The 267,730-nt window shown below is 50.4% G+C and overlaps 4 protein-coding genes across 10 annotated transcripts; 3 read left to right on the top strand and 1 right to left on the bottom strand.

Moving 5' to 3' along the window:
* The first annotated feature begins 29,318 nt into the window (after nt 1-29,318).
* On the top strand, nt 29,319-31,961 carry LOC141051423 (uncharacterized). Its single transcript, XM_073548358.1, has one exon. It carries the CDS (start codon nt 29,319-29,321, stop codon nt 31,959-31,961), a length of 2,643 nt encoding a protein of 880 aa, XP_073404459.1.
* Nucleotides 31,898-56,003, top strand: LOC141051496 (radial spoke head 1 homolog). 4 transcript variants are annotated; one of them, XM_073548423.1, is made up of 9 exons: nt 31,898-32,099; nt 43,724-43,837; nt 43,912-44,017; nt 45,133-45,223; nt 45,647-45,782; nt 45,997-46,068; nt 53,736-53,856; nt 54,600-54,764; nt 55,860-56,003. In XM_073548423.1, the coding sequence occupies exons 1-9, from the start codon at nt 32,049-32,051 to the stop codon at nt 55,868-55,870; spliced, it is 867 nt and encodes a 288-aa protein (XP_073404524.1). In that variant the 5' UTR covers nt 31,898-32,048; the 3' UTR covers nt 55,871-56,003. The 4 variants fall into 4 exon arrangements, with proteins under 4 accessions (XP_073404524.1, XP_073404523.1, XP_073404525.1 ...); XM_073548422.1 differs by having other exon boundaries at nt 45,889-46,068; XM_073548424.1 differs by lacking the exons at nt 53,736-53,856; nt 54,600-54,764; nt 55,860-56,003 and adding an exon at nt 53,405-53,677 and having other exon boundaries at nt 45,889-46,068.
* A 1,702-nt stretch (nt 56,004-57,705) lies between these two features.
* Nucleotides 57,706-98,832, top strand: LOC141051495 (erythroblast NAD(P)(+)--arginine ADP-ribosyltransferase-like). The gene is made up of 5 exons (XM_073548421.1): nt 57,706-57,759; nt 80,585-80,675; nt 94,333-95,083; nt 95,191-95,229; nt 98,517-98,832. Exons 1-5 carry the CDS (start codon nt 57,743-57,745, stop codon nt 98,612-98,614), a joined length of 996 nt encoding a protein of 331 aa, XP_073404522.1. The 5' UTR covers nt 57,706-57,742; the 3' UTR covers nt 98,615-98,832.
* Nucleotides 58,578-227,470, bottom strand: LOC141051493 (protein sel-1 homolog 3-like). Of its 4 annotated transcripts, XM_073548417.1 has the most exons (23): nt 226,430-227,461; nt 217,874-218,405; nt 196,700-196,826; nt 196,267-196,388; nt 191,343-191,458; nt 179,877-179,926; nt 179,522-179,654; nt 179,290-179,410; nt 175,285-175,428; nt 174,849-175,054; nt 172,215-172,394; nt 172,023-172,142; nt 158,831-158,971; nt 142,573-142,635; nt 141,896-142,069; nt 140,810-140,937; nt 139,712-139,795; nt 139,518-139,608; nt 139,018-139,105; nt 110,692-110,801; nt 110,358-110,485; nt 104,577-104,679; nt 99,326-100,497 (listed from the first exon to the last, which is right to left on the bottom strand). In XM_073548417.1, the coding sequence occupies exons 1-23, from the start codon at nt 226,475-226,477 to the stop codon at nt 100,396-100,398; spliced, it is 3,111 nt and encodes a 1,036-aa protein (XP_073404518.1). In that variant the 5' UTR covers nt 226,478-227,461; the 3' UTR covers nt 99,326-100,395. The 4 variants fall into 4 exon arrangements, with proteins under 4 accessions (XP_073404521.1, XP_073404518.1, XP_073404519.1 ...); XM_073548420.1 differs by lacking the exons at nt 99,326-100,497; nt 104,577-104,679; nt 110,358-110,485 and adding exons at nt 58,578-58,856; nt 65,037-65,143 and having other exon boundaries at nt 226,430-227,470; XM_073548418.1 differs by lacking the exon at nt 104,577-104,679 and having other exon boundaries at nt 226,430-227,467.
* Between the last annotated feature and the right edge of the window lie 40,260 nt (nt 227,471-267,730).

Below are 267,730 nucleotides of genomic sequence, written 5' to 3'. Positions count from 1 at the left end.
CAAAGGAATAGACAGCCCCCAAACATATATTGTCGATGAGACAAGATGAAAACACAAACGCAGGTAGGAAAATAGACTGAGCAAATGATGGGGGCCACACTGACTAGACAGGACAGGAAAGGAAAGACTCTGTCTGCAAGCACGCAAAAAACCCTGCAAAAAATTCCCAACACGTCTGATAGCAAAAAAAACCCTGAAGTCACTAGAGTTCAACCACTATATCAGCACTCTGGCATATTCTGAGAACAGAGCAAAAAGAGGCTAATCTAATAAGGGACAAAAAGCAAACTGGCCCAAGCAGTAACATAAGGATGGAAATTCAGCACAGCCCCAGCCGGAGCTTGCTGACCACTAGTGTTGAGCGATACCATCCGATATCGTGAAATATCGGATCGGATTGGATCGGACCGATACCCAAAAAGTATCGGGTATCGCCGATTCCGTTACTGGAAGCCCCATTCAAGTCAGTGGGACAGAAATATCGGAATTAAAAAAAAAACCTTTCTTTCCTTGTAGGTTAATTCTACATGAAGAAAAACAACTAAGAATATTGTAGAATGTATTGGGGGGAGGTGGAGGAGACATTAAAGCCATAGAGGTTTAGCCCAATCAAATGGAATAGCAGGAACAAATTTTTTTTTTAAAGACGTTCGGAGTTACAAAGATATTGACTATGTTAACCTTTTTTATATTTTGTCAGATATGTTTGTTTCACTACTTCCATGCTCTTCACCTTCTTTTTTACTTCTCCCACACTTTCTCCTTCATGATCCTCAGCAGCAGCAGCATCTTTTTCATCAACTTCTTCTTCACCTTATTCATCTTCTTCACCTTCTTCATATTATTCTTTTTTTGTACATTATTCATATTCTTCTTATTCAACTATTCTTCTTCATATTCTACTTCTTCTTCTTCTTCTTCCTATTCCTATTATTCTTCTTCATCATATTCTTATTTGTGACAGGCATTCCTGTAGTTGTTATCTATAAAAGTTTGAAGATTACACCTTCGTTCTGCCTGTCACAAAAGATTTACAACAGGATTTGTCCGCGTTCAGTTTGGCCTGCAGCAGCAGGCATTTTCCAGGGGCACCACGAGGAGGAACGGACTCACCCCCATACACTGCTTAGTCTTCTTCTGCTTTATAATTTTGCTCTGATTTTTAGTCTTATGCTTAATGTTCTTCTGCTTTTTGTTCTTCTGCCTCTTGGTCTTCTGTCTCTTGTTGTTCTGTATCTTGGTGGTTGTCTTCATGTTCTTTGTCCTCTTAGTCATCTTCTTCAGGTTCATCTTTTTGGTCTTCTTCGGGGTGGTCTTCAGGGTCATCGTCTTCAGGGTCATCGTTTTCATGGTCGTCGTCTTCTTCGGTGTGGTCTTCAGGGTCGTTGTCTTCAGGGTCGTCGTCAGGGAGATCCAGAGTGATAACCAAAAACCATTTCCAAAAGCTTGAACTTGGAAAAGTAGCAGAAGGTAAAAGAAGGCTGAGGAACTGCTGAGAACCAGCTGACGGTACTGGAACCCGGATGGGTAGCAGAAGGACCTAGAGCAAATGGAACTAGCGAGGACCAGCTGATGGTGCTGGAACCCGGAGGGGCAGTAGAAGGAACAAGAGCCAATGGCACAACCGTGGACCAGCTGACGGTGCTGGAACACGGTTACTAAGCAGGAGGTACCTGTGCTAGAAAGCACTTCCAAGGACCAGCAGACGTTGCTGGAACTCGGATACCGAGAAGGAGGCACCTAAGCCAAAGGCACTGCCGAGAACCAGCTGACGGTGCTGGAACCCGGATGGGTAGCAGAAGCTGCAGGAGCAAATGGAACTAGCGAGGACCAGCTGACGGTGCTGGAACCCGGAGGGGCAGCAGAAGGAACAAGAGCCAATGGCACAACCGTGGACCACCTGACGGTGCTGGAACACGGTTACTAAGCAGGAGGTACCTGTGCTAGAAAGCACTACCAAGGACCAGCAGACGTTGCTGGAACTCGGATACCGAGAAGGAGGCACCTAGGCCAAAGGCACTGCCGAGAACCAGCTGATGGTGCTGGAACCCGGATGGGTAGCAGTAGCTGCAAGAGCAAATGGAACTAGCGAGGACCAGCTGACGGTGCTGGAACCCGGAGGGGCAGCAGAAGGAACAAGAGCCAATGGCACTACCGAGGACCAGCTGACGGTGCTGGAACCCGGATGGGTAGCAGAAGGTACCCATGAAAAACAAAGTTGCAAGGCCGCGAGCTGGCCGCAGTTACCGAAACCCACAGTCCTACAGGAGGTGCTTGTCCTATTGGCACTACGGAATCAGCCTTTGTTGTCAGATACCGCAGCCCACATAGGAAGCCCATAAACTGCAGGCACCATAGACTCGGCTAACCCGACCACAACACGACAGGCAGGGCCGGACTGGGACTAAAATTCAGCCCTGGCATTTGAAGTTACACAGGCCCACTAGTCACATGGTGACTATATAATATTTTTGTAAAGTTGTAAGTTACAAGCAGTGAGAGGAGATTAACACGACTGTATAACATGTAGTCACAGCTGTGTCCAGTATTTCAGCTCAGTCCTATTTATTGCTTTTAGGTACAGTACTCCTCCCAAAGCTCTGTCCCCTTTTGTATGCACGGTGACAGAATTCCTGGCAGAACTGCTATCCATTGGTCATCCAGACCCCCTGGTCATAGCTGCCCCTATCATACCTCCCAAGTTTTGAGGAAGGGAAAGAGGGAGAAAGACTGCGGCGCGTGCCGCTGCAAATTTTAGGCCACGCCCAGCCACACCCATTCTGCAACTAGTCACACCCATGTCCACGCCTAATCGCACCCATTTAGCACTGCTGATCACACTGACTTGTACTGAGGGCACAGTGGCTGGCATTATGGGCACACTGACTGGCACTAAGGAAGAGAGAAAACAGTGAGAGAGAGAGAAAAAAGAGAAAGAAAGAAAGAAAGAAAGAAAGAAAGAAAGAAAGAGGGGAAAAAAAGAAAGAAAGAACAGAGAGAGACAGAGAAAGAACAGAGAGAGAAAGAAAGAGGGGAAAGAAAGAAAGAACAGAGAGAGACAGAGAAAGAATAGAGAGAGAAAGAAAGAAGTAAAGAAAAGAAAGAAAGAACAGAGAGAAAGAAAGAGAGAAAAGAAAAAGAAAGAGGGGAAAGAAAGAACAGAGAGAGAGAAAGAAAATGAGGGAAAGACAGAACAGAGAATGAGACAGAAAGAACAGAGAAAGAAAGAAAAAGAGAGAAATAAAGATTCTATAAAGATACTATAGCAGCCCGGCTCCCATTGTAGTGCCCACCTGAGCCTCCCGATGCAGGACATATCATGATCCGCTCACATGGCCGGCATCCCCGAGTCCAAGGCGATCCCGCTGTCTGCGCTGTCGGAGGAGGACATGGTGATGGATCTGAAGCATTCCTAGTTCTGTTACAATCTCCTCAAGAAATTATCTCATTTTCGGTCAGCTTCCAGCACATCACTTCAGGTGGAACATCATGTGTGTGTTTTAAAATGCTCCTCGGGGCTCCGCCGTGTACTCCTGTGTCCGTGGGAAAAGCCCGCTTTGTATGCTTCGTACACACTTGGCTCCGCTCCGTTCATCCCATACACATATGGCTCCACTCCGTACACCTCGTACACACGCGGCTCTGCTCCGTACACACACGGCTCCCCTCCGTATACCCCATACACACGCGGCTCCGCTCCGTACACCAAGTACACGCACGGCTCCGCTCCGTACACCTCGTACACGGCTCCGCTTCGTACACCTCGCACACACGGCTCCGCTTCGTACACCTCGCACACACGGCTCCGCTCCGTACACCTCGCACACACACGGCTCCGCTCCGTACACCTTGCACACACGGCTCCGCTCCGTACACCTCGTATACACACGGCTCCGCTCCGTACACCTCGTACACACACGGCTCCTCTCCGTACGCCTCGTACACACACGGCTCCTCTCCGTACACCTCGTACACATGCGGCTCCGCTCAATACACCCCATACACACACAGCTCTGCTACATCTACCCTGTAAACCCCTCCTGACCCCACACATACTTATCTCATCCAGCACCATGACAACAACACAGCAGAGTCTTGCAGATACCAAGAGGCAGGGCTGCGCGCACAGGACCTGTGATGAGGTCACAGGAGGGGCGGAGTCATGCGTCACATGATCAGGGGTCTGGACAAAGGCTCCTGATGATGTGACCCCTGACTCCTCCCCTCCTGTGACCTCATCACAGGTCCTGTGCGCACAGAGAAGGCAAGCAGCGACACTGTGAGTGGCTGCGGGGGCGGGGGGGGTCTCATGCTACGGCGAGGATGGGGTGCGTGGCGGCTTATCTCCCTGCAGTGCGGGAGGAAACTTGGAAACTATCACCGCCGTGCCCGCAGAGGGCCGGCGGCAGGAGCAACAGTGGCCGCAGCAGCTGCCGCCCGCGGCCCACATGACAGCGGCCCAGCGGGAATATGCCCGGTTGGTTATATTGCCAATCCAGGCCTGACGACAGGACAATGTATTTGTGCAAAGTGACGTTGACACTACCCGGAAACAGCAGGCATGCTGGAACCAGGCTGGGCAGGAGGGAGTACCCGTGCCAAAGACACTTCTGAGCAGCAACTGGCGATGTTGGAGCCCAGGGTCAATCAGGGTGCAGGTTGAGGCCTAATTTCATCAAGTTTTATATCTGTTGTAGACTACTACTGATTAGAAACGTGCTCCAATTAGGCCTTTGGCTCCACCCTGTCTCTAGTATTTACCCTGGCCTCCAACACCGCCAGTTGCTGTTCAGAAGTGCCGTCTGCACAATCAACACTTGTTCCTGTGTTACTGGGGTTCAGTAACATCAGCTGATCCCCTGATGTGTGTCCGGCAATGTCTCCTGCTCTGTCCACATTCCCACTACTATTAGTGGGAATGTGGACAGAGCAGGAGACATTGCCGGACACACATCAGGGGATCAACTGACATTACTGAGCACCAGTAACACAGGAACAAGAGTTGATTGTGCAGACGGCACTTCTGAGCAGCAACTGGCAGTGTTGGAGGCCAGGGTAAATACTAGAGACAGTGGAGCCAGAGGCCTAATTGGAGCACGGTTAAAAATCAGTAGTAGTGTGAATGTGGAGGCAGCAGTAGACATTGCCGTCCACACAGCAGGGGAGCAGCTGACGTTACTGAACCCCACTGACACAGGAGCTAGTGTTTTTCTCTGTGCAGACGGCACTTCTGAGCAACAGCTGGCGATGTTGGAGCCCAGGATCAATCATGGAGTAGGCTGAGGCCTACTTGGAGCAAGTTTAATATCTGATGTTCGGATGAATGTGGAGGGAGCAGGAGATATTGCTGGACACACAGCAGGGGAGCAGCTGGCGTTACTGAACCCCACTAGCACAGGAGCTAGTGTTTTTTTCTGTGCGGACGGCACTTCCGAGCAACAACTGGCGATGTTGGAGCCCAGGATCAATCATGGAGCAGGCTGAGACCTACTTGGAGCAAGTTGAAAATATGATCTAGTTTGAATGTGGAGGCAGCAGGAGATATTGCCGTACACACAGCAGGGGAGCAGCTGGCATTACTGAACCCCACTAACACTGGAGCATGTGCTTTTCTCTGTGCAGAAGGCACTTCCGAGCAACAACTGGCGATGTTGAAGCCCAGGGTCAATCATGGAGCATATACCCAAAAGAGACTACTTAAAAACCAAACTTTACCAAAGTATTGTTCAATTAGACAATTTTTATTGATTAGAGACACCAACAAAAGATTTATTTAAAAACATTTTTAAAAAGCATATTAGAGGAAACAGGTCAACATACACTGTAAAAGTATAATAACCATGACCAGGCCATATAATATCTCCAAGAAATTAGAAAACAGTTAGTATAACCATATATAATAGAGTTCCAGTGCCCATGTGCAATCTGTTGCTAATATACTATACTAATGAAGATATAATATATCAAGTGTCACCATTTTCTAATTATTAAAGAATCCATAAAGTGCATAGTGCATTTTTAATATGAAATGAATCTCAATCATAATAATAATATAAGCTAAATCTAAGTAATTATAATGAAGGGTTAAAGAGACCGACCTGGATTCATGCTGTGCATGTGGATGCTGTGGCCTCTCACTCCAACGCGCGTTTCACATGTTTGCTTCCTCATGGAGCAGGCTGAGGCCTAATTGCAGCAAGTTTAATATGTGATGTAGTTTGAATGTGGAGGCAGCAGGAGATATTGCCGTACACACAGCAGGGGAGCAGCTGGCATAACTGAACCCCACTAACACAGGAGCATGTGTTTTTCTCTGTGCAGACGGCACTTCCGAGCAACAACTGGCGATGTTGGAGCCCAGGGTCAATCATGGAGCAGGCTGAGGCCTAATTGCAGCAAGTTTTATATCGGTTGTAGACTACTGCTGATTTTAACCGTGCTCCAAATAGGCCTCTGGCTCCACTGTCTCTAGTATTTCCCCTGGCCTCCAACACCGCCAGTTGCTGCTCAGAAGTGCCGTCTGCACAATTAACACTTGTTCCTGTGTTACTGGGATTCGGTAATGTCAGTTGATCCCCTGATGTGTGTCCGGCAATGTCTCCTGCTCTTTCCACATTCCCACTACTATTAGTGGGATGGTGGACAGAGCAGGAGACATTGCCGGACACACATCAGGGGATCAACTGACATTACTGAGCCCCAGTAACACAGGAACAAGTGTTGATTGTGCAGACGGCACTTCTGAGCAGCATCTGGCAGTGTTGGAGGCCAGGGGAAATACTAGAGACAGTGGAGCCAGAGGCCTAATTGGAGCACGGTTAAAAATCAGTAGTAGTGTGAATGTGGAGGCAGCAGTAGACATTGCCGTCCACACAGCAGGGGAGCAGCTGACGTTACTGAACCCCACTGACACAAGAGCTAGTGTTTTTCTCTGTGCAGACGGCACTTCTGAGCAACAACTGGCGATGTTGGAGCCCAGGATCAATTATGCAGCAGGCTGAGGCCTACTTGGAGCAAGTTTAATATCTGATGTTCGGATGAATGTGGAGGGAGCAGGAGACTTTGCCGTCCACACAGCAGGGGAGCAGCTGGCGTTACTGAACCCCACTTACACAGGAACGAGTGTTTTTCTCTGTGCAGACGGCACTTCTGAGCAACAACTGGCGGTGCTGGAGCCCAGGGATTACAGTTCAGGTGGTAGAAACATGAACACAACAGGAGACCTGGATACTGTTGCCAACCAATTATTTATTCTGGAAGAGGACTGGCAAATTCCGGCGAGATCCAGGCTTTGTTCATTTTCAGAAAAGTAAGCCGGTAAACGTTATCGGAGGATAATCGCGTGCGACGGTCTGTTAGTACACCACCTGCGGCACTAAAGACGCGTTCCGATAATACACTAGCAGCAGGGCAAGCCAGCACCTCCAATGCATACTGGCTAAGCTCTGGCCATGTATCCAGCTTGAAGACCCAAAACTTGAAGGGGGAAGAGCCGTCTGGGAGTACACTGACAGGGCAAGACATGTAGTCTGTCACCATCTGACGGAAACGTTGCCTCCTGCTGACTGGAGCCGTCTGTGATGGCATAGACATTTGTGGCGGGCACATAAAACTTTGCCACATTTGGGCCATACTGGTCTTGCCTTGTGCTGAGGCGCTGCCTCTGCTCCCTCTTTGTGCAGAGCTTCCTCCACTGCCTCAACGAACAGAGCTGCTTTGTAAAGCACTAGCACCACTGCTCTCGGGCGGAATGGAGAACATGATGGAATGCGCCAGTGTCTCTTTGTACTCCCGCATTTTACGCTCCCGGTTCAACGGTGTTATGAGGCTTTGTAAGTTGTCCCGGTAGCGAGGATCAAGGAGGGTGTACACCCAATAATCAGCCGTGTAGAGAATGTGGGCGATGCGGCGGTCGTTTCTCAGGCACTGCAGCATGAAATCAACCATGTGCTACAGACTCCCAACTGCCAAAGAAACGCTGTCCCCTGCTTGAGTCGTCATCTCTGCCTGCTCTGCATCACCCCACCCTCGCTGTACATACTGACTAGAGGATTGTGTACCTCCCTCCTCTGGAGAGATGTCTTCCTCCTCCATTGACTCCTCCTCATCCTCCTCACAAAGTGTCCCCTGCCTAGGCCTTTGTGAGGAACCACGTACCGCAGACTGTCCAGAAGCAGATGGCATTTGTGACTCCTCATCCTCCACCTCTTCCAAAACCTCCTCCCTTAGTGCTTGCAGTGTTTTTTGAAGCAGGCAGATAAGGGGGACAGTCATCCTGACTAGTGCATCATCTGCACTCGCCATCCGCGTGGAATCATCGAAGGCACGCAAAACGAGGCAGATGTCCTTCATAGAGGCCCACTCAGAGGTGCTGAAGTGTGACCGGTGCACAGTGCGACTTGTTTGCGCCTGATGCAGCTGGTACTCCATGACTGCTGCCTGCTGCTCACACAACCGCTCCAACATATGTAACGTTGAATTCCACCTGATGGGTAGGTCACATATGATGCGATGTTCCGAAGGGCGTAATCGGCGCTGCAGAGCTGCAATGCGCGATCTGCAATGCGCGATCTTGCCATGCTGAAACGCCGCAAGTGAGCGCACTCTATGCGGACCTTGTGCAGCAGTGCATCAAGATCCAGATAGTCCCTCAGAAAGCTCTGCATGACCAAGTTGAGCACATGTGCCAGACATGGGATGTGAGTGAGGTTGCCTAGGCCCAGAGCTGCCACCAGATTTCGGCCATTGTCACACACTACCAAGCCTGGCTGGAGATTCGCTGGCACAAACCACACGTCGCTCTCCTGCTTGATGGCATTCCAGAGCTCCTGCGCTGTGTGGCTTCGATTCCCCAAAGAAATTCATTTCAGTACGGCCTGTTGACGTTTGGCGACGGCTGTGGTCATATCGGTCGTAACAGGCTCCTGCAGCGCTGATTCTGAGGAACTGGAGTATGAGGAGTCAATGTGTACAGACTGGATTCCTGCAATCTTTGGAGTTGGCAGAACACGTACAGCGCCACTCTCCAGATCTGTACCCGGCTCCACAACATTGACCCAATGGGCAGTGAGGGAAAGGTATCGTCCCTGTCCTTGGGTACTGGTCCACACATCGGTGGTCAGGTGGACCTTGCTTCTGACGGCGTTTAGTAGCACATGTTTAATTTTTCCCTCCACATGCTTTTGCAGGGCAGGGACGGCTCACCTGCTGAAATAAAAGCAGCTTGGCACGGTGTATTGTGGGACTGCCAATGCCATGAAGTTACGGAAGGTATCAGTCTCCACCAGCCTGAATGAGAGCATTTCAAGGGCCAGTAATTTTGCAATGCCAGCATTCAGAGCCTGTGATCGGGGATGGTTTGCCGAGTATGGCCGCCTTTTCTCCCATGCCTGTGCTACCGATGGCTGTAGAGTGGCCTGGGAGTGTGAGGATGAACGGGAACGTGGTGCTTTGGGTGGAATGTCACTGGGTCTCTGGACAACAGTGCCAGAGGTTCTTCCATGGTGATCCTGTGAGGAAGCCGAACCAGCTGTGTGTGAGCTGGAGGAAGAGGCTACAACACGAGCTGAAGAGGTGGTAGGTGGTGCTGTAGCTTGGCCTACGTCTTCAGTGTGTCTTTGTAACTCCACCACGTGCTTGGTCTGCACATGTTTCCACATATTTGTGGTATTGAGGTTGCTGACACTTTTCCCTCTTTTGACTTTCTGATGACACAGCTTGCATTTGACAAAGCAAATGTCATCTGCAACTGTGTCAAAAAAGGACCACGCACTGCAAGTCTTGGGAGCGCCCGTTTTGGCTTTTGGAAGAGGAATGCTCCTATCGGGTGCTGAAGTGGAGGCTACAGGCAACCAAGTCTGCCCCCTCCCTCTCCCTCCTGTTTTGGCCGTTCGGGGAATTTCTTCCTCAGAGCTGCTCCCACCACCTTCCTGTTCCTCACGCCATGATGGGTCAAGGACCTCATCATCTACACTCCCCTCTTCAAACACCTGCTTCTCCTGGGTAGTCTCGCCAGCACCGTATGCACCAGAAAGTGGCACCTGTGTCTCGTCATCATCTGATGCGTACTGAGGTGTGCTGACCATAGGCACTGGCCCACCCGCCTCTTCAGATTCAGAGGGACAAAGTAGTTGCGCATCACTGCATACTCCCTCTTCTTCACATTCTTGAATGCTGCTTGGCTGGCCCCCTCTTTCCAAGCCAACAGATTCAGAGAACAGAAGTAGAGACTGAGATGGCTCCTGTACAGGGCTCTCTGACTGCCTGGGCACTTTGGCAGGTGGTGAAGAGACAGAAGGTTGCTCTTCAGTGCTCTGGCCCTGAGATGATGTGGAAGTCATTAAAGTCGATGCATTAGCTGCCATCCATCCGACAGCAGCTTCAATTTGTTCATCCTGCAGCAGTGGGTTACGGCGAGGTCCTACAAAGCTTCGCATAAAGGACTGTTGCCTGGTAAAACTGGGGGATGCTGGGTCACTGGTGCCCGCAGCAGGCACAGAATCCCCACGTCCTCTCCCTGCTGAATCCCCACGTCCTCTCCCTGCTGCAACTCCACACCCACGTGCCTTACTCCCTGCCTTCCTCATCTTGGTAGACTGATAAAGATAGGCAGAAAAGTACAAAGGGGGCTTAGTGTGCTTATTCCTGAACAGCTGCTAACAGGTATAAGAAACACTAATTTTTGTGTGGACTACACTTTAATAGGAGCTAATGTGGCCCACACAACTGTCAAGTGGAGTGTTTGGTGAACTTTATTTTGTTTTGTTTTTTAAAAAAACAAAAAGGATGTGACCAAAGATTTGAAAGCGATAGTATCACAAACTTTTTGGAGCTATTACAGTGCAGGAAGGTAACCTACAATGCAAAAGATGAGGCTCCAAAAAATAGGGTAACACTAATCTGGCTGCGGCTGCAGGGCTCAAGCCAGAAAAAAGGCTCCTCTATCTTTTAACATATTTATTAATGACCTTGTAGGGGGCATAGAGAGTAGAATTTCAATATTTGCAGATGACACTAAACTCTGCAGGCTAATCAATACAGAGGAGGACAATTTTATATTACAGGAGGATTTATGTAAACTAGAAGCTTGGGCTGATAAATGGCAAATGAGCTTTAATGGGGATAAATGTAAGGTCATGCACTTGGGTAGAACGAACAAGATGTATTGTGGAGGAACGCACACAGACCCGTTCCTCCCACGTCACCACCGTGACGTAACTACACAGGCACAGCTCTCCAGCACCCCCTTTGTCTCTCAGGTCAGTAAAGGAACTGCACCTAGAGCAAATGGTCACCGGGGAGGAGGTCCTGTTACCCGCTGGGGGTTCTAAGATTCATGATCAGAGTAAAAGCATCAGCCTAAGATTAAGTTTATAGTTTAATTGCCTTAAGGGCGCACTAGATAATTACAGAAATATACAGTAAATTTGCAGTCAGAGAAAAGATATAACAAAAGGGTACAAGACTTAGAGATATTAAGCTGGAGGTCAATTTACCAGATTGTAGGGTCATGTGGGTGCTGGGGAGCTCTGCAGTCCACAGGTACAAGAATCTTAGTTGCCGGACAGACCCCCAAAGCATGGGCCGCTGCTCCCCTCGGCAGGTCTGTCCCCAGGTCCTTCTTAGATCGTCATCGTCTAGATCTTCTGTGTGAAGGAATGAATGTCTGCCAGGGGCTGCGAGTCCTTAAACATGCTAGGTTTCTCCCCCTGTGTCAGAGGGTGGGCTAATAATCCATGCTCCTAGGATGGAGCCAAAGCGTCTGGGACACACAAAGGACGTATATTCCTGCGTCTGCTAGCAGGTACATTCTAATTGAAGCCCTAGGCTTTTTTCCGGCCCCCTGCTGGCACAGCTCCGTACCTGAGCTTTGAAGCTCTGTTTTGGGCCTATTCTCATTATCACACCAATGGCCCTGGCTATTTAGCATTGGAACACTAAATCCTGCTTGTATTCACTAAGTACACAGCACCTGGGGGTATAGAAGCCGTTAGCTGCCTGTAATTCCTGAACTTAGACCAAAATGGATGCCAAGCTCAGACATGTGGCCCCATATCTAAGATGGCGGCTGCTCCTTCATCACACCTCCCTGCTTTAGAGGGCGCTAGGGGGTATCACATTCCTGTGATCCCCCATGCGCCCTTCCGCACCCTCTCCTTGCCGGGACAGCCCATCAGCGTTACCATGGTCCCTGCCTCTTTTGTGGCGAATGGTGAAGTGATACTGTTGGAGAGAGAGGCTCCAGCGTAGCAACCTCCCATTCGTCCCAGAGACCGTGTGTAACCAGCTGAGGGGGTTGTGGTCTGTTTCCACGGTGAATTGACGTCCGTACAAGTATGGCTGCAGACGCTGCAGGGCCCACACAATTGCCAGACATTCCTTCTCCATCGTGGAATAGGCCACTTCCCTCAGCAGGAGCTTCCGGCTCAGGTACAGAACAGGGTGTTCATGGCCCGTAGTGTCGACCTGGCTGAGCACAGCACCAAGGCCGAAGTCGCTGGCGTCGGTCTGCACTACGAACGGCCGCGTGAAGTCGGCTGCCTGTAGTACAGGAGAACTAGAAAGGGCGGTCTTGAGAGCCTGGAAAGCTGTCTCGCAGGCGACTGTCCAGTCGACTGCGATGGGCAGCCTCTTCTTGGTGAGGTCCGTCAGGGGCTTGGCCAGGGCACTATAGTGTGGAACAAACCTCCTATAATACCCGGCTGTCCCCAAGAAGGACATCACCTGCTTCTTGGTCCTGGGGGTGGGCCAGGATGCGGTGGCATCCACCTTCCCGGGCTCTGGCTTCAGAGCTCCCCCACACCCGGTGCCCCAGGTAGTGGACCTCACTCATACCCAGCTGGCACTTTTCGGGCTTAATGGTCAAGCCTGCTCGCTGGATCCACCCGAGCACCTGCGCCAGGTGCTCTAGGTGATCTTTCTAGGTGGGACTGAAGATGGCGATGTCGTCTAGGTACGCGGTCGCATACCCTTCCAGTCCCTCGAGCAGCGTGTTGACCATCCTCTGAAAAGTGGCAGGGGCATTCTTCATGCCGAATGGCATCACCGTGGACTCGTACAGTCCGAATGGAGTGATAAAGGCAGAGCGTTCCCGTGCCCCAGGGGTCAGGGGAATCTGCCAATACCCCCTGCTCAGATCCATGATGGTCAGGTAGTTGGCCCCGGCCAGCCGATCGAGCAGGTCATCGATGCGTGGCATTGGGTACGCATCGGTGACCGTCACAGCGTTGAGTCCCCGGTAGTCCACGCAGAACCGCGTCGTTCGGTCCTTTTTAGGGACGAGGACTACAGGCGAAGCCCACGTGCTATTGGACACGTGGATCACCCCCAGCTTCAGCATCTCATCTATCTCTTGGCGCAAGTGCTGCTGCACCTCAAGAGAGACCCGATATGCTGAACGCCGGATCAGGGGGTGATTGCCGGTGTCCACGTCATGGACGGCTGTCTCAGTCCTTCCGGGCAGGCTGCTGAACAGCTCCCAAAAGGGGTGTAGGGTGACCCTCAGCTGGGAACGTTGTTCCTCAGAGCTGGTGGCTAACTCCCACATCCTCGATGGATCCACCCACCTTGGCTTGGGTGAGCAGATCCAGGAGGGTTTCTACCTCTCCTTCCTCAGGAAGGTTGCACACTGGGTGGGCACAAGCCCCCGCTCATGATGGGCCTTCATCATGTTCACGTGGAAGGCCTTCCTCCTTCCACGGGCGTGGTCCAGGGTGACCAGATAGGTGACAGCGTTGAGCCGCTGGTGAACGAGGTATGGACCCTCCCAGGCCGCCTAAAGCTTGTTTTGAGGCACGGGGACCAGTACCCACACCTTTTGACCCACCTCGTAGGTCCGCTCACAAGCATTCTGGTCGCACCACCGCTTCTGGTCAGCCTGGGCTTGGGCCATATTGTCATGCACCAGCCGTGTCAAGGCCGTCATTCTATCCCGGAAGCGCATGACATACTCAATGACCGACACTCCAGGGGTCGCCAAATCCCCTTCCCATGCTTCCTTCACCAGAGCAAGGGGCCCCCGTACACGTCGCCCGTACAGGAGCTCAAAGGGGGAGAACCATGTTGAGGCCTGTGGGACCTCTCGGTAGGCAAACAGCAGGTGTGGGAGATACCGCTCCCAGTCTCTCCCGTGGGAGTCGACCAACATCTTCAGCATCTGCTTTAAGGTGCCATTGAACCGCTCACGCAGGCCATTGGTCTGTGGGTGGTACGGGCTGGCTACCAGATGTTGCACCTGCACCTGCTTACAGAGAGACTCCATCAGCTGCGACATGAACTGGGTCCCTCGGTCGGTGAGCATTTCCTGGGGAAACCCCACTCTGGAGAAAATCTCCAGTAAGGCAGTGGTCACTTTGTCGGCCCAAATGGACGACAAAGCTACCGCCTCCGGGTACCGGGTGGCATAGTCCACTACCATTAGTATGAAGCATTTCCCGGAGCGGCTGGGAGTGGACAGAGGTCCAATGATGGGCAGAGTTACCAGTGGGGCTTTGGGGCGCCGCCCCGCCTTCCCCACCCTCTGACAGGTGTCACACGAACGGCAGTAGGCAATCACATCGGTCCTCATTCCTGGCCAGTAGAAATGCTGAGCTAGCCTGGCCCTGGTTTTAGCGATCCCTAGGTGTCCAACCATGGGAATCTCGTGTGCGATCCGCAACAATTGTGCCCTGAACGGATAGGGTACCACTAACTGTCGGTCCCTGGGCCACGCCTCGGGTGAACCCTGCTGGACCGTTACTCGGTACAGCCGTCCCTGGTCCCAGACCACTCGCTCGCGGTCGGACTCCAGGGGAGACTGTGTGGCCTGCTCCTTGAGAGCTTTCAGGCTAGCGTCAGCTTCCAACGCTGCCTGAAATCCCTGACTCGATGTGGCAAGAATTGACGAAACTGCCACCTCCTCTGTCAGCTCCCCGGGATCTGTCTCCTGGCCGCTGTCTGACTCGGCAGCCACTTGGTCGGAGAGAGGGGAACCGTCGGACCTCTGCGAGGCTCCTTGGGCTCCGGCGCTCCTACTCCTGGTAACAGCGGCCACGACCGCTGAGACCACAGGTAGCGCCTGCTTCCCCTCGGCCCCCGACCAAGTCGCCGGGTCAGGCAGACTTCCCTGGCCTCCTGACATCCCGGATGTGGGGAACTCCTGCCCTGGGGTCTTACCTGGTGGTTTATCTCCCGGGATGCCCCCTCCCCCCATGGCCTGTTCCTCTTTCTGCAGAGGCCCTCGACTCAGCAGGCTGGATTCACTTAGGGGCCCTACACTGCCCATAGCAGCCCCTCCCTCCACCTCTGAGCTCTCCCCTACAGGCTTCTCACCTGTTCTCACTGTGAGCCCTTTGTGTGTAGTGTCTGCGCATGGCTTACCATCAGGTTTCACTCCCTCCTCCACTGTTGGAGGCACATTCAACACATTAGCATTCACAGTAGAGTCATGACATTCTTGGGGAGCCGGACTTGGGGGTTCAGTGGTCACCCACTGAGTCACTAGCCGCCCCAAATCGGTCCCCAAGCAACACATTGGTAGGAATATTTGGCATTACTCCCACCTCCCGCATTCCCCTCCCGCCGCCCCAGTCAAAAAACACCTTGGCAACGGGCAGCGCCGGTTCAACACCTCCAATTCCGGAGATGGAAAGGGTTTTCCCAGGCACCAAGTCTTGAGGGGACACCACCTGTAATCCTGCTCCTCCCCGGCAGGTAAGTCCCCCAAAACTTCCAGGGACTTACCCCTCAAACGGGCGTCAGGTACCTTGCCCACTGATCCAGGGCCAGATGGTGTTGGAGGCAGGTTCTTTCAAAGGCCAGCAGAAAGGAATCCAGGTCTCCATCCTTTTCAAGCAGGGGGAAGTCCACCGCCTGGACCTTGGAAGCCTTGGTCTCTGGTGGGGCTGGAGCGTCCAGCGGCAGCCTGTGCTGAGCCATCTCCAGTCGGTGCCGGCGCTCCGCAGCTTCACGGCGTTCAGTATGCTCACGCTCCGCTGCTCTCTCGGCCGCCACTTGCTCATGCTCCGCTGCTTTCTCTGCTGCCGCTAGGAGTCTGTCATGGGCGGCGTCGTTACCAGCCTCGAGCTGTGCCATAGCCGCTTGGAAAAGGGCCTCCGATCTGGACAGGCTGGGGTGGGCAGGTAGTGGGCAGTCCACTGCGGGACTGAGCACGGGGGTCTGGCTCCTTGGGGAGCCCTGGCTGAGCTCCCCCTCGCCTTCATTGGTATTGTCCTCCACCACCTCCATATAGACCATAGCATTGGCCTCCCCCTTTGTCCTACTCCTGGTGCCTTCCGCCATCTTGGGAACCTCTGGTTACTGACACAGCTGCAACCCTGGCCTCGCACACAACTTATTATATTTGCACTCTGACCGTCTAGTGCTGGGCTGACCTTAAGACCCCAGCAGTGAAAGTTACCGCTGGTAGTCTCTAGTGTCTGGGAGTAGGGGTCCCACGCACACTATTACTCTGATCCCACCGCTTGCCACCAAGTGTGGAGGAAGGCACACAGACCCGTTCCTCCCACTGTGACGTAACTACACAGGCACAGCTCTCCTGCGCCCCCTTTGTCTCTCAGGTCAGTAAAGGAACTGCACCTAGAGCAAATGGTCGCCGGGGAGGAGGTCCTGTTACCCGCTGGGGGTTCTAAGATTCGTGATCAGAGTAAAAGCATCAGCCCAAGATTAAGTTTATAGTTTAATTACCTTAAGGGCGCACTAGATAATTACAGAAATATACAGTAAATTTGCAGTCAGAGAAAAGATATAACAAAAGGGTACAAGACTTAGAGATATTAAGCTGGAGGTCAATTTACCAGATTGTAGGGTCATGTGGGTGCTGGGGAGCTCTGCAGTCCACAGGTACAAGAATCTTAGTTGCCGGACAGACCCCCAAAGCATGGGCCACTGCTCCCCTCGGCAGGTCTGTCCCCAGGTCCTTCTTAGATTGTCATCGTCTAGATCTTCAGTGTGAAGGAATGAGTGTCTGCCAGGGGCTGCTAGCCCTTAAACACGCTAGGTTCCTCCCCCTGTGTCAGAGGGTGGGCTAATAATCCATGCTCCTAGGATGGAGCCAAAGCGTCTGGGACACACAAAGGACGTATATTCCTGCGTCTACTAGCAGGTACATTCTAATTGAAGCCCTAGGCTTTTTTCCGGCCCCCTGTTGGCACGGCTCCATACCTGAGCTTCGAAGCTCTGTTTTGGGCCTATTCTCATTATCACACCAATGGCCCTGTCTATTTAGCATTGGAACACTAAATCCTGCTTGTATTCACTAAGTACACAGCACCTGGCGGTATAGAAGCCGTTAACTGACAGTAATTCCAGAACTTAGACCAAAATGGATGCCAAGCTCAGACATGTGGCCCCATATCTAAGATGGCGGCTGCTCCTTCATCACATGTATAATTATGTGCTCAATTGTAAAACACTGGGCAAAACAGTCACTGAAAAAGACCTGGGTGTATGGGTGGACGACAAACTCACATTTAGCGGCCAGTGTCAGGCAGTTGCTGCAAAGGCAAATAAAATAATGGGATGCATTAAAAGAGGCATAGATGCTCATGAGGAGAACATAATTTTACCTCTATATAAGTCACTAGTGCGACCACATTTAGAATACTGTGTACAGTTCTGGTCTCCGGTGTATAAGAAAGACATAGCTGAACTGGAGCGGGTGCAGAGAAGAGCGACCAAGGTTATTAGGGAACTAGGGGGTCTGCAATACCAAGACAGGTTATTACACTTGGGGTTATTTAGTTTGGAGAATTGAAGGCTTCGGGGTGATCTTATTACAGTGTATAAATATATGCGGGGACAGTACAGAGACCTTTCTAATGATCTTTTTACTCTTAGACCTGTGACGGGGACAAGGGGGCATCCTCTACGTCTGGAGGAAAGAAGGTTTAAGCATACTCACAGACGCGGATTCTTTACTGTAAGAGCAGTGAGACTATGGAACTCTCTGCCATATAATGCTTTAATGAGTGATTCCCTACTAAAATTTAAGAAGGGACTGGATGCTTTTCTTGAAAAGTATAATATTACAGGGTATATACACTAGTCTCCTTAATATTGCGTTGATCCAGGGAGCTAGTCTGATTGCCGCATGTGGAGTCGGGAAGGAATTTTTTTCCCCAATGTGAAGCTGTTTGCCACATGGATCAACATGTTAGGGCAAGTTAGGATAGGATATGGGTTGAACTAGATGGACTTAGGGTCTCCCTTCAACCTTAATAACTATGTTACTATGTTACTCCTATATAGTGTTTGCAACCAACCAATGTAGATGGATACGGATGGATGCACACTAATAGGAGAATTAATGAAAAATGAGCTGCAATAAAAGAAAAATATGTATGAGGCAGTGACGCACGCTGAGCGGCCTACAACCAGAGGTGGCTGCAGAACACACTACAGCGTGAGCTGCACTCAAACAGAGACCTCTCAGACAGCTGTGAACAGTGCAGATAACTGGGCACTAGCATTGAAAGGCTGCAGAGAGGCTCCGCTGTCTACTATAGTGTTTGCAACCAACGTATATGGATACGGATGGATGCACACTAATAGAATTAAAAATGAGCAGCAATAAAAGAAAAATATGTATGAGGCAGTGACACGCTGAGCGGCCTACAAGCAGACGTGCCTGCAGGACACACTACACAGCGTGAGCTATACTTACACAGACCTTGCAGACAGCTGTGAACACCGCTGCAAGGCAAAAGAAAGCTACACTGATTGATAATAAAAAAAAATAAAAAGCAAATATGAACTGAGAAAGTAAGTTAATGTGTATGCACAATGTAAGTGCATATTAACACATGACCATTAACCAGAGAAAACAAAGCAAAAAACACAAATATCCTGAACTGAACTAAATACCCTTATTATTATTATTACCTTTATGCATTATTTGCAGTATATTTTTTTACTTTTCAGTTCAGGATATTTGTGTTTTTTGTTTTGTCTGGTTAATGGTCATGTGTTAATATGCACTTACATTGTGCATACACATTAACTTACTCAGTTCAGATTTGTTTTTTATTCATTTCATTGTGCATTCAGTGCATATATGGGTGTGACCGCCCTCTTTCTGAGCTGGGAAAGCCATCCAGTCTGGCCTAAGCTGTTACTAGTGGTTCAGCCGCTCGATCCTTGTTCACATTCATGTCACTTGGCAAGTGAAAAAGGTTTTAAATACTAGAGTAGGGACTATCCCACAAGGGTTGCCGTGACGTGGCGGGATGGCTTGTACATTGTTTTGATCAAAATTATGTTTACTAAATACCCTTATTATTATTATTGCCTTTGTGCATTATTTGCAGTATATTTTTTACTTTTCAGTTCAGGATATTTGTGTTTTTTGCTTTGTTTTCACTGATTGATAATGTAGCCTGGGTAAAACACAATATTATTTGGAAAATCACTCTCTAACTGTCCCTCAGAGTCTTGAACAGCAGCCTGTCCCTAACTGAATTCACAGCAGAGTGAACCCTAAATGGCGGCGACGGCTTTTATAGTGCTTCATGACATCATTTCAGCAGCCAATCACAGCCATGCCATTACTTAACATGCCTACATGCCTAACAGGATGTGCCCACACTTCTGAGGACTGTCATTGGCTGAATCAAATAAAACTGGCTCATAGCATTATGGGAAGTTCCGATTCCGGTATTCAATATGCTAAAAGTATCGGAATTCCGATACCGCGAATATCGGCCGATACACGATATTTGCGGTATCGGAATGCTCAACACTACTGACCACACAAAACTGAAGTAGACAAAACCAGATCAAATGTGAACAATAGCAAAAGAACACTTAGCTGAGCATGCAGGGACTGAGCTGGAAACTAAGACCTCAGGAGGCAGGAAAAAATCACCAGCAGGGATAGAGGGAGTCGGCTGTCTTAAATCCAGTCAGAAACTCCAGATGTCCAATCCTCTTCCTCATAATCAGGTGGCAGGTCTCTGTTAATTAGATCAGCTCCATTACCTCCAGTAACCACCAGAGGGAGCTCGGAAAGAGAACTCGTGATCCCTCTGTCAATATAACCAGCTCCACTACCTTCACTAGTAACCAGAGGTAGGCCAGAAAGCGAATTCACAACAGTACCTTATGCTACACATCTTACTTTCATATATTTCATGTTTCCATGCTATAGCGCTACAGAGTGCGGCTTTATTAGTTATGTATCCAGATGGCCGCTCTTAGTTTGCACCTGTACACACCAGCTTTCTAACTGGAAGGGGTGATGCTCAATCTTTTGTTATCTCAAAACTGTAGGACCTACCCTGTTCACAATAACCCCATTATTCATAACTGAAGTCTGGGCTCAAAACAGTCTGATACCAGTTCTCTGGTAAGGGAGGTAAGGACGATAAGCCATAGGCAGGCCTTAAATCTGTCTCCTCCCAAATTCTTCTGTGAGCTGTGCCTGGACTTTGTGTCTGCGATCCATCTGATAACCCACTTTAACTACCTGTTTACAGCAGGGGATCATGTGGAGTGTGAGAGTGCTAGCCATAATTAATCCATGCCTCGATGTTCACTGTGAGAGCTATGAGATGGCTTTATAGATTTTACAATTACATTTATCCAAGAAGCATTGTTTCTCCTTGCAGAGATTGACATGCTCAGCATGCCGAGATGAGGAGACTTAAAGCCGCAATGCTCCTCTGGGAAATATGCAAATTGTCTCTTCAGAGAGGAAGAGGACTAAAATTCTAGTGCCACCTATTGGAAGCAGCAATCCTAAAAGTCAATGTCGACTCTTTAACGAGCCTAGTTACATGACTTAGGATAAAAGTCAAACCAGAATCTCAATCCGCAAGGAGAAACGATACTTCTTGGGTCAGGGTCAGACGCCTCTCACACAGCCAAACCAGATCTCACACTTTGCACTGACGAGGGGCAGTACCCGAAACACAGTGTCTGAAAATTGAGATTTTGGTTTTGGCTTTTATCCTAAGTCATGTAACAAGGCTCGTTAAAGGGTCGACGTTGACTATTAGGATTGCTACTTCCAATAGGCGGCACTAGAGTTCTGGTCCTCTTCCTCTCTGAAGAGACAATTTGCACAATTACATCTAATAATAATAATAATCTTTATTTATATAGCGCCAACATATTCCGCAGCGCTTTACAGTTTAACAGTTTCAAAACACAAGTCATAAGTAACAACGCTAACAATACAATAATTAAAGCATCTATGAAACTCTGGTTACTGGTCTGATTCCATCTTTCCGAAGGGTCCGCTTTGGCACAATCCTAACTTTATAGGGGGTTCTCGTCGATGCTGTTGTATTGCTCCTGGACTCCCGATACTGGCTGCTTTGTACAAATAGTAGCAAACTGAAAAAAAAACTTTTCAAAAAAATAGGCTAAAAAATATTTATACATTTATCATACAATTTAAAACATACAAAAGAATTCATAATCAATAATAAATAGCAGGTTTTCCTAAAGTTTTCCATAAGTACAGGAAAAAGACAAAGGTGGGTACACCTGGATATAATTACCCATGCATCTATAAATATATATATACTGTATATATAAAATGTAAGGCAGCAGTAGCACCATACGCATTGTAGAGGCAGTGTCTCACAAAGTTCAAACATAAAAGTCTGTAATGTGTAGTCTTTACACAGAAAAGGTTCCAATCCACACAAATGCATATAACGTCAATGCATATTATCAGTGTTCAATTCACATCAGTTCATAGCACTCCATTGTACACGGCATCCTTTAATCTGCAGTCACTACACACGCTAGTCCATCACTGACTAGTTCCCGTGGGTGTCCTGCATCAATGTATCAGTCTCTACTCACAGCTGTACACAGTCCTTGATATCCTCCGGGCACCATATCCACCTGTTTGCAGCCGTCAAATACGCTTGTCCTTTATTCAGGCACAGGACATCCACCTCAGAGACCAGTCACTGTGGATGGCAGCATCACTCTGCATGCTGTGGGTGCCAGGCCTATTGGCTCCACTCTGTCCTGTGCTCTGCACAGCAACAAGCACCAACTCACTCTGGCCCTGACACACCTGAGACTCACTTAGAACTCCTCAGATCTTACTAACCCTTTCCTGCAGGGTTTTTAACACAGCAGCCTATGGCTTTCAGCCTCATGGAAAACCTGGAATGGAACAGACTGCAACACTATCATACTGCAATCTGTTTCAAACAACATCCAGAGCAGGTTTTCCCTACCTCTGTCTTGGACACTAACATGTCCAAGACTAAAGGCCCCGTCTCACATAGCAAGATTTTGTGACGCAACAGCGATCTCGCTACATGTGACACATAGCGGCGACCAGCCCCCCGCTGGATATCGCTGATCGTGCTCGAATGTCCTGGGCCATTTTTTCATCGTCGGTGTCCCGCTGGCCAGCATGCATCGCTGTGTTTGACGCCGACGAGCGACCTTGTTAGCGACACAGAACTCAGGGACGCAGGCTGGAATCATTCAGAATAGCTGCTGTGTGACAACGCACCAGCAATCCTTACCAGGTCGTATCGTTGTCGGGATCGCTGGTGCATCGTTGAAGAGATCTGCCTGTTTGGCAGCTTACTAGCGACCATGTAGCGATGCACCAGCGATCCTTACCAGGTCGTATCGTCGGGATCGCTGGTGCGTCGCTATGTGAAACGGTACCCCTACACTTACTTTTATTATCTGTTTGCATTGCAGTCACAGCTACGCCCGTGACTGCCATGCACACCGATGGACTTTGTACGCCTGAATGTGTATCCTGAGAACATACAGCGCCCCCTAGCTGTAACAGGGGTCACTGCCTCACTATATATATATATATATATATATATATATATATATATATATACTGCATAATCCTGGAGGACACATATCATGAATACATGGATAAAAAAAACAAACAGTTCAAGTAAGATAAAGTGCAAGTGCTAATGGACAAAGTAAATCATCAATGAGAAGATAAAGGACATATCCACATATAATAACCCATAAAATTGGATAAGTCATAGGACATAATGTTATGCAATACAAACCCTAGCCATGCTACACATGATCAACCCAGATTATTGCAAGAATGTAAATAAATTAAATCCATGCATATTTACCGCAGTGCGGATATCCAGGTGCCCACCACACCCGACGCACGTTTCGCAAAGAAAGCTTTACCTCATGTTACATACGTATGTTTTATTTTTGACAAGCAGATCCAGCAACTCCAAGTAGGTTTTGAGAAACCGCTGAACCATGAGGTTAAGCACATGGGCCAGGCATGGTATGTGTGTGAGCTTGCCTCGCCTCAGAGCCACCACCAGGATCCGGCCATTGTCACACACGACCAGGCCTGGTAGAATCAGCGGTGTCAGCCACACATCTGCCTGCTCTTTCAGATCTGTCCACAACTCTTCAACATTGTGCGGTTTGTCACCTAAGCATATTATCTTCAGCACAGCCTGTTGCCGCTTGGCTGAGTCAGTGCTGCAGTGCTTCCAGCTTGTAACTGATGTGCTCATTTCAGAGATGGAGGCTGAAGGGGAGGAGGTGCAGGAGCTGTAGACCGTGGGGGGCAACCCTGACTGACATAGGGCCCGCAATCCTCAGCGTTGAGTGGATGTGTTCCATCCCAAGGTCCCTCTGGGTCCTGGCTTCCACTATGTTAACCCAGTGTGCCGTCAGCGAGATGTACCGTCCCTGCCTGTGTAATGCCGGGATGGCACTTCGGGAGAAATAGTGGCTGCTCGGAACCGAATACCATGGGACGGCCGCCACCATCAGGTTGCAGAAAGCTTCCATCTTCACGAGCCGAAAAGGCAACATATCTAGCGCAAGCATACAAGAAATGTGTGAATTTAGTAGTGTGGCCTGTGGGGCATAGGCTGCGTATTTCCGCTTGCGTTCTAAGGCCTGGGGTATGGACAACTGAACGCTGCCCTGGAACAAGGTCGTGGACATGCTTGATGATGGTGGTAGTTGAGTATGTGCAATGACAGGTGCAGGGCAGGAGGCATCTTCGCATTCCCCATGGACAGGGGATTGGCTTGCATGCACAACAGTGGAAGAAGCAGTGGTGTCACCCGCAGACACTGTTCGTGGACCCTGGGGTTCGGCCCACAGTCAGGTGCTTTGCTGCCATGTGCCTGATTATGCTGGTGGTGGTCAGGCTGGTAGTTTTGCTGATGCTGGCATGGCAGGTGGTGCAAATGGCTTTTTTGGGGTTATTGGCAGAGTAGTTAAAAAAACTACCAGACTCATGAAGATGTAACGGTTGGACTGCCAACTTCCGTCGTGTTGGTGTTACGGGGAACGGTTGCCTGACTTCTGTCTGCGGACACCACACTGTTTCTTCCTGCCTGTTGGGGTGCTACGCCTCCCTCCCCTGTGTGCTGCTGTCCTCGCTCTGCATGTCCTCCTGCCAGGTTGGATCAGTTACTACATCACCCACCACCTCGTCTTCCACTTCCGCACCCTGGTCCTCCTCCTCACTTTCTGGCAATTGTGTCTTATCATCGTCCACCTCTTGAGACTTTCCTACCGTCGCCGTCCTGTGAACGTGGCTGCTGTAATATTTGGGCATCGCTACATGCGATCTCATCTTGCCCCGCTTCAAGTGGACCGGGCGAGAGGCACAAATCTATAAATGGAAAAGTGCACAGCTCTTCAGAGTGTCCAAGTGTGGGATCAATTGTCTTTGGTCACTCTGCCTGGTTGTAGGAAGGAGGTATAGGGTGAGGGATATGCGGTTCAGAGTCACGGCTACTCAGACTTCACCGTGTGGAAGACAGGTTACTGGTGGTGGCGGCAAAGTGACGAAGTGTGACACCCCAGAGTCCGGTTGTCACAGTGACATTGCCTCCCTCTAAGAGGTGAAGTCTTGCTTGGACACAGAAAGGGGACCCCCATGCCAGGTAACATAGATTATATCACAATTCCTGCTGCAGGTCAGAAAAGGGAGCTGCCGTATAAATTCTGGCCAGCAGAGGGGGTTGGTGAGTCAGCTAGAAGTGAGTTGAGGGAGTTGTCATGGAAACGAGAGGAGCTGTGAGGAAATGACAAGACTGTTAAACGTGAGGTAAAAAGATCTTTCTGGAAGATCCTGTCAGTTCAAGAGAGAAAGCTGATCTGTGAAGAGGGAAAAGGACAAGAGCAGAGACGGAGAGGCTCTGGGGAAGCTAAAAAAACTGCCTATAGCAGCCCACAGAGCAAAGTGCTAATAAGAGAGAAAAGGGACATCAGAGCCCTTGGTGGTCAGGAGCTGTATGTCCTGACCGCTGGATCTGAAAGTACAGGGGATTGTAAATTCCTGTGCACATTGAACACCTGAGGGCACGGCAGTGGATAAGGAGCCCGGGGCCGAGGGTGAAAAGGACGGTACCCGTGGAATAGGCTCACGCAGACAGCCGTACAGGTTAGTGAAATCATCACACAATTGAGGGTCGCAGCAGAGTTATACACAGCGGAGACCCACACACAAAGCGCAGAAAGGAAGGTCCTAAATCCCCACCTGGCGAGGTGGATCCCCCGAATGCCTCCAGGCGAGCCGGACTCATCCGATCACCTGTATGTGGTACTCCGGACTGCAACCTATTACCAGTAAAAGGTAAAGACACTGCACCTCTCTGTGTCCTCCTCTCATTTCTCTGCACCCCGACGTTCACAGCCATTTTGACTATTAATTTAACATCTTTGCCCTGGGACTATTGCTCTACCTGTGGGGAGCCATTTTCACCTCAGCTGCGCCACATCAACAGTCTCAGGGGAACATCACCGCAGCGCCGGTCACCTCTGACCAGAATACCACAGGTGGCGTCACGTATTTAACATCTATAAACTTTATCTTCATTTTTACCACACTTCAACATCTCCAACTTTTCCCCTTTCATCATTTTTATTTCATGGACGCCCCAGGGCCACGGACCGAGGCTCCGCCGCCAAGACAACGTCCCCCGTTGAAGTCGATGGGCCCGGTACCGAGTACCCCACGACCCTGCACTCTGCGCACGCGCTCCCTCACGCCGCCGCGCACCTCGGGCGCTCCAGAAGCATTATCCGCTATCCAACCAACAACCTTTAGACACTGCTGGGTTCAATATTTCTATTCTGCGGTCCGCTAGTAATTGGGACAGGAAGGTCGGGCGAGAAGATGTGGGGGTTTGTTGTGGCCCAATTTCAGCTTGCCCGCGGCCTCGGCATGCACCATCACGTCCACTTCCCCCGTCCCTTGCCACACGCCTTGCCCATTTTAAATGGAGGGCAACATTTTCCACTCTCCCTACAAATGGCAGAATTTTGAGCGCACTTACATGTGATCCGTCCGATGACAAACCAGTTTTCAATAGCTGGATTTTTAGCGCTGTAATATGGAAAGGATCTGGCTGTATTCTGCAGTGCCAACAAGGAAATGGGAGCAGAAAAACGGTGCTCTCTGGATGGATTTTTAAGAAAATAATCAGGATTAAGATACAAAAAAAAATTATTCCGGGCTCGTTACCTGGGGCTATGTCTACAAACATCTGTAAAAGCAGCAGCAGACAGAGCTGGAGTGGCCCCTCCTGCTACATGCACTGTTGTCTGCCTCATTCACTGCCTGCCCAGCACTGACAGCTCTGCAGCTGGACTAGGCCTCAGGACTGTTGGTTGAGATGGATACAGTGGGGAAAAAAAGTATTTAGTCAGTCAGCAATAGTGCAAGTTCCACCACTTAAAAAGATGAGAGGCGTCTGTAATTTACATCATAGGTAGACCTCAACTATGGGAGACAAACTGAGAAAAAAAAATCCAGAAAATCACATTGTTTTTTTTTCATTTTATTTGCATATTATGGTGGAAAATAAGTATTTGGTCAGAAACAAGCAATCAAGATTTCTGGCTCTCACAGACCTGTAACTTCTTCTTTAAGAGTCTCCTCTTTCCTCCACTCATTACCTGTAGTAATGGCTCCTGTTTAAACTTGTTATCAGTATAAAAAGACACCTGTGCACACCCTCAAACAGTCTGACTCCAAACTCCACTATGGTGAAGACCAAAGAGCTGTCAAAGGACACCAGAAACAAAATTGTAGCCCTGCACCAGGCTGGGAAGACTGAATCTGCAATAGCCAACCAGCTTGGAGTGAAGAAATCAACTGTGGGAGCAATAATTAGAAAATGGAAGACATACAAGACCACTGATAATCTCCCTCGATCTGGTGCTCCACGCAAAATCCCACCCCGTGGGGTCAGAATGATCACAAGAACGGTGAGCAAAAATCCCAGAACCACGCGGGGGGACCTAGTGAATGAACTGCAGAGAGCTGGGACCAATGTAACAAGGCCTACCATAAGTAACACACTACGCCACCATGGACTCAGATCCTGCAGTGCCAGACGTGTCCCACTGCTTAAGCCTGTACATGTCCGGGCCCGTCTGAAGTTTGCTAGAGAGCATTTGGATGATCCAGAGGAGTTTTGGGAGAATGTCCTATGGTCTGATGAAACCAAACTGGAACTGTTTGGTAGAAACACAACTTGTCGTGTTTGGAGGAAAAAGAATACTGAGTTGCATCCATCAAACACCATACCTACTGTAAAGCATGGTGGTGGAAACATCATGCTTTGGAGCTGTTTCTCTGCAAAGGGGCCAGGACGACTGATCCGGGTACATGAAAGAATGAATGGGGCCATGTATCGTGAGATTTTGAGTGCAAACCTCCTTCCATCAGCAAGGGCATTGAAGATGAAACGTGGCTGGGTCTTTCAACATGACAATGATCCAAAGCACACCGCCAGGGCAACGAAGGAGTGGCTTCGTAAGAAGCATTTCAAGGTCCTGGAGTGGCCTAGCCAGTCTCCAGATCTCAACCCTATAGAAAACCTTTGGAGGGAGTTGAAAGTCCGTGTTGCCAAGCGAAAAGCCAAAAACATCACTGCTCTAGAGGAGATCTGCATGGAGGAATGGGCCAACATACCAACAACAGTGTGTGGCAACCTTGTGAAGACTTACAGAAAACGTTTGACCTCTGTCATTGCCAACAAAGGATATATCACAAAGTATTGAGATGAAATTTTGTTTCTGACCAAATACTTATTTTCCACCATAATATGCAAATAAAATGAAAAAAAAACAGACAATGTGATTTTCTGGATTTTTTTTTCTCAGTTTGTCTCCCATAGTTGAGGTCTACCTATGATGTAAATTACAGACGCCTCTCATCTTTTTAAGTGGTGGAACTTGCACTATTGCTGACTGACTAAATACTTTTTTTCCCCACTGTATGTGTATTAGCTAAGGTATACCCACCCTAAGAAACAGGCAAATCTCTCCCTACACTGGTGATTCCAGAGCTGACTGGGACGAGCATGGCGGTGGCAGGTCTGATGTAGTCCTGATGACGCTGTGCAGCCAGGTAATCCCTGTAGTGCCACAACCAACATGGCTGCCGCATGACAGTGTGTGGCACACAATCTCTGCATTTCATTGGCTGTCTAAAGAGAGCGCCAAACATGCAGGGTGGAGACTCGAACTCACGTTGAGGAACCCTGGAAATACTTGGCGAGCTCCGAGCATCTCGAGCAGTGAGATCCTAGGGCGAGTGCCGAGTAGTGGCGAGCATGCTCGCTCATCACTAGTCATCACGATTTGCTTCGATCCCGGATGAGCCCCCTAGATATGGAAATGGTGGAGAAAGCCAGGCAAGATGGAGATGTATGACTTTTCTTTTACTTTCGACATATCCCCCAAATCTTTTAATATTGCTTTTGACGTCTCTTGCAAGCCTCCTCCTGTGCCCGTTGCTCCTCCTGTGCCCGCAGCTCCCCCTGTGCCTGCAGCCCCCCGGTGCCCGCAGCTCCCCCTGTGCCCACAGCTCTTCCCGTGACCACAGCTCCCCCCGTGCCCTCAGCTCCCCCGGTGCCCGCAGCTCCCCCGGTGCCCGCAGCTTCCCCGGTGCCCTCAGCTCCTCCTGTGCCCGCAGATCCCCCGGTGCCCGCAGCTCCCCCCGTGTCCGCAGCTCCCCCGGTGCCCGCAGCTCCCCCCGTGCCCGCAGCTTCCCCGGTGCCCGCAGCTCCCCCCGTGCCCGCAGATCCCCCGGTGCCCGCAGCTCCCCCCGTGTCCGCAGCTCCCCCGGTGCCCGCAGCTCCTCCCGTGTCCGTAGCTCCCCCCGTGCCCGCAGCTCCCCCGGTGCCCGCAGCTCCCGTGTCCGCAGCTCCTCCCGTGTCCGCAGCTTCCCCCGTGTCCACAGCTCCCCCGTGCCCGCAGCTCCCCCCGTGCCCGCAGATCCCCCGGTGCCCGCAGCTCCTCCCGTGCCCGCAGATCCCCCGGTACCCGCAGCTGTGCCCGCAGCTCCCCCCGTGCCCGCAGCTTCCCCCATGTCCACAGCTCCCCCCGTGCCCACAGCTCCCCCCGTGCCTGCAGATCCCCCGGTGCCCGCAGCTCCACCCGTGCCCGCAGATCCCCCGGTACCCGCAGCTGTGCCCGCAGCTCCCCCCGTGCCCGCAGCTCTCCCCCGGTGCCCGCAGCTCCTCCTGTGCCCGCAGCTCCTCCCGTGCCCGCAGATCCCCTGGTACCCGCAGCTGTGCCCGCAGCTCCCCCGGTGTCCGCAGCTCCTCCTGTGCCCGCAGCTCCCCCTGTGCCCGCAGCTCCTCCTGTGCCCGCAGCTCCCCCTGTGCCCGCAGCTCCTCCTGTGCCCGCAGCTCCTCCTGTGCCCGCAGCTCCCTCTGTGCCCGCAGCTCCTCCCTGTGCCCGCAGCTCCTCCTGTGCCCGCAGCTCCCCCTGTGCCCGCAGCTCCTCCTGTGCCCGCAGCTCCCCCTGTGCCCGCAGCTCCTCCTGTGCCCGCAGCTCCTCCTGTGCCCGCAGCTCCCTCTGTGCCCGCAGCTCCTCCCTGTGCCCGCAGCTCCTCCTGTGCCCGCAGCTCCTCCCTGTGCCCGCAGCTCCTCCCTGTGCCCGCAGCTCCCCCGGTGCCCGCAGCTCTTCCCTGTGCCCGCAGCTCCCCCGGTGCCCGCAGCTCTTCCCTGTGCCCGCAGCTCCCCCGGCGCCCGCAGCTCCTCCCTGTGCCCGCAGATCCCCTGGTGCCCGCAGCTCCCCCGGTGCCCGCAGCTCTTCCCTGTGCCCGCAGCTCCTCCCTGCGCCCGCAGCTCCTCCCGGTGCCCGCAGCTCCTCCCGGTGCCCGCAGCTCCTCCCTGTGCCCGCAACTCCTCCCTGTGCCCGCAACTCTTCCCTGTGCCCGCAGCTCCTCCCGGTGCCCGCAGCTCCCCCGGTGCCCGCAGCTCTTCCCTGTGCCCGCAGCTCCTCCCTGCGCCCGCAGCTCCTCCGGTGCCCGCAGCTCCTCCCTGTACCCGCAGCTCCCCCGGTGCCCGCAGCTCTTCCCTGTGCCCGCAGCTCCTCCCGGTGCCCGCAGCTCCCCCGGTGCCCGCAGCTCTTCCCTGTGCCCGCAGCTCCTCCCTGCGCCCGCAGCTCCTCCGGTGCCCGCAGCTCCTCCCTGTACCCGCAGCTCCCCCGGTGCCCGCAGCTCTTCCCTGTGCCCGCAGCTCCTCCCGGTGCCCGCAGCTCCTCCCTGTGCCCGCAGCTCCTCCCTGTACCCGCAGCTCCCCCGGTGCCCGCAGCTCCTCCCTGTACCCGCAGCTCCCCCGGTGCCCGCAGCTCTTCCCTGTGCCCGCAGCTCCTCCCTGTGCCCGCAGCTCCCCCGGTGCCCGCAGCTCTTCCCTGTGCCCGCAGCTCCTCCCTGTGCCCGCAGCTCCTCCCGGTGCCCGCAGCTCCCCCGGTGCCCGCAGCTCTTCCCGGTGCCCGCAGCTCCCCCGGTGCCCGCAGCTCCTCCCGGTGCCCGCAGCTCCCCCGGTGCCCGCAGCTCCTCCCTGTACCCGCAGCTCCCCCGGTGCCCGCAGCTCCTCCCTGTACCCGCAGCTCCTCCGGTGCCCGCAGCTCCTCCCTGTACCCGCAGCTCCCCCGGTGCCCGCAGCTCCTCCCTGTACCCGCAGCTCCCCCGGTGCCCGCAGCTCCTCCCTGCGCCCGCAGCTCCTCCCTGCGCCGGCAGCTCCTCCCGGCGCCGGCAGCTCCTCCCGGCGCCCGCAGCTCCTCCCGGCGCCCGCAGCTCCTCCCTGCGCCGGCAGCTCCTCCTGTGCCCGCAGCTCCCCCGGCGCCCGCAGCTCCTCCCTGTACCCGCAGCTCCTCCCTGTGCCCGCAGCTCCTCCCTGTGCCCGCAGCTCCTCCCTGTACCCGCAGCTCCTCCGGTGCCCGCAGCTCCTCCCGGCGCCCGCAGCTCCTCCCTGTACCCGCAGCTCCTCCCTGTGCCCGCAGCTCCCCCGGTGCCCGCAGCTCTTCCCGGTGCCCGCAGCTCCTCCCGGTGCCCGCAGCTCCCCCGGTGCCCGCAGCTCTTCCCGGTGCCCGCAGCTCCCCCGGTGCCCGCAGCTCCTCCCGGTGCCCGCAGCTCCCCCGGTGCCCGCAGCTCCTCCCTGTACCCGCAGCTCCTCCGGTGCCCGCAGCTCCTCCCTGTACCCGCAGCTCCCCCGGTGCCCGCAGCTCCTCCCTGTACCCGCAGCTCCCCCGGTGCCCGCAGCTCCTCCCGGCGCCCGCAGCTCCTCCCTGTGCCGGCAGCTCCTCCCGGCGCCCGCAGCTCCTCCCTGTGCCGGCAGCTCCTCCCGGTGCCGGCAGCTCCTCCTGTGCCCGCAGCTCCCCCGGCGCCCGCAGCTCCTCCCTGTACCCGCAGCTCCTCCCTGTGCCCGCAGCTCCTCCCTGTACCCGCAGCTCCTCCGGTGCCCGCAGCTCCTCCCGGCGCCCGCAGCTCCTCCCTGTACCCGCAGCTCCTCCCTGTGCCCGCAGCTCCTCCCGGTGCCCGCAGCTCCTCCCGGTGCCCGCAGCCCGCTCCGCTCTGGAGATCACAGGCTCCTGCGGCCCCGGGGATTAACATAAATGGCCGCGAGGCTTCCGTCGGTCATGTGACACCATCTCCATGGAAACTCACAGCAGCCGTACGGCGGGACGCATCTCCATGGAGACCAAACGCGTCTCCTTGGTAACGCGAAACTGCAGCTACAAAAAGGAGAGGAGATCAGAGACGGCGGAGCCCGGACCGGGACAGCGAGCACCGGACAGCGGCAGCGGCCATGTCTGACCTGGAGTCCGACTTCGAGGAGGAGGCTGAGCCGGATCAGGGGGTGAGAAACCGGATTATAAGGGAGGTACAGGGGGTGTCTGGATTATTAGGGGTACAGGGGGTGTCTGGATTATTAGGGGTACAGGGGGTGTCTGGATTATTAGGGAGGTACAGGGAGTGTCTGTATTATTAGGGAGGTACAGGGGGTGTCTGGATTATTAGGGGGTACAGGGGGTGTCTGGATTATTAGGGGGTACAGGGGGTGTCTGTATTATTAGGGGTACAGGGGGTGTCTGGATTATTAGGGGTACAGGGAGTGTCTGGATTATTAGGGAGGTACAGGGAGTGTCTGTATTATTAGGGAGGTACAGGGGGTGTCTGGATTATTAGGGGGTACAGGGGGTGTCTGTATTATTAGGGGTACAGGGGGTGTCTGGATTATTAGGGGTACAGGGAGTGTCTGGATTATTAGGGAGGTACAGGGGGTGTCTGGATTATTAGGGAGGTACAGGGGGTGTCTGGATTATTAGGAGGTACAGGGGGTGTCTGGATTATTAGGGGGTACAGGGGGTGTCTGGATTATTAGGGGGTACAGGGGGTGTCTGGATTATTAGGGTTACAGGGGGTGTCTGGATTATTAGGGAGGTACAGGGGGTGTCTGGATTATTAGGAGGTACAGGGGGTGTCTGGATTATTAGGGGATACAGGGGATGTCTGGATTATTAGGGGGTACAGAGGGTGTCTGGATTATTAGGGGATACAGGGGGTGTCTGCATTATTAGGGGGTACAGAGGGTGTCTGGATTATTAGGGGGTACAGGGGATGTCTGGATTATTAAGGGGTACAGAGGGTGTCTGGATTATTAGGGGGTACAGGGGGTGTCTGTATTATTAGGGTTACAGGGGGTGTCTGGATTATTAGGGAGGTACAGGGGGTGTCTGTATTATTAGGGGGTACAGGGAGTGTCTGTATTATTAGGGTTACAGGGGGTGTCTGGATTATTAGGGAGGTACAGGGGGTGTCTGGATTATTAGGGTTACAGGGAGTGTCTGGATTATTAGGGGGTACAGGGGATGTCTGGATTATTAAGGGGTACAGAGGGTGTCTGGATTATTAGGGGGTACAGGGGGTGTCTGTATTATTAGGGTTACAGGGGGTGTCTGGATTATTAGGGAGGTACAGGGGGTGTCTGTATTATTAGGGGGTACAGGGAGTGTCTGTATTATTAGGGTTACAGGGGGTGTCTGGATTATTAGGGAGGTACAGGGGGTGTCTGGATTATTAGGGTTACAGGGAGTGTCTGGATTATTAGGGTTACAGGGGGTGTCTGTATTATTAGGGTTACAGGGAGTGTCTGGATTATTAGGGTTACAGGGAGTGTCTGGATTATTAGGGAGGTACAGGGGGTGTCTGTATTATTAAGGGTTACAGGGGGTGTCTGTATTATTAGGGTTACAGGGGGTGTCTGTATTATTAGGGTTACAGGCGGTGTTTGTATTATTAGGGGGTACAGGAAGTGTCTGTATTATTAGGGTTACAGGGATTGTCTGGATTATTAGGGAGGTACAGGGGGTGTCTGGATTATTAGGAGGTACAGGGGGTGTCTGGATTATTAGGGGGTACAGGGGGTGTCTGTATTATTAGGGTTACAGGGGGTGTCTGGATTATTAGGGAGGTACAGGGGGTGTCTGTTATTAGGGTTACAGGGAGTGTCTGGATTATTAGGGAGGTACAGGGGGTGTCTGGATTATTAGGGAGGTACAGGGGGTGTCTGGATTATTAGGAGGTACAGGGGGTGTCTGGATTATTAGGAGGTACAGGGGGTGTCTGGATTATTAGGGGGTACAGGGGGTGTCTGTATTATTAGGGTTACAGGGGGTGTCTGGATTATTAGGGAGGTACAGGGGGTGTCTGTATTATTAGGGTTACAGGGAGTGTCTGTATTATTAGGGAGGTACAGGGGGTGTCTGGATTATTAGGAGGTACAGGAGGTGTCTGGATTATTAGGGAGGTACAGGGGGTGTCTGGATTATTAGGAGGTACAGGGGGTGTCTGTATTATTAGGGGGTACAGGGAGTGTCTGGATTATTAGGAGGTACAGGAGGTGTCTGGGTTATTAGGGGTACAGGGGGTGTCTGGATTATTAGGGGTACAGGGGGTGTCTGGATTATTAGGAGGTACAGGAGGTGTCTGGATTATTAGGGGTACAGGGGGTGTCTGGATTATTAGGGGTACAGGGGGTGTCTGGATTATTAGAGGGGTACAGGGGGTGTCTGGATTATTAGGGGTACAGGGGGGTGTCTGCATTATTAGGGAGGTACAGGGGGTGTCTGGATTATTAGGGAGGTACAGGGGGTGTCTGGATTATTAGAGGGGTACAGGGGGTGTCTGGATTATTAGGGGTACAGGGGGTGTCTGTATTATTAGAGGGGTACAGGAGGTGTCTGGATTATTAGGGGTACAGGGGGTGTCTGTATTATTAGGGTTACTGGGGGTGTCTGGATTATTAGGGGGTACAGGGGGTGTCTGTATTATTAGGGTTACAGGGGGTGTCTGAATTATTAGGGAGGTACAGGGGGTGTCTGTATTATTAGGGTTACAGGGAGTGTCTGGATTATTAGGGTTACAGGGGGTGTCTGGATTATTAGGGAGGTACAGGGGGTGTCTGTATTATTAGGGGTACAGGGGGTGTCTGTATTATTAGAGGGGTACAGGAGGTGTCTGGATTATTAGGGGTACAGGGGGTGTCTGTATTATTAGGGTTACTGGGGGTGTCTGGATTATTAGGGGGTACAGGGGGTGTCTGTATTATTAGGGTTACAGGGAGTGTCTGGATTATTAGGGTTACAGGGGGTGTCTGGATTATTAGGGAGGTACAGGGGGTGTCTGTATTATTAGGGAGGTATAGGGGGTGTCAGTATTATTAGGGAGTACAGGGAGTGTCTGGATTATTAGGGGGTACAGGGAGTGTCTGGATTATTAGGGGGTACATGGGGTGTCTGGATTATTAGGAGGTACAGGGGGTGTCTGGATTATTAGGAGGTACAGGGGGTGTCTGTATTATTAGGGTTACAGGGGGTGTCTGGATTATTAGGGAGGTACAGTGGGTGTCTGTATTATTAGGGTTACAGGGGGTGTCTGTATTATTAGGGTTACAGGGAGTGTCTGGATTATTAGGGTTACAGGGGGTGTCTGGATTATTAGGGAGGTACAGGGGGTGTCTGGATTATTAGGGTTACAGGGAGTGTCTGGATTATTAGGGTTACAGGGGGTGTCTGTATTATTAGGGTTACAGGGAGTGTCTGGATTATTAGGGTTACAGGGAGTGTCTGGATTATTAGGGAGGTACAGGGGGTGTCTGTATTATTAAGGGTTACAGGGGGTGTCTGTATTATTAGGGTTACAGGGGGTGTCTGTATTATTAGGGTTACAGGCGGTGTTTGTATTATTAGGGGGTACAGGAAGTGTCTGTATTATTAGGGTTACAGGGATTGTCTGGATTATTAGGGAGGTACAGGGGGTGTCTGGATTATTAGGGAGGTACAGGGGGTGTCTGGATTATTAGGAGGTACAGGGGGTGTCTGGATTATTAGGGGGTACAGGGGGTGTCTGTATTATTAGGGTTACAGGGGGTGTCTGGATTATTAGGGAGGTACAGGGGGTGTCTGTTATTAGGGTTACAGGGAGTGTCTGGATTATTAGGGAGGTACAGGGGGTGTCTGGATTATTAGGGAGGTACAGGGGGTGTCTGGATTATTAGGAGGTACAGGGGGTGTCTGGATTATTAGGAGGTACAGGGGGTGTCTGGATTATTAGGGGGTACAGGGGGTGTCTGTATTATTAGGGTTACAGGGGTGTCTGGATTATTAGGGAGGTACAGGGGGTGTCTGTATTATTAGGGTTACAGGGAGTGTCTGTATTATTAGGGAGGTACAGGGGGTGTCTGGATTATTAGGAGGTACAGGAGGTGTCTGGATTATTAGGGAGGTACAGGGGGTGTCTGGATTATTAGGAGGTACAGGGGGTGTCTGTATTATTAGGGGGTACAGGGAGTGTCTGGATTATTAGGAGGTACAGGAGGTGTCTGGATTATTAGGGGTACAGGGGGTGTCTGGATTATTAGGGGTACAGGGGGTGTCTGGATTATTAGGAGGTACAGGAGGTGTCTGGATTATTAGGGGTACAGGGGGTGTCTGGATTATTAGGGGTACAGGGGGTGTCTGGATTATTAGAGGGGTACAGGGGGTGTCTGGATTATTAGGGGTACAGGGGGTGTCTGCATTATTAGGGAGGTACAGGGGGTGTCTGGATTATTAGGGAGGTACAGGGGGTGTCTGGATTATTAGAGGGGTACAGGGGGTGTCTGGATTATTATGGGTACAGGGGGTGTCTGTATTATTAGAGGGGTACAGGAGGTGTCTGGATTATTAGGGGTACAGGGGGTGTCTGTATTATTAGGGTTACTGGGGGTGTCTGGATTATTAGGGGGTACAGGGGGTGTCTGTATTATTAGGGTTACAGGGGGTGTCTGAATTATTAGGGAGGTACAGGGGGTGTCTGTATTATTAGGGTTACAGGGAGTGTCTGGATTATTAGGGTTACAGGGGGTGTCTGGATTATTAGGGAGGTACAGGGGGTGTCTGTATTATTAGGGAGGTACAGGGGGTGTCTGTATTATTAGGGGGTACAGGGAGTGTCTGGATTATTAGGGGGTACAGGGAGTGTCTGGATTATTAGGGGGTACATGGGGTGTCTGGATTATTAGGAGGTACAGGGGGTGTCTGGATTATTAGGAGGTACAGGGGGTGTCTGTATTATTAGGGTTACAGGGGGTGTCTGGATTATTAGGGAGGTACAGTGGGTGTCTGTATTATTAGGGTTACAGGGAGTGTCTGGATTATTAGGGAGGTACAGGGGGTGTCTGGATTATTAGGGAGGTACAGGGGGTGTCTGGATTATTAGGAGGTACAGGGGGTGTCTGGATTATTAGGAGGTACAGGGGGTGTCTGGATTATTAGGGGGTACAGGGGGTGTCTGGATTATTAGGGTTACAGGGGGTGTCTGGATTATTAGGGAGGTACAGGGGGTGTCTGGATTATTAGGGTTACAGGGGGTGTCTGGATTATTAGGGAGGTACAGGGGGTGTCTGTATTATTAGGGTTACAGGGGGTGTCTGGATTATTAGGGAGGTACAGGGGGTGTCTGGATTATTAGGAGGTACAGGGGGTGTCTGGATTATTAGGAGGTACAGGGGGTGTCTGGATTATTAGGGGATACAGGGGATGTCTGGATTATTAGGGGGTACAGAGGGTGTCTGGATTATTAGGGGATACAGGGGGTGTCTGCATTATTAGGGGGTACAGAGGGTGTCTGGATTATTAGGGGGTACAGGGGATGTCTGGATTATTAGGGGATACAGGGGATGTCTGGATTATTAAGGGGTACAGAGGGTGTCTGGATTATTAGGGGGTACAGGGGGTGTCTGTATTATTAGGGTTACAGGGGGTGTCTGGATTATTAGGGAGGTACAGGGGGTGTCTGTATTATTAGGGGGTACAGGGAGTGTCTGTATTATTAGGGTTACAGGGGGTGTCTGTATTATTAGGGTTACAGGGAGTGTCTGGATTATTAGGGTTACAGGGGGTGTCTGGATTATTAGGGAGGTACAGGGGGTGTCTGGATTATTAGGGTTACAGGGAGTGTCTGGATTATTAGGGTTACAGGGGGTGTCTGTATTATTAGGGTTACAGGGAGTGTCTGGATTATTAGGGTTACAGGGAGTGTCTGGATTATTAGGGAGGTACAGGGGGTGTCTGTATTATTAAGGGTTACAGGGGGTGTCTGTATTATTAGGGTTACAGGGGGTGTCTGTATTATTAGGGTTACAGGCGGTGTTTGTATTATTAGGGTTACAGGCGGTGTTTGTATTATTAGGGGGTACAGGAAGTGTCTGTATTATTAGGGTTACAGGGATTGTCTGGATTATTAGGGAGGTACAGGGGGTGTCTGGATTATTAGGGAGGTACAGGGGGTGTCTGGATTATTAGGGGGTACAGGGGGTGTCTGGATTATTAGGGGGTACAGGGGGTGTCTGTATTATTAGGGTTACAGGGGGTGTCTGGATTATTAGGGAGGTACAGGGGGTGTCTGTTATTAGGGTTACAGGGAGTGTCTGGATTATTAGGGAGGTACAGGGGGTGTCTGGATTATTAGGGTACAGGGGGTGTCTGGATTATTAGGAGGTACAGGGGGTGTCTGGATTATTAGGAGGTACAGGGGGTGTCTGGATTATTAGGGGGTACAGGGGGTGTCTGTATTATTAGGGTTACAGGGGGTGTCTGGATTATTAGGGAGGTACAGGGGGTGTCTGTATTATTAGGGTTACAGGGAGTGTCTGTATTATTAGGGAGGTACAGGGGGTGTCTGGATTATTAGGGAGGTACAGGGAGTGTCTGGATTATTTGGAGGTACAGGGGGTGTCTGGATTATTAGGAGGTACAGGGGGTGTCTGGATTATTAGGGGATACAGGGGATGTCTGGATTATTAGGGGGTACAGAGGGTGTCTGGATTATTAGGGAGGTACAGGGGCTGTCTGGATTATTAGGGGGTACAGGGGGTGTCTGGATTATTAGGGGGCACAGGGGGTGTCTGGATTATTAGGGGGTACAGGGGGTGTCTGGATTATTAGGGGGTACAGAGGGTGTCTGGATTATTAGAGCGGTACAGGGGGGTCTGGATTATTAGGGGGTACGGGGGGGTCTGGATTATTAGGGGATACAGGGGATGTCTGGATTATTAGGGGGTACAGGGGGGTCTGGATTATTAGGGGGTACAGTGGGTGTCTGGATTATTAGGGGGTACAGGGGGTGTCTAGATTATTAGGGGATACAAGGGATGTCTGGATTATTAGGGGGTACAGGGGGTGTCTGGATTATTAGAGCGGTACAGGGGGGTCTGGATTATTAGGGGGTACGGGGGTGTCTGGATTATTAGGGGATACAGGGGATGTCTGGATTATTAGGGGGTACAGGGGGGTCTGGATTATTAGGGGGTACAGGGGGTGTCTGGATTATTAGGGGGTACAGGGGGTGTCTGGATTATTAGGGGATACAAGGGATGTCTGGATTATTAGGGGGTACAGGGGGTGTCTGGATTATTAGGGGGTACAGAGGGTGTCTGGATTATTAGGGAGGTACAGGGGGTGTCTGGATTATTAGGGGATACAGGGGATGTCTGGATTATTAGGGGGTACAGGGGATGTCTGGATTATTAGGGGATACAGGGGATGTCTGGATTATTAGGGGGTACAGGGGGTGTCTGGATTATTAGGGGGTACAGAGGGTGTCTGGATTATTAGGGGGTACAGGGGGTGTCTGGATTATTAGGGGGTACAGGAGGTGTCTGAATTATTAAGGAGTTACAGGGGGTGTCTGGATTATTAGGGGATACATGGGATGTCTGGATTATTAGGGGGTACAGGGGGTGTCTGGATTATTAGGGGGTACAGGGGGTGTCTGAATTATTAGGGAGGTACTGGAGGTGTCTGGATTATTAGGGAGGTACAGGGAGTGTCTGGATTATTAGGGAGGTACAGGGGGTGTCTGGATTATTAGGGGGTACAGGGAGTGTCTGGAATATTACGGGGTACAAGGGGTGTCTGGATTATTAGGGGATACAGGGGGTGTCTGGATTATTAGGGAGGTACAGGGGGTGTCTGGAATATTAGGGAGGTACAGGGAGTGTCTGGATTATTAGGGGAGGTATAGGGAGTGTCTGGATTATTAGTGGAGTACAAGGGATGTCTGGATTATTAGGGGGGTACAGGAGGTAGCTGGATTATCAGGGAGTGTCTGGATTATTAGAGGGGTACAGGGGGTGTCTGGATTATTAGAGGGGTACAGGGGGTGTCTGGATTATTATTAGAGAGGTACAGGGGGTGTGTGGATTATTAGGGGGGTACAGGGGGTGTCTGGATTATTAGGGTTACAGGGGGTGTCTGGATTATTAGGGAGGTACAGGGGGTGTCTGTATTATTAGGGTTACAGGGAGTGTCTGGATTATTAGGGAGGTACAGGGGGTGTCTGGATTATTAGGGAGGTACAGGGGGTGTCTGGATTATTAGGAGGTACAGGGGGTGTCTGGATTATTAGGGGGTACAGGGGGTGTCTGGATTATTAGGGTTACAGGGGGTGTCTGGATTATTAGGGAGGTACAGGGGGTGTCTGTATTATTAGGGTTACAGGGAGTGTCTGTATTATTAGGGAGGTACAGGGGGTGTCTGGATTATTAGGGAGGTACAGGGAGTGTCTGGATTATTTGGAGGTACAGGGGGTGTCTGGATTATTAGGAGGTACAGGGGGTGTCTGGATTATTAGGGGATACAGGGGATGTCTGGATTATTAGGGGGTACAGGGGGTGTCTGGATTATTAGGGGGTACAGAGGGTGTCTGGATTATTAGGGGGTACAGGGGGTGTCTGGATTATTAGGGGGTACAGGAGGTGTCTGAATTATTAAGGAGTTACAGGGGGTGTCTGGATTATTAGGGGATACAGGGGATGTCTGGATTATTAGGGGGTACAGGGGGTGTCTGGATTATTAGGGGGTACAGGGGGTGTCTGAATTATTAGGGAGGTACTGGAGGTGTCTGGATTATTAGGGAGGTACAGGGAGTGTCTGGATTATTAGGGAGGTACAGGGGGTGTCTGGATTATTAGGGGGTACAGGGAGTGTCTGGAATATTACGGGGTACAAGGGGTGTCTGGATTATTAGGGGGTACAGGGGGTGTCTGGATTATTAGGGAGGTACAGGGGGTGTCTGGAATATTAGGGGGTACAGGGGGTGTCTGGATTAATTGGAGAGGTACAGGGGGTGTCTGGATTATTAGGGAGGTACAGGGAGTGTCTGGATTATTAGTGGAGGTATAGGGAGTGTCTGGATTATTAGTGGGGTACAAGGGATGTCTGGATTATTAGGGGGGTACAGGAGGTAGCTGGATTATCAGGGAGTGTCTGGATTATTAGAGGGGTACAGGGGGTGTCTGGATTATTAGAGGGGTACAGGGGGTGTCTGGATTATTAGAGAGGTACAGGGGGTGTGTGGATTATTAGGGGGTACAGGGGGTGTCTGGATTATTAGAGGGGTACAGGGGGTGTCTGGATTATAAGGGAGGTACAGGGAGTGTTTGGATTATTAGGGGGTACAGGGAGTTTCTGGATTCTTAGGGGAGTTACAGGGAGTGTCTGGATTATTAGGGGAGGTACAGGGGGTGTCTGGATTATTAGGGGGGTACAGGGGGTGTCTGGATTATTAGGGGGGTACAGGGGGTGTCTGGATTATTAGGGGAGGTACAGGGGGTGTCTGGATTATTATGGGGGTACAGGGGGTATCTGAATTATTAGGGGGTACAGGGGGTGTCTGGATTATTAAGGGTTACAGGGGGTGTCTGGATTATTAGGGGGGTACAGAGAGTGTCAGAATTATTAGGGGGTACAGGGAGTATCTGGACTATTAGGGGAGGTACAGGGGGTGTCTGCATTGTTAGGGCAGGTACAGGTAGGATCTGGATTATTAGATGAGGTACATGGGGTGTCTGGATTATTAGGGGGTACAGTAGTTGTCTAGATTATTAGGGGGGTGCAGGGAGTGTTTGGATTATTAGTGAGGTATCGGGGGTGTCTGAATTATTAGGGGTACAGGAGGTGTCTGGGTTATAGGGGGGTACAGGGGGTGTCTGGATTATTAAAGGAGGTACAGGGAGTGTCTGGATTATTAGGGAGGTACAGGGGGTGTCTGTATTATTAGGGTTACAGGGGGTGTCTGTATTATTAGGGTTACAGGGAGTGTCTGTATTATTAGGGTTACAGGGGGTGTCTGTATTATTAGGGTTACAGGGGGTGTCTGTATTATTAGGGTTACAGGGAGTGTCTGTATTATTAGGGAGGTACAGGGGGTGTCTGGATTATTAGGGAGGTACAGGGAGTGTCTGGATTATTTGGAGGTACAGGGGGTGTCTGGATTATTAGGAGGTACAGGGGGTGTCTGGATTATTAGGGGATACAGGGGATGTCTGGATTATTAGGGGGTACAGGGGGTGTCTGGATTATTAGGGGGTACAGAGGGTGTCTGGATTATTAGGGGGTACAGGGGGTGTCTGGATTATTAGGGGGTACAGGAGGTGTCTGAATTATTAAGGAGTTACAGGGGGTGTCTGGATTATTAGGGGATACAGGGGATGTCTGGATTATTAGGGGGTACAGGGGGTGTCTGGATTATTAGGGGGTACAGGGGGTGTCTGAATTATTAGGGAGGTACTGGAGGTGTCTGGATTATTAGGGAGGTACAGGGAGTGTCTGGATTATTACGGAGGTACAGGGGGTGTCTGGATTATTAGGGGGTACAGGGAGTGTCTGGAATATTACGGGGTACAAGGGGTGTCTGGATTATTAGGGGGTACAGGGGGTGTCTGGATTATTAGGGAGGTACAGGGGGTGTCTGGAATATTAGGGGGTACAGGGGGTGTCTGGATTAATTGGAGAGGTACAGGGGGTGTCTGGATTATTAGGGAGGTACAGGGAGTGTCTGGATTTTTAGGGGAGGTATAGGGAGTGTCTGGATTATTAGTGGGGTACAAGGGATGTCTGGATTATTAGGGGGGTACAGGAGGTAGCTGGATTATCAGGGAGTGTCTGGATTATTAGAGGGGTACAGGGGGTGTCTGGATTATTAGAGGGGTACAGGGGGTGTCTGGATTATTAGAGAGGTACAGGGGGTGTGTGGATTATTAGGAGGTACAGGGGGTGTCTGGATTATTAGAGGGGTACAGGGGGTGTCTGGATTATAAGGGAGGTACAGGGAGTGTTTGGATTATTAGGGGGTACAGGGAGTTTCTGGATTCTTAGGGGAGTTACAGGGAGTGTCTGGATTATTAGGGGAGGTACAGGGGTTGTCTGGATTATTAGGGGGGTACAGGGGGTGTCTGGATTATTAGGGGGGTACAGGGGGTGTCTGGATTATTAGGGGAGGTACAGGAGGTGTTTGGATTATTAGGGGAGGTACAGGGGGTGTCTGGATTATTAGGGGAGGTACAGGGGGTGTCTGGATTATTATGGGGGTACAGGGGGTATCTGAATTATTAGGGGGTACAGGGGGTGTCTGGATTATTAAGGGTTACAGGGGGTGTCTGGATTATTAGGGGGGTACAGAGAGTGTCAGGATTATTAGGGGGTACAGGGAGTATCTGGACTATTAGGGGAGGTACAGGGGGTGTCTGCATTGTTAGGGGAGGTACAGGTAGGATCTGGATTATTAGATGAGGTACATGGGGTGTCTGGATTATTAGGGGGTACAGTAGTTGTCTAGATTATTAGGGGGGTGCAGGGAGTGTTTGGATTATTAGTGAGGTATCGGGGGTGTCTGAATTATTAGGGGTACAGGAGGTGTCTGGGTCATTAATGCGGGTACAGGGGGTGTCTGGATTATTAGGGGGGTACAGGGGGTGTCTGGATTATTAAAGGAGGTACAGGGAGTGTCTGGATTATTAGGGGGGTACAAGGAGTGTCTGGATTATTAGGGGGGTACAGGAGGTGTCTGGATTTTTGTGCTGTTTCTGGTCTATGGAGCTGGCAGCGGAGCAGACATGGCGGCCATGCTCTGGACTCACTGTCGTCCCCTCTCTTCCCTCAGGAATATGACGGGGAGAGGAATGAAGCCGGTGAGAGACACGGACACGGAAAAGCGCGACTTCCAAACGGAGACACTTATGATGGGCTTTACGAGGGCGGCCGGCGGCACGGCCAGGTGAGCACATTAACCCCGTAACCCCTGGTGTATGCAGGTTATTTCCTTGGCTGATGACTCTTTCCTCTCCGCAGGGGACGTATCGTTTCAAGAATGGTGCTCGCTACTTAGGAGAATATTACCAAAACCGCAAACACGGCGCCGGAACCTTCCTGTATCCGGACGGGTCCAAATATGAAGGTGACGAGGCAGCACCGGCGGATTGTGGGCGGTCTCCGTCCATTGGCCCCTGCGGCGGTCTCTGTCCGTCGGCCATTGTGGCGGTCTCTATCCATCGGCCCCTGCGGCGCTTGGCGGTCTCCGTCCATCGTCCCCTGCGGTGGTCTCCGTCATCTGCCCTTGTGGCGGTCTTCGTCCATCGGCCCTTGTGGCGGTCTCCGCCCATCGGCCCCTGCGGCAGTCTCCGTCCATCATCCCTTGGAATGGTCTCCGTCCATCGGCCCTTGCTACGGTCTCCCTCCATTAGCCCCTGCGGCGGTCTCTGTCCATCGACCCTTGTGGCGGTCTCCGTCCATCAGCCCTTGTGGCAGTCTCCCTCCATTGGCCCCTGCGGCGGTCTCTGTCCATCGGCTCTTGTGGCGGTCTCCGTCCATTGGCCCTTTTGGTGGTCTCCATCCTTCGGCCCTTGTGGCGATCTCCCTCCATTGACCTCTGCGGCGGTCTCCGTCCATCGACCCTTGTGGCGGTCTCCCTCCATTGGCCCCTGCAGTGGTCTCCGTCCATCGGCCCTTGTGGCGGTCTCCGTCCATCGGCCCTTGTGGCGGTCTCCGTCCATCGGCCCTTATGGCGGTCTCCCTCCATTGACCCCTGCAGCGATGTCCATCCATTGGCCCCTGCGGCGGTCTCCGTCCATCAGCCCTTGTGGCGGTCTCCGTCCATCGGCCCTTGTGGCAGTCTCCGTCCATCGGCCCTTGTGGCGGTCTCCGTCCATCGGCCCTTGTGGCGGTCTCCGTCCATCGGCCCTTGTGGCGGTCTCCGTCCATCGGCCCTTGTGGCGGTCTCCGTCCATCGGCCCTTGTGGCGGTCTCCGTCCATCGGCCCTTGTGGCGGTCTCCGTCCATCGGCCCTTGTGGCGGTCTCCGTCCATCGGCCCTTGTGGCGGTCTCCGTCCATCGGCCCTTGTGGCGGTCTCCGTCCATCGGCCTTTGTGGCGGTCTCCGATCTGCGACCCCCACCCAGGTGGGAAGTTGTAGTTTTCCATCATCTGAAGAGCCACTGTTCAGACACCACTCAGTTAACCCATTCAGCCCCATTACTGCTGATTGATGACCCTGGTGGTCTTCCGTTGTGTGCAGGTGACTGGGTGGACGACCAGAGACAAGGTCAGGGCGTGTACAGATATGCCAATGGAGACACCTACAATGGAGACTGGCTCGCCCACCAGAGGTATGCCGGGGGTCTTGGGGTAAATGAACTGACATGGGTGTAGGGGGTCAGGGGAAATAAAAAACGTGATCATAACTCTCATCATCCCACGTCCAGATATAAAAATGAGTCCCGTGCAGTACCACCCTCCACCTTCATGCTCAGCGCAGCATTCCTGTAGACTCCAATGCAACAGCGCCCCCAGCACTGCCCAGACGTCTATAGGGGAGCAGTGACCATGGCAGGAGCGTGTCTCTAGGCAGTGTGGGCCTGATGATGAGCGTGGTGGAGACTGGCTCAGTGGGCAGGAGCACAGTGCTGAGATATGGGGTGCGGTGCAGGGTGGTCACTGCTCCTCAACGGGCCGGTCGCCGCAGGATAAAGCTTTTGCTCAGTCCCCGGCCCCCTGAAGTCAATAACTGGGGTCTCGCTCTTCTTCTTCAGGCACGGGCAGGGGGTCTACACCTACGCCGACACCGGATCCAAGTACATGGGCACCTGGGTGAACGGTAAACAGGACGGGGCCGGAGAGCTGGTCCATCACCATCACCGCTACCAGGGGAAGTTCTCTAAGAACACGGTGAGTGACAGCACAGGTCTCGCTGAAGGGCCGTTACAGTGTAGCAGCGTCGGCTCCTCTGTGAGCTCTCCACTGTCCGGGTCTGAACCGTCATCTTCACTGACAGATCTGGGAGATGGAGCTGAATGGACCCGACAGCCTGAAGGTCACAGATCCTGACTTCTCCCAGTGGCCGCCGGCCCCGACATTTCTCATCTCCTCCATCTCTTCACAGATCCTGGGCCCCGGCAAATACATATTTGACATCGGCTGCGAACAACATGGATCCTATGTGCAGGCGGAGCAGGTGAGAGCCGCGCGCCAGGTGTCACCCCCCCCAATCCCCCATTCTGGGGTGACCACCAGTGCTCCAGTCACACCCAGAGCTGCGCTCACGATTCTGCTTCCCACATCACAATACATGGCATTCTGCCGCACTGCATGGTGGGTGATCTGTGACTACAACTCCCACAATGCACTGTGGCGGGAAGTAAAAGTCTGAGATTTCTACATTTCTGTTTTTTTTTCAGGCAAGATGGGGTGCAGAGTGCACATTAATGAGACAAAATGAACTTTTTTACATTTACCAAATGGCTGCAATGAAACAAAGAGTGAAAAATGTAAAGGGGTGTGAATACTTTCCATACCCACTGTAGATGAGGACAGAGAAGCCCCCGGAGGTGGATGTGGGGGGCACATACTTTCTCCATATTAATGTCTATGGATGTAGATGAGGACAGAGAAGCCCCCGGAGGTGGATGTGGGGGGCACATACTTTCTCCATATTAATGTCTATGGATGTAGATGAGGACAGTGAAGCCCCCGGAGGTGGATGTGGGGGCACATACTTTCCTCCATATTAATGTCTATGGATGTAGATGAGGACAGTGAAGCCCCCGGAGGTGGATGTGGGGGGCACATACTTTCTCCATATTAATGTCTATGGATGTAGATGAGGACAGTGAAGCCCCCGGAGGTGGATGTGGGGGGCACATACTTTCTCCATATTAATGTCTATGGATGTAGATGAGGACAGTGAAGCCCCCGGAGGTGGATGTGGGGGGCACATACTTTCTCCTTATTAATGTCTATGGATGTAGATGAGGACAGTGAAGCCCCCGGAGGTGGATGTGGGGGGCACAAACTTTTCTCCATATTAATGTCTATGGATGTAGATGAGGACAGTGAAGCCCCTGGAGGTGGATGTGGGGGGCACATACTTTTCTCAATATTAATGTCTATGGATGTAGATAAGGACAGAGAAGCCCCCGGAGGTGGATGTGGGGGGCACATACTTTCTCCATATTAATGTCTATGGATGTAGATGAGGACAGTGAAGCCCCCGGAGGTGGATGTGGGGGGCACATACTTTTCTCAATATTAATGTCTATGGATGTAGATAAGGACAGAGAAGCCCCTGGAGGTGGATGTGGGGGGCACATACTTTCTCCATATTAATGTCTATGGATGTAGATGAGGACAGTGAAGCCCCTGGAGGTGGATGTGGGGGGCACATACTTTTCTCAATATTAATGTCTATGGATGTAGATGAGGACAGAGAAGCCCCCGGAGGTGGATGTGGGGGGCACATACTTTCTCCATATTAATGTCTATGGATGTAGATGAGGACAGTGAAGCCCCCGGAGGTGGATGTGGGGGGCACATACTTTTCTCAATATTAATGTCTATGGATGTAGATAAGGACAGAGAAGCCCCCGGAGGTGGATGTGGGGGGCACATACTTTCTCCATATTAATGTCTATGGATGTAGATGAGGACAGTGAAGCCCCCGGAGGTGGATGTGGGGGGCACATACTTTCTCCATATTAATGTCTATGGATGTAGATGAGGATAGTGAAGCCCCCGGAGGTGGATGTGGGGGGCACATACTTTCTCCATATTAATGGCTATGGATGTAGATGAGGACAGTGAAGCCCCCGGAAGAGGATGTGGGGGGGCACATTCTTTTCTCAATATTAATGTCTATGGATGTAGATAAGGACAGTGAAGCCCCCGGAGGTGGATGTGGGGGGCACATACTTTCTCCATATTAATGTCTATGGATGTAGATGAGGACAGTGAAGCCACCGGAGGTGGATGTGGGGGGCACATACTTTCCACCATATTAATGTCTATGGATGTAGATGAGGACAGTGAAGCCCCCGGAGGTGGATGTGGGGGGCACATACTTTCCACCATAGTAATGTCTATGGATGTAGGTGAGGACAGAGAAGCCCCCCTCTCTCTACATTGCTGTGTCCTCTCTCTACATTGCTGTGTCCTCTCTCTACATTGTGGTGTCCTCTCTCTACTTTGTGGTGTCCTCTCTCTACTTTGTGGTGTCCTCTCTCTACATTGCTGTGTCTTCTCTCTACATTGCTGTGTCCTCTCTCTACATTGTGGTGTCCTCTCTCTACTTTGTGGTGTCCTCTCTCTACATTGTGGTGTCCTCTCTCTACTTTGTGGTGTCCTCTCTCTACATTGCTGTGTCCTCTCTCTACTTTGTGGTGTCCTCTCTCTACATTGTGGTGTCCTCTCTCTACATTGTGATGTCCTCTCTCTACTTTGTGGTGTCCTCTCTCTACTTTGTGGTGTCTTCTCTCTACATTGCTGTGTCCTCTCTCTACTTTGTGGTGTCCTCTCTCTACTTTGTGGTGTCCTCTCTACTTTGTGGTGTACTCTCTCTACATTGTGGTGTCCTCTCTCTGCATTGTGGTGTCCTCTCTCTGCATTGTGGTGTCCTCTCTCTACATTGTGGTGTCCTCTCTCTACATTGTGGTAACATAGTAACATAGTTATTAAGGTTAAAGGGAGACTTTAAGTCCATCTAGTTCAACCCATATCCTATCCTAACTTGCCCTAACATGTTGATCCAGAGGAAGGCAAAAAAACCCCATGTGGCAAACAGTAAGCTTCACATTGGGGAAAAAAATTCCTTCCCGACTCCTCATCCGGCAATCAGACTAGCTCCCTGGATCAACGCAATATTAAGGAGACTAGTGTATATACCTTGTAATATTATACTTTTCAAGAAAGGCATCCAGTCCCTTCTTACATTTTAGTAGTGAATCACTCATTACAACATCATATGGCAGAGAGTTCCATAGTCTCACTGCTCTTACAGTAAAGAATCCGCGTCTGTGAGTATGCTTAAACCTTCTTTCCTCCAGACGTAGAGGATGCCCCCTTGTCCCCGTCACAGGTCTAAGAGTAAAAAGATCATTAGAAAGGTCTTGGTATTGTCCCCGCATATATTTATACATTGTAATAAGATCACCCCGAAGCCTTCGATTCTCCAAACTAAATAACCCCAAGTGTAATAACCTGTCTTGGTATTGCAGACCCCCTAGTTCCCTAATAACCTTGGTCGCTCTTCTCTGCACCCGCTCCAGTTCAGCTATGTCTTTCTTATACACCGGAGACCAGAACTGTACACAGTATTCTAAGTGTGGTCGCACTAGTGACTCATATAGAGGTAAAATGATGTTCTCCTCATGAGCATCTATGCCTCTTTTAATGCATCCTATTAATTTATTTGCCTTTGCAGCAGCTGCCTGACTCTGGCCACTAAATGTGAGTTTGTCGTCCACCCATACACCCAGGTCTCTTTCAGTGACAGTTTTGCCTAGTGTTTTACAATTAAGCACATAATTATACAACTTGTTCGTTCTACCCAAGTGCATGACCTTATATTTATCCCCATTAAAGCTCATTTGCCATTTATCAGCCCAAGCTTCTAGTTTACATAAATCCTCCTGTAATATAAAATTGTCCTCCTCTGTATTAATTACCCTGCAGAGTTTAGTGTCATCTGCAAATATTGAAATTCTACTCTCTATGCCCCCTACAAGGTCATTAATAAATATGTTAAAAAGAAGCGGGCCCAAAACTGACCCCTGTGGTACCCCACTGCTAACCGTGACCCAGTCCGAGTGTGCTCCATTAATAACCACCCTTTGTTTCCTATCCCTGAGCCATCTCTTAACCCACCTACACTTATTTTCCCCTATCCCCATTGTTCTCATTTTATGTATCAACCTTTTGTGTGGCACCTTATCAAAAGCTTTTGAAAAGTCCATGTACACCACGTCCACTGCATTCCCTTGGTCCAGTCCGGAACTTACCTCTTCATAAAAGCTTATCAGATTAGTCTGACAGGAACGGTCTCTTGTAAACCCATGTTGATATTGGGTCATAAGGTTATTCTTCTCCAGATACTCCAGTATAGTATCTCTTAGAAAACCCTCCAGGATTTTACCCACAGTTGAGGTTAAACTTACTGGCCTATAATTTCCGAGTTCAGTTTTTGTCCCCTTTTTGAATATTGGCACCACATTTGCTATACACCAGTCCTGTGGTACAGACCCTGTTATTATGGAATATTTAAAGATTAAAAATAGTGGTCTATCAATGACTGTGCTTAATTCCTGCAGTACTCGGGGGTGTATCCCATCCGGGCCCGGGGATTTGTCAATTTTAGTGATTTTTAGACGCCGCCGTACTTCCTGCTGGGTTAAGCAGGTGACATTTAATGGAGAATTTTTATCCCTGATCATGTTATCCGTCATGGGATTTTCTTGTGTAAATACTGTTGAAAAAAAGTCATTTAGCACATTGGCTTTTTCCTCATCCTCATCCACCATTTCACCCAGACTATTTTTAAGGGGACCAACACTATCATTTTTTAGCTTCTTACTATTTATGTAGTTAAAGAATATTTTGGGATTATTTTTACTTTCTCTGGCAATGAGTCTCTCTGTCTCAATCTTTGCTGTCTTGATTTGCTTTTTACAGAATGTATTTAATCTTCTGTATTTAGTTAATGCCTCATCACTACCTACTTCCTTTAATTCTCTAAATGCTTTATTTTTATCTCTTATTGCGCCCCTTACACCTCTATTTAGCCATAATGGTTTCCTCCTATTTCTCGCATGTTTATTCCCATACGGTATATATTGTGCACAGCTCCTATTCAGGAGGATAATAAACGTCTCCCATTGTCTTTGTGTATTTTTATGTCTCAGGATATCGTCCCAGTTATTGCACCAAGATCATCTCTCATCCGTTGGAAATTTGCCTTCCTGAAGTTTAGTGTCCTTGTAACCCCTCTACTACACATCTTATTAAAGGATACATGAAAACTTATTAATTTGTGATCACTATTACCCCAGTGACCCCCAACCCTTACATTTGATCTGCGGTCTGGCCTGTTGGATAATATTAGGTCTAGCAGTGCCCCCCCTCTTGTTGGGTCCTGAACCAGTGGTGAAAGGTAATTGTCTCTCATCGTTGTCAGACACCTATCACCTTTGCTGGAACTGCAGGTTTCGGTTCCCCAATGTATTTCAGGGTAGTTGAAGTCCCCCATAATAATGACTTCTCCTTGAGTCGCCGCTTCATCTATTTGCTTTATGAGGATATTCTCTGTTGCTTCCATTATTTTTGGAGACTTATAACAAACCCCTATCAGTAATTTATTATTTTTCCCCCCTCCCCTTATCTCTACCCACAGGGACTCTACATTTTCATTAGATTCATATATATTATCACGCAGGATGGGTTTTAAGGATGATTTTACATATAAACACACGCCTCCCCCTCGCTTATTTGTACGGTCATTTCTGAACAGACTATAGCCCTGTAAATTATCGCCCGGTCGCGGTTCTCATCCGGCCATGTCTCAGATATCCCCACCATGTCAGAATTATGTTCCAACAACATTAACTCCAATTCCTCCATCTTGTTGGCGAGGCTTCTGGCATTAGTATACATGCACTTTATGTATCTCTCTGTACCTCTGTTCTTTCTTAAATTATTAACTGTTCTAACCCCACCCCCCATGCCACCCCCACCCCCAATATCATTATTTGTGCCCAGGTCTCTATCTGCACTGTCTTCCCCTCCTATAAAAGGAATACCCTCCCCCCCGTCCCTAGTTTAAACACTCCTCCAACCTTCTAGCCATTTTCTCCCCCAGCACAGCTGCACCCTCCCCATTGAGGTGCAGCCCGTCCCTAGCGTAGAACCTGTAGCCAACTGAGAAGTCGGCCCAGTTCTGCAGGAACCCAAACCCCTCCTTCCTACACCAATTCCTGAGCCACTTATTAACCTCCCTAATCTCCCGTTGCCTCTCTGGCGTGGCACGTGGTACAGGAAGTATTTCCGAAAATACCACCTTGGAGGTCCTTGCTTTAAGCTTGCAGCCTAATTCCCTGAAATCATCTTTAAGGACCTTCCACCTACCTCTAACATTGTCATTTGTGCCAATGTGCACCATGACCGCTGGATCCTCTCCAGCCCCTCCCAGTAATCTGTCAGCCCGATCAGCGATGTGTCGGACTCGAGCGCCAGGTAGGCAGCACACCGTTCGACGATCCCTGTCTTTGTGACAGATTGCCCTATCTGTTCCCCTAATAATTGAGTCTCCCACTACCAGAACCTGTCTGGCCTGCCCTGCTCTCCTATTTCCCCCCATACTGGAGCAGACACTCCTCCGGCTTTCAGAGGACATGCCTTGCTGCAGCAGTGCTACTCCTGCACTAACACTCCCCTCATCTGCCAACTTAGCAAACTTATTGGGGTGTGCCAGATCCGGACTAGCCTCCCTGGTGCTCTTCCCTCTACCCCGCCTTCTAACTGTCACCCAGCTAGCTGCTTCACTGTCCTGCAGCTCCAACCTAGCATCCCCCCCCCTCATCTATCCCATTGAGCGTCTGCTCAGTGAGCAGAAGACTCCTTTCCATATTGTCTATGGATCTCAGTGTTGCCAGCTGCACATTTAGATCCAGTATCTGGGCTTCCAAATGCACAACGTGCTCACATCTCGCACAGCAGTATGCACCCTCGACCGGCTGTTCAAGGATTTCATACATGCGGCAAGACGTACACTGGATGGCATTGGCAATAGTGGAGCACATCCTAATGGGGATTGCACCAGACAGAAAAGATAATCAAAAATAAAAAGTATTAATAAAATATAACAGCAATTCAGTAATACCTCCCTTGGAAACTCCCTGAATCCAAAGTCACTGAATCACAAGTCACACACTTACCACAGTTCGCACTTACACTCAGGTCACACTCAGCTCGTTCACACTCACTCAGGCAGAAGATTTAAAAGAGGTGTTTTTTTTTTTTTTTTTTTTTTTTTCCCCTTTTACCAGCACACCACCTTGCTGCTCAATGCACTTCCAAAAGGAGTTGAGCCCCAACCAGCTGCCCCTTATAAACCCTTAATTACTGTATGAACTCCCACCCTTAATTAACCCCTTGTGAATATAGTTACACCTCAAGATTTAAATGCAATATAGTTTACCCTTAAAAACACAGATAGTAAAATAAGAGATTAACCCTGAAGAGAGAAAATATAGGTTAAACAAGCCCCCAAAGCCCCGCAAAAATTGAACAGGTAGAAAGCACTCAGCAACCTACAATTCAGCAACTCACACAGGTATTTGTTAAAGGTTTTCCAAATACCTCTTCTCTTCTGGTGTCGTCTCTCTACTTTGTGGTGTCCTCTCTCTACTTTGTGGTGTCCTCTCTCTACTTTGTGATGTCCTCTCTCTACTTTGTGGTGTCCTCTCTCTACATTGTGGTGTCCTCTCTCTACTTTGTGGTGTCATCTCTCTACATTGTGACCGCAGCTGCCTGATCCCAGCCGGAGCAGTGTGGGGGCTCTCTCCGTCCCAGCATACAAGGACCCCCCGGTAATCGAGGGTTCGGTGCTGATCGCGGCCTCTGCTGTATCCCAGGTCCTTGGTGTGCAGTGTGTGTGCATGTGGTTGGTGGAGTGCGGTGCATGCTGATGGGCCCAACACATGGGGGCCACGCGTCAGTAAACTGCGGCACTTACATTAGTCTAATACCGTAGCTCCAGCCGGGGGTCTCCACACCGAGGAATGACATAGTGGTAGATGCGCTGCTGGGGGGGTCATTGTGGCATGTGACCCTTACATTACCCTGTTCATCACACAGGAGAAGGAGGAAGAGGAGGAGGATGAGCCCCTGGCAGTGCCCATAACGCACTGGTATCCGGAGAAGATCAGCATCCTTACCCAGTGGTCACCAACGACGGTGGTGCAGCCGCCCGCCCCAGGTACCGACATATAGAGCTGGCCACCATACAATGCTGAACAATGGGGGTCTGACCTCCAACAACTATAGTCTAAGGCCCAGAGGGAAGATCGGAGAAGATGCCAGTGTGAGCACAGACCATAATCTTCAGGTTCTTCTGTCCTTTTCCTCCGGACCCCTCTGGTCTCCTCTTCCCACTTCAGGTTCTTCCGTCCTCTTCCTCCGGACCCCCCCTGTCCTCCTCCCACTGCAGGTTCCACTGCCCTCCTCCTCCGTTCCCCCTGTGTCCTCCTGTCCCTGCATGTTCCTCTGTCCCCCTCCTCAGGACATCTCTGTCCTCCTCTCCCTGCAGGTTCCTCTGTTTTATTCCTTCAAACCCTCCTATTCTCAACCTGCAGGTATCTCTGTCCTCTTCCTCACACATCAGGTTCCTTTGTCCTCTTCCTCCAGACCCCCCTTTCCTCTGCTTGCAGGTTCCTCTGTCCTCCTCTCACTTCATGTTCCTGTGACCTTTTTTCCCGAACCCCGCTGTCCTCCTCCCTCTTCAGGTTCCTCTATCCTCTTCCTCTGTACCTTCCCCCGTCCTCCCCACACCTCTTCCAGACTTCTCTTTTCACCTCAGGACTCCTCTGCCCTCTTGTGTGTACTCTGTTCCTCGGTGTGACTTTGTGTTGTCAGATGGAGGGTGTGGCAGATCTTTGTGCTGGGGTGGTTCAGGTTCCTCCCCTGCTCATGACCTCACAGGATGTTTCCATCTCCTTGTAGTGGTTGGAGAACCTGATGAGGTCACAGGATCTGACTCCGCTCCTCCGGACGCTCCCGCTCATCCCGAAGATCAGAGCGCAGAGGCGATAGAGGCTCCAGCTCATGAGGAGTCGTCTGAAGTTGTCACTTCATTGGCTGAGCCAGCCCCCACGGAGCACGATGAAGGTGAGAGGTCAGCTGATGAACACCTCCTCAGGCCGTCACTGGGGTTACCATGTAAGACAACAATGTGTGTAACAAAAGCTTGGAACGGATTGATAGGGTGGTGGGCTGGGGGTCTGAATACATTTTAAGGTCCTGTTCTGGTGTCTGAATACATTTTAAGGCTTTCTTTGAGGTCTGAATACATTTTAGGATCCTGGTCTGGGGTCTGAATACATTTTAGGTCCTGCTCTGGGGTCTGAATACATGTCAGGGTCCTGGTCTAGGGAGGTTGGGATTTTTCCTGTTTGGACTTATTCAGGTGTCAGTGATTTTTTTGTCCTCAATGTTCTCAGGTTTTCATCAGTTTTTCTCATCTGCAAAAAAAATCTGCTGAAAGTTTTTCATCTTCTACAATTAGTCAGTGAAAAACAAACAGCACACGGGGGGGACGTCAAGCACACGTATTGGGGGGCATCTAGCACACGTATTGGGGGGCATCTAGCACACGTATTGGGGGGCATCTAGCACACGTATTGGGCATCTAGCACACGGGGGGCATCTAGCACACAGGGGGTGGGCATCCAGCTCACGAGGGGGCATCCAGCGCACGAGGGGGCATCCAGCACACAGAGGGAGGCATCCAGCTCACGGGCGGCATCTAGCACATGAGGGGAGGCATGCAGCATTCCTGGGTGGGCATCCAGCACACGAGGGAGGACATGCCGCACTCTTGGGGGGGTCATGCTGCACTTGGGGGGGTCATGCATGCCCCTCATCCATGCCCCTCATCCAGCTCACGGATGAGGGGCATGCAGCACACGGAGGTTTGGGACATCCAGCACATGGCGGGGGTGCATGCAGCACACAGGGGACATCCAGGCGCTGCCTGATTATTTTCTCTGCACTTACATCGATGACTTTCATTTGGGCAATCCCCCGAGATTTGGTGCAGACCACTCATCTGTCATGTGCCATTTGCAGTAACGTACAATGCCCCTCCTTGGTGATGTCCTGTGTGTTGGCCCCATGTGGCCCCGGCAGTGGCTGCACACGAGACCCCATGACGTCCTTGTTCTTTCCGACCATTAATTTTATCTGTTTCCTTTTCTCTTTCAGACATCGGTTAAGAGAATGAGCGACATAAAAAAGAGTCACTGAAAACATCCGGATCATCTAGAATGGTCGCCGCCTCCTAGACCAGTCCAGACCCTGCAGCCGATTCTACACAACCTCGTCATTAATAAACTGCGTCCAATCCCAGACCGGACCCTGTGGTCATTACCGTCTATAGTGCGCGGCGCATTGCTATCTGATGTCCCTTCACTGTACACCTGTGTTATAGGTGGTGAGTGGATCCAAGTGTGTGCCCCCAGACTGTGCACATCCCTCTATCCAGGCGGTGTGTGGTCTGGGGCTCGGCCCGTTCTGTTAATCCCAATATCCGGCTATGTGTGGTCCGGTCCTCGGCCCATTCTGTTACCCCTTATATCCAGGCTGTGTGTGGTCCAGGGCTCAGCCCGTCCTGTTACCCCCTATCTCAGGGGTGTGTGTGGTTCAGGGCTCAGCCCGTCCTGTTACCCCCTTTCTCAGAGCTGTGTGTGGTCCAGGGCTCAGCCCGTCCTGTTACCCCCTATCTCAGGGCTGTGTGTGGTCCAGGGCTCAGCCCGTCCTGTTACCCCCTTTCTCAGGGCTGTGTGTGGTTCGGGGCTTGGCCCGTTCTGTTACCCCCTATCTCAGGGCTGTGTGTGGTTCGGGGCTTGGCCCGTTCTGTTACCCCCTATCTCAGGGCTGTGTGTGGTTCGGGGCTTGGCCCGTTCTGTTACTCCCTATCTCAGGGCTGTGTGTGGTTCGGGGCTTGGCCCGTGCTGTTACCCCCTATCTCAGAACTATGCATGGTCCGGTTCTCAGCCTGTTCTGTTACCCCCCTATTTCTGTGATCTGTGGCTTGGCCCGTGCTGTTACCCCATATATTCGGGCTGTGTGTGGTCCAGGGTTTTGGCCCGTTCTGTTACCCCTTATATCCAGGCTGTGTTTGGTCCAGGGCTCAGCCCATCCTGTTACCCCCATCTCAGGGCTGTGTGTGGTCCGGGGCTTGGCCCGTTCTGTTACCCGCAATCTTAGAACTATGCATGGTCTGGAGCTTAGCCCAATCTGTTACCCTCCTATCTCAGAACTGTGTGTGGTTCGGGGCTCAGCCCATTCTGTTACCCCCTATCTCAGGGCTGTGTGTGGTTCGGGGCTTGGCCCGTTCTGTTACCCCCTATCTCAGGGCTGTGTGTGGTTCGGGGCTTGGCCCGTTCTGTTACCCCCTATCTCAGGGCTGTGTGTGGTTCGGGGCTTGGCCCGTGCTGTTACCCCCTATCTCAGAACTATGCATGGTCCGGTTCTCAGCCTGTTCTGTTACCCCCCTATTTCTGTGATCTGTGGCTTGGCCCGTGCTGTTACCCCATATATTCGGGCTGTGTGTGGTCCAGGGCTTTGGCCCGTTCTGTTACCCCTTATATCCAGGCTGTGTTTGGTCCAGGGCTCAGCCCATCCTGTTACCCCCATCTCAGGGCTGTGTGTGGTCCGGGGCTTGGCCCGTTCTGTTACCCGCAATCTTAGAACTATGCATGGTCTGGAGCTTAGCCCAATCTGTTACCCTCCTATCTCAGAACTGTGTGTGGTTCGGGGCTCAGCCCATTCTGTTACCCCCTATCTCAGGGCTGTGTGTGGTTCGGGGCTAGGCCCGTTCTGTTATCCCCTATCTCAGGGCTGCGTGTGGTTCGGGGCTCGGCCCATTCTGTTATCCCCAGGGCTGTGTGTGGTTCGGGGCTTGGCCCGTTCTGTTACACTCCTTTATCAGAACTGTGCATGGTCTGGGGCTCAGCCCAGTACACTGACTGGCGGCCATCTGTGACATTTGACAGGAAGCAGTTGTCCGTGTCTATAATAAGAACAGGCTGTCAGGCTTCTTAAATATCCGTGCCAGGTCCGGCGTCACAGACAGCAGAGGGTCTATGGGCTCGGACAGCAGGTAAACATGCGTATCTGAGGAGTATGGTTATTATGGGGGGACAGGCGGGCATCACCGCAGCCTGATGGTCACTTGTTAGAATCCTTACACTTTGCAAAACCAAGTGCTGGTGGTTTGGTTAGACCTTGTATATCATGGCTATAGACTTCTCATATCTGTACCTGCCATGGACATAGGCTGCTGTGCACATCATTGGCCACCCAGTACCATGGTGCCCACCATCATGTTTCCTCAGTGCTAGATTCTGCACCGCAGGTTATATCCCTGTGCACATTGTTCTGACGTCCACCTTCTGCTAAAAACACTCATATGATGATCAGTCAGAATTCGGCCAATCAATAGCTGCAGTTTTTTCAATAGCCTTATCTAGGAATGATGCCACCAGAAATGTGCAAGAAAAGAGACACTTGTAGGTTTTGGAGGATGGTTGAGTGACACTTGTTGATCGTGAAGAAACATGAGTGACACTTGTAGGTTCTGAGGACTTAAGAGTAACACTTGTTCTCAGAATGGATGAGTGACACATGTAGGTTCTGGAGGATGGATGAGTGATATGTGTAGGTCCTGAAGATACATGAGTGATATGTGTAGGTCCTGAAGATACATGAGTGATACTTGTAAGTTCTGGACGATGGATGAGTGATACTTGTAGGTTCTGGAGGATGGATGAGTGATATGTGTAGGTCCTGAAGATACATGAGTGATACTTGTAAGTTCTGGAGGATGGATGAGTGATATTTGTAGGTCCTGAAGATACATGAGTGAGCTACAGCAGGAAAGTGGGATGCAGTAACGGACCAGAGGCAGAGCAAGGGTTAAAGGGGGTTTAATAATACAGTGGATACTCCACGCAGGGAGAAGTGGGGAAAGGCCTTACTTCAGCAGGGGTATTATAACTAAGAAAAACAGGTTTAGGTAAATAAGGCAAGGAGTTCAGAGGTAATAAATTTATCAAACCAGTGCCTTCAGTAGTTGGGTCTTGGGTGTAAATGTTGGCGCCAAGGCCGTGGCGCGTATGGGGTCTGGCGTAGTCCTGGAGAAGATGGCGTCCTGGATCCTGGTGACGGCGGTGATTCCTCGTGGTCCTGGCGAGGGTCCTGGGTCCGGAAGATAAAGGGATGGAGAGGATAACGTCTCTATCCTGGGCAGAGGTTATCACTGTGCAGCGACTGTATGCGGACTTATCAGAACACAGTTCAAAATGGGTCACCTGGCTTTCCTGAAGGTACGGGCGCGTGTCTATGTTCCGCCCACTGGTCTTGTGACTCACGGTCAGTGGTATTAGCGGCGTCAGCAGTAGCAGTGGTGTCGGCAGACACAGGACAAGTGTCTGTCGACAGTCTCTGGTCGTGGCACTGTGACCCATCAGGCTTGGGCCTGCTCTGACGCGATGCTCCGAGGTCGGAGCACTCACACTGTCCACCTGCGCGCTGTGCGTTCTCACCAAGACTGCCTCGTTTCCAGCACGCCGCGGCTTTTTAAGCTTAGCCGTGCCCCCTATCACTGAGTGCAATAGCCGGTCCGGGGCCTTTAGCTTTCCCCCGTGCAACAAAGGTGACGGCCCCGACAGTTCTGAATCCATCACGGAAAAGGTACGCCTGGTCTGGTTCTTCTTACACATGAGTGACACTTGTAAGTTCTGGAGGATTGGTGAGTGACACTTGTAGGTTCAGAGGATGGAAGAGTAACACTTGTAGGTTCTGAAACATGGATGAGTGATATTTGTAGGTCCTGGAGATACATGAGTGACACTTATAGGATGGAAGAGTGAGGCCGGGATTACACATGCAAGAAACTCAGACGAGTCTCGCATCTTAATACCCAGCACTTGGGAGTGGAGCGTGCGGCTGCATTGAAATATATGCAGCTGAATGCTCCAATCCAAGTGCTGGCGGCAGTGGCAGATATTGGCGTGCGAGACTCTTGCAAGTCTGACCCCAGCCTAACACTTGTTCTCAGGATGGATGAGTGATACATGTAGGTTGGATATGTGATACTTGTAGGTTCTGGAAGATAGATGAGTGACACTTGTAGGTTCTAAGGATACATGAGTGATATGTGTAGGTTCTGGAGGATGGATGATGGACACTTGTTGGCTCTGGAAGATGAATGAGGGATACTTGTTGGTTATGGAGGATGGATTAGTGACATTTGTAGGTTCTGAGGATGGATGAATGACACATGGAAGCTCTGGAGGTTGGGTGAGTGGCACTTGTAGGTTCCGTTAGGCATCAGATTCCTGACACTGCACAGCGGGAATCCAGAGCCAGACATCCAGCGGTCTCCCATTTTCCTCCGACCGCTCCGGGTGCTGCTCAGCAATCACGGCGAGCCAGGCGTGCTACTCAGACTTGCTCTGACAACCTGGATGTTGCTGCCACCTCTGGTGCAGCAATGGTAGCGCATCCTGTTCTGCAGGTAACCGCTCCAGAGGCTTACTCCTCATACCGTGCTACTGGGCATGCCCGCAACGTGACCTCTCACTGGAGAGCAGGGGTCACATGCTCAGGTCCTGCATCGGATCTGATTGGTCCTTTCCAGGGTACTGGAAGGTCCCGGAAGCGCATGGCTATAAAAAGCCCGCATGGCAGCTCAGCCATGCGCTAGTGTAGCATATTATGCTGTGTATGTATGGTGATGGATGCATGGACTGGTGACTGACTTATTATGAAACCCCTTCCCTTGGATAATACGATTGGTGACTGAGTGTTGGGTTAGTCAGCTTCAGGTTGTGGCAAGCTACACGCCACAGTGCGATCCACGCCTACACTGGCGTCCGTCGGTGCCCGGTTCTCGGCGCAGACGCTTGCGGCTTTAGTTGCCGCTGCGCTGCATTACCAGCAGCTATTGGTGTTCGCGGCTGCGACGCCACACGCCGGCTCCTGTGACGTTAACAGGGCCAGCGCCTTTGCCTATATTTCTGCCAAGCGACTCTGTGTCTGAACAGAGCCGCTCCTAGCGTTCGGGTGACGTTAACCCGTGCGCACTACGGCACCTTCTGGTGCATCTGCCTTTGTCCAGCAGCGGTCTAGTCACCTACCGCACGGTGGACCCCGGGCGGCGAACGCACCTCCTATTATTTATATTTGGGGCGTTCCGCCTTCCCTAACATTACACTAGCGCCAATACGCGGACGTCTTCTCCAAAAAATCTGCAGAGACGCTCCCGCCGCACCGTCCTTACGACTGCCTGATAGACCTCATGCCAGGCACAGAACCTCCTAGAGGCTGTGTGTATCCTCTATCTCTCCCTGAGACAGAAGCTATGTCACAATACATCCGGGAGAACCTGGCTAGAGGCTTTATCAGAAAGTCGGTGTCACCGGCTGGTGCAGGGTTCTTCCTCGTTCAGAAGAAGAGCGGAGAGTTACGCCCCTGCATTGACTACAGAGGTCTCAATGCGATCACGGTTAAAAACAAATACCCTCTACCGTTGATCTCTGAGTTGTTTGACAGGTTGCGAGGGGCCCGGATCTTTACTAAGTTGGATCTGCGAGGGGCATACAACCTGATCCGCATTCGCGAAGGAGACGAATGGAAGACAACTTTTAATACCAGGGATGGCCATTACGAATATCTGGTTATGCCTTTTGGCCTTTGTAATGCGCCAGCTGTCTTCCAGGATTTTGTCAACGACGTCTTCCGCGACATGCTTTCTACCTCGGTGGTGGTATATCTGGATGATATACTCATCTTTTCGCCAGATTTGACTACCAACCGGAGGGACGTCTGCAGGGTCTTCGACCGTCTGCGGGCGAATTCCCTCTTTGCCAAGCTGGAGAAGTGTCAGTTTGAGCAGGAGTCCTTGCCGTTCCTGGGCTATATCATCTCGGCCCAGGGGCTGGCCATGGATCCTGCCAAACTGCAAGCGGTAATGGACTGGCAAGAACCTCATTCACTCAAAGCGGTGCAGCGCTTTCTGGGGTTCGTGAACTATTACCGCCAGCTTATACCACACTTTTCCACCCTGGTAGCTCCTTTGGTTGCTCTCACCAAAAAAGGAGCTAACCCCAACGCTTGGTCTGAACAGGTCTCCAAGGCCTTCTCGGCTATAAAGTCTCATTTTGCTGGCGCTCCCATCCTACATCGTCCCGATGTGAACAAGCCATTTATACTAGAGGTAGATGCCTCTTCTGTCGGTGCAGGAGCAGTTCTTTTACAAAAGGGCGCTCAAGGTCGGAAGCGTCCCTGCTTCTTCTTCTCAAAGACCTTCTCACCGGCAGAGAAGAATTACTCCATCTGTGACAGGGAGCTGCTAGCCATGAAGTTGGCCTTTTCAGAATGGAGACATCTCCTGGAGGGGGCTCGGTTTCCCTTCCAGGTATATACGGACCATAAAAATCTGGTCTATTTACAGACTGCCCAGCGCCTGAACTCCCGTCAGGCTAGGTGGTCGCTCTTCTTTTCCCGCTTCCGCTTCACCCTGCACTACCTTTTTGGAGAGAACGTCCGTGCGGATGCTCTCTCACGCTCGGTGGTCTCGGCGGAAGAAGGAGAGGCTGAGCCTCGGTTATTTCTCCCACCAGAGAGTTTTACGACCGTGGCTCCAGTCGCTCTCGAGTCAGTGCCACCAGGCAAGACCTTGGTGCCTCCTCAGCTACGGCCGGAGGTCCTCGCCTGGGCACATGCCTCCAGGGTGGGTGGTCATTTTGGCAATAAACGGACCACCGAACTCCTGGCAAGGTCATATTGGTGGCCACATATGGCTCGAGATGTCAAGGAATACGTGCAAGTATGCGTCTCGTGTGCTCGAAACAGACCCTCTAGACAGAGGCCGGCGGGGCTGTTGTATCCCCTGCCAGTGGCGGATAGACCGTGGGAGATGGTCGGCATGGATTTCATAGTTGGCCTGCCCAAGTCTGGTGGCAGTATGGTCATCTGGGTGGTCACCGACCATTTTTCCAAAATGGTGCACCTGGTGCCACTCGCACGCCTGCCTTCCGCTCGAGGTCTGGCCACTTTGTTTATTAAGCACGTATTCCGTTTGCATGGCATGCCGGACAAAATCGTGAGTGACCGAGGTCCCCAGTTTGCGTCTCAGTTTTGGAGGGAGCTCTGCAACCTACTCGGCATCGAGCTAAATCTGTCCTCCGCCTACCATCCTGAGACGAATGGCTTGGTCGAGGGAGCCAATCAGACCTCGGTCACCTATCTACGGCATTTTGTCTCTGCCAGGCAGGATGATTGGGCATCCTTGCTACCTTGGGCTGAATTTGCCCTAAACAATGCGGTGGCTGATTCCACTGGACAGACGCCCTTCCTCTTAAACTACGGCCAACATCCACGCGTCCCTGTCCCGATGCCAGTGTCCTCCACTGACTCCAGGGTGGCAGACTGGGCAGTGGAGGCCCGGGACATTTGGGACCGCACTCAGGATACTATCCGTGCCTCTAAGGAGAGGATGAGGGCGTCCGCTGACACGCATCGGCGACCCGCTCCAAGCTTCTCCCCTGGCGACATGGTGTGGCTCTCCACCCGAAACATCAAACTACGGGTCGAGTCCCCTAAGTTCGCGTTGCGATATATTGGACCTTTCAAGGTCCTTGAGCGAATTAGCTCGGTGGTCTACCGCCTGGCTCTTCCTCCACATTTAGCCATTTCGGACGTGTTTCATGTGTCCCTCCTCAAACCAGTTCACATGGCCCAGTTTTCTGAGTCATCGGCCCGGTCGTCAGACTTATCGTCTGACGAGTTTGAGGTTAATGCCATCGTAGGGCGCAAGTTTGTCCGTGGCAAAAAATTTTATTTAGTGGATTGGAAGGGTCACGGGCCCGAGGCTCGAACCTGGGAGCCGGTGGAGAATATCCACGCACCGCTCCTGATCGCGGCTTTTGAGCGCAGTGGGGAGGGGGCCTTGGGAGGGGGGGTAATGTTAGGCGTCGGATTCCTGACACTGCACAGCGGGAATCCAGAGCCAGATATCCAGCGGTCTCCCATTTTCCTCCGACCGCTCCGGGTACTGCTCAGCAATCACGGCGAGCCAGGCGTGCTACTCAGACTTGCTCTGACAGCCTGGATGTTGCTGCCACCTCTGGTGCAGCAATGGTAGCTCATCCTGTTCTGCAGGGAACCACTCCAGAGGCTAAGTCCTCATGCCGTGCTACTGGGCATGCCCGCAACGTGACCTCTCACTGGAGAGCAGGGGTCACATGCTCAGGTCCTGCATCGGATCTGATTGGTCCTTTCCACTGGAAGGTCCCGGAAGTGCATGGCTATAAAAAGCCCGCATGGCGGCTCGGCCATGCGCTAGTGTAGCATATTATGCTGTGTGTGTATGGTGATGGATGCATGGACTGGTGACTGACTTATTATGAAACCCCTTCCCTTGGATAATACGATTGGTGACTGAGTGTTGGGTTAGTCAGCTTCAGGTTGTGGCAAGCTACACGCCACAGTGCGATCCACGCCTACACTACCGTCCATCGGTGCCCGTTCTCGGCGCCGACGCTTGCGGCTTTAGTTGCCGCTGCGCTGCATTACCAGCAGCTATTGGTGTTCACGGCTGCGACGCCACACGCCGGCTCCTGTGACGTTAACAGGGCCAGCGCCTTTGCATATATTTCTGCCAAGCGACTCTGTGTCTGAACAGAGCCGCTCCTAGCGTTCGTGTGACGTTAACCCGTGCGCACTACGGCACCTTCTGGTGCATCTGCCTTTGTCCAGCATCGGTCTAGTCACCTACCGCACGGTGGACCCCGGGCGGCGAACGCACCTCCTATTATTTATATTTGGTGCGTTCCGCCGTCCCTAACAGGTTCTGATGATACATGAGTGATACTTGTTGGTTCTGAGGATGGATGAGGGATACTTGTATGTTCTGAGCATAGATGAATGACACTTGTTGGTTCTGAGGGTGGATGGGTGACACTTATAGGTTCTGGTGGATGGATTAGTGAAACTTGTTGGATCTGGATAATGCATGAGTTATACTTGTAAATTCTGGAAATGGATGAGTGATACGTGGAGGTTCTGGAGTTTGGATAGGTGACACTTGTAGGTTCTTGAGGATGAATGAGTCACACTTGTATGGATCAGTGACATTATTAGCTTCGGAGGATACATGAGTGACACTTGTAAGCTCTGAGGATGGGCGAGGGACACTTGTTAGTTTTGAGGACAGATGAGTTATACTTGTAGGTTCTAGAGGTTGGATGAATGACATTTGTAGATTCAGGAGGGTGGATGAGCGATACTTGTAGGTTCTCAAAGAAAAAGGACATCACTCCTAAGTGCAATACCCCAGCAGTAATGAAAGGTAGGTGAATGCTGTTTACTCACCTAAGGCAGTTGTGCGAGGCACAACACTGGTTTAAGTGTAAGGATTAACCTCCCATGGCTGCAACTGCCACCACAGATTCCTGAAGACACCAACAGGGACCAGTAAGCTAGGGAAAAAAACAAAATTGTGGTCTCAAGAGTGCTGCCAAAGATGGGAAAATCCAAATGTATAGAAAAAAAAGTTTCTTTATTCATGCAATGCGTTTCAGAGTCAATAGGGCTCCTTCATCAGCCATATAACTTTTTTGGTTCTGGAGGATGGTTGAATGAAAATTGTTTCTAGAGGATGGTTGAGTTATTCTTGTAGGTCCTGAAGATGCATGCGTGTCACTTGTAGGTTCTTAAGACGGCAGAGTAACACTTGTTAGGTCTCACGATGGATGAGTGATACACGTAGATTCTGGAGGTTGGATGAGTGACTCTTGTAGGGTCTGAGGATACATGAATGACACTTGTAGGTTCTAGAGGATGGATGAGTGACACTTGTAGATACTAAGGATACATGAGTGACACTTGTAGGTTCTGGAGGATGGATGAGTGATACTTGCAGGTTCTGGAGGATGGATTTTGGTTGTAAAGGATGGATTAGTGACACTTGATTGTTCTAGAGGATGGATTAGTGAAACGTGTAGTTTCTAGAGGACGGACGAGTTATACTTGTAGGTTCTGGTGGTTGGATGAGTGACTTTTGTAGGTTCAGAGGATACATGAGGGACACTTGTTGGTTCTGCAGGGTGGATGAGTGACACTTGGAGGTTCTGGAGGATGAATGAGTGATACTTGTAGGTTCTGAGGCTCAATGAGTGACACTTGTAGGTTGTGAGGCTGGATGTGTGACACTTGTAAGCTCTGAAGATGGATGAGTGATATGTGTAGGTTACTGAGGATGGATGAGTGATACATGTTGATTCTGGAGGATGGATGAGCGACACTTATTGGCTCCGAGAATGGATGAATGACACTTTTAGGTTCTGGAGGATGGATGTGTGATACTTCTTGGTTCTGTATGATGGATACATGACACCTGTGGGTTAGGAGTACAGATGAGTGACTAAAGTTGTTAGTTCTGAGGCTGTATCAGTGATACTTGTAGATTCTGAGGATGAATGAGTGACTCTTTAGGTTCTGAGGATACATGAGTGATACTTTTTGGTTCTGCAGAATACATAAGTGACACTTGTAGGTACTTAGGCTGGATGCCTGACACTTGTAGGTTCCAAATACGGATGAGTGATATGTGCAGGTTCCCAATTATGAATGAGTGATACTGTTGATTCTGGAGGATGGATGAGTGACACTTATTGGTTCTGAGGATGGATGAATGATATTTGCAGGTTCTGTATAATGGATACATGACACCTGTGGGTTCAGAGAACAGATGAGTGACAAAAGTAGGTTCTGAAGGATGGATGATACAGGAAAAATATATATCTTTGTACCATGTTAGCCAGAAGATAGAAAAATATTTAGAATTGAGAGTCCTCAGTGGTTGATACCTTTCAATGGCTAGCTGAAAAAATGGTAACACATTGCAAGCTTTCGAGACTACTCAGGTTTCTTCATCAGGCATTGACTAATACAAAATCTGAAGAATCAAAAATTTATACACAACACAGCACATAACTAATGCAATAGATAAGACAAGTGATGTGAAGAAGAACTACAATTATGGGAGAATGATAAACCGTTTTTGCCATAAATATTGGAACAGTTCATAGATAAGGAGTGTGAAGGTTTTATTGCCCTCTGATTGGGGTCTGGTTCTGTGTTGTTTGATGCCCCCACAAGGTCAGAGGAGCAAATTCCTTAATTGATGTAAAAAGACATAAATCCATGCGACACATTCATTCCTGCACTGAGAGTGTCAAAGGTTGTCATAAGTTTATTCTCCCAGACTCTTCTGTCTCTCTGAGATTTGAAGTTACTTTTTATTACAAGTAACCTCATGTCCATGGTGCTGTGATACAAAAATGTTAGGCCACAGGTAGATCCATGGATCAGTGATACTTGTTTGTTCTGGAGAATAGATGAATGATACTTTTTGGTTCTGAAAGATAGCTACAATGACACTTGTAGGTTCTGGAGATTGAATGAGTGATACTTGTACGTTCTAGAGGATGGATGAGAGACACTTGTATGGATCAGTGACTTTTGTAGCTCCGGAGGATGCATGAGTGACAAGTTCTGAGGACGAATGAATGACACTTGTTAGTTCTGAGGATATATTAGTGATACTTGTAGATTCTGAGGATGGATGAGTGACTCTTTAGGTTCTAAGGATACATGAGTGACACTTGTAGGCTCTCAGACAAGATGCCTGATGTCACAGTCCCGCCGATGACACCGGTATGTCAGCGGACGGAGGGATGCGACGCACTGCCGACACACAGCTATCACAGGCGGCTTATCTTAGTTATCCCACCACTGGCACCATGTGATAAAAAAAACAGCAAGCTAGTCTTGCCCTAACAATTTATCGCAGGGGTGTTATTTTGGATGCCCCATCACTGCTAACAATCTTCCACGAACTGCGGAGATTTATGTATATCCCACTTTCTCAGTTCCATTTTGGAACTCACATCTCTCTGGCACCCCCCTTACCCTCAGGTCAGTCAGGGAACTACACCTGGGATAATTGGTCACCGGCCGGTTGCTTCAATGAGGTCTGGCCACCCGGCACGCTTCAGTAAGGGAATTATAAATGCTCTGGCCGCAGCCACCCAATTAGCTTATAAAGTCCCTTTCCGTCACAGCCAGCTGTACCCGGAACCCAGATCACACTTCGCTGCCACCACCTACAATTCACTTAATCATTGAGTTAATTAAGAGGGTCCGTAACAAACCCCCAAATTAGTAGCAATTATCTTAAAGGCGCAAAAGTTCATTTCTTAGAGCATGGAGGCAGACTAATAAGTTTTAGAATTTATTCCCAAAAAAGGTGGGCAGTGATTACACAGATAAAAGTTGTTACAAAGTTGAGACAGTTGGTATGTACAATGCAAATATAAAACAAATGGGATGAACATAAGGATCAACACTTACAGTTGATTAATGGTCTTTAGGCAAGCCATGTGGGGAAAGAAGGTGGAACCACAAGTCACCACTCATCTGGGGTTCTTGTCAGCACAGACTCTGCAGCTCGACTGACTGTTTTTTTCAAGGGAATGCCTTATAGCCTCTGCTGTGTGACATCACGAAAGGAGCAGTCTGGAGAGGGTCAGCCCCCCTACTCTTGAAGTTCCAATCTAACTACAAAACTTCTAATGACTATAACTCGCCGAGGGTACCTTGTATAAACAAATACATGGTATCATTCTTTTTATTTTGTCGAATACAATAATTAAAAACCAAACATGCAGTAGTTACGTTACACCGTTTAGGAGTAATCCATTTCTCAGTTTCTGGGGGTACTAGAACCGTGAAAATTATGAGTCAGAACGTCGGTTTTGTGCCCTATGCAGAGATGTGATTTTTACAACTCTGCCGCGAGCGAGGTGCACACTAGAGCTCTTTTAATATTCCCCATACCTGTATCCAGCCTCATGCCCAGGACAAAGACATACTTTCCACTCAGCTTAATTAACATTCCTTGCAGGGCGAAGGGATGAGAGAATCATTGTGATCTCAGATTTCACAGAGCTCCAAGCAGGGAGACACTGGTGTGTGTGTTGTGGGGGAAGAGGGGGGTCACAGCTACATGACAGGGTGGTCTCATCAGTAGTGTAGCAATGTGAGATTCTGGAATGTTCCGCAAAATCATATCTTACTTAACATTACACCTGACACTTGTAGGTTCCGGAGACTGATGAGTGATATGTGTAGGTTCCCAAGGATGGATGAGTGATACTTGTTGATTCTGGAGGATGGATGAGTGACAGTTGTAGGTTCTGGAGAATGGATGAGTGATACTTGTTGGTTCTGAAAGATGGATGAGTAACACTTGTAGGTTCTGTAGGTTGAATAAGTGACACTTGTAGGTTCTGAGGACGGATGAGGGAAACTTGTATGTTGTGCAGATGGATGAGTGACTCATTTTGGTATCGAGGCTGGATGAGTAATCCTTGTTGGTTCTGATGCTAGATAAGTGACACGTGTAGGGTTTGGAGGACGGATGAATGACAATGTCATTTAGGTGAAAAAGTTTACATAGTCCATGTAGTCAGGGTTATATTGCAGCCTTTGGGGGCCACAAAGCCAACGTTTTCTCCAGTGATTGATATCTACTAGACAACCTTAAAGTTAGGATGAAGACATCTTGATGTTGGGCCACCAGGCTTGCACAGCTGCAAATAGGCATTCTGCTTCTTTGTAAATCAGTCCACGTCCCCAAACCTATTAATCAGTCACCATACCTGCCATGTGGTACATTCTGTCTATGTTTTATTTATTTTGGCACCATTATAAAATATTCACACCTCTGCTGTTTTGGACATTTTCACACTTGCATAATAGTCTTAAAGTAGAGCTGCCTCTTGCCATAAAAATGTTTGTTGCTTCTACCTGGTGTAAATGTCGCTGTTCTCCTGAATCCATTGTTGTTTTTCTTTTTTTCCTGCTCTTTTCCATTCCATCTCTACCTTGTACATACCGTACATCTAGTCTTGTTAGCCATAGAGGTGTGGTCCTAGAGAAGATGCCTACAAAGAAGAGTTCAGGACCACACCCACTTGGCACTAAGACTAGGCTTATATACAGGGAAGAGGGGGCCATATCTCAAGAACAGAGAGGAGCAGGAACAAAGGAAATACAGCGCCAATTTCAGGAGAACAGCGGCTTTTACACCAGGTAACAAATACACATTTCTGGCGAGTGACCGATCCTCTATAAATCACAACATATTTCATTTGGCTCCTTCACCTATTTACAATGAAAGAATGAATAACTATTCATCCCTTCGAGCCAGATGTCTAGATTTTGGTGACTAGTCTCTTGGGAACTGCAGCAGGTTTTCATCTAGAATCTTCGGTAATGTTCACAAAGAGATTTTTTTGAGCTGATCTGCTCCAAAATCCTCCTCAAAACACAATTCAGAATGCTTGTAAAACTCTTTATGTTCATTTCTATGGAAAATCCACTTTCGTTTTCATATAGGCTCTGTCCACAATTTTTGACAAAGAGTTTGAAGGAAATCTCCAAAATCCACATCAAAGAGTTTTTAATCCAGTTTTTGATGTGGATTTTGAAGCGGATCAGCTTCAAAATCTTTGTAAAAAAAAAGTCAGTGTGAACATACTCATACCGAGTTCTTTAAGAATCTTTTTTTTCCTGAAAAGGTTTTGAAAAAGACTGGTTTAGAAATAGTGCATGTCACATCACGGAAGCAGATCTTGATGGAAGCAGATCCTAAAGGAGGCAGATCCTCATGGAGGCAGATCGTCATGGAGGCAGATCCTGAGGAAGGCAGATCTTGATGGAGGCAGATCTTGATGGAGGCAGATCTTGATGGAAGCAGATCATGAAGGAGGCAGATCTTGATGGAAGCAGATCATGAAGGAGGCAGATCTTGATGGAAGCAGATCCTGATGGAGGCAAGGCCTCATGGAAGCAGATCCTCATGGAAGCAGATCTTGATAGAAAGCAGATCTTCATAGAAGCAGATCCTGATGGAGGCAGACCTGATTGACACAGATCCTGATGGAGGCAGATCCTGATGGAGGCAAATCCTGATGGAGGCAAATCCTGATGGAGGCAAATCCTGATGGAGGCAGATCCTGATGGAGGCAAATCCTCATGGAAGCAGATCTTGATAGAAGCAGATCCTGATGGAGGCAATCCTGATGAAGGCAGATCTTGATGGAGACAGATCCTGATGGAGGAAAATCCTCATGGAAGCAGATCTTGATAGAAGCAGATCTTGATAGAAGCAGATCCTGATGGAGGCAAATCCTGATGGAGGCAGATCTTGATGGAAGCAGATCTTGATAGCAGCAGATCCTGATGGAGGCAGATCTTGATGGAAGCAGATCTTGGTAGAAGAAGATCCTGATGGAGGCAGATCTTGATGGAAGCAGATCCTGATGGAGGCAGATCTTCATGGAAGCAGATCCTGATGGAAGCAGATCCTGTTGGTGCAGATCATGATGGAGGCAGATCTTGATGGAGACAGATCCTGATGGAGGCAGATCCTGATGGAAGCAGTGTATTGCCAAGTTTTTAACACTAAGGTTCAGATACGGCTTTAAAGAAGGCTACTACTTGCGATATAACGCAATTTTATTTGAAGGTACAAAATTAAAGGAATAGTATGATTGGATAGTATGATTGCAAACACTTTTGTTGTATATTTTAAGATACAAAGGTTAAGTACATATAAAGCTTGAATACATATATTGATTAAGTATATATAAAGATTAACTATATACTGTATACTCACATCATCATTCAACAAGAGGCTTTTAAACATCATCCGTCTGGAATATCAGAGAAGCAACACCAAGACAGAGAGCCCCTGGAAGATTCACAACACTGCATGGGCGTCCCCACTTATGCAGGTATTAACACTGTACATGTGTACAGGTATCCAGTTTTGCTTCTGTGGCACCCCTGAGGCTCAGTCGCCACAGAGGTACTGCACCTTCTTCTAAGGTGTAGTGCCCCACCATCTAGGTAGGTTGGGAGCTCCTTTCCACACTCGCATCCCATAAAACAGGGTAGTTCTGCACATCCACAAGTGGCTTTCTACTTAGAGAGTAGCATAGCACCTCTGGTGGTTCCCTGCATGGAAAACTGGATGTGCTGGGAGGTGGGTGAAGTTCAGAACCATATAAAAGATTGGGAAGGTTTAGAATTACAGATCAGTCTGGATTCAGTCTGAGAGAAGGCCAGAGGAGGGAAGGACAGTCAGTCAGGAGAGTCTGAGGACGGGTCCAAGGAGAAGGAGTGCTGCAGCTGCCCCAGTGATCTGGGCCAGCTGGCACAGGAAAGGAAAGAGAATTAGAGAGACGTAGAACTGTAACCTAAGCATCCCTCAGAAGGAGAGACAAGTACGGAACGAAGGAGTAGAGAACAGAGAGGAGTTGTGGGTTGGAAGAGGAACCCTGCCTATAGGTTCTCAGCGCAAGGCCGGGGCCCGGTCCCCGAGGTTGTATGGACACTTATGGTTCTGCAGCAGACACCGGTGGAGTAGTTGGCTGTAAATGCACTACTCCCATCTAAGACTTGGGGCACAACAGCATCTGTATAGGGAGCCGGGACTCAGGAGAAGGGAGTCCCCGAAGCAGGCTACAGCTGTCTGCCGTACGAGTAGAGAATACAGGAACATCTGTCAAGAGGAACTCCAGCGTAACTTAGAGCTTGGAGATCTTCACACTTAAAGGCGCTATAGAGGAGACGTTCAGGAGAGGTACATGTTGGCGGAGTGTTGGGGAGGAGAGCCCTGACTTGCCCAGGAAGTTGACTGAGTCTCTGCCCCGGAGGACATGGCATGGAAGCGGGCACCAGTGTGTACCACGAACTGTGAGTAAAGCTTTGAAACTGCAAGCTCTAGTGTCCTCCATTCATTTGTGCGCTAACACCTTCAGCACCGCTACATCTGGATACCAGCATCCACACCATTCTGTGCCTTCCCTCATCCATAGCACCTACATTACCCTGGGATTACAGCTCCACCTGTGGGGAGCTAAACCATCTTTGCTGCACCACACCGTCGGCTTAACACCTCACTTGCTGAACACCACAGGTGGCGTCACGAACTACTATTACATTAACTACAAACCACCATTGATTTGGGAGCCCAGGGCCACGGACCGGGTCACCGCCGCTGTGACACATCCCCCTGACACCGGCCCGGTACCGAGTAACCCGCTACCCTGGGAGGGCGACCCAACTTGGTATCACGAACAGGATGACGAGACCCGATGCCATCGGGTTCTGTGTGCCTGAAATTTGTTGGGCTTTACACTTTTGAAGATGTGCAGAAGACCCAATTTAATAGACTGTAAAATGGACATTAGAAATGGCCGCTGGCACAGAGAAGAAGGGCGTGAAGAGATGGGAGGTCCTAGGAAAAGACCGCGAAGAGTATTGGGCCTTCCCTGCCTGAATTACTGTGACAGCGACATGGCCCACCCCCGAGGGATTCGTATACTGGCTTGGTATGGAGGCGCGGGAAGAAGGCACCACCCCCGGAAGGAGGGGCAGAAAAAGCCAGTGACGGGAAAGGGGCCGAAGCAGGAAGAAGGATGCCAGAACGCCATTTTGGAAGGAGAGGGAAGGATGCCTGGAGAGCTCGCGGAGGTTATGCTGGATCTCCCCGGCGCCATGGCGGAAGGCTCCGACCCCGTTTCTGAAATGACACGCCAGCAGCTGGAGGATGACATCGCCCAGCTGACGTGCCATCTGCGGCTGAGGCAGGAGGCCTTATGGAGACATGCCCGGGAGAGGCCTACACCTGCGGTGCCCACGACACGGGTACCCGCCGCTGCTACATCGGACCTTTCCCCGGAAGACCCAGGGGAGCCTGCCGCCGCTGCCATGCCACTGGCAGCGTACCTTGTTCCCTCACTGCCGCTACTACCGGTGGAGTTGTACATAGCCCAGGGAGCTGAAGCGGAGTAAGAAGAGCCCCCGTCTGGACCTGGCATGGCTGCACATGTCCCTGCAGAGGCCCCTGTGGATCCAGGGTAGCTGTTGGCTCCGTCGCCGTCCCCAGTGTCCCACCGGACAGCATCCGCTGCCACTGTGCCTGCACCGGAGCAGAGACCGCACCACCGGGAAGTACCAGGTATATACCCCAGCCCTCCTAATAGGTTGATAGGGAGGTGGAAGAGGTCCCTGCTGCTGGGAGTACGGTTGGAGCCGGCGCGCCCGATCCGACATCTTCAGGGAAGAGGGGGATTTGGATCGTTTTGGGATGGTGATCTCGGAATCCCTTCACTGCTAAGTCCCCATGTGGTTGCTTATCAGCACCGACAAGCTGCAGAAGCCCTAGGAGTTTGACTGTTATGAGCTTATTTTCTGCTCCACCAGTTGATAGTTCTTTTTCCATTCTCCCTCTGGTGGTGACAGGAGGTAGTGAAGTTGGTTTAAGTGGTAGTGATCTGCCACCTGATGAGGAGGACAACGATTGGATCTCTGGAGTATCAGACTGGATATAAGACAGCCGACGCCCTATCCTGGTGCTGGTGATTCAGTCTGCATCTCAGGTCTTGGACTTCAGCTCTCTTCCAGTCTTCTCAGTGGGGAACTTCCACTTCTATTTATCTGTATTTGCCAATTTGCCTTTTTGTCCCTTATTAGATTGGCCTCTTTTTGCTCTGTTTCAGACTATTTCAGAGTGCTGATATAGTGGGAGAAGTCTAGTGACTTGAGGGTTAATTTTGCTATCAGACGTGTTGGACATTATTTTGGTAGGGTATTTTGGCAGATTGCAGACAGTGGCTTTCCTTTCCTGTCCTTTCTAGTTAGTCGGGCCCCATCATTTGCTCTACCTATTTTCCTGCCTGTGTTTGTGTTTTCATCTTGCTTCACCGTCAATACATATGTGGGGGCTGTCTATTCCTTTGGGGTCTGCTCTGGGGCAGTTAGTTTTCCCTTTTCTTGCTTTAGGTTTATGTAGTCCTCCGGCGGTGTCGAGGAATCTAGGAACATCGTAGGAACGCTCCACTGCTACTGTTAGTAGTGTGGTTAAGATCAGGGATCTGCAATCTGCATAGCTACCAACCTTTCTGGTTTTCTGGGACTTAGCTTTTTCGCTGTTCCTCCTCGGTGACCCATTCATAAAACTAGACCTTGTACCAGAACAGCGGAACCACCTATTGAAGAGGAACAGTTGATGGGCATTGCGATGCATCATGGGTTCCCTTTGCCACAGCTTCAAGGCCCGTTAGCGAGCCACCAGAATCAGGATGAAGCCAGAACCCCAAGAGGGGATCACAATTAGAAAATTTACAGTAAAATTCTCGTTACTCAGGAGGGTTTGTTGAACCGTTGTGCCTGTTTAAATTTTGGTTGTTATCATGTTTTTCTGGTAGCACTTTTGGTTGCCTAATTTTTGTAGTGGCAGCGTTTTCCAATTTTGAACTGAGGAGATCATGAACGCTGTATGATCCAAAACTCTTTTGTAAATAGTTTGCACCTCTTTAGCTGCTCTCTCTTGGTTTTACATAAAAGGACACTTTGCGAAGATGATGTTTTACATAAAAGACACTTTGCGAAGATGATGTCTACCTCAAGGGACACTGCAAGAAATCCCAGCTGGGAGCGGTGTCCAGCACTTACAAGAATCTTTGAAATGTTTTATTGTACAGTATTTGATAATGTGTTTTATAAGAGTAGTAGTAACTGAGAAATGGCTTTTATAGAGAATTAGGAATGTTTTGATAAAGAATTAAGAATAATAAATTGAAAGCAGACAGGTGACGGACCAGGTACTTGCCGTCAGCGTCTTGCATCTAGAAGAGAGAAAAATGATGAAGAAATGTGTTAGAGTATAGCACTTTTGAATGAAGGAAAAATTTGCACTGTTTAATTTAGAATATTAGATAAAATTGTTGGTAACGTTCAAGAATGAGTACCTCCTATACTAGGAAGCTTAGTATAAGAAAAGTTGTTCTGCATTATAAAATTTTTGTATGTTTCTTTGCTGTCAACTTTGTTTGCCTTGCAGCCCGAGGACGTGCTGTGTTTAACGGGGGGTACGTAGCGCCCCTAAGGCTCAGTCGCCACAGAGGTACTACACCTTCTCCTAAGGTGTAGTGCCCCACCATCTAGGTAGGTTGGGAGCTCCTTTCCACACTCCAACACTCGCATCCCACACAACAGGGTAGTTCTGCACATCCACATGCGGCTTTGTACTTAGAGAGTAGCAGAGCACCTTTGGTGGTTCCCTGCTTGGAACACTGGACGTGCTGGGAGGTGGGTGAAGTTCAGAACCATATAAAAGATTGGGAAGGTTTAGAATTACAGATCAGTCTGGATTCAGTCTGACAGAAGGTCAGTCTGACAGAAGGCCAGAGGAGGGAAGGACAGTCAGTCAGGAGAGTCTGAGGACGGGTCCAAGGAGAAGGAGTGCTGCAGCTGCCCCAGCTGGCACGGGAAAGGAAAGAGAATTAGAGAGACGTAGAACTGTAACCTAAGCATCCATCAGAAGGAGAGACAAGTACGGAACGAAGGAGTAGAGAACAGAGAGGAGTTGTGGGTTGGAAGAGGAACCCTGCCTATAGGTTCTCAGCGCAAGGCCGGGGCCCGGTCCCCAAGGTTGTATGGACACTTATGGTTCTGCAGCAGACACCGGTGGAGTAGTTGGCTGTAAATGCACTACTCCCATCTAAGACTTGGGGCACAACAGCATCTGTATAGGGAGCCGGGACTCAGGAGAAGGGAGTTCCCGAAGCAGGCTACAGCTGTCTGCCGTACGAGTAGAGAATACAGGAACATCTGTCAAGAGGAACTCCAGCATAACTTAGAGCTTGGAGATCTTCACACTTAAAGGCGCTATAGAGGAGACGTTCAGGAGAGGTACATGTTGGCGGAGTGTTGGAGAGGAGAGCCCTGACTTGCCTGGGAGGTTGACTGAGTCTCTGCCCCAGAGGACACGGCATGGAAGCGGGCACCAGTGTGTACCACGAACTGTGAGTAAAGCTTTGAAACTGCAAGCCCTGGTGTCCTCCGTTCATTTGTGCACTAACACCTTCAGCACCGCTACATCTGGATACAAGCATCCACACCATTCTGCGCCTTCCCTCATCCATAGCACCTACACTGCCCTGGGATTACAGCTCCACCTGTGGGGAGCTAAACCATCTTTGCTGCACCACACCATTAATCCCAGTGGAACTGTATGCAGCGTCGGCTTAACACCTCACTTGCCAAACACCACAGGTGGCGTCAAAACTACTATTACATTAACTACAAACCACCATTGATTTGGGCGCTCAGGGCCACGGACCGGGTCACCGCCGCTGTGACACATCCCCCTGACACCGGCCCGGTACCGAGTACCCCGCTGCCCTGGGAGGGCGATCCACTTCTGTCTAAGTCATGTTTCTCTGGCCTTATATAATAAATCACACTAATGTGTAACTAATAGTTTCACTCAACCCTTCTGGTGGCCAGCCTTCAAGATTGGATGAAACAGACAACATGGCATCACCAGACAGTGGGTTATAGACCCTAGAATATAAAAGCCACAATGGATTTAGATAAAGCTACCACAGACAAACCTTAATGTTCTTACAATAACAAACAAAGAAACTTAGAACTATTTGTGGAGTGAAATGGTTTCAGGTAATAAACAAAAGTTCTCAACATTGTGTCACTGCGGGAGCATTCTCTGTCACATCAGAAATGCAGCTAATGATCTGATAAACTCACCACATACAGAGGTTAAATAAACCTTAATGTTTTACAATGACAAACAGCAAACATAGATTCTCAAGATTGTCACTGTAACCATTATCTTGTCTGTAACTGTTTGACTAGAAATGCAGCTCTGTCCTGGTCTAAATGCAGTCTGTATATTTCAATATATGGACTCAAAATAGCCATTTTTATATTCGCACTACAAGCAGATCCTGATGGAGGCAGATCCTGATGGAGGCAGATCTTGATGGAGGCAGATCTTGATGGAGGCAGATCTTGATGGAAGCAGATCCTCATGGAAGCAGATCCTGATGGAGGCAGAGCCTCATGGAAGCAGATCTTGATAGAAAGCAGATCTTGATAGAAGCAGATCCTGATGGAGGAAGACCTGATTGACACAGATCCTGATGGAGGCAAATCCTGATGGAGGCAAATCCTCATGGAAGCAGATCTTGATAGAAGCAGATCCTGATGGAGGCAAATCCTGATGGAGTCAAATCTTGATGGAAGCAGATCTTGATAGCAGCAGATCCTGATGGAGGCAGATCTTGATGAATGCAGATCTTGGTAGAAGCAGATCCTGATGGAGGCAGATCCTCATGGAAGCATATCTTGATGGAAGCAGATCCTGATGGAGGCAGATCTTGATGGAAGCAGATCCTGATGGAAGCAGATCCTGTTGGAGGCAGATCCTGATGGAAGCAGATCATGATGGAGGCAGATCTTGATGGAGGCAGATCCTGATGGAGGCAGATCCTGATGGAAGCAGATCCTGATGGAGGCAGATCCTGATGGAGGCAGATCTTGATGGAGGCTGATCTTAATGGAGACAGATCCTGATGGAGGCAGATCCTGATGGAAGCAGATCCTGATGGAGGCAGATCCTAATGGAGGCAGATCTTGATGGAGGCATATCTTGATGGAAGCAGATCCTGATGGAGGCAGATCCTGATGGAGGCAGATCCTAATGGAGGCAGATCTTGATGGAGGAAGATCTTGATGGAAGCAAATCCTGATGGAGGCAGATCCTGATGGAAGCAGATCCTAATGGAGGCAGATCCTGATGGAGGTAGATCTTGATAGAAGCAGATCCTGATGGAGGCAGATCCTGATGGAGGCAGATCCTGATGGAAGCAGATCCTAATGGAGGCAGATCCTGATGGAGGTAGATCTTGATGGAAGCAGATCCTGATGGAGGCAGATCCTGATGGAGGCAGATCCTGATGGAAGCAGATCCTAATGGAGGCAGATCCTGATGGAGGTAGATCTTGATAGAAGCAGATCCTGATGGAGGCAGATCCTGATGGAATTCTCTCCAAACCAGGCATTGTGAGAAAAAATGCTACTGGAAAAAAAACTCTTCCAAAACTACTTAAAGAAAAGAAAAACTTCCAAAATTCCTCCAAAAAGATTTATTGAAAAAGTTTTTTTGACTGACGAAAGCACACCCTGTGCCACCAATATGTCATGATCCCACCACTGACACGGGTATGTCAGCGGACGGAGGGACGCGACACACTGCTGCCGGCACACAGCTATCACAGGCACAATGGGGGCTTATCTTAGTTATCCCGTCATTGGTACCATGTGACAAAAATATACAGCAAGCTAATCTCGCTCTAACAATTTACCGCAGGGGGTTATTTTGGATGCCCCACCACTGCTAACAACCTTCCAAGAACTGCGAGGATTTATGGATATCCCACTTTCTCAGTTCCACTTTGGAACTCGCAGCTCTCCAGCACCCCCCCTTACCCTCAGGTCAGTCAGGGAACTGCACCTAGGATAATTAGTCGCCGGATGGGCTGCTTGTGCATGGGCAATTAGACTACTGCAGTAAGGGAATTATCAATGCTGTGGCCTCAACCCCTCATTCAGCAACTAAGACCCTTCTGTACTGCCAACTACCCAACCAACTGAACACACCACGCTGCCACCAGCCACGATTCACTTAATAAAAGAGTTAATTAAGAGGGTCCGCGGCAAACCCCCAAATTAGTAGCGATTATCTAAAAAAGGCGCATAGTTCGTTTCTTAGAGTATGAAGATAGACTGATAATTTTATCATTTATTCCCAAAATGCGGGCAGTGATTACATAGATAAAAGTTGTTACAAAGTTGAGACATTAAATATGTACAATGCAAATATATAAAAATAACAGGGATGAAAACCGAAATTACACTTACAGTTGCTTATGGTTCCTTAGGCAACCCATGTGGCTCGGGGGAAGGGCAGCCAACCACACATCCCCAGACATCTGCAGGTCTTTCTAGCATGGCATCTGCAGCTTCAACTGAGAAATTGTAAGGGAGGGGTACCTTATAGCCTAGGGTCGGTTACATCACGAAAGGGGCAGTCTGGGGAAGTTCAGCCCCCCTTTCTCCAAGTTGCTATTTATCTAAGAAACTTATAATAACCATATCTTAACGAGGGAAGCTCGTATAAGCACACCGATGGTCTCATTTTTCTCAATTTATCAAATCCAATAAAACAACATCAAACATGCCATAATTAAGACACTCCATTTGGGAGCAATCCATATCTCAGTTTCTGGAGGGGTTAGAGCCGTGAGAATTAGGGATTAGAAAGTTGGTTTCGTGCCCTTCGCAGAAATGTAATTATTATATCTCTGCCGCGAGGGAAGTGCACGCTAGAGCTTCTTTAATATCTCTCATTGTTTTATTTCAGCCGCATGTCTCAGCCAAAGAAATGCTGTCCCTTAACTAATCAACATTCCTTTCTACAACAGGAAAGGGACAGTGTCCGGTTACCAAATGCAGGCAGAAAGCTGTAAGTGAATAAGGAGGGAGAAACAAAAGGAGGGGGCTGCAGCTGTGTGACAAGGAGATTTTCTTCTAGGATGGAGGATTCTGGAAGGTTCCAACAAAATCATGCCTTACAGTACATTACAACTAATTCAAAAACCTCTGTGTCAGTATGGCCGGACCGTGTTTTGGTCACATTTTCCACCGTTAACAATCCTTCTGGGGGGCATCGGCATCCATTATCTTGACACAATTCCCACCAGTGGCTTCAGAGAAGATGCTGGTTCCTGGTGACCCGGTTTATGTCTCATGCACGGCTTTGATAAGCTGAGATTTATTGTTGGCTTTTCCTGGTTTCTATAAGTCCTCACACCCAACATTTGAGTTCAGGTTTAGGGGACAACTTATTCTCATATAACCAGGCCATGTTATACCGCCAGATTCTCCTGTGACGTCTCCATTACTTATCTGTATTATTACAGGTTCAGAAAAATGGAGGCGACATCTCCAGAACATCATCACACTACAACAACCGTCCTCATCACCGGAATAATACTGAGCACAATCATGCAAGTAAGAAAACCGCAAAGAGGGGGCAGTATTATAGTAGTTATATTCTTGTACATAGGGGGCAGTATTATAGTAGCTATATTATTCTACATAGGAGCAGTATTATAATAGTTATATTCTTGTACATAGGAGCAGTATTATAGTAGTTATATTCTGGTACATAGGGGCAGTATTATAGTAGTTATATTCTTGCACATAGGGAACAGTATTATAGTAGTTATATTCTTGTACATAGGAACAGTATTATAGTAGTTATATTCTTGTACATAGGGGCAGTATTATAGTAGTTATATTCTTGCACATAGGGAGCAGTATTATAGTAGTTATATTCTTGTACATAGGGGCAGTATTATAGTAGTTATATTCTGGAACATAGGGGCAGTATTATAGTAGTTATATTCTTGCACATAGGGAGCAGTATTATAGTAGTTATATTCTTGTACATAGGAACAGTATTATAGTAGTTATATTCTTGTACATAGGAGCAGTATTATAGTAGTTATATTCTTGCACATAGGGAGCAGTATTATAGTAGTTATATTCTTGTACATAGGGGCAGTATTATTGTAGTTATATTCTTGTACATAGGGGGCAGTATTATAGTACTTAAATTTCTGTATATAGGGGCAGTATTATAGTAGTTATAGTCTTGTACATAGGAGCAGTATTATAGCAGTTATATTCTTGTACATAGGGGCAGTATTATAGTAGTTATATTCTTGTACATAGGGGCAGTATTACAGTAGTTATATTCTTGCACATAGGGAGCAGTATTATAGTAGTTATATTCTGCTATATAGGGACAGTATTATAGTAGTTATAATCTTGTACATAGGAGCAGTATTATAGTAGTTATATACTTGTACATAGGGGCAGTATTATAGTAGTTATATTCTTGTACATAGGAGCAGTATTATAGCAGTTATATTCTTGTACATAGGGGACAGTATTATAGTAGTTATATTCTTGTACATAGAGGCAGTATTATAGAAGTTATATTCTTGTATATAGGAGCAGTATTATAGTAGTTATATTCTTGTACATAGGAGCAGCATTATTGTAGTTATATTCTTGTACACAGGGGGCAGTATTATAGTAGTTATATTTCTGTACATAGGGGCAGTATTATAGTAGTTATATTATTGTACATAGGAGCAGTATTATAGCAGGTATATTCTTGAACATAGGGGACAGTATTATAGTAGTTATATTCTTGTACATAAAAGCAGTATTATAGTAGTTATATTCTTGTATATAGGAGCAGTATTATAGTAGTTATATTCTTGTACATAGGAGCAGTATTATAGTAGTTATATTCTTGTACATAGGAGCAGTATTATAGTAGTTATATTCTTGTACATAGGGGGCAGTATTATAGTAGTTATATTCTTGTACATAGGAGCAGTATTATAGTAGTTATATTCTTGTACAGAGGGGCAGTATTATAGTAGTTATATTCTTGTACATAGGGGCAGTATTATAGTAGTTATATTCTTGTACATAGGAGCAGTATTATAGTTGCTATATTCTTGTACATAGGGGCAGTATTATAGTAGTTATATTCTTGTATATAGGGGGCAGTATTATAGTAGTTATATTCTTTTACATAGGAGCAGTATTATAGTAGTTATATTCTTGTACATAGGGGCAGTATTATAGTTGTTATATTCTTGTACATAGGGGCAGTATTTTAGTAGATATATTCTTGTACATAGGAGCAGTATTATAGATGTTATATTCTTGTACATAGGAGCAGTGTTATAGTAGTTATATTCTTGTATATAGGGGGCAGTATTATAGTAGTTATATTCTTGTACATAGGAGCAGTATTATAGCAGTTATATTCTTGTACATAGGGGGCAGTATTATAGTAGTTATATTCTTGTACATAGGAGCAGTATTATAATTGTTATATTCTTGTACAGAGGGGCAGTATTATAGTAGTTATATTCTTGTACATAGGGGCAGTATTATAGTAGTTATATTCTTGTACATAGGAGCAGTATTATAGTTGCTATATTCTTGTACATAGGGGCAGTATTATAGTAGTTATATTCTTGTATATAGGGGGCAGTATTATAGTAGTTATATTCTTTTACATAGGAGCAGTATTATAGTAGTTATATTCTTGTACATAGGGGCAGTATTATAGTTGTTATATTCTTGTACATAGGGGCAGTATTTTAGTAGATATATTCTTGTACATAGGAGCAGTATTATAGATGTTATATTCTTGTACATAGGAGCAGTGTTATAGTAGTTATATTCTTGTATATAGGGGGCAGTATTATAGTAGTTATATTCTTGTACATAGGAGCAGTATTATAGCAGTTATATTCTTGTACATAGGGGGCAGTATTATAGTAGTTATATTCTTGTACATAGGAGCAGTATTATAATTGTTATATTCTTGTACATAGGGGCAGTATTATAGTAGTTATATTCTTGTACATGGGGGCAGTATTATAGTAGTTATATTCTTGTACATAGGGGCAGTATTATAGTAGTTATATTCTTGTACATAGGGGCAGTATTATAGTAGTTATATTCTTGTACATAGGAGCAGCATTATAGCAGTTATATTCTTGTACATATGGGCAGTATTATAGTAGTTATATTCTTGTACATAGGGGCAGTATTATAGTAGTTATATTCTTGTATATAGGGGCAGTATTATAGTAGTTATATTCTTGTACATAGGAGCAGTATTATAGTAGTTATATTCTTGTACATAGGAGCAGTATTATAGTAGTTATATTCTTGTACATAGGGGCAGTATTATAGTAGTTATATTCTTGTACATAGGGGCAGTATTATAGTATTTGTATTCTTGTACATAGGTGGCAGTATTATAGTAGTTATATTCTTGTACATAGGGGGCAGTATTATAGTAGTTATATTCTTGTACATAGGAGCAGTATTATAGTAGATATATTCTTGTACATAGGGGCAGTATTATAGTAGTTATATTCTTGTACATAGGGGCAGTATTATAGTAGTTATATTCTTGTACATAGGGGCAGTATTATAGTAGTTATATTCTTGTACATAGGGGGCAGTATTATAGTAGTTATATTCTTGTACATAAGAGCAGTATTATAGCAGTTATATTCTTGTACATATGGGCAGTATTATAGTAGTTATATTCTTGTACATAGGGGCAGTATTATAGTAGTTATATTCTTGTATATAGGGGCAGTATTATAGTAGTTATATTCTTGTACATAGGAGCAGTATTATAGTAGTTATATTCTTGTACATAGGGGCAGTATTATAGTAGTTATATTCTTGTACATAGGGGCAGTATTATAGTATTTGTATTCTTGTACATAGGGGGCAGTATTATAGTAGTTATATTCTTGTACATAGGGGGCAGTATTATAGTAGTTATATTCTTGTACATAGGAGCAGTATTATAGTAGATATATTCTTGTACATAGGGGCAGTATTATAGTAGTTACAGTGGGGCAAAAAAGTATTTAGTCAGTCAGCAATAGTGCAAGTTCCACCACTTAAAAAGATGAGAGGCGTCTGTAATTTACATCATAGGTAGACCTCAACTATGGGAGACAAACTGAGAAAAAAAAATCCAGAAAATCACATTGTCTGTTTTTTTTTTTCATTTTATTTGCATATTATGGTGGAAAATAAGTATTTGGTCAGAAACAAGCAATCAAGATTTCTGGCTCTCACAGACCTGTAACTTCTTCTTTAAGAGTCTCCTCTTTCCTCCACTCATTACCTGTAGTAATGGCACCTGTTTAAACTTGTTATCAGTATAAAAAGACACCTGTGCACACCCTCAAACAGTCTGACTCCAAACTCCACTATGGTGAAGACCAAAGAGCTGTCAAAGGACACCAGAAACAAAATTGTAGCCCTGCACCAGGCTGGGAAGACTGAATCTGCAATAGCCAACCAGCTTGGAGTGAAGAAATCAACTGTGGGAGCAATAATTAGAAAATGGAAGACATACAAGACCACTAATAATCTCCCTCGATCTGGTGCTCCACACAAAATCCCACCCCGTGGGGTCAGAATGATCACAAGAACGGTGAGCAAAAATCCCAGAACCACGCGGGGGGACCTAGTGAATGAACTGCAGAGAGCTGCGACCAATGTAACAAGGCCTACCATAAGTAACACACTACGCCAGCATGGACTCAGATCCTGCAGTGCCAGACATGTCCCACTGCTTAAGCCTGTACATGTCCGGGCCCGTCTGAAGTTTGCTAGAGAGCATTTGGATGATCCAGAGGAGTTTTGGGAGAATGTCCTATGGTCTGATGAAACCAAACTGGAACTGCTTGGTAGAAACACAACTTGTCGTGTTTGGAGGCAAAAGAATACTGAGTTGCATCCATCAAACACCATACCTACTGTAAAGCATGGTGGTGGAAACATCATGCTTTGGGGCTGTTTCTCTGCAAAGGGGCCAGGACGACTGATCCGGGTACATGAAAGAATGAATGGGGCCATGTATCGTGAGATTTTGAGTGCAAACATCCTTCCATCAGCAAGGGCATTGAAGATGAAACGTGGCTGGGTCTTTCAACATGACAATGATCCAAAGCACACCGCCAGGGCAACGAAGGAGTGGCTTTGTAAGAAGCATTTCAAGGTCCTGGAGTGGCCTAGCCAGTCTCCAGATCTCAACCCTATAGAAAACCTTTGGAGGTAGTTGAAAGTCCGTGTTGCCAAGCGAAAAGCCAAAAACATCACTGCTCTAGAGGAGATCTGCATGGAGGAATGGGCCAACATACCAACAACAGTGTGTGGCAACCTTGTGAAGACTTACAGAAAACGTTTGACCTCTGTCATTGCCAACAAAGGATATATCACAAAGTATTGAGATGAAATTTTGTTTCTGACCAAATACTTATTTTCCACCATAATATGCAAATAAAATGAAAAAAAAAACAGACAATGTGATTTTCTGGATTTTTTTTTCTCAGTTTGTCTCCCATAGTTGAGGTCTACCTATGATGTAAATTACAGACGCCTCTCATCTTTTTAAGTGGTGGAACTTGCACTATTGCTGACTGACTAAATACTTTTTTGCCCCACTGTATATTCTTGTACATAGGGGCAGTATTATAGTAGTTATATTCTTGTACATAGGGGCAATATTTATTATAAAAACCAAACAAATACAAATAAATTTAACAACATTCCTCCAATAATACAAAACTAAATTCACTTGGATTGTACATACATTCATTACATGTCCAGATTATACATATCAAATTAACTTAGAGTCCATACTCATAGTTTGGGGGAAAAGAAAAAAACGCTTTGAAAGCAGAGCTCATCATGTTCCTACCCAGTGACTCATCCTTCTCTATCTTAACATTTCCTAATTTCTCCTAATGATTTTCCCTATCTGAGTTCAGACATTATCTGGTTGACAGCGTCACAGATCTGAGTCGGAGTTATTCTGTTCACCACCGGTCTCCATCTCAGACTCTACCCAGTGCCCTCAGGTAAGGGCTTCCGCTTTGGCGGAGGACAGTCCTCTACGTCCCTATCACACTCTGCGTCAATTCTTTTAAGGTCATCTTCAAAATCGCCGTCAGACTCAGACAGAACATCAAACCTGTTAGATACGACCATTACACCTGCAGAACTCTGGACTTTCTTCCCAGCTCCTCGGCCAGTGTCACACTCCTCAGGTTTACGGGAGGCCTTGTCCTTTTTCTTCCTTTTCTGATTATTGCTATTCCGTTCAGACACAGATGGTAGCACTGAAGTAATGCCTTCCTGTGACCGCTGACCCTGAGGTACAACCTCCGTACTCCCCTGTTCACTCTCGGAACCCTGCTGCTCTGGTGTTAGCTGAGTAGACTGGGTCGCCCTCCCAGGGCTGTGGGGTACTCGGTACCGGGCCGGTCTCTCAGAGGGGAATGTCACAGCAGCGGTGACCCGGTCCGTGGCCCTGGGCGCCCATGTCAGGCTGGTTTCACATTAGCGCTTTTTAAGCACACACACGGCCGGGGGTAGCTCCGCCCCCGAGCCGGCTCTCTGCCCGGCGTGCCCGCCCCTTACTTCTAGCGCCGCCTCCTAGCGCACAGCGGCGCCTGCGATCGGCGCACCCTATCTTTAGCATAGGGTGCGCAGGCCGTGCGCTAGTTGCGCTTTGACCTGCGCTGCGCACTTTTGACGGTGCGCCGTGCGCGCCAAAATCCGAAAAGTTTGATTTTGGCGCGCACGGCGCACCGTCAAAAGTGCGCAGCGCAGGTCAAAGCGCAACTAGCGCACGGCCTGCGCACGATCTGCGCACCCTATGCTAAAGATAGGGTGTGCCGATCGCAGGCGCCGCTGTGCGCTAGGAGGCGGCGCTACAAGCAAGCGGCGGGCACGCCGGGCAGAGAGCCGGCTCGGGGGCGGAGCTACCCCCGGCCGTGCGTGCGCTTAAAAAGCGCTAATGTGAAACCAGCCTCAAAGGGGTTGAGTTGGGAATAAAGTTTATAAGTGATTCGTGACGCCACCTGTGGTGTTCGGCAAGGGAGGTGTTAAGCCGACGCTGCAGACAGATCCTCTGGGACAGACAGTGTGGTGCACCAATGATGTTGTAACCCTCCCCACAGGTAGGGCTGTTGGTCCCAGGGCAGTGTAGTGGAATGTTTAGGAAGAGGTTGCAGTGTTTGGCACAGAGATGTAGCAGTGCTGAGGATGTGGCAGGAAGGAGGCAATGACAACAGGGTGCAGTTTCTTTACTTGTAAGTGCAGTCCAGGGTCCTAGTTACAGATGGCACAGGAGCAGGCTAGCCTGGAAGCAACTCAGGGATCTCTCTATCAGATGGTTTGTGTAGTCTCCTTTCTAGCGCTGGCTTGAGGTACATGCAGTACGTGTTACACTGAAGTTCCTCCTTCTTATCTTCTCTTAGAACTACCTCGTATGGCAGACAGCTGTAGCCCTCTATCTCTCTTGGCTCACTCCGTGCTGTTGTGCCTTCGAGTCTTAGGTGGGAATAGAGCATTTACAGCCTCCTATTCCTCTGGTTTCTGTTGCAGGACCTTCAGTATCTGTACAACCGTGGAGACCAGGCTCCAGATCATGCGCTCTCACTGGGAGGGAGCTCTCTTTCCTCAGCTCAACCTCCAGCTTCTCTCCACACGTCTACACTCTTTGCCCTCCTCACACTAACTCCTCATTTCCCTTCCTGGCCCTCAGAGAGCACTCCTCCCCCAATCCTGGTTCAGAGCTCCCTCTGCTGGCCTGGAGTGGGAACTGTGTTGCATGACATGGTTAACTGTTAGAGAGATCCTTCATTGCCTCCAAGCCTGACATCACCCTCCCTGAAGGAAGGCAATACCACTGTGGCGACCATACTCCTGGGGGCGCCACAAGATCCCTGGTGGACCTCTGGTCTGGTCAGTATTTCCCCTGACAGTAAAGCTGCCTCCTCCAGAATCTCTGACCCTGCCAAGTCCTCGTCAGGAAAGTCCTTACAGATATTGTGCCAGGCGTCCGGACAGTCCCTGTGAGGGTGACCAATCTTACCACAGAGGTTGCACCTGATGTTCTGGCAGTCTGCAGCTAGATGGCCGACCTCCCCACACAGGCTGCACTTCACCACAGTACAGGTATTTGCCAGGTGACCTGTCTTGCCACATTTAAAGCACTTACGAGGCTGCCCAGGATAGAAACACACACCCCTCTCCCTCCCAATAAAGGAGTTGGGTAAATGGGCAGTGATGTTATTGCATTGGCGCAGTTTCACCAAAACCCGCCACCCTCCCGTCCAGATACCATCACTGTCCCTGCTTTTGGTGAGGTCAGAGACCAGGTCACAATGCCTCCGGAGCCACACCACAATGTCCTGCGGGGGAACAGACTCATTCCAGAAGATGACATTTACGGTGACAGTATCTGGCTTAGAGATAGGAATAACGCTGAACTTACTCCAGCCCTCCGTGTCCCTAAACTTGGGGAAACTAGACCAGAATCTGTCCAGGTCAGACATGAGCTTAAATCTGACATCATAGCCCTGCCTGTCTGGAAGATTAATCACTGCCAGGATGCTGACTGGCACAAATGCCATCTGGTGGCACAAGAGCTCCCTGACAACAAACCTCCTGTCTGGCAGGTCCTCCTTGGCACCTCTGTGCCGGAAACGCGCAACGATTCTCCGTTTAAACGCCTGGCCTGTATAATTGGTACCAGAGATAAAGGACGGAGCACCACGACTCCAGTCATTACTTGGGGGACCGTGTGGGGTCACATTGGGTTGACTGACGAGGTGAAGGTCTGCAGCAGGAGGGGCAGCCACACCTTGTGTGCTCGAAATTAAAGGGGGGAAATCACAGACATTATCATGCACATTGTTATCATCAGCATCAATCTCATTATCAGACTGTGCAGCGTCCACCAAAGATACTGTGCTCCCCCAAGCCCCCGACCCCTCAGATACAGCAAGGTTATCCCAGCATCAGAGCCCTGCTGGGCACCATCAGTAATGACCAGCACATGTCCACTGCCCAACTGTTGTGCTTGGCATTCTGAGACTTGTAGTCCCTCTGCTGGAAAGTGCAGTCCATGCTGCTGCTTGGAATCTGCTGCAGGCTGCTGTGCTTGGCATTCTGAGACTTGTGGTACACCTGCTGGAATCTGCACAACATGCTGCTTGGGGTCTGCAGCTGCAATATTTAACCCTTTTGGAAGCAGAAACTTGCAGGCTGCAGCACCAGCCGCATCGGCTTCTGGGGTCCACCTGGGACAATGTCTGAGCTGGAACCTGCAGAGTCCTGCAGGTGTGACATAAACAGTTCCTGGTTCCTATAAGTCTCCGCCAGGGGCCCCATCTTCTCTAGGACACAGTCCATGTCCGTCACCACTTTTGCCAGCTGTATACCAAGTGTCTTCAGAGTCTGATCATAAAAGGTGTAATCCCGGATTAGCAGCCTTTACCTTATAGCCCATGTCTATTTGTATCCGCAGCAAGTCTTTGTGCTGCTGTAACTCACCGAGCCTCTTGACCAGTCCTGGGATCTCCTCTGCGACCAGAAGCTCAGGTGCTTGACCAGTCCTGGGATCCTGCTTTCAGCAATGTCCCTGGATGCTTGAATCCAGACGTCTCCTTAACTTTCACCACCGCTGGTTTCGTGGCTCCAGGCTCCACAGCACTTTTACTTCTGCCACCTGACTGCGACCTTGTGCGCCCAGAGCTCGCCATGCTGGCCACCACATGCTTCTGCTGCAGGTTCTCCTGGAGTGTCTGTCTCTCCAGTGAGGTTCTCCTCTGCCTGCTGGGAGTCAGCTGCACACCTGAGGCTGGTGATGGCACCTCCTGAGCTGCTGGCTGCTTCCCTCCATTCAGCTTCTCACCAGTAGATTTCTTTTGGATTTCTCCTAGTTGCACTTCACTCTGCTTGCCTTGGCTGGCCGACTGCTTAACTGGAACTTTCTTACCCACAGCCATGGCTTTTCCCTGTTACGTACTTTCACAGCTTCATCTTTCTTGTTGCTGCTGCTACTTCCATTCTGAGCTTTCTTTCCCTCAGAAACAACTTTGGGACTTGCATCTGCCTTAGAAACAGCTTGAGCGTTACTTCCCAGTGTAGGCCTAGAAGCCTGGACCTTGCCTGGGGAGTTACCCCACCCAGGGTGGCCTCCCCCTGGGCTTGCTCCAGACATCAGGAGAGCTACAAACACACAACCTCTCAGCTAGGAGCAGTATTATAGCAGTTATATTCTTGTACATAGGGACAGTATTATAGTAGCTATATTCTTGTACATAGTGGCAGTATTATAGTAGTTATATTCTTGTACATAGGAGCAGTATTATAGTAGTTATATTCTTGTACATAGGAGCAGTATTATAGTAGTTATATTCTTGTACATAGGGGCAGTATTATAGTAGTTATATTCTTGTACATAGGAGCAGTATTATAGTAGTTATATTCTTGTACATAGGAGCAGTATTATAGTAGTTATATTCTTGTACATAGGAGCAGTATTATAGTAGCTATATTCTTGTACATAGTGGCAGTATTATAGTAGTTATATTCTTGTACATAGGAGCAGTATTATAGTAGTTATATTCTTGTACATAGGAGCAGTATTATAGTAGTTATATTCTTGTACATAGGGGCAGTATTATAGTAGTTATATTCTTGTACATATGAGCAGTATTATAGTAGTTATATTCTTGTACATAGTGGGCAGTATTATAGTAGCTATATTCTTGTACATAGTGGCAGTATTATAGTAGTTATATTCTTGTACATTGAGGCAGTATTATAGTAGTTATATTCTTGTACATAGGAGCAGTATTATAGTAGTTATATTCTTGTACATAGTGGCAGTATTTTTGTAGTTATATTCTTGTACATAGGGGCAGTATTATAGTAGCTATATTCTTGTACATAGGAGCAGTATTTTAGTAGTTATATTCTTGTATATAGGAGCAGTATTATAGTAGATATATTCTTGTACATAGGGAGCAGTATTATAGTAGATATATTCTTGTACATAGGGGCGGTATTATAGTAGTTATATTCTTGTATATAGGAGCAGTATTATAGTAATTATATTCTTGTACATAGGGAGCAGTATATAGTAGTTATATTCTTGTACATAGGAGCAGTATTATAGTAGTTATATTCTTGTATATAGGAGCAGTATTATAGTAGTTATATTCTTGTACATAGGGGCAGTATTATAGTAGCTATATTCTTGTACATAGGGGGCAGTATTATAGTAGTTATATTCTTGTATATAGGAGCAGTATTATAGTAGTTATATTCTTGTATATAGGATCAGTATTATAGTAGTTATATTCGTGTACATAGGAGCAGTATTATAGTAGTTATATCCTTGCACATAGGGGCAGTATTATAGTAGTTATATTCTTGTACATAGGAGCAGTATTATAGTATATTCTTGTACATAGGGGCAGTATTATAGTAGTTATATTCTTGTACATAGGGGCAGTATTATAGTAGTTATATTCTTGTACATAGGGGTAGTATTATAGTAGTTATATTCTTGTATATAGGAGCAGTATTATAGTAGTTATATTCTTGTATATAGGAGCAGTATTATAGTAGTTATATTCTTGTACATAGGGGTAGTATTATAGTAGTTATATTCTTGCACATAGGGGCAGTATTATAGTAGTTATATTCTTGTACATAGGAGCAGTATTATAGTATATTCTTGTACAGAGGAGCAGTATTATAGTAGTTATATTCTTGTATATAGGAGCAGTATTATAGTAGTTATATTCTTGTACATAGGGGCAGCATTATAGTAGTTATACAGTGGGTATGGATGCACCCCATCTGGATGGAAAAAAAAACCCAGAAATGTTGAAATTTTTGCAAATTTATTAAAAAAGGAAAAACGAAATCTCCCATGGTCATAAGTATTCAGCCATTTTGCCCAGTATTGAGTAGACGCACCTTTTGAGCTAGTACAGCCATGAGTCTTCTTGGGAAGGATGCCACAAGTTTTTCACCCCTGGATTTGGGGATCCTCTGCCATTCTTCCTTGCAGATCCTCTCCAGTTCCGTCAAGTTGGATGGTGAACGTTGGTGGACAGCCATTTTCAGGTCTCTCCAGAGACGCTCAATTGGGTTTAGGTTAGGGCTCTGGCTGGGCCAGTCAGGAATGGTCAGAGTTATTCTGAAGCCACTCCTTTGTTATTTTAGCTGTGTGCTTAGGGTCATTGTCTTGTTGGAAGGTGAACCTTTGGCCAAGTCTGAGCTCCAGAGCTCTCTGGAAGAGGTTTTCATCCAGGATATCTCTGTACTTGGCCGCATTCATGTTTCCTTCAATTGCAACCAGTCGTCCTGTCCCTGCAGCTGAAAAACACCCCCATAGCATGATGCTGCCTCCACCATGTTTCACTGTTGGGATTGTATTGGGAGGTGATGAGCAGTGCCTGGTTTTCTCCACACATATAGCTTAGAATTATCACCAAAAAGTTCTATCTTCGTCTCAGACCAGAGAATCTTATTTCTCATAGTCTGAGAGTCCTTCATGTGTTCTTTTTAGCAGACTCTATGCGGGCTTTCATATGCCTTGCACTGTGGAGAGGCTTCTGTCGGGCCACTCTGCCATAAAAGCCTGACTGGTGGAGGGCTGCAGTGATAGTTGACTTTGTGGAACTTTCTCCCATCTCCCTACTGCATCTGTGAAGCTCAGCCACAATGATCTTGGGGTTTTTCTTTATCTCTCTCACCAAGGCTCTTCTCCCACGGTTGCTCAGTTTGGCTGGATGGCCAGGTCTAGGAAGACTTCTGGTGGTCCTAAACTTCTTCCATTTAAGGATTATGGAGGCCTGTTGTGAGTTCATTTTCCCCTTCACCATTGAGGTCTGATGAACTCCCTCTTCTGGTGAAGGAAGGTAGTGAGGCTGATTACCAAGCATATGGGCAGGATGATGATGACTGGGTGACGGGAATTGCTGACTGGATATAAGGCAGTCGACGCCCTTCTGCCTTGCTGGTGATCTCTCTGAGGGATTCTAGGAGACCAGTCTGATTCCTGCTCCTCAAAAGCTAAGTTTTCTGCTCTGTTTTTGCATTTGTGTTTTGTTTTTGTTTTTCCTTGTTTTTCTGGATTGCTGCCATTCCCTGCTGGGGTGTGCTGAATTCCTTTGTGCTCTGTCTTCAGAAAATACCTGAGTACTGATATAGTCTTTTTGAAGCCTAGCGTCTTCAGGGCTTTTTTCCCTATCAGCTGTTGGCTCTTGTTTTGATAGGGTTTTGGTGGATTACAGACAGCAGCTTTTCTATCCTGTCCTTTGTAGTTAGCTTGGGCCCCATCGTTTGCTCAGCCTATCTTTCTATCTGTGTGAGTGTTTTTTCATCTTACTTCACCGTCATTATATGTTGGGGGCTGCCTATTGCTTTGGGGTCTGCTCTGGGGCAGTTTAGATTTCCCTTTCTGTCTTTAGGCTATGTAGTTCTCCAGCTGTGATCGAGGGGTCTAGGGCACCGTAGGAACCCCCCACGGCTACTGCTAGTTGTTGTTGATAGGTTCAGGGGTCTGTAATCCGATAGCTGCCAACTTCTCTGGTTTTCTGGACTTAGCTAGTATTTCTGTTTTTGCCTCCTACGGTGACTCATTCATAACAGAGGCCTCTGTGCTCTTAGGTACCTTGAGTACTGCAGAAATTCTTTTGTAACCTTGGCCAGATCTGCGCCTTGCCACAATTCTGTCTCTGAGCTCCTTGGCCAGTTCCTTTGACCTCATGATTCTCATTTGGTGTGACATGCACTGTGAGGTCTTATATAGACAGGTGTGTGCCTTTACAAATCAAGTCCTATCAGTTTAATTACACACAGCTGGACTCCAATGAAGGAGTAGAACCATCTCCAGGAGGATCACAAGGAAATGGACAGCATGTGACTTACATATGAGTATCTGAGCAAAGGGGCTGAATACTTATGTGATATTTGAGTTTTTCTTTTTTAATAAATTTGCAAAAATTTCTACATTTCTGTTTTTTCAGTCAATATGGGGTGCAGAGTGCACATTAATGAGAAAAAATGAACTTTTCTGAATTTACCAAATGGCTGCAATGAAACAGAGTGAAAAATATGAATGAGTCTGAATACTTTCCCACTGTATTTTTGAAGATAGGAGGCATTCATTGTGTAGCATTAAGCTAATTATACGATTACTCTTGGTGGTGTCTTTACACCTCAGGTTGACAGTCACCGGGTCTCCAGTAGAAGCGCCTTTTCTACTAAGGAATCTGTTCTTGATATGGCTCCCATGTCATTTGATGACCAGTACAGAGGATGTAGTGACGCAATGGAGGAAGAGATCCCTCAACTATTCCAAGCGGAGTACTCTTCCAATAAGGAGTTTGCAGATGCTTGGGACACCGCCACTTTTAAGTGGCAGCAGGAGAAGAAGGAGAAGCGATACTCAAGTTTGCCGAAGGGCTTTAAGGATGAGTACGCCATTGCCCTGTTCGCTTACACCATAAATGGTCCTCTGCACAAGGTCTTCAATGAGGCCGTGCGAGAGGCCGGTCAGTCCAAGCACTATTACCTGAGGAACTTCAGGTTTAAGGTTCTCCACTATTATCTGACTAAAGCACTGCAGGTCTTGGATGGCGTCGAGACCCCGGCTTGTCACAAAGTCTTCAGAGGAATAAGAGGGATCAAGTTCACGTCCGAGTATCGGAAACCAATCCGGTTTGGACAATTCACGTCTTCATCTAAGAACGACCAGAATGCTTTGCAGTTTGGAGAAGACACTTTCTTCACCATCCAGACCTGCTATGGTGTCAACATCAAGAACTTCTCCTTCTTCCCGGGGGAGGATGAAGTCCTTATTCCTCCTTTTGAAATGTTCAAGGTGACTAATTTTACTCGGGAAAGAGAGAGGAATGTGATAAGTCTGCAGTCCTTGGAGAAGTCCAGTGTTTACAACTGCGAACTGGTAAAAAGTGAGTGAAGGTCCTATGAGTCCTGCGATACTGACCTATGACAACTATTATTGGCCACGGTATATCTAAACTGTCATCCATATTAATGCTATTCTTTTTGTTCACAGACAGAAGATGTAAATCTGCATGGTGCCCTTTTAATGCAGGTAATTACCCAGAATCATCATGCCCCCGATGAACTGAGGTTGTGGCTTCCTTTAATAACGATAGACTCAACACGCAATAGATTCTTTGTAAGGTGGAGGAAAGTCTCAAAGCAGCAACTGGAGGAAAAGGAGGAAAAGAGAAGGAAGACCCAGAGCAGTGGTGGAGAGAGGAGAATGAAAAGGAAAAGGCACAAGAACAGTAGTAGAGGGAAGAGGAAGAAGAGCAGGAATGCCCAGAGGAGGAAGGGGAGGAGGAGTAGAAAGAAATACCTTATTGATTCTAGCAATAGGAGGAAGAACAGAAAGTCCCAGGGCAGAAAAGAGGAAGAGGAGGAAATGGAGAAAGAAAGCCCTGTGTAGTAGTAGAGGGAAGAGGAAGAAATAATGCCAGGAGGAAGATAAAGAGAGAAAGGTATAAGTGAGAAGAGGTAGAAGAAGAGGAGGATCAGGAGGAGAAGGAAGCCCATAGGGTAGCAGAACAGAGAGGAAGATAAAGAAGAAGCATAAGAGGAAAGAGAAGAAGAGGGAAAGACCCCAAGCAATACAAAAGTTAAGGGAGCGGAGGAGAAAGAGGAAAAAACCCAGAGCAGAAATAGAGAGGAGAAAGAAGAAGAGGAGAAAAGCCCCAGAGCAGCATTGTAGGGAGGAGAAGAATGAGGAGTAAGAAGCCTCTAGGGCAGTAGCAGGGGAATAGGAGGAAAATAAAATGAAGAGTGGATAGCCCCAGGGAAGTGGTAGGAGAAGAAAAAGGAAGGAGGCCTTGAATAATAGTAAAATAGGGCGAAGGTTCCTGGACAGCATGCTTGGTAGGAGGAAGAAGAGGAGGAGAAGAAAGCCCAAAGGGCAGCAGATGGTAGAGGAGCATTAAGAGGTAGAGGAAGGGCCCAGTGCAGTAATAAGGTGGGGAAGAAGGGAGGGAAGAAGGCCCTAATGTAATAGGAGAGCGAGGAGGAATAGGAAACGGATAGATCAGTAATAGATGAAGGTGAAAAAAAGAGTAGAAGGAAGAACCCTGTGCAGAAGAACAAGAGAATTAGGGATGTCCCAGAGCAGAAGTAAAGATAAGAGGAAGAAGAGGAGGGAGAAGGAGGAATGCCCGAGAGCAGTAGGAGAGGCAGGAGTAGAAGGAAAATCCCTAGGACAAAAGTAGAGGGAGTAGAGGTAAAAAGAAGAGTAGGAAATGGCTCCACGGCAGTAGTGGGGACAGAAAGATGAATAAAAGGAGTTAAGAATCTATTGCATTTTTTCTAGGCTGTATTGTGCATAAATATGTGACTTCAGATGTTGTATTAGTCTAGCCTGATGAAGAGACCTGAGTAGTCTCGAAAGCTTGCAATGTGTTACCATCTTTTCAGTTAGCCATTAAAAGGTATCAACTACTGAGGACTCTCAATCCTGAATATTTTTCTATCTACTGGCTAACAGGTACAAAGATATACATCTTTCCTGTATCTAAAAGGAGTTAAAGAAGCCCTGAGCAGTATAGAGGGGAGAGAAGGAAAAGAAAAAGGAGAAGGAAGTCCCTAGGGCAGTAGAAGGTGCATGTCATGATGGAAGAGGAGTAGGGGGAATGCTCCTGAGATGTAAAGATGGAAGAGAAGGAAGCACCTAGGGCAGTAGTATGGGGAGGATCAAGAAGAGTAAGAGGAAGTTTCCAAAGCAGTAGAAGTTGAAGGAGGAAGAAGAGTAGGACAAAGACGGCAGAACAGTAGTAGAGGAAAAAGATGAGGAGGAAGTGGAAGACTCCAGATCAGTATTAGAGCGAGGAGGTGGAGGGCCAAAGAGCAATATCAGAGGGAAGAAGAGTAGAAGGAGGCATGCCCCAGAGCAGTAGTAAGAGGAGGAGGAAGGCCCCAGAGCAGTGGTAAGAAGATGAGGAAGGCCACAAAGTAGTGGTAAGAGGAGGAGGAAGGGACCAAAGCAGTGGCAAGAGGAGGAGGAAGGCCCCAGAGCTGTAGTAAGAGGAGGAAGGCCCCAGAGCAGTGGTAAGAAGATGAGGAAGGCCACAAAGTAGTGGTAAGAGGAGGAGGAAGGGACCAAAGCAGTGGCAAGAGGAGGAGGAAGGCCCCAGAGCTGTAGTAAGAGGAGGAAGGCCCCAGAGCAGTGGTAAGAAGATGAGGAAGGCCACAAAGTAGTGGTAAGAGGAGGAGGAAGGGACCAAAGCAGTGGCAAGAGGAGGAGGGACACAGAGCTGTAGTAAGAGGAGGAAGGCCCCAGAGCAGTAGTAAGAGGAGGAGGAAGGACACAGAGGCAGTAGTAAGAGGAGGAGGAAGGCCCCAGAGCAGTGGTAAGAGGAGGAGGAAGGACACAGAGGCAGTGGTAAGAGGAGGAGGAAGGCCCCAGAGCAGTGGTAAAAGGAGGAGGAAAGCCCCAGAGCAGTGGTAAGAGGAGGAAGAAAGCCCTAGAGCAGTGGTAAGAGGAGGAGGAAGGATACATAGGCAGTAGTAAGAGGAGGAAGGCCCCAGAGCAGTAGTAAGAGGAGGAGGAAAGCCCCAGAGCAGTGGTAAGAGGAGGAGGAAAGCCCCAGAGCAGTGGTAAGAGGAGGAGGAAGGACACAGAGCAGCAGAAAGATGAGGAGCAAGAATCCAGAGCAGAGGTAAGAGGAGGAAGGACCCAGAGCAGTGGTAAGAGGAGGAAGGACCCAGAGCAGTGGTAAGAGGAGGAGGAAGGCCCCAGGGCCGTAGTAAGAGGAGGAGGAAGGACACAGAGGCAGTAGTAATAGGAGGAGGAAGGCCCCAGAGCAATGGTAAGAGGAGGAGGAAGGCCCCAGAGCTGTAGTAAGAGGAGGAAGGCTCCAGAGCAGTGGTAAGAGATGGAAGAAAGCCCTAGAGCAGTGGTAAGAGGAGGAGGAAGGACCCAGAGCAGTGGTAAGAGGAGGAAGGACCCAGAGCAGTGGCAAGAGGAGGAAGGACCCAGAGCAGTGGCAAGAGGAGGAAGAACCCAGTGAGGTAGAAAGAGGAGGAGCAAGGACCCAGAGCAGTGGTAAGAGGAGAAGGAAGGTCCCAGAGCAGTGGTAAGAGGAGGAGGAAAGCCCCAGAGCAGTGGTAAGAGGAGAAGGAAGGCCCCAGAGCAGTGGTAAGAGGAGGAGGAAAGCCCCAGAGCAGTGGTAAGAGGAGGAGGAAGGACCCAGAGCAGTAGTAAGAGGAGGAGGAAGGCCCTAGGGCAGTGGTAGGGATATATGTCAGGAGTGGACCACAGTGTTTTGTCTGATGGCTGTAGACCTCATAATAGTGGACACCTCGTGTTTTTAGGGTAGATGACCTTATTGTTTTATTGTAACCCTACAGCCTCCAGCTTTGGACCCAGTCTTCAGTCCTGGGCGGTAATTCTGATCAGTCAGATGCCTCTTCTAACACAACTACTGAGACAAGTCTTCTACCCGTGAACGAAGACCCCGACACATCATCTAATAATGGGATGCGATGTGGCTTCTTCTCAAGAACTCTGGGGGCAAAATTTTCTGTGATACCAGACTTGCATTTATTAATGACAGGCAGCTTACATGGAGGGATATGCAAATTAGTCAGTTTAATATGTAGACTGTGGTGTGGTTTTGTTTTGAGTTTTCTTCTTTTTGTCCTGTGGTAGTCATTGACATTTTTGTGCACCAAATTCTTTAAAAAGGAGCACGTGGTTCATGAATTTTAATGCAAAATTAAAAATACTCTATTTTGGCTTTAACCGTTTTTGCGTGCTTTTCACAAAAATTCGCACATTCTGGTAAAATGGTGACAATTTCTTTTTTAAAAGTTGCCATTGATGAATCACCCAAAAACATCTGGAAACCCAAAATTATGAACATAAAAAAGCGAACATGTATAAAATGGTCTTCAAAAATGGCACAAATTTAAAAAAGGTGAAAAACACTAAAAACTAAAAAAAAAGGGATAAATGCAATAATGAATCGGACTATATGTGTAATAATTATGAGGCATGGTTTAGTATGCAGGTTATATGTGTAATGGGTAGAGTATACAGTGTGATATACAGACTGCTGCCTACTCCGGAGGTAGATCATGTGTTTCTGAATGATTCCCGCTGGTGCTCGGATCTGGTGGAAAGACATAACGCCGACATGAAGTCCACACCCCATCAGTGAAGCACAGATCTCTCAGTTTTATTGTAATCTATTAGCATATGTCAGATAATTAAAAAGTGCACAAAGGCTGAGAGCAGGAGCTATTACACATTTCATATGTGGCTGTCCATTACCTATGGACATATGGCATATCTGCCCTCGGAGGGGCTGCACCCGGTGACATCCCGCTTCCTCATATCCAATATTCAGTACACATAATACAATAAATATTTAGCCATCACATCTGGAACGTTAGATCCCATCATCTGTAAAAGCCAAGGCCCAGTGGACATCGGTGCTAACACATCAAAAAGTCCTAAAGTTACATCACTCTAGATGCTGAGGTACTTGTGAAGGTTAGACTCATCACACGGGCAGCTGGAGGTTCACATGAAAGTTTGGGATTCTTACATGGACAGCCAGTTGGAGGTTCTCAAGAAAATTGTGGACCCTCACAAAAAAACAAGAAGTTCTTGTAAAGGTCAAGGCTTCTTGTGAACATTTGAAAGTTCTCATGAAGATTGAGGCTCCTCTTGGACAGCTGGAAGGTCTTTTAAAAGTTGGGGTCGGATACTCATGGATAGTTGGAAGTTCTCATAGATAAGGACTCCTTTTGGAAAGGTGTAGGTTCTCATGAGGGTTGGGGCTCCTCATGGACACCCTGCAATCTTAGAGAATTACAGGACACCTTATATGAATCAATGGAGATTCTTGTGAAAGTCAGGGAACTTTATTGACAGCTAGAGGTTCTCATGTAGGTCGGGACTTTTCATAGAGAGTTAGAAGTTCTTGGAAAGTGAGGGCTCTTTATGGGCAGCTGGAGGTTCTCACAAAGGACAAGGATCCTTACATGGACAGCTGAAGATTTTTGTGAAGGTCAGGGCTCTTCCTGGAGAGCTGAAAGTTCTCGTGAAGATCAGGGCTCCTCACATGGACACCTCGGGGTTTTCTTGGAAGGTTGGAGTTTTTCATGGACAGCTAGGACTTCTTGTTAATGTCTGGGCTGCTCATGGGAAGCTGGTGGTTCTAGAGAAAGTCATGGGAACCTCATACAGAGAGCTGGAAGTTCTTTCAAAGGTTGGGGCTCCTCACACAGACAGCTGGAGGTTTTGAGCCACATTCCGTATTCTTCCAAAAATGGTCATTAAACTTAGAGCTGTGACAATAGCAATGGCAGCTGCACTGGAGCACTGCAACACAACCAGCAGAGAATGAGTGAATGTAGTGAGGTTAGTTTTATGAGGCTGTTAGGAGGGAGAACAGGATGGCATAGTCAGTGTGTTGTGGACCATCATAGTCGGTGTGTTAGGGAAGAGTCAGACGGCCGTATAATTCAGACTAGGATCACAAAGAATTGCTCAGACTGGCGACCCAAGCATGACAGCTGCGTAGAAATACACACTGTCACGCTCAGGTCGGGACAGCTGATGGCAGTCTGAGCATTGCGTTGCAATCCTGGTCAGAGTCAGATCGCCATCTTACTCTTCTCGTATAGGGGACTAAGTCACACACATAGGATGGTTGAGTAAACATTTGGCCTCTCTCCACCTTCCATCATGTAGACAGTCATGTCTGATAGCGATCTCCCAAAGAATGGGGCACCATGAAGTCCAACATTTCCAATCCTCATTTGCCTCAATATTTACCATTAAGTGACCCTCTGGAGACCTAAGACCCACGATTGTAAGAGGATCCCACTGAAATCAGCAAAATCCATAACATTGCTTCATAATGATAAATGGTGAAAAGTTCTAGAATATATCTAAATTGTTGACCCCCATCACCAGGCACCATAACCTAAACTACTGGTAACAAGGATCACACTCCACCTCCTTGATACTGGAGATTATAACCTCTCCACCTCTCTACCCCCATTGGATACCAAAGACTGTAATCTCTTGTGTCTAGTGTGTCCATAGATCTTCTATCCACCCACTGGGTACGAGGGATAATACAATCCACTACTTTCCATTCACCGGATGCAGAAAATGGCAACCTATCCATGGCTTTCCACCACGTGGACACTGGAGATTACAACAATATGCTCACTCACTGGACACCTAAGAACATAACCAAGAAGCCACGAAACTCCACACAATGAAGCATAGAAAACACAAACAACAAAACACAAAATAGAATGAAATGCCGAGCACCACCGAACGTACATAGCAGCCAATGCCGTCTGTGAAGCAGGAATACTGCAGGCATAAAATGTTTTTTCCTTCAGGCGCACACCAAAGCCAAATGTATTGTCCACATAAGAAGAAAAAAAGAGGCACTCACCGGAATAAAGTCCAAATTTTATTAGTCAAAAGATGTTAAAACATCCTAGGCAGGCGGGGGGGCTGAGGAGTGGGGGCAAAATAGCACGTATACAACGTACCGTATATACTCGCGTATAATCCGAGATTTTCAGTCCATTTTTTGGGTCTGAAAGTCCCCCTCTTGGCTTATACACGAGTCATATACCTGGGGGTCGGTGGGGGAGCGGGGGTGTCAGAGATCATACTAACCCCCCCCCCCCGACGCGTCTCTGCAGCCCCACCCCGCTTCTCCCACAGTCTCCCTTCCTTCAGTGGTCACGTGGTACCGCTCATTAAACTCATGAATATACACATATTCATGAGTTTAATGAGCGGTACCACATGACCGCTGAAGGAAGAAGCCCGAGACCGTGGGAGAAGCAGGTGGCTGCTGCAGAGACGAGACAGGGGGGTCAATATATCCAATATTCACCTGTCCCCGGTCCATCGCTGCTGTCTGCTGCATCCTCTGTCAGTGACGTTTAGGCAGCAGAGGGCGCGATGACGTGGTTAGTGTGCGCCGTGCCCTCTACTGCCTGAACGTCACTGACAGAGGATGCTGCAGACAGCGGCGAGCAGCAATGGACGCAGGACAGGTGATTATCTCAGGTGCTGGGTCCTGAGCCAGCGGCGACACCGACACCGGTCCCCCATAGTGCGCCAGTATCTCAGCCTGCCGACACCTGGCCCCCAGCGACGAGAGGTGATTATGTCATTTTTTTGCAGCAGCGGCATATGGGGTATAGTCTATGGAGCATCTTATGGGGCATTTTATGGGGCATAATCTATGGAGTATCTTATGGAGCATTTTATGGGGCATAATCTATGGAGCAGCTTATGGGGGCATAATCTATGGAGCATCATATGGGGCATAATCTATGGAGCATCTTATGGGGCCATAGCCTTTATGGAGCAGCATATGGGGCATATTATTCTATGGAGCATCTTACGGGGCCATTATTAACCTTTGTGCAGCATTATATGGGGCGTATTTTGTATGGAGCATCTTATGGGGCACATCATGAACTGTATGCAGCATTATCTGGGGGCTCCTGATTCTATACGGATATTCAAAAACATTTAACCTACTGATGTCTCAATTAATTTTACTTTTATTGGTATCTATTTTTATTTTTGAAATTTACCAGTAGTAGCTGCTGCATTTTCCTCCCTAGGCTTATACTCGAGTCAATAAGTTTTCCCAGTTTTTTTGTGGCAAAGTTAGGGGGGTCGTCTTATACTCGGGTCGGCAATTAGTTTAACGTAGTAATTACATAGTATATGACCTTTTTTGCCCTTGTAGGTTTTTTTTACATCGGCTAAACCATACATTCGCTATTTGTGAGATTCAGGGAGCATTGTAATTCCATCCTCACAGGCAGAGGTGTACCCAGGGTGATTAAACACATTGGTGATGTACATGAAGGTAATCCACATGTTATTACTTTTGCAGGTTTGGAAAAAGTGGTGTTACCCCCACAAGGGGGCGATCTGCACAAACTACTCCTACAGAGGGTGGCCAAGTGGATCATGCGCTCTCAAGCACTTGGTCCAACAGGTTTTAATGATCGCATTGATACGTCAGTGTTCCTTTGACTCTCCAGCTGTAATATGCGCATTTTGTGATATGTATTTGTTATGTTAAATGTCATGGTGCTTATTGTTTTCTATTGTTCTGCATTTATTGTCTATTGTGTTTCGTCATTTTTTAAGTGATGCTGGGTAGGCGGGTTTATCTTTCCCTTGGATATTTGACCCTCCTCCTCCCTTCACTTCAGTGCCGTCATCTCCACACTCCTCAACCCCCTGCCTGCCTATGATGTTTTAACATCTTTTGACTTTAAAATTTGGACTTTATTCCGGTGAGTGCCATTTTTTTTCTTTTTATGTGGAATAAACAACAAAACACCCGCTCCACCCACCAGAGGAGAGTATAGTCTTGTGTTCACTTGTTGGTACCAGTGAACATAACCGAGAAGCCACCACTGCACCCGAGATATTATAACCTCTCTCCAATCACTAAACCTCAGAGATTAGAACTTCCATCCACAATTGTATATTTAATATTTAAACCTTTTGTTCCCCAAGTGGACATGAGAGGCCATAAGCAAGAAGCCACCTATCTCCACCCACTGGACACATGAAGATATAAATAAAAACCACCTCTCCCACCCACTGGACACCAGAGACCCCAAATAAGAAGCTACATCTCACCACCTACTGAACACCAACGTCATAACCAAGAAGCCACCTCTCCCCACTCACTGGACACCGGAGACCATAGCCAAGAACCCACCTGTCCCCAACAAATGGACACCAAAGGCAATAACCAAGAAGCCATCTATTTCCACCCAATGGACACATGAAGATATAAATAATAAACCACCTCTCCCACCCACTGGACACCAGAGACGTTAAACAAGAAGCTACATCTCACCACCTACTGAACACCAACGCCATAGCCAAGAAGTCACCTCTCCCCACCCACTGGACACCAGAGACCATAGCAAAGAACCCACATGTTCCTACCCAATGGACACCAGATGCAATAACCAAGAAGCCACCTCTCTCCACCCAATGCACACAAGAATATCTAACCAAGAAGCCACCTCTCCCCACCCAATAGACACCAGAGACCATAACCAAGAACCCACGTCTCCTCACCTGCTGGACACCAGAAATCGTAACCAAGAAGCCACCTATCTCCACCCACTGGACACATGAAGATATAAATAATAAACCACCTCTCCCCACACACTGGACACCAGAGGCCATTACCAAGAACCCACCTGTCCCCACCCAAAGGACACATGAATATCTATCCAAGGAGCCACCTCTCCTCACTCGCCGGACAACAGAGACCATAACCAAAAAGCCACCTCTCCCCACACACTGGACAAGAGATGATACAAGTCTCCATCCATCTTCTTCATCTTGCCCTTAATGGACAGGTTGACGCTAAGTACCTTCAGAACGGAGCCGTGGAAGGTCCATATGTACTGGAGCTGAGTGTTGAGGAGTGCCAGACTACAGGGAATGTAGGAATCCTCCTGCTCGTGATCTCGACATCTACACAAGAAATGTCCAGAGCAATTAATGATAGAAAGTATCTGCTCCATAATGCAATGCTCCGCAGGGGAAAACAGTCATCTATACTGAATTACCTGAAAAAGAGTCAACAGGACTAACCGACAACTAGCTCCTCCCCTTCTATAAGCCCCTCCCTCGTATTACAGCTCCGCCCTTCAGTCTACCTACAGCAGGTGCCTGATAATCTCCTCTCCTGATAAATCTTCTCCATGCACTGACTGCTGAGCTTGTGCTTGTACACAGGAGCCAATATAGGCAAGGAGCGTTGCAGGGTAAGGGCTCATACTCACTGGCAAGAAATACGGACGAGTGCAATCCGATAATAAAAAAAATCAGATTGCACTCAGACCAATGTTATTCAATAGGTGACATCTCATTTGCGATTTTTTTTCTCAGCTGAAATCGGACTGAGAAAAAAATCGCAGCATGCCGTGCATATCGGACGAGACTCGCCAATGCAAGTCAATGGGTGCGAGAAAAAAATTGCACAGCACTCGCACCATGCGTATGCTGTCCGATTTATACGCACCGGTGTCCTTCGAAACCCTGCAATTCATGTCTGGCTACTGTAAAATCACACTGACAGCTCACAAAACACTAGATACAGTCATGGCCAAAAGTATTGACACCCCTGCAATTCTGTCAGATAATATTCAGTGTCTTCCTGAAAATGATTGCAAACACAAATTCTTTGGTATTATTATCTTCATTTAATTTGTCTTAAATGTAAAAACACAAAAGAGAATGAAGCAAAAAGCAAAACATTGATCATTTCACACAAAACTCCAAAAATGGGCCGGACAAAAGTATTGGCACCCTCAGCCTAATACTTGGTTGCACAACCTTTAGCCAAAATAACTGCGACCAACCGCTTCCGGTAACCATCAATGAGTTTCTTACAATGCTCTGCTGGAATTTTAGACCATTCTTCTTTGGCAAACTGCTCCAGGCCCCTGATATTTGAAGGGTGCCTTCTCCAAACTGCCATTTTTAGATCTCTCCACAGGTGTTCTATGGGATTCAGGTCTGGACTCATTGCTGGCCACCTTAGAAGTCTCCAGTGCTTTCTCTCATACCATTTTCTAGTGCTTTTTGAAGTGTGTTTTGGGTTATTGTCCTGCTGGAAGACCCATGACCTCTGAGGTAGACCCAGCTTTCTCACACTGGGCCCTATATTATGCTGCAAAATTTGTTGGTAGTCTTCTGACTTCATAATGCCATGCACACGGTCAAGCAGTCCAGTGCCAGAGGCAGCAAAGCAACCCCAAAACATCAGGGAACCTCCGCCATGTTTGACTGTAGGGACCGTGTACTTTTCTTTGAATGCCTCTTTTTTCTCCTGTAAACTCTATGTTGATGCTTTTGCCCTAAAAGCTCTACTTTTGTCTCATCTGACCAGAGAACATTCTTCCAAAATGTTTTAGGCTTTTTCAGGTAAGTTTTGGCAAACTCCAGCCTGGCTTTTTTATGTCTCGGGGTAAGAAGTGGAGTCTTCCTGGGTCTCCTACCATACAGTCCCTTATCATTCAGACGCTGACGGATAGTACGGGTTGACACTGTTGTACCCTCGGACTGCAGGGCAGCTTGAACTTGTTTGGATGTTAGTGGAGGTTCTTTATCCAACATCCGCACAATCTTGCGTTGAAATCTCTTGTCAATTTTTCTTTTCCGGCCACATCTAGGGAGGTTAGCCACAGTGCCATGGGCTTTACACTTCTTGATGACACTGCGCACGGTAGACACAGGAACATTCAGGTCTTTGGAGATGGACTTGTAGCCTTGAGATTGCTCATGCTTCCTCACAATTTGGTTTCTCAAGTCCTCAGACAGTTCTTTGGTCTTCTTTCTTTTCTCCATGCTCAATGTGGTACACACAAGGACACAGGACAGAGGTTGAGTCAACTTTAATCCATGTCACCTGGCTGCAAGTGTGATTTAGTTATTGCCAACACCTGTTAGGTGCCACAGGTAAGTTACAGGTGCTGTTAATTACACAAATTACAGAAGCATCACATGATTTTTCGCACAGTGCCAATACTTTTGTCCACCCTCTTTTTTATGTTTGGTGTGGAATTATATCCAATTTGGCTTTAGGACAATTATTTTTGTGTTTTTTAATTTAAGACAAATTAAATGAAGATAATACCAAAGAATTTGTGATTGCAATCTTTTTCAGGAAGAAACTGAGTATTATCTGACAGAATTGCAGGGGTGTCAATACTTTTGGCCATGACTGTATATACAACTAGAATACATACATATGTATATATATGTATACACACACACACACACACACAGTATAATATATATATATATATATATATACACACACACACACACATACACATGTCAGTGACACACACACATATATACACTCATTTTTATATACTCTGCTCAGAAAAATAAAGGGAACACTTAAACAACAGAATATAACTCCAAGTCAATCACACTTCTGTGAAATCAAACTGTCCACTTAGGAAGCAACACTGATTGACAACCAATTTCACATGCTGTTATGCAAATGGAATAGACAACAGATGGAAATTATTGTCAATTATCAAGACACCCTCAATAAAGGAGTGGTTCTGCAGGTGGGGACCACAGACCACATCTCAGTACCAATGCTTTCTGGCTGATGTTTTGGTCACTTTTGAATGTTGGTTGTGCTTTCACACTCGTGGTAACATTAGACGGACTCTACATCCCACACAAGTGGCTCAGGGAGTACAGCTCATCCAGGATGGCACATCAATGCGAGCTGTGGCAAGAAGGTTTGCTGTGTCTGTCAGCGTAGTGTCCAGAGGCTGGAGGCGCTACCAGGAGACAGGCCAGTACACCAGGAGATGTGGAGGGGGCCGTAGGAGGGCAACAACCCAGCAGCAGGACCGCTACCTCAGTCTTTGTGCAAGGAGGAACAGAAGGAGCACTGCCAGAGCCCTGCAAAATGACCTCCAGCAGGTCACAAATGTGCATGTGTCTGTACAAACGGTTAGAAACCAACTCCATGAGAATGGTCTGAGGGCCCGATGTCCACAGATGGGGGTTGTGTTCACAGCCCAACACTGTGCAGGATGTTTGGCATTTGCCACAGAACACCAGGGTTGGCAAATTCGCCACTGGCGCCCTGTGCTCTTCACAGATGAAAGGTTCACAATGAGCACATGTGACAGACGTGACAGAGTGTGGAGACGCCGTGGAGAACGATCTGCTGCCTGCAACATCCTTCAGCATGACCAGTTTGGCAGTGGGTCAGTAATGGTGTGGGGTGGCATTTCTTTGGAGGGTCGCATGTGTTGGGCTGTGAGCACAACCCCCATCTGTGGACGTCGGGCCCTCAGACCATCCTCATGGAGTCGGTTTCAAACCGTTTGTGCAGACACATGCACATTTGTGGCCTGCTGGAGGTCATTTTGCAGGGCTCTGGCAGTGCTTCTCCTGTTCCTCCTTGCACAAAGGCAGAGGTAGCGGTCCTGCTGCTGGGTTGTTGCCCTCCTACGGCCCCCTCCACGTCTCCTGGTGTACAGACCTGTCTCCTGGTAGTGCCTCCAACCTCTGGACACTACACTGACACACACAGCAAACCTTCTTACCACAGCTTGCATTGATGTGCCATCCTGGATGAGCTGTACTACCTGAGCCACTTGTGTGGGTTGTAGAGTCCGTCTCATGCTACCACGAGTGTGAAAGCACAACCAACATTCAAAAGTGACCAAAACATCAGCCAGAAAGCATTGGTACTGAGATGTGGTCTGTGGTCCCCACCTGCAGAACCACTCCTTTATTGAGGGTGTCTTGATAATTGCCAATAATTTCCATCTGTTCTCTGTTCCATTTGCACAACAGCATGTGAAATTGATTGTCAATCATTGTTGCTTCCTAAGTGGACAGTTTGATTTCACAGAAGTTTTATTTACTGGGAGTTAGATTCTGTTTTTTAAGTGATCCCTTTTGTTTTTGAGCAGTATATATACAGTCATATGTAAAAGTTTGGGCACCCCTATTAATGTTAACCTTTTTTCTTTATAACAATTTTGGTTTTTGCATCAGCTATTTCAGTTTCATATATCTAATAACTGATGGACTCAGTTATATTTCTGGATTCAAATGAGGTTTATTGTACTAGCAGAAAATGTGCAATCTGCATTTAAACAAAATTTGACCGGTGCAAAAGTATGGGCACCCTTATCATTTTCTTGATTTGAAGAACCACCTCCAAAGACCTGCAGCATCATCTTGCTGCAGATGGTGTCACTGTGCATCGGTCAACAATACAGCGCATGCATAACGCCTTTTTGTATGACCAAACAACTCAATCTTTGTTTCATCAGTTCACAGGACCTTCTTCCAAAATGTAACTGGCTTGTCCCAATGTGCTTTTGCAGACCTCAGGCGACTGTTTGTGGCGTGCTGGCAGAAACGGCTTCTTTCGCATCACTCTCCCATACAGTTTCTCCTTGTGCAAAGTGCGCTGTATTGTTGACCGATGCACAGTGACACCATCTGCAGCAAGATGAGGCTGCCGGTCTTTGGAGGTGGTCTGTGGATTGTCCTTGACTGTTCTCACCATTCTTCTTCTCTGCCTTTCTGATATTTTTCTTGACCTGCCCCTTCTGGGCTTAACAAGAACTGTACCTGTGTTCTTCCATTTCCTTACTATGTTCCTCACAGTGGAAACTGACAGGTTAAATCTCTGAGACAACTTTTTGTATCCTTCCCCTGAAAAGCTATGTTGAATAATCTTTGTTTTCAGATCATTTGAGAGTTGTTTTGAGGAGCCCATGATGCCACTCTTCATAGGAGAATCAAATAGGAGAACTACTTGCAAGTGGCCACCTTAAATACCTTTTCTCATGATTTGATACACCTGGCTATGAAGTTCAAAGCTCAATGAGGTTACAAAACCAATTTAGTGCTTCAGGAAGTCAGTAAAAAGTAGGAGCGTTCAAATCAAGAAAATGATAAGGGTGCCCATACTTTTGCACCGGTCAAATTTTGTTTAAATGCAGATTGCACATTTTCTGTTAGTACAATAAACCTCATTTGAATCCAGAAATATAACTGAGTCCATCAGTTATTAGATATATGAAACTGAAATAGCTGTTGCAAAAACCAAAATTGTTATAAGGAAAAAAGGTTAACATTAATAGGGGTACCCAAACTTTAATATATGACTGTACATATATATACACATATAGATTATTTGCTTTTTAAACGATGTGTACAGTTTTTTTTTACAATGCGATTTTAACATGAGTTTTTACATAGAGAGAACGGCTCATGTTAAAATCGTATTGCATACGGATGTTCTGTGGAAAAATCGCATGACACTGGTCTGTTTTTTCGGTCTGGAAATCAGACCGTTTTTTTCCTTGCAAATGGGTATGAGCCCTAAAGCATGGGGGAGAGACGGGGTAACAGCCTGAGCCATGAACAAAGCAAGACAGAAAAGACAACGACACAATGCGTAAGCTCGTAACCCGCACCAAGGGTCCCCACACTTACGAGTCCCTACACTAAACTAATAGCAACGCCACAAAAGAAGACTAAAGCCTCCAAAAAGCCGTCGCCCCTCCAGGAATGGGGAGGTGGAGAGCGGCTGCACCCTGCAGGGCATCTCTTCTAACATTTAGGCTCCTCCCACATGTAGAATTTCTCACCTCCTGTAAAGCTCCATAACGACGGAGTAATTACTGCGAGACACCGAGCTGTTCAATCCCAGCAGACGAAGGGTTAAACTGGGAAGCGAGATGCCTTCTTCTACCAGGACCCCCAAATTATAGAGACCCTGAAACCACCAAACATGTCAGTATCAGACACGGACCCCAAATTGCATTACCTCTATTGTCATTGCGTGTTATCTGTGGAGTTACATAGGACTGCAGGTGACATCTACTACATTATCTGTACTCAGAGTTATCGCTGTGTTATCTGTGGTGTTACATAGGACTGCAGGTGACAGAACACTAGGGTTGCACAGGGCGCAGCTTGTACCTGCGGGTCTTTCTGCAGCGCTGCGGCGGTGTACATCTCCACTGCTGCCGCCACGTTCCTCTTCCTTCTGATATGTGACGCGTAGAACAGATCCCCCATCTTTATCTGAGCTGTAGGAGAACAGCGATGAGTGCACGGTGGGAGGAGTAGTCCTCTGAGCTCACACACAGTGATCCAGGGGTGTACAGATCCCTGTATCCAGGAAAGCGGAGTGACCGCTCAGGAGAGCAGGCGAGGACAACGACAGAGACATTACGGGAAATATCCGCTGATGCCTCCAGAGCTGCACTCACTATTCTGCTGTTACATCAGGTCTTATCCTCCAGTCACCTCCAGAGCTGCACTCACTATTCTCCTGTTACATCAGGTCTTATTCTCCAGTCACCTCCAGAGCTGCAGTCACTATTCTGCTGTTACATCGTGTCTTATCCTCCAGTCACCTCCAGAGCTGCAGTCACTATTCTCCTGTTACATCAGGTCTTATCCTCCAGTCACCTCCAGAGCTGCAGTCACTATTCTGCTGTTACATCGTGTCTTATCCTCCAGACACCTCCAGAGCTGCAGTCACTATTCTGCTGTTACATCGTGTCTTATCCTCCTGTCACCTCCAGAGCTGCACTCACTATTCTGCTGTTACATCATGTCTTATCCTCCAGTCGCCTCCAGAGCTGCACTCACTATTCTGCTGTTACATCGTGTCTCATCCTCCAGTCACCTCCAGAGCTGCGGTCACTATTCTGCTGTTACATCGTGTCTTATCCTCCAACTCTTTTATTTTACAAAATTATCAAAATTACACTCAGAAACAAACCACAATACATAAACTAAAGAAAACCAACATAGACAGACATAAAATGTGCAAAACATGCGCAAACGACTGAAAGTCCAAATCCTTTCCTTGTCCCCCACTGAGCTCGGCAGCTTAGGGTCCCCCAGCAGGAATCCACTGAAAAGAGAATACAAAGAAACAAACCCCTCTCCCCACTCTCACTCCATTCACCCCCATTCACACCTCACCGATTTTACTGGTTTACTGGTTTACTATTTACAATTTTACTATTTACAAAAACCAAACGAAAATAACCCTTTCCTGGCCCTCCGCCTTGAAAAAAACAAGAACTCTGCCACTTTGGCCGACAAACCTTACCTCCTATTACACAGCAAAGATTTTTTTTTTTTTCCCTCTCCCACACATGGCAACAAGTTCGCAGCCTTTTTTCCCACCACCTTGCACCGCAGGTCCTACAAGTTTGTAGCCTTGTCACTGCAAAATCTGGTCCACGAAAGTTTATGGCCTTTTGATTCCACACGAAAATTATTTCCAGGGTCCGCAGAGTCTACTTCTCCTGCCCTGCTCCTTTGCTCCTTCATGTTGCTCTTGGCATCCGGTCATCCATCCACCACCCCCCATGCACCCCCCTCCCAACCTGACTACACCCCATCCACACATTCTAACTAAAAAAACAAAAAAAACGTGTGTTATATGTTTTTCCTTTTACCAAAGCACAACCAAAAGACATTTTCCAAAACTCTCAATACCATCCCATCTACTTGCGCATTAAAATACAAACTAAACACAGCATTTACATACCCAAGGCCCAAGTTTGGCACCTGTAAGCCCAATATCCATTATATGTCCTGTTTTTAAAACAAAAAGCTAAGGTGGCATGCACCAGCCCACCACCAGGAAAACGGGGTTCTAGAGGCTCCATCCCTCACTAACACATTCATCCTATCCCTCAAGAACTAAGACTGTCCCTACTTCTGTCCCTAAAAAAAGAAACCTGTCCCTATCTGTCCCTTCCTGTCCCTACTCTACCTAACTTATCATAACTAACTCTCTATCTGTCCCTCAGTGCCTGTCCCTCCCTGTCCCTATCTGCCCCTACTTCTGTCCCTAACACACCCAGTGAAACTTATGCTATCCCTACCCTCATTCACACGGAGCTAGCTCTCCCTTGAGTGCGTTTTTAAAAGGAGAGGCCTCTCCAAAGCCAAGAGGCCTTCCTCACACCCAACCTTTCGAACTCCAAAGAACGGACCTTCACCAGGTCACCCAAGATGTTTCCTACCACCTCATCCCTTGGGAGGGTTTTTTTCCGCGTCGAAACTAGGCACCGTGCATTCCAAGTGTGGAACCTAACCGCTGCACTGACTAGGAATAAAGTGCACGGGTCCCGGCCACCCAGGGATCTGAACGCTCCATAGGCCCATTCAGCGTAGGAGAGGGACGCCAGCCGCGGCCAACGTATGGAGGCACCCACCCTGTTGTAAACCTCTGCATTAAAGGGACAATGAAGCAGGAAGTGCTCCATGCTTTCCAGCACGTCGCCACACTCCTCACGAGGGCAACCCCGGTCATCGGAGTTCCTGCACTTCAAGTTGTCCCTTACATACAGCCTCCCGTGGAAGCAACGCCAGGTCAAGTCCCAAAACTTCATGGGGATCCGCTTAGAATTTAAAAGCCCCAGCCCGACCTCCAGATCCCGGCCTGGGCAATCCTTAAGGGCCAGGGGCTTCTGGAAATGGGTCAACAGGACCCTCCTGTCAAGGCACTGCCTCGACATGGTCCTGATTTCCCACATTTCCAGACCCCACCGGCGGATCACCTTCAGAACCGGGGTAGCATAAGCCGGGAGATGCCCATGAGGTGTGCGTAGGTCCTTCACCCGCCCTCCTGTCTCCCATTCCTGGAAGAAAGGCCAAAGCCAACCCTTGCAGGAGACTACCCACGGAGGAGCCCTCTCTAGCCAGAGGTTGGAGATGTTAGTCTTAAGAAAGGTGTTTACTAGAAACACCACCGGGTTGACCATACCCAACCCGCCTAGTCTCCTCGTACGGTATGTAACCTCCCTCTTGATTAGGTTAAGCCTATTCCCCCATAACAATTGGAAGAACAGGCTATAGACCCGCGTCCAGAGAGGTTCCGGCAAGATGCACACACTGCCCAGGTATATCAATAAAGGTAGCAGATAGCCTTTAGCCAGGGCAACCCTTTCCCTCAGGGTTAAAGACCAACCCTTCCATTGGTCCACCTTTTGGGCGGCGATCTTAAGTCTGCCCTCCCAATTTTGCTGGGGGTAGTCCCCGGGGCCAAATTCGATGCCTAGAATTTTGGCGGTGGCCTGGGGCCCTGGAAGGGTGTCCGGGAGATCAAAACTAGGATCTCCCCCTCCCAGCCAGAGACTTTCACACTTATCCCTGTTGATCATGGACCCGGATGCCTCCGAGTAGCGCACTACCTCCGACATGACCCAGTCCGCCTCCCCTCTCGAGGATACGAACAGGGAAACATCATCGGCGTACGCCACCACCCTCAGAGAGGAGCCAGAGCCCGCCCGGTCCATCCCGACTCCCGCCAACGGTCCACGATCTACCCTCCTTAAGAAGGGATCGATCGCGAACACGTATAAAAGCGGGCTCAGCGGACAGCCCTGACGGACCCCAGAACCCACCTCAAAAGGACGACCTGACCAACCGTTAACCAGCGGAAAAGTCTCAGCCCCTTGGTACAAGATCTCTAACCATTTTACAAACCTCCCAGGCAGACCATACCTCAAAAGGACGGACCAGAGGTACTCGTGGTTGACCCGGTCAAAGGCTTTCGCTTGATCTAATGACAGCAAGTACCCCTTCCAGTGACCTGCCCTACCCTGCTCCACTGCCTCTCGGACACCGAGCACAGCACTAAAAGTACTGCGGCCTGGAACAGAACAATGCTGGGCCTCTGAAAGGAGCCGGGGTGCAAACTTCACCAGCCGATTAAACAGCACCTTGGCCAGAACCTTCCGGTCCGTATCGAGAAGCGCTATGGGACGCCAGTTCTCGATTCGGGACGGATCCTTACCCTTTGACAGAATAATGAGGGCTGACTTCCTCATTGAGCCGGGAAGAGTGCCCGAGGAGAGACACTCATTAAAGACCCCTGTCAAGAGGGGGACCAAGGAGTCCCTAAAAGTCTTATAGAACTCAGATGTTAAGCCATCCGGACCTGGCGATTTCTTGAGCCGAAGCCCATCAATGGCCAGTCTCACTTCCTCTTCCCTGATTTCTTCTGCCAAAACACCAAGAGAGGGGTCACCCCCTGGCTCAGGGACGGCTTCAGCCAGGAAAGCCGACATCCTGTCCCGATCCAGATCCTTCTTTTCCAAGAGGTGTGAGTAGAAGGATCTGACTACCTCCAGGATCCCTGATTTGGATCTGTTCAGGGACCCCGTACTGTCGATCAGTCCTGTCACCATCTTACAATTCACTGACATCTTACAGTTTCTGTAAGGGTCGGGCGAGCGGTACTTCCCGAAGTCCCTCTCAAAAACCAAGGATGTGTGCCTATCATACTGACACCTCTTGAGCAAAGATTTCACTCTGGAGATTTCCTCTCGGTCACCTCCAGTCGAGACAAGCTGCTCGAGTTTCCTCCCCAGAGCCTGGTACAAGCGGTGCCTGTTCAGAATCCTGAGGCTCGAGAGCTGACGGAAGAACCCCGCCACCCGCTTTTTGAAGATCTCCCACCACTCTGACTTACTACTACAGAGATCCAACAGCGGTACCTGGCTCTGAAGAAAATCCTCGAAGGATTGTCTCACCTCCGCTTCTTCCAGCAGGGACGAATTGAGCTTCCACAGCCCTCTTCCCATCCGAGGAGTCTCTGCAACATTCAGAGAAAAGAAAATTAGACAGTGATCGGAGAACTCCACCTCAACGGCGGACACAGCAGAAAAGATGGCGTCCTCCTTCAAAAAAAACCTGTCTATTCTAGACCTACAGCTACCCCTATGGTAGGTGAAACCTCCGTGACCTGGGGTGTGCCGGATGTGGGCATCCACCAGGCGAGCTTCACTGGCTATGCTATTCAACGCGACGCTATCATAAGCCAGGCGATCTCCGGGACCCCCCCGGTCACGGGACCTCGTAATGGTGTTGAAGTCCCCACCGAAGACCACCTGTCGGCTCGTAAAAAGAAAGGGCTTGATCCTCAGGAAGAGACATTTGCGGTCCCACTTGGACTGCGGGCCGTAGATGTTGATGAGCCGGAGCTCTTGTCCCCTCATGAAGACATCTAGGATCAGGCACCTCCCCATTTCCAACTCAGTAACCCGTCGGCATTCAACTGCTGCAGTCTTAAAAAGGACTGCCACCCCGCTATACGGCTCGGCCGCAAGAGACCAGTATGAGGGCCCGCACCTCCACTCCCTCCGTGCTTTATAGATGGCCCCCATGTCTGTTAGTCAGGTCTCTTGTAAGAATAAAATTTCTGCCTCAATCCGGGAGAAAAAATCAAAGGCCGTGAAGCGAGCCGCATCTGACTTAATGCTGGCGACATTAATAGACGCCAGCGTCAACGGGGCGAGTTCAGCCATCATGGGTGATCGAGTTGGATGGCCAATTTCTTCCCTACCCCGCTACTACCTCCTCCTGGGGAGGGGTCAGACACCTTCCTTTTCAGGGAAGCTCCCGACGTGTCCATCCCACCCCCCCCGGTGTCCTCGCCCCCGGGTTCCAGGTCTGTCCCCCCCTCAGGAGGAGCAATGCCCCCTGAGGGACGGACTCCGCCATCCCCTGAAGGACCCTCCGGTGTTGCCCCCGGCCCAGTACCCTCGTCTTGCGGTTCATCATCTGAACCCCCGAGGGCGCTGAACCGGTTGGAGAGTCTGATCAGAGGGGGGTCAGCGGGCCCTTCCGTATGCACCCTTGTGGTCGGGGGCGGGGGGGACTTTGAAGGCTTGCCAGCCTTCCTCCCCACCGCTTTGCGCTTGGCACGCCTGGTTTTGCCACCTGGTGCTGTAGGCTGCTCTTGGACATCCTCATCAACACTTTCATACTGAGAGGAATTGTCCGAGTCAGCCGCTTTCTCCTCTCTCTCCATCCTCCTGATCTCCTCACTCACCGCACTCTCCCCCAGGGCCTCAGAGGCTTTGGCCACGGGCCTGGAGGGAGGAGCAGGCATCACCCCGGTTGCCCGAGGCTCCACCTGTCCCTTACCTCCCTGGCGCTTTTCCTGCCTCCGCTGGTACGCGGGGCCCCTTGCAGCATTGCCCTTCCTTACTGGCCCCTCAGCCCTTCCCCCTTCACCACCACCTGCCACAGCAGAAGCAGCGCCTCCGGGGGTTGCCCCCCCGCGGTCTCCCCCCACCGGGCCTGTGGCGGCATTAGAGAAAGAGCGAGGGCAGCGGCTGAGAGGGTGACCCAGGTCACCACACAGGTGGCACCGAATGTCTTTGCACAAGGCAGCCAGGTGACCTACCCCACCACACAACGCGCACTTCTGCACCTTGCAGTTGGCGCTGAAGTGAGTGGGGTCGCCGCACTTGTGGCAGACCTTCGGTTGCCCCTGGTAGAAGACCAGGATCCTGTCCCTTCCCAGGAACGCCGAGGAAGGGATGTGGGTGACCGTGCCGCCGGAAACCTTCAATTTGACCATGAAGGTCCAGCCCCCCGACCAGATGCCAAACTCGTCCCTGTTCTTTTTTGGGACCTCGGTGACCTCCCCATAACGGGAAAGCCACGTCATGATGTCCATGCCTGCGAGTGACTCGTTACATGTAACCACGGTCACTCGCTTGACGGAATTTTGGCGAGACACCGCTTGAGCCACGAAGTCTCGCCATCCGGGCTCTTCTCGCACCAGCTCGTAGTTTGACCAGAAGAGCTCAAGCCCCTCTGGCCGCACGAAGCTGACGTCGAAGAAGCGGGACGCCGAAGGGTGTATCAGGGCAAAGATGTCATTCGCCCCGAAGCCCATCTTAAGGAGGAGCTCCACCACCTTGCTCCTAGGTGGACAAGCTTCACTGCCCCCCCACCTAAGACGGACCACATTCCTTCTTGGCGGCCTCTGCCCGGCTGTGGGGAGAGACCAAACAGTCCCTCCCTCCCTTTGATTTTGGAAGGCTGCTAGGCCATGTCTCTCTATCCAGAAAGACAGGTCCACTGTCCTCCCCTCTACCATGATCGATCTTTCTCCCCTTTGGAGGGCCTCCAGGAAACGGCGGTGCAAACCGCCGTCCCCGGAGCCCGGAGGCGAGGAGACCCCCCCGGAACCACCCCGACCCCCAGCCGCGACCCCCGCATAATTACGTTGGGGCCTCGCGGCTGGGGGGGCAGACGGGCCAGCCCTCCCACCACTACCACCACTTGTGCCAGCACCCTCATTCATTCTCCCGTTCACTCTTTTATTATTTCCACTCGCTCCGGCACTCACTCGAGCATTTACTGCCACATTCACACTCGCACTCACTCCCTCATCCATATCGCTCACATCACCATTTATGTCCTCAAACAGCTCTTCAAAAATATCTCCTATCTCACTCCCACTCTCACTTCCAGATAGACCACTATTTACATTAGCAGACTTGGTGTTGCAGTACCCCTGCCTGCCTGCTGGGGGCCCTGACTGGCCAGTGCTCTGCTCCTTGGAGCTGCTGGCACTGCTCCAACTCTTGTCCAAGAGTGCCGCTGCCCCTTTAAATACCTCCGAGCAGAGCGCACTCAGTACGCCCTGCCCGAGCCTGGGAGCAGCAGCAGCTCCTGGGTTCTCTGGCTCCACTTTTTTTTCTTTTTGCGGTGTCTTTGCACTGAGGACAGGGACGGCCACTGCCACCGCACCCTGCCCTCTGCTGTTCGCCCCCGCCGGCTTCCCAAGGAGCGCCAGAGCCCCCGCACCACCAGATGGAGGTAAGCGGGCTGGGGACCCCGACAACTCCCTACCGACTTTTGGGGGCACTATGCTGCTTGAGGGGGTAGGCGGGACAGGAGGCAGTGGGCCCGCCAAGGCCACGCCCCCCCCGCCGGCCGCAGCCACCCCGGGCAGAGCAGTGACCCCTTGCGAGGCCACGCCCTCCCCAGGTGACGCGGGCACAGCGGGCGGGACAGCGGCCGAGGAGGACACCCCCTCCCGCATGCCGCAGCCTTTGCAGGCTGGGCAACGCTCGGGGAGGCCACGCCCCCCTCACGGACCGTCACTGCGCCCTTGAACCCACCACTTGATGTTGGCAGGGCTGGCCACTCCCCCTCGTCGCCCAGCGGCGGCGGTGCCCCCAGCACGGACCCCTTTGTGGGTCTACGCGCCGGGGACCCCGCTCTTGCCACGGGCGCCGTCAGAGGAGCTACCAGCCCCTTGCATTTTTTTAGCTGCTGCTTCACAGCAGCCTCCACGCCCTTTCTAGGTCTCTGGACCCCCATAAGTGGACCAGACTTAACGGACCCGTGCGTGGGGGATCCAGAGACCCCAGCACTCACCGCCAGAGGTGCGGTCCTGGCTGTACCCGTGCTGAGCGCCAGGCCAGCCCCCCCTGCCACCGGGGACTGAGCCCGGACACCACTACTGCCAATACCGCCAGCGGCTGTTACACCACTGGCACCAGCACCGACCTCCATGTCGCTGCCTGAACCCTCACCGCCACCACCAGATGTGACGGTAAGGTCCAGGCACACATCACTCTCCCCGCGCCCCCGCTGCGGACCCACCACAGGGCCCGAGCCGGGGTGGGCAGCGGGTTCCATACAGCGGGACAGAGGGGCCCCGGAAAGAGGGACAAACATAAGTTTGTCAGCCACGGTGTTCTTTGGCTTGCGCTTGTTTTTTTTCTTTTTCCTCTTTCCGGTTGCCTCGTCCTCAGGGCAGACCTCATCCCCAAAGAGCAGTGTGTCAAACCGCTCTGGGGACTCGATCTGCCTCACCTGTTGTAGGACGAGGCAGCCCCCCTCACTACTACTGTCCCCACTCCCACCAGCCTCCCCCTCGCCCCCACTTTCCTCCGAGTAACTGGAGTCCGGTGGGAGAGCCACTTGCTCAGGGGCCACCCCGCTGCATGTTACCTGGGTGTTGTTGCTCACCAGGCCTTCAGGTGGGGCAGGCGTAGATGTTCCGCCATCCTCCTCCTCCTCCTCTTGGCCCTCCACCTGGCAGGGGCCTCCCGACCCCCCAGGAGACCCTCCGGTCATGGCTCTAAACCGGTCATCGTTTTTCAGTTTCTCTGCAAAGGGGCCGCTCCCACTCAGGATAGCCGCCCGTATCTCCCCCAAGGCCCTGATAGCCCCCTTCAGCCTCTCCACCGTGGCGGAGACCTCAGCTCGTCTCGAGGCGGGGAGCCGGTTCTTAGCCACCGCTCGTGCTCCCCTTAACTCCTCCCGGAGTTTTCTCAGCTGTTTGGCGGCCTCCTCATATTCGCAGAGGTGCGCATGGATGCGGGAGGCGTAGATGGTAGATGGCTCTCCCTCAGCTCTGGAGCCCCAGATGTTGGGGGGCTCTGCCACTGCACCTCTGCTCTGGGCCGCCACTCCTCCGGGAGGAGGAGCCGCCACGGTACCAGCTTCGGGGGGCCCGGTGTCCCGGGGCTCCTGGGTCCTGCGACCCCCTCTCTCCTGGCTCCGTCTCTTCCCCATCTCCCTGGGACTGGCTGGCTGCACCCTGGCCTCTGGATGGTGCTGAGGCCCCCCACCCCCAGCTGGCTTGCCGGGGGATGGGAGCCAGGGGCACAGCCCCGGCGCTCAGTCCCAGGGAAAGTCCTCTTTCCTGGGAAGGGGGCAGATGGAAAGTCCTTGCAGGAAAAAACCTCCCTTCCCAGGAGCTTAGCAAGGCCCTAGCCTGCAGATGCTCAGCACAGATGCTCCTCCTCTTCCTGGGCGTGCTCTATCCTCCAGTCACCTCCAGAGCTGCACTCACTATTATGCTGTTACTTCGTGTCTCATCCTCCAACTCTTTTATTTTACAAAATTATCAAAATTACACTCAGAAACAAACCACAATACATAAACTAAAGAAAACCAACATAGACAGACATAAAATGTGCAAAACATGCGCAAACAACTGAAAGTCCAAATCTTTTCCTTGTCCCCCACTGAGCTCGGCAGCTTAGGGTCCCCCAGCAGGAATCCACTGAAAAGAGAATACAAAGAAACATAAACCCCACTCCCCACTCTCACTCCATTCACCCCCATTCACACCTCACCGATTTTACTAGTTTACTATTTACAATTTTACTATTTACAAAAACCAAACGAAAATAACCCTTTCCTGGCCCTCCGCCTTGAAAAAAACAAGAACTCTGCCACTTTGGCCGACAAACCTTACCTCCTATTACACAGCAAAGATTTTTTTTTTTTTTTTTTTTTTTTTTTTTTTTTTCCTCTCCCACACATGGCAACAAGTTCGCAGCCTTTTTTTTCCCACCACCTTGCACCGCAGGTCCTACAAGTTTGTAGCCTTGTCACTGCAAAATCTGGTCCACGAAAGTTTATGGCCTTTTGATTCCACACGAAAACTATTTCCAGGGTCCGCAGAGTCTACTTCTCCTGCCCTGCTCCTCTGCTCCTTCATGTTGCTCTTGGCATCCGGTCATCCATCCACCACCCCCCATGCACCCCCCTCCCAACCTGACTACATCCCATCCACACATTCTAACTAAAAAAACAAAAAAAACGTGTGTTATATGTTTTTCCTTTTACCAAAGCACAACCAAAAGACATTTTCCAAAACTCTCAATACCATCCCATCTACTTACGCATTAATATACAAACTAAACACAGCATTTACATACCCAAGGCCCAAGTTTGGCACCTGTAAGCCCAATATCCATTATATGTCCTGTTTTTAAAACAAAAAGCTAAGGTGGCATGCACCAGCCCACCACCAGGAAAACGGGGTTCTAGAGGCTCCATCCCTCACTAACACATTCATCCTATCCCTCAAGAACTAAGACTGTCCCTACTTCTGTCCCTAAAAAAAGAAACCTGTCCCTATCTGTCCCTACCTGCCCCTACTCTACCTAACTTATCATAACTAACTCTCTATCTGTCCCTCAGTGCCTGTCCCTCCCTGTCCCTATCTGCCCCTACTTCTGTCCCTAACACACCCAGTGAAACTTATGCTATCCCTACCCTCATTCACACGGAGCTAGCTCTCCCTTGAGTGCGTTTTTAAAAGGAGAGGCCTCTCCAAAGCCAAGAGGCCTTCCTCACACCCAACCTTTCGAACTCCAAAGAACGGACCTTCACCAGGTCACCCAAGATGTTTCCTACCACCTCATCCCTTGGGAGGGTTTTTTTCCGCGTCGTAACTAGGCACCGTGCATTCCAAGTGTGGAACCTAACCGCTGCACTGACTAGGAATAAAGTGCACGGGTCCCGGCCACCCAGGGATCTGAACGCTCCATAGGCCCATTCAGTGTAGGAGAGGGACGCCAGCCGCGGCCAACGTATGGAGGCACCCACCCTGTTGTAAACCTCTGCATTAAAGGGACAATGAAGCAGGAAGTGCTCCATGCTTTCCAGCACGTCGCCACACTCCTCACGAGGGCAACCCCGGTCATCGGAGTTCCTGCACTTCAAGTTGTCCCTTACATACAGCCTCCCGTGGAAGCAACGCCAGGTCAAGTCCCAAAACTTCATGGGGATCCGCTTAGAATTTAAAAGCCCCAGCCCGACCTCCAGATCCCGGCCTGGGCAATCCTTAAGGGCCAGGGGCTTCTGGAAATGGGTCAACAGGACCCTCCTGTCAAGGCACTGCCTCGACATGGTCCTGATTTCCCACATTCCCAGACCCCACCGGCGGATCACCTTCAGAACCGGGGTAGCGTAAGCCGGAAGATGCCCATGAGGTGTGCGTAGGTCCTTCACCCGCCCTCCTGTCTCCCATTCCTGGAAGAAAGGCCAAAGCCAACCCTTGCAGGAGACTACCCACGGAGGAGCCCTCTCTAGCCAGAGGTTGGAGATGTTAGTCTTAAGAAAGGTGTTTACTAGAAACACCACCGGGTTTACCATACCCAACCCGCCTAGTCTCCTCGTACGGTATGTAACCTCCCTCTTGATTAGGTTAAGCCTATTCCCCCATAACAATTGGAAGAACAGGCTATAGACCCGCGTCCAGAGAGGTTCCGGCAAGATGCACACACTGCCCAGGTATATCAATAAAGGTAGCAGATAGCCTTTAGCCAGGGCAACCCTTTCCCTCAGGGTTAAAGACCAACCCTTCCATTGGTCCACCTTTTGGGCGGCGATCTTAAGTCTGCCCTCCCAATTTTGCTGGGGGTAGTCCCCGGGGCCAAATTCGATGCCTAGAATTTTGGCGGTGGCCTGGGGCCCTGGAAGGGTGTCCGGGAGATCAAAACTAGGATCTCCCCCTCCCAGCCAGAGACTTTCACACTTATCCCGGTTGATCATGGACCCGGATGCCTCCGAGTAGCGCAATACCTCCGACATGACCCAGTCCGCCTCCCCTCTCGAGGATACGAACAGGGAAACATCATCGGCATACGCCACCACCCTCAGAGAGGAGCCAGAGCCCGCCCGGTCCATCCCGACTCCCGCCAACGGTCCACGATCTACCCTCCTTAAGAAGGGATCGATCGCGAACACGTATAAAAGCGGGCTCAGCGGACAGCCCTGACGGACCCCAGAACCCACCTCAAAAGGACGACCTGACCAACCATTCACCAGCGGAAAAGTCTCAGCCCCTTGGTACAAGATCTCTAACCATTTTACAAACCTCCCAGGCAGACCATACCTCAAAAGGACGGACCAGAGGTACTCGTGGTTGACCCGGTCAAAGGCTTTCGCTTGATCTAATGACAGCAAGTACCCCTTCCAGTGACCTGCCCTACCCTGCTCCACTGCCTCTCGGACACCGAGCACAGCACTAAAAGTACTGCGGCCTGGAACAGAGCAATGCTGGGCCCCTGAAAGGAGCCGGGGTGCAAACTTCACCAGCCGATTAAACAGCACCTTGGCCAGAACCTTCCGGTCCGTATCGAGAAGCGCTATGGGACGCCAGTTCTCGATTCGGGACGGATCCTTACCCTTTGACAGAATAATGAGGGCTGACTTCCTCATTGAGCCGGGAAGAGTGCCCGAGGAGAGACACTCATTAAAGACCCCTGTCAAGAGGGGGACCAAGGAGTCCCTAAAAGTCTTATAGAACTCAGATGTTAAGCCATCCGGACCTGGCGATTTCTTGAGCCGAAGCCCATCAATGGCCAGTCTCACTTCCTCTTCCCTGATTTCTTCTGCCAAAACACCAAGAGAGGGGTCACCCCCTGGCTCAGGGATGGCTTCAGCCAGGAAAGCCGACATCCTGTCCCGATCCAGATCCTTCTTTTCCAAGAGGTGTGAGTAGAAGGATCTGACCACCTCCAGGATCCCTGATTTGGATCTGTTCAGGGACCCCGTACTGTCGATCAGTCCTGTCACCATCTTACAATTCACTGACATCTTACAGTTTCTGTAAGGGTCGGGCGAGCGGTACTTCCCGAAGTCCCTCTCAAAAACCAAAGATGTGTGCCTATCATACTGACACCTCTTGAGCAAAGATTTCACTCTGGAGATTTCCTCTCGGTCACCTCCAGTCGAGACAAGCTGCTCGAGTTTCCTCCCCAGAGCCTGGTACAAGCGGTGCCTGTTCAGACTCCTGAGGCTCGAGAGCTGACGGAAGAACCCCGCCACCCGCTTTTTGAAGATCTCCCACCACTCTGACTTACTACTACAGAGATCCAACAGCGGTACCTGGCTCTGAAGAAAATCCTCGAAGGATTGTCTCACCTCCGCTTCTTCCAGCAGGGACGAATTGAGCTTCCACAGCCCTCTTCCCATCCGAGGAGTCTCTGCAACATTCAGAGAAAAGAAAATTAAACAGTGATCGGAGAACTCCACCTCAACGGCGGACACAGCAGAAAAGATGGCGTCCTCCTTCAAAAAAAACCTGTCTATTCTAGACCTACAGCTACCCCTATGGTAGGTGAAACCTCCGTGACCTGGGGTGTGCCGGATGTGGGCATCCACCAGGCGAGCTTCACTGGCTATGCTATTCAACGCGACGCTATCATAAGCCAGGCGATCTCCGGGACCCCCCCGGTCACGGGACCTCGTAATGGTGTTGAAGTCCCCACCGAAGACCACCTGTCGGCTCGTAAAAAGAAAGGGCTTGATCCTCAGGAAGAGACATTTGCGGTCCCACTTGGACTGCGGGCCGTAGATGTTGATGAGCCGGAGCTCTTGTCCCCTCATGAAGACATCTAGGATCAGGCACCTCCCCATTTCCAACTCAGTAACCCGTCGGCATTCAACTGCTGCAGTCTTAAAAAGGACTGCCACCCCGCTATACGGCTCGGCCGCAAGAGACCAGTATGAGGGCCCGCACCTCCACTCCCTCCGTGATTTATAGATGGCCCCCATGTCTGTTAGTCTGGTCTCTTGCAAGAATAAAATTTCTGCCTCAATCCGGGAGAAAAAATCAAAGGCCGTGAAGCGAGCCGCATCTGACTTAATGCTGGCGACATTAATAGACGCCAGCGTCAACGGGGCGAGTTCAGCCATCATGGGTGATCGAGTTGGATGGCCAATTTCTTCCCTACCCCGCTATTACCTCCTCCTGGGGAGGGGTCAGACACCTTCCTTTTCAGGGAAGCTCCCGACGTGTCCATCCCACCCCCCCCGGTGTCCTCGCCCCCGGGTTCCAGGTCTGTCCCCCCCTCAGGAGGAGCAATGCCCCCTGAGGAACGGACTCCGCCATCCCCCGAAGGACCCTCCGGTGTTACCCCCGGCCCAGTACCCTCGTCTTGCGGTTCATCATCTGAACCCCCGAGGGCGCTGAACCGGTTGGAGAGTCTGATCAGAGGGGGGTCAGCGGGCCCTTCCGTATGCACCCTTGTGGTCGGGGGCGGGGGGGACTTTGAAGGCTTGTCAGCCTTCCTCCCCACCGCTTTGCGCTTGGCACGCCTGGTTTTGCCACCTGGTGCTGTAGGCTGCTCTTGGACATCCTCATCAACACTTTCATACTGAGAGGAATTGTCCGAGTCAGCCGCTTTCTCCTCTCTCTCCATCCTCCTGATCTCCTCACTCACCGCACTCTCCCCCAGGGCCTCAGAGGCTTTGGCCACGGGCCTGGAGGGAGGAGCAGGCATCACCCCGGTTGCCCGAGGCTCCACCTGTCCCTTACCTCCCTGGCGTTTTTCCTGCCTCCGCTGGTACGCGGGGCCCCTTGCAGCATTGCCCTTCCTCACTGGCCCCTCAGCCCTTCCCCCTTCGCCACCACCTGCCACAGCAGAAGCAGCGCCACCGGGGGTTGCCCCCCCGCGGTCTCCCCCCACCGGGCCTGTGGCGGCATTAGAGAAAGAGCGAGGGCAGCGGCTGAGAGGGTGACCCAGGTCACCACACAGGTGGCACCGAATGTCTTTGCACAAGGCAGCCAGGTGACCTACCCCACCACACAACGCGCACTTCTGCACCTTGCAGTTGGCGCTGAAGTGAGTGGGGTCGCCGCACTTGTGGCAGACCTTCGGTTGCCCCTGGTAGAAGACCAGGATCCTGTCCCTTCCCAGGAACGCCGAGGAAGGGATGTGGGTGACCGTGCCGCCGGAAACCTTCAATTTGACCATGAAGGTCCAGCCCCCCGACCAGATGCCAAACTCGTCCCTGTTCTTTTTTGGGACCTCGGTGACCTCCCCGTAACGGGAAAGCCACGTCATGATGTCCACGCCTGCGAGTGACTCGTTACATGTAACCACGGTCACTCGCTTGACGGAATTTTGGCGAGACACCGCTTGAGCCATGAAGTCTCGCCATCCGGGCTCTTCTCGCACCAGCTCGTAGTTTGACCAGAAGAGCTCAAGCCCCTCTGGCCGCACGAAGCTGACGTCGAAGAAGCGGGACGCCGAAGGGTGTATCAGGGCAAAGATGTCATTCGCCCCGAAGCCCATCTTAAGGAGGAGCTCCACCACCTTGCTCCTAGGTGGACAAGCTTCACTGCCCCCCCACCTAAGACGGACCACATTCCTTCTTGGCGGCCCCTGCCCGGCTGTGGGGAGAGACCAAACAGTCCCTCCCTCCCTTTGATTTTGGAAGGCTGCTAGGCCATGTCTCTCTATCCAGAAAGACAGGTCCACTGTCCTCCCCTCTACCATGATCGATCTTTCTCCCCTTTGGAGGGCCTCCAGGAAACGGCGGTGCAAACCGCCGTCCCCGGAGCCCGGAGGCGAGGAGACCCCCCCGGAACCACCCCGACCCCCAGCCGCGACCCCCGCATAATTACGTTGGGGCCTCGCGGATGGGGGGGCAGACGGGCCAGCCCTCCCACCACTACCACCACTTGTGCCAGCACCCTCATTCATTCTCCCGTTCACTCTTTTATTATTTCCACTCGCTCCGGCACTCACTCCAGCATTTACTGCCACATTCACACTCGCACTCACTCCCTCATCCATATCGCTCACATCACCATTTATGTCCTCAAACAGCTCTTCAAAAATATCTCCTATCTCACTCCCACTCTCACTTCCAGATAGACCACTATTTACATTAGCAGACTTGGTGTTGCAGTACCCCTGCCTGCCTGCTGGGGGCCCTGACTGGCCAGTGCTCTGCTCCTTGGAGCTGCTGGCACTGCTCCAACTCTTGTCCAAGAGTGCCGCTGCCCCTTTAAATACCTCCGAGCAGAGCGCACTCAGTACGCCCTGCCCGAGCCTGGGAGCAGCAGCAGCTCCTGGGTTCTCTGGCTCCACATTTTTTTCTTTTTGCGGTATCTTTGCACTGAGGGCAGGGACGGCCACTGCCACCGCACCCTGCCCTCTGCTGTTCGCCCCTGCCGGCTTCCCAAGGAGCGCCAGAGCCCCCGCACCACCAGATGGAGGTAAGCGGGCTGGGGACCCCGACAACTCCCTACCGACTTTTGGGGGCACTATGCTGCTTGAGGGGGTAGGCGGGACAGGAGGCAGTGGGCCCGCCAAGGCCACGCCCCCCCCGCCGGCCGCAGCCACCCCGGGCAGAGCAGTGACCCCTTGCGAGGCCACGCCCTCCCCAGGTGACGCGGGCACAGCGGGCGGGACAGCGGCCGAGGAGGACACGCCCCCCCGCATGCCGCAGCCTTTGCAGGCTGGGCAACACTCGGGGAGGCCACACCCCCCTCACGGACTGTCACTGCGCCCCTGAACCCACCACTTGATGTTGGCAGGGCTGGCCACTCCCCCTCGTCGCCCAGCGGCGGCGGTGCCCCCAGCACGGACCCCTTTTTGGGTCTACGCGCCGGGGACCCCGCTCTTGCCACGGGCGCCGTCAGAGGAGCTACCAGCCCCTTGCATCTCTTTAGCTGCTGCTTCACAGCAGCCTCCACGCCCTTTCTAGGTCTCTGGACCCCCATAAGTGGACCAGACTTAACGGACCCGTGCGTGGGGGATCCAGAGACCCCAGCACTCACCGCCGGAGGTGCGGTCCTGGCTGTACCCGTGCTGAGCGCCAGGCCAGCCCCCCCTGCCACCGGGGACTGAGCCCGGACACCACTACTGCCAATACCGCCAGCGGCTGTTACACCACTGGCACCAGCACCGACCTCCATGTCGCTGCCTGAACCCTCACCGCCACCACCAGATGTGACGGTAAGGTCCAGGCACACATCACTCTCCCCGCGCCCCCGCTGCGGACCCACCACAGGGCCCGAGCCGGGGTGGGCAGCGGGTTCCATACAGCGGGACAGAGGGGCCCCGGAAAGAGGGACAAACATAAGTTTGTCAGCCACGGTGTTTTTTGGCTTGCGCTTGTTTTTTTTCTTTTTCCTCTTTCCGGTTGCCTCGTCCTCAGGGCAGACCTCATCCCCAAAGAGCAGTGTGCCAAACCGCTCTGGGGACTCGATCTGCCTCACCTGTTGTAGGACGAGGCAGCCCCCCTCACTACTACTGTCCCCACTCCCACCAGCCTCCCCCTCGCCCCCACTTTCCTCCGAGTAACTGGAGTCCGGTGGGAGAGCCACTTGCTCAGGGGCCACCCCGCTGCATGTTACCTGGGTGTTGTTGCTCACCAGGCCTTCAGGTGGGGCAGGCGTAGATGTTCCGCCATCCTCCTCTTCGTGCTCCACCTGGCAGGGGCCTCCCGACCCCCCAGGAGACCCTCCGGTCATGGCTCTAAACCGGTCATCATTTTTCAGTTTCTCTGCAAAGGGGCCGCTCCCACTCAGGATAGCCGCTCGTATCTCCTCCAAGGCCCTGATAGCCCCCTTCAGCCTCTCCACCGTGGCGGAGACCTCAGCTCGTCTCGAGGCGGGGAGCCGGTTCTTAGCCACCGCTCGTGCTCCCCTTAACTCCTCCCGGAGTTTTCTCAGCTGTTTGGCGGCCTCCTCATATTCGCAGAGGTGCGCATGGATGCGGGAGGCGTAGATGGTGGATGGCTCTCCCTCAGCTCTGGAGCCCCAGATGTTGGGGGGCTCTGCCACTGCACCTCTGCTCTGGGCCGCCACTCCTCCGGGAGGAGGAGCCGCCACGGTACCAGCTTCGGGGGGCCCGGTGTCCCGGGGCTCCTGGGTCCTGCGACCCCCTCTCTCTTGGCTCCGTCTCTTCCCCATCTCCCTGGGACTGGCTGGCTGCACCCTGGCCTCTGGATGGTGCTGAGGCCCCCCACCCCCAGCTGGCTTGCCGGAGGGTGGGAGCCAGGGGCACAGCCCCGGCGCTCAGTCCCAGGGAAAGTCCTCTTTCCTGGGAAGGGGGCAGATGGAAAGTCCTTGCAGGAAAAAACCTCCCTTCCCAGGAGCTTAGCAAGGCCCTAGCCTGCAGATGCTCAGCACAGATGCTCCTCCTCTTCCTGGGCGTGCTCTATCCTCCAGTCACCTCCAGAGCTGCAGTCACTATTCTGCTGTTACATCAGGTCTTATCCTCCAGACACCTCCAGAGCTGCAGTCACTATTCTACTGTTACATCGTGTCTTATCCTCCAACTCTTTTATTTTACAAAATTATCAAAATTACACTCAGAAACAAACCACAATACATAAACTAAAGAAAACCAACATAGACAGACATAAAATGTGCAAAACATGCGCAAACAACTGAAAGTCCAAATCCTTTCCTTGTCCCCCACTGAGCTCGGCAGCTTAGGGTCCCCCAGCAGGAATCCACTTAAAAGAGAATACAAAGAAACATAAACCCCTCTCCCCACTCTCACTCCATTCACCCCCATTCACCCCCATTCACACCTCACCGATTTTACTAGTTTACTATTTACAATTTTACTATTTACAAAAACCAAACGAAAATAACCCTTTCCTGGCCCTCCGCCTTGAAAAAAAACAAGAACTCTGCCACTTTGGCCGACAAACCTTACCTCCTATTACACAGCAAAGATTTTTTTTTTTTTTTTTTTTTCCTCTCCCACACATGGCAACAAGTTCGCAGCCTTTTTTTTCCCACCACCTTGCACCGCAGGTCCTACAAGTTTGTAGCCTTGTCACTGCAAAATCTGGTCCACGAAAGTTTATGGCCTTTTGATTCCACACGAAAATTATTTCCAGGGTCCGCAGAGTCTACTTCTCCTGCCCTGCTCCTCTGCTCCTTCATGTTGCTCTTGGCATCCGGTCATCCATCCACCACCCCCCATGCACCCCCCTCCCAACCTGACTACACCCCATCCACACATTCTAACTAAAAAAACAAAAAAAAACGTGTGTTATATGTTTTTCCTTTTACCAAAGCACAACCAAAAGACATTTTCCAAAACTCTCAATACCATCCCATCTACTTACGCATTAATATACAAACTAAACACAGCATTTACATACCCAAGGCCCAAGTTTGGCACCTGTAAGCCCAATATCCATTATATGTCCTGTTTTTAAAACAAAAAGCTAAGGTGGCATGCACCAGCCCACCACCAGGAAAACGGGGTTCTAGAGGCTCCATCCCTCACTAACACATTCATCCTATCCCTCAAGAACTAAGACTGTCCCTACTTCTGTCCCTAAAAAAAGAAACCTGTCCCTATCTGTCCCTACCTGCCCCTACTCTACCTAACTTATCATAACTAACTCTCTATCTGTCCCTCAGTGCCTGTCCCTCCCTGTCCCTATCTGCCCCTACTTCTGTCCCTAACACACCCAGTGAAACTTATGCTATCCCTACCCTCATTCACACGGAGCTAGCTCTCCCTTGAGTGCGTTTTTAAAAGGAGAGGCCTCTCCAAAGCCAAGAGGCCTTCCTCACACCCAACCTTTCGAACTCCAAAGAACGGACCTTCACCAGGTCACCCAAGATGTTTCCTACCACCTCATCCCTTGGGAGGGTTTTTTTCCGCGTCGTAACTAGGCACCGTGCATTCCAAGTGTGGAACCTAACCGCTGCACTGACTAGGAATAAAGTGCACGGGTCCCGGCCACCCAGGGATCTGAACGCTCCATAGGCCCATTCAGTGTAGGAGAGGGACGCCAGCCGCGGCCAACGTATGGAGGCACCCACCCTGTTGTAAACCTCTGCATTAAAGGGACAATGAAGCAGGAAGTGCTCCATGCTTTCCAGCACGTCGCCACACTCCTCACGAGGGCAACCCCGGTCATCGGAGTTCCTGCACTTCAAGTTGTCCCTTACATACAGCCTCCCGTGGAAGCAACGCCAGGTCAAGTCCCAAAACTTCATGGGGATCCACTTAGAATTTAAAAGCCCCAGCCCGACCTCCAGATCCCGGCCTGGGCAATCCTTAAGGGCCAGGGGCTTCTGGAAATGGGTCAACAGGACCCTCCTGTCAAGGCACTGCCTCGACATGGTCCTGATTTCCCACATTCCCAGACCCCACCGGCGGATCACCTTCAGAACCGGGGTAGCGTAAGCCGGAAGATGCCCATGAGGTGTGCGTAGGTCCTTCACCCGCCCTCCTGTCTCCCATTCCTGGAAGAAAGGCCAAAGCCAACCCTTGCAGGAGACTACCCACGGAGGAGCCCTCTCTAGCCAGAGGTTAGAGATGTTAGTCTTAAGAAAGGTGTTTACTAGAAACACCACCGGGTTGACCATACCCAACCCGCCTAGTCTCCTCGTACGGTATGTAACCTCCCTCTTGATTAGGTTAAGCCTATTCCCCCATAACAATTGGAAGAACAGGCTATAGACCCGCGTCCAGAGAGGTTCCGGCAAGATGCACACACTGCCCAGGTATATCAATAAAGGTAGCAGATAGCCTTTAGCCAGGGCAACCCTTTCCCTCAGGGTTAAAGACCAACCCTTCCATTGGTCCACCTTTTGGGCGGCGATCTTAAGTCTGCCCTCCCAATTTTGCTGGGGGTAGTCCCCGGGGCCAAATTCGATGCCTAGAATTTTGGCGGTGGCCTGGGGCCCTGGAAGGGTGTCCGGGAGATCAAAACTAGGATCTCCCCCTCCCAGCCAGAGACTTTCACACTTATCCCGGTTGATCATGGACCCGGATGCCTCCGAGTAGCGCACTACCTCCGACATGACCCAGTCCGCCTCCCCTCTCGAGGATACGAACAGGGAAACATCATCGGCGTACGCCACCACCCTCAGAGAGGAGCCAGAGCCCGCCCGGTCCATCCCGACTCCCGCCAACGGTCCACGATCTACCCTCCTTAAGAAGGGATCGATCGCGAACACGTATAAAAGCGGGCTCAGCGGACAGCCCTGACGGACCCCAGAACCCACCTCAAAAGGACGACCTGACCAACCATTCACCAGCGGAAAAGTCTCAGCCCCTTGGTACAAGATCTCTAACCATTTTACAAACCTCCCAGGCAGACCATACCTCAAAAGGACGGACCAGAGGTACTCGTGGTTGACCCGGTCAAAGGCTTTCGCTTGATCTAATGACAGCAAGTACCCCTTCCAGTGACCTGCCCTACCCTGCTCCACTGCCTCTCGGACACCGAGCACAGCACTAAAAGTACTGCGGCCTGGAACAGAGCAATGCTGGGCCCCTGAAAGGAGCTGGGGTGCAAACTTCACCAGCCGATTAAACAGCACCTTGGCAAGAACCTTCCGGTCCGTATCGAGAAGCGCTATGGGACGCCAGTTCTCGATTCGGGACGGATCCTTACCCTTTGACAGAATAATGAGGGCTGACTTCCTCATTGAGCCGGGAAGAGTGCCCGAGGAGAGACACTCATTAAAGACCCCTGTCAAGAGGGGGACCAAGGAGTCCCTAAAAGTCTTATAGAACTCAGATGTTAAGCCATCCGGACCTGGCGATTTCTTGAGCCGAAGCCCATCAATGGCCAGTCTCACTTCCTCTTCCCTGATTTCTTCTGCCAAAACACCAAGAGAGGGGTCACCCCCTGGCTCAGGGATGGCTTCAGCCAGGAAAGCCGACATCCTGTCCCGATCCAGATCCTTCTTTTCCAAGAGGTGTGAGTAGAAGGATCTGACCACCTCCAGGATCCCTGATTTGGATCTGTTCAGGGACCCCGTACTGTCGATCAGTCCTGTCACCATCTTACAATTCACTGACATCTTACAGTTTCTGTAAGGGTCGGGCGAGCGGTACTTCCCGAAGTCCCTCTCAAAAACCAAAGATGTGTGCCTATCATACTGACACCTCTTGAGCAAAGATTTCACTCTGGAGATTTCCTCTCGGTCACCTCCAGTCGAGACAAGCTGCTCGAGTTTCCTCCCCAGAGCCTGGTACAAGCGGTGCCTGTTCAGACTCCTGAGGCTCGAGAGCTGACGGAAGAACCCCGCCACCCGCTTTTTGAAGATCTCCCACCACTCTGACTTACTACTACAGAGATCCAACAGCGGTACCTGGCTCTGAAGAAAATCCTCGAAGGATTGTCTCACCTCCGCTTCTTCCAGCAGGGACGAATTGAGCTTCCACAGCCCTCTTCCCATCCGAGGAGTCTCTGCAACATTCAGAGAAAAGAAAATTAGACAGTGATCGGAGAACTCCACCTCAACGGCGGACACAGCAGAAAAGATGGCGTCCTCCTTCAAAAAAAACCTGTCTATTCTAGACCTACAGCTACCCCTATGGTAGGTGAAACCTCCGTGACCTGGGGTGTGCCGGATGTGGGCATCCACCAGGCGAGCTTCACTGGCTATGCTATTCAACGCGACGCTATCATAAGCCAGGCGATCTCCGGGACCCCCCCGGTCACGGGACCTCGTAATGGTGTTGAAGTCCCCACCGAAGACCACCTGTCGGCTCGTAAAAAGAAAGGGCTTGATCCTCAGGAAGAGACATTTGCGGTCCCACTTGGACTGCGGGCCGTAGATGTTGATGAGCCGGAGCTCTTGTCCCCTCATGAAGACATCTAGGATCAGGCACCTCCCCATTTCCAACTCAGTAACCCGTCGGCATTCAACTGCTGCAGTCTTAAAAAGGACTGCCACCCCGCTATACGGCTCGGCCGCAAGAGACCAGTATGAGGGCCCGCACCTCCACTCCCTCCGTGCTTTATAGATGGCCCCCATGTCTGTTAGTCTGGTCTCTTGCAAGAATAAAATTTCTGCCTCAATCCGGGAGAAAAAATCAAAGGCCGTGAAGCGAGCCGCATCTGACTTAATGCTGGCGACATTAATAGACGCCAGCGTCAACGGGGCGAGTTCAGCCATCATGGGTGATCGAGTTGGATGGCCAATTTCTTCCCTACCCCGCTATTACCTCCTCCTGGGGAGGGGTCAGACACCTTCCTTTTCAGGGAAGCTCCCGACGTGTCCATCCCACCCCCCCTGGTGTCCTCGCCCCCGGGTTCCAGGTCTGTCCCCCCCTCAGGAGGAGCAATGCCCCCTGAGGGACAGACTCCGCCATCCCCCGAAGGACCCTCCGGTGTTACCCCCGGCCCAGTACCCTCGTCTTGCGGTTCATCATCTGAACCCCCGAGGGCGCTGAACCGGTTGGAGAGTCTGATCAGAGGGGGGTCAGCGGGCCCTTCCGTATGCACCCTTGTGGTCGGGGGCGGGGGGGACTTTGAAGGCTTGTCAGCCTTCCTCCCCACCGCTTTGCGCTTGGCACGCCTGGTTTTGCCACCTGGTGCTGTAGGCTGCTCTTGGACATCCTCATCAACACTTTCATACTGAGAGGAATTGTCCGAGTCAGCCGCTTTCTCCTCTCTCTCCATCCTCCTGATCTCCTCACTCACCGCACTCTCCCCCAGGGCCTCAGAGGCTTTGGCCACGGGCCTGGAGGGAGGAGCAGGCATCACCCCGGTTGCCCGAGGCTCCACCTGTCCCTTACCTCCCTGGCGTTTTTCCTGCCTCCGCTGGTACGCGGGGCCCCTTGCAGCATTGCCCTTCCTCACTGGCCCCTCAGCCCTTCCCCCTTCGCCACCACCTGCCACAGCAGAAGCAGCGCCACCGGGGGTTGCCCCCCCGCGGTCTCCCCCCACCGGGCCTGTGGCGGCATTAGAGAAAGAGCGAGGGCAGCGGCTGAGAGGGTGACCCAGGTCACCACACAGGTGGCACCGAATGTCTTTGCACAAGGCAGCCAGGTGACCTACCCCACCACACAACGCGCACTTCTGCACCTTGCAGTTGGCGCTGAAGTGAGTGGGGTCGCCGCACTTGTGGCAGACCTTCGGTTGCCCCTGGTAGAAGACCAGGATCCTGTCCCTTCCCAGGAACGCCGAGGAAGGGATGTGGGTGACCGTGCCGCCGGAAACCTTCAATTTGACCATGAAGGTCCAGCCCCCCGACCAGATGCCAAACTCGTCCCTGTTCTTTTTTGGGACCTCGGTGACCTCCCCGTAACGGGAAAGCCACGTCATGATGTCCACGCCTGCGAGTGACTCGTTACATGTAACCACGGTCACTCGCTTGACGGAATTTTGGCGAGACACCGCTTGAGCCACGAAGTCTCGCCATCCGGGCTCTTCTCGCACCAGCTCGTAGTTTGACCAGAAGAGCTCAAGCCCCTCTGGCCGCACGAAGCTGACGTCGAAGAAGCGGGACGCCGAAGGGTGTATCAGGGCAAAGATGTCATTCGCCCCGAAGCCCATCTTAAGGAGGAGCTCCACCACCTTGCTCCTAGGTGGACAAGCTTCACTGCCCCCCCACCTAAGACGGACCACATTCCTTCTTGGCGGCCCCTGCCCGGCTGTGGGGAGAGACCAAACAGTCCCTCCCTCCCTTTGATTTTGGAAGGCTGCTAGGCCATGTCTCTCTATCCAGAAAGACAGGTCCACTGTCCTCCCCTCTACCATGATCGATCTTTCTCCCCTTTGGAGGGCCTCCAGGAAACGGCGGTGCAAACCGCCGTCCCCGGAGCCCGGAGGCGAGGAGACCCCCCCGGAACCACCCCGACCCCCAGCCGCGACCCCCGCATAATTACGTTGGGGCCTCGCGGCTGGGGGGGCAGACGGGCCAGCCCTCCCACCACTACCACCACTTGTGCCAGCACCCTCATTCACTCTCCCGTTCACTCTTTTATTATTTCCACTCGCTCCGGCACTCACTCCAGCATTTACTGCCACATTCACACTCGCACTCACTCCCTCATCCATATCGCTCACATCACCATTTATGTCCTCAAACAGCTCTTCAAAAATATCTCCTATCTCACTCCCACTCTCACTTCCAGATAGACCACTATTTACATTAGCAGACTTGGTGTTGCAGTACCCCTGCCTGCCTGCTGGGGGCCCTGACAGGCCAGTGCTCTGCTCCTTGGAGCTGCTGGCACTGCTCCAACTCTTGTCCAGGAGTGCCGCTGCCCCTTTAAATACCTCCGAGCAGAGCGCACTCGGTACGCCCTGCCCGAGCCTGGGAGCAGCAGCAGCTCCTGGGTTCTCTGGCTCCACTTTTTTTTCTTTTTGTGGTGTCTTTGCACTGAGGACAGGGACGGCCACTGCCACCGCACCCTGCCCTCTGCTGTTCGCCCCCGCCGGCTTCCCAAGGAGCGCCAGAGCCCCCGCACCACCAGATGGAGGTAAGCGGGCTGGGGACCCCGACAACTCCCTACCGACTTTTGGGGGCACTATGCTGCTTGAGGGGGTAGGCGGGACAGGAGGCAGTGGGCCCGCCAAGGCCACGCCCCCCCCGCCGGCCGCAGCCACCCCGGGCAGAGCAGTGACCCCTTGCGAGGCCACGCCCTCCCCAGGTGACGCGGGCACAGCGGGCGGGACAGCGGCCGAGGAGGACACGCCCCCCCCCGCATGCCGCAGCCTTTGCAGGCTGGGCAACACTCGGGGAGGCCACGCCCCCCTCACGGACTGTCACTGCACCCCTGAACCCACCACTTGATGTTGGCAGGGCTGGCCACTCCCCCTCATCGCCCAGCGGCGGCGGTGCCCCCAGCACGGACCCCTTTTTGGGTCTACGCGCCGAGGACCCCGCTCTTGCCACGGGCGCCGTCAGAGGAGCTACCAGCCCCTTGCATTTTTTTAGCTGCTGCTTCACAGCAGCCTCCACGCCCTTTCTAGGTCTCTGGACCCCCATAAGTGGACCAGACTTAACGGACCCGTGCGTGGGGGATCCAGAGACCCCAGCACTCACCGCCGGAGGTGCGGTCCTGGCTGTACCCGTGCTGAGCGCCAGGCCAGCCCCCCCTGCCACCGGGGACTGAGCCCGGACACCACTACTGCCAATACCGCCAGCGGCTGTTACACCACTGGCACCAGCACCGACCTCCATGTCGCTGCCTGAACCCTCACCGCCACCACCAGATGTGACGGTAAGGTCCAGGCACACATCACTCTGCCCGCGCCCCCGCTGCGGACCCACCACAGGGCCCGAGCCGGGGTGGGCAGCGGGTTCCATACAGCGGGACAGAGGGACCCCGGAAAGAGGGACAAACATAAGTTTGTCAGCCACGGTGTTTTTTGGCTTGCGCTTGTTTTTTTTCTTTTTCCTCTTTCCGGTTGCCTCGTCCTCAGGGAAGACCTCATCCCCAAAGAGCAGTGTGCCAAACCGCTCTGGGGACTCGATCTGCCTCACCTGCTGTAGGACGAGGCAGCCCCCCTCACTACTACTGTCCCCACTCCCACCAGCCTCCCCCTCGCCCCCACTTTCCTCCGAGTAACTGGAGTCCGGTGGGAGAGCCACTTGCTCAGGGGCCACCCCGCTGCATGTTACCTGGGTGTTGTTGCTCACCAGGCCTTCAGGTGGGGCAGGCGTAGATGTTCCACCATCCTCCTCCTCTTGGCCCTCCACCTGGCAGGGGCCTCCCGACCCCCCAGGAGACCCTCCGGTCATGGCTCTAAACCGGTCATCGTTTTTCAGTTTCTCTGCAAAGGGGCCGCTCCCACTCAGGATAGCCGCCCGTATCTCCTCCAAGGCCCTGATAGCCCCCTTCAGCCTCTCCACCGTGGCGGAGACCTCAGCTCGTCTCGAGGCGGGGAGCCGGTTCTTAGCCACCGCTCGTGCTCCCCTTAACTCCTCCCGGAGTTTTCTCAGCTGTTTGGCGGCCTCCTCATATTCGCAGAGGTGCGCATGGATGCGGGAGGCGTAGATGGTGGATGGCTCTCCCTCAGCTCTGGAGCCCCAGATGTTGGGGGGCTCTGCCACTGCACCTCTGCTCTGGGCCGCCACTCCTCCGGGAGGAGGAGCCGCCACGGTACCAGCTTCGGGGGGCCCGGTGTCCCGGGGCTCCTGGGTCCTGCGACCCCCTCTCTCCTGGCTCCGTCTCTTCCCCATCTCCCTGGGACTGGCTGGCTGCACCCTGGCCTCCGGATGGTGCTGAGGCCCCCCACCCCCAGCTGGCTTGCCGGAGGGTGGGAGCCAGGGGCACAGCCCCGGCGCTCAGTCCCAGGGAAAGTCCTCTTTCCTGGGAAGGGGGCAGATGGAAAGTCCTTGCAGGAAAAAACCTCCCTTCCCAGGAGCTTAGCAAGGCCCTAGCCTGCAGATGCTCAGCACAGATGCTCCTCCTCTTCCTGGGCGTGCTCTATCCTCCAGTCACCTCCAGAGCTGCACTCACTATTCTGCTGTTACTTCGTGTCTCATCCTCCAGTCACCTCCAGAGCTGCAGTCACTATTCTGCTGTTACATCAGGTCTTATCCTCCAGACACCTCCAGAGCTGCAGTCACTATTCTGCTGTTACAGTGTGTTTTATCCTCCAGTCACACCCTCAGTTGTACTCACCGTACGCCGGGGGATTGTACTCACCGTACGCCGGGGGATTGTACTCACCGTACGCCGGGGGGCTGTACTCACCGTACGCCGGGGGGCTGTACTCACCGTACTCCGGGGGGATTGTACTCACCGTACGCCTGGGGTTGCACTGACTGTACGCCGGGGGATATACTCACCGTACGCCTGGGGTTGTACTCACCGTACTCCGGGGGGATTGTACTCACCGTACGCCTGGGGTTGCACTGACCGTACTCCGGGGGGATTGTACTCACCGTACGCCTGGGGTTGTACTCACCGTACGCCGGGGGATTGTACTCACCGTACGCCGGTGGTTGCACTGACTGTACGCCGGGGGGCTGTACTCATCGCACGCCTGGGGTTGTACTCACCGTACGCCGGGGGGCTGTACTCATCGTACGCCGGGGGGCTGTACTCATCGTACGCCGGGGGGCTGTACTCATCGTACGCCGGGGGGCTGTACTCATCGTACGCCGGGGGGCTGTACTCATCGTACGCCGGGGGGCTGTACTCACCTTACGCCTGGGATTGTACTCACCGTACGCCGGGGGATTGTACTCACCGTACGCCGGGGGATGGTCGCTCTGCGTCGAGAGGTTGTAATATTTCCACACGCAGTCGATCTGCATGAAGCGGCTGACCAGTCCGTCCTACAGCGCCGTGTGTGAATACAGGCATTAGTGCAGGACATGCAGTCCTATGTAAGGAGATTCTCTACATCCTCTCCCTGTATAGCACATTTATACAGGGGCAGTGCTGTAGGGGGCGCTGCGTCCGGACACTGGGTGAAAGCCTCAGTATTATAGGTGGCACATAGCAGCTGCGGAGCCTGAGGCAGGGTTTGCATTGGACCCCGGAGCCCCAGGTTACATCTCTAATGAATCCTGACCTAGTCCTGCACACAGCTCATGGCCTCGTTACAATGTGTCAGGAAAGATCAGGATGGGCTTTGCTTCCAGAGGTTTGTCTAGACTGATACATTGAGGGCCCCCACAGCCGGCCCCTGTACATAGGAGGGGGCTCGATGTAAGGTGGTCTACCAGGGGAGTATCATGTACTCACAGGGTCGTCCTCGCAGATGAAGGCTGCATTGAACTGAGCGACCTCAAATCCAGCCTCTGCGGCCTCGATGTAATGGAGGAAGGCCCCGGGCCTAGAAGACAATGGGGTAACAGGAGACCGGTCAGGATGATGAGAGTTATAACCCACCAATGCTCCTATGAGAAGGAGGCGCTGGGAGGCAGGAGGACCCTCACCAGGAGTTTTGGAGGTAACTGTCCAGGGCTTTCCGCACTGTGGCCCCCAGGTACCCGTTCTGCTCTCCGGCCCATTTAGTCCACCTGATGGAATAAGAAGAAATATAAAATATATGTTGTTGCTTCTGACTTTTGTTAAACACTGGTTCCCCCCTAGACATTGGACTGTGTTAGTGGTCATATCTGGGGGCCATAAAACTTCATGAGAATGACCTGGTGTGACCTGTGCACCCTCATACAGACAGCCACCCAATCACAGCCCGGGAATCTAAGTAATAGTGTTCATCTCACCCAATCAGAGAAGAGGGGCCAGATCCTTGTGAGTGGAGAATAATCCGGGTCATTCTCACTCTGTCGTCTTCCTATGTGATGTAGGGGGGATGAAGAGGGGATACAGATCCCCAGGATCCCCATGACATAGGGATCATCATGATTTGGGCTTATTTAGGTCTCCTTAGATATTGTACTATGGTTGGGGTAATATCTAGGGGTCATTCTCATTATTGTTCTTCTTCGAGACTCTTAAAACTTCATGAGAATGACCTGGTGTGACCTGTGCACCCTCACATAGTCAGCCAGCCAATCACAGCCTGGGAATCTAGGCGCTGGCATTCATGTCATCCAATCAGAGAAGAGGGAGGGGCCATATCCGTACTGTGATTGAGTTGATTAGATCATCCAGGATCATTCTCATTCTGTCATCTTCCCATGTGAGGAAGGAAACAATGAGGGGATAGGGATCATCATAATTTGGGATTATTTAGGACCCCTTAGATATTGTACTATGGTAGGGGTAACATCTGGGGGTCATTCTCATTATTGTTCTTCGGGGCTTCAGAAATTTCATGAGAATGACCTGGTGTGACCTGTGCACCCTCATATAGTCAGCCAGCCAATCACAGCTCGAGAATCTAAGTAATAGTCATCTCACCCAATCAGAGAAGAAGGAGGGGCCAGATCCTTGTGAGTGAGTGGAGGAGAATAATCGGGGTCATTCTCACTCTCGTGATTTAGGGCACACTGAGTATGTCGGGATCATCATGACACGAGGGACTAAAGCGGATCCTGAAGAAGGCCCCTGTGTGATATTGTACTCACATCACAGCATCATACGGCAGGCGATCCACGACCTCCGGAAGTCCCTCCGTCCAGAAGGTGGAGAGGTGCACGGCTGCATCTATGTGGCCTCGGAGAGCTGAGCACAAGTAGTAATAGTACGCTGCAGACTGAGCAGAGTGTGACCATCAGTAACCGCGGCAGAAGACCCAGACACAACCATCCACACACGAGTCTACAGGAGGCCGACTAACTCACGGACCACCCCGGGTCACAGACGTGAAATGTCAGATTATGTCTAGTGTGACCCCCGACTTATCAGTCACATGTCGAGGTTAGGAATTCTGAAAAATTATTTTCTTTTCTTGAACCAATATCAAGAAATTTAACTCCTGATGTACATATCCATCATGGAGCGTGTGGGGGCGTACGGGTGGTCCCCGGAGCCGTGTTACACAGCCAGCACCTGCTCCGATTCATACATAAAGTGATGAAAGCCTCATATACACCATAAAACTGCATCAATAACAATGCAACGCTCCTTCTTCAGGCTGAGATTACAGATTACCGAAAACATTGTAACTACTGGAAAGGGTAGAAAAATCCAGCTGCCATGAAAGGGTTACGTTTATTTCTTCCTCTCACATCCAGATCTGCTTTCAAAACTCTGCTCGCTGCTTTAGGACTGAGCAGAGCTAAGGCTCCACCCCATTGTCAGGGACGTGACCCGTCATGACAGCTCACACGTAGATACAGGAAATCACAATTTTGTATTGAACCGTAGACTTGGAAAAGAGACTACAATGTATCGGAAAATCAGGATGGGAAAAGCAAAGAAAACTGGGAAACTTATCAAAAGTGGATGCCTGCACACCAGGGGTTAATGCCGTCTCATGGTGGCGCTCACACTGTCCTTATGCTCCATGGGAATACAAGTTTTAGAACCATTGAGCACTACCATAGACATCTAGTGGAATGGTGCTCAGTGCCAGGTGGCTGCTGTACGAGCTCATACAATATTATCGTGCTATAAAGGAGAGTGCACATCTACTGCTGCCGTTCTGTCATCAGTGCTCTGGACAGACATCATAGACATCTGGGCCAAATACGAGGGAAATCGCAACTCACATGGTTCTGGGGTTTCCCAGGAATCAGGCCATAATAGTTCAAAATTCCCAGGTTGAAAGGAGCCTCGGGATTTCCAAGTTTATCGGCTCGCTCCCAGAACTCCACGGCTTTTTCGTAATCCTTCTCAAACTGTTCATAATACCAGCCAAGACTGTTTAGCGCCGGAACAAAGTCCTGCCGAGAAGAGAAGTCCTGGAAATGTCCAACAGAACTCACACAAATATCAGTCCAAGATTAAAAGATGCTTTATGAGCATCATAAAATCTGCCTGAAAAACATCAAAGTGAAACAACAGTGTGGAAGGATCGTCCGCAGCAGTAAAAGGTCACATAAACAATGGGTCAACGGGTTAAGAAATCCTAGTCATACTGAGAGTTAGGGCCAAGGGTCAATAAAAAAGTAAATGACCAGAAGAGGCAAGAGAGCAGCTCACCAGCTTCCAGAGTCCACATAGTGAGACATATGACAAGACTCTGACGTACGTTTCACTGAAAGCTTCCTCACTGGCTCTAATACAAATGTATCAGCGAAGTGCCCACGGCAGGATCTGAGCAGCTCGTCTAGATACTATGTGCTAAACCTTTATCACATGACCATTGATACAAACAGAGATGATGGAATTCTTAATGATTGACTCCATCACATGCTGTGCAATGTACCCGGAGGAGTTGTCTCACCATCTCAGCCGCCTTCTTCAGGAAATCCAGCGCCTTAGGGATGTTCTGCTTCACTCCCTGACCCTGCAAGAAACATGCAAGAGAAATCACCAGAGAAGGAGAAAGAGAGAGATCCTCAACCAGATGGAGACAAAGCACAAGGACATCCTGGACCTGGCTCACGATGCATAACAATCTGCCCCAGATCATAGGGACTAGAGCTCCATACATCCTCTCCGGAGGGTCATAGGGGCGGAACACAGGAAACCAATGTATAAACAGAGCAAGGTGGGTGCTCCACACGTCACCACCAAAACTATATCCAGAGGAGCAATATATGGCCCCGTATTGATGGCACTGCTGTGTCACTAATATATGGCCCCGTATTGATGGCACTGCTGTGTCACTAATATATGACCTCTTATTGATGGCTCTGCTGTGTCACTAAAATATGGCCTCTTATTGATGGCTCTGCTGTGTCACTAATATATGGCCTCTTATTGATGGCTCTGCTGTGTGTCACTAATATATGGCCACTGTCACGATACATTTTTGGATCTGTGTCAGCTTGGGCTTCTCAGATATAAACTTTTTTCCTTTCTGGCTATCGGGGGTTAATGTCAGTTTTTCCCCCCTCATGTTTAGTTAGTCTGCTGGTGGTGACCACTCCCACCTTCCTATATAAGGTCGCCTGGTGCATCAGCTGACTGTTGGTTATAACAGGTCCTTTGGAAACCAACCGTGCTGAAAAAAGGATCTTTCTGGTGCAGTGGTGCTTCAGCTGAATGCTGTGATCTGGTGCCTTACTCTGCTGTGCGGTGCATTGCAGCAGATAAAGCTAAGTATTGTTTGTCTTACCTTGTCTGTTGTCTTTCCTTGGTGTTATATTAGTGCAGCGGTGGGACCAGTGTCCGCACTTACCAATTCCCTAGTGAGGGATAGGTGCAGGGTAAGTGAGGGAGAAGGTATCCTGCTCGGCGACAGGTTGAGAGAACCTGTATAGGGACGTCAGGTTAGTCCAGGACACAGCCTCAGGAGAGTGCAGGAGGTGTCCCTTTCCCCGTTCCCTATAGCAGGGCCCACCATTGTAATTGTGTCCCCGGTGTCCCCTTGTTTGTGCAGTCGTTTGGTGACCGACCGATCGTTGGGTCGCGCCACACAGGGCCAGTCACTTCGTGACATTATAACCAACCGCCCATTTTTTCTGGTGAGCCATGGCCCAAATGCAGACCTTTGTCCAATTGCTTCAGACCCTCACTGAGGAGCGTGGGGTGCAGCGTGGTGTGGTGGAGCAGCAGCTGCAGAAGCTGGTGGTGTTCGGGGCCTCAGCTCAGGTTCAGGCTCAACCAGAACCCAAGTTATCTCCCCAGACAGGTTTTCTGGGGGGAGAGAGAATTATTTGTTTTTTCAGGAGGCCTGCAAGCCACACTTCAGGCTCTGCCCTCATTCATTAGGGAGTGTGGAATAGCGGGTGGGATTCATCATATCCCTCCTTAAAGGTGATCCCCAATCCCGGGTCTTCTCCCTGCTGGCCAATTCACCATCTCTACGGTCAGTGGACTAGTTTTTTGTGGCTTTGGCGAATATGCCCCCTGTAGTCCTTGCTAGGGAGGAGGACTCACTGGTGCAGGTGGACGAGCCCAGGCAGGTGGGAGGAGGTGGTTCCCCAGCAGTGTTGCCTGTGGTTCGTCGTGGTTTGGGGGCATGTTTTTGCTGTGGGCAGACAGGCCATTTTTTAGGGTCTGCCCGGCTCGTGCCAAAACTTCTGTACCACCTAAGAAGCTGCGTCCCCCTGGTCGTGTGGAGGGAGGCGACCAGGGAGTGTATATTTCCTCCATTTTGCCCTCTCAGTGTACTATATCAGCAAATAGCTTAGTTACTCACCGATAACGGTGTTTCTCGGAACCCATGACAGCACCACGGAGAGAGGGGGTCCGCCCATCAAGGACAGGAACCTACAGACAAAAGAGCGGTACCTCTCCTCCGCCCCCAGTTGGTTACAGAGCATCAGAGGGTCTCCAGGTTAGTTAATAACAAAAATATATACATAACATTATAATTTGTATACTTATAGAGAAGCCTCGTGTCTAAGAACACACTTTACACACATTAAATCGTGCTCACCGCACACGTGAAAAAAGGGGGGGAATTAAGCGGGTGCTGTCATGGGTTCCGAGAAACACCGTTATCGGTGAGTAACTAAGCTATTCTCCCTCACCCATGACAGCACCACGGAGAGAATTTCAGAGATTGGTAGCTTAGGGAGGGACCACCGCCTGAAGGACCCTTCTCCCGAAGGTCAGGTCAGACGCAGAGGCTAGATCTAGGCGATAGTGTTTGAAAAAGGAAGAAGGTGTTGACCAGGTGGCCGCCTTACAGATCTGCTCTATTGATACCTCTGATCTTTCTGCCCATGAGGTCGCCATTGCTCTCGTAGAGTGGGCTTTTAGACCCTCCGGGATGGTATTCCCACTGCATGAGTATGCCAGGGCAATCGCATCCCTTATCCATCTTGCCAGGGTACTTTTGGACGCCCCGAGCCCCTTCCGAGGTCCCTGGAAACACACAAAGAGAGATCCTTCCTTCCTACATCCCTTGGTGGCCACTAGCAGTATCGTTTTTAATGATAGGGTCTTTAGTGGAGCTGACTGGATAGGCTCGAATGGGGGTCCTGTTAGGGCTGACAACACAAAGTTCAGATCCCATGATGGTACTTTCTGGGTAGTTATTGTTAGGGTCGGCGGAACGCACCAGATATAAATAATAGGAGGCGCGTTCGCCGCCCGGGGTCCACCGTGCGGTAGATGACAAGACCGCTGCTGGACAATGGCAGATACGCTGGGAGTGCGAAACAGCGCTCGGGTTAACGTCACCCGAGAGCCTGAGGGCGGACTCTGTTGAGTCACAGAGACGCCTAAATAAGAAATAGACGTGAAGGCTGAACCTGTTAGCTGCACAGGACAGCCGGCGTGTTGCGTCGCAGCCGCGAACACCAAAAGCTGCTGCTACTGCAGCGCGGCCGTAACTGAAGCCGCTAAGCGACGGTGCCGGAGGAGCCGGGCGCCGACGGACGCTAGTGTAGGTGAGGAAGGCTCAGTGGCGTGTAGCTTGCCACAATCTGGAGCAGACTAACCCAACATACTGTCACCATTCGTAATATCCAAGGGAAGGGGTTTCATAATAAGTCAGTCACCAGTCCATGCATCCATCACCATACATACACACAGCATAATATGCTACACTAGCGCATGGCCGAGCCACCATGCGGGCTTTTTATAGCCATGCGCTTCCGGGACCTTCCAGTACTTTAGGAAGGACCAATCAGATCCGACATAGGACCTGCACATGTGACCCCTGCTCTCCACTGAGAGGACGAGTTGCGGGCATGCCCAGTAGCACGGCATGAGGACTTAGCCTCAGGAGCAGTTCCCTGCAAAGCAGGTTGCGCTATCATTGCTGCACCAGAGGTGGCAGCAACATCCAGGCTCATAGAACGAGTCTGCAGGGAATGCCTGGTTCGCCGAGATTGCTGAGCAGGAGACCGAGCGGTCGGAGGAGAATGGGAGACCGCAGGATGTCTGGCTCTGGATTCCCGCTGTGCAGTGCCAGGAATCCGACGCCTAACATTACCCCCCCTCCTAGGGCCCCGAGCCTCACTGCGCTCAAAGGCCGCGATCAGGAGCGGTGCATGAATGTTTTCCACCGGCTCCCAGGTCCGAGCCTCGGGCCCATGACCCCTCCAGTCCACCAAATAAAATTTTTTGCCACGGACAAACCTGCGCCCCACGATGGCGTTAACCTCAAACTCATCAGACGATAAGTCTGATGACCCGGCAGACGACTCAGAAAACCGGACCATGTGAACTAGTTTGAGGAGGGACACATGGAACACGTCCGAAATGGCCAAATGTGGAGGAAGAGCCAGGCGGTAGACCACCGAGCTAAGTCGATCGAGGACCTTGAATGGTCCAATGTATCGCGGTGCGAACTTGGGAGACTCGACCCGCAGTTTAATGTTTCGGGTGGAGAGCCATACCATGTCGCCAGGGGAGAAGCTTGGCGTGGGCCGCCGATGCGTGTCGGCGGACGCCCTCATCCTTTCTTTAGATGCCCGGATAGCATCCTGAGTGCGATCCCAAATGTCCCGGGCCTCCACTGCCCAGTCTGCCACCCTGGAGTCAGTGGAGGACACTGGCATCGGGACAGGGACACGTGGATGTTGACCATAGTTTAGAAGAAAGGGCGTCTGACCAGTGGAATCGGCCACCGCATTGTTTAGGGCAAATTCAGCCCAAGGTAGCAAGGATGCCCAGTCATCCTGCCTGGCAGAGACAAAATGCCGTAAATAGGTGACCAAGGTCTGATTGGCTCTCTCGACCAAGCCATTCGTCTCGGGATGGTAAGCGGAGGATAAATTTAGCTCGATGCTGAGTAAACTGCAGAGCTCTCTCCAAAAACGAGACGCAAACTGGGGACCGCGGTCACTCACGATTTTATCCGGCATGCCATGCAAACGGAATACGTGTTTAATGAACAAGGTGGCCAGACCTCGAGCCGAAGGCAGGCGTGCGAGTGGCACCAGATGCACCATTTTGGAAAAATGGTCGGTGACCACCCAGATGACCGTACTGCCACCAGACTTGGGCAGGCCAACTATGAAGTCCATGCCAACCATCTCCCAAGGTCTATCCGCCACTGGCAGGGGAAACAACAGCCCCGCCGGCCTCTGTCTAGAGGGTCTGTTCCGAGCACACGAAACACACGCTTGCACGTACTCCTTGACATCCCGAGCCATATGTGGCCACCAATATGACCTTGCCAGGAGTTCGGCGGTCCGTTTTTTACCAAAATGGCCACCCACTCTGGAGGCATGTGCCCAGGCAAGGACCTCCGGCCGTAGCTGAGGAGGCACCAAGGTCTTGCCCGGTGGTACCGCCTCGAGGGCAACTGGAGCCACGGTCGTAAAACTCTCCGGCGGGAGAATTAACCGAGGCTCCGCTTCTCCTTCTTCCGCTGAGACCACTGAACGTGAGAGAGCATCCGCACGGACGTTCTTCTCTCCAGAGAGGTAGTGGAGGGTGAAGCGGAATCGTGAGAAGAAGAGCGACCACCTGGCCTGACGGGAATTCAGGCGTTGGGCCGTCTGTAGATAGACCAGGTTTTTATGGTCCGTGTATACCAGAAAGGGAAACCGGGCTCCCTCCAGGAGATGTCTCCACTCAGAAAAGGCCAACTTCATGGCTAGCAGCTCCCTGTCGCCGATGGAGTAATTTTTCTCCGCCGGTGAGAAGGTCTTGGAATAGAAGAAGCAGGGATGCTTTCAACCTTGAGCATCCTTTTGATAAAGCACTGCTCCTGCACCGACGGAAGAAGCGTCTACCTCAAGGATAAACGGCTTATCCACATCGGGACGATGTAATATGGGAGCGCCAGCAAAATGCGATTTTATAGCCGAGAAGGCCTTGGAGACTTGTTCTGACCAAGCATTGGGGTTAGCTCCTTTCTTGGTGAGAGCAACCAAAGGAGCCACCAGTGTGGAAAAGTGTGGTATGAACTGACAGTAGTAATTTACGAACCCCAAAAAGCGCTGCACCGCTTTGAGGGAATGGGGTTCCTGCCAGTCCATTACCGCTTGTAGTTTGGCCGGATCCATGGCCAGCCCCTGGGCCGAGATGATATAGCCCAGGAACGGCAAGGACTCCTGCTCAAACTGGCACTTCTCCAGCTTGGCAAATAACGAGTTCGCCCGCAGACGGTCAAAGACCCTGCAGACGTCTCTCCGGTGGGTGGTCAAATCTGGCGAAAAGATGAGTATGTCATCCAGATAGACCACCACCGAGGTAGAGAGCATGTCGCGGAAGACGTCGTTGACAAAATCTTGGAAGACAGCTGGCGCATTACAAAGGCCAAAGGGCATAACCAGGTATTCGTAATGGCCATCCCTGGTATTAAAAGCTGTCTTCCATTCGTCTCCCTCGCGAATGCGGATCAGGTTGTATGCACCCCGCAGATCTAATTTAGTAAAGATCCGGGCCCCCCGCAACCTGTCAAATAACTCCGAGATCAACGGTAGGGGGTATTTGTTTTTAACCGTGATGGCATTGAGACCTCGGTAGTTGATGCAGGGGCGTAGCTCTCCGTTCTTCTTCTGTACGAAGAAGAACCCGGCACCAGCTGGTGACACAGATTTTCTGATGAAACCCCTAGCCAGGTTCTCCCGGATATACTGGGACATAGCCTCCGTCTCAGGGAGTGATAAGGGGTAAACACAGCCTCGGGGAGGCTCTGTGCCTGGCAGGAGATCAATCGGGCAATCATAGGAATGGTGCGGCGGGAGCGTCTCCGCAGACTTCTTAGAGAAGACGTCCGCGTACTGGTGGTAGGGTTTGGGGAGCGTGGAGAGATCCGCAGGCACTTCTGTGGAAGCCACCTGAATGCTGCCCCTCAGGCACCTTCCCTCACAGTCCTTGCCCCAGCCCAGTATCCTCCCCGAAGCCCAGTCAATATGAGGGGAGTGGCAACGAAGCCAGGGAACTCCGAGGAGCACCTGATCGATGCCATTGGGCATAATTAGCAGGGACAGAGTCTCCTGGTGTGAGGGTGAAATAGAGAGTCCGAGTGGGACTGACTGATGGGTCACCTGAGACTGTAACGGTGCCCCATTTACCACCCTGATGGTCAGAGGTTGGGAGAGTAACACCAGAGGGATAGCGTGTCTCTGGGCAAAAGTCGAGGACATAAAGTTCCCCTCGGCCCCGGAATCCAGGGTGACCTCTGCCTCCCAGGAGGAGGACCCACTATCTAATGTACCCCGGAACACCGGTTTGGGTGAAAAGGGTCCCACCTTGGACTGACCACCACCTACGGCTACTGAACGTGGTCGTCTTTTCGTCCGCTGAGGGCATGTGCCAGCCGAGTGGCCGAACTGTCGGCACTGATAACAGCGCACAGAGCTCCGCATCGGACGCGACTTAGTGCCGGTGCGAGACACCTCCATAGGCTCAGAGGCAGGGAGGTCCTGTGCGGGATATATCAGCGGCTCAGTAAAGGTGGGAGCCAAATTAACCCTGCGTCTGGATTGCGCTCGTTCCAACCCGCGCTCCGTGAAGCGGAGGTCAATGCGGGTGGAAACGGCGATCAACTCCTCCAGACTGGTGGGAATTTTCCTAGTAGCTAGAGCATCTTTTACGTGCTCAGCCAGGCCTCTCCAAAACACCGGGACCAACACTTTGTCTGGCCACTCTAACTCGGAAGCCAGTGTCCGAAACTGGACAGCATGATGGCTAACCGAAAGTGACCCTTGTGTTATGGATAACAGTTGGAGAGCCGTATCGTGTGTGACCCGTGGTCCCAAGAAGACTTGCTTCAGAGCTGCGAGGAACTGAGCAGCCCCCTGTACCACGGGATCATCACGTTCCCACAATGGCGTGGCCCATTGTAGTGCCCGGCCAGACAACAGAGAGACAATAAATCCCACCTTAGCCCGCTCCGTAGGAAACCGTGCAGCCAGCAAATCCAGCTGAATGGAGCACTGACTAACGAATCCCCTACAGGAGGCACTATCACCCGAAAACTTATCGGGGAGTGGGAGGCGAGACTTTGTCGGCAGGGGCAAAAGTGTGGGCGCACGTGAGACAGCCTCAGCGACTGTCTGAGCAGCAGCCAGCGCAGCATTCGCAGCTGAGTTGGTGCTCTCAATAGCCGCCAACCTGCTCTCCAGCTGCCGAATGTAGCGCTGCAGCTGCTGCACGTCTGCCATTGCCAGCCAGACCCTAGCGCTAGTGTAATGTTAGGGTCGGCAGAACACACCAGATATAAATAATAGGAGGCGCGTTCGCCGCCCGGGGTCCACCGTGCGGTAGATGACAAGACCGCTGCTGGACAATGGCAGATACGCTGGGAGTGCGAAACAGTGCTCAGGTTAACGTCACCCGAGAGCCCGAGGGCGGACTCTGTTGAGTCACAGAGACGCCTAAATAAGAAATAGACGTGAAGGCTGAACCTGTTAGCTGCACAGGACAGCCGGCGTGTTGCGTCGCAGCCGCGAACACCAAAAGCTGCTGCTACTGCAGCGCGGCCGTAACTGAAGCCGCTAAGCGACGGTGCCGGAGGAGCCGGGCGCCGACGGACGCTAGTGTAGGTGAGGAAGGCTCAGTGGCGTGTAGCTTGCCACAATCTGGAGCAGACTAACCCAACATACTGTCACCATTCGTAATATCCAAGGGAAGGGGTTTCATAATAAGTCAGTCACCAGTCCATGCATTCATCACCATACACACACAGCATAATATGCTACACTAGCGCATGGCCGAGCCGCCATGCGGGCTTTTTATAGCCATGCGCTTCCGGGACCTTCCAGTACTTTAGGAAGGACCAATCAGATCCGACATAGGACCTGCACATGTGACCCCTGCTCTCCACTGAGAGGACGAGTTGCGGGCATGCCCAGTAGCACGGCATGAGGACTTAGCCTCAGGAGCGGTTCCCTGCAAAGCAGGTTGCGCTATCATTGCTGCACCAGAGGTGGCAGCAACATCCAGGCTCACAGAACGAGTCTGCGGGGAATGCCTGGTTCGCCGAGATTGCTGAGCAGGAGTCCGAGCGGTCGGAGGAGAATGGGAGACCGCAGGATGTCTGGCTCTGGATTCCCGCTGTGCAGTGCCAGGAATCCGACACCTAACAGTTATTGGTCTAGACCTGGCTGCGGCCCTCATAAACCGTGATACCCAAGGGTCGCTCGCCACCTCCTGATTATAGAGGGCGCCTAGGGCCGCTACCTGTACCCTCAGTGTGCTAGTCCCTGTTCTAACCCCCTTTGGAGGAATTCCAGGTAAAATCCATTTATATTCCATCCTGAACCTTTGCCCCCGAACTGGATAGGAATTTCCTCCAGGTTCTACCATAGGCTCTGGTTGTAATTGGTTTTCTACTTTTTTTGCAACATGGAAATTAGATTTTCTGAAAATCCTTTCCCCCTCAGCAGTGACCTTTCAAATTCCATGCTGTTAAATGGAGGTTCACTGCTTGGGGGTGTAGCAAAGGACCCTGCGATAGAAGGTCGGGGAGATCTGGTAGAACCCAGGGGTCGGTTACTGACATTATTCTGAGCCATGAAAACCATGTTCTTTTTGGCCAGAAAGGGGCTATAAGTATTACTCGAGCCCCCTCTTCCCTGACTTTCCTTATCACCGCCGGGAGGAGAATGGTCGGTGGGAAGGCATACAGTAGTCCCCGTGTCCATGGGAGCATAAATGCGTCCAGGGTCCGAGGATTCCCTTTGGGATTTAGAGAACAGAATGCTTCCACTTTTTTGTTTTTGTGGTCTGCAAATAAGTCTATGTCTGGGGTTCCCCACATTTCCACAATCTTCTGAAAAACGGACTGATTTAGAGCCCACTCCCCTTGATGTAGTTGGGTACGGCTCAGAAAGTCTGCTGTCTGGTTCTCTACTCTCCGTATGTGTAGCGCCGATAGGGACAGTAAGTTTTCCTCGGCTAACCTGAATATCTCGGAGGATGCCTCCATTAGCGTTCTGGACCTGGTTCCCCCCTGGTGGTTTATATAGGCCACTGTTACTCGGTTGTCCGAGAATATCCGGACATGATGGCCCTTTAATGCTGGCAAAAAGTGACTCAAGGCATAATTTACTGCTAGCAGTTCTTTTTGATTCGAGGAGGCTTTTAGTTCTTGACCTCTCCATCCTCCTTGAGCCACACTGATGCCCATGTGTGCTCCCCATCCCACAGGACTGGCGTCGGTGGTAATTACATGTGTGATCTTGGCCTCCCAGGGAATCCCTTTGGACAAGTTGTTTTTGTCCTCCCACCAGGCTAGGGAATGAATAGTTTTTGAATCTAGCGTAATATGATGTTCCAAGTGGTCTCCTAAAGCCCACTGGTTGGTCAGGACATCCCACTGCAGATCCCTCATGTGTATTTGTGCCCACTGGACCGCCGGCAAGCATGCAGAGAGGGACCCTAACAGAGACATTGCTCGTCTTAGTGTCATAGAAGGGTTTTGCCTCGCTTTTTGTACCATATGAATGATTCTGTCCCTTTTGTGATTTGGCAAGTAACACACTTGGATGTTTGAATCCAGTGTCAGGCCTAGGAACTCCTGGACTCTCCTTGGTTCCAGCCTTGACTTTTTCAGGTTCAGAAGCCACCCGAGGTTTTTTAGAGTGCTCATCACTCTGTCCCTCTGTTCTGTGCATTTCTGGCCTGAGTTGCTCGCTATTAAAAAGTCGTCCAAATATGGCACTATCAGAACATCCTGTTCTCTTATGTGAGCCATCATCTCTGCCACCAATTTCGTAAAGACCCGTGGAGCCACTGAGATCCCAAATGGCAGGGCCCTGTATTGGAATTCTCTTATTTCTCCTGCTATCGAGACCGCTAGCCTGAGGTATTGCCTGGATTCTTTGTGAATGGGGACATGGTAGTAGGCATCGCTGAGGTCTAAGACCACCATAAAGCATTGCAGAAAGAGAATTTTGATGGTCGATTTGATCGACTCCATCTTGAATTTTTCGTTCTTGATATAGCAATTCAGTCTTTTTAAATTTATGATGGTGCGGAAGGTGCCGTCTGGTTTGGTTACTAAGAAGAGAGGCGAGTAGAACCCCCTGCCTCTCTCCTATGGGGGAACCTCCTGTAGGACTTTTTTGTCCAACATACTCAGGACCTCCTTTTCGAGGGCGTCTTGTTCGTTTTTTGACGACCTTATCGGGGTAATAATATATTTTTGCGGCGGGAGAGAATAAAAGCTTATCCTTAATCCTGATCTTATAAGATTTATCAGCCAGGGATTGTTGGATATTTTCTCCCAGGCTGGGAGGAAAAAACTTAGTCTCCCTCCCACCCTGGGCCCACAGTCACTTGGCGGGTTTTTTATCCCGGGACGAGTTACCGAAGATGAATCCCCTGTCCCTTCTTCTGTCTTCCCATTTTTGGTCTCTCGGGGGTCTCCTCTGAAAGAACTTTTTGTTCCGAAAGGACCGTTTAAAGCCCGTGGCGCTCACTGGTCTTAGGTTTGGGAAGCCTTTCTTTTTGTCGCCGGCCTTTTCGAGGATGTCATCCAAAGTTTCCCCGAAGAGGAATTTTCCTTCACAGGGAATGGCGCATAACTTCATTTTTGTCTGGAGATCCCCAGGCCAACATTTTAACCACAAAGCTCTTCTAGCTGCATTCGACAAGGCTGCCGTTTTGGATGACAATCTTATCGAATCAGCCGAAGAGTCGGCCAGGAAGGCTGCCGCCCCTCTTATCATTGGCATGGATTCCAGGATTTTATCTCTGGGAACCCCTTCCCTTATCTGTCTCTCCAATTGGTCTATCCATACCATAAGAGCTCTGGAGGTACAGGTTGCCGCTACCGCCGGCCTGATGTTTCCCCCTGCTGATTCCCAGGTGCCCTTAAGTAGGGTATCCGCTTTTTTATCTAATGGGTCTTTCAGGGTACCTATATCTTCAAAGGGGAGCGCAAACCTTCTTGAAGCTTTGGCTACCGCCACGTCTAGTTTTGGGGCTTTATCCCACGATGTGGATGCCTCCTCATCAAATGGGTACTTTTTTTGATGGAAGGAACCGTAGAGTTTTTCCTATCCGGTTTTTCCCATTCTTTATCTATGAGGCCTTGGACGTTCTTATTTAACGGAAATACCCTCCGTTTCTTTTGACCCAGTCCTCCGAACATAATGTCCTGGACTGATCTATCAGTCCGGGGGTCTTCCACCCCCATAGTGGATCTTACCGCTTTTACTAAGGCATCCACTTCGTCCAGGGGGAAACAATGACGACCTTCCGTCTCCTCTTCGGAGGATGACGAGTCGGTGTTTACAGTATGGGAGGTGACTTCCCCTGACGATAAGCTCTCTGATTGGGACTCTATTACCACGTCCCCCTTCCTTCCTTTCCTTTCCCGTTTTTTGGATGAAAGGGCACTCTGAATTTCTGCGCGGATTACCGCCCTTAGGTCTGCGGCATGATCCAGGGTTTCACCGCCGAGGACCTCCTGTATACAGGAGTCACATTATTTTTTTTCCCAGGGCGTTGGTAATGGCTTCCTACAGGTGGGGCATTCCCTGTTCTTGTTTTTTTCTCTCTTCTTTCCCTGATAAGGGAAAGAAGTCTATTACAATGGGGAACATTCACGAAGATCCACTTACCCCCCATGCGCGATTGCAGGTACCGGATCTGGAAGTGGATCCAAATCCCTCACTGGGCGATCCACGGCAGGTGACTTGCTCCTTGCAGTTGAATGCTGCGTGGAGTGACTACTGGACCGGCTCTCCCGTCCGTCTTTATCCTTTTGGCGGTGCTGGTGATGCTGCCTATGTTGCTGCTGCTGCTGCTTAGGCTGCTGTAGCTCCTCATGCTGGTCGCTATCCATCACGCCTGAACGCTTCCAGCCCTGAGGCTGTTTCAGCGTTCCAAATTTGAATAGGCCGCCCTGGCGTCACCTGTTTTCCCGGCCTGCACCGCTGCCTCCCCCGGGGAGTGCGCACTGCGCATGCGCCGACCGCGGGGACCCGGAAGTTCCTCCTTCTATTTCCGGGGCAGCGCCATCTAGGTACCTCTGTACCCGGCACTGCCCCTAAACCGGCGTCCCCCGGCCCCTACTCCTCCCGGAGCGGCGGCCCGGTCCTCCCCGCCCGCTCACCCTGGACAGCCCCTCAGCTGCAGCGGTGGCGGCTTCGGCAACCGACCCCGCCGCGACAGGGGCCTCCCCGCTGTCTGACCGCGGACGGGACGGTCCCGGATCTTCACCCCGGTAAGTGCTGCGCTCCTGTTGCCGTGGTTCACCCGTCAAGGACAGGAACCCAACTGGGGGCGGAGGAGAGGTGCCGCTCTTTTGTCTGTAGGTTCCTGTCCTTGATGGGCGGACCCCCTCTCTCCGTGGTGCTGTCATGGGTGAGGGAGAAAGTGGTGGTTGGCGGGGTACCTGAGGGCATACCAGTGTTTGACTCCTGCTCCACTGTCCACAATCTGGTGGACGCTCACTTTGTCCAGACCCATGGCCTGAGGTGTAGGACGCTGGCCAAACCCCTAAGTGTCCAGGCCATTGACTCTGTCCCACTGAGCCAGGGGAGGGTGACCCAAGTCATAGATGTTATACACCTGCGTATATGGACTCATCATGAAGAGTCCCTGTCATGCTACGTCTTGGAGGGATATGCCATCACCTATCGTTTTAGGCCTCCCTTGGTTGGAAAGACACAACCAGGTAATAGACTGGCGGTCTAGGGAAGTAGTCAGCTGGGATCAGTCGTGTGAGGGCTGTTGCCTGGGGGCTACTGTCTCTGCCACCTTTCTACAACCGTCCCCTTCTTCTCCAGTGGGGGCAGCAGAGGTGCTGCCAGGGAGTAGGGGCAAGTCTCAACCCTCACCCTTAGCCAACCCTGAGAGGCGGAGTCCTCGTAGGAGTATGGGTCGGAGGAGGGTGGTGGTTCCCTCTGTGAATTGTGGGGGTGTGAGTGTGGTGACACAGGGGGACACCTCTGTTGTCAGTTCCAGAGAGAGTTCACCGTATTGTGGCAAACGCGTGTGTGGCAATAAATGTTCAGGTCCGGACCTGTGTGTGAACGAGCATGTATGGGTGTCCACCAAAAACATCCAGTGGAAGTGTGCTGCTGGGGTCTGGAGTTCTCGGGTGTTCGGGTCGTACCGGGTGTCGGCCATCCTCGGCCCTGGGACTTACCAGCTGGAGTTACCCCCCTGTAATGCCCATATTCAACTCATTCCCCATGTTTGTGCTCTGGAGATTTGTGGTGCCTCCGGAGCATACGCTGCCACCTCCATCAGCCCATATCTAATATATAAAGCTCAAGTATGTGTATGTATGTGTGTATGTCCGGGATTGGCATCCGCACCGTCGCAGCTACAGCCACAAAATTTGGCACAGTCACACGTCTGGACCCCGAGAGCATCCTAAGCTATGTTGTGAAGCGAAATTTTAACCCTGCGCGTTCCAATTCACCAAACAATTTTGCCCCTATCTACATAATGGGGAAAAAGTGTGTGTATCAAGCCCCGCCCCTCATTATGATGACATAATGGTTGCCATGGCGACGCTGATGTCATCATAGGTTGCAAGCCCCGCCGCTCATTATGATGTCATAATGGCTGACTATGGGATGGAGGATGTGTGATGGGTATATGGGCACGGGACTATGGGATGGAGGATATGTATGATGGGTATATGGGCACGGGACTATGGGATGGAGGATATGTATGATGGGTATATGGGCATGGGACTATGAGATGAAGGATGTGTGATGGGTATATGGGCATGGGACTATGGGATGGCGATTATGTATGATGAGTATATGGGCAATGGGCTATGGGATGGAGGATGTGTGATGGGTATATGGGCATGGGACTGATGATATGTATGATGGGTATATGGGCACGGGACTATGGGATGGAGGATATGTATGACGGGTATATGGGCACGGGACTATGGGATGGAGGATATGTATGATGGGTATATGGGCATGGGACTATGAGATGAAGGATGTGTGATGGGTATATGGGCACTCGACTATGGGATGGCGATTATGTATGATGAGTATATGGGCAATGGGCTATGGGATGGAGGATGTGTGATGGGTATATGGGCATGGGACTGATGATATGTATGATGGGTATATGGGCACGGGACTATGGGATGGAGGATATGTATGACGGGTATATGGGCACGGGACTATGGGATCGTGGATATGTATGATGGGTATATGGGCACGGGACTATGGGATGGAGGATAATTATAATTTGCTATAACTAACCACAGTTAGTTACTATGCCCGGGCAGCGCCGGGCTCTTCAGCTAGCTTGCCATAAACCTGAGAGTCAGGTGATTGCCGAGGTGAACTCTGGTGGATCTAGGCATCCTCACTGTAGGTGGTTTTCCGGTGAAGTGCAGTGTTGAGGGTCCAGAGGCCCCTCATTGTAAGGGGGGTACTGTCACGATCCATTTTTGGATCTGTGTCAGTTTGGGCTTCTCAGATACTAACTTTTTTCCTTTCTGGCCATCGGGGGTTAATGTCAGTTTTTTCCCCAGTGGCCGCTGGTGTTACTAAATGTTCAGTTAGTCTGCTGGTGGTGACCACTCCCACCTTGCTATATAAGGTCACCTGGTGCATCAGCTGACTGTTGGTTATACAGGTCCTTTGGAAACCAACCGTGCTGAAGAAAGGATCTTTCTGGTGCATTGGTGCTTCAGCTGAATGCTGTGATCTGGTGCCTTACTCTGCTGTGCGGTGCATTGCAGCAGATAAAGCTAAGTGTTGTTTGTCTTACCTTGTCTGTTATCTTTCCTCTGTGTTTTATTAGTGCAGCGGTGGGACCAGTGTTCGCACTTACCAATTCCCTAGTGAGGGATAGGTGCAGGGTAAGTGATGGACAAGGTATCCTGCTCGGCGACAGGTTGACAAAACCTGTATAGGGACGTCAGGTTAGTCCAGGACACAGCCTCAGGAGAGTGCAGGAGGTGTCCCTTTTCCCATTCCCTATAGCAGGGCGCACCATTGTAATTGTTTCCCCGGTGTCCCCTTGTTTGTCCAGTCGTTTGGTGACCGATCGTCGAGTCGCGCCACGCAGGGCCAGTCACCTTGTGACAGCCTCTTATTGATGGCTCTGCTGTGTCACTAATATATAACCTTTTATTGATGGCTCTGCTGTGTGTCACTAATATATGGCCACTGTCACAATCCATTTTTGGATCTGTGTCAGTTTGGGCTTCTCAGATATAAACTTTTTTCCTTTCTGGCCATCGGGTGTTAATGTCAGCTTCCCCCCCCGCCCGGTGGCCTCTGGTGTTACTTCATGTTTAGTTAGTCTGCTGGTGGTGACCACTCCAACCTTCCTACATAAGGTCACCTGGTGCATCAGCTGACTGTTGGTTATAACAGGTCCTTTGGAAACCAATCGTGCTAAAGAAAGGATCTTTCTGGTGCATTGGTGCTTCAGCTGAATGCTGTGATCTGGTGCCTTACTCTGCTGTGCGGTGCATTGCAGCAGATAAAGCTAAATGTTGTTTGTCTTACCTTGTCTGTTATCTTTCCTTGGTGTTATATTAGTGCAGCGGTGGGACTAGTGTCTGCACTTACCAATTCCCTAGTGAGGGATAGGTGCAGGGTAAGTGAGGGACAAGGTATCCTGCTCAGCGACAGGTTGAGAGAACCTGTATAGGGCCTATGACCTCCGGGGAACAGTGAGAATAAAATGAGGACAGTTAAAACATTAAGAGGAACGAACCAGATAGAAGAGCTTGCACTCACCCTCAGTAACACCACCCCATAGTCATACATCATCACGGGATTCTTCCTCTCCATGGCCCCCTTCTCATAAAACTTCACTGCCGCCTCAGGATTGGAGGAGATCCCCTGCTGACCCCAGAACAGCATCCGGCTGACGGTTTGCTGACGAGACACACAAGCGAGTGTCAGTGAGCTCTGTTACCGGGCCGTAAACCTGTCCTCCTCTCATACTCTATACCTGCCATTCAAGTGTTACCGGCTTTGTATGTGCGGCCCGGCCATAAACCTGTCCTCCTCCCATACAAGTGTTACCGGCCGTGTATGTGCTGCCCAGCCATAAACCTGTCCTCCTCCCATACAAGTGTTACCGACCATAAACCTGTCCTACTCCCATACAAGTGTTACCGACCATAAACCTGTCCTCCTCCCATACAAGTGTTACCGGCCGTGTATTTGCTGCCCAACCATGAACCTGTCCTCCTCCCATACAAGTGTTACCGGCCGTGTATGTGCTGCCCGACTATAAACCTGTCCTCCTCCCATACAAGTGTTACCGGCCGTGTATGTGCTGCCCGACCGTGAACCTGTCCTCCTCCCATACAAGTGTTACCGGCCGTGTATTTGCTGCCCGACCATAAACCTGTCCTCCTCCCATACAAGTGTTACCGGCCGTGTATGTGCGGCCCGACCTTAAACCTGTCCTCCTCCCATACAAGTGTTACCGACCATGAACCTGTCCTCCTCCCATACAAGTGTTACCGGCCGTGTATTTGCTGCCCGACCATGAACCTGTCCTCCTCCCATACAAGTGTTAACGGCCGTGTATGTGCTGCCCGACCATAAACCTGTCCTCCTCCCATACAAGTGTTACCGGCCGTGTATGTGCGGCCCGACCATGAACCTGTCCTCCTCCCATACAAGTGTTACCGGCCGTGTATGTGCTGCACAGCCATGAACCTCTCCTCCTCCCATACAAGTGTTACTGGCCGTGTATGTGCTGCCCGGCCATGAACCTGTCCTCCTCCCATACAAGTGTTACCGGCCGTGTATGTGCGGCCTGGCCATGAACCTGTCCTCCTCCCATACAAGTGTTACCGGCCATGTATGTGCTGCCCGACCATAAACCTGTCCTCCTCCCATACAAGTGTTACCGGCCGTGAACCCGTCCTCCTCCCATACAAGTGTTACCAGCCGTGTATGTGCTGCCCGACCATAAACCTGTCCTCCTCCCATACAAGTGTTACCGGCCGTGAACCCGTCCTCCTCCCATACAAGTGTTACCGGCCGTGTATGTGCTGCCCGACCGTGAACCTGTCCTCCTCCCATACAAGTGTTACCGGCCGTGTATGTGCTGCCCGGCCATAAACCTGTCCTCCTCCCATACAAGTGTTACCGGCCGTGTATGAGCTGCCCGATCATAAACCTGTCCTCCTCCCATACAAGTGTTACCGGCCGTGTATGTGCTGCCCGGCCATGAACCCGTCCTCCTCCCATACAAGTGTTACCGGCCGTGTATTTGCTGCCCGACCATGAACCTGTCCTCCTCCCATACAAGTGTTACCGGCCGTGTATGTGCTGCCCGACCATAAACCTGTCCTCCTCCCATACAAGTGTTACCGGCCGTGTATGTGCGGCCCGACCATGAACCTGTCCTCCTCCCATACAAGTGTTACCGGCCGTGTATGTGCGGCCCGATCATAAACCTGTCCTCCTCCCATACAAGTGTTACCGGCCGTGTATGTGCTGCCCGACTATAAACCTGTCCTCCTCCCATACAAGTGTTACCGGTCCGTGTATGTGCTGCCCGACCATGAACCTGTCCTCCTCCCATACAAGTGTTACCGGCCGTGTATGTGCTGCCCAACCATGAACCTGTCCTCCTCCCATACAAGTGTTACCGGCCGTGTATGTGCTGCCCGACCATGAACCTGTCCTCCTCCCATACAAGTGTTACCGGCCGTGTATGTGCTGCCCGACTATAAACCTGTCCTCCTCCCATACAAGTGTTACCGGCCGTGTATGTGCTGCCCGACCATGAACCTGTCCTCCTCCCATACAAGTGTTACCGGCCGTGTATGTGCTGCCCGACTATAAACCTGTCCTCCTCCCATACAAGTGTTACCGGGACGTGTATGTGCTGCCCGACCATAAACCTGTCCTCCTCCCATACAAGTGTTACCGGGCCGTGTATGTGCTGCCCGACCATGAACCTGTCCTCCTCCCATACAAGTGTTACCGGCCGTGTATGTGCTGCCCGACCATAAACCTGTCCTCCTCCCAAACAAGAGTTACCGGTCCGTGTATGTGCTGCCCGACCATGAACCTGTCCTCCTCCCATACAAGTGTTACCGGCCGTGTATGTGCTGCCCGACTATAAACCTGTCCTCCTCCCATACAAGTGTTACCGGGACGTGTATGTGCTGCCCGACCATAAACCTGTCCTCCTCCCATACAAGTGTTACCGGCCGTGTATGTGCTGCCCGGCCATAAACCTGTCCTCCTCCCATACAAGTGTTACCGGCCGTGTATGTGCTGCCCGGCCATAAACCTGTCCTCCTCCCATACAAGTGTTACCAGCCGTGTATGTGCTGCCCGACCATGAACCTGTCCTTCTCCCATACAAGTGTTACCGTCCGTGTATGTGCTGCCCGACCATAAACCTGTCCTCCTCCCATACAAGTGTTACCGGCCGTGTATGTGCTGCACAGCCATAAACCTGTCCTCCTCCCATACAAGTGTTACCCGCCGTGTATGTGCTGCCCGACCATGAACCTGTCCTCCTCCCATACAAGTGTTACCGGCCGTGTATGTGCTGCCCGACCATAAACCTGTCCTCCTCCCATACAAGTGTTACCGGCCGTGTATGTGCTGCACAGCCATGAACCTGTCCTCCTCCCATACAAGTGTTACTGGCCGTGTATGTGCTGCCCGGCCATGAACCTGTCCTCCTCCCATACAAGTGTTACCGGCCGTGTATGTGCGGCCTGGCCATGAACCTGTCCTCCTCCCATACAAGTGTTACCGGCCATGTATGTGCTGCCCGACCATAAACCTGTCCTCCTCCCATACAAGTGTTACCGGCCGTGTATGTGCTGCCCGGCCATGAACCTGTCCTCCTCCCATACAAGTGTTACCGGCCGTGAACCCGTCCTCCTCCCATACAAGTGTTACCGGCCGTGTATGTGCTGCCCGACCATAAACCTGTCCTCCTCCCATACAAGTGTTACCGGCCGTGTATGTGCTGCCCGACCATAAACCTGTCCTCCTCCCATACAAGTGTTACCGGCCGTGTATGTGCTGCACAGCCATGAACCTGTCCTCCTCCCATACAAGTGTTACTGGCCGTGTATGTGCTGCCCGGCCATGAACCTGTCCTCCTCCCATACAAGTGTTACCGGCCGTGTATGTGCTGCCCGGCCATGAACCTGTCCTCCTCTCATACAAGTGTTACCGGCCGTGAATCCGTCCTCCTCCCATACAAGTGTTACCGGCCGTGTATGTGCTGCCCGACCATAAACCTGTCCTCCTCCCATACAAGTGTTACCGGCCGTGAACCCGTCCTCCTCCCATACAAGTGTTACCGGCCGTGTATGTGCTGCCCGACCGTGAACCTGTCCTCCTCCCATACAAGTGTTACCGGCCGTGTATGTGCTGCCCGGCCATAAACCTGTCCTCCTCCCATACAAGTGTTACCGGCCGTGTATGAGCTGCCCGGCCATGAACCCGTCCTCCTCCCATACAAGTGTTACCGGCCGTGTATGTGCTGCCCGATCATAAACCTGTCCTCCTCCCATACAAGTGTTACCGGCCGTGTATGTGCTGCCCGGCCATGAACCCGTCCTCCTCCCATACAAGTGTTACCGGCCGTGTATGTGCTGCCCGATCATAAACCTGTCCTCCTCCCATACAAGTGTTACCGGCCGTGTATGTGCTGCCCGGCCATGAACCCGTCCTCCTCCCATACAAGTGTTACCGGCCGTGTATGTGCTGCCCGGCCATGAACCTGTCCTCCTCCCATACAAGTGTTACCGGCCGTGTATGTGCTGCCCGGCCATGAACCTGTCCTCCTCTCATACAAGTGTTACCGGCCGTGAACCCGTCCTCCTCCCATACAAGTGTTACCGGCCGTGTATGTGCTGCCCGACCATAAACCTGTCCTCCTCCCATACAAGTGTTACCGGCCGTGAACCCGTCCTCCTCCCATACAAGTGTTACCGGCCGTGTATGTGCTGCCCGACCGTGAACCTGTCCTCCTCCCATACAAGTGTTACCGGCCGTGTATGTGCTGCCCGGCCATAAACCTGTCCTCCTCCCATACAAGTGTTACCGGCCGTGTATGAGCTGCCCGATCATAAACCTGTCCTCCTCCCATACAAGTGTTACCGGCCGTGTATGTGCTGCCCGGCCATGAACCCGTCCTCCTCCCATACAAGTGTTACCGGCCGTGTATTTGCTGCCCGACCATGAACCTGTCCTCCTCCCATACAAGTGTTACCGGCCGTGTATGTGCTGCCCGACCATAAACCTGTCCTCCTCCCATACAAGTGTTACCGGCCGTGTATGTGCGGCCCGACCATGAACCTGTCCTCCTCCCATACAAGTGTTACCGGCCGTGTATGTGCGGCCCGACCATAAACCTGTCCTCCTCCCATACAAGTGTTACCGGCCGTGTATGTGCTGCCCGACCATAAACCTGTCCTCCTCCCATACAAGTGTTACCGGCCGTGTATGTGCGGCCCGACCATAAACCTGTCCTCCACCCATACAAGTGTTACCGGCCGTGTATGAGCTGCCCGATCATAAACCTGTCCTCCTCCCATACAAGTGTTACCGGCCGTGTATGTGCGGCCCGACCATAAACCTGTCCTCCTCCCATACAAGTGTTACCGGCCGTGTATGAGCTGCCCGATCATAAACCTGTCCTCCTCCCATACAAGTGTTACCGGCCGTGTATGTGCTGCCCGGCCATGAACCCGTCCTCCTCCCATACAAGTATTACCGGCCGTGTATTTGCTGCCCGACCATGAACCTGTCCTCCTCCCATACAAGTGTTACCGGCCGTGTATGTGCTGCCCGACCATGAACCTGTCCTCCTCCCATACAAGTGTTACCGGCCGTGTATGTGCTGCCTGACTATAAACCTGTCCTCCTCCCAAACAAGAGTTACCGGGCCGTGTATGTGCTGCCCGACCATGAACCTGTCCTCCTCCCATACAAGTGTTACCGGCCGTGTATGTGCTGCCCGACTATAAACCTGTCCTCCTCCCATACAAGTGTTACCGGGACGTGTATGTGCTGCCCGACCATAAACCTGTCCTCCTCCCATACAAGTGTTACCGGCCGTGTATGTGCTGCCCGGCCATAAACCTGTCCTCCTCCCATACAAGTGTTACCGGCCGTGTATGTGCTGCCCGGCCATAAACCTGTCCTCCTCCCATACAAGTGTTACCAGCCGTGTATGTGCTGCCCGACCATGAACCTGTCCTTCTCCCATACAAGTGTTACCAGCCGTGTATGTGCTGCCCGACTATAAACCTGTCCTCCACCCATACAAGTGTTACCGGCCGTGTATGTGCTGCCCGACCATGAACCTGTCCTCCTCCCATACAAGTGTTACCGGCCGTGTATGTGCTGCCCGACTATAAACCTGTCCTCCTCCCATACAAGTGTTACCGGGACGTGTATGTGCTGCCCGGCCATAAACCTGTCCTCCTCCCATACAAGTGTTACCGGCCGTGTATGTGCTGCCCGGCCATAAACCTGTCCTCCTCCCATACAAGTGTTACCGGCCGTGTATGTGCTGCCCGGCCATAAACCTGTCCTCCTCCCATACAAGTGTTACCAGCCGTGTATGTGCTGCCCGACCATGAACCTGTCCTTCTCCCATACAAGTGTTACCGGCCGTGTATGTGCTGCCCGACTATAAACCTGTCCTCCACCCATACAAGTGTTACCGGCCGTGTATGTGCTGCCCGACCATAAACCTGTCCTCCTCCCATACAAGTGTTACCGGCCGTGTATGTGCTGCCCGACCATAAACCTGTCCTCCTCCCATACAAGTGTTACCGGCCGTGTATGTGCTGCCCGACCATAAACCTGTCCTCCTCCCATACAAGTGTTACCGGCCGTGTATGTGCTGCACAGCCATAAACCTGTCCTCCTCCCATACAAGTGTTACCCGCCGTGTATGTGCTGCCCGACCATGAACCTGTCCTCCTCCCATACAAGTGTTACCGGCCGTGTATGTGCTGCCCGACCATAAACCTGTCCTCCTCCCATACAAGTGTTACCGGCCGTGTATGTGCTGCACAGCCATGAACCTGTCCTCCTCCCATACAAGTGTTACTGGCCGTGTATGTGCTGCCCGACCATAAACCCGTCCTCCTCCCACACAAGTGTTACCGGCCGTGTAAAGTGGGACAAAAAAGTATTTAGTCAGTCAGCAATAGTGCAAGTTCCACCACTTAAAAAGATGAGAGGCGTCTGTAATTTACATCATAGGTAGACCTCAACTATGGGAGACAAACTGAGAAAAAAAAATCCAGAAAATCACATTGTCTGTTTTTTTTTCATTTTATTTGCATATTATGGTGGAAAATAAGTATTTGGTCAGAAACAAAATTTCATCTCAATACTTTGTGATATATCCTTTGTTGGCAATGACAGAGGTCAAACGTTTTCTGTAAGTCTTCACAAGGTGGCCACACACTGTTGTTGGTATGTTGGCCCATTCCTCCATGCAGATCTCCTCTAGAGCAGTGATGTTTTTGGCTTTTCGCTTGGCAACACGGACTTTCAACTCCCTCCAAAGGTTTTCTATAGGGTTGAGATCTGGAGACTGGCTAGGCCACTCCAGGACCTTGAAATGCTTCTTACGAAGCCACTCCTTCGTTGCCCTGGCGGTGTGCTTTGGATCATTGACATGTTGAAAGACCCAGCCACGTTTCATCTTCAATGCCCTTGCTGATGGAAGGAGGTTTGCACTCAAAATCTCACGATACATGGCCCCATTCATTCTTTCATGTACCCGGATCAGTCGTCCTGGCCCCTTTGCAGAGAAACAGCCCCAAAGCATGATGTTTCCACCACCATGCTTTACAGTAGGTATGGTGTTTGATGGATGCAACTCAGTATTCTTTTTCCTCCAAACATGACAAGTTGTGTTTCTACCAAACAGTTCCAGTTTGGTTTCATCAGACCATAGGACATTCTCCCAAAACTCCTCTGGATCATCCAAATGCTCTCTAGCAAACTTCAGACGGGCCCGGACATGTACAGGCTTAAGCAGTGGGACACGTCTGGCACTGCAGGATCTGAGTCCATGGTGGCGTAGTGTGTTACTTATGGTAGGCCTTGTTACATTGGTCCCAGCTCTCTGCAGTTCATTCACTAGGTCCCCCCGCGTGGTTCTGGGATTTTTGCTCACCGTTCTTGTGATCATTCTGACCCCACGGGGTGGGATTTTGCGTGGAGCACCAGATCGAGGGAGATTATCAGTGGTCTTGTATGTCTTCCATTTTCTAATTATTGCTCCCACAGTTGATTTCTTCACTCCAAGCTGGTTGGCTATTGCAGATTCAGTCTTCCCAGCCTGGTGCAGGGCTACAATTTTGTTTCTGGTGTCCTTTGACAGCTCTTTGGTCTTCACCATAGTGGAGTTTGGAGTCAGACTGTTTGAGGGTGTGCACAGGTGTCTTTTTATACTGATAAGTTTAAACAGGTGCCATTACTACAGGTAATGAGTGGAGGAAAGAGGAGACTCTTAAAGAAGAAGTTACAGGTCTGTGAGAGCCAGAAATCTTGATTGCTTGTTTCTGACCAAATACTTATTTTCCACCATAATATGCAAATAAAATGAAAAAAAAACAGACAATGTGATTTTCTGGATTTTTTTTTCTCAGTTTGTCTCCCATAGTTGAGGTCTACCTATGATGTAAATTACAGACGCCTCTCATCTTTTTAAGTGGTGGAACTTGCACTATTGCTGACTGACTAAATACTTTTTTGCCCCACTGTATGTGCTGCCCGGCCATAAACCTGTCCTCCTCCCATACAAGTGTTCCCGGCCGTGAACCCGTCCTCCTCCCATACAAGTGTTACCGGCCGTGTATGTGCTGCCCGGCCATAAACCTGTCCTCCTCCCATACAAGTGTTCCCGGCCGTGTATGTGCTGTCCGACCATAAACCTGTCCTCCTCCCATACAAGTGTTACCGGCCGTGTATGTGCTGCCCGGCCATGAACCTGTCCTCCTCCCATACAAGTGTTACCGGCCGTGTATGTGCTGCCCGACCATAAACCTGTCCTCCTCCCATACAAGTGTTACTGGCCGTGTATGTGCTGCCCGGCCATAAACCTGTCCTCCTCCCATACAAGTGTTACTGGCCGTGTATGTGCTTCCCGGCCATGAACCTGTCCTCCTCCCATACAAGTGTTACCAGCCGTGTATGTGCTGCCCAACCATGAACCCGTCCTCCTCCCATACAAGTGTTACCGGCCGTGTATGTGCTGCCCGACCATAAACCTGTCCTCCTCCCATACAAGTGTTACCGGCCGTGTATGTGCTGCCCGACCATAAACCTGTCCTCCTCCCATACAAGTGTTACTGGCCGTGTATGTGCTGCCCGGCCATAAACCTGTCCTCCTCCCATACAAGTGTTACTGGCCGTGTATGTGCTTCCCGGCCATGAACCTGTCCTCCTCCCATACAAGTGTTACCAGCCGTGTATGTGCTGCCCAACCATGAACCCGTCCTCCTCCCATACAAGTGTTACCGGCCGTGTATGTGCTGCCCGACCATAAACCTGTCCTCCACCTATACAAGTGTTACCGGCCGTGTATGTGCTGCCCAGCCATGAACCCGTCCTCCTCCCATACAAGTGTTACCGGCCGTGCATGTGCTGCCCGACCATAAACCTGTCCTCCTCCCATACAAGTGTTACCGGCCGTGTATGTGCTGCCCGGCCATGAACCCGTCCTCCTCCCATACAAGTGTAACCGGCCGTGTATGTGCTGCCCGACCATAAACCTGTCCTCCTCCCATACAAGTGTTACCGGCTGTGTATGTGCTGCCCGACCATAAACCTGTCCTCCTCCCATACAAGTGTTACCGGCCATGAACCTGTCCTCCTCCCATACAAGTGTTACCGGCCGTGTATGTGCTGCCCGACCATAAACCTGTCCTCCTCCCATACAAGTGTTACCGGCCGTGAACCCGTCCTCCTCCCATACAAGTGTTACCGGCCGTGTATGTGCTGCCCGACCATAAACCTGTCCTCCTCCCATACAAGTGTTACCGGCCGTGTATGTGCTGCCCGGCCATGAACCTGTCCTCTTCCCATACAAGTGTTACCGGCCGTGTATGTGCTGCCCGACCATAAACCTGTCCTCCTCCCATACAAGTGTTACCGGCTGTGTATGTGCTGCCCAGCCATGAACCTGTCCTCCTCCCATACAAGTGTTACCGGCCATAAACCTGTCCTCCTCCCATACAAGTGTTACCGGCCGTGTATGTGCTGCCCGACCATAAACCTGTCCTCCTCCCATACAAGTGTTACCGGCCGTGAACCCGTCCTCCACCCATACAAGTGTTACCGGCCGTGTATGTGCTGCCCGACCATAAACCTGTCCTCCTCCCATACAAGTGTTACCGGCCGTGTATGTGCTGCCCGACCATGAACCTGTCCTCCTCCCATACAAGTGTTACCGGCCGTGTATGTGCTGCCCGACCATGAACCTGTCCTCCTCCCATACAAGTGTTACCGGCCGTGTATGTGCTGCCCGGCCATGAACCTGTCTTCCTCCCATACAAGTGTTACCGGCCGTGTATGTGCTGCCCGACCATGAACCTGTCCTCCTCCCATACAAGTGTTACCGGCCGTGTATGTGCTGCCCGACCATGAACCTGTCCTCCTCCCATACAAGTGTTACCGGCCGTGTATGTGCTGCCCGACCATAAACCTGTCCTCCTCCCATACAAGTGTTACCGGCCGTGTATGTGCTGCCCGACCATGAACCTGTCCTCCTCCCATACAAGTGTTACCGGCCGTGTATGTGCGGCCCGGCCATAAACCTGTCCTCCTCCCATACAAGTGTTACCGGCCGTGTATGTGCTGCCCGACCATGAACCTGTCCTCCTCCCATACAAGTGTTACCGGCCGTGTATGTGCTGCCCGACCATGAACCTGTCCTCCTCCCATACAAGTGTTACCGGCCGTGTATGTGCGGCCCGGCCATAAACCTGTCCTCCTCCCATACAAGTGTTACCGGCCGTGTATGTGCTGCCCGGCCATGAACCTGTCCTCCTCCCATACAAGTGTTACCGGCTGTGTATGTGCTGCCCGGCCATGAACCTGTCCTCCTCCCATACAAGTGTTACCGGCTGTGTATGTGCTGCCCGGCCATGAACCTGTCCTCCTCCCATACAAGTCTTACCGGCCATGAACCTGTCCTCCACCCATACAAGTGTTACCGGCCGTGTATGTGCTGCCCGACCATAAACCTGTCCTCCTCCCATACAAGTGTTACCAGCCGTGTATGTGTTGCCCGGCCATGAACCTGTCCTCCTCCCATACAAGTGTTCCCGGCCGTGTATGTGCTGCCCGGCCATGAACCTGTCCTCCTCCCATACAAGTGTTACCGGCTGTGTATGTGCTGCCCGACCATAAACCTGTCCTTCTCCCATACAAGTGTTACCGGCCGTGTATGTGTTGCCCGGCCATAAACCTGTCCTCCTCCCATACAAGTGTTACCGGCTGTGTATGTGCTGCCCGGCCATGAACCTGTCCTCCTCCCATACAAGTGTTACCGGCTGTGTATGTGCTGCCCGACCATAAACCTGTCCTTCTCCCATACAAGTGTTACCGGCCGTGTATGTGTTGCCCGGCCATAAACCTGTCCTCCTCCCATACAAGTGTTACCGGCTGTGTATGTGCTGCCCGGCCATGAACCTGTCCTCCTCCCATACAAGTCTTACCGGCCATGAACCTGTCCTCCACCCATACAAGTGTTACCGGCCGTGTATGTGCTGCCCGACCATGAACCTGTCCTCCTCCCATACAAGTGTTACCGGCCGTGTATGTGCTGCCCGACCATGAACCTGTCCTCCTCCCATACAAGTGTTACCGGCCGTGTATGTGCTGCCCGACCATGAACCTGTCCTCCTCCCATACAAGTGTTACCGGCCGTGTATGTGCGGCCCGGCCATAAACCTGTCCTCCTCCCATACAAGTGTTACCGGCCGTGTATGTGCGGCCCGACCATAAACCTGTCCTTCTCCCATACAAGTGTTACCGGCCGTGTATGTGTTGCCCGGCCATAAACCTGTCCTCCTCCCATACAAGTGTTACCGGCTGTGTATGTGCTGCCCGGCCATGAACCTGTCCTCCTCCCATACAAGTGTTACCGGCTGTGTATGTGCTGCCCGGCCATGAACCTGTCCTCCTCCCATACAAGTCTTACCGGCCATGAACCTGTCCTCCACCCATACAAGTGTTACCGGCCGTGTATGTGCTGCCCGACCATGAACCTGTCCTCCTCCCATACAAGTGTTACCGGCCGTGTATGTGCTGCCCGACCATGAACCTGTCCTCCTCCCATACAAGTGTTACCGGCCGTGTATGTGCTGCCCGACCATGAACCTGTCCTCCTCCCATACAAGTGTTACCGGCCGTGTATGTGCGGCCCGGCCATAAACCTGTCCTCCTCCCATACAAGTGTTACCGGCCGTGTATGTGCTGCCCGGCCATGAACCTGTCCTCCTCCCATACAAGTGTTACCGGCTGTGTATGTGCTGCCCGGCCATGAACCTGTCCTCCTCCCATACAAGTGTTACCGGCTGTGTATGTGCTGCCCGGCCATGAACCTGTCCTCCTCCCATACAAGTCTTACCGGCCATGAACCTGTCCTCCACCCATACAAGTGTTACCGGCCGTGTATGTGCTGCCCGACCATAAACCTGTCCTCCTCCCATACAAGTGTTACCAGCCGTGTATGTGCTGCCCGGCCATGAACCTGTCCTCCTCCCATACAAGTGTTACCGGCCGTGTATGTGCTGCCCGGCCATGAACCTGTCCTCCTCCCATACAAGTGTTACCGGCTGTGTATGTGCTGCCCGACCATAAACCTGTCCTTCTCCCATACAAGTGTTACCGGCCGTGTATGTGTTGCCCGGCCATAAACCTGTCCTCCTCCCATACAAGTGTTACCGGCTGTGTATGTGCTGCCCGGCCATGAACCTGTCCTCCTCCCATACAAGTGTTACCGGCTGTGTATGTGCTGCCCGGCCATGAACCTGTCCTCCTCCCATACAAGTCTTACCGGCCATGAACCTGTCCTCCACCCATACAAGTGTTACCGGCCGTGTATGTGCTGCCCGACCATGAACCTGTCCTCCTCCCATACAAGTGTTACCGGCCGTGTATGTGCTGCCCGGCCATGAACCTGTCCTCCTCCCATACAAGTGTTACCGGCTGTGTATGTGCTGCCCGACCATAAACCTGTCCTCCTCCCATACAAGTGTTACCGGCTGTGTATGTGCTGCCCGGCCATAAACCTGTCCTCCTCCCATACAAGTGTTACCGGCCGTGTATGTGCTGCCCGGCCATGAACCTGTCCTCCTCCCATACAAGTGTTACCGGCCATGAACCCGTCCTCCTCCCATACAAGTGTTACCGGCCGTGTATGTGCTGCCCGGCCATAAACCTGTCCTCCTCCCATACAAGTGTTACCGGCCGTGTATGTGCTGCCCGGCCATGAACCTGTCCTCCTCCCATACAAGTGTTACCGGCCATGAACCCGTCCTCCTCCCATACAAGTGTTACCGGCCGTGTATGTGCTGCCCGACCATGAACCTGTCCTCCTCCCATACTCTTTACCTGCCATACTTGTGTTCCCTGTGGGCGATCTGCCAGTCAGACTCATTCATTATCTTGTTGATTACTCCGGAAGCCAATAATCAGACATCTTGTGCAGTAAACTACACCGCCCTGAGCTGCCAAACCGGCTTGTACCGCCATATAAATCATCCCGGACATTTCCCAGTGACAGCGAAAAGCTGCATCCGTCTCCCGGGGCTGATGATATCTGCAATCCCCAGGTGTGACGGAGAGCGTAATTCAGATGCAGCGGTGCAGCACTGCGGGAAATCACTGGGAATATAGCGGCACCTCTGTGTGTTAATACCGCCACAATACATAGGAGGACATGGCCCAGTACCTGAGCTGAGGACACCCCCTGTCTCGCCTGGAACCTCAGCCACATGAAGAGGTCGTCGTCCTCCTTTGTCTGCTGCTTCAGCACCTCCTCGTCTGTCAGGCGGATGAGCTCCACGAAGGCCTGGGGAGGAGACGTCACAAGTGTAAGACATGGCGTCACTGACTCAGGGTCAGCGTGAGTATAATGCCACACCTGGTGTTTGTCCGGCTGCAGTCGGTCCACCATGGTCTGGCGAGCGATATTCGAGTAATACGCATAGGACAGGTCATAGTCCACCGGGTAGCCGTCCACCCCCAGGTGATGCTTGTGCCCCAGGAATAGCAGAGAGAGGCGCTCGTCATTCTGCGCAGCAATGAGGACGAACTTCAGGGCCTGGAGAGGAGAAAAATCCGCCATCACCTCTGTGGGCTTTATAAGTGCCGCCATCATGCACTACAGGCAGTACATGGCAGTACGTGTACAGCACCACTCAAAAGTCTGGACACCCCTGTGCATGTAGTGGTTTTCCTGGTTCCTATTGGAATGTGCACATTGTAGATTCAGACTGAAGGCAGCAAATCCAGGAAGAAAAGAGGACACATAGGGGAACAAGGAGTGTAGAGAATGGTGTAACCCCATATTTCTGACATGCCCCCTGTTACTCTGCTGACGGCTTCATACTCTTTGTCTTCTCTCCGCAGCTTCATCAGGTTATCAACTAGAATGACTCCAATATACAGTTTGCCTTATCAGAAGTTTATGTGTGGTCTCACCGGCCTTCAGAAAGTGTTTGTACCCATTACGGGTGTTTTGCAGAGGAAGAGTTGGGGCGCCATTCCATATAGCTATTCCACAACTTTTCTAAGTCAGAATATGGCAAGAAACACTCAACTATGAGACGCCACAATCCATTACTGTAACATGAAGGTCAGTCTGGAAAACTGATAGAACCTAGACAATATCTTCAAGTGCAATCATGAAAACCATCAATTGCTGTGATAACATTGGCTCAGTGAGCACCGCCCTAGGAAGTGAATACCAAAAATGATCTCTGCTGCAGAGGATAAGTTCATCAGTTACCGACTTCAGAAACCGCAAGCTGTCAGCACCTCAGATAACAGCCCTCATAAATTATGCACCAACATTAAGTAGCAGACACATCTCAACATGAGCTTTCCAGAGGAGACTGCGAGAAGCGGCCTTTATGATGGGATTTCTGCAAAGAGGTCGCCACTGAAGAAGAAGCCGTTACTGAGGACCACAGGCAAGAAGACATTACTGAGGACGACAAACAAGAAGCCACTACTGAGGACGACAAACAAGAAGAAGCTACTCCTGAGGACAGCAAACAAGAAGAAGCCACTCCTGAGGACAGCAAACAAGAAGAAGCCACTACTGAGGACAACAAACAAGAAGAAGCCGCGACTGAGGACAACAAACAAGAAGAAACCGCGACTGAGGGCAACAAACAAGAAGAAGCCACTGCTGAGGACAACAAACAAGAAGAAGCCACTACTGAGAACAACAAACAAGAAGAAGCCGCGACTGAGGACAACAAACAAGAAGAAGCCACTGCTGAGGACAAAAAACAAGAAGAAGCTACTGCTGAGGACAACAAACAAGAACAAGCCACTACTGAGGACAACAAACAAGAAGAAGCCGCGACTGAGGACAACAAACAAGAAGAAGCCGCGACTGAGGACAACAAACAAGAAGAAGCCACTACTGAGGACTACAAACAAGAAGAAGCCACTACTGAGAACAACAAACAAGAAGAAGCCACTGCTGAGGACAACAAACAAGAAGAAGCCACTGCTGAGGACAACAAACAAGAAGAAACCGCGACTGAGGACAACAAACAAGAAGAAGCTACTGCTGAGGACAACAAACAAGAAGAAGCCACTAGTGAGGACAACAAACAAGAAGAAGCCACTACTGAGGACAACAAACAAGAAGAAGCCACTACTGAGGACAACAAACAAGAAGAAGCCACTACTGAGGACAACAAACAAGAAGAAGCCACCACTGAGGTCTGCAAAAAAGAAGAATCAACGACTGAGGACCACAGGCAAGAAGAGACTTGTATGAACCGAGCAAAACAAGGACTGGAAATTAGATCTGTGGTCTGATGAGTCAGAATTAGAGATTTTTGGTACCATCCACCATGTTTTTATGAGGTTCAGAGAAGGTGAGTGAATGGTTTCTACATGTGCTGTGGTGAAGCATGGAGGGGCAGTGTGATGGTAGAGGTGGGAGGGATGCTTTACTGGTGATTTATTACAAACACAAGGCCCATTTCCCAGCATGGCCTCCACAGTGTTCTGTAGTGACCACCGGCACCCTTGGTCTGCTTCTAGTCATCATTTATGTTCTAACAAGACCATGACCCAGAGCCTCCAGGCAATGAAAAGCTGTGACCATTGAGGATGAAGGTTGTGTCAGAGGACATGGCCTCCACAATCATCAACCTCAACCAAATGTTTTGGAATGAACTGAACTCAAAGTGAAGGCAAAGCAGGGACAAGTGTTCAGCACCACCGGGAACTCCTCCTGGATTGTAGGAGTCCTCCAGGTGACAAGCTGATGAAGCTGCGGAGAGAAGCCGAGAGGTGTAAAGCCATAATCATAGTAACGGGGGACACCAGGAGAAACCTGACAGGTAGCCCACATTCTCACTAGTGTCACCCGTGTCTCTTCGCTCCTTGATTCTCTGTGTGTCCTTCCTTCCTTCCTTCCTAGTTTTGCTGCCGTCAGTCTGAATCTAAAATGTGCACATTCCGATAAGAACAAGGAAACCACAGTGTGGCCAGGTACGGCACTACCTTAGGTGGATCGTACAAGTGATACCTTAGATGTGTCCTTTGTGACCCCCAGGCCTGTGTGGCGCAGCACAGCCGCGGTGTATAGCGCAGGGTGATACCCCAGACATCCCGCCTGGAGCAGGAGAGGCAGAGAGCGGCTCATCCTGGAGAAACCATCAGCAGCCAGGACCCTCGTCTGGTATATTCTGTACAGGGCTTGGCCAAAGAGCTGACGATTAAAGGTGATGTGACCTGTAAGGTGAGCAGCAAGAGATTAGTCACTGTCGCCACGGTGGAGTTAGGTGGGGTTCCATGAGATTGTGTACCGCCATATACTGAGCACTGCACCGCATATAATACACCACTATAATGCACCGTACTGCCCCATATTACACTGCACGATGTGGGGGGAGCACAGGCGGAGGGTCCCATTACCTGGCCCTCACTAGCACCTCAATAATGGCTGCGGGCCATGATCTCACCTGCTCCGCTCACCCTCCTCCTCAGCAGCTTGTCGATTAGGGTCCTGTGCAGCGGTGGAGGCGAGTCCGACAGCGAGCACTGAGCAGCAGGAGGCTGGGCGCCATGATGGCTCTGGTACTGATGATAGGTGTCAGCGCAGGTTCCTGTGGTGGAGGATGCGGGCAGATAACACTGTATACACTGGAGGCTCAGAGGATAGCTGCACACGAGAGATTGCCTTCAAAGCAGCACAGGGTTATTTATCTGCTGTACAGTAGACTGCCTCCCCATGTGGCCCATGATTGTAGTATTTGATGTACAGTGGACTGCCTTTCCATGTGGCACAGATTTACTTGAATTATCTACTTTACAACAGACTTCACTTTCAGCGCAACACATTGGTTGATTATTTGCTGTACATCAGAATGTCTCGCACTGTAGCACAGACTTGTTTTATCTGCTGTATTGAAGACTGCCTTCCCATGTGGTACAGATTTGTATTATCTGCTGTACTGTACAGTAGACTGCTGTCATAAACAGGCTTGTATTATGTACTGTACAGTATACTGCCTTCATTATACACAGACTTGTATTATCTGCTGTACAGTAGACTGTATTTTTATTATACAAAGTCTTCTAATATCTACAGTAATGTACAGTAGATCATCTTCTGATTATACACAGATGTGTATTATCTGCTGTACAGTAGACTGCCTTCCCATGTGGCAAAGACTTGTATTATCTGCTGTACAGTAGACTGTCTTCATTATACACAGACTGATATTATCTGCTGTACAGTAGACTGTCTTCATTATACACAGACTGATATTATCTGCTGTACAGTAGACTGTCTTCATTATACACAGACTGATATTATCTGCTGTACAGTAGACTGCCTTCATTATACACAGACTGATATTATCTGCTGTACAGTAGACTGCCTTCATTATACACAGACTGATATTATCTGCTGTACTGTAGACTGTCTTCATTATACACAGACTGATATTATCTGCTGTACAGTAGACTGCCTTTCCATCTGGCACATTCTTGTTTTACCTTCCCAATAACTGCATATGATATTGGAATATAGCACAATTAGGGGAAAGGACAGTTTATTGTACAGTCAGAGGAAGACTTGTCCCATCAGTGACGCCCGCATTAGTCAAAAGAAGACTTGTCAGATCAGGGACCCCCGCATTAGTCAGAGGAAGACTTGTCCCATCTGTGACCCCCGCATTAATCAGAAGAAGACTTGTCCCATCTGTGACCCCCGCATTAATCAGAAGAAGACTTGTCCCATCGGGGACCCCCGCATTAGTCAAAGGAAGACTTGTCCCATCTGTGACCCCCGCATTAATCAGAAGAAGACTTGTCCCATCTGTGACCCCCGCATTAATCAGAAGACGACTTGTCCCATCTGTGACCCCCGCATTAGTCAGAGGAAGACTTGTCCCATCTGTGACCCCCGCATTAGTCAGAGGAAGACTTGTCCCATCTGTGACCCCCGCATTAATCAGAAGACTTGTCCCATCTGTGACCCCCGCATTAATCAGAAGAAGACTTGTCCCATCTGTGACCCCCGCATTAATCAGAAGAAGACTTGTCCCATCTGTGACCCCCGCATTAATCAGAAGACTTGTCCCATCTGTGACCCCCGCATTAATCAGAAGAAGACTTGTCCCATCAGGGACCCCCGCATTAGTCAGAGGAAGACTTGTCCAATCTGTGACCCCCGCATTAGTCAGAGGAAGACTTGTCCCATCTGTGACCCCCGCATTAATCAGAAGAAGACTTGTCCCATCTGTGACCCCCGCATTAATCAGAAGAAGACTTGTCCCATCAGGGACCCCCGCATTAGTCAGAGGAAGACTTGTCCCATCTGTGACCCCAGCATTAATCAGAAGAAGACTTGTCCCATCTGTGACCCCCGCATTAATCAGAAGACGACTTGTCCCATCTGTGACCCCCGCATTAATCAGAAGAAGACTTGTCCCATCTGTGACCCCCGCATTAATCAGAAGAAGACTTGTCCCATCTGTGACCCCCGCATTAATCAGAAGAAGACTTGTCCCATCAGGGACCCCCGCATTGGTCAGAGGAAGACTTGTCCCATCTGTGACCCCCGCATTAATCAGAAGAAGACTTGTCCCATCTGTGACCCCCGCATTAATCAGAAGAAGACTTGTCCCATCAGGGACCCCCGCATTAGTCAGAGGAAGACTTGTTCCATCTGTGACCCCCGCATTAGTCAGAGGAAGACTTGTCCCATCTGTGACCCCCGCATTAGTCAGAGGAAGACTTGTCCCATCTGTGACCCCCACATTAGTCAGAGGAAGACTTGTCCCATCTGTGACCCCCGCATTTGTCAGAGGAAGACTTGTCCCATCTGTGACCCCCGCATTAGTCAGAGGAAGACTTGTTCCATCAGTGACCCCCGCATTAGTCAGAGGAAGACTTGTCCCATCTGTGACCCCCGCATTAGTCAGAGGAAGACTTGTCCCATCTGTGACCCCCACATTAGTCAGAGGAAGACTTGTCCCATCTGTGACCCCCGCATTTGTCAGAGGAAGACTTGTCCCATCTGTGACCCCCGCATTAATCAGAAGAAGACTTGTCCCATCTGTGACCCCCGCATTAGTCAGAGGAAGACTAGTCCCATCTGTGACCCCCGCATTAATCAGAAGAAGACTTGTCCCATCTGTGACCCCTGCATTAGTCAGAGGAAGACTTGTCCCATCTGTGACCCCCACATTTGTCAGAGGAAGACTTGTCCCATCTGTGACCCCCACATTAATCAGAAGAAGACTTGTCCCATCTGTGACCCCCGCATTAATCAGAAGAAGACTTGTCCCATCAGGGACCCCCGCATTAGTCAGATGAAGACTTGTTCCATCTGTGACCCCCGCATTAGTCAGAGGAAGACTTGTCCCATCTGTGACCCCCGCATTAGTCAGAGGAAGACTTGTCCCATCTGTGACCCCCACATTAGTCAGAGGAAGACTTGTCCCATCTGTGACCCCCGCATTTGTCAGAGGAAGACTTGTCCCATCTGTGACCCCCGCATTAGTCAGAGGAAGACTTGTTCCATCAGTGACCCCCGCATTAGTCAGAGGAAGACTTGTCCCATCTGTGACCCCCGCATTAGTCAGAGGAAGACTTGTTCCATCTGTGACCCCCGCATTTGTCAGAGGAAGACTTGTCCCATCTGTGACCCCCGCATTAGTCAGAGGAAGACTTGTTCCATCAGTGACCCCCGCATTAGTCAGAGGAAGACTTGTCCCATCTGTGACCCCCGCATTAGTCAGAGGAAGACTTGTCCCATCTGTGACCCCCGCATTAGTCAGAGGAAGACTTGTCCCATCTGTGACCCCCGCATTTGTCAGAGGAAGACTTGTCCCATCTGTGACCCCCGCATTTGTCAGAGGAAGACTTGTCCCATCTGTGACCCCCGCATTAGTCAGAGGAAGACTTGTTCCATCAGTGACCCCCGCATTAGTCAGAGGAAGACTTGTCCCATCTGTGACCCCCGCATTAGTCAGAGGAAGACTTGTCCCATCTGTGACCCCCGCATTAATCAGAAGAAGACTTGTCCCATCAGGGACCCCCGCATTAGTCAGAAGAAGACTTGTCCCATCAGGGACCCCCGCATTAGTCAGAGGAAGACTTGTTCCATCTGTGACCCCCGCATTAGTCAGAGGAAGACTTGTTCCATCTGTGACCCCCGCATTAATCAGAGGAAGACTTGTCCCATCTGTGACCCCCGCATTAGTCAGAGGAAGACTTGTTCCATCTGTGACCCCCGCATTAATCAAAAGAAGACTTGTCCCATCTGTGACCCCCGCATTAGTCAGAGGAAGACTTGTCCCATCTGTGACCCCCGCATTTGTCAGAGGAAGACTTGTTCCATCTGTGACCCCCCGCATTAGTCAGAGGAAGACTTGTTCCATCTGTGACCCCCGCATTAGTCAGAGGAAGACTTGTCCCATCAGTGACCCCCGCAATAGTCAGAGACGTGACTGCACCTGTTGTTCTCTCCTGTGTTAGAAAATGCCAGAATCTGTTGGAACTTTCCTCCTTGAAGGCCTCGCACTTCTGGAACCACTGATGAAGCTCGAGACCGTGGACGAGCCGAGGAGGGGGTGACTGAGGAAGAAGAGAAAAAGCATCAGCAGGCAGCGGGAGACGCGAGGCCAGGACTGGCCCTGGGTCAGGCTGGACCTGGCAGAGTTCTGTACAAGGGACGGGTAACGTTACCCTGTGGACGGGCACAATGCGGTGCCGGTAGTAAACGCTCGGCCCGTAGAATCCGCTCATCCCCGGCACATACTTAGATCCACCCAGATAGAAATGTCCAGCCGCGTCCAAGAGCAAAACCGCGGCCGAGAATCTGGAGGGGAAGGAGGAAGACATCGAGGAAATTAAAGAGTTAATCTATAGGTCACATCCAGAGCTGCATTCACAGTTCTGCAAACCTCTCACTGTCAGGCAGAAATGCATTGTGGGAATTCAGTCATCAGTGGCCCAGTTAAAACTCAGCAGTAATCAGCAGCCAGCTCCAGCTCTGAAGGTGACTGGAGGATAAAGGTTTTCTAAGGAGCTTGGCCGTTACCTGAATGTGGTCTCATCAACCGTATCTCCACATGTGACCGTCAAATTCCCCTAGAAAGAAAAAAGACACAAGTATCACTCTCATCATCACAGCCAAAACTACCGCCCTCCTCATCACAGCCAAAACTACCGCCCTCCTCATCACAGCCAAAACTACCGCCCTCCTCATCACAGCCAAAACTACCGCCCTCATCATCACAGCCAAAACTACCGCCCTCATCATCACAGCCAAAACTACCGCCCTCATCATCACAGCCAAAACTACCGCCCTCATCATCACAGCCAAAACTACCGCCCTCATCATCACAGCCAAAACTACCGCCCTCATCATCACAGCCAAAACTACCGCCCTCATCATCACAGCCAAAACTACCGCCCTCATCATCACAGCCAAAACTACCGCCCTCATCATCACAGCCAAAACTACCACCCTCATCATCACAGCCAAAACTACCGCCCTCATCATCACAGCCAAAATTACCGCCCTCATCATCACAGCCAAAACTACCGCCCTCATCATCACAGCCAAAACTACCACCCTCATCATCACAGCCAAAAAGGCTTTTTAAGTTTGGAGAGGATTAAAGCGAATATCACACACCCTTCAGAGATTGCTATTGTTCTTCACCAGTGCACATTCCTGGGCATTGGTAGAAAAGCATGAATATTGGGACTGGTATAAATCCCATAATGATTGGACAGACCTTTTCGACTTCAGGGTTAATCCGGGAAGAATATGGATGTTTTCTCATAACTGTAACCCCTGCTTATAAGCCCCAAATCCACAGTGGGCAGATAACTCACAACAGCCATGTCATGTTTGATCTCTGGGGAAAGGGAAAATCCAGATAGAAAATATGGCGGCGATTTTGAACTTCTGCGATCATCAGGATTAAAGTTATTACATTAGTTGGGGATTTCATAAAATCCTGAAGGGCTGAGGACATACCACAACCCGAGATACGTGAGGTCATCACGTGGGGGGGTGTAACTCAGGTTACTGTAGAGAGATACACATCGTTTATGAAGCCCGTTCACTGAGCGTCCCCAATCGAAGCGCTTTTTCGTGATAGGTAGTAAGTTTCTTCTGCTATTCCTTTTTATTTCAGGTAACTGTATCTGCTATTTTGTATAAACACTGCCTATTAGGATTAAATATAAAATGTAATAAAATGTCCAAGGGATAAGAGAAAGGCAACATTCACCGCTCCTTACCATGGACCCACAGAAGTGCACGCAGCGCAAAACGGCCGTACACCAATTGTCCTCGCACATTCCTCCCACTGCTGTGTTTTAACCGCTGTTAATAAAGGATTGGGTTCGGACCGGTGAGTGCTGTCTGTCTCTTACCCCTGGGAAATTTTGTTGCACTGCATTCTTTGGTAGCACCTAAGTTCCTTTCTTCACCGGACTTCCACGGGGCTAATCAGCAAGGTACCCCAATACCAGTGCCTTGGTTCTGGTGCCGGGCTCACCCACTCCCTATTCATATAATGTAATAGTTCTGTTCCTTTTGTTCTTTAACCCGCACCCCAAAGCCATCTGCTACTAGAAACCAGGTGTCCAGTCAGCCTGAATATAAAAATCAACTTGTGGTGGCAGCGAGTAGTCTGGGGTTACGGTGGAGTTCGCAGTGACTGTATCGGGGGGGTATATACATATATTCCATGGGTTGGAATTGGAGGTGTATATACCATACGCTCACTGCTAGTTTCCCAGCCTAGTAATGGAAGCGGCCGCAGCCTCCTCTGTTAATCGTCCGTCAATCGTAGGTCCGGATATTAGGGGGCAGCAGAGAGGTGTTTGACACAAAGATCACAGCGGGTGGTTCTGCGTGTCCTTCCCAGGCTGCGATATCTTGACACTCATCATCACAGCCAAAACTACCACCCTCATCATCACAGCAACCACTAACATCAACATCTGTAACAGCAGAATAGTGACTGCAGCTCTGGAGGTGACTGGAGGACAAGACACGATGTAACAGCAGAATAGTGATTGCAGCTCTGGAGGTGACTGGAGAATAAGACGCGATGTAACAGCAAGAATAGTGACCGCAGCTCTGGTGGTGACTGGAGGATAAGACACGATGTAACAGCAGAATAGTGACTGCAGCTCTGGAGGTGACTGGAGGATAGAGCACGCCCAGGAAGGGGAGGAGCATCTGTGCTGAGCGTCTGCAGGCTAGGGCCTTGCTAAGCTCCTGGGAAGGGAGGTTTTTTCCTGCAAGGACTTTCCATCTGCCCCCTTCCCAGGAAAGAGGACTTTCCCTGGGACTGAGCGCCGGGGCTGTGCCCCTGGCTCCCACCCTCCGGCAAGCCAGCTGGGGGTGGGGGGCCTCAGCACCATCCGGAGGCCAGGGTGCAGCCAGCCAGTCCCAGGGAGATGGGGAAGAGACGGAGCCAGGAGAGAGGGGGTCGCAGGACCCAGGAGCCCCGGGACACCGGGCCCCCCGAAGCTGGTACCGTGGCGGCTCCTCCTCCCGGAGGAGTGGCGGCCCAGAGCAGAGGTGCAGTGGCAGAGCCCCCCAACATCTGGGGCTCCAGAGCTGAGGGAGAGCCATCCACCATCTACGCCTCCCGCATCCATGCGCACCTCTGCGAATATGAGGAGGCCGCCAAACAGCTGAGAAAACTCCGGGAGGAGTTAAGGGGAGCACGAGCGGTGGCTAAGAACCGGCTCCCCGCCTCGAGACGAGCTGAGGTCTCCGCCACGGTGGAGAGGCTGAAGGGGGCTATCAGGGCCTTGGAGGAGATACGGGCGGCTATCCTGAGTGGGAGCGGCCCCTTTGCAGAGAAACTGAAAAACGATGACCGGTTTAGAGCCATGACCGGAGGGTCTCCTGGGGGGTCGGGAGGCCCCTGCCAGGTGGAGGGCCAAGAGGAGGAGGATGGCGGAACATCTACGCCTGCCCCACCTGAAGGCCTGGTGAGCAACAACACCCAGGTAACATGCAGCGGGGTGGCCCCTGAGCAAGTGGCTCTCCCACCGGACTCCAGTTACTCGGAGGAAAGTGGGGGCGAGGGGGAGGCTGGTGGGAGTGGGGACAGTAGTAGTGAGGGGGGCTGCCTCGTCCTACAACAGGTGAAGCAGATCGAGTCCCCAGAGCGGTTTGGCACACTGCTCTTTGGGGATGAGGTCTGCCCTGAGGACGAGGCAACCGGAAAGAGGAAAAAGAAAAAAAACAAGCGCAAGCCAAAAAACACCGTGGCTGACAAACTTATGTTTGTCCCTCTTTCCGGGGCCCCTCTGTCCCGCTGTATGGAACCCGCTGCCCACCCCGGCTCGGGCCCTGTGGTGGGTCCGCAGCGGGGGCGCGGGCAGAGTGATGTGTGCCTGGACCTTACCGTCACATCTGGTGGTGGCGGTGAGGGTTCAGGCAGCGACATGGAGGTCGGTGCTGGTGCCAGTGGTGTAACAGCCGCTGGCGGTATTGGCAGTAGTGGTGTCCGGGCTCAGTCCCCGGTGGCAGGGGGGGCTGGCCTGGCGCTCAGCACGGGTACAGCCAGGACCGCACCTCCGGCGGTGAGTGCTGGGGTCTCTGGATCCCCCACGCACGGGTCCGTTAAGTCTGGTCCACTTATGGGGGTCCAGAGACCTAGAAAGGGCGTGGAGGCTGCTGTGAAGCAGCAGCTAAAAAAATGCAAGGGGCTGGTAGCTCCTCTGACGGCGCCCGTGGCAAGAGCGGGGTCCCCGGTGCGTAGACCCAAAAAGGGGTCCGTGCTGGGGGCACCGCCGCCGCTGGGCGATGAGGGGGAGTGGCCAGCCCTGCCAACATCAAGTGGTGGGTTCAGGGGCGCAGTGACAGTCCGTGAGGGGGGCGTGGCCTCCCCGAGTGTTGCCCAGCCTGCAAAGGCTGCGGCATGCGGGGGGGGCGTGTCCTCCTCGGCCGCTGTCCCGCCCGCTGTGCCCGCGTCACCTGGGGAGGGCGTGGCCTCGCAAGGGGTCACTGCTCTGCCCGGGGTGGCTGCGGCCGGCGGGGGGGGCGTGGCCTTGGCGGGCCCACTGCCTCCTGTCCCGCCTACCCCCTCAAGCAGCATAGTGCCCCCAAAAGTCGGTAGGGAGTTGTCGGGGTCCCCAGCCCGCTTACCTCCATCTGGTGGTGCGGGGGCTCTGGCGCTCCTTGGGAAGCCGGCGGGGGCGAACAGCAGAGGGCAGGGTGCGGTGGCAGTGGCCGTCCCTGTCCTCAGTGCAAAGACACCGCAAAAAGGAAAAAAAGTGGAGCCAGAGAACCCAGGAGCTGCTGCTGCTCCCAGGCTCGGGCAGGGCGTACTGAGTGCGCTCTGCTCGGAGGTATTTAAAGGGGCAGCGGCACTCCTGGACAAGAGTTGGAGCAGTGCCAGCAGCTCCAAGGAGCAGAGCACTGGCCAGTCAGGGCCCCCAGCAGGCAGGCAGGGGTACTGCAACACCAAGTCTGCTAATGTAAATAGTGGTCTATCTGGAAGTGAGAGTGGGAGTGAGATAGGAGATATTTTTGAAGAGCTGTTTGAGGACATAAATGGTGATGTGAGCGATATGGATGAGGGAGTGAGTGCGAGTGTGAATGTGGCAGTAAATGCTGGAGTGAGTGCCGGAGCGAGTGGAAATAATAAAAGAGTGAACGGGAGAGTGAATGAGGGTGCTGGCACAAGTGGTGGTAGTGGTGGGAGGGCTGGCCCGTCTGCCCCCCCAGCCGCGAGGCCCCAACGTAATTATGCGGGGGTCGCGGCTGGGGGTCGGGGTGGTTCCGGGGGGGTCTCCTCGCCTCCGGGCTCCGGGGACGGCGGTTTGCACCGCCGTTTCCTGGAGGCCCTCCAAAGGGGAGAAAGATCGATCATGGTAGAGGGGAGGACAGTGGACCTGTCTTTCTGGATAGAGAGACATGGCCTAGCAGCCTTCCAAAATCAAAGGGAGGGAGGGACTGTTTGGTCTCTCCCCACAGCCGGGCAGGGGCCACCAAGAAGGAATGTGGTCCGTCTTAGGTGGGGGGGCAGTGAAGCTTGTCCACCTAGGAGCAAGGTGGTGGAGCTCCTCCTTAAGATGGGCTTCGGGGCGAATGACATCTTTGCCCTGATACACCCTTCGGCGTCCCGCTTCTTCGACGTCAGCTTCGTGCGGCCAGAGGGGCTTGAGCTCTTCTGGTCAAACTACGAGCTGGTGCGAGAAGAGCCCGGATGGCGAGACTTCGTGGCTCAAGCGGTGTCTCGCCAAAATTCCGTCAAGCGAGTGACCGTGGTTACATGTAACGAGTCACTCGCAGGCGTGGACATCATGACGTGGCTTTCCCGTTACGGGGAGGTCACCGAGGTCCCAAAAAAGAACAGGGACGAGTTTGGCATCTGGTCGGGGGGCTGGACCTTCATGGTCAAATTGAAGGTTTCCGGCGGCACGGTCACCCACATCCCTTCCTCGGCGTTCCTGGGAAGGGACAGGATCCTGGTCTTCTACCAGGGGCAACCGAAGGTCTGCCACAAGTGCGGCGACCCCACTCACTTCAGCGCCAACTGCAAGGTGCAGAAGTGCGCGTTGTGTGGTGGGGTAGGTCACCTGGCTGCCTTGTGCAAAGACATTCGGTGCCACCTGTGTGGTGACCTGGGTCACCCTCTCAGCCGCTGCCCTCGCTCTTTCTCTAATGCCGCCACAGGCCCGGTGGGGGGAGACCGCGGGGGGGCAACCCCCGGTGGCGCTGCTTCTGCCGTGGCAGGTGGTGGCGAAGGGGGAAGGGCTGAGGGGCCAGTGAGGAAGGGCAATGCTGCAAGGGGCCCCGCGTACCAGCGGAGGCAGGAAAAACGCCAGGGAGGTAAGGGACAGGTGGAGCCTCGGGCAACCGGGGTGATGCCTGCTCCTCCCTCCAGGCCCGTGGCCAAAGCCTCTGAGGCCCTGGGGGAGAGTGCGGTGAGTGAGGAGATCAGGAGGATGGAGAGAGAGGAGAAAGCGGCTGACTCGGACAATTCCTCTCAGTATGAAAGTGTTGATGAGGATGTCCAAGAGCAGCCTACAGCACCAGGTGGCAAAACCAGGCGTGCCAAGCGCAAAGCGGTGGGGAGGAAGGCTGACAAGCCTTCAAAGTCCCCCCCGCCCCCGACCACAAGGGTGCATACGGAAGGGCCCGCTGACCCCCCTCTGATCAGACTCTCCAACCGGTTCAGCGCCCTCGGGGGTTCAGATGATGAACCGCAAGACGAGGGTACTGGGCCGGGGGTAACACCGGAGGGTCCTTCGGGGGATGGCGGAGTCCGTCCCTCAGGGGGCATTGCTCCTCCTGAGGGGGGGACAGACCTGGAACCCGGGGGCGAGGACACCGGGGGGGGTGGGATGGACACGTCGGGAGCTTCCCTGAAAAGGAAGGTGTCTGACCCCTCCCCAGGAGGAGGTAATAGCGGGGTAGGGAAGAAATTGGCCATCCAACTCGATCACCCATGATGGCTGAACTCGCCCCGTTGACGCTGGCGTCTATTAATGTCGCCAGCATTAAGTCAGATGCGGCTCGCTTCACGGCCTTTGATTTTTTCTCCCGGATTGAGGCAGAAATTTTATTCTTGCAAGAGACCAGACTAACAGACATGGGGGCCATCTATAAAGCACGGAGGGAGTGGAGGTGCGGGCCCTCATACTGGTCTCTTGCGGCCGAGCCGTATAGCGGGGTGGCAGTCCTTTTTAAGACTGCAGCAGTTGAATGCCGACGGGTTACTGAGTTGGAAATGGGGAGGTGCCTGATCCTAGATGTCTTCATGAGGGGACAAGAGCTCCGGCTCATCAACATCTACGGCCCGCAGTCCAAGTGGGACCGCAAATGTCTCTTCCTGAGGATCAAGCCCTTTCTTTTTACGAGCCGACAGGTGGTCTTCGGTGGGGACTTCAACACCATTACGAGGTCCCGTGACCGGGGGGGTCCCGGAGATCGCCTGGCTTATGATAGTGTCGCGTTGAATAGCATAGCCAGTGAAGCTCGCCTGGTGGATGCCCACATCCGGCACACCCCAGGTCACGGAGGTTTCACCTACCATAGGGGTAGCTGTAGGTCTAGAATAGACAGGTTTTTTTTGAAGGAGGACGCCATCTTTTCTGCTGTGTCCGCCGTTGAGGTGGAGTTCTCCGATCACTGTCTAATTTTCTTTTCTCTGAATGTTGCAGAGACTCCTCGGATGGGAAGAGGGCTGTGGAAGCTCAATTCGTCCCTGCTGGAAGAAGCGGAGGTGAGACAATCCTTCGAGGATTTTCTTCAGAGCCAGGTACCGCTGTTGGATCTCTGTAGTAGTAAGTCAGAGTGGTGGGAGATCTTCAAAAAGCGGGTGGCGGGGTTCTTCCGTCAGCTCTCGAGCCTCAGGAGTCTGAACAGGCACCGCTTGTACCAGGCTCTGGGGAGGAAACTCGAGCAGCTTGTCTCGACTGGAGGTGACCGAGAGGAAATCTCCAGAGTGAAATCTTTGCTCAAGAGGTGTCAGTATGATAGGCACACATCTTTGGTTTTTGAGAGGGACTTCGGGAAGTACCGCTCGCCCGACCCTTACAGAAACTGTAAGATGTCAGTGAATTGTAAGATGGTGACAGGACTGATCGACAGTACGGGGTCCCTGAACAGATCCAAATCAGGGATCCTGGAGGTGGTCAGATCCTTCTACTCACACCTCTTGGAAAAGAAGGATCTGGATCGGGACAGGATGTCGGCTTTCCTGGCTGAAGCCATCCCTGAGCCAGGGGGTGACCCCTCTCTTGGTGTTTTGGCAGAAGAAATCAGGGAAGAGGAAGTGAGACTGGCCATTGATGGGCTTCGGCTCAAGAAATCGCCAGGTCCGGATGGCTTAACATCTGAGTTCTATAAGACTTTTAGGGACTCCTTGGTCCCCCTCTTGACAGGGGTCTTTAATGAGTGTCTCTCCTCGGGCACTCTTCCCGGCTCAATGAGGAAGTCAGCCCTCATTATTCTGTCAAAGGGTAAGGATCCGTCCCGAATCGAGAACTGGCGTCCCATAGCGCTTCTCGATACGGACCGGAAGGTTCTGGCCAAGGTGCTGTTTAATCGGCTGGTGAAGTTTGCACCCCGGCTCCTTTCAGGGGCCCAGCATTGCTCTGTTCCAGGCCGCAGTACTTTTAGTGCTGTGCTCGGTGTCCGAGAGGCAGTGGAGCAGGGTAGGGCAGGTCACTGGAAGGGGTACTTGCTGTCATTAGATCAAGCGAAAGCCTTTGACCGGGTCAACCACGAGTACCTCTGGTCCGTCCTTTTGAGGTATGGTCTGCCTGGGAGGTTTGTAAAATGGTTAGAGATCTTGTACCAAGGGGCTGAGACTTTTCCGCTGGTGAATGGTTGGTCAGGTCGTCCTTTTGAGGTGGGTTCTGGGGTCCGTCAGGGCTGTCCGCTGAGCCCGCTTTTATACGTGTTCGCGATCGATCCCTTCTTAAGGAGGGTAGATCGTGGACCGTTGGCGGGAGTCGGGATGGACCGGGCGGGCTCTGGCTCCTCTCTGAGGGTGGTGGCGTACGCCGATGATGTTTCCCTGTTCGTATCCTCGAGAGGGGAGGCGGACTGGGTCATGTCGGAGGTAGTGCGCTACTCGGAGGCATCCGGGTCCATGATCAACCGGGATAAGTGTGAAAGTCTCTGGCTGGGAGGGGGAGATCCTAGTTTTGATCTCCCGGACACCCTTCCAGGGCCCCAGGCCACCGCCAAAATTCTAGGCATCGAATTTGGCCCCGGGGACTACCCCCAGCAAAATTGGGAGGGCAGACTTAAGATCGCCGCCCAAAAGGTGGACCAATGGAAGGGTTGGTCTTTAACCCTGAGGGAAAGGGTTGCCCTGGCTAAAGGCTATCTGCTACCTTTATTGATATACCTGGGCAGTGTGTGCATCTTGCCGGAACCTCTCTGGACGCGGGTCTATAGCCTGTTCTTCCAATTGTTATGGGGGAATAGGCTTAACCTAATCAAGAGGGAGGTTACATACCGTACGAGGAGACTAGGCGGGTTGGGTATGGTCAACCCGGTGGTGTTTCTAGTAAACACCTTTCTTAAGACTAACATCTCCAACCTCTGGCTAGAGAGGGCTCCTCCGTGGGTAGTCTCCTGCAAGGGTTGGCTTTGGCCTTTCTTCCAGGAATGGGAGACAGGAGGGCGGGTGAAGGACCTACGCACACCTCATGGGCATCTTCCGGCTTACGCTACCCCGGTTCTGAAGGTGATCCGCCGGTGGGGTCTGGGAATGTGGGAAATCAGGACCATGTCGAGGCAGTGCCTTGACAGGAGGGTCCTGTTGACCCATTTCCAGAAGCCCCTGGCCCTTAAGGATTGCCCAGGCCGGGATCTGGAGGTCGGGCTGGGGCTTTTAAATTCTAAGCGGATCCCCATGAAGTTTTGGGACTTGACCTGGCGTTGCTTCCACGGGAGGCTGTATGTAAGGGACAACTTGAAGTGCAGGAACTCCGATGACCGGGGTTGCCCTCGTGAGGAGTGTGGCGACGTGCTGGAAAGCATGGAGCACTTCCTGCTTCATTGTCCCTTTAATGCAGAGGTTTACAACAGGGTGGGTGCCTCCATACGTTGGCCGCGGCTGGCGTCCCTCTCCTACACTGAATGGGCCTATGGAGCGTTCAGATCCCTGGGTGGCCGGGACCCGTGCACTTTATTCCTAGTCAGTGCAGCGGTTAGGTTCCACACTTGGAATGCACGGTGCCTAGTTACGACGCGGAAAAAAACCCTCCCAAGGGATGAGGTGGTAGGAAACATCTTGGGTGACCTGGTGAAGGTCCGTTCTTTGGAGTTCGAAAGGTTGGGTGTGAGGAAGGCCTCTTGGCTTTGGAGAGGCCTCTCCTTTTAAAAACGCACTCAAGGGAGAGCTAGCTCCGTGTGAATGAGGGTAGGGATAGCATAAGTTTCACTGGGTGTGTTAGGGACAGAAGTAGGGGCAGATAGGGACAGGGAGGGACAGGCACTGAGGGACAGATAGAGAGTTAGTTATGATAAGTTAGGTAGAGTAGGGGCAGGTAGGGACAGATAGGGACAGGTTTCTTTTTTTAGGGACAGAAGTAGGGACAGTCTTAGTTCTTGAGGGATAGGATGAATGTGTTAGTGAGGGATGGAGCCTCTAGAACCCCGTTTTCCTGGTGGTGGGCTGGTGCATGCCACCTTAGCTTTTTGTTTTAAAAACAGGACATATAATGGATATTGGGCTTACAGGTGCCAAACTTGGGCCTTGGGTATGTAAATGCTGTGTTTAGTTTGTATATTAATGCGTAAGTAGATGGGATGGTCTTGAGAGTTTTGGAAAATGTCTTTTGGTTGTGCTTTGGTAAAAGGAAAAACATATAACACACGTTTTTTTGTTTTTTTAGTTAGAATGTGTGGATGGGGTGTAGTCAGGTTGGGAGGGGGGTGCATGGGGGGTGGTGGATGGATGACCGGATGCCAAGAGCAACATGAAGGAGCAGAGGAGCAGGGCAGGAGAAGTAGACTCTGCGGACCCTGGAAATAATTTTCGTGTGGAATCAAAAGGCCATAAACTTTCGTGGACCAGATTTTGCAGTGACAAGGCTACAAACTTGTAGGACCTGCGGTGCAAGGTGGTGGGAAAAAAGGCTGCGAACTTGTTGCCATGTGTGGGAGAGGGAAAAAAAAAAAAAAAAAAAAAAATCTTTGCTGTGTAATAGGAGGTAAGGTTTGTCGGCCAAAGTGGCAGAGTTCTTGTTTTTTTCAAGGCGGAGGGCCAGGAAAGGGTTATTTTCGTTTGGTTTTTGTAAATAGTAAAATTGTAAATAGTAAACTAGTAAAATCGGTGAGGGGTGAATGGGGGTGAATGGAGTGAGAGTGGGGAGTGGGGTTTATGTTTCTTTGTATTCTCTTTTAAGTGGATTCCTGCTGGGGGACCCTAAGCTGCCGAGCTTAGTGGAGGACAAGGAAAGGATTTGGACTTTCAGTTGTTTGCGCATGTTTTGCACATTTTATGTCTGTCTATGTTGGTTTTCTTTAGTTTATGTATTGTGGTTTGTTTCTGAGTGTAATTTTGATAATTTTGTAAAATAAAAGAGTTGGAGGATAAGACATGATGTAACAGCAGAATTGTGAATGCAGCTCTGGAGGTGACTGAAGGATAGACACGATGTAACAGAATAGTGACTGCAGCTCTGGAGGTGACTGGAGGATAAGATACGATGTAACAGCAGAATAGTGACTGCAGCTCTGGAGGTGACTGGAGAATAAGACACGATGTACCAGCAAGAATAGTGACTGCAACTCTGGAGGTGACTGGAGGAGAAGACATGATATAACAGCAGAGTAGTAACTGCAGTTCTGGAGGTGACTGGAGGATAGACATGATGTAACAGCAGAATAGTGAGTGCAGCTCTGGAGGATAGACATGATATAACAGCAGAATAGTGAGTGCAGCTCTGGAGGTGACTGGAGGATAGACATGATGTAACAGCAGAATAGTGAGCGCAGCTCATGATTACACATGGCACACACAGTATATATACAGTATATATAATATTTCCCCACCAGTGAGGTCTCCAGTGTCAGCTGAATCTGGCACCACTGGTTCAGCGTTAAGGGCTTGTGGCTGATGAATGCCTGCGCCTCCCTGGAGATGAGCTCCACCTGAACGTGAAGATGACCTGGAGAAGAAGACACAGACATGAAAGCTGCAGACTAACGACAGTGTCGTAGAGAAAAAAAATTATAAAATCTATTCAGACATCACCCTCACATAGAACATATGGGATTAATTATAACTAGGGAAGGGAGAAAGAGCTGCTATTTCAACCTCCAATGAAGTAGGACCTTCTGCCATGAACAAGTAATTACAGTGGAGATCTGCTCTGAGAAGCAGACACCAAGCCTAGGATTCATATTTATCTGTTTACTGGTCTCAGACACTCTGCAGCCAGTGGTCAGTGATGAATATTGGGGTTTTTAATAGTTCTGAAATTTATCGAAGCTATAGTTTTGGAATTGCAGTGAAATACAACGCATATGCACACATCACAGTAAGGCTGAACACCTCCAACTTAATATTAACCAGATGGATGATGCTATCCATGCCATATATCATCTCTTTAGAAAGGTAGCATCGCGATAGGAAATACGACGATAATATCTCCCACATGGAATCTCCGGGGAGAAGAGATCCTAAAAGTTGGGGATCCCCTAATCTTCTAAAGACCCAGCACATTCCACAACCAGCCCCCAAATGAGCTCACCAAGGAGAGGTATGGGTTCGTTACCTTGATCTAATAGAAATCAGAGTTTGGCTTTGGCTCTTTCATCAGTCCTGGAAGGTGCAGCTTGAGGTGGGTTCTGTCCATTTCCAAAAGGAGTACCTCCCTCTGCTAAGCCCTCAGCCATTTTTGTGACATCAGGTTTAGTGTCTTTCTTTTGTTATTCCTTTTTTTTGCATGTTTTTATATATACTGTACTGTTTTTTTCCCCATTTTCTATCACGTTGTATATTTTTATAAACACTGTCTGCCTTTCCGGATAAAATATATAAAAATAATATCTCTGTTCCACTTGCTCTGTAAACCGCACCCCTGAAGCCATACGCTACCTGTACCGGGCGACCAATCGGCCAGGATAAATGATTGGTGGCAGCGAGTAATTCCTTTTGTTATTGCGGAGATGGCAGTGACTGTATTGCGGTATATATACAGTATATTCCATGTGTTAGTATCGGAGGTGTATATATCATACGCCCACTATGAGGTCCCCAATATCTGGTCTATTAGTGGGAGCAGCCGTGGCCTCATCCATCACTCGTCACTTAGTTGTGTTATTGTCCTGACGATTGGAGGCAGCGGTGTCGCGTCTCCCTGACAAATTGGTGGCAGCGGTGGGATTTAAACAATTCCCCCTGCTGTTATCCTTGACAGTCAGTGTTCATGGGAATCTTTGTGTTGGACCCTGTGATCTGGGGCCCCTCATTACCGGGCGGTGCTGGCGCTGACATCTGCATGATCAGTGTCACCGATGACTGCCGGTTTTACTTGGCACAAATATCTCCGGTCATAAACCAGAAAGGAACACAAAGAACTTCCTGATACGACATCACATCCTGCTCAACCACAAACTTTATATTGGAAAGATCCCAGGAACTTGGCACAGCAGCACAGAGTTTTTTAGGAGAGGAGTCATTTGGTTGAGAGGAATTGTTTGGGTTAAAAGATAAGGATCACACGCTGCAGGGACACCTGTCTGATCAGGAGCGCACGCTGCAGGGACACCTGTCTGATCAGGAGCGCACGCTGCAGGGACACCTGTCTGATCAGGAGCGCACGCTGCAGGGACACCTGTCTGATCAGGAGCGCACGCTGCAGGGACACCTGTCTGATCAGGAGAGCACGCTGCAGGGACACCTGTCTGATCAGGAGAGCACGCTGCAGGGACACCTGTCTGATCAGGAGAGCACGCTGCAGGGACACCTGTCTGATCAGGAGAGCACGCTGCAGGGACACCTGTCTGATCAGGAGAGCACGCTGCAGGGACACCTGTCTGATCAGGAGCGCACGCTGCAGGGACACCTGTCTGATCAGGAGAGCACGCTGCAGGGACACCTGTCTGATCAGGAGAGCACGCTGCAGGGACACCTGTCTGATCAGGAGAGCACGCTGCAGGGACACCTGTCTGATCAGGAGAGCACGCTGCAGGGACACCTGTCTGATCAGGAGAGCACGCTGCAGGGACACCTGTCTGATCAGGAGAGCACGCTGCAGGGACACCTGTCTGATCAGGAGAGCACGCTGCAGGGACACCTGTCTGATCAGGAGAGCACGCTGCAGGGACACCTGTCTGATCAGGAGAGCACGCTGCAGGGACACCTGTCTGATCAGGAGAGCACGCTGCAGGGACACCTGTCTGATCAGGAGCGCACGCTGCAGGGACACCTGTCTGATCAGGAGCGCACGCTGCAGGGACACCTGTCTGATCAGGAGCGCACGCTGCAGGGACACCTGTCTGATCAGGAGCGCACGCTGCAGGGACACCTGTCTGATCAGGAGCGCACGCTGCAGGGACACCTGTCTGATCAGGAGCGCACGCTGCAGGGACACCTGTCTGATCAGGAGAGCACGCTGCAGGGACACCTGTCTGATCAGGAGAGCACGCTGCAGGGACACCTGTCTGATCAGGAGAGCACGCTGCAGGGACACCTGTCTGATCAGGAGCGCACGCTGCAGGGACACCTGTCTGATCAGGAGCGCACGCTCCAGGGACACCTGTCTGATCAGGAGCGCACGCTCCAGGGACACCTGTCTGATCAGGAGCGCACGCTCCAGGGACACCTGTCTGATCAGGAGCGCACGCTCCAGGGACACCTGTCTGATCAGGAGCGCACGCTCCAGGGACACCTGTCTGATCAGGAGCGCACGCTCCAGGGACACCTGTCTGATCAGGAGCGCACGCTCCAGGGACACCTGTCTGATCAGGAGCGCACGCTCCAGGGACACCTGTCTGATCAGGAGCGCACGCTCCAGGGACACCTGTCTGATCAGGAGCGCACGCTCCAGGGACACCTGTCTGATCAGGAGCGCACGCTCCAGGGACACCTGTCTGATCAGGAGCGCACGCTCCAGGGACACCTGTCTGATCAGGAGCGCACGCTCCAGGGACACCTGTCTGATCAGGAGCGCACGCTCCAGGGACACCTGTCTGATCAGGAGCGCACGCTCCAGGGACACCTGTCTGATCAGGAGCGCACGCTCCAGGGACACCTGTCTGATCAGGAGCGCACGCTCCAGGGACACCTGTCTGATCAGGAGCGCACGCTCCAGGGACACCTGTCTGATCAGGAGCGCACGCTCCAGGGACACCTGTCTGATCAGGAGCGCACGCTCCAGGGACACCTGTCTGATCAGGAGCGCACGCTCCAGGGACACCTGTCTGATCAGGAGCGCACGCTCCAGGGACACCTGTCTGATCAGGAGCGCACGCTCCAGGGACACCTGTCTGATCAGGAGCGCACGCTCCAGGGACACCTGTCTGATCAGGAGCGCACGCTCCAGGGACACCTGTCTGATCAGGAGCGCACGCTCCAGGGACACCTGTCTGATCAGGAGCGCACGCTCCAGGGACACCTGTCTGATCAGGAGCGCACGCTCCAGGGACACCTGTCTGATCAGGAGCGCACGCTCCAGGGACACCTGTCTGATCAGGAGCGCACGCTCCAGGGACACCTGTCTGATCAGGAGCGCACGCTCCAGGGACACCTGTCTGATCAGGAGCGCACGCTCCAGGGACACCTGTCTGATCAGGAGCGCACGCTCCAGGGACACCTGTCTGATCAGGAGCGCACGCTCCAGGGACACCTGTCTGATCAGGAGCGCACGCTCCAGGGACACCTGTCTGATCAGGAGCGCACGCTCCAGGGACACCTGTCTGATCAGGAGCGCACGCTCCAGGGACACCTGTCTGATCAGGAGCGCACGCTCCAGGGACACCTGTCTGATCAGGAGCGCACGCTCCAGGGACACCTGTCTGATCAGGAGCGCACGCTCCAGGGACACCTGTCTGATCAGGAGCGCGCGCTCCAGGGACACCTGTCTGATCAGGAGCTCACGTTGTAGGGACACTTTTCTGATCAGAAGCGCACGCTGCAGGGTCACCTGTCTGATCAGGAGAGCACGCTGCAGGGACACCTGTCTGATCAGGAGAGCACGCTGCAGGGACACCTGTCTGATCAGGAGAGCACGCTCCAGGGACACCTGTCTGATCAGGAGAGCACGCTCCAGGGACACCTGTCTGATCAGGAGAGCACGCTGCAGGGACACCTGTCTGATCAGGAGAGCACGCTGCAGGGACACCTGTCTGATCAGGAGAGCACGCTCCAGGGACACCTGTCTGATCAGGAGAGCACGCTCCAGGGACACCTGTCTGATCAGGAGAGCACGCTGCAGGGACACCTGTCTGATCAGGAGAGCACGCTGCAGGGACACCTGTCTGATCAGGAGAGCACGCTGCAGGGACACCTGTCTGATCAGGAGAGCACGCTGCAGGGACACCTGTCTGATCAGGAGAGCACGCTGCAGGGACACCTGTCTGATCAGGAGAGCACGCTGCAGGGACACCTGTCTGATCAGGAGAGCACGCTGCAGGGACACCTGTCTGATCAGGAGAGCACGCTGCAGGGACACCTGTCTGATCAGGAGAGCACGCTGCAGGGACACCTGTCTGATCAGGAGAGCACGCTGCAGGGACACCTGTCTGATCAGGAGAGCACGCTGCAGGGGCACCTGTCTGATCAGGAGAGCACGCTGCAGGGACACCTGTCATCAATAGGCTAACCATGGTCAGAGGCCAAGTTGCTCTTGTCCTGCAGTAGAATCTCCAGTGATCAGTAAGGCCGAGGTCATAGTCATGAAGGCCAGATACACACATCTCCCTCCACATACTTCTGTCCCATCCTGCATGCTGCACCTCTCTGCACCCTTACCTGTCTTCGTCACCAGCAATGCAGGAGTCATGTATTCATGTTTGATGTCCAGATGGTAGAAAACACCGCAGAAAGTGGACAGACACCATTGTGTGACGTAGATCCAGAAGTGGAACGTACAACTACGGAGAGCAGAGACATCAGATGAGAGAAAATTCTTTACAACCCCTCAGTCCACCTCCTGAAATGCAATGCAGCAGAGCTGCGCTGGGTCACATTTCTGTTTGTGCAGTGTTGGTTTGAACTAGAGTAGATTCAATGAAGTAGCAGCTGGTTTCCTAACCTTGTCCCCACCGATAAACCAAGGAAGCTGATGACCTGTGCTGCCATATAGACAGGTTCCCTCTGCTGCTGCGGTTTGGCGATGTGCGCTGCACTACTGTCTATGCACCATGTATTATGTAGAAATCTGCCCCATCTTATGGCTTCTCACCGAGGAGACTCTGAGTGTCGCTGTCTCTGCAATTCCAGTACGCGGTCATGGTGTGGATTCAGCACTCTAATTACTCCATAACTTCCACCGCTGCTGGCGAACACGAAGGACAGAAACTGGACGACCTCTACAGAGAGAAGACACCAAACGTAGTGAGGGAGACGTCCACAGATAGAAGACAACAAACAAGGTGAGGAACCTTCTACAGCAAAAAGGCACCAAACACAAGATGAGGACGACCTCCAGAGAGGAGACACCAAGCATAAGGTGAGGACGACCTCCACAGAGAGAAGACACCAAACACATAGTGAGGGTGACCTCCAGAGATAGAAGACAACAAACATAAGGTGAGGACGACCTCCACAGAGAGAAGACATCAAACACAAGGCGAGGAACCTTCTACAGCAAAAAGCCACCAAACACAAGGTGAGGACGACCTCCAGAGAGGAGACACCAAGCATAAGGTGAGGATGACCTCTACAGAGAGAAGACACCAAACGTAGTGAGGGAGACGTCCACAGATAGAAGACAACAAACACAAGGTGAGGAACCTTCTACAGCAAAAAGGCACCAAACACAAGGTGAGGACGACCTCCAGAGAGGCGACACCAAGCATAAGGTGAGGACGACCTCCACAGAGAGAAGACACCAAACACATAGTGAGGGTGACCTCCAGAGATAGAAGACAACAAACATAAGGTGAGGACGACCTCCACAGAGAGAAGACATCAAACACAAGGTGAGGAACCTTCTACAGCAAAAAGCCACCAAACACAAGGTGAGGACGACCTCCAGAGAGGAGACACCAAGCATAAGGTGAGGATGACCTCTACAGAGAGAAGACACCAAACGTAGTGAGGGAGACGTCCACAGATAGAAGACAACAAACACAAGGTGAGGAACCTTCAACAGCAAAAAGGCACCAAACACAAGGTGAGGACGACCTCCAGAGAGGCGACACCAAGCATAAGGTGAAGACAACTTCCACAGAGAGAAGACACCAAGCACATGGTGAGGACAACCCATACAGAGAAGAGACACCAAACACAAACTGAGGATGATCTCCACACACAACAGACACCAAACACAAGCTGAGGATGATCTCGACAGAGAACAGATACCAAACACAAGGTGCGGACAACCTCTACAGAGAGGAGAAGGCATCAAACAATGCGAGGACAACTGCTATAGAGAAGATGCACCAAACACAAGGTGAGGACACCTGCTACAGAGAGGATACAAATCAAAAGTTGAGGGCAAACTCCACAAAGTGGAGACAACAAGCACAAGATGAGGATGACCTCCACGGAGAGTAGACACCAATCACAAGGTGAGGACAACCTCTACAGAGAGAAGACATCAAAAATAATGCAGGGACAACTGCTATAGAGAGGAGGCACCAAACACAATGAGGACGACTTCTACCAAGAGAAGACACCAAACACAAGGTGAGGGTGAAATCCATAGAGAGAAGGCACCAAACACAATGTGAAGAAAACTTCTACGGAGAGGAGGCACCAAGCACAAAGTGAGGACAACCACTACATAGAGGAGACACTAATCATAATCTGAAGACGACCTCCAGATATAAGACAGCAAAACAGAAGGTGAGGATAACTTCTACAGAGGAGACGCCAGACATATGGTGAGGACAAACTCCAAGGAGAGGAGACACGAAACACAAGGTGAGGATGACCTCCACAAAGAGAAGACACTAAACACAGCGAGAAGAAAACACCAAACAGAAAGTGAGTACAATTGCCAAGAGAGGAGACACCAATCACAAGGTGAATAAGACCTCAAGAGAGGAGGCACCGAATACAAGGTGAGGACGACCTCTACAAAGCGAAGACACCAAACACAAGTTGAGGACGACCTCCACAGACGAGTTGACACCATGCACAAGGTAAAGACGACCTCTACAGAGAGGAGAAGACACCAAAAACAAGGCAAGGATGAGCTCCATCACATTCCAACTTCTTTCATGCAACCTGGTATTTCAGTTCTTCACCATTGTGAAGATGCTTGCAGTCAGTGGATAGTAGACCAGAGATTCTATACAGTACACCACGTGAAGAGTTGCACGGGTTCATCCAGACACAGCATAAATGGTTCAGATATTCATGTCTCCATTGACGATGTAATACTTTGTATCTGGGATCTGATGGAACGAGACTTCTCCTGTAGATTAAGGACACACTGGGGTGTGACTCCTGAAAGCTTTTCTATTCAGTTTTTTAGAGATTCCAGAGATACAACCCCTGGCAAAAATTATGGAATCACCGGCCTTGGAGGATGTTCATTGTTTAATTTTGTAGAAAAAAAGCAGATCACAGACATGGCACAAAATTAAAGTAATTTCAAATAGCAACTTTCCAGCTTTAAGAAACACTAAAAGAAATCAAGAGCAAAAAATGTGGTAGTCAGTAATGGTGACTTTTTTAGATCAAGTAGAGGGGAAAAATTATGGAATCATGAAAAAAAAACCAACAAACAAACCCTCCAACCCATCAATAGTATTCTGTTGCAAAATGATTTCATCATCCCCAAACATCCTTTCAATTTATGGGATAAGAAAAGTATCCAAAATATCAATATAAACTTGTGCATTTATTGAAGATGTAATGACAGCCATCTCTCCAGTGCCTTTACCTGACATGCAGCCCCATATCATCAATGACTGTGGAAATTTGCATGTTCTCTTCAGGCAGTCATCTTTATAAATCTCATTGGAACAGCACCAAACAAAAGTTCCAGCATCATCACCTTGCCCAATGCAGATTCGCAGTTCATCACTGAATATGACTTTCATCCAGTCATCCACAGTCCACGATTGCTTTTCCTTAGCCCATTGCAACCTCGTTTTTTTCTGTTTAGGTGTTAATGATGGCTTTTGTTTAGCTTTTCTGTGTGTAAATCACAATTCCTTTAGGCGGTTTCTTACAGTTCGGTCACAGACGTTGATTCCAGTTTCCTCCCATTCGTTCCTCATTTGTTTTGTTGTGCATTTTCTGTTTTGGAGACATATTGCTTCAAGTTTCCGGTCTTGACGCTTTGATGTCTTCCTTTTTCTACCAGTATGTTTGCCTTTAACAACCTTCCCACGTTGTTTGTATTTGGTCCAGATTTTAGACACCGCTGACTGTGAACAACCAACAACTTTTGCAACATTGCGTGATGATTTACCCTCTTTTAAGAGTATGATAATAATCTCCTTTGTTTCAATTGACATCTCTCGTGTTGGAGCCATGATTCATGTCAGTCCACTTGGTGCAACAGCTCTCCAAGGTGTGCTCAGTCCTTATAAGATGCAGACTAGCGAGCAGATCTAATTTGATGCAGGTGTTAGTTTTGGGAATGAAAAATTAGAGGGTGATTCCATAATTTTTTTCCTCAGAATTGAGTGACTCCATAATTTTTTCCCTCTGCTTGGTCTAAAAAAGTAACCATTACTGACTGCCACATTTTTTTATTCTTGATTTCTTTTTAGTATTTCTTAAAGCAAGAAAGTTGCCAACTGAAATGACTTTAGTTTTATGCCATGTCTGTGATCTGCTTTTTTCCTTCAAAATGAAACAACTGAATGAACATCCTCCAAGGCCGGTGATTCCATAATTTTTGCCAGGGGTTGTACTATGCTGCCCCTCTATATAGAGAACTAGCTGAAGAGCCCGGCACTGCCCAGGAATAGTAACTAACTGTGGTTAGTTATAGCAAATTATAATTATCCTCCATCCCATAGTCCCGTGCCCATATACCCATCATACATATCCACCATCCCATAGTCCCATGCCCAAATACCCATCATATATATCCTCCATCCCATAGTCCCGTGCCCATATACCCGTCATACATAACCTCCATCCCATAGTCCAGTGCCCATATACCCGTCATACATATCCTCCATCCCACAGTCCCGTGCCCATATACCCATCATACATATCCTCCATCCCATAGTCCCGTGCCCATATACCCATCACACATCCTCCATCCCATAGTCCCGTGCCCATATACCCATCATACATAACCTCCATCCCATAGTCCAGTGCCCATATACCCGTCATACATATCCTCCATCCCACAGTCCCGTGCCCATATACCCATCATACATATCCTCCATCCCATAGTCCAGTGCCCATATACCCATCATACATAACCTCCATCCCATAGTCCTGTGCCCATACACCCATCATACATATCCTCCATCCCATAGTCCAGTGCCCATACACCCATCATACATATCCTCCATCCCATAGTCCATTGCCCATATACCCATCATACATATCCTCCATCCCAAAGTCCAGTGCCCATATACCCATCATACATAACCTCCATCCCATAGTCCAGTGCCCATATACCCGTCATACATATCCTCCATCCCATAGTCCAGTGCCCATATACCCATCATACATATCCTCCATCCCATAGTCCCCTGCCCATACACCCATCATACATATCCTCCATCCCATAGTCCCGTGCCCATATACCCATCATACATATCCTCCATCCCATAGTCCCGTGCCCATATACCCATCATACATATCCTCCATCCCATAGTCCCGTGCCCATATACCCATCATACATATCCTCCATCCCATAGTCCCGTGCCCATACACCCATCATACATATCCTCCATCCCATAGTCCCGTGCCCATATACCCATCATACATATCCTCCATCCCATAGTCCCGTGCCCATATACCCATCATACATATCCTCCATCCCATAGTCCGGTGCCCATATACCCGTCATACATATCCTCCATCCCATAGTCCCGTGCCCATACACCCGTCATACATATCCTCCATCCCATAGTCCCGTGCCCATATACCCGTCATACATATCCTCCATCCCATAGTCCCATGCCCATATACCCATCACACATCCTCCATCCCATAGTCCAGTGCCCATATACCCATCACACATCCTCTATCCCATAGTCCCGTGCCCATACACCCGTCATACATATCCTCCATCCCATAGTCCCGTGCCCATATACACATCATACATATCCTCCATCCCATAGTCCCATGCCCATATACCCATCACATATCCTCCATCCCATAGTCCCGTGCCCATATACCCATCATACATATCCTCCATCCCATAGTCCCGTGCCCATATACCCGTCATACATATCCTCCATCCCATAGTCCCATGCCCATATACCCATCACACATCCTCCATCCCATAGTCCAGTGCCCATATACCCATCACACATCCTCTATCCCATAGTCCCGTGCCCATACATCCGTCATACATATCCTCCATCCCATAGTCCCGTGCCCATATACACATCATACATATCCTCCATCCCATAGTCCCATGCCCATATACCCATCACATATCCTCCATCCCATAGTCCCGTGCCCATACACCCGTCATACATATCCTCCATCCCATAGTCCCGTGCCCATATACCCGTCATACATATCCTCCATCCCATAGTCCCATGCCCATATACCCATCATACATATCCTCCATCCCATAGTCCGGTGCCCATATACCCGTCATACATATCCTCCATCCCATAGTCCCGTGCCCATACACCCGTCATACATATCCTCCATCCCATAGTCCCGTGCCCATATACACATCATACATATCCTCCATCCCATAGTCCCATGCCCATATACCCATCACATATCCTCCATCCCATAGTCCCGTGCCCATATACCCATCATACATATCCTCCATCCCATAGTCCCGTGCCCATATACCCATCATACATATCCTCCATCCCATAGTCCCGAGCCCATATACCCATCACACATCCTCCATCCCATAGTCCAGTGCCCATATACCCATCACACATATCCTCCATCCCATAGTCACGTGCCCATATACCCATCATACATATCCTCCATCCCATAGTCCAGTGACCATATACCCATCATACATATCCTCCATCCCATATACCCATCACACATATCCTCCATCCCATAGTCCAGTGCCCATATACCCATCATACATATTCTCCATCCCATAGTCCCGTGCCCATATACCCATCATACATATCCTCCATCCCATAGTCCCATGCCCATATACCCATCATACATATCCTCCATCCCATAGTCCCGTGCCCATATACCCATCACACATCCTCCATCCCATAGTCCCGAGCCCATATACCCATCATACATATCCTCCATCCCATAGTCCCGTGTCCATATACCCATCATACATATCCTCCATCCCATAGTCCAGTGCCCATATACCCATCATACATATTCTCCATCCCATAGTCCCGTGCCCATATGCCCATATACCCATCATACATATCCTCCATCCCATAGTCCCATGCCCATATACCCATCATACATATCCTCCATCCCATAGTCCCGTGCCCATATACCCATCATACATATCCTCCATCCCATAGTCCCGTGCCCATATACCCATCATACATATCCTCCATCCCATAGTCCCGTGCCCATATACCCGTCATACATATCCTCCATCCCATAGTCCCGTGCCCATATACCCATCACACATCCTCCATCCCATAGTCTCGTGCCCATATTCCCATCATACATATTCTCCATCCCATAGTCCCATGCCCATATACCCATCATATATATCCTCCATGCTCCATCCCATAGTCCAGTGCCCATATACCCATCATACATATCCTCCATCCCATAGTCCAGTGCCCATATACCCATCACACATCCTCTATCCCATAGTCCCGTGCCCATATACACATCATACATATTCTCCATCCCATAGTCCCGTGCCCATATGCCCATATACCCATCATACATATCCTCCATCCCATAGTCCCATGCCCATATACCCATCATACATATCCTCCATCCCATAGTCCCGTGCCCATATAGCCATCATACATATCCTCCATCCCATAGTCCCGTGCCCATATACCCATCATACATATCCTCCATCCCATAGTCCCGTGCCCATATACCCGTCATACATATCCTCCATCCCATAGTCCCGTGCCCATATACCCATCACACATCCTCCATCCCATAGTCTCGTGCCCATATTCCCATCATACATATTCTCCATCCCATAGTCCCATGCCCATATACCCATCATATATATCCTCCATGCTCCATCCCATAGTCCCGTGCCCATATACCCATCATACATATCCTCCATCCCATAGTCCCGTGCCCATATACACATCATACATCCTCTATCCCATAGTCCCGTGCCCATATACACATCATACATATCCTCCATCCCATAGTCCCATGCCCATATACCCATCACATATCCTCCATCCCATAGTCCCGTGCCCATATACCCATCATACATATCCTCCATCCCATAGTCCCGTGCCCATATACCCATCATACATATCCTCCATCCCATAGTCCCGAGCCCATATACCCATCACACATCCTCCATCCCATAGTCCAGTGCCCATATACCCATCACACATATCCTCCATCCCATAGTCACGTGCCCATATACCCATCATACATATCCTCCATCCCATAGTCCAGTGACCATATACCCATCACACATATCCTCCATCCCATAGTCCCGTGCCCATATACCCATCACACATATCCTCCATCCCATAGTCCCGTGCCCATATACCCATCACACATATCCTCCATCCCATAGTCCCGTGCCCATATACCCATCATACATATCCTCCATCCTATAGTCCAGTGCCCATATACCCATCATACATATCCTCCATCCCATAGTCCAGTGCCCATATACCCATCATACATATCCGCCATCCCATAGTCCTGTGCCCATATACCCATCATACATATCCTCCATCCCATAGTCCCGTGCCCATATACCCATCACACATATCCTCCATCCCATAGTCCAGTGCCCATATACCCATCATACATATCCGCCATCCCATAGTCCCGTGCCCATATACCCATCACACATATCCTCCATCCCATAGTCCCGTGCCCATATACCCATCACACATATCCTCCATCCCATAGTCCCGTGCCCATATACCCATCACACATATCCTCCATCCCATAGTCCAGTGCCCATATACCCATCATACATATCCGCCATCCCATAGTCCCGTGCCCATATACCCATCACACATATCCTCCATCCCATAGTCCCGTGCCCATATACCCATCATACATATCCTCCATCCCATAGTCCAATGTCCATATACCCATCACACATATTCTCCATCCCATAGTCCAGTGCCCATATACCCATCACACATATCCTCCATCCCATAGTCCCGTGCCCATATACCCATCACACATATCCTCCATCCCATAGTCCCGTGCCCATATACCCATCATACATATCCTCCATCCCATAGTCCTGTGCCCATATACCCATCACACATCCTCCATCCCATAGTCCAGTGCCCATATACCCATCACACATATCCTCCATCCCATAGTCCCGTGCCCATATACCCATCACACATATCCTCCATCCCATAGTCCTGTGCCCATATACCCATCACACATCCTCCATCCCATAGTCCAGTGCCCATATACCCATCACACATATCCTCCATCCCATAGTCCCGTGCCCATATACCCATCATACATATCCTCCATCCCATAGTCCCGTTCCCATATACCCATCACACATCCTCCATCCCATAGTCCAGTGCCCATATACCCATCACACATATCCTCCATCCCATAGTCCTGTGCCCATATACCCATCATACACATCCTCCATCCCATAGTCCCGTGCCCATATACCCATCACACATCCTCCATCCCATAGTCCCGTCCCCATATACCCATCACACATCCTCCATCCCATAGTCCTGTGCCCATATACCCATCACACATCCTCCATCCCATAGTCCAGTGCCCATATACCCATCACACATATCCTTCATCCCATAGTCCAGTGCCCATATACCCATCACACATATCCTCCATCCCATAGTCCAGTGCCCATATACCCATCACACATATCCTCCATCCCATAGTCCCGTGCCCATATACCCATCATACATATCCTCCATCCCATAGTCCCGTTCCCATATACCCATCACACATCCTCCATCCCATAGTCCCGTGCCCATATACCCATCATACATATCCTCCATCCCATAGTCCCATGCCCATATACGCATCATACACATCCTCCATCCCATAGTCCTGTGCCCATATACCCATCATACATATCCTCCATCCCATAGTCCAATGTCCATATACCCATCACACATATTCTCCATCCCATAGTCCCATGCCCATATACGCATCATACACATCCTCCATCCCATAGTCCAATGTCCATATCCCCATCATACATATCCTCCATCCCATAGTCCCGTGCCCATATACCCATCACACATCCTCCATCCCATAGTCCCGTGCCCATATACCCATCATACATATCCTCCATCCCATAGTCCCGTGCCCATATACCCATCATACATATCCTCCATCCCATAGTCCCGTGCCCATATACCCATCATACATATCCTCCATCCCATAGTCCCGTGCCCATATACCCATCATACATATCCTCCATCCCATAGTCCAGTGCCCATATACCCATCATACATATCCTCCATCCCATAGTCCAGTGCCCATATACCCATCACACATCCTCCATCCCATAGTCCAGTGCCCATATACCCATCACACATCCTCCATCCCATAGTCCCGTGCCCATATACCCATCACACATCCTCCATCCCATAGTCCCGTGCCCATATACCCATCATACATATCCGCCATCCCATAGTCCCGTGCCCATATACCCATCACACATCCTCCATCCCATAGTCCCGTGCCCATATACCCATCACACATCCTCCATCCCATAGTCCAGTGCCCATATACCCATCACACATCCTCCATCCCATAGTCCCGTGCCCATATACCCATCACACATCCTCCATCCCATAGTCCAGTGCCCATATACCCATCACACATCCTCCATCCCATAGTCCCGTGCCCATATACCCATCACACATCCTCCATCCCATAGTCCCGTGCCCATATACCCATCATACATATCCTCCATCCCATAGTCCAGTGCCCATATACCCATCATACATATCCTCCATCCCATAGTCCAGTGCCCATATACCCATCACACATCCTCCATCCCATAGTCCAGTGCCCATATACCCATCACACATCCTCCATCCCATAGTCCCGTGCCCATATACCCATCACACATCCTCCATCCCATAGTCCAGTGCCCATATACCCATCACACATCCTCCATCCCATAGTCCCGTGCCCATATACCCATCACACATCCTCCATCCCATAGTCCCGTGCCCATATACCCATCATACATATCCTCCATCCCATAGTCCAGTGCCCATATACCCATCACACATCCTCCATCCCATAGTCCCGTGCCCATATACCCATCATACATAACCTCCATCCCATAGTCCAGTGCCCATATACCCATCATACATATCCTCCATCCCATAGTCCAGTGCCCATATACCCATCATACATATCCTCCATCCCATAGTCCAATGTCCATATACCCATCACACATATTCTCCATCCCATAGTCCCATGCCCATATACCCATCATACATAACCTCCATCCCATAGTCCAGTGCCCATATACCCATCATACATATCCTCCATCCCATAGTCCAATGTCCATATACCCATCACACATATTCTCCATCCCATAGTCCCATGCCCATATACGCATCATACACATCCTCCATCCCATAGTCCAATGTCCATATCCCCATCATACATATCCTCCATCCCATAGTCCCGTGCCCATATACCCATCACACATCCTCCATCCCATAGTCCCGTGCCCATATACCCATCATACATATCCTCCATCCCATAGTCCCGTGCCCATATACCCATCATACATATCCTCCATCCCATAGTCCCGTGCCCATATACCCATCATACATATCCTCCATCCCATAGTCCCGTGCCCATATACCCATCATACATATCCTCCATCCCATAGTCCAGTGCCCATATACCCATCATACATATCCTCCATCCCATAGTCCAGTGCCCATATACCCATCATACATATCCTCCATCCCATAGTCCAGTGCCCATATACCCATCACACATCCTCCATCCCATAGTCCAGTGCCCATATACCCATCACACATCCTCCATCCCATAGTCCCGTGCCCATATACCCATCACACATCCTCCATCCCATAGTCCCGTGCCCATATACCCATCATACATATCCGCCATCCCATAGTCCCGTGCCCATATACCCATCACACATCCTCCATCCCATAGTCCCGTGCCCATATACCCATCACACATCCTCCATCCCATAGTCCAGTGCCCATATACCCATCACACATCCTCCATCCCATAGTCCCGTGCCCATATACCCATCACACATCCTCCATCCCATAGTCCAGTGCCCATATACCCATCACACATCCTCCATCCCATAGTCCCGTGCCCATATACCCATCACACATCCTCCATCCCATAGTCCCGTGCCCATATACCCATCATACATATCCTCCATCCCATAGTCCAGTGCCCATATACCCATCATACATATCCTCCATCCCATAGTCCAGTGCCCATACACCCATCATACATATCCTCCATCCCATAGTCCAGTGCCCATATACCCATCATACATATCCTCCATCCCATAGTCCAGTGCCCATATACCCATCACACATCCTCCATCCCATAGTCCAGTGCCCATACACCCATCATACATATCCTCCATCCCATAGTCCAGTGCCCATATACCCATCACACATCCTCCATCCCATAGTCCAGTGCCCATATACCCATCACACATCCTCCATCCCATAGTCCCGTGCCCATATACCCATCACACATCCTCCATCCCATAGTCCAGTGCCCATATACCCATCACACATCCTCCATCCCATAGTCCCGTGCCCATATACCCATCACACATCCTCCATCCCATAGTCCCGTGCCCATATACCCATCATACATATCCTCCATCCCATAGTCCAGTGCCCATATACCCATCACACATCCTCCATCCCATAGTCCCGTGCCCATATACCCATCACACATCCTCCATCCCATAGTCCCGTGCCCATATACCCATCATACATATCCTCCATCCCATAGTCCAGTGCCCATATACCCATCACACATCCTCCATCCCATAGTCCAGTGCCCATATACCCATCATACATATCCTCCATCCCATAGTCCAGTGCCCATATACCCATCATACACATCCTCCATCCCATAGTCCCGTGCCCATATACCCATCACACATATCCTCCATCTCATAGTCCCGTGCCCATATACCCATCACACATCCTCCATCCCATAGTCCAGTGCCCATATACCCATCACACATCCTCCATCCCATAGTCCCGTGCCCATATACCCATCACACATCCTCCATCCCATAGTCCCGTGCCCATATACCCATCATACATATCCTCCATCCCATAGTCCAGTGCCCATATACCCATCACACATCCTCCATCCCATAGTCCCGTGCCCATATACCCATCACACATCCTCCATCCCATAGTCCCGTGCCCATATACCCATCATACACATCCTCCATCCCATAGTCCAGTGCCCATATACCCATCATACATATCCTCCATCCCATAGTCCCGTGCCCATATACCCATCATACATATCCTCCATCCCATAGTCCAGTGCCCATATACCCATCACACATCCTCCATCCCATAGTCCAGTGCCCATATACCCATCATACACATCCTCCATCCCATAGTCCCGTGCCCATATACCCATCATACATATCCTCCATCCCATAGTCCAGTGCCCATACACCCATCATACATATCCTCCATCCCATAGTCCAGTGCCCATATACCCATCATACATATCCTCCATCCCATAGTCCAGTGCCCATATACCCATCATACACATCCTCCATCCCATAGTCCCGTGCCCATATACCCATCACACATCCTCCATCCCATAGTCCCGTGCCCATATACCCATCATACATATCCTCCATCCCATAGTCCAGTGCCCATATACCCATCACACATCCTCCATCCCATAGTCCCGTGCCCATATACCCATCACACATCCTCCATCCCATAGTCCCGTGCCCATATACCCATCATACACATCCTCCATCCCATAGTCCAGTGCCCATATACCCATCATACATATCCTCCATCCCATAGTCCCGTGCCCATATACCCATCATACATATCCTCCATCCCATAGTCCAGTGCCCATATACCCATCACACATCCTCCATCCCATAGTCCAGTGCCCATATACCCATCATACACATCCTCCATCCCATAGTCCCGTGCCCATATACCCATCATACATATCCTCCATCCCATAGTCCAGTGCCCATACACCCATCATACATATTCTCCATCCCATAGTCCCGTGCCCATATACCCATCATACATATCCTCCATCCCATAGTCCAATGTCCATATACCCATCACACATATCCTCCATCCCATAGTCCCGTGCCCATATACCCATCATACATATCCTCCATCCCATAGTCCAATGTCCATATACCCATCACACATATTCTCCATCCCATAGTCCCGTGCCCATATACCCATCATACATATTCTCCATCCCATAGTCCCGTGCCCATATACCCATCATACATATTCTCCATCCCATAGTCCCGTGCCCATATACCCATCATACATATCCTCCATCCCATAGTCCAGTGCCCATATACCCATCATACATATCCTCCATCCCATAGTCCAGTGCCCATATACCCATCACACATATTCTCCATCCCATAGTCCAGTGCCCATATACCCATCATACATATCCTCCATCCCATAGTCCAGTGCCCATATACCCATCACACACATCCTCCATCCCATAGTCCCGAGCCGGGTGGCGCTGAGCAGGGAGTTCCTGGAGATCTGCTGTTATGTATCCTGGCAGTGCAGCCGCTGATGATGCGATTTTTTACATCGGTAACAATAGAGCGCGGCAGTAATAGAGGAGGGGGGGGGATTCATTTCTGTCCTGTGCTCTCTGCTCCTTTCTGGGGGGCAGACAATGGCTGGGAGCTTATGTTTCCATTGATGCTAGATTTCTCCCACCCGGTCAGTGTCTGCTGAGGTGTTGTGGAGTGGGAAAACTGTTTCTCATAGCAACCAATCACAGCTCAGCTTTCATCCTTTAAACAGCTCTGGTGAAATGAAAGATGCTTAGTGATTGGTTCCTATGGGCAACACAGGCAGTGTAACCTGTTGTGGTCAAGAAGAGGTGTCTATGAAATAGATATATTAGATATTTGTTATATGGGGCTTTGCGTGTGGAGTGGGCGTGGCTTGATACATACACACATACATACATATACTCATTTTTATATATATAGTATGTCCGCACCACCTCCACCTCCGGGGGCTTCACTGTCCTCAGCTACATCCATAGACATTAATATGGAGGAAAGTATGTGCCCCCCACATCCACCTCCGGGGGCTTCTCTGTCCTCATCTACATCCATAGACATTAATATGGAGGAAAGTATGTGCCCCCCACATCCACCTCCAGGGGCTTCTCTGTCCTCAGCTACATCCATAGACATTAATATGGAGGAAGTATGTGCCCCCCACATCCACCTCCGGGGGCTTCTCTGTCCTCATCTACATCCATAGACATTAATATGGAGGAAAGTATGTGCCCCCCACATCCACCTCCAGGGGCTTCTCTGTCCTCAGCTACATCCATAGACATTAATATGGAGGAAGTATGTGCCCCCCACATCCACCTCCGGGGGCTTCTCTGTCCTCATCTACATCCATAGACATTAATATGGAGAAAACTATGTGCCCCCCACATCCACCTCCGGGGGCTTCTCTGTCCTCAGCTACATCCATAGACATTAATATGGAGGAAGTATGTGCCCCCCACATCCACCTCCGGGGGCTTCACTGTCCTCATCTACATCTATAGACATTAATATGGAGGAAGTATGTGCCCCCCACATCCACCTCCGGGGGCTTCACTGTCCTCATCTACATCCATAGACATTAATATGGAGGAAGTATGTGCCCCCCACATCCACCTCCGAGGCTTCACTGTCCTCAGCTACATCCATAGACATTAATATGGAGAAAGTATGTGCCCCCCACATCCACCTTCGGGGGCTTCACTGTCCTCATCTACATCCATAGTCATTAATATGGAGGAAAGTATGTGCCCCCCACATCCACCTCCGGGGGCTTCTCTGTCCTTATCTACATCCATAGACATTAATATGGAGGAAGTATGTGCCCCCCACATCCACCTCCGGGGGCTTCACTGTCCTCATCTACATCCATAGACATTAATATGGAGGAAGTATGTGCCCCCCACATCCACCTCCGGGGGCTTCACTGTCCTCATCTACATCCATAGACATTAATATGGAGGAAGTATGTGCCCCCCACATCCACCTCCGAGGCTTCACTGTCCTCAGCTACATCCATAGACATTAATATGGAGAAAGTATGTGCCCCCCACATCCACCTTCGGGGGCTTCACTGTCCTCATCTACATCCATAGTCATTAATATGGAGGAAAGTATGTGCCCCCCACATCCACCTCCGGGGGCTTCTCTGTCCTTATCTACATCCATAGACATTAATATGGAGGAAAGTATGTGCCCCCTCATCCACCTCCGGGGGCTTCTCTGTCCTCATCTACATCCATAGACATTAATATGGAGAAAAATATGTGGCTCCCACATCCACCTCCGGGGGCTTCTCTGTCCTCATCTACATCCATAGACATTAATATGGAGAAAAATATGTGCCCCCCACATCCACCTCCGGGGGCTTCACTGTCCTCATCTACCTCCATAGACATTAATATGGAGAAAGTATGTGCCCCCCACATCCACCTCCGGGGGCTTCACTGTCCTCATCTACATCCATAGACATTAATATGGAGGAAGTATGTGCCCCCCACATCCACCTCCGAGGCTTCACTGTCCTCAGCTACATCCATAGACATTAATATGGAGAAAGTATGTGCCCCCCACATCCACCTTCGGGGGCTTCACTGTCCTCATCTACATCCATAGTCATTAATATGGAGGAAAGTATGTGCCCCCCACATCCACCTCCGGGGGCTTCTCTGTCCTTATCTACATCCATAGACATTAATATGGAGGAAAGTATGTGCCCCCTCATCCACCTCCGGGGGCTTCTCTGTCCTCATCTACATCCATAGACATTAATATGGAGAAAAATATGTGCCCCCCACATCCACCTCCGGGGGCTTCACTGTCCTCATCTACATCCATAGACATTAATATGGAGGAAAGTATGTGCCCCCCACATCCACCTCCGGGGGCTTCACTGTCCTCATCTACATCCATAGACATTAATATGGAGGAAAGTATGTGCCCCCCACATCCACCTCCGGGGGCTTCACTGTCCTCAGCTACATCCATAGACATTAATATGGAGGAAGTATGTGCCCCTCACATCCACCTCCGGGGGCTTCACTGTCCTCATCTACATCCATAGACATTAATATGGAGGAAGTATGTGCCCCCCACATCCACCTCCGGGGGCTTCACTGTCCTCATCTACATCCATAGACATTAATATGGAGAAAGTATGTGCCCCCCACATCCACCTCCGGGGGCTTCTCTGTCCTCAGCTACATCCATAGACATTAATATGGAGAAAAATATGTGCCCCCCACATCCACCTCCGGAGGCTTCACTGTCCTTATCTACATCCATAGACATTAATATGGAGGAAAGTATGTGCCCCCCACATCCACCTTCGGGGGCTTCACTGTCCTCATCTACATCCATAGTCATTAATATGGAGGAAAGTATGTGCCCCCCACATCCACCTCCGGGGGCTTCTCTGTCCTTATCTACATCCATACACATTAATATGGAGGAAAGTATGTGCCCCCCACATCCACCTCCGGGGGCTTCACTGTCCTTATCTACATCCATAGACATTAATATGGAGAAAGTATGTGCCCCCCACATCCACCTCCGGGGGCTTCACTGTCCTTATCTACATCCATAGACATTAATATGGAGAAAGTATGTGCCCCCCACATCCACCTCCGGGGGCTTCACTGTCCTCATCTACATCCATAGACATTAATATGGAGAAAAATATGTGCCCCCCACATCCACCTCCGGGGGCTTCACTGTCCTCATCTACATCCATAGACATTAATATGGAGAAAGTATGTGCCCCCCACATCCACCTCCGGGGGCTTCACTGTCCTCATCTACATCCATAGACATAAAAAAGGAGGAAAGTATGTCCCCCCCACATCCACCTCCGGGGACTTCACTGTCCTCATCTACATCCATAGACATTAATATGGAGGAAAGTATGTGCCCCCCACATCCACCTCCGGGAGCTTCACTGTCCTCATCTACATCCATAGACATTAATATGGAGAAAGTATGTGCCCCCCACATCCACCTCCGGGGGCTTCACTGTCCTCATCTTCATCCATAGACATTAATATGGAGAAAGTATGTGCCCCCCACATCCACCTCCGGGGGCTTCACTGTCCTCATCTACATCCATAGACATTAATATGGAGAAAGTATGTGCCCCCCACATCCACCTCCGGGGGCTTCACTGTCCTCATCTACATCCATAGACATTAATATGGAGAAAGCATGTGCCCCCCACATCCACCTCTGGGGGCTTCACTGTCCTCATCTACATCCATAGACATAAAAAAGGAGGAAAGTATGTGCCCCCCACATCCACCTCCGGGGACTTCACTGTCCTCATCTACATCCATAGACATTAATATGGAGGAAGTATGTGCCCCCCACATCCACCTCCGGGGGCTTCACTGTCCTCATCTACATCCATAGACATTAATATGGAGAAAAATATGTGCCCCCCACATCCACCTCCGGGGGCTTCACTGTCCTCATCTACATCCATAGACATTAATATGGAGAAAGTATGTGCCCCCCACATCCACCTCCGGGGGCTTCACTGTCCTCATCTACATCCATAGACATAAAAAAGGAGGAAAGTATGTGCCCCCCACATCCACCTCCGGGGACTTCACTGTCCTCATCTACATCCATAGACATTAATATGGAGGAAAGTATGTGCCCCCCACATCCACCTCCGGGAGCTTCACTGTCCTCATCTACATCCATAGACATTAATATGGAGAAAGTATGTGCCCCCCACATCCACCTCCGGGGGCTTCACTGTCCTCATCTACATCCATAGACATTAATATGGAGGAAGTATGTGCCCCCCACATCCACCTTCGGGGGCTTCACTGTCCTCATCTACATCCATAGTCATTAATATGGAGGAAAGTATGTGCCCCCCACATCCACCTCCGGGGGCTTCACTGTCCTCATCTACATCCATAGTCATTAATATGGAGGAAAGTATGTGCCCCCCACATCCACCTCCGGGGGCTTCTCTGTCCTTATCTACATCCATAGACATTAATATGGAGGAAAGTATGTGCCCCCTCATCCACCTCCGGGGGCTTCTCTGTCCTCATCTACATCCATAGACATTAATATGGAGAAAAATATGTGCCCCCCACATCCACCTCCGGGGGCTTCACTGTCCTCATCTACATCCATAGACATTAATATGGAGAAAGTATGTGCCCCCCACATCCACCTCCGGGGGCTTCACTGTCCTCATCTACATCCATAGACATAAAAAAGGAGGAAAGTATGTGCCCCCCACATCCACCTCCGGGGACTTCACTGTCCTCATCTACATCCATAGACATTAATATGGAGGAAAGTATGTGCCCCCACATCCACCTCCGGGAGCTTCACTGTCCTCATCTACATCCATAGACATTAATATGGAGAAAGTATGTGCCCCCCACATCCACCTCCGGGGGCTTCACTGTCCTCATCTTCATCCATAGACATTAATATGGAGAAAGTATGTGCCCCCCACATCCACCTCCGGGGGCTTCACTGTCCTCATCTACATCCATAGACATTAATATGGAGAAAGTATGTGCCCCCCACATCCACCTCCGGGGGCTTCACTGTCCTCATCTACATCCATAGACATTAATATGGAGAAAGCATGTGCCCCCCACATCCACCTCTGGGGGCTTCACTGTCCTCATCTACATCCATAGACATAAAAAAGGAGGAAAGTATGTGCCCCCCACATCCACCTCCGGGGACTTCACTGTCCTCATCTACATCCATAGACATTAATATGGAGGAAGTATGTGCCCCCCACATCCACCTCCGAGGCTTCACTGTCCTCAGCTACATCCATAGACATTAATATGGAGAAAGTATGTGCCCCCCACATCCACCTTCGGGGGCTTCACTGTCCTCATCTACATCCATAGTCATTAATATGGAGGAAAGTATGTGCCCCCCACATCCACCTCCGGGGGCTTCTCTGTCCTTATCTACATCCATAGACATTAATATGGAGGAAAGTATGTGCCCCCTCATCCACCTCCGGGGGCTTCTCTGTCCTCATCTACATCCATAGACATTAATATGGAGAAAAATATGTGCCCCCCACATCCACCTCCGGGGGCTTCACTGTCCTCATCTACATCCATAGACATTAATATGGAGAAAGTATGTGCCCCCCACATCCACCTCTGGGGGCTTCACTGTCCTCATCTACATCCATAGACATAAAAAAGGAGGAAAGTATGTGCCCCCCACATCCACCTCCGGGGACTTCACTGTCCTCATCTACATCCATAGACATTAATATGGAGGAAGTATGTGCCCCCCACATCCACCTCCGAGGCTTCACTGTCCTCAGCTACATCCATAGACATTAATATGGAGAAAGTATGTGCCCCCCACATCCACCTTCGGGGGCTTCACTGTCCTCATCTACATCCATAGTCATTAATATGGAGGAAAGTATGTGCCCCCTCATCCACCTCCGGGGGCTTCTCTGTCCTCATCTACATCCATAGACATTAATATGGAGAAAAATATGTGCCCCCCACATCCACCTCCGGGGGCTTCTCTGTCCTTATCTACATCCATAGACATTAATATGGAGGAAAGTATGTGCCCCCTCATCCACCTCCGGGGGCTTCTCTGTCCTCATCTACATCCATAGACATTAATATGGAGAAAAATATGTGCCCCCCACATCCACCTCCGGGGGCTTCACTGTCCTCATCTACATCCATAGACATTAATATGGAGAAAGTATGTGCCCCCCACATCCACCTCCGGGGGCTTCACTGTCCTCATCTACATCCATAGACATAAAAAAGGAGGAAAGTATGTGCCCCCCACATCCACCTCCGGGGACTTCACTGTCCTCATCTACATCCATAGACATTAATATGGAGGAAAGTATGTGCCCCCCACATCCACCTCCGGGAGCTTCACTGTCCTCATCTACATCCATAGACATTAATATGGAGAAAGTATGTGCCCCCCACATCCACCTCCGGGGGCTTCACTGTCCTCATCTTCATCCATAGACATTAATATGGAGAAAGTATGTGCCCCCCACATCCACCTCCGGGGGCTTCACTGTCCTCATCTACATCCATAGACATTAATATGGAGAAAGTATGTGCCCCCCACATCCACCTCCGGGGGCTTCACTGTCCTCATCTACATCCATAGACATTAATATGGAGAAAGCATGTGCCCCCCACATCCACCTCTGGGGGCTTCTCTGTCCTCATCTACATACATGTATTTACGATCTGATTAGTCACAGCAATCTCTACGCACAGTAACAGGATATGCTGTCACTGATTAGGACCACTCATTTGACAACTACACACTAACATATCTCACATATCTCAATCTCCTCCTGCTAGTTAGAATCATAGAATCGCAGAGTTGGAAGGGACCTCCTGGGCCATCTGGTCCAACCCCCTGCTCAAAGCAGGATTCGCTAAGTCATCCCAGTCAGATGTCTGTCCAGCCTCTGTTTGAAGACTTCCATTGAAGGAGAACTCACCACTTCTCGTGGCAGCCTGTTCCACTCATTGATCACTCTGTCAAAAAAAATTTTCTAATATCTAATCTGTGTCTCCTCCCATTCAGTTTCATCCCATTGCTTCTAGTCTTTCCTTGTGCAAATGAGAATAATTGTTAACATTCTCCTGACAGACTGCATGTCTAAAATCACAACATTTCCTTTAAATGTTGTTGTTTTTTTCCAATAAAAGAAAGGAAGTTGATGCCATCACCCAATAAATTGAACCCTCATCCAAGAACCGTTGGAGGAGCCTGGTAAATGTATGGAACTATCCATATATATATGTGGTCAGCGTCATCATCATCCCTCACCTTCCTCCACTGGACATTGTATTATTTTATCCATTGTGAGATTCCATAAAAGATTCTGGTCCCACAGGAGAGTCCTCTGGTGGTCTTTGTAAGGTCGGCTATATAGAGGTAAGGCTTTCATTCGGTGAGATGTTTTCACCACTGCATTGCTGTATGAATGACTGTCCGGCTTGTCAAAGTCAATAGGATAATCTGAGATCCATGCTCTCAACAGTACGTCGGTCACCTGAACAGGCTGTCTCAAGAAATAGTCTTCTTTGTAGACCATCTGGTCCGGAAAGTCAACCTTGATTTGTTGGCTCGACTTGGTGTCATCAGGGCTGCAAGTCCAGCGTTTTTTAAATATACCAACCCGGGACCGAGAGAGAGAAGAGGCTAAAATGTCAATGTGGACAACCTGGTTCCTCTCACAGTGATAGAAAACTACCAGGACTGGACTCTTGGAAATCTTCTCTGGTAGGTTGATGAAGTCAATGAAGGATGGCTGGCCAGTGGTCCCTGTCTGAGATGTGATCAACTGCATCCAAAAGCACTGTAAGCAAAAGAAAGTATTAGATTTTATACATACATCACAAATAGACTACATAAAAAGTAAAACATCAGGCTGAGGGCTTCCTATGGACCTCAAGAAGTAGAACATTAGGTTATGGTCTCCTTATAAACTTGGGTAAGAATAAGAACATCAAGTGGAAGTCTCCTAAAGAACTTGGACCAGTGAAACATCAGGTTGATGTCTTCTTATAGACATGGATAAGCAGAAGAATAACAGATGGAGGTTTTTTTATGGATCTTATTAATATGTAGAACATATGGACCTCTACAATAAGATGAACATAAGGTTGAGGTCGTTGTATGAATCCGGATAAGAAGAACATCAGATTAAAATCATCTAGTGAAACAGAGCAAGAAGAACATGAGGTTGAGGTCCCTTTATGGACCTGGATTAGAAGAAGGACATTAGATCCAGGTCTCAATGTGGACCTTTATAAAGGCGAATATCAAATTTAGGTCACCTTCTTAACATGGATAGGAAGAACAATATTAGGCTGAGGTCGCCCAATAAAATACATTTAAGTTTCTGGGTGCAATGTGAAAAGTTCACAGGGTATGAATACTTGTTCAAACCACTATATACTGAGAATAGAATTATAGATAAGAATATTCTGAGTTGCTATATGACTGCGTACAGAGATGAGTAGAAGACATTTTCCTGGTTCTGACCTGTGATTCTCTGCACAATCTGAGTATTAGATTCTCAGCTGGCAGAGGATCATGCACAGCGTCTCCCCCGCAGCGTCTCACCTGGCAGAGGATCATGCACAGCGTCTCCCCCACAGCGTCTCACCTGGCAGAGGATCATGCACAGTGTCTCACCTGGTAGAGGATCATGCACAGCATCTCACCCACAGCGTCTCACCTGGCAGAGGATCATGCACAGCTTCTCACCTGGCAGAGGATCATGCACAGCTTCTCACCTGGCAGAGGATCATGCACAGCTTCTCACCTGGCAGAGGATCATGCACAGCTTCTCACCTGGCAGAGGATCATGCACAGCTTCTCACCTGGCAGAGGATCATGCACAGCTTCTCACCTGGCAGAGGATCATGCACAGCTTCTCACCTGGCAGAGGATCATGCACAGCTTCTCACCTGGCAGAGGATCATGCACAGCGTCTTACCTGGCAGAGGATCATGCACAGCTTCTCACCTGGCAGAGGATCATGCACAGCGTCTTACCTGGCAGAGGATCATGCACAGCGTCTCACCTGGCAGAGGATCATGCACAGCGTCTCACCTGGCAGAGGATCATGCACAGCTTCTCACCTGGCAGAGGATCATGCACAGCTTCTCACCTGGCAGAGGATCATGCACAGCTTCTCACCTGGCAGAGGATCATGCACAGCTTCTCACCTGGCAGAGGATCATGCACAGCGTCTTACCTGGCAGAGGATCATGCACAGCGTCTCACCTGGCAGAGGATCATGCACAGCTTCTCACCTGGCAGAGGATCATGCACAGCTTCTCACCTGGCAGAGGATCATGCACAGCGTCTCACCTGGCAGAGGATCATGCACAGCGTCTCACCTGGCAGAGGATCATGCACAGCTTCTCACCTGGCAGAGGATCATGCACAGCTTCTCACCTGGCAGAGGATCATGCACAGCTTCTCACCTGGCAGAGGATCATGCACAGCTTCTCACCTGGCAGAGGATCATGCACAGCGTCTTACCTGGCAGAGGATCATGCACAGCGTCTCACCTGGCAGAGGATCATGCACAGCTTCTCACCTGGCAGAGGATCATGCACAGCTTCTCACCTGGCAGAGGATCATGCACAGCTTCTCACCTGGCAGAGGATCATGCACAGCGTCTTACCTGGCAGAGGATCATGCACAGCGTCTCACCTGGCAGAGGATCATGCACAGCATCTCACCCACAGCGTCTCACCTGGTAGAGGATCATGCACAGCATCTCACCCACAGCGTCTCACCTGGTAGAGGATCATGCACAGGGTCTCACCTGAGGAAAGGTTGCAGGATTTGGGAATGTTTAGTTTGCAAAAGAGAAGACTGAGAGGAGACTTAATAGCTGTCTACAAATATCTAAAGGGCTGTCACATTGTAGAAGGATCAACTTTATTCTCATTTGCACAAGGAAAGACTAGAAGCAATGGGATGAAACTGAATGGGAGGAGACACAGATTAGATAATAGAAAAAACTTTTTGACAGTTAGAGTGATCAATGAGTGGAACAGGCTGCCACGCGAAGTGGTGAGTTCTCCTTCAATGGAAGTCTTCAAACAGAGGCTGGACAGACATCTGACTGGGATGATTTAGCGAATCCTGCTTTGAGCAGGGGGTTGGACCAGATGGCCCAGGAGGTCCCTTCCAACTCTACGATTCTATGATTCTATGATTCACAGCGTCTTCCCCACAGCTTCACACCTGGCAGAGGATCATGCACAGCTTCTCACCTGGTAGAGGATCATGCACAGCGTCTCCCTCACAGCTTCACACCTGGTAGAGGATCATGCACAGCGTCTCACCTGGTAGTGGATCATGCACAGCGTCTCACCTGGTAGAGGATCATGCACAGCGTCTCACCTGGTAGAGGATCATGCACAGCGTCTCCCTCACAGCTTCACACCTGGTAGAGGATCATGCACAGCGTCTCACCTGGTAGAGGATCATGCACAGCGTCTCCCTCACAGCTTCACACCTGGTAGAGGATCATGCACAGCGTCTCACCTGGCAGAGGATCATGCACAGCGTCTCCCTCACAGCTTCACACCTGGTAGAGGATCATGCACAGCGTCTCACCTGGCAGAGGATCATGCACAGCGTCTCCCTCACAGCTTCACACCTGGCAGAGGAACATGCACAGCGTCTCCCCCACAGCATCTCACCTGGTAGAGGATCATGCACAGCGTCTCACCTGGTAGAGGATCATGCACAGCGTCTCACCTGGTAGAGGATCATGCACAGCGTCTCACCTGGCAGAGGATCATGCACAGCGTCTCACCTGGTAGAGGATCATGCACAGCGTCTCCCTCACAGCTTCACACCTGGTAGAGGATCATGCACAGCGTCTCCCCCACAGCATCTCACCTGGCAGAAGATCATGCATAGCGTCTCACCTGGCAGAGGATCATGCACAGCGTCTCACCTGGCAGAGGATCATGCACAGCGTCTCCCCCACAGCATCTCACCTGGCAGAGGATCATGCACAGCGTCTCACCTGGCAGAGGATCATGCACAGCGTCTCACCTGGCAGAAGATCATGCACAGCGTCTCCCCCACAGCGTCTCACCTGGCAGAGGATCATGCACAGTGTCTCACCCACTGCGTCACACCTGGCAGAGGATCATGCACAGCGTCTCCCCCACAGCGTCTCATCTGGCAGAGGATCATGCACAGTGTCTCACCTGGTAGAGGATCATGCACAGCGTCTCACCTGGCAGAGGATCATGCACAGCGTCTCACCTGGTAGAGGATCATGCACAGCGTCTCCCTCACAGCTTCACACCTGGTAGAGGATCATGCACAGTGTCTCCCCCACAGCATCTCACCTGGCAGAAGATCATGCACAGCGTCTCACCTGGCAGAGGATCATGCACAGCGTCTCACCTGGCAGAGGATCATGCACAGCGTCTCCCCCACAGCATCTCACCTGGCAGAGGATCATGCACAGCGTCTCACCTGGCAGAGGATCATGCACAGCGTCTCACCTGGCAGAAGATCATGCACAGCGTCTCCCCCACAGCGTCTCACCTGGCAGAGGATCATGCACAGCGTCTCACCTGGCAGAGGATCATGCACAGTGTCTCACCCACTGCGTCACACCTGGCAGAGGATCATGCACAGCGTCTCATCTGGCAGAGGATCATGCACAGTGTCTCACCTGGTAGAGGATCATGCACAGCGTCTCACCTGGCAGAGGATCATGCACAGCTTCTCACCTGGCAGAGGATCATGCACAGCGTCTCCCCCACAGCGTCTCACCTGGCAGAGGATCATGCACAGCATCTCACCTGGCAGAGGATCATGCACAGTGTCTCACCTACAGCGTCTCACCTGGCAGAGGATCATGCACAGTGTCTCACCCACTGCGTCACACCTGGCAGAGGATCATGCACAGCGTCTCCCCCACAGCGTCTCATCTGGCAGAGGATCATGCACAGTGTCTCACCTGGTAGAGGATCATGCACAGCGTCTCACCTGGCAGAGGATCATGCACAGCGTCTCACCTGGCAGAAGATCATGCACAGCGTCTCCCCCACAGCGTCTCACCTGGCAGAGGATCATGCACAGCGTCTCCCTCACAGCATCTCACCTGGCAGAGGATCATGCACAGCGTCTCACCTGGTAGAGGATCATGCACAGCGTCTCCCCCACAGCTTCACACCTGGCAGAGGATCATGCACAGCTTCTCACCTGGTAGAGGATCATGCACAGCGTCTCCCTCACAGCTTCACACCTGGTAGAGGATCATGCACAGCGTCTCACCTGGTAGTGGATCATGCACAGCTTCTCACCTGGTAGAGGATCATGCACAGCGTCTCACCTGGTAGAGGATCATGCACAGCGTCTCCCCCACAGCATCTCACCTGGCAGAGGATCATGCACAGCGTCTCACCTAGCAGAGGATCATGCACAGCGTCTCACCTGGTAGAGGATCATGCACAGCGTCTCCCTCACAGCTTCACACCTGGTAGAGGATCATGCACAGCGTCTCCCCCGCAGCATATCACCTGGTAGAGGATCATGCACAGCGTCTCACCTGGTAGAGGATCATGCACAGCGTCTCACCTGGTAGAGGATCATGCACAGCGTCTCACCTGGTAGAGGATCGTGCACAGCGTCTCACCTGGTAGAGGATCGTGCACAGCGTCTCACCTGGTAGAGGATCGTGCACAGCGTCTCACCTGGTAGAGGATCGTGCACAGCGTCTCACCTGGTAGAGGATCGTGCACAGCGTCTCACCTGGTAGAGGATCGTGCACAGCGTCTCACCTGGTAGAGGATCGTGCACAGCGTCTCACCTGGTAGAGGATCGTGCACAGCGTCTCACCCCCCGCAGCATCTCACCTGACAGAGGATCATGCACAGCGTCTCACCTGGTAGAGGATCATGCACAGCGTCTCACCCACAGCGTCACACCTGGCAGAGGATCATGCACAGCGTCTCCCCCACAGCTTCTCACCTGGCAGAGGATCATGCACAGCTTCTCACCTGGTAGAGGATCATGCACAGCGTCTCACCTGGTAGAGGATCGTGCACAGCGTCTCCCCCCCCGCAGCATCTCACCTGACAGAGGATCATGCACAGCGTCTCACCTGGTAGAGGATCATGCACAGCGTCTCACCCACAGCGTCACACCTGGCAGAGGATCATGCACAGCGTCTCCCCCACAGTTTCTCACCTGGCAGAGGATCATGCACAGCGTCTCCCCCACAGCTTCTCACCTGGCAGAGGATCATGCACAGCATCTCCCCCGCAGCTTCTCACCTGGTAGAGGATCATACACAGCGTCTCCCCCACAGCTTCTCACCTGGCAGAGGATCATGCACAGCGTCTCCCCCACAGTTTCTCACCTGGCAGAGGATCATACACAGCGTCTCCCCCACAGTTTCTCACCTGACAGAGGATCATGCACAGCGTCTCCCCCCACAGCTTCTCACCTGACAGAGGATCATGCACAGCGTCTCCCCCACAGCGTCTCACCTGGTAGAGGATCATGCACAGCGTCTCCCCCACAGTTTCTCACCTGACAGAGGATCATGCACAGCGTCTCCCCCACAGCTTCTCACCTGACAGAGGATCATGCACAGCGTCTCCCCCCACAGCTTCTCACCTGACAGAGGATCATGCACAGCGTCTCCCCCCACAGCTTCTCACCTGGCAGAGGATCATGCACAGCATCTCCCCCACAGCGTCTCACCTGGCAGAGGATCATGTACAGTGTCTCCCCCACAGCGTCTCACCTGGCAGAGGATCATGCACAGCGTCTCACCTGGTAGAGGATCATGTACAGCGTCTCCCCCACAGCGTCTCACCTGGCAGAGGATCATGCACAGCGTCTCACCTGGCAGAGGATCATGCACAGGGTCTCCCCCACAGCTTCTCACCTGGCAGAGGATCATGTACAGCGTCTCCCCCACAGCGTCTCACCTGGTAGAGGATCATGCACAGCTTCTCACCTGGCAGAGGATCATGCACAGCTTCTCACCTGGTAAAGGATCATGCACAGCGTCTCACCTGGTAGAGGATCATGCACAGCGTCTCACCTGGTAGAGGATCATGCACAGCGTCTCCCCCGCAGCATCTCACCTGGCAGAGGATCATGTACAGCGTCTCCCCCAACGCTTCTCACCTGGCAGAGGATCATGCACAGCGTCTCCCTCACAGCGTCTCACCTGGCAGAGGATCATGTACAGCGTCTCCCCCACAGCGTCTCACCTGGCAGAGGATCATGCACAGCGTCTCACCTGGCAGAGGATCATGCACAGCGTCTCCCCCACAGCGTCTCACCTGGCAGAGGATCATGCACAGCGTCTCACCTGGCAGAGGATCATGCACAGGGTCTCCCCCACAGCTTCTCACCTGGCAGAGGATCATGTACAGCGTCTCCCCCACAGCGTCTCACCTGGCAGAGGATCATGTACAGCGTCTCCCTCACAGCGTCTCACCTGGCAGAGGATCATGTACAGCGTCTCCCCCACAGCGTCTCACCTGGCAGAGGATCATGCACAGCGTCTCACCTGGTAGAGGATCATGCACAGCGTCTCCCCCACAGCGTCTCACCTGGCAGAGGATCATGCACAGCGTCTCACCTGGCAGAGGATCATGCACAGGGTCTCCCCCACAGCTTCTCACCTGGCAGAGGATCATGTACAGCGTCTCCCCCACAGCGTCTCACCTGGTAGAGGATCATGCACAGCTTCTCACCTGGCAGAGGATCATGCACAGCTTCTCACCTGGTAAAGGATCATGCACAGCGTCTCACCTGGCAGAGGATCATGCACAGCGTCTCACCTGGTAGAGGATCATGCACAGCGTCTCCCCCGCAGCATCTCACCTGGCAGAGGATCATGTACAGCGTCTCCCCCAACGCTTCTCACCTGGCAGAGGATCATGCACAGCGTCTCCCTCACAGCGTCTCACCTGGCAGAGGATCATGTACAGCGTCTCCCCCACAGCGTCTCATCTGGTAGAGGATCATGCACAGCGTCTCACCTGGTAGAGGATCATGCACAGCGTCTCACCTGGCAGAGGATCATGCACAGCGTCTCACCTGGTAGAGGATCATGCACAGAGTCTCCCCCGCAGCATCTCACCTGGCAGAGGATCATGCACAGCGTCTCACCTGGTAGAGGATCATGCACAGCGTCTCACCTGGTAGAGGATCATGCACAGCGTCTCACCTGGTAGAGGATCATGCACAGCGTCTCCCCCGCAGCATCTCACCTGGCAGAGGATCATGTACAGCGTCTCCCCCAACGCTTCTCACCTGGCAGAGGATCATGCACAGCGTCTCACCTGGTAGAGGATCATGCACAGAGTCTCCCCCGCAGCATCTCACCTGGCAGAGGATCATGCACAGCTTCTCACCTGGCAGAGGATCATGCACAGCGTCTCACCTGGTAGAGGATCATGCACAGCGTCTCACCTGGCAGAGGATCATGTACAGCGTCTCCCCCCACAGCGTCTCATCTGGTAGAGGATCATGCACAGCGTCTCCCCCACAGCTTCTCACCTGGTAGAAGATCATGCACAGCGTCTCACCTGGTAGAAGATCATGCACAGCTTCTCACCTGGTAGAGGATCATGCACAGCGTCTCCCCCACAGCTTCTCACCTGGTAGAAGATCATGCACAGCGTCTCACCTGGTAGAAGATCATGCACAGCTTCTCACCTGGTAGAGGATCATGCACAGCGTCTCCCCCACAGCTTCTCACCTGGTAGAAGATCATGCACAGCGTCTCCCTCACAGCGTCTCACCTGGCAGAGGATCATGCACAGCGTCTCACCTGGCAGAGGATCATGCACAGCGTCTCACCTGGCAGAGGATCATGCACAGCGTCTCGCTCGCTCTGCACAGTCCCATTCTTCATACGTTCTCCTTGTTTCCTCAGATTGGTCGGTGTCGCGCAGTCAGCTGGATTATCTGGACGCTGTGGACCACCATACCCTGCACCTTATCCGGTCAATGGAGGGTCCAGGAAATCGAGGATCTTCTAGATCAGAGTTGACAAGTGTGAACAATGGCTGATCTCCAGAAGTTGCGGCGTCCCGGGATAGTGTCCGGTGTCGGCGTCAGGTATGGCCTCTTGTCGTGGTCGCCTGTCACACGGAGAATGCAATGTAATACGTGGAGCTTCTGCAGCAATGGTTAATCCAAAGTCAGGAAAACAATGTTTGTTCTGTCGCCTTAACCTTTCAGATCCTGGAAACTTTCTCCATCGGGAGGAAAATGCCGATCCCTATGGTCCGCCACCATCACAGGCAGCTGTCACCATGGTGAGCCCCCATTACATCGGTCCGGGGTCACCTCTGCTGTGGAGTAGAGACTGTGGGGGCCAATGTAAGACTGTAACGCACCCCCAGGAAACAGACGCCCGTCCTAAACGCGTCCGCAGCTGTCACCCAGCCTTTCCAGACTCCTGAATCATCGCCATGTTGGCCGTCACCCAGCTTTCCCAGGAACAGATATAATATAATATGTTGCCGACTGCGCTTTATACTGGTGCTGGAAGGAGTTAAACGCCATTGGCACCAGGGAGGCGATCTGCTCCGGCGTTTACACAGCAGGTGAGTAAGACGCGGATACACGGCGGCGGACACGCGGCGGTACACAAACCCACCATGTTTGTCTAAGGGGTGTGAAATCTGAGCAAACACGAAGATTGTGAGCAAGAAACCATCAGAACATGATATATGTGAGAGGAAGCCATCATCACACGTCACTGCGGAGGATGAGGACAGGAGCTGCAACACACGGTCAGTCCCATGTAAATAACATTACGACATCAGAGACTTTCGAGCACACTTTGTATTTCTTGTCCTCATTTTCTGCTTGTTGTCAGTGATTGGGGATCATTCGTCTTTTAGATCAGATCCTTGCAGCCTAAGGCGAGGTTCACATTCGCGCAGCTTATTCCCTGACTTATATGGCAGCGTATCCATAGATAATAGTGGTCAAAAAGTATTCTTTTCTAGGTTTCTGCCATGTTTTACCTGGTAATGTGTTGTACAAAAAAACGTAGTCGACCCCAAAATTAACAAATGAATGGTGTGCGCCATTTTTCTCCATGATTCTCAATGGAGACGTACTGAAACGCAAAGGGGTGCGCTCAGCGCATCCTCACCGTGAACTATTTCTTGTCCGTACCATAAAAAGTTAGCTGAGGAAAGAATAAAACGGGGTCTGCGATTTCCAAAAGATATAAGAGACTTAAAAATACGACGCCAATGACGAAGCGCAGCCGAGTTTATAGGGAGGCTACAGAGATCACTCATCAGTAGAAGAGCGCACCGGCCCTTTAACCAGAGCATACAGGTGTGGAGCAGGCGGCGTGCACGCACAGGTACAGACCCACCACTGCCGCGCTCACCTGTGCTCCGCCGTCCGCCTTGTCCCGGATTCCTCATCCTGTTACTGATCCTTCATGGACGCTGATTACCTGGAATTAGGGACGACGCTTCTCCCATGACCTCACCTGCTGTGCTACAGGAGGGCTCCCGTTACACTGTGTAAGGCTCTCGCCTTCCCCAATCAGACAGGTGCCACTGAATATTCACAGCGATCCAAATAATTAACAGAACTGACCCAAAGGGAACGTAAATGGAGCAGAAGAGGAGATCTTATCACCACGGAGTGGAGACAATAATGCAGGGGCCCAGAGAGAGGAGGCTATCCTACAGGGGCCCCAGAGAGAGGAGGCTATCCTACAGGGGCCCCAGAGAGTGGAGATTATCATACAGGGGCCCCAGGGAGTGGAGATTATCATACAGGGGCCCCAGGGAGTGGAGACATACAGGGGCACCAGGGAGGGGAGATTATCATACAGGGGCCCCAGGGAGTGGAGATTATCCTACAGGGGCCCCAGGGAGTGGAGATTATCCTACAGGGGCCCCAGGGAGTGGAGATTATCCTACAGGGGCCCCAGGGAGTGGAGATTATCATACAGGGGCCCCAGGGAGGGGAGATTATCATACAGGGGCCCCAGGGAGTGGAGATTATCCTACAGGGGCCCCAGGGAGTGGAGATTATCCTACAGGGGCCCCAGGGAGTGGAGATTATCATACAGGGGCCCCAGGGAGTGGAGATTATCATACAGGGGCCCCAGGGAGTGGAGATTATCATACAGGGGCCCCAGGGAGTGGAGATTATCCTACAGGGGCCCCAGGGAGTGGAGATTATCCTACAGGGGCCCCAGGGAGTGGAGATTATCATACAGGGGCCCCAGGGAGGGGAGATTATCATACAGGGGCCCCAGGGAGTGGAGATTATCCTACAGGGGCCCCAGGGAGTGGAGATTATCCTACAGGGGCCCCAGGGAGTGGAGATTATCATACAGGGGCCCCAGGGAGTGGAGATTATCATACAGGGGCCCCAGGGAGTGGAGATTATCATACAGGGGCCCCAGGGAGGGAAGACTATCATATAGGCCTTTCGCAGCTTACTAACTCTCCTACGCATGAAGATGGAAACTCCATCGACTTGGTCTTCTCCGGGCATGGCTTAGTGGATGATTTTACAAACTCCCCTCTCCCGCTCTCTGACCATAACCTTCTTTCATTCTCTATCAAGAACTGCCACCCCATTCAGGTCACCCCTACTTTCCATACTTAGAGAAATATACAGGCCATTAACACCCAGAAACTTATGAAGAACTTGCAGTCATCGTTGGCCCCTATCTCCTCAACACCCTCATCACCTCACCGTCCAATAACCCAAAACGTCTCTTTGACACTTTTCATTCTCTACTCAACCCAAGAGTACAGGCCACAACCACGGAGCTTCGAGCTGACGATCTGGCCAATTATTTAAAAGAAAAAATTGACCAGGTCCGACAGGAAATTATCTCCCAATCACCTCATACATGCACTGTCCTCCCTCCCCCACTGCATCTAGCGCACACTCTGATTTTGAACCAGTCACAGAAGAAGAAGTAATCAGGCTCTTTGCATCTTCTCGCCCTAGCACTCGCACCAGTGACCCATTTCCCTCACATCTCCTCCAGTCCCTTTCCCCTGCTGTCACCTCTCACCTAACTAAAATATTTAACCTCTCTCTCTCTTCTGGTATCTTTCCCTCATTTAAGCATGCCATCATACATCCACTACTTAAAAAACCATCCCTCGACAAAAACTGTGCCGCTAACTATAGACGTGTCTCTAATCTTCCCTTCATCTCTAAACTCCTGGAACGCCTGGTCCACTTCCGTCTTCTCCGCTATCTCTTGATAACGCTCTTCTCGACCCTCTCCAATCCGGTTTCCGCTCTTTACACTCTACTGAAACTGCCCTCACTAAAGTCTCTAATGATCTGCTAACAGCTAAATCTAATGGTCACTACTCCATGCTAATTCTCTTGGATCTCTCTGCAGCATTCGACACTGTGGATCACCAGCTCCTCCTCACTATGCTCCGTTCCATCGGCCTCAAGGACACCATTCTCTCCTGGTTCTCCTCCTATCTCTGACCGCTCCTTTACTGTATCTTTTGCCGGTTCCTCCTCCTCTCACCTTCCCCTTACTGTTGGAGTTCCTCAAGGATCGGTTCTAGGCCCCCTCCTCTTCTCTTTGTACACTGCCCCTATTGGTCAAACAATCAGTAGATTTGGTTTCCAGTACCATCTCTATGCTGATGACACCCAATTATACGCTTCTTCTCCTGACATCACGCCAGCCTTTCTAGAAAACACTGGCGATTGTCTAAACGCTGTGTCTAACATCATGTCCTCACTATATCTGAAACTGAACCTGTCAAAAACTGAACTCCTTGTGTTTCCTCCCGCTACTAATGTACCTACACCCGACATTGCCATTTCCATGTGTGGTTCCACTATTACTCCCCAGCAACATGCCCGCTGTCTTGGGGTCATACTTAATTCAGAGCTTTCCTTCACTTCCCACATTCGATCACTGGCTCGCTCTTGTCATCTGCACCTCAAAAACATTTCTAGAATTCGACCCTTTCTTACTTTCGACTGCAAAAACTCTTACTGTCTCTCTTATCCATTTTCGGCTGGACTATTGTAACTCTCTTCTAATCGGTCTCCCTCTTACCAAATGCTCCCCCTCCAATCTGTCTTGAATGCTGCAGCTAGGATCATATTCCTCACCAATCGTTACACCGATGCCTCTACCTTGTGCCAGTCATTACACTGGCTACCCATCCACTCCAGAATCCAGTACAAACTTATTACCCTCACCCACAAAGCACTCCGTGGCTCAGCACCACCCTACACCTCCTCCCTCGTCTCAGCCTACCACCCTTCCCGTGCCCTCCGTTCTGCTAAAGACCTGAGGTTAACATCCTCATTAATCAGAACCTCCCACTCCCGTCTCCAAGACTTTACACGTGCTGCGCCAATACTTTGGAATGCACTACCCAGGTTAATATGATTAATCCCTACAGTTTTAAGCGTGCCCTAAAAACGCATTTGTTCAGACTGGCCTACCATCTCAACGCATTAACCTAATTATCCCTGTGTGGCCCATTCAAAATTTTTACCATAACCAGGTTCCTCGCACCATGCTCTCACATGCTTTGTACATTTAATAGCCAACTGTGTTGTAAGAGGAGGCCAGGATGGTAGTCGTGGACGAGAACACCAGGGCCTTGTTGTACTGGCCTCCTCCCACAGAAAAATTGTCAGCTTCTACCGGCGTACCTGTTTGTGGTACTAGTTCACCACCAGGGATTCCACAGCGGTGTTGCACAGCTCCTGTACACTCAGTTTCGGTGCATAGTATTGAAAGAATGGACACAGACACCAGTTCAGATTCCAAACTAACGATTTTCCTTTTCTGTTCAATGGTCCCAGGCACATCAGTAATATTACCGTCCACACAGCATTTCTCCTGCACTTTCCCTTTCCTGTTTTCGATATCCTCACGCACATTATGGGGTAGTAGCGCCTTAGGCGTTACCGCAGCATCACTTCTGTATGCCTCAGGACATAGGGGATCATGTTCATCCGTTTCGCCCTGGACTTACAAGCTTCAGCCATATTTAAGATCTGCCACATTGTGAATATTCTGCGCCCTCCACGACTCTTGGACCACGTAATTCTCTCCTTTCCTTGCTGCTGTGAAACACTAACTCCCAGAGTGCTTAGGTCTCATCCAGCACCCGTCTGTGCCTGTGCACTTTCTTCCAACAGAACGTTTTGTAGCTGTTTTGTCGTCCTGGGCCTAGAGCCCTTGTGAACACTTTGGACGTCCTCGCCCTTCTAACCTGTTCCTATCTCCTACACTTTCTTAACCTATAGCAGCTCCTCCTACAATTAACCCTATATGAACTTCCTATCAGCTATTCCTAACAAGGCCCACTAGTATACCCCCATCTAGTGACCCACTACAGAACTACACTTACCCATATATAGGAACTCTATACTAATAGTGCCCTCCTCTAATGAACCCGAAGGATGCACCAGCTTACCCTAATCTGTACATAAATATGCATAACATAATACAACACAATACATTATAATCTTTATAGCATGATGTGGCAGTACCAATAAAGCAAACCATGGTAATACACTAAGAGTAGCCGTACCAAGAATAATGACATATAATGTATACATTAGGATTTCTTAAAGGGAGATGACAGTGTCTGTACTCTTACATACTTAGGCTGATAACAGGTTCATGCAGCATTACATGAACACCCGATTCTTACGCTATGGCTGGTCCATACAATCATGGCAATTGTTACCACCCTCCTCTCGTGTCACCTCTTTCCTCAGACTGTAAGCTTGCGAGCAGGGCCCTCACTCCTCTTGGTATTTGTTATAATCTATGTGATTATTGTTATGCTGTAATGTCTATTGTCTGTACAAATCCCCTCTGAAAAGTAAAGTGCTGCGGAATATGTCGGCGCTATAGAAATAAAATTTATTATATAGGGTCCCCATGGAGTGGAGACTATCATACAGGGTCCCAAGGAGAGGAGACTATCATACAGGGTCCCAAGGAGAGGAGACTATCATACAGGGTCACCAGGAAGTGGAGGTTATATTATTAAGATATTTTACGGGGTCATCACAGATTACAGGCAAATCTAGTAGGTCACCATGAAGTGAAGGCTCTGATACCAGTTCACCAGGGAAAGGCAGCTATTCTACTGGGTCACCAAGAAGTACAGGCTATCCTACTAGATCACCAGGAAGTGGAGGCTGTCCTACTAGATCACCAGGAAGTGGAGCCTGTCCTACTAGATCACCAGGAAGTGGAGCCTGTCCTACTAGATCACCAGGAAGTGGAGGCTATCCTACTAGATCACCAGGAAGTGGAGGCTGTCCTACTAGATCACCAGGAAGTGGAGGCTGTCCTACTAGATCACAAGGAAGTGGAGGCTGTCCTACTAAATCACCAGGAAGTACAGGCTATCCTACTAGATCACCAGGAAGTGGAGGCTGTCCTACCAGGCTACTAGGGAGTGGAGGAAGTCCTGATATGTTACCAGGGATTAGGGGCGATCAGGTTTTGCCAACTTAATTATTCATCTTTTCTGGACAACTGGTTCAAAAATCCCATTTTTTACAGACACATTGGAAATCCATAATAAATGTTAAAGGGGATGTCCCATGAACAGAGTTCATTTTAATTAATACATCTTGGAATAACAAGTTCCACAATTGGATGTGTTAAAAAAAATGTTCCTGTCCTGAGATAATCTTAAGCCCCCGTCACACACAGCGATCTCGCTAGCGAGACACTTACCAGCGACCAATATAAACCTAGCGCTCAACTTAAAGGTATTTGCAAGGAGGTTTATTGTAGTACACGAAAAATGACGTTTGGTTGAATGTGACCTTCTTCAGTTACATGTGGTATATAGATTGTGTAGAGCTTATAGGCATCTGTCAGAAAGGACAATGGGGCAAATGTGCCTCCAGAAGCGGTGAGATGGCCGGTGGACACGGCATCTGGAGGCACGCTCGCCCCTCTCCTATATTCTGACAAGCTCATTACCTCAGAGAGATCATTCTCCTCAATGCTTAAAGCACCAGCGTCCTTTCTGATAGATGCCTATAAGCTCTACACCAGTGCTTCTCAACCTTTCTAATGCCGTGACCCCGCAATAAAGTTCCTCAAGTTGCGGTGACCCCAAACCAAAAAATAATTTTGGTGGCTATTTTAAAACTGTAATTTTGCTACAGTTATGATGCGGAATGTAAATACCTGATATGCATTATGTAGCGGTCTCGCAGGCTCTCTTAGCTCTCCGCCTCTTGCCTCTCTGCCTCTTGCCTCTCCGCCTCCTAGGCTTGCTGTGTCCGCCCACTGATGACGTCAGCAAGCGCCGGACACAAGTAATGCACTGCTATGGACTGTGGAGCGCTCCCCCCACTTCCCCTGCCCCTTAGGCCACGGACGGATGGTGCAATCATGTCTGCGCATGCGCGCAGGCATTCAGTTTGGAACGCGCATCCATAACGGCGTGCATTCTAGCTGAATAGCGCTGCTGCAGGCGGTAGCACGACCTCTCAGCGGCTAAATCTATTGGAAATATGTATTTTCCAATGTCTTTAAGCGACCCCTGTGTTTTGGTCGTTCGACCCCCGCCGGGGTCGCGACCCACAGGTTGAGAACCGCTGCTCTGCACAATCTATATACCACACGTAACTGAAGAAGGTCACATTGACCGAAACGTCTTTTTTCGTGTACTACAATAAACCTCCTTGCAAATACCTTTAAGTTGAGCGCTAGGTTTATATTTGTTGCTTTAACGGTTTGGGAACCTAACCTTAGCACCATCTTGAGTTGTGCTCACGGTGTTATTTCTATACTTACCAGCGACCGGCCCACCTGCCGGGTATCACTGATCGTCCTGGAATGGCCAGGACATTTTTTTGATCGCTGGTCTCCCGCTGGCCAGCACGCATCGCTGCGTGTGGCAGGCGTGAGACCAGCGATCAGTGAGCTGGAGCTGGTAACCAAGGTAAACATCGGGTTTCTAAGTGCCATGCGTCGCTTAGAAACCCGATGTGTACCTTGGTTACCAGCTCCCTGCATCAGCGCGCTGGTAACTAAGGTACACAGTGGGTAACTAAGCGACATGCGTCGCTTGTTACCCGCGTGTCGCTGGTGCTGATCGCTGGTGAAGATGCCTGTTTGGCAGATCACCAGCGATCATGTAGCGACTCACTAGCAATCCTGACAAGTTCACATCGTTGTCGGGATCGCTGGTGCCGTCGCCCTTATACCTGTGCCCCTGCTGAGTTCTGTGTATTGGCTGTGTCCCACCGTGCAGTGCTGCTTTAGTTCATGGTGGGCACATACCACAGCTGTTGGGCAGGGGGAGCATAAATCACTTATGATAAATAAGCATGCAGACAACATAGCAGGGGTTCACAGCTGGTGGTTCATGAGATAACCCATTTCCCTGCCTGTTTTATCACAGGAGCGATTGTGTCTGCTGCATTTCCAGCCTTCTGAGCTCATCATAATTCAAGTCTTAGAGGAAGGAGGCTCAGTGGACGCTGAGTTTATATGTCCTCTCTCCTTCTGTACTTGTGGGTGCCTTGTATTTCTCATGTTTATTGTACTTGTCTATGTATGCCACTTTTTCACATGTACATGGCGCTATAAAAAGGAACAATAATAATAATGTTACTGACTTGATTTATCATGAGCTCAGGGGACTAATCTATGTGCACAGTTTTACTGTTGGAATATGTTTGTTGCAACAACTCCATTCCTGTCTATGAGTGTTTAGTTGCCAGATTTGTATGCTGTTTATAAAGTTAAAAAAAACTCCCAGAGGCTTACACAGGGAGAGAATGTGGCTGTATTTCCTGTTTTCCTGTGTCTGTGTATGAGAGAAGCAGCCTGCTGTAGATGCTGCACAGATAGAGACACACAAATGATTTATTCCTGCTCTATTAAGCTTATCATATGGTATAGAATCACAGAATCATAGAATCGTAGAGTTGGAAGGGACCTCCTGGGCCATCTGGTCCAACCCCCTGCTCAAAGCAGGATTCGCTAAATCATCCCAGTCAGATGTCTGTCCAGCCTCTGTTTGAAGACTTCCATTGAAGGAGAACTCACCACTTCTCGTGGCATCTGTTCCACTCATTGATCACTCTAACTGTCAAAAAGTTTTTTCTAATATCTAATCTGTGTCTCCTCCCATTCAGTTTCATCCCATTGCTTCTAGTCTTTCCTTGTGCAAATGAGAATAAAGTTGATCCTTCTACAATGTGACAGCCCTTTAGATATTTGTAGACAGCTATTAAGTCTCCTCTCAGTCTTCTCTTTTGCAAACTAAACATTCCCAAATCCTGCAACCTTTCCTCATAAGACAGGGTTTGCAGACCGGTCACCATTCTGGTCGCTCTTTTCTGAACTTGCTCCAGTTTGTTGATGTCTTTTTTAAAATGTGGTGCCCAAAACTGGACACAATATTCCAGATGAGGTCTGACCAAAGAGGAGTAGAGGGAAATAATGACTTCACGTGATCTAGACTGTATGCTTCTGTTAATACATCCTAGAATTGCATTTGCCTTTTTTGCTGCTGCATCACACTGTTGACTAATATTCAGTCTGTGATCTATTAGTATACCCAAGTCTTTTTCACATGTGCTGTCACTTAGCCCTATTCCTCCCATTCTGTATATGCTTTTTCCATTTTTATTGCCCAGATGTAGTACTTTGCATTTCTCCCTGTTAAAAACCATTCTGTTAGTTGCTGCCCACTTCTCCAGTTTATTTAAATCTTTTTGAATCCTCTCTCTCTCTTCTCTAGTATTAGCTATCCCTCCTAGCTTTGTGTCATCAGCAAATTTAATCAGTTTACCCTCAATTCCTTCATCTAAATCGTTGATAAAGATGTTGAACAATACAGGGCCCAGGACAGAGCCCTGTGGTATCCCACTTGAGACATTCTTCCAACTGGATGTGCAGCCATTTACGACCACTCTTTGGGTCCGATCACTAAGCCAGTTATGAATCCACCTAACAGTTGCCTTGTCCATACCATACTTAATCATTTTTTCAATAAGGATTGTATGAGAGACTTTGGTGTTCCTGTTTGTTCCTGGATAAAGAAGCTCTGTTGTCACACGCTTGGAGAGTATCCTGAATAATCCACTGCCAACAGGTTATGGGCCCAGAGTGACACAGAACCCCAGAGCAACACAGCAACAGAAGCCCAAAGCAAAAGGAGCACAGAGATGTTCACTAGCAGCAATCCTGTCAAGTTCTCAGTGCCAAGCCTCACTAACCAGAACTACCAGTCCTGGAAATTCAAGGTGAAGATGCTGCTCATAAGAGAAGGTACGTGGAAATATACTCAGGAACAAGTGCCTCATCTGTTACCAGATTGGCTAGAGAAGGATGAGAAAGCACGTGTCACCGCTACTGTGCCTGCCGCCACCGCTGCCGTGCCTGCCGCCACCGCTGCCGAGCCTGCCGCCACTGCTGCCGTGCCTGCCGCCACCGCTGCCCGCCAGTCACTTACCTGGTCTGCCACGGTCTGCCCTCCTGCTGCAGGCAATGGTCCCTTTGGCTCCTCTCCCGAGTCCCGGCGTGCTGACCCTTCTCGGCTCCGCCCGTCTCCCCTCTGCTTCCGCTCTCACACTCTCCCCAGCGTCTGCGCATGCGCTAGGTCCCTTAAGGGGCACCCGCATATTTCTCAGTGTTTTATGCCTTTGGAGGCCTCAGCCCCATAAAACTTGGTAGCCAATTCGGGTAAGTCATGGGGTATTTCTGGACACCTCCTCTATGGGGAGGTGCCTTGTTATGCAGTTCCTATCCGCTCTGTAACTCTGGCCTGCGCCTGCTGCCTTGTGCGCTCGCGTTCCTACTGCTCTCCGAGTACACTTGCGCTGCCCTGCTTGCAACCACACGCTCGTGTGCTGGTGCTTCTTCAGCCCGCTATATACCCGGACTTCCGTATACTGCCCTGGCAGCATTCCCCTTCCCGTGTAACTCCTTCTCTCTCCACAGCTGCCTCCAGCTGCAGCTATACTGTAGTCCAGTCCTGACGTCCACCCCCGGAGTCCCTCCTGTACCCACCTGGTGTTCTGGGATCCGTGTCTCTGGCTGTTTTATTAGGAATCATAAAATACAGAAAAGACCATAAAGATATACAAACACAAAGTATCAAGTAGGGGGCTCAATATGGCATCAACTCCTTCATATAACAAAAATAGCAAGTGTGTCACTCTAAATCTACCAGTAAGCAAATCTTCATATATAGTGAATATCAAGTATTAGGTAGAAAATGTAGAAAAATACTAAATAAATATTTGGGAGCTAAAGTGAACCTAGCATCAGTTGTTATTATCATAAAACAATATTTTCTGTATGTACAAGGTCGGTGGACATTAATACCCAATAAAAAATGCAATAGAAAATTCCACCTGTCAAAATGTGCCAAGCTCAGCCATAGTATTAAAAAGGAATATCCCACAAAGAATATGCTAAAGTGTATGGGAGAAAATTACCTCTAATGCCGCAGGATAGCATCCGTTACCAGGACCCGTGTCAGAGCCGATCAAGGGACCCCCTCACCCCAATGCGCGTTTTGCCCTAGGTTCTTCTGGGGGCACCGTATATCACAGCCACAGTCGGAATTCTCTGCCGACGCGTATGCAAGCCACGCCAAAGAGACTGGAATACAATTAAGAGAATTCTTCAATATCTTAAAGAAACTCAAAGGCTAAATCATAAGATCTCTGCATCAGGAGATCTCCCTCTCAGAGGTTCTGTGGATGCAGATTGGGCTGGAGATTCAAGTGATTGGAAATCAAGTGGTTACTTCTTCAAGTTAGGAGAAAATTCCTTTTCTTGGTCCAGCAGAAAACAAGTGTCAGTTTCATTATCTTCTATAGAAGCAGAATTTATGTCTGCTGCTTGTGCAAGTCAAGAAGTATTTTGGTTGTAACAACTTTCAGAAGATTTCAGCAAGCCACTAGCTCAACCAACAGTTATCTATGAGGACAACCAAAGATGCATTAAACTTGTCAGCAGTGAGAAGATTAGTGCAAGGACTAAGCGCATTGATGTAAAACATCACCACTTTGGTGACTTAGTGGAATGTGGTGTATTCAAATTTGTGTATTGCGAGTCTGACAAGATAATAGCTGATAGTATGACAAAGCCATTATCAAGAGCCAAGTTTGTGGACTTCAGAACCGCAATGGGCCTAGCAGGATAAGTAGTTGTTGAGTGGGGGTGTTGCAATATGTTTGGTGCAACAACTCCATTCCTGTCTGAGTGTTTAGTTGCTAGATTTGTATGCTGTTTATAAAGTTAAAAAAAAACCTCTCAGAGGCTCACACAGGGAGAGCATGTGACTGTATTTCCTGTTTACCTGTGTCTGTGTATGAGAGAAGCAGCCTGCTGTAGATGATGCACAGATAGAGACACACAAATGATTTATTCTTGATCTATTAAGCTTATCATATATTGTTCCTGTTTTTTCCTTAATAAAGAAGCTTTGTTGTCACATGCTTGGAGAGTATCCTGAATAATCCACTGCCAACATTTTCCTCCTCTGTTTTACAAGTCAACAAGCTAGCTGGCCTGGACAATGTGTAATCACATCTCTGCAAACCTAATTGTTCAATTACCCTGCATCTCTAGTCATCCAGAATAACGGCACAATATGTTACATTACATGTCAATTTATTACAGGCTTATCAGAACAAAAGTCTATGTTTTCTTGACAGAAAGAAACACATAAATTCAAAACTCAACATATAGATAACAGTGTATTCCTCCTGGCTTACTGAAAATAGACGTCTGGTTAATTAAGATAAAATGCTATGTCACCACAGAGACTATCTTACTAGGTCACCCAGAAGAGGAGACTACCCTTCTGGGTCACCAAGGAGTGGAAGCAATCCTGCTGGGTTATTAAGGAGTATAGACTGGACTTAAGAGTCTCTAAAGAGTGGCAGCTATCCTATCAGGTTACCAGAGAGTTGTGGCTATACCTCTAGATTACCAGGGAGTGGTGACTATCCTGCTGGTCACTAGGAAGGGGAGACTATCCTTCAAAGTAATAAGGGACTGCACAGTATCTTACCAGGTCACCAGAGAGCAGAAGCTATACTACCGAGTCACCAAAGAGTGGAAACTGACATACCTGGTCACCAGGGAGTGGAGGCTTTTGTAAGGAGATGGACATACTGCCCACGTTTCACCTTGATAACACATGTATTGCTGTAATGTGTAATGTGACATACATTATTAATGATGATCTTGTAGTTTGACCAACAGTAGAGAGATTTTGAGTTAATATTTTGGGACTAGCCCTGAGTGGGAAGGTCAAAGTGAAGGGACAGACACAGTTACCTGTCAGAACATCAGAGAGGTCCGAGCCTAGAGTGAAAGCAAACCTATGGTCTGACTAGTCAACAATGTCACACGATGTTGTTGTCCCTGATGTGAGTGGAGACTGAGCATTGGATTGTGAAATCTGGAGTAGAGACGAGGAAGAGTGATGGAAAGACAAAGAGAGGCACAGGAGACGGGTCCTGGGACAAGACACTTAGCGATACGGTCCCAATTTAGCAACTCAGAGAGATAACGGGCCAGGATGGAACTGGGAACATGAGATAGAAAAATGTGTCTGCAAGCAGGGAAGCTAAGTAATGGCCACAATGGCAATCTCGCTTCCCTAAGGGGAAAAGAAGGACAAGGAACAACAGGTTGAAGTAAAGGACTCTCTCTTACTGGACGGTGATACCGGAGAGACTCCCGAAGTGCTGCTGTAAACTGCTGCAGAGAGGTGGTCATGGCTGAGCCACTGTCCAGTTACGCTCTGGCACTTTACAGACAAATGGTGTCCCAGGGTGCTGTGAGGTGTGGGTTGCATCACACGCACTTGTAGGCCACAGGCCTCCGCTGCCCCCAGGCTTTTGTCCTCAGGAGCCACCACACAAATCAAGGGACACCAAGTTCTTTTCAATAGGCAAACGTTAACTAGTCAGTTCAAGTTCATAAGGTGGTGACATGTGGGATAGGGCACGGTATTTCACATTTCTCCGTCCTTAGTACCGTACCTCTTCAGCCCTCGTTTGTCCTAGACTACCCCTAAGCCCACTGACTCCACTAGCCTCAGGGACTTCATGTCCACTTCAGCAGTGCACCCGGGACCAGCCACCTGCCCCCCACATAGTTCCACGTCCAGCGGCCCACTCCCTGGTACCTGGCCCAAGCCCGAGGGTCCAGACGTTACCAGAATGTCCATCGGGGATCTCAATATGGCCCCCCACTGCCTCGAACAATTGGCCCATGCTTCCCCTAGCAGCCCGCTGCACCTGAACTTGACACTGCACTTCTGGAACCACAAACTAGTTCCCACCCACTGGGCTAGTCCTATCATTAACTATTTCCTATCCTATACTAAACCTATTGTTATCCTATGTCCTATACTGTTGCTAAACCACTAACTATATAAACCGTAGTTATGATATCTCAAAGCTAATTCTATGCTAATCCTGCACTGCACACTGCTCACAATATACACTAACAACTTCACATGACTTGCAGTATACACTGTATATTACCACGCTGGGGTGTAAGGCTGGTTTCACATTAGCGCATTTTCAGCGCGCGCACGGCCGGGGGTAGCTCCGCCCCCGAGCCGGCTCTCTGCCCGGCGTGCCCGCCCCTTCCTTGTAGCGCCGCCTCCTAGCGGACAGCGGCGCCTGCGATCGGCGCACCGTATCTTTAGCATAGGGTGCGCCGATCGTGCGCAGGCCGTGCGCTAGTTGCGCTTTGACCTGCGCTGCGCACTTTTGACGGTGCGCCGTGCGCGCCAAAATCGAACTTTTCGGATTTTGGCGCGCACGGCGCACCGTCATAAGTGCGCAGCGCAGGTCAAAGCGCAACTAGCGCACGACCTGCGCACGATCTGCGCACCCTATGCTAAAGATAGGGTGCGCCGATCGCAGGCGCCGCCGTCCGCTAGGAGGCGGCGCTACAGGCAAGGGGCGGGCACGCCGGGCAGAGAGCCGGATCGGGGGCGGAGCTACCCCCGGCCGTGCGTGCGCATAAAATGCGCTAATGTGAAACCGGCCTAAAAGATGAGTACCTCGTCCACAACTACTGCCCCACGTTTTAAACTATCCTACCAGGTCGTCAGGGAGAAGCCTGTATGCTACTGTGGGGAGGTTGGTCTGACGGACGGAACAGCCTAAGGAGAGAGGCAGAGTAGCAGCGCAGTGTAGGCTGAGAAATAGAGCCAGGGGTGACATTTGGCCGTTTGACCATTAGAGGGCAGTGGGGAGCGTAGGAGAGAGTGGTTATGTAACTGCCATGGGTCAAGGTCACTGCCATTGGTTAAAGGTTACTGTCAGGTGATAGTGGGCGGAGCTACTGGGACTGGAGAGTATAAGAGGTCAGGGAAGTTTCTGGAAGTTCCAGTCAGCCAAGGGAGCTCACTAGAAAGGAGAGTTTGCTGTAGGTAGAACGACGGAAAAGGCCTACAGACAGTGTGTGTGGAGGGCTGCACTATACTGTGTGTGTGGGGGGGCTGTATTATACTGTGTGTGGGAGGGCTGCACTATACTGTGTGTGGGAGGGCTGCACTATACTGTGTGTGTGTGGGGGGGCTGCATTATACTGTGTGTGGGTGTGTTTTGGGGGTGGGCCGAATTATACTGTGTATGTGGGGGACTGCATTGTACTGTCTGTGGGGCTGCTTTATACTCTGAGGGGACTGCATTATACTGTGTGTATGAAGGGCTGCACTATACTGTGTGTAGAGGGGGCTGAATTATACTGTGTGTGGGGGGGCTGATTTATAGTCTTGGGGCCTGCATTATACTGTGTGGGTGGGGGGCTGCATTATACTATGAGGGGGCTGCATTATATTGTGTGTGGGGGCCTGCACTATACTGTGTGTGTGGGACTGCTTTATACTATGTGGGGGCTGCATTATACTGTGTGTGGGGGCCTGCACTATACTGTGTGTGTGGGACTGATTTATACTATGAGGGGGCTGCATTATACTGTGTGTGGGGGCCTGCACTATACTGTGTGTGTGGGACTGCTTTATACTATGAGGGGGCTGCATTATACTGTGTGTGGGGGCCTTCACTATCCTGTGTGTGTGGGACTGCTTTATACTCTGGGGGGCTGCATTTTTCTTTGTGTGGGGGGCTGCACTATACTGTGTGTTTGTGGAAGGGGCTGAATTATACTTTGTGTATGGGGACTGCATTATATGTGCGAGACTGCTTTATAGTCTGGGGGCTGCATAATACTGTGTGTATGTCGGCATTATACTCTGAGTGGGTTGTATTATATTCTTAAGGGGCTGCATTATACTCTGAGGGGGATGCATTATACTCTATCAAGGACCATGGGAAGTGCATTCTCCTATATGTACTATATGGGACCTGAATTATGCTGTATCGAGGACTATCTGTACCCATCATTCTTCCTCAGCCAGAATAAAGAGGCCAGGAAACAAGCGTCAAATGACTTCAATATTGTTGATTGTGCTCGTTTAGCGGCCTGAACTCAGCGCATGTAACTACAACCGAAATGTTTCTGTGTGATGGTGAAATATGTAAGCATTTGATGCCCCACTTTAAACTTTGGCTCAGAGCCCCACTTTGTCTAAAACCGGCCCTGGCTGGACTGAGAACAGATCTAATAAGGACCCCTAAGTGTGTGGGTCGTCCACGTGGCAGGGCTGGGAATCTGAGGCCTCAGATGCTGTGAGTTATAGCCCTGCTGAGTGCAGGGTAGGGAGCCTGCGTTGTTGAAGGAGATGGAGTCTGATCACCTAAGGCTACTTTCACACATCCGGTGTCAGGAGTCCGGCGGCGTGCGGCGAAAAGCCGGGCCACCAGATCCGACCTGCAGCGGTGACACCGGATGTAGATGCGGCGCCTGATGTGGCTTGGACAACACTCAAAGGAGCCGCAGCACCCCGGGGGATGAGAGAGCCAGCCAAAGAAAGGTATGCTGTGTGGGACGAGAGAGAGTCGCCGCTTGCCGGGCACTTGTGGGGTTAAAACTCACAGTGTCCGGGCATGCGCACTTTAAAAAGCCGTTCCGGCGCTGCAAAAAAATGTTGCAGGGAACGTTTTTTGCAGACGCCGGACGGCGCATGTTCGCCGTATCCGGCAAAAAACGGTTGCGCCGCATGTCCATCCGGCACGATGCGGCTATCATTACATTCTATGTGACAATTCCGGATTCGGTTTTCACTAGAGTTGAGCGATACCGTCCGATACTTCAAAGTATCGGATCGGAATGGATCGGCCGATCTTTAAAAAAAGTATCGGTATCGCCGATTCCGATACCGGAAGTCCCATTCAAGTCTATGGGACTTCCGGTATCGGAATAAGAAAAACCCTGTTTTTGCCTTGTACAGCCTCTCTGGGGTCTGTACGGGCCTTTCGGGGGGCTGTGCCGGCCTGCCAGGGGGTCTGTGCAGGCTCCGGTGGTCTGTGCCGGCCTGCCGGGGGGCTGTGCCGGCCTGCCGGTGGTCTGTGCAGGCTCCGGTGGGCTGTGCCGGCCTGCCGGGGGGCTGTGCCGGCCTGCCGGTGGTCTGTGCAGGCTCCGGGGGGCTGTGCCGGCCTGCCGGGGGGCTGTGCCGGCCTGCCGGTGGTCTGTGCAGGCTTCGGGGGTCTGTGCAGGCATCGTCCGATGGGACTACAAGTCCCATCGGGCGATGCCTGCTACCATGACAGTGATTGACACATTAGCCAATGATGGGACAGTAGTAGTCCCATCATCCGGCTAATGTGTTAAATGTTAAAAAAAAATAAAAAAAAAAATACTACATACATACTACATGCATGCTACATACATACTACATGCTACATACATACTACATGCTACATACATACTACATGCATGCTACATGCATGCTACATGCATACTACATATATACTACATACATACTACATGCTACATACATACCACATACATACTACAAACATACTACATACATACTACATGCATGCTACATACATACTACATGCTACATACATACTACATGCATGCTACATGCATGCTACATACATGCTACATACATACCACATACATACTACATACATACTACATGCTACATACATACTACATGCATGCTACATACATACTACATGCTACATACATACCACATACATACTACATACATGCTACATACATACTACATATATACTACATGCATGCTACATACATACTGCATGCTACATGCATACTACATACATACTACATACATACCACATATATACTGCATACATACAATACATTCATACAATACATACATAGACATACAGTACATATAACATAGAGTAACATACTTACCAATACTTGTCACATTGTTCCCCGAAGCCATTGTCTTTTCCGGAATAAATATTAACATAACAAACCACAAAAATACTCACCCACGATCCGAAGCAGTCCACGAGTGTGTCCCACGACGATCTTGGGTAGAGAACTGCAGCATCAGCTGTTGCTGCCGTTCTCTACGGGCTGCAGGAATCCAATGACGGAAGGTAGGTATCCTTCCGCACTGTATTCCTCCGCCACTTAAAAAAAAAAAGTCCCTAGTCTCACTTTATGCCATTGCTGTGTGGGAAATTCCCACGCAGCAATGGCATAAAGTGAGACTAGGGACTTTTTTTTTTTTAAGTGGCGGAGGAATACAGTGCGGAAGGATACCTACCTTCCGTCATTGGATTCCTGCAGCCCGTAGAGAACGGCAGCATCATCTGATGCTGCAGTTCTCTACCCAAGATCGTCGTGGGACACACTCGTGGACTGCTTCGGATCGTGGGTGAGTATTTTTGTGGTTTGTTATGTTAATATTTATTCCGGAAAAGACAATGGCTTCGGGGAACAATGTGACAAGTATTGGTAAGTATGTTACTCTATGTTATATGTACTGTATGTCTATGTATGTATTGTATGGATGTATTGTATGTATGTAGTATATATGTGGTATGTAGTATGTATGTAGTATGTATGTAGCATGCATGTAGCATGCAGTATGTATGTAGCATGCATGTAGTATATATGTAGTATGTATGTAGCATGTATATATGTAGTATATATGTAGTATGTATGTAGCATGTAGTATGTATGTAGCATGCATGTAGTATATATGTAGTATGTATGTAGCATGTAGTATGTATGAAGCATGCATGTAGTATATATGTAGTATGTATGTAGCATGCATGTAGTATGTATGTAGCATGTATGTATGTAGTATGTATGTAGTATGTATGTAGCATGTAGTATGTATGTAGCATGCATGTAGTATATATGTAGTATGTATGTAGCATGTATGAAGCATGCATGTAGTATATATGTAGTATGTATGTAGCATGTAGTATGTATGTAGTATGTATGTAGTATTTTTTTTTTTATTTTTTTTTTTTTAACATTTAACACATTAGCCGGATGATGGGACTACTACTGTCCCATCATTGGCTAATGTGTCAATCACTGTCATGGTAGCAGGCATCGCCAGATGGGACTTGTAGTCCCATCGGACGATGCTTGCACAGACCCCCGGACATCAGCACAGCCCCCCGGCAGGCCGGCACAGCCCCCCGGCAGGCCGGTACAGACCCCCACAGGGTGCACAGACCACCGGCAGGCCGGCACAGCCCCCCGGCAGGCCGGTACAGACCCCCACAGGGTGCACAGACCACCGGCAGGCCGGCACAGCCCCCCGGCAGGCCGGTACAGACCCCCACAGGGTGCACAGACCACCGGCAGGCCGGCACAGCCCCCCGGCAGGCCGGTACAGACCCCCACAGGGTGCACAGACCACCGGCAGGCCGGCACAGCCCCCCGGCAGGCCGGTACCGACCCCGGGCAGTCCACACAGCCCCCCGGCAGGCCGGCAGAGACCCCCGGAAGGCCCGAAATGACGGCGCATCATGATGCGCACACACCGCGCATCATGATGACGTCAGGCTGTCAATCAACTTTGAACTTCCGATTCCGATGCCGAATTCCGATATTGAAAAAATATCGGAAGTCGGTATCGGAATTCCGATACAGCAAGTATCGGCCGATACCCGATACTTGCGGTATCGGAATGCTCAACACTAGTTTTCACACTTTTCGCCGCATCGTGCCGGATTCAAAAAGGCGGATGTGTGAAAGTAGCCTAAGACGGTCTGCTTGTGAGAAAGGCGGCTGCTGGGAATTGATTTGCAGCCATGATGACAAGCACGCTGTGGAAGAGACACCTTTGGTGGAGCAAAAAATGGAGAAAAGTATAGAAGTGTAGAGAGTGGAGAATGGAGGAAGAGAGTGCGGATACGACTGCCATGCAGACCAGGCCCAATAGACAATGACCGAGTGCAGGCTAAGTGCAGCATACACACAGTGCAGAACCCTCAGCTGTGCAGATGTCACCAGGTTATGTTGCGTCATGTTACCAAGTGAAGCACTGTTGCTGGCTACTAATGTGCCATGTTAGTTAGGTCCGCCCAGTAATGTCTAAACTTGTGCCCCTTCCTGCCATTTATGTGTGTGAGCGATGTAACAGACACCACACATTGTGTGACAGTGTTAGGATGTGGGTGACGGTTAGAGAAGTTCTCCCTCCAAACTATTTCTTGACAAAACCTGTGTGAATGTAATGTAGATTAAATGCAGTAATCCTCACCGATCGCCGTCTTCTCTGGTTTCCAGCGCAGCTCCGCTCCTCTTCTCACTCATTGACTTCTATTCTGGCTCTCCAGGCCACGCTGCGCTCTGTGTGTGAGGCAGGAGACACTTTTTCTGTGGAGCGAAGCTCAGAATCAGGCTCCATAGAATTACAATGTAACAGCCACTTCCAGAGAGTCGGGATAGAAGTCACATGAGTGAGAAGAGGAGCGTCGCTGGAACCCAGGGAAGACGGCGATCGGTGCGCATGTTACAGAACAGGCACTACATATACTGTACACTTACACAGGTTTAAGCAATAAAAAGTTTAGTGAGAGTTTTTCTTTACTCTCTGACAAAAGTAATGACTAGACTGGGTGTCACAAGAGACAGTGGTGAGGTGTGAGGAGGAGCTCATTAGAAGCAGGGAGTGCTGCGTCCATTAAAGAGTTGATACACCGCGTTCCTGGTGACATGACTGGGGCATGGGACAGCGTGGGCTCAGACCATGGAAGCATAGCTGCTGCTATAAAAAGTTCATGTTTCCTGATAGTAGAGGTCAGTCACATGCAAAAAGAGCAAACAAGCAAAGGAAGAGAAGCTGTGGAGCCTGCACAGAGTGACTGCATCAGAGCTAGCTAGCAGTGGGGGTGAGCAGCACTTGCTAGAGAGAACCACACAGCAGAATGTAAGATGCTTCAACCTCAGCTGGCTTCCAAACTCCTTTGTCCCAAGGGAAGGACAACAGGCTATCTGCATGAGAGAACCGCTGTTACTGAAAGTGAAGAGTGATGGAGATTAGCCGCTGTAAAAGTGAGGAGGAGCCACATGAAAAGAGTCTTGAGGCTTATGCCTGAGTGTCAACGGCTAGTGCCACCGCAGAGAGATGGACTGAGGCTGCAACTGAGTGTAAAGAAAAAATCATTGCTATCAAGAGACGTGACAGCTGTACAGCACTGTGAAAGACAACGACTATGGTAGAGGAAAGGAAGAGCTGCTGAGTAAATTGCCAGACAACTTCATAAAGTGTCTTGATGTTTGTGCCCCAATATAGTGCAGTGCATGGTATTCACCACAAGATGGCGCAACAGACCTAGATATAGTCACCTGGCCGGAGATTATATAAATCCACCATCACCTCCATATCCTCATCCATGATAATTGCTGAAGCTCACAACCTCATGCAGCGGCCACATTAATGTGTCGTGAGATCAAGGAAAGGAAAGGAAAGGGGTTGGGGCCAAATTATAATCAAATTATAGTCAAAGTGGTCTGTCAGGTGTCACACGTGACCGCCACTCCTAGAAGTAACATCTACTCTTCTTTTCTGGATTTGTGGATCTTGTTTGAAAATAGATTGAAAATTTCAAAACCTCTGTCTGCTGTCACTGAATGTGAAGCTTAAAGGGTCCTCACTAGTGTTGAGCATTCCGATACCGCAAGTATCGGGTATCGGCCGATACTTGCTGTATCGGAATTCCGATACCGACTTCCGATATTTTTTCAATATCGGAATTCGGAATCGGAAGTTCAAAGTTGATTGACAGACTGACGTCATCATGATGCGCGGTGTGTGCGCATCATGATGCGCCGTCATTTCGGGCCTTCCGGGGGTCTCTGCCGGCCTGCCGGGGGGCTGTGCCGGCCTGCCGGGGGGCTGTGTGGACTGCCCGGGGGCTGTGCCGGCCTGCCGGGGGGCTGTGCACCCTGTGGGGGTCTGTACCGGCCTGCCGGGGGGCTGTGCCGGCCTGCCGGGGGGCTGTGCTGATGTCCGGGGGTCTGTGCAAGCATCGTCCGATGGGACTACAAGTCCCATCGGGCGATGCCTGCTACCATGACAGTGATTGACACATTAGCCAATGATGGGACAGTAGTAGTCCCATCATCCGGCTAATGTGTTAAATGTTAAAAAAAAAAAAAAAAAAAAAAAAAAAAAATATACTACATACATACTACATGCTACATACATACTACATATATACTACATACATACTACATACATGCTACATACATACTACATGCATGCTACATATATACTACATGCATGCTACATATATACTACATGCTACATACATACCACATACATACTACATACATGCTACATATATACTACATGCTACATACATACCACATACATACTACATACATGCTACATACATACTACATACATACTACATGCATGCTACATACATACTACATGCTACATACATACCACATACATACTACATACATGCTACATATATACTACATGCATGCTACATACATACTACATACATACTACATGCATGCTACATACATACTACATGCTACATACATACTACATACATACTACATACATACTACATGCTACATACATACCACATACATACTACATACATACTACATACATGCTACATACATACTACATGCATGCTACATATATACTACATGCATGCTACATATATACTACATGCTACATACATACCACATACATACTACATACATGCTACATATATACTACATGCTACATACATACCACATACATACTACATACATGCTACATACATACTACATACATACTACATGCATGCTACATACATACTACATGCTACATACATACCACATACATACTACATACATGCTACATATATACTACATGCATGCTACATACATACTACATATATACTACATGCATGCTACATACATACTACATGCTACATGCATGCTACATACATACTACATACATACTACATACATACTACATGCATGCTACATATATACTACATGCATGCTACATATATACTACATGCTACATACATACCACATACATACTACATGCATGCTACATATATACTACATGCTACATACATACCACATACATACTACATACATGCTACATATATACTACATGCTACATACATACCACATACATACTACATACATGCTACATACATACTACATACATACTACATGCATGCTACATACATACTACATGCTACATACATACCACATACATACTACATACATGCTACATATATACTACATGCATGCTACATACATACTACATATATACTACATGCATGCTACATACATACTACATGCTACATGCATGCTACATACATACTACATACATACTACATGCTACATACATACCACATATATACTACATACATACAATACATTCATACAATACATACATAGACATACAGTACATATAACATAGAGTAACATACTTACCAATACTTGTCACATTGTTCCCCGAAGCCATTGTCGTCTACGGAATAAATATTAACATAACAAACCACAAAAATACTCACCCACGATCCGAAGCAGTCCACGAGTGTGTCCCACGACGATCTTGGGTAGAGAACTGCAGCATCAGATGATGCTGCCGTTCTCTACGGGCTGCAGGAATCCAATGACGGAAGGTAGGTATCCTTCCGCACTGTATTCCTCCGCCACTTAAAAAAAAAAAAGTCCCTAGTCTCACTTTATGCCATTGCTGTGTGGGAATTTCCCACGCAGCAATGGCATAAAGTGAGACTAGGGACTTTTTTTTTTTAAGTGGCGGAGGAATACAGTGCGGAAGGATACCTACCTTCCGTCATTGGATTCCTGCAGCCCGTAGAGAACGGCAGCATCATCTGATGCTGCAGTTCTCTACCCAAGATCGTCGTGGGACACACTCGTGGACTGCTTCGGATCGTGGGTGAGTATTTTTGTGGTTTGTTATGTTAATATTTATCCCGGAAAAGACAATGGCTTCGGGGAACAATGTGACAAGTATTGGTAAGTATGTTACTCTATGTTATATGTACTGTATGTCTATGTATGTATTGTATGAATGTATTGTATGTATGTAGTATATATGTGGTATGTATGTAGCATGTAGTATGTATGTAGCATGCATGTAGTATGTATGTAGCATGTATGTAGTATGTATGTAGTATGTATGTAGCATGCAGTATGTATGTAGCATGTATGTAGTATGTATGTAGTATATATGTAGTATGTATGTAGCATGCAGTATGTATGTAGCATGTATGTAGTATGTATGTAGTATATATGTAGTATGTATGTAGCATGTAGTATGTATGTAGCATGCATGTAGTATATATGTAGTATGTATGTAGCATGCATGTAGTATGTATGTAGCATGTATGTAGTATGTATGTAGTATATATGTAGTATGTATGTAGCATGTAGTATGTATGTAGCATGTATGTAGTATGTATGTAGTATATATGTAGTATGTATGTAGCATGTAGTATGTATGTAGCATGCATGTAGTATATATGTAGTATGTATGTAGCATGCATGTAGTATGTATGTAGCATGTATGTAGTATGTATGTAGTATATATGTAGTATGTATGTAGCATGCAGTATGTATGTAGCATGTATGTAGTATGTATGTAGTATATATGTAGTATGTATGTAGCATGTAGTATGTATGTAGCATGCATGTAGTATATATGTAGTATGTATGTAGCATGCATGTAGTATGTATGTAGCATGTATGTAGTATGTATGTAGTATATATGTAGTATGTATGTAGCATGTAGTATGTATGTAGCATGCATGTAGTATATATGTAGTATGTATGTAGCATGCATGTAGTATGTATGTCGTATGTATGTAGTATGTATGTAGCATGCATGTAGTATGTATGTCGTATGTATGTAGTATGTATGTAGCATGCAGTATGTATGTATGTAGTATATATGTAGTATGTATGTAGCATGCATGTAGTATTTATGTAGTATGAATGTAGCATGTATGTAGTATGTTGTATGTATGTAGCATGTAATTTTTTTTTTTTTTTTTTTTTTTTTACATTCAACACATTAGCCGGATGATGGGACTACTACTGTCCCATCATTGGCTAATGTGTCAATCACTGTCATGGTAGCAGGCATCGCCCGATGGGACTTGTAGTCCCATCGGACGATGCCTGCACAGACCCCCAGAGCCTGCACAGCCCACCGGCAGGCCGGCACAGCCCCCCGGCAGGCCGGCACAGCCCCCCGGAGCCTGCACAGCCCCCCGGCAGGCCGGCACAGCCCCCCGGCAGGCCGGCACAGCCCCCCGGCAGGCCGGCACAGCCCCCCGGAGCCTGCACAGACCACCGGCAGGCCGGCACAGACCACCGGAGCCTGCACAGACCCCCTGGCAGGCCGGCACAGCCCCCCGAAAGGCCCGTACAGACCCCAGAGAGGCTGTACAAGGGCAGGAAAGGGTTTTTCTTATTCCGATACCGGAAGTCCCATAGACTTGAATGGGACTTCCGGTATCGGAATCGGCGATACCGATACTTTTTTTAAAGATCGGCCGATACCATCCGATACGATACTTTGAAGTATCGGATGGTATCGCTCAACTCTAGTCCTCACATAAATAATTGTATCGCCTCTATTCAGGATAGGAGATAAAAGTATCAATGAGGATCCAGCACCGAGGCACCAACTCTGAGCCGGAACCACTCTGGGTGAACAAAGCATTAGATTGTCTAAGGTTGGGTTCACATTTGCACGAGTCTCTCGCATCAACACCCGGCTGCACTCAGGACCGGGGCTGCGGCTGCATAGAAATCTAGAAATATATTTGAAGGAGGAGGCCATCTCCTTGCCGTGGTCGGTTGTGGAGGTGGAGGTCTCCGATCACTGTTTATGTTTTCTCTGAACGTTAGAGACTCCTAGGATGGGAAGAGGTTATTGGAAGCTGAATTCATCACTCCTTGAGGAAGAAGCTGTAAGACGGTCCTTTGAGAAATTTCTTCAGAGCCAGGTACCGCTGCTGGGCCTAAGTAACACTAAGTCAGAGTGGTGGGAGATGTTCAAACATCGGTGGCGAGATTTTTCCGGCAACTCTTGAACCTCAAAAGCCTGAACTGGGATCACCTGTATCAGAGCCTTGAGGAGGAGACTCGAGCATCTTGTCTCAACTGGAGGTAGCCGCGAGGAGATCTCCGGTGTGAAGTCCTTGCTGAAGAGGTGTCAGAACAATAGGCACACATCTTTGGTTTTTGAGAGGGACTACGGGAAGTACTACTCGCCCAACCCTTACTGAAGCTGCAAGATGTCAGTGAATAGTAAGATAGTGATGAGGCTGAAAGACAGTATGGGATCCCTGAGGAGGTCCAGATCAGGGATCTTGGAGGTCGTCAATTCATAATACTCACACCACTTGGGAAGGAGGGAACTGGATAGTGATAGGATGTCGGCTTTCCTGGCTGAAGCTGTTCCTGAGCCAGGGGCTGACCTCTCGCTGGACATTTTGGCAGAAGCGATCAAAGAGAAAGTGAGACTAGCGATCGATGGGCTCAGGCCCAAAAAAAATCACCAGGTCCGGACGGCTTAACATCCGAGTTCTTTAGGACCTTTAGGGACTGCTTGGTCCCCCTCTTGACTCAGGTGTTTAATGAGTGTCTCTCCTCGGGCACTCCCCCAAGATCATTAAGGTCAGCTTTGATCATTTTGTAAAAGGGTAAGGATCCGTCACGCATTGAGAATTGGCGTCCCATAGCACTTCTCAATGTGGACAGGAAGGTTATGGCTAAGATACTTTGCAACAGGCTGGTGAAGTTTGCACTGCAACTCCTTTTGGAGGCTCAGCACTGTTGCGTTCCTGGCCGTAGCACGTTCAGTGCTGTTCTAGATGTCCTGGTGACCCTGGATCAGGCAAAAGCCTTGTACAAGGGCAACATCTGCAAGGAGTTTGTATGTTCTCCCCGTGTTTGCGTGGGTTTCCTCCGGGCACTCCGGTTTCCTCCCACATTCTAAAGACATACTGATAGGGAATTTAGATTGTGAGCCCCATCGGGGACAGTGATGAAAATGTGTGCAAAAACTGTAAAGCGCTGCGGAATATGTTAGCGCTATATAAAAATAAAGATTATTATTATTATTATTACGCTGGGGCTGAGACTTTCCCTCTGGTAAACGTGTGAATTGGACAACCTTTTGGGGTAGGATCTGGTGTCTGCCAGGGCTTCCCGGCTTCCCTCTTAGCCCTTTTCTTTACGCATTTGAGATCGATCCCTTCCTCAGAAGGGTCGATTGTGGACCGCTAGCGGGGGTGAGGATAGGCGGGGTGGCACCAGAGGCTATCCTGAGGGTAGTGGCCTACATGGATGATGCTACCGTCTTTGTAGCTTCGCAAGAGGAGGCGATGGTGGTGATGTCAGAAGTGGAGAGCTACTCGGAGGCTTCCGGGTCCAAGGTCAACCAGGACAAGTGTGAGAGTCAATGGCTGGGAGGCGGGGATCTCGAGTTTGATCTTCGAGACCCTCCCCGAACCCCAAGAACATGCCAAATTCCTAGACATCGAATTTGGCCAAGGTGATTACCCCACAAAAAACTGGGGAGGCAGAATCAAAGTCGATCAATTGAAGGGTTGGTCTTTGACCCTGAGGGAAAGGGTTGGTCTGTGCAAAGCTTTCCTGCTCCTTGCTGATCTACCTGGGCAGCGTCTGTGTCTTGCCAGAGCCTCTCTGGACTCAGATCTACAGTCTGTTCTTCCAGATGTTATGGGGGAATAGACTGAACCTAGTCAAGCGGAAGGTCAATTACTGCATGAGGAGACTGGGGGGGTTGAATATGGTGAACTCCGTGGTGTTCCTAGTGAACAACTTTTTGAAGGTTAACGTGGCCAACTTCTGGAAAGAGGGCTCCTCCGTGGGTATTCTCCTTCAATGGATGGTTTCAGCCTTTCTTCCAGGAATGGAAGATGGGCAAGATTGAAGGATCTTCGCACACCGCACGGGCATCTCCTGGCTTATGTTACCCCGGTTCTGAAAATGATACGCCGGTGGGGTCTGGGAATGTGGGAGGTGAGATCCCTTCCCAGGAAACTCCTCTACATGCGGGTCTTGCTTTCGCATTTTCAGAGTCCATTAGTCCTCAAGGACTGCCCAAGTTGGGATCTAGAGGTTGGGTTGAGTATGTTAAATTCTAACAGGATCCCCAAGAAGTACTGGGACTTGACTTGGCGCTGCTTCCAAGGTAAGTCGTATGTGAGGGATAATCTGAAGTACAGGAGCTCCGAGGACAGGAATTGCCCCCGTGAGGCTTGTGCCAACATGCTGGAAACTCAGCCTAAGTTTAACAACCTTGTGTTCGAAGCGCGTCCAGGTGCTCTGCAAATTAGTCCAAGGTAATTCCCCTAGTGGGTATACCTATCTGCACATAGCTGCCCTTTTGTATCAATGATTTTATCGATTTTGGAAATAAAACCTGTGACTTTTATTCCTTGAGCTGGATTTCTTCTTTTTTGGAATACTTCCTATGCCGAGTGGGCCTATGGAGCATTCGGAGACCTCGGGAAAAGGGACAGAGTCACTGTATTTACAGTCAGCGCAGTGGTCAGGTAGTTCACGTGGAACGCACAAGGTTTAGTTTCGACTAAAATCCTCCATGTAAACAAAGTTTGTAGCAGCATCCTAGGTGCCCTGGTGAAGGTCCGTTCTCTGGAGTATGAAAGAATGGATGCCCGGAGGGCGGCCCATCTCTGGGGGGGTTTCTCCTTCAGGGTGCCTTAGTCCGTTAGTACTCCTATATCCTGGTGGTGGGCTGATGTCTTTGCACTCTAGAGTTTTGTTTTGAATTTCAGTCTCCTGAATAGAAGGTTTGCAGGCATCGAACTTGAGCCTTAGGTGGTGAGTACGTAGGTTGTGTCCTGTAATGTTGGTTTATGCATACATTCTATATAGAGTTTTGTATGGGCCGGGGGTTTTACATTTTATGCTATTTATTATTTTACGGGGGTATTCATGTAGTTATAGTTATTTTGTTTCTTCCCATTTTAGTTTTATTTTCTTTATTATTTTGTCTCTGTAATTTTAATTTTCATTTTTCTTTTTTCCCGTTTTGTAGGTCGAGAATTTTACTTATTGTCTCCATTTCTGTTTTACTTCTTTGTGTTTTGTGTCTGATTTTGTCGTCTTGTTTTCTGATTCGAGTTTTTTTTTTATGTTTTGTTTTATTTTGTAATGTCATGTGAAGTATTTTTATAATAATAAAAAAGACCTACAATCTATTACTCCCTGTTATCAGCCGTTTCTGGAGGAAGGTGACTGCAATCCTTATTACCTGCCGCAGGTGAGGAGTGGAGCAGTCTGATCCCTTTCCATTACATTTGGATTCCAGCACTCGCACTTGAAGGGGTGATAAAATGCAATCAGAGGGTCCTGTGTGTTGGGTTCTTCCTACCTTACACCCCCCTTTGGCAATGCACTAGTTAATGAGGATACGGTGACGGCCGTAATCGGCTGATTTCTTCTTTCTTGCGCCTCATGTTCTGCAGGCGTGAATTTAGTTAATTGGCTTATTCCTGAGACTCGGGGGACGCTGCACACAAATCACCGACCACTGGCCGCCACCAGATAAAAGCAAAGTAGAACCTGGCGGGATCCAGCAGCGTCGCTCAAGAGGAAGCCAACAAATCGAAGGTTGCCCTCTGATGTCTGCCCAGCCATTTGTATCTGTAACTGGGAAAGCTGAGTGGTGACCGATTTGCAAAAAAACCGGATCTGCCATTTATCTTGGCGGATCCGTTTTTTTACCCATTGACTTTCATTATCGGCGGATTTTGACTGAGGATCATCCGTTGCATCCATATTTCTGCGGATCTGCCAAAATTTTGGCATCCACTGAGATCACCGAACGGACAATGCAACGTTTTTTTGTTGTCCGGATCCGTATTTTCCTCTTTTGCTACATGTTTAACCCTAAATCCAATCTGGCTGCTGGATAAAAAAATCTCTCCCTCTCTCCTCCACTCACCGCCTCATCGCCCGAGATCTCGCCTCATCACCCAAGATCTCACCTCATCGCCCGAGATCTCGCCTCATCGCCCGAGATCTCGCCTCCACTCACAGCGACATCGCCCAAGATCTCACCTCCTCTGACCGCTACATCGCCGGTAGTCATTTTTTCTTTTCAGCCGCGGTTCCTTTAAAATTCCGAAATCGGCGGATCCTGGCGCACCAACGGTCCGGTGGCTCCCGTTGGTGTTTCATTGCCCACGGATCCGTTATCCGCCATTTTAGCGGCTGCCAACGCACAGGAAAAACGTAAGTGTGAAACAACACCGAGGATCATGGTCACTGTTGGGCCTTATGCCCCGAGAACGCGGAACTGTTCCTCTTCTGCCTTTCCTTTTTTGTCCAACAAGCACAACTGTAGTGGGTCATGGCCGGCCTTTAACTCTGGTCACTATTTGGAATTCGTCAGTTGCCCTCACTCCAAGGTCTCGCCTGCACTGGATTGCCTCACATACAGGTGCATCTCACAAAATGAGAATATAATCAAAAAGTGAATTTATTTCCGTTCTACAATACAAACAGTGAAACTCATATATTGTATAGAGTCATTACACACAGAGTGATCTATTCCACGTGTTTATTCCTGGTAATGTTGATGATTATGGCTTACAGCCAATGACAACCCAGAAGTCATTATCTCAGTAAATTAGAATACTTTATAACACCAGCTTAAAAAAATGATTGTAAAATCTGAAATGTTGTCCTACAGAAATGTATGATCAGTAACTGCTCTCAATACTTGGTTGGGCTCCTTTTGCATCAATTATGGCATCAATGCGGCGTGGCATGGAGGCGATCAGCCTGTGGCACTGCTGAGGGGTTATGGAAGCCCAGGTTGCTTTTAGCTCGTCCACAATCAGTGATGGTTTGGGGAGCCATGTCATCTGCTGGTGTAGGTCCACTGTGTTCTATCAAGACCAAAGTCAGTGCAGCCGTCTACCAGGACATGTTGGAGCACTTCATGCTTCCCACTGCCGACAAGCTTTATGGAGATGAAAGTGTCATTCTCCAGCAGGACTTGGCCCCTGTCCACACGGCCAAAAGTACCAATACCTGGTGTAAGAACAACAGTATCACTGGGCTTGATTGGCAGCAAACTCACCTGACCTTAACCCCATAGAGATCTATGGAGTATTGTCAAGAGGAAGACGAGACACCAGACCCCACAATGCAGACGAGCTGAAGGCTGCTATCAAAGCAACCTGGGCTGCCATAACCCCTCAGCAGTGCCACAGGCTGATCGCCTCCATGCCATGCCGCATTGATGCAGTAATTGATGCAGAAGGAGCCACGACCAAGTATTGAGTGCAATTACTGACCATACATTTCAGGAGGACAACATTTCAGATTTTACAATCATCTTTCAAGCTGGAGTTATAAAGTATTGTAATTGACTGAGATAATGACTTTTGGGTTGTCATTGGCTGTAAGCCATAATCATCAACATTACCAGGAATAAACAGGTGACATAGATCACTCTGTGTGTAATGGCTCTATAGAATAGAGGAGAGTCACTGTCTGTATTGAAGAACCGAAATAAATTCTCTTTTTGATGATATTCTCATTTTGTGAGATGCACCTGTAGATGGTCAATTAGGGACCCTGGGTCACACTGACTGCTTCTAGAGCACTAGCTGCCTCTGACAGGCCGGAGGCTTTTGCGCTTGTAGTGATGGACGCTGTGCTGTAGGAGTTCTCCCCTCTATTCTTGTGGGGGTGTTCGATAGGGTCCTGAAGAATCTAGCTAGGTGGTGTGGGGACCCTGACTGCGAGCACCTCTTGCTGCAATTGGAAGGCTGCCTGGGGGTTCTCCTCTTCCAGCCATGCCTCCTGAGGATCCTCTTCTTCCAGCCAGATCAATGTCACCACCACATACCATCCTCGCAGCCCGTCCTCTTTTATGAAGCAGACACAGTTCTATGTTTGCAGGGTAGACCCGTGCCTCGGGAATCCAGCATTGACATACAGTCAGTGACTGGGAACCACCTCCAGGATGAATCTGCATCCCTTCTGGGGACTGAAGTATTGGACATGACCCCGTGTCATCCTGTCACCGACCTCACCGCTACCGAGGTGCTCCAGTTGGGTTCTCACCAGTTTCTCCCACTCCATCTTTCCCTGGATGACCTCTGCCACCCATCTTGCCTTACCAAGGTCAGGGGCTGGTGCTTCTTCCACATATATCTGTGGCCAGGGAATGGGAGCTGTTTTCTGGGCCAGTACCTCTTTATTGGGCTGCGGTATACTCACTGACAAGGCCTCCACCATAGCTTTAAGCCTTTCCTCCCTATCTTATCTGCTATCAGAATGCAGTCCTTTTTACTGGGGCTTGTCCCTCTCACTATGGGCTAGTCCTGAACCTTAAATAGATTGTCCAGTCCAAATCTGCGTAACTGCAGACTTATGATTCCCCCAGCGCACGCAGGGATTCGCTGGTTTCAGACCCCAGACCGGAGGGTATGTATGCGTTATACATACTGCCGACCAGTGGCCGTGGCCTCTCTTCCATACACTTGTATAAAGCATGGCCACGCCCGCTCATTGACCACGCCCACTGGTCGCTTACGTCACTAGGCGGGGCACGGTCTCACTCAATACAAGTGTATGGAAGCGAGGCGGCACCCACTGGCCGGGAGGATGTATAACTCATTCATAACCGGTAGATCCCCGCAGCGCAGAGAGCGTGTGCCGGGGGATTCATAAGTCTGCAGACACACAGAGGGACTTATCGATTTGGACCAGCCAGCCCCTGTAACTATGGCTGTCCCTGCAGCATGTGGCGGGGCAGGTCTCTGGCGCACACTATGTTTTACACATATACTGATTACCACAGTCTACCTCACCCCACAATCACTACCTTGCGCCCGAAGCCTTCCTCTCTAGCTGTCCCCCGCCATACATGACAGGATATATCTAAGACCGCATGACACTATTCACATTGTAATACACAGCGCGGGTAGGAGCACCATAGCACAGCGGAGGAGGCGTCACAGTGTGCCTCTATCTGATCGCTGCTGCCTCATGAATATTTCAGTTTCTTCACCGTCGCAGTAATTAAAGGCAAGAAACAACAATGGACTCATTAACCCTTCATGAGGCGGAGGGATCAGCATGATCTGGGCCTCAACTACCAGAAATAATGCTTCAGGGTAACCATGTGACACCCCAAAAACAGGAAAAGGTCAGCACCCTCCTCCACCCGCCATGTGCCCTCTATGATGCCCGTGCTGCTGTTAGCGCTGGCTCCCAGTGTGGCTCTCCGGGCTCTGTGCCGTTGTTTATGGCTCTGTGCACATATTGGGGTCACTGAAGACTGTCACCGGGGCAGGCGGAGGCCACATGTGGTTTATTCTATGTTCATCATCATTTACAGATCTAGAACCAGATGGCCCAGGAGGTCCCTTCCAACTCTACGATTCTATGATTCTATGATAGAACCGTCCAATCTTTTCAAGGTCACATGACCACGCTCGGCAGTGAGAGGGTTAACCCCGCGGTGCTGCCGTTAATCACTGCGTCCATCTCACTGCTCTTTTATCTCCACGTCGCCTCCAGTGTACGATGATATTATCGTGCCGTAATCAGCCGCCGTAATTAAATAGCCGGATTGTTCAGGAGACGTAATCGCCTCCCTAGCGGCAGCATCGGGACTAATGGCGCTAACAGGATCAGCACAGATCTTCTGCAGGTGACGGACGGCACAAAGAAACCTGGGCACGAGGACGCCAAGAAGACGCAGCCTCATCTGTGCGTCCGCATGTCTGATACATTGTAATGAAGCAGCGTCACATCCATCACCAGGCACCATGTTGTCATATAGTGTCCCCTCATACTGTCACATAGTGTTCCCTTACACCGTCATCTAGTGCCCCTCATACCATCACATAGTGTCCCCTCATATCATCATCTAGTGCCCCTCATACCGTCACATAGTGTTCCCTTACACCGTCATCTAGTGCCCCTCATACCATCACATAGTGTCCCCTCATATCATCATCTAGGGCCCCTCATACCGTAACATAGTGTACCCTCATACCGTCAACTAGTGTCCCCTCATACCGTCACATAATGTACCCTCATACCGTCAGTGTCCCCTCATACTGTTACATAGTATCCCCTCATATCTTCACAGTGTACCGTCATCTAGTGCCCCCTCATACCATCATCTAGTGTCTCCTCATACCATCATCTAGTGTCTCCTCATGCAGTCACATAGTGTACCCTCATACCGTCATCTAGCGTCCCCTCATACCGTCACATCACATAGTGTTCCCTCATAACATCATCTATTGTCCCCTCATATCATCATAGTGTCCCCTCATACTGTCACATATTGTACCATCATGTAGTGTCCCCTCATGCCATCATCTAGTGTTCCCTCATACCATCATGTAGTGTCTCCTCATACCTTTATCTACTGTCCTCTCATACCGTCATCTAGTGTCCCCTCATACTGTCACAGTGTCCCCTCATACTGTCACATAGTGTCCCCTCATACTGTCACATAGCATCACCTCATACCATCATCTAGTGTCTCCTCATACCATCATATAGTGTCCCTTCATACCGTCATCTAGTGTCCCTCATACTGTCACATAGTGTCCCCTCATACTGTCACATAGCATCACCTCATACCATCATCTAGTGTCTCCTCATACCATCATATAGTGTCCCTTCATACCCTCATCTAGTGTCCCTCATACTGTCACATAGTGTCCCTCATACTGTCACATAGTGTCCCCTCATACTGTCACATAGCATCACCTCATACCATCATCTAGTGTCTCCTCATACCATCATATAGTGTCCCTTCATACCGTCATCTAGTGTCCCTCATACTGTCACATAGTGTCCCCTCATACTGTCACATAGCATCACCTCATACCATCATCTAGTGTCTCCTCATACCATCATATAGTGTCCCTTCATACCGTCATCTAGTGTCCCTCATACTGTCACATAGTGTCCCCTCATACTGTCACATAGCATCACCTCATACCATCATCTAGTGTCTCCTCATACCATCATATAGTGTCCCTTCATACCGTCATCTAGTGTCCCTCATACTGTCACAGTGTCCCCTCATACTGTCACATAGCATCACCTCATACCATCATCTAGTGTCTCCTCATACCATCACAGTGTCCCCTCATACCGTTATCTAGTGTCCCCTTATACTGTCACATAGTGTCCCCTCATACTGTCACATAGCATCACCTCATACCATCATCTAGCGTCTCCTCATACCATCACATAGTGTCCCCTCATACTGTCACAGAGCATCACCTCATACCATCATCTAGTGTCTCCTCATACCATCACATAGTGTCCCCTCATACTGTCATCTAGTGTCCCCTCATACTGTCACATAGTGTCCCCTCATACTGTCACATAGCATCATCTCATACCATCATCTAGTGTCTCCTCATACCATCACATAGTGTCCCTTCATACCGTCATCTAGTGTCCCCTCATACTGTCACATAGTGTCCCCTCATACTGTCACATAGCATCACCTCATACCATCATCTAGCGTCTCCTCATACCATCACATAGTGTCCCTTCATACCGTTATCTAGTGTCACCTCATACTGTCACATAGTGTCCCCTCATACTGTCACATAGCATCACCTCATACCATCATCTAGTGTCTCCTCATACCATCACAGTGTCCCCTCATACCGTCATCTAGTGTCCCTTCATTCTGTCACATAGTGTCCCCTCATACTGTCACACAGTGTCCCCTCATACTGTCACATAGCATCACCTCATACCATCATCTAGCGTCTCCTCATACCATCACATAGTGTCCCCTCATACTGTCACATAGCATCACCTCATACCATCATCTAGTGTCTCCTCATACCATGACATAGTGTCCCCTCATACTGTCACATAGCATCACCTCATACCATCATCTAGTGTCTCCTCATACCATCACATAGTGTCCCCTCATACCATTATCTAGTGTCCCTTCATACTGTCATGTAGAGTTCCCTCAGAATCCGGGAGTCATACCGGAACAGTCTTGCTCTACAGGGCAAAATTTAATGTAAAAAATCTTATGAACATCCCCATTAGTGGACTCGGCTCCTTCATCACATCACACAATGTATAGTAGGTTAGATAAGAGCAAGTCTTTATGCGGGAAGCATCATCTCTAAAAGGGATCAATCATCTCGGTCTGAACCTGTACACAGCAAGCATCATCTCAAGAAGGGATCGATCATCCCAGTCTGGACCTGTGCGCGGGAAGAACCATCTCTAGAAGGGATTGATCATGCCAGTCTGGACCTGTACGCGTGTAGCATCATCTCTAGAAGGGATCGATCATCCCGGTCTTTACCTGTACGTGGGAAGCATCATCTGTAGAAGGGATTGACTATCCCAATCTGGACCTGTAATGGGAAGCAACATCTCTAGAAGGGATTGATCATCCCGGTCTGGACCTGTAACAAGGAACATGATCTCTAGAAGGTATAGATCAACCCAGTCTGGACCTGTGCGTGGGAAGAACCATCTCTAGAAGGGATTGATCATGCCAGTCTGGACCTGTACGCGTGTAGCATCAGGGCAGCACGGTGGCTCAGTGGTTAGCGCTGCAGCCTTGCAGCGCTGGGGTCCTGGGTTCGAATCCCACCAAGGACAACATCTGCAAGGAGTTTGTATGTTCTCCCCGTGTTTGCGAGGGTTTCCTCCGGGCACTCCGGTTTCCTCCCACACTCCAAAGACATACTGATAGGGAATTCAGATTGTGAGCCCCATCGGGGACAGTGATGAAATGTGTGCAAACTGTAAAGCGCTGCGGAATATGTTAGCGCTATATAAAAATAAAGATTATTATTATTATCTCTAGAAGGGATCGATCATCCCGGTCTTTACCTGTACGTGGGAAGCGTCATCTCTAGAAGGGATAGGTTATCCTGATCTGGACCTGTAATGGGAAGCAACATCTCTAAAGGGATTGATCATCCTGGACTGGACCTGAAACGAAAAGCATCATCTCTAGAAGGGATAGATCATCCCAGTCTGGACCTGTACGTGGAAAGCACAATCTCTAGAAGGGATCGATCATCCTGGTCTTTACATGTACGTGGGAAGCATCATCTCTAGAAGGGATTGATTATTCCGATCTGGACCTGTAATGGGAAGCAACATCTCTAGAAGGGATTGATCATCCCGGTCTGGACCTGTGCGCGGGAAGCACCATCTCTAGAAGGGATTGATCGTGCCAGTCTGGACCTGTGCGCGTGTAGCATCATCTCTAGAAGGGATCGATCATCCCGGTCTTTACCTGTACGTGGGAAGCATCATCTCTAGAAGGGATTGATTATCCCGATCTGGACCTGTAATGGGAAGCAACATCTCTAGAAGGATTGATCATCCCGGTCTGGACCTGTAACAAGGAATATCATCTCTAGAAGGGATAGATCAACCCAGTCTGGACCTGTGTGTGGGAAGCACCATCTCTAGAAGGGATTGATCATCCCGGTCTGGACCTGTAAAGAGAAGCATCATCTCTAGAAGGGATCGATCATGCTGGTCTAGACCTATACACGGAAGGCTTCATCTCTAGAAGGGATCGATTATCCCAGTCTGGACCTGTACCCGGGAACCATCATCTCCAGAAATGATCCCAGTCTGGACATCTGTAGGGGGTCAGCCCCTGTTAAGAACCGAATTACACTGTGACTTTAACAGACAATGCTCCCTCTGATTTGTGTTAACTTGGACTAGTCCTTTCCCCCCTGCAGCTTGCTGTCTGTTGGTTTTGGACAAGAAGCAGGAAGTGTCTGTTTTGGAAGTGAAGAGGGAGCCTCCTGCCTGTGAGAGACAGGTAGGACTATAAGTGTGTCCTAACAACAAGAGACTGGTGAATGAACTAATGACTTCAAAGGAGAAGATAGTGCCCAGTTACTGCAGGATCAATCACCAGGACTGCGTCAGAAGAAAAGAGTCGCATTGCACAGCCAGAGTGGTTCTCGACGAGCGCCTGTAACCTGAGAGAGAAAAGAACACTGTGGTACCAGTAATCTCTCAACATTAAAAGTGGGAATGACCTGGAAGAAGACAGACCCATTCACCTGAAGAAAGCGCTCAACACAACAAACTTGGATCCACTACATCGTGACCAAGCAGAAGTTATCAGACTTTCTTCTCACCGCTGCAGCATTGTGTGACACCAGTGTTCAACTGTGTTAGGGTGTAGATCAGGCTTTTTTAGTTAGGGTGTTGTATTTTTGTACCCGTGTTGCCGCCATCTTAACTACATGGGTCCACTGCATTTGTTTGGAGGCCTGGGTAGGTAAGCATCACTGCCTTTTGCTAGCATTTTTTTTTAATTTTTGGAGAATCTCTAAATCCTTTTTTTGTGCTATATTGGTTTAGTGTTAGGACTCGCAAGTGTGGGGACCCTTGACACGGGTTGCGAGCTTGCGTATTTTGGCCAAAATATTAACTAATACCTCACATATTTTTTTATATGTGTTTTTGCACTTTATTCTCCAGGGTGCAGTTGGGCCTATTTGGTCTTGTAAACTGTGGTGTCAGTTCACATGGGATGTATTTGGATAGCGCTGGGCAGCCCGCCTGATCTAATAGTATGGGCGTCACGAATAGGCTGTTAACCTGGATACTGTGCATTACCATTGTGTCAACAGCGCCATATACAAGTCTTCTTTGTGCAGTTACATACCAAGCAACCACCCCATCCATTGGGATTGCAGGCCATGAGTGGTTGTCTCATCGATATTTTTGCACCTGTGTTGCCGCCACCTTATCTACATGAGTCCACTGCATCCTGATAGTGCATTTGTTTGGAGGCCTGGGCAGGTAAGCATCTCTGCCTTTTGCTAGTATTTTTTGGAAGATCTCTAAATCCTCTTTTCGTGCTTTATTTGCTTAGGGTGCTGTAGCAGCGCCGCCCGATTATCAGAAGCCAGTTAGAAGCGAATAGTTTGTAGAAATTGTTTATACTGTTTGAATTGAATTTTTCATTGCCAGAGCTGGAGCGCAGCTTGTGTGACACACTCCAGCTATCTCTCTTTGTACCCATTATTGCTGTTATCATTACAATATCTGTGGTTAGACTGATTTCCTGGCATATAATCCTCTGTCCTTCAATAAAACCGGTGTTTTGCTTCTACCTCCTCATCTACTGTAGCATATTTAAGACTTGCCCTGCATTGTCTTTAGGTACCACTACATTTGGCGCTGCAAGCAATGTATGGTCACAGAGATGGAGGTGGATAATTGCAATGGTGGTGTTGTTAATGTGAGTACGTCAGGCAATGGTGGAACCCCTGCAAGGGCCCTTTCTATGGGCACGTTGCTTAGCATGCTGCTCAAAGTTGATGGCCAGAATATACCACTGTCAGACTGGATGACCAGATTTCAGAGCGCTACTAAGATTTATAATGTCAGTCCAGCGCTACAAGTGGAGATCGTTCTGTCTGCCCTGGAGGATGAGGCCCGCAGAAACATTTCCTGCAACTGTAAGCCATGCGTAACACCTTTGAAAGTGATGGTGAAATTTCTGGAGGAGATATACGGTGAAACAGCTAGCATGGAGAACCTCCAGGCAAAGTTCTTCTACCGGCTGCAGCAGGAAGGGGCCTACCAATTTGCCAAGGTATCACAGGAAATACTAGCATAAGTGCAAAAGAAAGCGGGAGATGGATTAGGCGGCGTAGGATCTGTGGACCAGATGCTATGAGAACAATTTATACTGGGACTCTACAGTACTACCCCTGAGGCAGGTCCTGCATGAGCAAGTTAAGAGTGAATCCTGCCCTAAACTTTCGACAAATATTGCCGGAGGTGGTAGCCCGAAGAAAGCCATGTTGCTGGAGTGGTACGGACATTGACCGTCGCCACCCTCAGGTGCGTGAAGAATGAAAAGACTCTGATCAGAGTAGTACTAGATCTGCGGCATTCCCTGAATGTTATGAAATAAAAGCTGACTCAAATGGAAAAGCGGATGGGGACCGACTCCGCTTCTGAGGCCGCCTACCTAGCCCTACAAAATCGTTATCGGGCATCTCTCAGGCTCCCTAACCTGGGTCTCTTTACTCAAATCTTCTGAACTCCTATGGTTCTCCATTTGCTACAAATGTATGTGGACCGTTCTGCCAAGTTCCTCAATATAATCCACCAACAGGCCTTCGGCCTGAGCTGATCTATCCGAAACCCCAGCGTCCTCCACCAAGGCCAGCTAGTAATGTTCCAAGGGCGCTTTATACACGCAGATGAAGAGAGGATTGTCAGGACACAGTGTTGGCAGTGTGGAAGTAGAGGACACTTCGCTAGAGGGTGTTGGAGTGATTTGCAAGGATACCCAGAACCACAGTTAAACTTCCAGCCCACCAGTAATGGGGCAAACTGCAGGGAGGTAGAAGGACACATCCCCCAGCACAATTCCGAACATCTGGATGCAGGGTGTCCAATCCTGGGACCCGAGTTTGAAGGCATCCCAATGGGCTGCTTAGTGGATACTGGGACATAGGTAACGACCGTGCCTGAGTCATACTTCAGCCATTACTTTCAAGCGATGGCCAAGCCAGAGCGGGAGATATTGATCCAGGTAACAGCGGCTAATCAGTAACCCATCCCAGTCCAGTGGACAAGATGTAGGAAGAAAAGGCACCTGCTGGTTCATGAGCCATTCAGAGAAGTTAATGGGCATGAATATCCTGCGAGAGTTAGACCACATCATGTTCACTAAACAGAAGCCTGGCTAC

The sequence above is a fragment of the Dendrobates tinctorius genome, unplaced genomic scaffold, assembly GCF_039654945.1.
Source record: "Dendrobates tinctorius isolate UK_male_01 unplaced genomic scaffold, ASM3965494v1 ptg000157l, whole genome shotgun sequence".
Lineage (NCBI taxonomy): Eukaryota > Metazoa > Chordata > Amphibia > Anura > Dendrobatidae > Dendrobates > Dendrobates tinctorius.
This window is presented reverse-complemented; position numbering and strand designations above follow the sequence as displayed.

Bases quoted from the DNA above. Each gene is read 5' to 3' on its own strand.
- LOC141051495 (XM_073548421.1), top strand. The intron at 95,084-95,190 runs GTGAGTGAAGGT...TTTTGTTCACAG, and splicing joins CAACTGCGAACTGGTAAAAA to ACAGAAGATGTAAATCTGCA. The intron at 95,230-98,516 runs GTAATTACCCAG...GTAACCCTACAG, and splicing joins ATGGTGCCCTTTTAATGCAG to CCTCCAGCTTTGGACCCAGT.
- LOC141051423 (XM_073548358.1), top strand. From the start codon at position 29,319: ATGTCCACAGCTCCCCCCGTGCCCACAGCTCCCCCCGTGCCTGCAGAT.
- LOC141051493 (XM_073548417.1), bottom strand. From the start codon at position 226,477: ATGGGACTGTGCAGAGCGAGCGAGACGCTGTGCATGATCCTCTGCCAG. The intron at 172,143-172,214 runs GTGTGGCATTAT...TCTCCTCCCCAG, and splicing joins TGCAGCCGGACAAACACCAG to GCCTTCGTGGAGCTCATCCG. The intron at 142,636-158,830 runs GTGAGTGCAAGC...TGTTTCTTGCAG, and splicing joins ATGGGGTGGTGTTACTGAGG to GGTCAGGGAGTGAAGCAGAA.
- LOC141051496 (XM_073548422.1), top strand. From the start codon at position 32,049: ATGTCTGACCTGGAGTCCGACTTCGAGGAGGAGGCTGAGCCGGATCAG. The intron at 45,783-45,888 runs GTGAGTGACAGC...CTTCACTGACAG, and splicing joins GGAAGTTCTCTAAGAACACG to ATCTGGGAGATGGAGCTGAA. The intron at 46,069-53,735 runs GTGAGAGCCGCG...TTCATCACACAG, and splicing joins CCTATGTGCAGGCGGAGCAG to GAGAAGGAGGAAGAGGAGGA.